General features: G+C 42.4%; 1 protein-coding gene and 1 long non-coding RNA gene across 5 annotated transcripts; one reads left to right on the forward strand and one right to left on the reverse strand.

The window, feature by feature from the left end:
- The first annotated feature begins 4569 nt into the window (after window positions 1-4569).
- CHST11 (carbohydrate sulfotransferase 11) lies at window positions 4570-239857 on the forward strand. 4 transcript variants are annotated; one of them, XM_084621288.1, is made up of 3 exons: window positions 4570-4898; window positions 117588-117673; window positions 234793-239857. In XM_084621288.1, the coding sequence occupies exons 1-3, from the start codon at window positions 4781-4783 to the stop codon at window positions 235645-235647; spliced, it is 1059 nt and encodes a 352-aa protein (XP_084477414.1). In that variant the 5' UTR covers window positions 4570-4780; the 3' UTR covers window positions 235648-239857. The 4 variants fall into 4 exon arrangements, with proteins under 4 accessions (XP_084477414.1, XP_084477415.1, XP_084477416.1 ...); XM_084621289.1 differs by having other exon boundaries at window positions 4570-4883; XM_084621290.1 differs by lacking the exons at window positions 4570-4898; window positions 117588-117673 and adding an exon at window positions 122997-123237.
- LOC311516911 lies at window positions 212636-225198 on the reverse strand. The gene is made up of 3 exons (XR_014710528.1): window positions 225161-225198; window positions 223898-223996; window positions 212636-212864 (listed from the first exon to the last, which is right to left on the reverse strand). It is a non-coding gene; the product is annotated as an uncharacterized lncRNA (long non-coding RNA).
- Window positions 239858-264392: the final 24535 nt, after the last annotated feature.

The following is a 264392-nucleotide window of genomic DNA, read 5'->3' on the forward strand; positions in this document are numbered from 1 at the left end:
ATCTCCAGATGTGCTTAATGTTGTTGGCGTAGTGGATTTCATACAGATGGATTGTTATTGGGGAATTCAATTAAAAGATATAGGGGGCCCCCTCCAACTACTACTGAAGTCAATGGGAAAACTCTAGCTGACATCTGTGGAAATGGGATCAGGTCCAGTAAAGAGGTGTTTTTCTCACATATACAGAGTAGGGCTGATGATTGGCTTGTCATGGATTCCAGGGTGCAATCTGCATCTGCTGCACTGAGTGAGAAATGTGGGGCAGGTGTCGTGGGTAGGGGACAGAACAGGAATCTGAGAGGGAAGCAGAGGACTGGGAAGGTGATGAGCTGGGTATGTATAATGGGGCAATACAATGGAGTCATGATTACTAATTTTGGAATGAGGGGCATCTCTGGGGTAGGCAGGAGACTGGTGGGGTGTGGATGGAGGATTAAGGGAGTGCAGGGAACTGGGTGGCATAAAGAAAGGGCATGGAAAGGGATCGAGGGCCTGGGAGGGGGTATGGAAGGTTTCTCTGGAAAGTACATTACCCATTGAAGTGCACAGAGGTGTATTTTCATTTTCATCTTACACTGTGTTCATTATTGCTCTGATAGGGCATTTGGGGGTGGGGAGGATCAGAGACTGGCTTGGGTTAAACACTGATTTACTTCTGTCAGTGGAAAAAATGAGACGTGGCTTCACTAATGTATGATTGCTGAGGCAGCAGAAGGATGTCTGTTCTGATTTACAGGGGAGTATTGCTGGAGGAAGTTCACCCTTTCTGCCCCCCAAAATAAAACAACAATTTTTAGCACAGAATGACCTTCCAATCCATTGACCTAAATAGCTGCCATGAAAGGTAGGCGAGATTGACAAATACTAAGCCAAGTAACTTAATTTATAACTAAAGAATTCTAATCTATTGTTAATCAAACATTTGTATGGTGTTAATAACCCTTCCTTGCTTTTGTTGAATATGCCTCTATTAGCTGCTTTGCTGTTGCCTGTGGTAGACTATTCTGTGAGTTTACTTCCATCTGTGTGGAGTTTTGTCTCTCGGTTTTCACCTGTGGTTTTATTTTTAGGCCTTTTCCCTGAATCTTGGTTTTTATTGTAGTTCAAAGAGGTGATTGTTATGGAATCCCACTGATTTCAGTAGGCTTTGAATCATGTCTTGGGTTACTATCTTCTTGAGCATCTTAAAGCCATTAGTCTAATTTTTCAAAGGTATTCAGCACTTCTAGCGCCTGTACTTTTCTGTGTGAATGGTGGGTGTTCAGCATCCACAGTGCAGCCCAAGCTCTTCTAGCTGTTCTGCATTTGTTAACCTTCCTAATGATATGGTAAATTTCCAAAAAGATGGGCATAATGCAACTCAGGCACAACAGGTAACTGAATCCAACTGGAAGTGCAGTTTCATTTGCATACTCGGGACCATGGGCTCCCCCTCCCCTTCCATATGCTTTTCTGTAAGAGCGCCAGCACAAATAGATCCTTGGCATCAAAAGCCAGAGACTACGCTGCCTTGTTGCACTATAATTGTACATCCGGCTTCTTGCCAGAAGGGATCATGGACAAGGCTTGAAATTTACACATAGGTAAAGGCATTTGAAATCTTGTGGTGACAGTCCTAGCATGAGTGAGTCTCCTTTGCCTGTGCACTGTCCTTCCCCCCCTTCGCCCCCCAGCACTGGCAGCATAGCTTGTCATGCTGCCTGCCAACAGATGCATGTGTTGGACCCTACCCGCTGAATGGGGGTTTTAAAGACCCATAAAGCAATTTATCATTGCCTCTAGCCGCATTAATTTTCTCTCTTTCCATATGGTTTGCTTTCAATTTTGGGAGAAAGCATAGAGTGTGTCTCTGTTGGGCTACCTCCTCCCACCACGTTCCTGGCCACAGTCCAATTCTCCCACTGTGAATGTACTGTACTTGATATCATAATGCAGCTCATGTACTGATAGGTGCATATTTTAAAGCCACACTGGCTATTTGCTGTGGCCATTTGTAATATCTTAATATGAATTTCTTCCTTCTGTTCTGAGGGCATGGCTCTGGCATGTTTTCAAGAAGTAGCCCTATGCAATCTACAATGTGTATGAACAAACACACAAAAATAATCTGTGGGTGGGCCCTGGAGCGTGGCTATCTAGTGTGCAAATGCATGTTCAACATAACCACATCAGCCAAGCAACTAAGCATAGGCAATGGATCTTCACATTTAGGTAACTGGAAAGCATGCTGGGCCGAATTCTCTCACATGAATCTGTGTTAACCTCCGATTACTTCAATAGAGCTGCACTGGTATAACTGAGAATTTAGCCATCTGTTTCTAATGCTTTGATCTCTATTTCCTACAGATCTAATTTCAGGGAGGTGATGGTGCTGGGAAATGTTGTCATAGAGCATGTTAATAGCACTTAAACTTGGAGAACTTTGGCCCTGATTCAGCAAGGTACTTCAGTACCTGCTTAACTTTTTAGCACCATAGTGGCCCCCCATTGGAGTCAATGGAGTTAAGCAGCTGCTTAGTCGGGACCCTGAAAGCTTTGGTTTAATTTTTGCTAGCTGACTTCATGTTTTGTAATTTTGATCTATTGCAGATTAGGATGTACTTTGTTTTTGTAGGATATTTTGATTACATTTTATCTTGGATCTAAAAGCTTGGAAAAAGGGGGGGGGGAAATCTGTGTCACAAAATAGAAAAAGCTAGTGCCCCCCGCCCCACACATGCACAAAAAGCCCTCAATCATTGGTGATTAAAATACTTTATTTTCATTTGTGTAACTGAACACTTAATAAAGAAATAATAAACAATATAAATCATTGGGAGAAAATGGACTTCTAATAGGAGTACCTCAACCATATCTGATCTACCAACACAAATATTCAGATAAATTATTTTCTATCTTTTTGGTGAGAGAGCCCCAAAAGTGAGTGAGTGATTTGTGTTCGTGGGCATCCCGTTTGAAACATAATCTGACATTCTACCCCAGCTGGCTGCACTTCCATAGAAGAGGTTATAAATTTTGCTCTGTTGCACTTCTTCACTCCTACTGATTTCAGTGGGCCACTGTATAACAGAGGGCAGGATTTGTGCCTTCCTCTTCAAATGCCAATGAGTGTGCATGTATGTAACAGAGGTGAGGCCCTTCATTTTCAGTTTACTGACTTTTAGTGAAAAATGTTCAGGCTTTACCAAAAAAAAAAAAAAAGCTACAATTTGGTTTTTACTGATTTTTTTTCACACCTAAATTTCAGACCACTCATGTACATGAAAATATCACTTACCTTAAGAAATCAGATCCATTACATTAAGTAGATGTGTTATGTTAATAAGTTAGTCTGTGTAAATAGGTTTAAAAAGTAGGGCAATGTAGGGGAAGACACACACATGTGTATGTCCTGACTGTTAATGTACAGTTCATGAAATAAACCACAGCATTAAACTGCTTTACTTTCAGTACTCTTACTTTTTTCTACATGTTTTTTCTGTCCTCCTGTCTGCTACTATTAATCCTAAAAAGAAAAGGAGTACTTGTGGCACCTTAGAGACTAACCAATTTATTTAAATAAATAAATTTTTATTTAAATAAATTGGTTAGTCTCTAAGGTGCCACAAGTACTCCTTTTCTTTTTGCGAATACAGACTAACACGGCTGTTACTCTGAAACCTGTCACTATTAATCCTGGTATTTACCAAGAAAACTGTAGTTATTTTTTGCACTTTTTTGCTTTTTAAAATTTTTGTAATAATCTGATACATTTCCAGGAAATTTTAATCAAAATAAAGACTGTAAAGGAAGTGCCTGGAACAAACGGTAATGCTTAGTCCTACCTCCCTTAGTGCCCTTGAAGTCTTTAGGGGCTGCACTGCTGAAAGTCCAGGGAAGAGATGGCAAGGCCTCTTTCAGGGAGGGGTAGTGAATTTGGAACGCTCTCCCCCTCTCAGTATGGTGCCCATCATCATCGTATCTGGATTCCACACCCTGGAATTTTATTTCCACTTTAGCTTGTCTGTCGCGGTGGGAATTTATTTGCAGGTGTATCCAAGTGCACTATCAGCTGTCAAGGCAAATAGCTCCTAAGCAGGAATCTTCCCATTACCTCCCGCTCCACCAAGAGCAGCGGGTCTCTGGGCAGGGAACCACTTCCTTTCCGTATGTGGGGGTCTCCTCTTTCCACTCTAGGGTGATAATGGACTCCCCATAGCGAATCGTCCTTTTCTCCCCCTCCTCTCCAAATTCCCTCTCGCTGGAGATCCTTTAATCTCTCCCTAGAAGCTGCCAAGTGTTTGTCAAGCTGATTTGCCCCGCCCTCAGGGTAAAAAAGCCCCTCTTTAAAGGTAGGGGGACGGGCTCCTGTTTAACTTGTCCTAGAACCTGACCTGAACCCTATGGAGCAGGCGCAGATAGGAGTGGCTTTAGGACCGCGAGGGAGCCCGCAGTCTTGCCAAGGAGCAGCTGGAAGCGACCATGTTCTTAGCAGGGTAGTACGCTCCGGCTCTCTCCTTCCCTCTGCGCAGACAACTCCTCCGCCCTCCCCGGCCCTGGAGCGGAGAGTGGTAAAGCCCAGCCTAGGACTATCACCCAGCCCCATGAAGTAGCCCTTGTGCGCTGCTACCCAGGCATCACCCAGAGCAGCCGCGGGAGGAGGCGCCAAGCAGGCAGCCGGCCGGCCGGCTTCCAGGCATCTCCGTGCGCTCCGAGCTCCTTCCACACCCCCAGCTCCGAGCAGAGCGCGAACCGGCTCCCCATCCCCTGTGCTCCTGCCCCGCAGCCCCGGGACCAAGCCATGAAGCAGGCTCTGATGGAAGTCATGAGGATGAACAGGATTTGCAGGATGGTCCTGGTCACTTGCTTCGGATCCTTTATCCTGGTCATCTTCTATTTCCAAAGTATGTTGCATCCAGGTAGGGCACCGTCACTTGCTCTCCTGATCCGCCGGCTGTGCCAGGCGGGGGGACTCGGGCTGGCGGACGGTGCGCTCCCCGCCGCGGGATTCAGGCTGCAATATTGACTCTCTTTCCTGCAGCCCGGATGGGCGATAGTTTTTATTCTTTTTGTGTCTGAGAGGGAAGGGGGGGGGGGAGAAGAGTGGTGCTGCTGGGGGGGGGGGTGAGATGTGGGGAGGGAATTGGTAGCGGATTAGAGAAAAGAGGTGTTTGAAATATTGAGGAGAGACGATTGGGGATTAGGATATTGGGGGAGAGGTGGGGACGGGGGATTAGTAGGAGATTGGGATTTTGGGGGGTCTGGGGGATTAGCAGGGGATTGGGATATTGCGGGGAGAGGTGGGGACGGGGGATTAGTAGGGGATTGGGATATGGGGGGGAGAGGTGGGGATTAGTAGGGGATTACAAAAGGGGCGATATTAGGGGATTGAGATATTGGGGGATTATTAGGGAATTAGAGGAGGGACATTATTGAGGATTGAGCTATTGGGTGGACGCTGGTTGTGATGGTGGAGAGATTATTTGGGATTGGAGAGAGAGTGACAGAGGCCTGGGGGGGGGGGGGGCTGGTCGGTCTGTCTGTGGGATCAACTCGGGTTGTGTACAGCGCCGGGCGCCGATGCCGTGAAATCCGGGTCCAGCGCTGCCTCTCAGCCCGGGAAGGTGAGCTGCAGGCCCGCGGGCTCTCGAATCGCTCTCCCCGCTTCCGATCCATCCTTGCCATGTGGATACAGGGACTTAAGCAGCTCCGGGTTGCGCTGCCGCAGAAGGGCCGGGATCGCGGTCCCTGCTCCCGCCTTGCCTCGGGGGCTGAGGTGCTACCGGGACTGTTGTTTGGGGGGCCGGGCGCCCCGCTCCTCCTCAGCCCACGAGGATTGGGGCGGCGGGGACGGGGACGAGGTTTTGCTGCTCCCGAGTGTGCTCTGAGGCTGCTAGCCCCGGTCCTGGCTTCTGCTTCCCTGGGGCGAGCCTACGCTGGGGCTCGGGGCGCTCCGGGATGGGCGCGCCGCCGGCTCTTGCCGCTGGGGCCGGCGCTGGCAGCGCGCCGCTCGCGGGTGGGCCGCGTGCCTGGGGCGCAGCAATTGCTGCCGCTCCTCGCCCCTCGCTTTCTATCCCCAGGGTGCGGCAGCCGCAGCGCTGGGGCGGGGGCGGGGGCTGGGGAAGAAGAGGGGCGGGTGGGAGCGATGCTGCCCCGCTCTGTGGAGCGGCTGGCGGTGACCCCAGGGCAGGGCGTGTAGTCAAGCGTACAGGGGTTGGGTCGCGGGGGCACCCGCGGGCTGCGGCGCCCCCGCGCTGAACTTCCAGCCGCTGCCCTCCGAGCGAGCCGGGGATTTCCTCTCCAGAGCCTTTCGCTGCGGCATCAACCCCCCTCAAGATGTCCTGCTAGCGCTGAAGCCAGCATGTCCGTGTCTCCCTCCACTCGGAGCTCCGGAAAGGCTCCCCCAGCCTGCCTAGATCCCCCGTCCCCCCCAGCGACGGGGGCCACGCATCAGAACTGGGGGAGCCTGAGAAATAATCGCTACCCTCGGCCTGCCACCTCCCGTTCCCCCTCCCCGGGTTTTAGGTAAACAGTTTAGTGCTACACTGGTGAAGTAAAACAGGCTTCCCTGTTTAATCCTCGCTCTCCTGTCTACAGAGGAGCGAACAGATGGGAAGATCCTACAGTGGATTACAAAAGTTATAGCATAATGTGCATATGAAAAGCCGTTGAGTGTCCCGTGCTGTCAACCGGCCCGATCCTGCTGCTGAAGTCAACTGGAAGTGTTACTAATGCAGCTCGGTGAGCGCAGGATCGGGCTCAGTATTTTATTCATCGACGCTTTACCGGTTGTTTTGAGTGGAGTCCTTTTCATCTGCCAGGTTTCAGAGTGGCAGCCGTGTTAGTCTGTATCCGCAAAAAGAAAAGGAGGACTTGTGGCACCTTAGAGACTAACCAATTTATCTGAGCATAAGCTTGCATGAGCTACACTTGATCGGATGCATTCAGTGGAAAATACAGTGGGGAGATTTATATACACAGAGAACATGAAACAGTGGGTGTTACCATACACACTGTAACCAGAGTGATCAGGTAAGGTGAGCTATTACCAGCAGGAGAGCAAGAAAGTCTGAGGAACAGGGGATAAACATGGGGAAATAGTTATACTTTGTGTAATGACCCATCCACTCCCGGTCTTTATTCAAGCCTAAGTTAATTGTATCCAGTTTGCACATTAATTCCAATTCAGCAGTCTCTGGTTAGAGTCTGTTTCTGAAGTTTTTTTGTTGAAGAATTGCCACTTTTAGGTCTGTAATCGAGTGACCAGAGAGATTGAAGTGTTCTCGGACTGGTTTTTGAATGTTATAATTCTTGACGTCTGATTTGTGTCCATTTATTCTTTTGCGTAGCGACTGTCCAGTTTGGCCAATGTACATGGCAGAGGGGCATTGCTGGCACATGATGGCATATATTACATTGGTAGATGTGCAGGTGAACGAGCCTCTGATAGTGTGGCTGATGTGATTAGGCCCTATGATGGTGTCCCCTGAATTGCACCAGCCACCACACAACAGAACCACTAACCCAGGAACCTATCCTTGCAACAAAGCCCGTTGCCAACTGTGTCCACATATCTATTCATTATAACATTCAAAAACCAGTCGGAGAACACTTCAATCTCTCTGGTCACTCGATTACAGACCTAAAAGTGGCAATTCTTCAAAAACAGACTCCAACGAGAGACTGCTGAATTGGAATTAATTTGCAAACTGGATACAATTAACTTAGGCTTGAATAAAGACTGGGAGTGGATGGGTCATTACACAAAGTAAAACTATTTCTCCAGGTTTATCGACCCCCCACCCACCCCCCGTTACTCAGAGGTTCTTTTCAACTGCTGGAAATGGCCCATCTTGATTATCACTACGAAAGGTTTCCCCCTCCCCTCTTGCTGGTAATAGCTCACCTTACCTGATCACTGTGGTTACAGTGTGTATGGTAACACCCATTGTTTCATGTTCTCTGTGTATATAAATCTCCCCACTGTATTTTCCACTGAATGCATCTGATGAAGTGAGCTGTAGCTCAGGAAAGAGTATGCTCAAATAAATTTGTTAGTCTCTAAGGTGCCACAAGTCCTTCTTTTCTTTCATCTGCCAGTTTCTTTTCTCGATGCAGGGTTTACTGGGGCGACATACATAATCTCTGGCCTATACATCAGTAGATCCATTGGTTTTCCCTCAGCAAGGACTGCAGAATCTGGTCAATAGCTGCAGAAAAAATTTATGATCCAATTCCATTAAAATGTAGGCAGGTGTTTAATTCTAAACACGCATATTGTCCCACTGAAATCAATGGAATTAAGCAGTATTTGAGGTTACGTACCTGCCTAAATCTCTGAAGGATGGGGGGGGCTTAATATGGGGGGATCCTTCAAGGAAATAAATTAAAGTTCGTTGAACAAATGTATTTTCAAGGAATTGAAAGACGTGGTGCTTGAATTTTGGACTGACAGTGAAAGTTCCACTGTTTAGAACATGAAGAGAAATGATTCCCTCTTTCGACTATAGATTGTGTCCTCCTGAACCCTTTATGTGTAACGTGTTGGTGTTTCTGCGACCATTATGTAGCCAAACCAATGCTATTGAATGCAAAGAGAGCTGGCAAGATAGCCTTATAAATGGGGTTTGTACTCCTGTGATTAGAATAGCGGAGTGAAAGTGTTTGCCTTGACATTCTAAAGACTTAAAATTAACTTCAGGTCGTGCTCCAGTACAGAAAAAAAGTATTTGAGATTGACTCCAAATTACTCTTCTCACTCCGCAGTGAGAAGAGTATTTTGGAGATTACAGGCTGGAGGAGTGAAATGCTCTGTACGTGGGGCTGGATCCAAAGTCAATGACAGTCGGCGGAAAGGTTTCCAGCGATTTCAGTGGGCTGAGGTTTGGGTCAGGACCTGAAAGAGAAAGTCATCAGTGCTCTGGATGAGGCTGGAATGTTTGCACGACAATGGCTTGACTTTATTTAATTTGGTGATAGGGTCCTTGAAACTAATACACGTCCAAAGTGTTGCAGCTCTGTGTAGTTAAGCGTCTGGTGGAAACCCTCAGTAAAAATGCACCCTTCAGTGAAGTGTAGGAATGTGATGTATGTTGAGGGGCGAGGGGGCTGATCCTGCTCCCGCTGAAGTCGATTGGGAGCTTTGCCACCGATTTCAGTGGAAGCAGGATCGAGCCCTTGGACATTAGTACGGAGTGTGGCTCTGCAGCTGCTCCAGGAACAGACATTTCATTGGCTCCAGTGACCGTCCTACGTGCAGAGTGACTGGGGCGGGCAGAAGAACATCACTTGCACACACTGTGCTCTGATTTCCCCCCCCCCCCCCAGCATGAGAAACGATGGGGAAGCTGACATTAAAATACTTAGAAGAATCACTGAATGATAGTTCAATGAAAACACATGCGTTCAGCGTCCCGTCCCCCCCCCACCTTTGACATTACCACTAAACTGAGGTTGGTCAAAATGACCTTCATTAAGGCTCTTGGGGTCACTAAGCATTTTACATTATGAACTGATAAGTATTTTATGATGCAGTTGATCTCGGCTTTTGTGGTGATACCTGGTTCTCCTGAATACCTCCCTACCTCCAAACTCAACTGCTGGCTTCACAAAACTTGATATTTGCCTGTTGAATGTATTCCATTTCTTCGCCCATCTGGGTTCATACCCGCCAATCTCCCTTAACTAATACAAATTTATTGTATCATATTTTTTTCCTATCCGCCCAGTGCTCTCCACTCCCACTGACTTCACAGGGAGTGCTCAGCACATAGCAGAATTGGGGCCCCAACTGCCAATCATGTATTGGAAGGCTTCAGAACACACTGTAGCCTGTCATTCACAACAAATGTAATTTTTGCAGTGGTTATATCCAGTGGGCAGTATATTTAGTAGGTTTATTCAAAGGTAATTGGTCACAGATTTATTTTTCCGAGCTTCAAATAAAATATAATATCAAAACCCGGAATCTGAACTCTATAGGCCAGAGATGAAAATGCTTTCTGGAATGCATTTTTTGAATACCTCCAAAAAGTACTAAATGCATTTTGTAGGGACAGTTGTTGAGGATTACTGTTTATAGTCTAACTTCTTTTAAAACTACATTTAAGTTGAGATTTCAAAGCAGTACAAAGGATTTAATTTAGAGACTTAATAGAAGAAAGTCATATTGTAGAATCACTGTTGTTTGGATAATGTGAACCTGATTGCTGTTTCTTACAGGTTTAGACTGCTGTAACTGAATTAATATCAGTGGAGTTTCACTGATTTACACGAGCAGAAGTGCAATTGGAATTTAACCTTCTGTCTCCGAGGCAGTGGTTTTCAACCTTTTTTTCATTTGTGGACCCCTAAAAATTTTCAAATAGAGGTGCAGACCCCTTTGGAAATCTTCAGCATAGTCTGTGGATTCCCAGGGGTCCGCAGACCGCAGGTTGAAAGCCACTGCTCTAAAGTACCTTTATGAGTGCAACTGGTTCTACTTTGTGTGGTATATTTCTGTGATGTAAACTACTCTAGAACTTTCATAGACTTTAAACTAGGACCATATATACTAGGTTCCAAGCCAGGTGTAGAGAAATGAAAGTGTAATGTGCAAAAATCTATTGTTCCAAGAGTTACCATCTATTTGTTACCTTACCTTACCATAACATAACCAGATGTTTATCTTGTGATACATGTGCATACTAGCCTAGAGTTCTTATATAAACTTGTGATAAGAGTTTTTCAACTCCAGCGAGTTTGGTTTGTTAAGCAAAAGGGCATTGGGTAATTACACAAATATCATATTCTAGAGATATGGATATGAGGCGAGTTTCAGTGGAGTTGCACTAGGGATGAATTTTGGCTCAAAAAGTCCTCAAAGAGCATGGCTCTGGAGAGTATGTGTGGGGAGTTGGGACTGAAGGTATTAGGAGCTTTCAAAGGCTTGGCATTTTCTCTGTTTCAAGGTTTTTCTTTTTATGCGAAAGTCCGTCTGCCTGAGTTCATGCAACGAGAAGCCAATAGTAAAGTGACATGTCTCTTTGCACCATGGTTCATCTCTCATGTCACTTATTTATTTATTTTATTATTACAGCAGTTGGTATGTTAGGGACCTCACAATTAGGGCTGGTCAAAAATTTTCCACCGAAACATTTTTTTAATGGAAAATTGGGTTCTCAGCTAACTACCATTTTTTCACAAAAAATGTCTTTCCATGGAAATGGTTAGTTTTCATCAAAATCTTCCCAATATCAAAATTTTCTGGGGGTGGGAGAGAAGGAACCCATTATCCCACAAACTCATAATACATATTAAGACACATTCCTTATCCTAAGAGGCTTTCAAGGTAATGCTAGATGTGATACAAAAGAGGGAGAAGAGGCTGGGGAAGCATAGGGGTGACAGCAATAATAGTCTCCAATTACTCAGCAAAGGCTAGCATATATCATTTTTCTTTTTTGAGTTTAAATAGAGTTCAAATTTCAGGTCTCAAATACCTCTATTTTCTGGAACCACAAGCCCAAACCCCAGCAGGAAAAATCAGCCCTTAAGCTGTCAAGATAGATACATTGAATTCCGTGATGTTTAGTTGTGGAGTTTTTGAATGAGACATTTAAAAATCAAGGTCATGAGACAGATCATTTGCCTAGGATGAGTATGTGAAAGCTACCACAGTAACAAGAGCTTTAAAACAACAACAAAGAAGCCCTAGGTAAGTAGGTTGGTCTCTTTTGTCCATGGAAGAATGCAGTTCATGTCCCCATGTGCATGGGGAACTGGGTGCATTGTACTCATCACTCTCTGCTCTATACGTCTCTCCTCCCTTGGAAGTCAATAGTAAACTGCTCCAAGTTAATACATGGTGACTCAAGGTTTTATTAACTTCGGCACAAAATCCCTCCTTGCTGTGGAACGTGCCCTTTAATGAAGCTTCCCAGGGCAGCTGCTGGCCAGGGAAGCTGAGCAGTACTGATGGCTGGGGAATAGCTGCAGGGGATTGTAGGGCATTGTGGAGGCAAAAATGCAGATGGCCCTGGTTTCTGGAGGATTCCTGACATGTGTGGTTTCTAGGGAGGTTGAACCCACTACCTGTTCCTCTGGGAGGAAACTACAGTCCCTGATGGAATGATCTGATGGAAACTGAGGGGAAATCTGGGAAATTTCCCACTGCCTACATGGATTTTTCTATGTAGCAGAGCCGTCTGCTCTCCTGACTGTTCTGTGTGGATATTGAAGATCACAGGGTACTTTTGTAACTGTTTAGGGTTTATTTGAGTATCCTTCTTCTTAAAAATGTCTCCTTTCTCTATTGTTGTTAAATGAACTATACGCCGGTTGACTTTTGCTCTCTAACCATGAGGTTGCTGCATTTCATTGCAGCTCTGTCTGTGTATTATCTTTTGATCTTAGGGTTTTCTACTGCTGCCCATCACCATAGTATCTGAACCACCAATTGCCCAGTTATTAATGTCACACTTTACTGTTGGTACTGGTCTCTTGCTTGAACAAATGCTCGGTCTTTCCTTCTTTAAATGTCAAAATCTGGCCCACCCTGTACCACTGATTGACTTAAGAGCTTTTTTAAAAAAAATCCCAAACTCACCACTGGTTTCAGTGGTGGGTTCTGAGCAGTTGTGCAATAGTCCCTCTTTCTTTTCTCCCCTGCTTTTGAAGTGGAATGAGGTCCATGATGGTCTCTAGCAGTGGAAGGGATGGGAATGTGCCACTCTGCAGAGAGACTCAGATTTTGTTCTACTTGGGCTATTTTGTAGTCAGAACAACTGGGGGAGCATGTTTATCTGGCATATATTAATTAAGAGTCAGATTCTAGTGCAATCACATGGAGTGAAATCCTGTCCCCATTGGAGTCAGTGACAAAACTTCCATTGACTGACTGCAGTGGGGCCAGGATTTCAGACACTGAGTAGCTCCCTGCTCCTTCAGCCATTCCATTGACTTCAGTGAGACAACTTGAAGAATTTAGTACTACTCAATGCGAGTAAGCTTGTCAGGCTGACCCTGTGTGTCAAGAACACCTGTAGTCTGGGAATGCACTGACTTGGGCACCTAATTGTCCTTTGTGCCTTTTGAGAATCTCCCTCTTTAATATTAGCCCTCACTTTTTAGAGGGTAACTTTTTCATATGTGTGGCTATGAATATGGCTTTTTGGAAAAAACACTTCCTATTTAACCTCCCAAAAAAAAAATTGTCTGTTATTTCTGGAAATGTTGAAACCAAACTTACAGGGTACCACCCATGGCTACTTTCCATTAAATGGTCAGAACATCTATTACTCCATAATAACTATTTCCAAAAGGTAGATGGTATAAGTTTTAAAAAATTTTAATGGTCTAAAAATGTTAGCTCTCATTAGTACAGACATTTGCAAAACACCTTATAAATATTGTGGAAGTTTGCGCTGACTTTCATAGTATTAATGCTCTGCACTACAGACTTAAACCTGTCAACATTTGGCTCAAACCTCATTTTTTCCAAGACACAAAAAAATTCCATTCACATTAAACTTTTATTTTTTCTGTAAGAAATAGACATATAAATAGATGTCTAAAACAGAAACGCACAGTGCAGTGTATAAAAACATTTATAGGCTTGGTTAAGTGTAACCAGTGTGTCAACAACTTCATGTCTGTGCTGGGTGGGCATATTTTCTGAATGCTTAAATTGTTTCCATTACTTTTTCGCAGTGACAGAGTGGCTTATCTTGTATGAGACATGTAACTTTAAAAGCAGTTCAGAGAAGTGGAAGAAGCTGGATCCCTGTTGGCTTTCCCAAAGCCTGCACTTCAGTACAGTATTTAATTTGATTTTTATATGTAGCCTGAGATACTGTATCAGATCCCTGTGTATGAGGACGCTTCATTCGTCCTTGTGTGAATGTCATTATAATAGTATCACGATTGCCTTTCTCTGAAGTCTTTTGAGCTAAAACATATGTATTACGTATCAACTCGAAGGTAATCCCGAGACATTTAAATAGAAAGATGGGGTTGGGGATGGAGACACAGCATCTTAAATTTGATACAGTTTTATTTGTAGATAGTTTACATGGCTTAAGGCAGTTGTTTGGGTTCTTATTTGATTAGCTTAAGCATGAATATTTTTTATGTGTACAGCATAATAGTGTGTATGCAATTTAAGAGCCTTGTCCAGAGCCCATATAGGTATATAGTCTTTTTATTGACTTCACTGGGTGCTGAATCTGACTCTAAAAAAATATTTTTTTTAATTAGAATAAAGGTTTGTGGAAATCATCATCCCAGGGTTCAAGGCCAACAGACATTTCTAGGGTGTTAGATTTGATACTTCATTGATTTATAAGGATAAAGTCCATTAGAAAACACATTCCCTGGGGTTTTAGCCCACAAAAGCTTATGCCCAAATACATTTGTTAGTCTCTAAGGTGCCACAAGTACTCGTTTTTTTTTTCCTGTTCCTTTTGTAGCTCAACTGTCCCGTCTCTTTGTGGGTGGAGTGGATTTCATCCTTTATGGTGGCTATTCAGATTACAGCGGTTTGGCTGATTCCCCTTTTCTTCTTATTTGTATTTAGTCAAAGATCATGGCCTCATTTTCTAGGCACTGTACACACATTGAGTGAAAAAATGCCACAAAGAGCTCACAGTATACGTTGTAGATGATAAAACAGACAGATGGAAGGCTTCAGACCCCAGTTACTTCTGCACCATTCCTCCACTCCTACCCCTGAAGAGAGCAAGTGTTCTGGGTTCTCTGTTCCCTTTTTTGTGGATATAACCATGGGGGGATATGCTCTGACCCTTTTTATTGTTAGTTGTTTACTTTGGCATCTGAAAGCCAAGACTTAATGAATACATCAGAACTCCACTGTAGAGTCATTAACATGAGTATTCAGTATGACTTGCTGTACGAACAACTTCAATTCTCTCTCCTCTCCTTCCTCCCCGCTCCCCATTTCCACTGAAGCTAAATCTAAGCTTTCTAGATCAGGGTTCTGTTTTGTAAACTTGTTACAGGATTTAACTTAATGAAAATGGTTATAGTGACTCTATGGCTAATAAACTGCCCTGATTCTACTGATTTATAAATATAACTCACTCTCCACATGCAGTTCCCCTACAGCTGCTGTGCTGCCTTGGGGTACTGTCACCACATCAGTTGCAGTGGGTTTTGGGCCATTGGATCTATGTAAATGTTCATCCCCTGTCCTCCCCCTCTGTTGGTCTTCTTTGTGGTATTCTGCCCACTCAGTGAAGGCCTGGTATACAGCCCCTTTCTGGGGATATAGGGGTTACACAGGCAGACAGGATGGCTCCAGCTCATTTTCTCTGCACATCCCCTACACTGGTCTTAAATGGGGTACTAATCCCACACTGCCCAAAGGCAGAGCTTGAGTTGGCTGGAAGGCTTTTAGAATGGCCTCCTTACTTTCTGATATACAAATGAACTGCTTGTCTGTGTGAATCAGAGCCGTTCTACTGCGTTAAATAAACAAATGTCCTTACTTTAGATTAACATGCAAAGAATTTTTAATACCTCACTTACTTTTACCCTTTAGCTCTTTTTGCTTGCTGTTTGCACTGCACTCATCTTAGACAATAAAAACAGACTATCAGTTCACTTTCATCTTTTATTAGTTACTTTTGTAGGCTGGTTCTTATGTCCCAAACGTGAGGCTGTAATGTTTAGCTTGTAGGCACCAGAAAGGAATATTCATGAATGACTGTATACATTGTTTCCATTGAACATTTTACAATAGTTTCCTGATGATATTTCTGCTGAGATTAGAACTGGCTGACAAAATGGTTTGGAGGTTTTTGGTTTTTTGCGAGGAAAAAAATAGTTGAAAACGTTGACCTTTTTTCACTGAAATTTGAAATTTTGATGACAAAACCTTACCAGAATTGTTAAAAACATCCAGAAATTGTCAATTCTAGTTAATCTTTTGTAAAAGGTTGGGTTTGTTCGTTCGTTTTTTCCATACAAAATTTATAATTTGGGCCGACGCAGCCCAATCTGCCAACCTTCAAGGTGCACGCTTTTTCAGGAGGGCTCCCGACGAAGCAAATATTGTTCAGGCATGAGGTGTTCAGGGAAAATGGAGTTTATTTTATGCTGGTTTGTTCTTTGGTAAGATCATGTTGTTTTTGGTTGTATTGTATTTTAAAAATATTTGTCACATCTGACTAGACTTGCCATTTTACTAACTGAAAGAAATTTATTCAGCAATGTTCCTTTTAAGCTAAATTTCAACTAGTCCATCTCAACATATGTAGATATTTGAAGATGAGCTGCTCAGAAAAATTAAAGGTGTTATAAATTCTTCCAAGGCAAGAAATGAGAGTGCAGTTTTGTAAATGACATTAGCTTAAGCAAGAAGAGATGGTGTCTTTCAGGGTAGTATGAATGTTGTTTGTGCCACATTATAGACAGTGAAGGATGAATTCGCATCCTTCTGCCATCAATCAGTGGAGCTGTGTTTTCACACTTGTGTGAAGGAACTGAGCAGCACATAATGGGAGAAATGGAAAGTGCAAACAATATATTTGAGCAGAATTTCTCACTGCTTTGTGAATCCACTGGTATATTTTGTGAGACAGTATCTGTGTCCAAAGTGTAGCGTAAAGGGGACTGGACTGTGGCCATGGAAGAATAGACGTGTCCTGATTCTGCTGATGCTTAGGTCTGTTCTTAATTTTCCTCCGATGAGTAGTCCCATTGATTTCAATGGGATATTCATGTGGCTGAAGTTAAGTGTGCTTGTGTTTGCAGCACCTTGGCTGGTTCCTCCAGGATGTGAGAAAGGGGCTCAGTCTTTCTCAGCCATGCTGGTTCTGCAGACGAACCACTTCTCCTTTGAACCCTGTGCACAGGCTGGCAATCATTGTCTCGGGCTGAAAGATGCTGTTCTTCGTAATCTTCATATCAAAAGATTGTGCCTTTTTATGTTACTTAGCTGGGCTGTGGGAGACTATCGTTTTAATTGTAGAGTTCATACAAGGAATAAAAGGCTCTGTTGTGGTTTTAATCCATTTCTCAAACACATTGTGTTCAATACAAAGCAGAGAACTATGTTCTTTTACTTTTTTTTTTAAAAAAAACTAGCATTTGCCATTCATTTATAAAAGGTCCTATTACTGGTGCTTAAAGTATATCTATTCTAAACAATGAAAATTGGAATTTTTTTAGAAAAGGGTTACTTTTTTTTTTTTTAAGGGTTTTAATTCCCTTAACAGATGGTATTCTTTTGTAGCTGGTAATTCACATACTTCATCTTTGCCAACAAATCTGGATTCTGTAAGGTGGGCAGAAAGCATTTAGTGCTTTTAAAATGACTAACTTGTAGGGATTTGGGGATTATGGAAAGATAGTGGTATAATTAATAAGGTATTTATAATAGGATCCCTCAGATAATATCTACTATAATGCCTTATCTTAAAACAAAGAGCTCTAGGTATTTAAAATCCTTTAAATGCTGTTTGCACTATTGTACTCCAATTTTTATTGGTATGCAACTGGGCCAATTTTGTGTCTGTAAACCTAAACGGAATTGCATGTTGTGCACACATACTGTAGTACTAGGAAGCGATTATACACCGTTCTGATAATCCATCCTAAAACAACCCTTGCTGGATGTGGGAGAGGAGAATTTTGTATGAGCTAAGGGTGTGTGTGTGTGGGTGTGTGTGTGTGAAATGTTTCAAATATTAAGTATGATCATTAATAATAACTTACATGCTTTGGGGTTGTAGGCATGAAAGGGTAAAGCTGGGCCATTTTTAATAGTGCAATCAGTATTGGTTATGCATGGTTAGCTTTGAAAAATGAATTAGATTTGTATGTTTCTAGATGAGGATCAAACTATATTTAAGTTAGGAGCTAAAGTCTGAACAATGGGTTTTTTGGGTAGGGGAGATAGGGCAGGGGGAGGGAAAAGTGGAAAAATATCTCTCAAATGCGTGCACAGATGTGTTAGTGTTAATATTCACATATGATCTGGTTCTAAGCATTGCCATGTATCACTCCCTTTGATAGATAATTCCTGCAGGGGAGAGAAATAATATTCCAGGGTATGAACAAAATCTCCATTGCCTGATCAGGGGTAATCATGCAGAACATGCCTGCTGATCTTTATCCTACATGTCCCCTCCGCATCCTTCCAGTCTCTGTTGTGGAGGTACTACAAAGTGGCCCCCCTGAGTTTGGAAGACAGAAATAGATTGGACACATTCTGTCCAGCAGTTTGCAGCTATATGGTTTTGATTTATTTTTTTGTCACTCCTATGCACAGTTTCACCCAAAAGGGGCCTAAGATTTTAGGGCTGTCATGAAAGGGGTATATTGATGGGAGGGTTGAGTTTGCTAGAGTGGTGACTATTGCCTAGTGAAGTCCAATTGAAAGACACCCATTGAGTTTTGTGGGCATGGGGTCAAGCCTTTGGGAATGGAATAAATGTTTCCTAAATTATGTATAGGGCACATATCTACTGTAATGGGTAAATTGCAAGACTGGGACAAATTCTGTTCTGTTTCACTGGTGTAAATATGGCAAAATTCCAGTGACTTCAGTATATTGATTCTGGACTAACACCACTATAACTGAGAGCAGAATTTGTCCCTTTGTGTTCTTGCTTCTTCTTCTCTAGTGACTTGTTTAATTTGCTTTCAGCAACATACTTTTTATTAGACCCCTTCTACATTAAAGTGAACCGTGGCTTTTTCCATAGAGGTATGTGTTTTAAAGTACTGAAAGTTGCACTGTCCTCTATTCATTTTGGTGGAGATAACACTGATAGATTAAGAATACGTATAAAGTCTGCACACAGGCCATCCATATTATCACAGTCCACTGGTCCTGCCATAAAATTGCACACTCCAGCAGAAAAAGCTATTAATATTTCTGGTATGACAGCAAAAGTTTAATTGCCTTTTAGCAAAAATTACAAAAAAATCTTCCTAGGCTACGATTTCAAAATATTAAATAGACTGAAATGGTGAATGGTAAGACAGATGTGACTTAATTAAAACAAGGTTTCTGATTTGTCAGTCTGGATCCTGTTTTGGTTTTCAGAATGCATCAGATTTTCTGGTGAGTCTTTCAATACTTATTTCATGCTTTCTAAACATTTTCCGAAAACATTCCAGAGTGGAGAAGGAAGAATTTTGCAGATGATGCCAAACATTAGCAACAGCACTTTTAACAAAACAAAAATATACACAAGGCCATTGTGTCTAAACAAGTTAGTAATACCCAAAGTGTATGCACTACAGGAGGCTGAAAGTCACTTAGAATGAACTATCTAAAGAATGCCATATAGCCAATGTGGTAGCACATTACTGTGAGAATTCTTTGTACAGCGAAAAATGTGCCCTAGTCCCCTTTTCTGTCTGGCACCTATGGGAACAGGCAATAATTCTTGCTTGTCCACACTAGCCTGGGTCATTACCAATCACCAGTCTCTGCACTGAGTTTTCTTCTTTCTTTTCTCTGTCCCTTTCAGACCCTTTGCATGCCTCCACGTTCACTGGGGCATGGTGTGAAAACAATCTGAAGGTGTCTTGTTAAACCCCCCCTTTCCAGCTACAGAATCTCTTTTAATTAAGATTATTATTTCAACCAATTTTGCTGTTACAAAATGATTTCTCCCCAGTGTATTTCTATGAGGCTGGGAAACATTGCTACATGTAATACAATGCGTGTATTTATTAGTGACTATTCCAATTCATTCCCTTCTCGTAGCCACTTGTTGCATGGCATTGGTCCTAAAACATGCCCATTTAAGAAGGACGCAACCATTTTAGAAATCCTCACTGATAGTTTTGCTTGAGTCTGAACAACAATCTGGCTCTTTAATAATAATTAATAATTAGACTTTTCATCCATGGATCTCAAACCACTATATAAAGCAGACAAGTACCATCACTCCCTTCTACAGATGGAGAAACTGTGGCACAGAAAGGAAAAAAATGACTTGTCCAAGGTCACCCAGTAGGCTAGTGGCAGAACTGGGAATAGAACCTGGGGTGAGATTCTGTGCTATGTCTCTATGGGTGGAGTAGGGAGTTCTGGAGTCAAAACTTTCTGTGGGCCAGTGCTGTCTGGAGTCTCTGCAGTGCTGAATGCTGTGCCTCCTCTGGGACACTGCTTCTGCTAGGGCCTTATGAGGGGGGTCTTTGGAGGGCAGCCTGGTGGCTGTCTTCTGCAGTGTTTGTGCCAGGAGAATCTTCCCCTGGCTGGCTTTTAGGACCCTGTTACACTGCTCTGACACAAAGGAGCTGGAGAAGGGATGAGGATCTTGTCTGAGTCTCAATCCAGTGCCCCTTCTACTGGGACAAACTGCTTAAACATGTCGTAGAGAAGGGAAACAAACCAACCATTCTAGTTCATAATTTTTCATTGTTGATATTTACATTTGGGTTTTTGAAAGTCAAATCCACTGTGATCTGTTTTGTATGCATGCTGGCTAATATTAAATATGTTTATTTGGATCAGAAGTAAGCATTACCCTTGAAAAATCAAGACTTTTAGCTCTCTAAATAGTTGGAAGCAGTAGATTTTTAGGTAACAACTTCATGCAGAACAGGAAAAAAAAAAGTGAGTCTTCTAGAAGTCAAGTTCCATGAAAGAAGCTTAGAATTAAGCATCAAAATATCAATCTTTTCAAGGGGGGTACAAATAATACATCTCACTTATGATGGTGCCTTTAATCTCAGGATTTCAAAAGGCTTAAAAAGTTACATGTGCATTATTACTGGAGCTGCAGCATGATCTAGTGAATCTGACATGGGCCTGGGAATTAGGAAACCTGGTCTGTAGTCCCAGCTCTGCCAGTGATCGGCTGTGTGACCCAGACCAAATCATTTCACTTCTGTGTTCTGCTGTTTCCTCTCCATCCTTTATCTGGCTTGTCTATTTAGATTGTAAACTCTTCAGTGTCTTTTGCTATGTGCAGGGCTTGATGGGGAAATGGAAGTGTATTGAGATTAGGGCCTTGTCTATGCTTAAAAGCTCAGCTGGTATAGCTAGACCGGCAAAACCCTCCTAGTGTAAACAGTTATGCCAGTAAAAAGTACTTTTGCCACTCTATCTTATACTGATTTGGCAAGTAGAAGAAACTATGCTGGCAAAAACACTCTTTGTGTGGCATGACTGCATCTGCACTAGGGCTTTGGCATCAAAGCTATTTCATTTAAAAAAAAAAATTGGTACCCCTAGACAGTGAAACCATTAAGTGTAGGCTTGACCTGAGGAAATTGATCTCCTAGTACCACTTTGCTACTGATTCTGTAATACTATGTGTATTACCATGCCAATGCATAATAGATAACTTAACCATAAATTAAAACATTCCTGATACGGGAAGACAGGTTGCTGTAAAATCCCTGCAGTTTTGCTAGTTCAGCTTTTCTGCAAGTTAAGAGCAAAAGTCTCCTGTCTAGGTTGCACTTGCTGATGTCAGACAGGTAATATAAATTAAGGATGTTATGAGTGAAAGACTTGACTGATGCTTTTACAGATTCTTCCATTCTCCCAGCTGTGCCCACCAGATCTGCCTCTCTGTCTTGTTTTAGATGTTGGCGCTTTCTAAGCGGATGCGCTAAGACAAATTCTTAACATACCTTGTTGCTTGGCATTTTTTTACCAGCTGAAAACAACACAAATTAAATCGGGTATTGTGGAAAAATCTTTCAGTTTACTGGCCTTCAGCAGAAACATAATTATACTTCAGGTAATGCCATTCCAAGATGTGAAATTGATCATTATAATTACAACTAATGAGACAAATGGAGAACATTTTGGCCTCATTCCTGAAAAGGCAGCTGAAAAACTCTCTGCATGTGTGCCAGCAGAAGGTGCAAGAAACCCTGAAGCTGGGAAGTGGGCAGCTGTGGAAGAACTTGTTAGAAAAGAAGCTTTTTCCTAGCCACACTCCTCCCCTATCAGTTAGCAGTTGGCTTCTTCCCAGAAGCGTGAAGAACTTTGCTCTGAGTGTCTTGAGATGTTGCTGATACTGGATTGCCGGTATATTGTAGTTGCATTTTATTGCATGATCTATTGATTCAATATTGATTAAATGTTCCCAATTAACACTCTGAAATGTGGTAGGTTCTTGTCCCAAGATCAGGCCCAGTATTCTCAGAATTACTGCTTTGGGAGCTCTGTAGGGCACAGCAATGACAACACTCACACTCCAGAAAGACCTTTTGTAACTGTAAAGTTTTTATTACTACAGTGATTAGTCCAATAAGTAAAACGAGTCAAGTGAGATAATGCCGCTTTCTGAGAGCGACCAGCACCATTACGCTCTACTCGCTCTATCCTTGGGGAGAGCTCTAAGGGTCGAGACGGAGCCCAGTTTGACTCTGGCATGCTGACGAAGAACTCCAGTGACTGTACCTGAGACCAGATGTTGTTGATTAGGCCTTGGTGTCCCTCATGCACATACATGCATAGCTCTTTCCTCCTTTACCATATCTTAACTTCCTCACCCTCATAATGTCAGGGCACCTTTATCCTATAGGTTAGTACGTTAATTACGTTATATGCATCAAGTGAATTAACATGGTTACCTGCAGTTAGGCATCTGCTGATGTTCCCCTCCACAAATATTGTAAATTGGTACAGATTGTGGTCACCTGTCAGCAGTTTTTAACACCTGTGATTATTACAAAATAATAAACAAAGCCTTGTGCCATCTTGTGACTTAAGGTCACTGTTAGTTTACTTATTTATGCTAGCTTTATTCAGCAACTGCTCCTGCTCAAGCTATAAGGTAACTGCTTAAGCTATTCTTATAGGTCTAGGCCTATAGATCTCTTGCATTTCTGCTATCAGTTCCTTGCTCTTTCATCCTTTAATTCCAACTAGGATTATTCCATGGCTACAATTTGAATGGTCAAGATGGACCACTTCATATGTTCAATTATTGCCTAAAAATACATGGAGATTTTTTTAAACTTCCTTGCTGAAAATAGCAGGGTTGTGTCGTGTTTGTCTTCTCTTGTAGCTGCAGGCATTTGTAAATGCTATATAGTTACATAGCAAACTTGAAAAATGTAGATCTGCCATTCTAAAGTGATGGCATATAAAAACTGTCCTACAGCCACATCAAACACCGTGTATGTGGAAATTAGAGGAGTTGCTTTTGAGCAGATAAATGATGTTTACCCCTCTAGCTTAAGTAGTAGCCTTTTTCATTCCCTTCTTTTTCTTGTGCCCCAGGGCAAGTGGGTTTACCATTTTTAGCAACAAACCTTCCCCCCTCCAAAACAAAGGCAACCCCCCCAAAAAAAACACATTTTTAAATGCAGAGAGTCAGAGGTGGATTCTCCCTTGTTGTCCTCTTTGGGAGGCTCAATAAGCAAGGAGGAGTTTAGTGGAGAAGAGCCTTGCTCAAGGAAGGCAGAAAGTTTTCATCAGCTGTCTTCCTGGTCTACATTTATTTATTTATTTTATTTTTCTGTTTGGAATTCTGTCCCTTCCTCCCTCTCCTATGTTAAACAGTTATCAGCCTGATCCCTCCTTGTAGCTTCTGTAGTTTGTGTCCAAGCGATGCAAGAATTCACAGACGCTGAAGAGTTATTCACATCATATGGCATGGGGTCACATTCTGCAAGCACATTATTCTGTATTCTTTTTATGCCTCCATGGCTAAACTGTGGCTTTAACCACCACCCTCGGGAGGGGCAGGTGTGGAGGTGCACTTTTCACTGCTGCTCCCTGGGGTATTGGATCTGTCTGTTAAACCAGGGCAGCTGTTACACCCACTGCAGGGTGGAATACAAGCTCTGGCCCAAATGGGACCAGCTCTGTCAACTGAGTGGGGAGGAGAACAGTGCTACAGCCGTATCATCATCTCTGCTCCTGGCAGGGGGCCTTGGAACACCACAACACTTCCCTCTGTGGCCAATTTAAATTAAGCTGGAGCAAAGTGGCCAAAATGTAGGGGTGGATTTCCCTCCTGAGCAACTTGCCCAAGGCCTGACAGGAAGCCTGTGACAGAGGTGGGAAATGAACCCACTTCGCCAGTATGGCAGTATCCCCAATCCTGTGCTTGAAGCACAAAACCATCCTTCCTCCTGTAGTTAGCACCCCCTGACTGCTGATGTTGCCTGAAAGCTACTCTATTTGACTGAAACACTCCAGGCTTGATAGGTTGAACAAACCTTGTTGTGAATCTGAAGCAGATTAGTATTGAGACCAACCTGTACTCTAGTTTGTGATTACGTTGGAGCAATAAATCATTAACATGGTAGCTGGGTTTTTCTCGCTTTCGCTCATGTTTGGGCCAAAAGAGTTTTCACTTCCTGGCCAGAATTTCACGGTGGTTGATGTGTTCCTTACAAGTTCATGATATAAGTTAGTTTGGGCTTGGTTTCCATTTATTTTTTATATTAGGGGAACTTATGTTTGTAACTCCATATATCTTACTTGTATAGCAGTGATTCATCAGCTTTTGAAAAAAGGGAAACTTTTTTTTGAAGGGCGCCGTACATCTCTTTGTGCTTATAAAAGAATCTAAAGGTGATGAACATTGGACAACAGGAAGGAATGTGCTGTGTAAATGATCTTTTCTAGAAACATGTCATCAACTGCACAGCTTCAGGTTTTCTCTGAGAATAAGGTATTTTCATTAATCTGCTGTGTTTTTAGAATCTCTCATTTTTGGCAGCTAAATGTTAAGATGTTTGAGAGGCACACATGGGTGACCTTGTCCTGAAACACCGGAGTACATTTCCAGCTGTTAAAGCTGGTGGTAAACACTGTATGTGGAATGGTTGCTTCTGCAGAGCTGAGGAAGCAAAGTTGGTTGGCATAATCCAATGAATTGCACGATGCTGTCATTGTCATGGAAGTGGGTAAAACCCTGATTTATGTGAGGGAATTAGGAAAGAGATGACAGTAAGGAGGTGTGTTAACTCCCCCCACCCCCACTCCCTTTAAGGAAGAGTGAGAACACATTCCTTGGTAGAAGCTAAATGGTAATAGTCTCCTTAGAATAAATGCACTACAGTTGCGACTGCTGTCCTCTAGATGAAGACTTATATCCCTGGAACATACAGTGAAGTAAATTCTGCCCTAATGTGCAGACACGTGGTTCCCATTGAAGTTACTTGGTGAGGTATGTGTTCATCTTTTTGCAAAATGCAATGTAATATAAATGCTTTCATTAAATAAATGTACGTGGGTTTACACTAAAAATCTTGAGGGTGGGTACAGTGAGGGCTTTGGATAACGGTGCAAAACACAAGGTTAAAAGCATGAGAATCGTATTTGTCTAAGCTGGGAAATAGGGAAGAATATTAATCAGCCCCACATTTTCTATTTTGATTTTATTTGTATGTCAGGGTGACCCCCTGACCTATCAAATTCACCACCAACAGAATCCATTGGGTGTATTAGGGTACTCGACAGAGAAGTTGTGAAATCTTCAATAATTTGTGTTTTATGTCCTTTTACTTAACTTAGTAACTAATTAGGATGCACAGTAATCCCATACCCTCTGCTTGGAGTGTTGGCGGTCTACCAGATTTTTCTCTCTTTCAGTCCCAATCTTAATGTTGGATTATCAGTGTTAACAAATGCTTCAAATAAAATTTGGAGGCAATAGTACAAAGAGAGATTAAATACATTGATTTCCAGTGGTAAGAAAAAGTTCCACGTTGCTCACCATAAATCACATCATAAAGGAAATAATTAACCTCCATATTATGCACAGTTAAGTATACCTGACCAGTCACCACTGTTAGATATTTCATTTCACAATATCTTACTACTTATTGTTTGTATGTTACCGTTTACTTTCCACTTCTCTCTGAATCTGCAAGTTTTGGATGAAATGCTGGCTAAACTCTATTGTGCTGGCACCTGACCTCTTTCTTTTCTTTCTCTTTTTTTCTTTCTTTAAAAGACTATATTTACAATGGCAGTTACCTGTGTTCTAGGGATAACATTCACCCCGTGCAGAGAGCCAGAAAATGCCTTGTTAACCACTAACATCCCCTGTTACTGTGGCCTTAAGTGGGACGTAAGTGCTTTCCAGAGCTTGTATTGGCCCACAGAACAGAGATGAATTTCACTTTGTGGAAATTGTAATCTGATTTCCCTCCCCCCCCCCCCCCCCACACACATTTTAAACCCTGATTTTGATCATTAAATTAAGTCAGTCTTACTCTTTCAAGAGGAAGTTTTAGTTGTTTTAAATTGCTTTAAACATACGAATGGTTATGTGTCTAATAAAATTCTAGTTGTTTTGATCTTTAAAATTGTCTGATCTCGATAGATAAGTGGGTTGCAGTGAACTTCATAGAATTAATTGTATTTTGGGATTTTGGTTACAATTTGTACCAGTCGGAGCTTTCTGTTCTCAGCAGTTGTGGTGCTTCCAAGAACCACTATGGCCTTGTTTGTCAGGATAGGCAAAGAAGATTGGATAAAAATCAGAACTAACACAAGTCTTGGAGTTTAATTTTTTTTTTTGGATATCTCTTCCCCTACCCCCATTTCATGTTATAGCCTTGGTATTTCTCGTTTGAGGAGAGAAACGGAAGAACCAACATACTGGAATATGGGCAGCTCTCAAGCTATTTTCAGTTTATCCAAAAGCAGGGAGCACCAAAAATTTGCAGGAGAGTCTGTTTGACTGAGATTCTTACCTAGTGGGACTGGTCCAAAAAAGGGATGTGTGTTGGTGGTGGTTGTTTTTTTTTTTTTTTTTTTTTGCAAAAATTGTTGCAAAAAGATGTCTCCTACTTTGTCTACACCACTGCTATTTTATATGATATGCCATCATCTGCCCTGGCGATGAGAAGTACTTGCCTAGGAGGCAACTGCAATCTGCTGAAGATACGAGCTCTGTCATGTCAAAGGGAGGTGAGCAGCAAAAGTAGGTATCTGTTACTAGGGCCGGCTCCTGGCACCAGCTTTCCAAGCAGGTGCTTGGGGCGGCATTCAGAATGGGGCAGCGGTCTGTGTCCCGCGGTGGCAATTCGGCGGCAGCTCCGCCGCTCTTCCCGCCGCGTTGTCACGGAGTGTGGGGGAGTCCAAGCCCTGCACCCCTCTTCCTGGGATTCACCGTGACTCTCAGCCAGCCAGTAAAACAGAAGGGTTATTGGACAATAGGAACACAGTCTAAAACAGAGCTTGTGGGTACAACCAGGACCCCTCAGTCAAATCCTTCTGGGGGGCAGGGAGCTTAGACCCCAGCCTTGGGGTTCCCTGCGTTCCACCACCCAGCACAAAACTGAAACCTAAATCCCCCTAGCCAGCGTTCTCCTGCAGCCTTTGTCCAGTTTCCTAGGCAGAGGTGTTACCTCCCCCCACCCCCTCCTGGCTCAGGTTCACTGGGGATGGGATACCTGAGAACCTGTAAACTCCACTGCCACATTCCCAGGTCAACACTCCCCCGTCCCTACTGTGTCACATCTCTCCCCACTTCGAGACTGAACTAAGCGGGGTCACTCTGACCATTGACCTGGGAAGTTCAGGGCCTTCTCTCCAGGACAAGGCATCTGCTATCAGGTTGGCACTTCCCTTCACATGGACCTCGTCCATGTCATAATCCTGCAGGGGCGCGGCGGCAATTCGGCGACAGCTCTGCCGGTGTTGTGGCGGTGGCAATTCGGCGGTGACTGCTGGGGGCAGCAAAATTGGTAGAGCTGCCCCTTTCTGTTACCCATGTAAAGAAGAGACTGCTTGTTGTTCATCGTCCTGTAGCATAAAAAAAGATTCCACCCAAGGTTCCTGGAGGGCCTGCCTCGGGATAGTTATCCCTGCAAACTAGAAATGGGCAGAGATTATGGGGTTCAGAAGTTTAGGTTGGAATTTGGGGTTCTGGCTGAAGGCCAAATCAGGGCTAGGGTGAACACTGAAATCTTGCAGGGTGATTGGGACACAGAATGCTAGAAATTAGGAACACGCATGTGGCTTTGCAAGATTTATGGCCTCTTTTAGAGTGGGAACTGCTGGAGATGGTTTTTTGGCCATCTTGGGTCACATCTGAAATAGATCCAGAAAATAGGTTTCAGTTGTTTCGGACCTAACCCCAAAACAGACCTGTACATTTGGATCTGGGGATTCAAATCTGAATCCCACTTCTCTAGACATTTTGGGAGTCAGATTTGAGATTCTAGCTAAAGCAGATATCTACACAAATGGTCATTTCCAGTGCATTGTTTTAAAACCCCCACCATGTGTCTTAGGTGTAAAAAGACTGCCAGAGAAGATAAAAGGGGATGTATATCCATAAGCATTATAACAAGGGACCTTCATGGGAATAGGAAGTGAGTAAAGTTCCACAGAGAATTCTTGCAACAGTGAAAGATTGGCAGGGGAGCTGGGTGCGTGGGTCAGAAGAGAACAGCTTGAAGAAGAGGGATATTTAATTAGAAGTGGTAGTAGTTATAGGTAAGGCTAGCCTGCATAGTCTCAATACGTAAGAAGGGTGTTATGATAGAATTAGTTGGCCCTTGTGAGGAGACAGCAGATGCGAATTTAAGAGAAGAACAGGAGAAGTAAAAAGGGGAGTATTTTGGCAGAAACTGAAGGATATGGTACCTTGTTGCCAGAACTGGGTAACAGCTAAGAAATTTAGCTAGTAAATGCTCAAGGAGCATCCAATACAGAACCTCTTAAATGTTGTTATTTAGAAACAAATCTGTTTGTAAACTCTGGGTAAAACTATAAAAGTTTTAAGCGCCTAAGTCACTCAGGAGCTTTTGGAAATGTTTACCCTAGGTCATTTTTTCTATACTTCTCTTGCTCTTTATTATTAATATCTTGTGATATTTATGTCTACAGCACCATGTACAGTGTGTGTGCATAGAGTTTGCTGTACAGGCACATAAGACAGGTCCCTGCCCTGGGGAGTTCCGTGTTAGGCGCTGATCCTGTGAGATGCTTGCCTTTATTTTCAATGGTTTCAGAGTAGCCGCCGTGTTAGTCTGTATTCGCAAAAAGAAAAGGAGCATTGGTGGCACCTTAGAGACTAACCAATTTACTTGAGCATAAGCTTTCGTGAGCTACCGCTCACTTCATCGGATGCATCATGAAAGCTTATGCTCAAATAAATTGGTTAGTCTCTAAGGTGCCACCAATACTCCTTTTCATTTTCAATGAAGTCCATTGACCGCAGTGGAAGTTGAGCGTGTCCGGTATCTCTCAGAATGGGGTTCTTACTTATTCTGACAGTTATTGTCTCCTTTGAAGCTTTACGCTGACTGTAAACTAGAGGAGTACAACAAAGCATGTTGCATATTGGTTAATTAGAAAGTAAGGATTGTTTATAAATTTCAGGGTAAGGAACAGCTGTGGGTGAAAGATTGATTTTTTTTTTCCCTTATGTATTCTTGGCAGGCTCAAATTGCCCAGGAAACATGATGAGTGACCCAAATTATACCAGCACTTCCACAATTTATGAGAACTGTGTGTTCTTGCAAGGGCGGGAGGGAGAAGAGAGAGGTATCTCAGAAGTGGCCCGAGTAAATTGAGGAGAGTCCTGGAATTCTGTAGGTTATGCAAAGATATTGGCCGTGAGCTCAGTGCAGCTGAAATGGGGAAACAAGGGTCACCTGTACATCTCCCCCGATTCTGGTGGAGGTTGGGGGTAGGAAGTTGGAGGCCAAACCCACTCCTGGCTCAAGTTGGAGCAGCTACAGAGCTCTTTTGCTTGCATCAACTAGAACAACCTCCTAGGGAATGTTCTGCAATCCAGAGATCGTTGGAGTGCACTCCACATTTCTTAGGCTCCATCTTATGCTCTCCATGCATTACTTGCAACACATCCCATGTGTTGATAGTAGGGAATTTTCATTATCCCCTGCAGGTCAGACTTAAGGTCCCTTTGCATTTCTCCAGCAGTACAAAGGGACATTAGTACAATGGGCAGCTTTGTATGTTGTATTGTTTAATAGCTATAATATTTGAGTGTTTTGTTGTAACATGACATCAAAAGCTTTTATTAGTTAATAAAGCAAGTCTCCCTTGTGCTTGTTCTTCCCTCCTCTCCTCTGCCTTTATTCCACTTTTATTCCTTTATGACATATATCTTGCTGCATCTTTTCCTCTGCCTTTTTCTGTGTCTTTTCCTGCATAGTACTTTTTCTTCAATATTTATTATTCTTCCCTTTCTCTACCCTCCTTCCCCCACTCTGTTCTGTATTCACCTCACTCCTCCTTGCCTGTTCTTGTTCGCAATGTTGTAGCCGTGTCAATCTGAGGATATTAGAGACACAAAGCGGGTGAGGTAATAGCTTTTATTGGACCAACTTCTTGACCTTTTCTTAGGCTGAAGAAACTGACCATTGCTCAGCCACGTGGCCCTGGGGCTGCTGTGACAGAAGTATTAGGCCAATCCAGCAGCCTGTGGAAGTCACCAACCTGCCATGGGAAAATGCCTAGTTGGCTGGCATCTGGTCACTTCTGATTTTTCTCTTTCTCTACACAATGGGCCAAATCATGGGTGCTCTCTTGTTGACGTCAATGGGGTCAGAAGGACATAACTTTGATAGAATATGGCCTGTTGCTTGAGTATTTGGAGAAATTTGAGAACTTCATACTTCCCCCCCCCCCATACTTGTGATGGACAAGTGTGTTAGGCTCCGGGATGACCATTGGTTTCCCTGTGCCATTCCTTTCTACTATCTAGCTACATGAATTTTAAAGAAAATTTTAAACAAATACATTGAACTGTCAGGACAAATGGTGAACATTTTTAAAACCATTTGTTTACTGGCCTCCTTTGCTGGATGTGTGTTGTGTTGCTAGGCACAGCAGAAGTTAAACTAGGAGTGGACTAGTGAAATTCACATTGTGACACAATGTAATCTATGCTGAACCCATTCTCTGAAGAAACATATGAACTTGCATTCAGGACTCCTCTTTATGTTGAATACTTAATTGCCAAAGTGCCAGAAGCCTGTTTACATGTTTATCACAAACGGAATGGATCAAAGTAATTAATTAAATGAAGTAATTTAAATTAGCATTGGGTTAGATATCTAATGGTGCTGATGAGGTCCAGACAGTAAGTCCTAGGTGGTGTAAAATTAGTGAGTACCTATAGGTATTCAGAGTGCTTAGGAATTACTAGATTAGGGCCTGATGCGAGAAATGCTTACACATGTGTGTAAATTTACTCTTGTGTGTAATATCTTCCATTTTGTTTTAAATCTCTAGTATGTAATATCTTAGTATAAGTAAAGTAAATTACATTGAATGAGGTTGTGATGAAGAACTAAAATATGATGCAAGTTAATTTTGTTGTTGGGTCTTACAAATAATTCCCATATCTGATACAGCACAGAACTAAGTAAAATAGTTCATTATTTTTTACTTAATCCTTTATATAGGATCAACAGGATGCTGGACATCTATACTGCTCAGTGGCAGTGATTCTCAAACTTTGGACCACATCAGATTAAGTTCTCCATGTGGACCCCCCTGCTTGTTTCCAAATTTCATGCCTGCCTCATAGTATCTATAGTGTGTAGGACAAAGTTCAGGAAAGAAGATAAAAATAAACTCTTCAGTGTGATGGCTGTGTGTGCTTGGTTAAGAACATTCCTGTTTGTATTTGAACTGATCATTTCCTCTCCATGGGTTTAAGATTTTACATATGAGTACTAAATCTGCCCTTGTTTCCTGCCATTCTCATTGCTGTGATCACTCTGAGTCACTTTGCAGTTTGGTTCTTGTGTGTATTTGCTGCTGTATCCATTTTGGTGTCATTTGCAAGTTTGATTGTAGTTGAGCCTCCGCTTAAAACAAAAAGAAGTACTTGAAAAAGAAAGGTGTTAGGCAGCCACATGGTATGTGGAGCTGTGCATGGTATAGTTGGGTTTTGTTAGACAATCCTCCACAAACCCTTGAAGCCCTAAAAGAGTCCTGGGTGGTGCAGTCACAGCCTGGCCTGGTCCTGCTTTCTGGATGAACAACAATTTGTAGTGAGTGGACCTAACCCATGTTTCTTTTGGATCCCATATGCTTCTATGCCCCCTGATCCTGGATAGTGACTGTCAGGATACTCCCAGGTGCACACCTATGTCTGACACCCATCTGGGGCAGTGGACCCCACAGTTCAGCCACCTCACACCCCAGAACCGGTGCCACAGCCCTCCTGAGTCCCCAGTTGCCTGGATATGTTTCCCCCACGGTCCCACCTTGAGAGACAACATGGCAGAAAAGCAAGGAACTCCAGGCTTAGCAAAATAATTTCTTGTCTACAAACATGTTAGTCAGAGCAGAGTTTCAGATCTGTGGCAAATCCAATCCACTGGTCTGATCTCACTCCGGAAATTCTTGGGTGTGGCCTGAGTTTTTTAGGAGCTCTAGCTCTTCCTGCCTGCTTGGCCCGGTCTCCTTCCTTCCGATGTTTGTGTCAGCATCTTTTGTTTAGAGAAGCACCACTTTTAAAACATATTCTGTCCCTTGCTTTCCAAGTGCTGCAAGCTAGGTGGAGGTCTAGGCTTCCACCTTTCCCTGCTATCTGTTGGCTTCTCAGAGTCAGTGGCCCTGCTGGTGGAAAACCCATTGTTCCAGTAGAGGAGAGTCATTCACTGTTGATGACCTTTGATGGCTCTGCCACAGCTTCTCAGACATAGTCCACTAGGTGTCAAACCCTGCTACAAAATGAATACTCTAATCCGCAGTAGAGATTGTGGATCACAAATGGCATTCACCAAACAAAATGGCTTTCATAATTTGACACAGGCAGCTCTCCAAACTGTCACAGGTGCTACAACTAAGGATATGTCTGTACTTTGAGTTGGGGGTGTGATCCCCAGCTCAAGGAGACTTATTCACCCTCGTTCTGATCAAACAAGCATGCTAAAAGCAAAGGGTAGCTGGGGAGGTGTAAGTGCCAGGTGTGGCTAGCTGTCCTGAGTAGGCACCCATCTGAGACACTGGGTAAGTACTCCAGTTTGCCAACTTTGTAATTTAAAAACTGGACACTCCAGGAGGAGTGCCAGAAATTTTTCTGCCCCGCCTCTTCCTCCCAACTCTCCACCTCCATTTGCTCCTCTTCCTCCCCCCTCCTATAGGTGCTCTCTGCTTTCCCCTCTTCCTGCTCCCTCCCCTTTGCCTGGGTCAGGATAATCTTGCTGGTAGAGCTCGGGCTGGGAGCTGCATCCACCCAGGGCAGGTGGGAGGCGGCCCTGACTGATTAGGGGCTGGCATGAGTGATGACCTCACGCCTCCCGGACTCACTTGGCTGCAGTAACCAGACTTCGGGTGTCTGGTCAGCAGATCTGACCTACTCTGTCAGGTCCCCTTTTCGACCAGACTTTCCAGTTGAAAACTGGACCCCTGGCACCCTAATTCAAGTACTCAGGGTAGCTGGCCTCTCTCACCAATCGTGCCACTGTGGCTACATTCTATCTTGAGCATGCTCGCTGGGTGAATGTGAGTATATGTCCTTGAGCTGGGAATCGCTCCCCCAGCATGAGGTGTAGACATACGTCTTATTGGGGTATCACTGCTAAAAGACTGATAGATGCTTCCTCATAGTTAAGGAAGCTGCTCCATAGGTCACTTAGAATTGCACTGGGGAGCGCAGTCTTACCACAGCTCTGTGGCAAAGTCCTGTCCTATGATAGATTGAAGGCAAGGGAGTGTGTCCTTATGCCCATGGTGTTGTGTGCTATATCTCTATAAACTCTCGGAAATGGTGCATTGTCTTAATTAAAAAAAAACAACCCACAACCTCATCTCCTAAATGATTTCTGAGAATAGCCTGTGGAATAAATGCTGTCTAGTTTCTGCTTTACTTCTTGATAAGCAGTGCTAAGGCTATTTCTTCAGGATGCTGCCCTCCCAGTCTATTGATTGCAGATTCCGTTGGAGGATCCTTCATCCTTATGATGAATGCTTATAATAGTTGTTGGAGTCCGATCCTTCCCGGGATGGATGGTTAGTAGTAGGGAGGCACACTATGTACTGCTGAATCAAAAGTATAAACAGTGTATGTTTATGTATTTTAGGGAAGGTGTTTATTTTATTTAAAAAACAAACACACACTCTGCAAATGGATCCAGCTGGGCAGGCGACCCCTCTGGCATTTCTGTTCTTTGGAGACTAGTTACTTGCTTACCATACAAATAAAACTTCCATCAAAGCCAATGAGAGCTTTTCTTGAACAAGAATGGCAGGATTAGGCCCAAAACGTACAGGCAAAGAAACAGAATGCAACACAAAGGGTCTTTCCTTAGCATGCCCTGTTAGAACTATTTCAGAACTCTCAAAACAGCAGGTGACTAATTTTTCAGCCTTTATTTAATGGTTGTATCAAAAAATGAGGGGAAAATACCTCCCTTTATATAAGTGGTGTGTGTGCGTACATATGTGTGTTGATTAAATAATATAAAAAAGCAAAACTAAATAACCCCTAGCCTAACCATCCGATAGCATATTGGGCCTACAGCGCCTTTACATGCTCTCCTATCAATAAGAAAAGGAGTACTTGTGGCACCTTAGAGACTAACCAATTTGTTTGAGCATAAGCTTTCGTGAGCTACAGCTCTGAAACCTGTCTCCTATCAATGTAACTTCTACAAAACTGCACAGTTCTGGGAGCTTTCTGTACATGTCATATAGGGGAGAGGTATACTGGAGCCAGTAGCTTTGTGTGATTATACCAAAGGGCCCATCACAGTGATGGTCCCACTGTACCAATTAATTTTGGAGCCTAAGCAGAGTGGGGAAGGTATACATTGAGAAACAAGCATAGTACAGAGTCAATATGTTTGAGGATTGATCCAAATCCCATTGAAGTCAATGGAAACCTTTCTACTAAATTCACTGGGGTTTGGATTAGGCCCTTAATTGCTGGGGAGCAAACATTCTGATTCACATTTTAACAGCATATTATCACAATAGTATTTTCATTTATGGGCCCACTTCCATTCCGCATGGAAAGACAGGTACCTTTTAACTGTAAAGGTCTCCCCAGCCCTATTCCTTCGTATCCTACACCCTCAGGTGACATCCTTTCATGAGAGTAACTGCTGTTAAGGAGTCTTACTTTGTCACTTTTATATTTGGCTCTTCTTGTGGTCTTGCAGGTGTTACTGGAGACTCGTGTCATTGATCAGCCACCACCATTAATAACCACAACCACAGTGTTTACATCTTGAGCCAACGAACTATTGTTATGTTATAGGCGAGAGCTCATTATAAAAGAGAGCAACCTAATAGCAAAGGGAGTGGAATGTATTTTGCTATTACTGCTTTATGAGGCCATTCCATTGAAACGTTGGGTCATTTGGATCTCCCACAATGTCAGCAGAACTCTTAAAGGCTCCCGTTGAAATAAAAATACCAAAGTGCAGATCATTTTTCTTTTTCCCGATTTAATAAATGAAAAAGATTTGGATTGGCTTGAAGGTAATAATAAGAGTTATGTGAACGGAGGATCTGTGCACTATATGTCATCCCCATGTAGTTTGAGAACCAACTAATTTAAAGGTGAAACTAATACGTGGGGAGAGATGGGATGAGCAATAGGAAACAGTAACTTTTTCTCACAGATGAGAGCACACTTTTTTGATATCAGTCTTGCTACTCTGTCTAAACTTAGGGATGTGTTCCAGGCATATGGGAATTCTCAGGTGCAGGAACAGAGAGAGCTTGCTATTTGATCCAAGGAATATTATATTGACTTCCAGAGAGGCTGCATGGGAGAGGATAGAACACTGGACTGACAGTCAGGAGACCTTGGTTCTAATCCCTGCGTTGCTACTAACCTGCTGCTGTGTGACCTTGGACAAGCCATGTCACCTTCAATCTCTGTTTCCATGCCCATTCTGTCTTGCCTATTTAGATTAAATTCTTTGGGGCTGGGACAGTCTTTTACTATTTCTATGTGCAGAGCCTAGTTTCATGGGACCTGGATCTCTGTTGTCTTTGTGTCTTGCTCATTTGGAATGCAATAGAACTCTCTGTTTACCAAAAACTGGGGGAACAAAATGGTTGCTGAACCAAAGCTTAGCATACGTGGAGGTCTTGACTTTTCACTGCACCTTGTTCACCCAAACCTGGAGCATATTATTGCTTAATATTTGTATTGAGATTGTGCTAGGAGGCCCCAATCAGATTGGCGTCCCATTGTGCTAGACACCATACATGCATAAGGAAAAGATGGCCCTTGCCCCAAGTATTTACAATCTGAGTGTTGCCATGTTATCCCTGCTCATATTGAAGGCATATGCTGGCTGGCTTTCCCAAGGCTGACAGTGAAGGCGGAGCTGACTGGCTCTTCCAAGGGCAGCCAGCTGGAACTACGGGAGGAAGCCTCTGCTCTACATTTCCCAAGCCAAAAGCACCATGAAGAGCTGTGGATTTTCAAAAAGAATTCAGTGAAAAGAATGACAGCCTCCTTTGCGTACCAGGTTGCTTCAAAAGAATTGAACTACTTGATGTAAGTCAACCAGGCCTCTTTCTCAGTGTTGGCTTTAAGTAAGATGGCCCACGTCCTTTTGTGGCTGGCCTTTGGTCAACTGGCTAGCAATTCTTTGCTCTGCACCAGTGTGCAGCAAATAGAGAATTTTAACTAATTCAGACCCTTCTATGCTGCTAGTCTGCAAAACTGGCTGGCATACTTGGTGTAGTATCAACCCCAAGTGTTCAAAAATCATTAGTTAAGCTCCAAAAATCATGGTCGGCTTAACAATCATGAGATTTAAAAAAAATTGGTAAAGTTCTGTTCTGTATATTTGCTTTCTGGTGTCTAGCTTATACTAATGTCAAGTTTTCAACCTTTTCTCTGCAACCATGAGGGCTAGAAATGTACTTTTTAGAGTACACACAGATTTTCACATAATTACTTAACTGAAGGAGCTGAACCCTCTCCCCCCACACCCAAATATTGAGATTCACAATAAAATCATGAGTTGGCAACCTTAATTTGTAGTCTAAATTCGAGCAGCAGGGATTGCATCATTTTGTGTGCATGTACCTGAAATGAAAATGCAGTCTGCATGCCAGTATTTCAGCCTTGGCATTCTGTCAATCTATGCCACATCACTGCTAGCTTGTGGTGTGCCACATCCCAAAAGCAGATGTGTTCCATGCCTATAACATGCATGCCACAAAATACTCACTCTGGATAAGCAATCTGTTCTTTTTTGGTCTTACACGCATGATGTTTAAATTTTTTTAGGAAAACGTTACCCATTGTGCTCATCCTAAAAATCTGATCTTTTACAAGAAGCTGGCACGAGTCCATGGTCGTTGCAGAAAGGGGCCTTCTTTGGCCAAACCAGAGCTCCTTTCTGGGTTCTGCCATCTGAGGATATGTCTACACTGCAAAACAAAAAATAAAAACAAAAAACAAACACCCCCGTGGACGAAGTCTTAGAGCCTGGGTCAACTAAGATGCCCAGGGTTCATGTTACAGGACTAAAAATAGCAGTGTAGAAGTTTCTGATCAGGCTGGAGTCCAGGCTCTGAGACCTGGCAAGAGGGGAGAGTCTCAAAGCCTGGGCTCCAGCCTGAGTGGAGTCATTTGCACGTTGCTATTTTTAGACCTGTAGCGCAAGCCCTATGTCAGTTGAGTCAGTTGACATGGACTTCGAGACTTGCTGCTGTAGGTTTTGTGTTTTTGTTTGTTTGTTTGTTTGCAGTGTAGCTATACCCTGAGATGCAGAACATGAGTATAGACTTAAGCACATTTTGGAGTATACCAGAATCTCAAAGCTCTTTTCAGAGGTCTGGTTGTAACAGTAGGTTTCACCAGGGCTTAAATTCAGCTGGAGCTGTCCAGAGTGGAGCTCCGGTAAATATTTTCAACCCCCCCACCTCCCCCCCGAGTTTTTATAGCATGTTGCTGGGGGGCTCCAGGAAATACTCTATGAGAGTTTAAGCCCTGGGTTCCAAATGGCTATTAGGGAAACAACAATGATTCTTTGCTACTACAAAGATAGCTAAATAAATACTTACTAAGAAATAAATATAATACTATCTCTGATAGTTCAAAAAAGGATTTATTAGTTGTTTGTATTCAGTGTTCTCTGTCTGTCTCATGGCCTCGATCCCTTTCTAATTGGTCAGTCAAAAGGCTCCCATTGACTAGGGGTCTGGTCGAGTCCTCAATGGGCAGTTGTTTTAATAACAGAGCATTGTCCTTCTCAGTAGAAGTAGGACTGCGAGAATTTAAATTCCACTTGAAAGCATTTTAGGTTTAAAACTGGTTAATTTCACAGTTGGTTTCAACATTGTTCAGTTGAACTGATTTTCTTCTCAACTATAAAACTTGGTTTTAACATTGTTAAAATGACCTAATTTTTAAAAAGCTGCTTTTGAAAGTCTCTGCTTTGCAGTGAGTTCTCAATTCTGATCCTTGGCATGTAAGCTCTTTGGGGCAGGGTCTGTCTCTTTGTTCTGGGTTTTGTACAGCACCTAGCCCTGTGTGGCTCTGGTGCGGGTCTGATTGGGGTGCTTAGGTGCTACCACAATACAAATAATAATGATGGACTTTACCTTAATCGTGGACTTCCGGAGTCAGCCTTTTTGGTGGGATGAATCTTTATTCTTTAAATTTAATTATAGTTACTCTGTTTTCTTGGACCATAATAGCTGCTTATACATGACCATCTTATGTTACTGTCAACTTGTCTGTGACTGGCCATTTCAACATGATAGAGCTTAAGAAGTTGAGTCTTGTGAGACTGCAGCATAGTAGAGTAGTTTTTTAAATTGCTGTTCATCTTTCTTTCCCTTTCCATATGGCAACACAGCTAGTATGTAATTCATACTACAACAGGATATTTTAAGTCTTGTACTTCAGTTTATTAGTCCTTGAATTACAGTTACAGCCTTCTTGCCTATTTATGGTCACCGGTTCTGTGTATCTTTGAAACATTTCAATAAAGTGAAATTCATTTAAAAAAAATGTAGTCACAGAATTACATATCATAAAATAGGGATGTAAAGAGCCAACAATGAATTTTTTTTCCAGATTGCTCTACATCAGATTTTGTTATAGACAATATATTTCATTGCCCCCCTTCTTGTAAAAACTAAGTAAGCATCTTTTCATAACCCCACTTCCTCTGCTTGGGTCCTTTCCATTCGAATTTGGAGTTTTTCCAGTGAGATTAGGAGATTTCAGACATGCCCTGTCACTTTAAATGGAATGTAATTTGATCTGTGTATAATTTCATCATGGTGACTGTGGGTTCAGTCCTACTAGGTTCTGAGTCAATTCCTAGAGGTTCTGGGATCCTCTCTGAACTCTTAGGCTTCACTGGGAGCTGAGTGGACTAAGAGTTGCTTAGCACCTTGCAGGATCTCGCCTTGTATACTGGAGGCTACATGCCTAGGCTGAGGAGACTCCAGAGTTCAGATTGCAGAGAGGTTTGTCATTTGTCATCAAAACACTAGAGCAGCGGAGACACTGACTCATCTACCTCCTAATGACTCACAATATACCCCACTTTTACTTATATTACTGAGAAAAAGAAAACCAGCATTACTTTTTTCACCTAACAAATAGCACAGAGAGCTGGTTTATGCCTTGCAATATTTGTTGTGTGTAGCCTTGCAACACGCTTGTGAGCTAGGGGAGTGGTGTTCTCACGATGGGAAAGATGGGGAACAGAGGCACAGAGAGACACTATGAGCGTGTCTGTACTAGGAGCTGGGGGTGTAATTCCCAGCCTGAGGAGACGTACTTGCACTAGTTCGGATTGAGCTAACGTGCTAAAAATAGAAGTGTAACCACAGAGACAGGAAGGGGTAGCCACCCTGAGTCTTTACCTGGTGGCTGGGATGGGAACATGTTCCGGGTGGCTGGCCCCTCCCACGGCTCGCATTGTCACAGCAACACTCTGTTGTTTGCGCTCTAGCTTGATCAGAACTAGCAGGGGTATATCTTCTCAAGCTGGAAATTACATTGGGGTCACACAAGAAGTCTGTGGTAGAGCAGGGACTCGAACCTGGATCTCAGTCTAACCACTGAACTATCCTTCCCCTTTATGCATATGACTGTTTATTTTATATACACCAACATAAACCAGATGGGTGGAATCAATCTAGTCGTCTTCAGTTTGTCACATTTCATGGACCTGCTGTTATTGGCAAGCTATAAAAAAAAATAGGTGAATCTAGGGAGAAAAATGGAATCTCAGACCCAGTTGCTGAGCTGTGGTTAAGGGGCCCAGAGTGCTGCTCAGCATGGGGTGTGCACAAAGGTGGCTTTAAGACCCTTTTGGGTGCCCTGTGTTCTGGGTGGGTGCCCCAACATGAATTAGAGCCATTCGAGGAAACCTGGAATACTGTGTGCAGTTCTGGTCTCCCATGTTTAAGAAGGATGAATTCAAACTTGAATAGGTACAGAGAAGGGCTACTAGGATGATCCGAGGAATGGAAAACCTCTCTTATGAAAGGAGACTCAAGGAGCTTGGCTTGTTTAGCCTAACCAAAAGAAGGTTATGGGGAGATATGATTGCTCTCTATAAAATACTGGAGAGGGAGAGGAATTATTTAAGCTCAGTACCAAAGTGGACACAAGAACAAATGATATAAACTGGCCATCGGGAAGTTTAGACTTGAAATTAGACGAAGGTTTCTAACCGTCAGGGGAGTGAAGTTCTGGAATAGCCTTCCAAGGGAAGCAGTGGGGGCAAAAGACCTATCTGGCTTCAAGATTAAACTCGATAAATTTATGGAGGAGATGGTATGATGAGATAACAACATGATTTTGGCAATTAATTGATCTTTAAATATTCATGGTAAATAGGCCCAATGGCCTGTGATGGGATGTTAGATGGGGTGGGATCTGAGTTACTACAGAGAATTCTTTCCTGGGTATCTGGCTGGTGAATCTTGCCCACATGCTCAGGGTTCAGCTGATTGCCATATTTGGGGTCGGAAGGAATTTTCCTCTAGGGCAGATTGGAAGAGGCCCTGGAGATTTTTCACCTTCCTCTGCAGCATGGGGCACGGATCACTTCTGGAGGATTCTCTGCACCTTGAAGTCTTTAAACCATGATTTGAGGACTTCAATAGCTCAGACATAGGTGAGAGGTTTATTGCAGGAGTGGGTGGGTGAGATTCTGTGGCCTGTATTGTGCAGGAGGTCAGATTAGATGATCATAATGGTCCCTTCTGACCTTAATATCTATGAGTCTATGAGGGCTTGTTTTGGCTGCCATTAACCTCTTGGGGTCGAAATTAGGGCTAGTCAAGAAACTGATTTCCTGTCCTGTAAGAATTTTCATGCATTTGACTAATTTTCCTGTCCCAAATCAGGATTAAAAAAATTCAAAATCTCAAAAAGATTCATGGACTGACAAACTGAAAAAAAAAATCTTGGTTTGGGTGGATCAAAACATTTTGTTTTGCTTTAGACTGTTTTTCTTCCCCTCTTTTAACCTTTTTGAGTCTAAAATCACTAACATTTTGAAACAGTCATTTTGACTAGAAAGACCTAAACTTGTATTGAAAATGTCTTGAATTGGGAGATTTGGTGAGGTCAGCCCTGTTTTGCTAACAGTTTTGGCCTCAACAAAACAGGATTTTTTGGACAAAAAATCCCACCCCGTTTAGTCAAAAATTCCTGACCATGCATCAAAGTACTCTGGGGCACAGGGAAGACTGGCTATGTCCTTTGTCCCATGGCTTTGCCTGCCAAGGCTGGCAGCTGGTAGGAGGGTTGATGATGGCCTGTTTGTTGTGCTCTGCTGCTGGAGGACCATCCTGTGCTGGTTTGTTTCTCCCATAGCTGGCCAATAAGTCTTTAGGACTGTTTTGCACCAGCATCATGGCACAAAGCAACTGCAATGCAGGGGACAATCTACCCCACGCCTTTTAGCTCCATTGAAATACACTGGCCTAGACAGAGGAAGCTTTGAGAAGGCTAGAGTGGAAAATGGTGAATACTTTGCTAAAGAATAGGAACTGTCCTTTTTAAACAGGAATGGGGAGCATGGATGCTGGTCCTGTACCTTCTAACGAATCAGGATTTCTAACTGGAACAACTTTTCCACTTGATCAGAACAGACTGCAAGGTAAAATAGCATAGGCTGATTTCATTCAGGGTGTGAAGGCTGATGCGCTGCTTCTGATTAGGTGCTGAAGTGGAACAGTCTATGAACTGTGACTGCTTGTTGACACAGTGAAGATGACTCTCTTGGCTTTGAAACCTCTTTCCCTTCCTACTCCATAGGGCTCTGATTCTCAGACTGGAGTGCCTTAACCTATTTTCTAGATCGTTAACTTTCTTTCATTATATGAATAGGGTATTTTCCCACCTTACAAAACAAAGTGTTTGTGCAGTAAAGATAGATGATCCTTACTTGCAGTAATTTTCTTGTCCACTTCATCCAGACAGAATTTTGTTTTCAAATCAATAGCTGATTTATTTAAGGTTTGTAATGTGGTATTGACTTTTTAGTACTTTTATAACTCCATGGTTATTACATGTCAGATTAGTTCTCACAAAGTTAAATGTTTTTCAATTTGAGTTTTCGTACATAAACCTTGCATCATTTCACTAATCCTGATCTTTTTTCTTAAGGGCTTTTGTTCGTTTATTTAGAAATGAACCGCTCCCACCCACAAAACTCACCTAGGAGTTAGTTTTCTTTTGAGTCTCTCTCTGTTTAATTAAACACATATCGGTGTAAGATCTTCTTTGTTTTAGGTGCAGCTTTTATCCATTTTAATTTATAATTGCCATTGAAAAACTTAACCCTCCTTTTTTTCTTAATCTCCAGAGAAAAGTACATCCAAAATAATAGTTGTTGGAAATACGATAATACATAATACATGTGGGGCCAAATTTTTCAAATGCACTCTAAGCCAGATTTTGACATGTTCAGCACCAAGAACTGGAGTCATATTTTTCCAAATGCTCAGCTCCTGTTTAGGTCTCTCCCTCTCTCAAAAGGATCAGATTCTCCAAAGAGTGCAACTCCTAGCATGATGAGTTATTTTTACAATCTGATCACTTATTGTGATGCCTAAATAGGAGCTGATCTCTCTTGAAAATCTGGCCTAGATTGGGTGTGTTGAGCACTTTTGAAAATTGTAGCCTTAGAGTCTCTTCCATCTGAGGAATTCAAAGCACTTTTCACAATAACCCTGTGAAATGAGGAAGTAGTTCGGGCTCCATTTTACAGATGGATAAACAGAGGCACAAAGTAACTGGCTCATCTTTAGATAGTAACCGGGACAGAGAGCTGAGAAGAGGACCCAGGCTTCTGTTCTAACCAATAGGAACCCCAACATGTAGTGAAATGTCTGTCTGTCTGTCTGTCTCTGTCTGTCTTTAACTTTATTTTATTTTATTTATTTTTTAATTGCACCAGTCCCCCAGATTCTCAGTGTGACAAACTGTATGTCATCTTTCTGACAGCCTCTCCACTAGGCTCTGCTCTACGCTCAGCCTGACCAAAGGGGGTGCGTGGGAAAGAGAGCTCCGTTTCTCCTCGTCGTTATTTTTGAGCCATGTTCAAGAAATAACGCTGAGGCTGAAATCCTCCGGAGCCGTAAATCTACAAGTTTGCACATTATCCATTTTAAATCGCTTCTTTACATAGCGGGAGGCTGAAGTGAGTGGCTGTCATGTAGTGTCATTGCTCGCAGTGCTGGAGGCAGAAAAGTCCCTTTGTAATGGGAGACGGGAAGGAGACGTGAAATCCTCATAGCGTCACTTTCAGTTGACAGAGTCTACTCTGGGGCATCAAGGAGAAGTTAAAAATGACATTGCATTACACCATGGTCTGTGCTAGACTCATAGACTTTAAGGCCAGAAGGGACCAGCATGATCATCTGGTCTGACCTCCTGCACATCACAAGCCACAGAACCTCATCCACCCACTCCTATAATAGACCCCGAACCTCTGGCTAAGTTACTGGAGTCCTCAAATCATGATTTCAAGACTTCCAGTTACAGAGAATCCATCATTTACTCTAGTTCAAACTAGCAAATGACCTGTGCTGCATACAGCAGAGGAAGGTGAAAACCCCCAAGATCTCTGCCAATCTGAAAGGAGGAAAATTCCTTCCTGACCCTAAATGTGGCAATAAGTTGGACTCTGAGCATGTGGGCAAGACCCACCAGCCAGACAGGATTTTTTTTCCTCATTATTTCCTTCTCCTTTATCTGTGGTTCTTACCTCCTCCCCAGCCCTGAAAAAAACCCAAACCTCCAAATCCTCAGGCTGGGGCTGGCACTACAGACTAGCAACTCCCCATGCTAGAGATCATGTCCTACGCTCTTCAGTCTCTCTTGCTTGTGAGTGCCTGGCCAGCTTGCGTGTGTCCCAGCACTGTATTTGCTCTTGAGGGCATGGATGCACTGTGGGCTGGTTTGTGGAGGGTGGGGGGTTCTGGCTTCAGCTGGCAGTGTTGTAACCAGGCAAGTTCTCAAGCATCTCAAACAGGTTATTAAGAGAGCAGAAATCCTACAAGGAATGGAAGACGGGAGGGATCAGTAAGGAAAGTTACCTCTTGGAGGTCAGAAAGTGTAGGGAAAAAGTGAGAACTCCAAAAGCCAGGCAGAGTTGGACCTTGCAAGGGGAATTAAAACCAATAGTAAAAGGTTCTTGACCCATATGAATAAGAAGAAAACAGTGAGAGGGGAACAAAGATCTGCAGATGGCTTTTTAGGAGGGGGAACTCATTTGCATGATTTTCCTATCCACCCTTAGTTAAAAGGCATTGCACCCCAGTTCCATCCTTGACCTGTTTAAAACTGGTGGTTGTCCCAGGACCTAGCCAGTTTATGTGGTACTATGTAGACTCGCTGCTCTTTACTACTGTGGAGCTAGTGATTGGGACTTATAATACAGAAATTGGGGTCTCATTGTGCTAGCATTGTACCAAATGCATTGTCAGAGACAGTCCTTGACCCAAAGAGCTTACAGTCTAAGTAGTCAAGACAGAAGAGGCTGCGATAGGAAACAAGCACAGAGAGAGAAAGTGACCTGCCCAAGGGGATGCAGTAGATCAGTGCCAATTGGGAATAGAACTCAGGTTTCCTGAGTCTGTCTAGTGCTCTGTGCACTAGACCACACTGCTTCTTTAACTGTCTCTTAAGAGCTCGGCTCCCTAAGAACTAACTTCTATTTTAAATTCTACATAGAGCTTGATATTTTATTATTTTACACATTATAGACTTTTTAAGAAGTTATGGGAAGCTGCATCGCAACTTGCTCATGAGTTTAATGCACTGCAATTTTAATTTTAGTGTCTGTTAAAGGAAACACCTTTCTGGAACATTAACCTTATTTTACTTCCTTTGAAAAGCAAAATAAAAAACATATGTTGTTAGAGCTGTCATTTGCCTGCATATTATTACAGTGAAATAAAAATCATGCTGGATTTTTGTCCTAAACTTACAAAGAAAATTGTGAGGGAAATGTGTGTTTAAAAATAGAAAAGTGAGGAGTATTCCAAATCTAATATGTGATTGACATAGATTTTAAGGCAGATTTAGCTGTTTCCTTGATTCAACAGTCTGGCATTCATTCTAGCCTCAGCTGTGCTACAGCTTATTGTGCCTAAGTGGCCGTGAGTCATATAGGGTCAGAGTGAGAGCCTTACTTACAATAGGTGGTACCTTCCTCCATGGATAGTCAGTTTTCATGCTGAAACAGATTTCTGTCTGGCCCATAGTTAGCAACAACAGTCCAGGGTTCAGAATAATCATTTCTTTTCTGCATTTACAGTATAAGTGCTTCAGACATAGCAATATTGGACATGCCTATTTGTTCTTTAATCTCCTATTAAGACTTTGTATCCCTTGTATTAGCAGTGAGTGTCAGATTTTCTCACAGTAAGCCACATTACCAGCAGATCTGCATGTCACGTGTGTTTACTTAGATGTCCGTGAATATAAATTACAAGCTACCCAAAACTCCCCACTGTAAGTCTCATTCTTAATAGACAATCATTTGTCATATTTCTGATTTCATCCTGCTCTCATGCAGTGCTGGCCCATAGTGCTTGGTTCAAATAGATACACCTTCATTCATCAAGATCTGCAGTGCTGCATGTAAATGCAATTGGGAAGCAATAAACTGAACTTAGAAAATTGTAGTGATCAGTGAGGGCATTCTCCCCTTTGAAGAGATCACTGCTAGCAACAGTGGCAGGTTTTATGGCAGGACATTTGTTATCTGAACAGACCTGCAGGCACTGGACAGTTGGTCTACTGCTCTTTGGCAGGCTTCCATAGTCACCAAGATATAGAAATAACATGTGTGATGCTCTCTGCTATACAGCATTTGATGTGGGGTTTGTGCAAGCAAGTGCCTGTCTCAATCTCCTCCTAAAAGAAAGTCCACACACTATAGAGAGTTTAAAACTCGCCCCATTCCTGGTGTTTGACTTTATTAACACAGGAAGTAAATCTCCTTTTTCCCAGGTGTGGTGGCAGCTGCTGCTGTTACACCTCTTACCTCATGACTACTCAGTCCACACCCCGCCTAGATCCTCTCTCCTCTAGAGAACCACTCCCACATTCATTATACCCAAGTAGGGTAAAAAGCCACCAGCAACCGTGATTAGCAGATTAATTCTTTTCCCAGTGGGCTGAACATTGTCTCACAGGATAGGAAACACTGCCAGCCTGTCACAGTACAAAAAATATCAGACTGCACTTAAGGGCCAAGCGTGTCATGTTGGCCCAAATATAATTTGTGTGCTCTGCAGCGTTTCTAACTCTAAATATTGCGGTCGCTGTACCAATGTGAACAGTCTATAGCCAAGTTTGACTACACCAGGAAGGCATATATCTCTTTGCAATTTAAAGAAAATAGACCAAGTTGTTTACTCTGATGCCAACATAAATTCAGTGTCTCCACTGTTGCTGTTAGATTTACACCACTTTTGCATCAGTGCAACTGAGATAAAATCTGACCAAGTAACTGTGTGAGAGGAGCCTCATTTACCTGTATGAATGAGGCCTAACATATACAAAGGGCCATGGTCATCACTGGTTAGTTGAAATATCTGATTGACAGTCAGATATTTACAGTGCTCCGTTCTGCTATGGTAACCTCTGGGTTCTAGGAAGAACAGAACAAGATTCTGATAACACAAAGAACAAGCCAGAAATCTTTTCAGCCTCCACTTGTGACCACTGTCTGCCCGGTCACTCTGGTTTATGATGCTAGTGGCTTTTTGTGTGTGTGTGTTCAATTTCTGACTCTGACATCTAGTGTCAGTAATTCAGGGAAACAAACACACTGATTATTACTCCTGAGGGCATTCTGCACCAAAAATTAGAAATTCTGCGCACAATATTTTAAAATTCTGCAAGTTTTATTTGTCGTCAAATGCAGAAGCTCCAGCATGGCAGTGGGGAGCACAGGCCACTGGCTGCACAAAGGTGGGAGATCACCCTGCAGCCCACCCAGGACACTGACTCAGCGGTGAGCCTGCATCTGACCCTGACACAGTACAAGGCCTGGGCCTTCCCCAGAAACACCCTGGGGCCCTGCCCCTCTGCACCAGGTGCTCCAGGTGTGGGGCAGGCAGGCTCAACCAGGCAGGATTCAATTGTGGAGGGGATCCAGGTGTGGGGTGAGAGGATTCTGTGTGGGACAATCTGGGTGCAGGCAGCTCAGTAGGTGGTCTAGGTGTGGGAGGATCTGGATGCAAAGAGGCTCATTGGGGGGGTTCCAGGTGCAGGGGCAAGGGGTCTCTGCAGAGGCTTCCAGGTGAAGGTGGTTGGGGCTCAGCAGTGTGGGTGTGGTGGGTCTTAGCAGCGGGGCCTGGCTGCTGAGGGAATGGGGCTTGGTGGGGTAGGGGTCTTGGTGCAGGTAGTTGGGGGGTCAGTGGCATGGGGGTATGGATTTGGGGGCTCAGGGTAGTGCAGGGGGGTGGGGCTCATTAGGATGGGGTTTGAGTGCAGGGAGGTCAGTGAGAGGGTGGTCTGGGGTGCAGGGGTGGAGGTCTAGAAGAAGGGAGTCTGGGTGCAGGGGGATCTAGATGCAGGGATTGAGGTTCAGTGGGGTGGGGTTTGGGTATGGAGGGCTGGCGGGCTTCTGGATGTACCTGGTGAGGCTTGGCAGGAGTGTCTGGGTATGGGAGGTTTAGATGCACTGGGTTTGGGCAGATGGGGGAGCAGTTCCCGTATGGTGTCCCCTCCCCACACAGCTGAGGAGCGATGGGGGCATGAAGCAAGGGAGGATGCTGAGCTTCCTGCAGCTGGGGGAGGTTTGTGGAGTGGGTCTGACACAGCCCCAGCCACTCCCTGCAAGGGAAGAGGAAGTCCTGTCCCCTTCTGCCTCCAGCCTAGTTGGGACTAGCAGCTGATCCCGGCTCAGGGTAGGAGCCACTAGCTGGGGTGCCCCAGCCCTGCAGTGATTTACCTCTCCACCGGCTGCTCCTGGTGCCTGAAACGATGTACCTGCACTGCTAGGGAGTGGTGCATGACTGCTCTTGCAGCTTCCCTCTCAGAAGCAAAGAAATATGGAATTTTTGTTCCATAGGAAATCCTGAAATTTTGAGGGGAAACCATCGTTATGAAGTAGAAAGAAAAGTCAAAATTTCAAATCTTCCCACAAAGTGAAATTTCTGAAAAAACTTCATTTTGGGTCAATCCAAACACTTCATTTAGATTGTTTGTTTGTTTGTTTTTTATATTTTTAAAATTAGGTTTAGTCTGTGTTTAAATTATAATATAAAAATAAACATTTTTTTGAAACAAAAGATGAAAAACCGGAAACATTCCATTCTGATAAGGTTAAAACATTATTGAAATGCTATGTTTTTTTTATTTTTTTTTCCAAAATGAAATTTCATTGAAATAATGTGTGTTCCCATGGTACATTTCAATGAAATTTGACAAATTGGCATTTTCTGACAGAAAAAATGTCGGTTGGAAAATTTTCAAGCAGCTCCACCTGTCAGTGGGTCCATGTCTGGAAAATGACAAAGAATATTTTCCTCCTGTAGTGTGCATGGGCATTTTGCCAAAACACTTTTCTCAAGCTCTTCTTGTAGTAAGTCTCCTTACTTAACCACCAAGGAAAATGGGCGTTCTTAGTAGTGGGGTTCATAATTTATTCCAAATATTTCTCTGTGTTAAAATGCTGCAGAGTTTTAAGAATTCTGCTCAAGAAACTTACAGCAAACAAATTTGGAGTTGTCAGATATTTGTTGTAGGAATCAGTATTTTACCCTTGGGAACTGTTTTTAGACTGACTCTTTTGTTTGCTTTCTTACCTCTTGTTAAAATCTTCCTGTCTTTTATTTTCTATTCATCCTTAAATCCTCTAACCTTTCCCTGTCACCTGCTCTTTGCTTGGAGTCACTGCCTGTGTGTGTGTGTGTGTGTGTGTGTGTAAATTAAAGAGGCTGTTTTTTCCACATTTTGAGATGATTGATTGCAATTAGGATGACCAGATAGCAAGTGTGAAAAATCAGGATGGGGCTAAAGGGGGTGGGGGGTAATGAGCGTATACATAAGACACAGCCCCGAATATCAGGACTGTCCCTATAAAATCAGGACATCTGGTCACTCCAGTTGTAATCAACAATCAGTGTCTGATCCTGTACTAGCAAGGGATCAGTTTGTCAAGATCATGTGAGCACTTTGCTAACAATGTACAACACTTGCTTAACTTTCTTTACACTATTGGCCTTTGTAGTGATGTTTATCCTTTCCTGACTCCAACTTCTCTCCTACTCTGACTGTGCTATGTCTATAATGGCGAGTTGGTATTTATTTATTTATTATGGTGAACATGATATTCTTTATACTGCAAATCTCTTTTTTCTTAATGAGTTGTTATGATTATATGTATTTAAATGTCATAGACTTATTCCTGTCTATATTCATGCAGTGAAGAACCAGCTCGTTACACACATTGGACCTTAACCTGTAGTCTTGTCTTTCTCAAAACTCCTGTTAGCTGCAACTGGTGGTTTTTGTCCTTGTCACAACTGTAGGATTGGGCCCCAGTTGTCTTGAGCCCTGATCCTATGAAGATCTAAGTACATGCTTAACTTTACACACCAAGAATAGTCCCATGAATGTCAGGGAGACTACTCACAGGGTATAATGTTAAGCATGTGCATAAGACTTTGCTGGATTGCGGTCCTAAATTCCTATCCTCCCTGAGCTCTATTATTGAGTTTCTGAAAGTAATAGACTTTGAGCCTTATCTTGGTTTCCTCTCCCCTGGTGTATCTCCACTGATTTCATTGCCTTACTCCCAATTTATGCTGGGGTATGTGAGGTCTGAATCAGGTACATTCAGTCTAGTTTGTGTGGTTTAGGGGAAAAGAAAGTTTGTAACCAATTTTAAAATCAATCTTTTCTTCCCCCCAGTCACAGCAGCAGTTCTTGTTACTGATTTTTCATTTAGCTGAATCTTATGAGGATAAAACTGCTTGTTAACAGAAAAGGGCTAAAGGACAATAGAGACATTGTCTAGCAGCCTGCTCCCGAAGCCGACTGACTTTAGTGGGCTTTGGATCAGGCTCTAGCAGTGCAGTTTCCCCCTGCAAACTCCAGTATGTTCTTGTTTAGGGGGAAAAGCTAATAAATAGGTGGCCAGATTCTCACATAGGTGTAACTTCTGAGGATCTGTCCCTCAGTGGTATGTGCTGATGTAGGAGAACAGGCACAAGGTAATAAAGGCTAAGGGAAATAACAAATTGACTAAACTGAAGTTAACACTTGTAAACACACAAGTAATTTCTTGTACTCCCAATTCAGTGGAAAGCTATTCTGTTTAGGACTGTAGTTGCTCTGAGGTGCATTTTCTCAGCTGAATGGAATATTTTACAACTCAGAGCTGGTCTAGACAGTTTAGCCACAACATTTTAACATTCTTTTGAGATTATTAAAATTTGCTAGTCACGTTTGAACAAATGGTCTTTCACCAAGCCCCCTCCCTAGCCTCAGAGATTTCTAGGAATATAACTAAATGGATTTGGGTTTTGCTTTTTTTTTCTTGTGGGATAGGTGGCAGTGTACTGGGGGATTATCTTGCTTGACGCCTGCTTATTTATTAATGATCAGACCAGCTACAGCTCAGGGCAGCCTTGAGCAAATTGCCCAGACTGTGAAGGCAGTTAATGTGGTAAATCTGGATAACTCCATTGATGGTGATGATGATCCTGGGTGATGGAAATGGCATGCCTAGTGAGAAGTGGCTGATCCAGAGCAGGCAGCATATACATTGTGTCTGCCCTGGCTTTCAGTCCTCTGCCTAAATTTCAGAGTAAAAAAGAACTCGGCAGAAGGCTAGGACCCAATCCTGCAGATCCTCCCATGCATGCTTCCCATTCCTCTCAGTGGGATAATTCGCATGCTTGATAAGTGCATGTTTAAGCATTTGCAGGTTTGGGGCCTAGAAGAGGGCCACAACCCGCAGAGAATAGCAATGTCAAGTTAGGAGGGCCTACCCTCATTCAGATGACACCAACCTGTTTGGCTCCATTCATAGAAGAATAGTTTCAGTTCTGAAGTTAGCAACCATGACAGTTTTGGCAGACAATTTTTGAATACTTTTTTATGGGGGGGCTGAAAATCTCCCCCCATGAAAATTTAATGAACAAATATTTTTTTTCCTGTTTTTTAACAAAAACAGCAAAAAGCTTTGATTTGTTCTCTCCATTCCACACCCCCCGCCCATATCCATGACAAAATAGAAAAAAGGGGCCTGGCTGGGCCGGGGGTGGGGGGTGAAGGGGAAAAACAAAATATAAAAAAAAATTGTGATTTTCTAGAATTGTTTTTATCAGCTGATTTTTCCCCAGAACTTTAACATGAAGAAACATGTCTTTTGTTTTGGTGTGAATTTTCTCCCCCATGCTCTCCAAGCAACATTATACCAAGTGATCATGTTCAAGGTCGGTAGAAAGTAGTTTTTTTTCAGACAAAGCCTGGGGCTCCTAAGCAATCACCAAGACTAACCCTGTGTGTGAGAGGGGGTATTATAGCCTTTTTTTTAATAGATGGGTAAACTGAGGCACAGGGAGAGCATTAGATGTTTTGCCCAAGACCACACAAGCAGTATGTGACTGAGCTGGGAATTGAACCCAGATCTGCTGAGTCTCAGTCAAGTGCTTTACCCACTAGACCCTTATTCCTAATTCTTGCAAGGTGTCCTTACTCACATGGGTAGTCCCACTGAAGTCAATGTGACTAGAGTATTTGAATGAGTAAAGATTTCAGATTTGGGCCCCTTGTTTAGATCTAGTGTATTTGAACATTGTTTGAACAAATCTAACAAAACTTAGATGCCTTTTTTTCCCCCCAGAGAAAAATATAGCAGCCTCTGGTCTGAAATACTTAGAATGCTAGGTTCCAAAGATAGCTTTAAGATGAAGGGTTAGCATATATAGTTTTATTTTCTATTTTCATATGCATTCCCTTTCCAGGAACATTCTGAAGACCGTTTGGTGAAATAACACATTTTTTATTTTTTCTGGGCTATGTCCAAAAAGCTGTGGCCAAAATTTTCAAGTACGGGTGTGTAAAGCGAGGCACCTGCTGGTAAACCAGTGGTCTGATTTTTTTGAAGGTCATGAGGACTTATTGTTGCCATTGAGTTCAGTGGGTGCTCAGCATCTCTGCCCTGGTCTACACTAGGACTTTAGGTCGAATTTAGCAGCGTTAAATCGATGTAAACCTGCACCCGTCCACACAATGAAGCCCTTTATTTTGACTTAAAGGGCTCTTAAAATCGATTTCCTTACTCCACCCCTGACAAGTGGATTAGCGCTTAAATCGACGTTGCCGGCTCGAATTTGGGGTACTGTGGACACAATTCGATGGTATTGGCCTCCGGGAGCTATCCCAGAGTGCTCCATTATGACCGCTCTGGACAGCACTCTCAACTCAGATGCACTGGCCAGGTAGACAGGAAAAGAACCGCGAACTTTTGAATCTCATTTCCTGTTTGGCCAGCGTGGCAAGCTGCAGGTGACCATGCAGAGCTCATTAGCACAGGTGACCATGATGGAGTCCCAGAATCGCAAAAGAGCTCCAGCATGGACCGAACGGGAGGTACGGGATCTGATCGCTGTTTGGGGAGAGGAATCCGTGCTATCAGAACTCCGTTCCAGTTTTCGAAATGCCAAAACCTTTGTGAAAATCTCCCAGGGCATGAAGGACAGAGGCCATAACAGGGACCCGAAGCAGTGCCGCGTGAAACTGAAGGAGCTGAGGCAAGCCTACCAGAAAACCAGAGAGGCGAACAGCCGCTCTGGGTCAGAGCCCCAAACTTGCCGCTTCTATGATGAGCTGCATGCCATTTTAGGGGGTTCAGCCACCACTACCCCAGCCGTGTTGTTTGACTCCTTCAATGGAGATGGAGGCAATACGGAAGCAGGTTTTGGGGACGAAGAAGATGATGATGAGGAGGAGGTTGTAGATAGCTCACAGCAAGCAAGCGGAGAAACCGGTTTTCCCGACAGCCAGGAACTGTTTCTCACCCTAGACCTGGAGCCAGTACCCCCCGAACCCACCCAAGGCTGCCTCCTGGATCCAGCAGGCAGAGAAGGGACCTCTGGTGAGTGTACCTTTTAAAATACTATACATGGTTTAAAAGCAAGCATGTGAAAGGATTACTTTGCCCTGGCATTTGCGGTTCTCCTAGATGTAGTCCTAAAGCCTTTGCAAAAGGTTTCTGGGGAGGGCAGCCTTATTGAGTCCTTCATGGTAGGACACTTTACCACTCCAGGCCAGTAACACGTACTCGGGAATCATTGTAGAACAAAGCATTGCAGTGTATGTTTGCTGGCATTCAAACAACATCCGTTCTTTATCTCTCTGTGTTATCCTCAGGAGAGTGAGATATAATTCATGGTCACCTGGTTGAAATAGAGTGCTTTTCTTCAGGGGACACTCAGATGAGCCCATTCCTGCTGGGCTGTTTGCCTGTGGCTAAACAGAAATGTTCCCCGCTGTTAGCCACAGGGAGGGGGGAAGGTTGAGGGGGTAGTCACGCGGTGGGAGGAGGCAAAATGCGACCTTGTAACGAAAGCACATGTGCTATGTATGTAACGTTAACAGCAAGGTTTACCCTGAAAGAGTGTAGCCACTGTTTTATAAAATGTGTCTTTTTAAATACCGCTGTCCCTTTTTTTTTCTCCACCAGCTGCATGTGTTTCATTGATCACAGGATCTTCTCCTTCCCAGAGGCTAGTGAAGCTTAGAAAGCTAAAAAAACGCACTCGCGATGAAATGTTCTCTGAGCTCATGCTGTCCTCCCACACTGACAGAGCACAGACGAATGCGTGGAGGCAAATAATGTCAGAGTGCAGGAAAGCACAAAATGACCGGGAGGAGAGGTGGCGGGCTGAAGAGAGTAAGTGGCGGGCTGAAGACAGGGCTGAAGCTCAAATGTGGCGGCAGCGTGATGAGAGGAGGCAGGATTCAATGCTGAGGCTGCTGGAGGACCAAACCAGTATGCTCCAGTGTATGGTTGAGCTGCAAGAAAGGCAGCTGGAGCACAGACTGCCACTGCAGCCCCTCTGTAACCAACCGCCCTCCTCCCCAAGTTCCATAGCCTCCACACCCAGACGCCCAAGAACGCGGTGGGGGGGCCTCCGGCAAACCAGCTACTCCACCACAGAGGATTGCCCAAAAAAAAGAAGGCTGTCATTCAGTAAATTTTAAAGTTGTAAACTTTTAAAGTGCTGTGCTTAAAGTGTTGTGTGGCATTTTCCTTCCCTCCTCCACCACCCCTCCTGGGCTACCTTGGTAGTCATCCCCCTATTTGTGTGATGAATGAATAAAGAATGCATGAATGTGAAGCAACAATGACTTTATTGCCTCTGCAAGCGGTGATTGAAGGGAGGAGGGGCGGGTGGTTAGCTTACAGGGAAGTAGAGTGAACCAAGGGGCGGGGGGTTTCATCAAGGAGAAACAAACAGAACTTTCACACCGTAGCCTGGCCAGTCATGAAACTGGTTTTCAAAGCTTCTCTGATGCGTACCGCGCCCTCCTGTGCTCTTCTAACCGCCCTGGTGTCTGGCTGCACGTAACCAGCAGCCAGGCGATTTGCCTCAACCTCCCACCCCACCAAAAACATCTCCCCCTTACTCTCACAGATATTGTGGAGCACACAGCAAGCAGTAATAACAGTGGGAATATTGGTTTCGCTGAGGTCTAAGCGAGTCAGTAAACTGCGCCAGCGCGCCTTTAAACGTTCAAATGCACATTCTACCACCATTCTGCACTTGCTCAGCCTGTAGTTGAACAGCTCCTGACTACTGTTCAGGCTGCCTGTGTACGGCTTCATGAGCCATGGCATTAAGGGGTAGGCTGGGTCCCCAAGGATACATATAGGCATTCCAACATCCCCAACAGTTATTTTCTGGTCTGGGAATAAAGTCCCTTCCTGCAGCTTTTGAAACAGACCAGAGTTCCTGAAGATGCGAGCGTCATGCACCTTTCCCAGCCATCCCATGTTGGTGAAACGTCCCTTGTGATCCACCAGAGCTTGAAGCACTATCGAAAAGTACCCCTTGCGGTTTATGTACTTGGCGGCTTGGTGCTCCGGTGCCAAGATAGGGATATGGGTTCTGTCTATAGCCCCACCACAGTTAGGGAATCCCATTGCAGCAAAGCCATCCACTCTGACCTGCACATTTCCCAGGGTCACTACCCTTGATATCAGCAGATCTTTGATTGCGTGGGCTACTTGCATCACAGCAGCCCCCACAGTAGATTTGCCCACTCCAAATTGATTCCCAACTGACCGGTAGCTGTCTGGCGTTGCAAGCTTCCACAGGGCTATCGCCACTCGCTTCTCAACTGTGAGGGCTGCTCTCATCTTGGTATTCATGCGCCTCAGGGCAGGGGAAAGCAAGTCACAAAGTTCCATGAAAATGCCCTTATGCATGCGAAAGTTTCGCAGCCACTGGGAATTGTCCCAGACCTGCAACACTATGCGGTCCCACCAGTCTGTGCTTGTTTCCCGAGCCCAGAATCAGCGTTCCACAGCATGAACCTGCCCCATTAGCACCATGATGCATGCATTGGCAGGGCCCATGCTTTCAGAGAAATCTGTGTCCATGTCCTGATCACTCACGTGACCGCGCTGACGTCGCCTCCTCGCCCGGTATCACTTTGCCAGGTTCCGGTGCTGCATATACTGCTGGATAATGCGTGTGGTGTTTAATGTGCTCCTAATTGCCAAAGTGAGCTGAGCGGCCTCCATGCTTGCCTCGGTATGGCGTCCGCACAGAAAAAAGGCGCGGAACGATTGTCTGCCGTTGCTCTGATGGAGGGAGGGGCGACTGACGACACGGCTTACAGGGTTGGCTTCAGGGAGCTAAAATCAACAAAGGGGGTGGCTGTACATCAAGGAGTATTTCAGGCAGGACTTCACGGAGGGTTCCAATAAGAAATGGTGCACCTAAGTTATCGTTCTTATTGGAACAAGGAGGTTAGCCTGGCCTCTGATTGATACATGGCTAGATTTACCTCGCTGCACCTTCTCTGTGAGTGACTGCAGTGTGACCTAGAGGAATGAGTCCCCTAGACAGGGGAGGAGGCAAATGAGTACAAAACAAATCTGGTCTATTTCTTGTTTTGACCCACTCCATCTATCTTTTACATCTTTGGCTGGCAGCAGACGGTGCAGAAGGACTGCATGCCATCCACATCTCATGGCTGCTCGGCAGAAGATGGTACAGTACAACTGCTAGCCATCCTCATCTCTTGCCTGCCTGGCAGAAGATGGTACAGTATGACTGCTAGCAGTCCGTATCGCCTGCCCGCTCACCATAAGACGGTTCAATAGGACTGACTGCAGGACTAAAGAGAGTGACCTGGTCAAGTCACTCCAAATTTAGTCCCTGCGCCCATGTCTGCCCAGGCGCTCCCAGCCGACGTGGCCAGGAGCACCTCGGACACGACGAGGACGACTACCAATCGTATTGCACCGTCTGCTGCCAGAAGGCAATGGGTTGCTGCTACTGTGCAGCAAAGCCGTACCGCGTCTGCCAGCACCCAGGAGACATAGGGTGATGGTTACCTGAGCGGGCTCCATGCTTGCCGTGGTATGGCGTCTGCACAGGTAACTCAGGAAAAAAGGCGCGAAATGATTGTCTGCCCTTGCTTTCACGGAGGGAGGGAGGGAACGGGGGCCTGACGATATGTACCCAGAACCACCCGCGACAATGTTTTAGCCCCATCAGGCATTGGGATCTCAACCCAGAATTCCAATGGGCAGCGGAGACTGCGGGAACTGTGGGATAGCTACCCACAGTGCAACGCTCCAGAAGTCGACTCTAGCCTCGGTACTGTGGAAGCGCTCCGCCGAGTTAATGCACTTAATGCACTTAGAGCATTTTCTGTGGGGACACACACACTCGAATATATAAAACCGATTTCTAAAAAACCGACTTCTATAAATTCAACCTTATTCCGTAGTGTAGACATACCCTCTGATAATCAGGCTGCTTTCATTTAGTAGATAAACATGGATATGCAAAAATGTGTGTTTAGTCATGGAGTGTACAGTGAGTGTTTGCATGTATTGTTACTGAACTAATCAGTTGTATTGATTTGACAGGCTTTTTAAATACTTAAAGATACCTTGTTTATCAATCAAGAAGAAAAGCAGGGCTACAGAAGCCTAACTATTTTCTACAGTGACTTTTCTGACTCCTGAGGAATCAGTGCCTCTCTCTCTCTCTGATAGAGTTGAATGTAACTTAGGCTGAAACACTTGTAAAGTATAACACACACAGAGAGTGGAGTTACTGCAACAGAACTGCTATTTTCTCTTTGAAGTATAAGAGCCCAGTGGTGCAGGTCTTGAACTCTGTTGGAGTTCTGGATGCATCAAGACTGATGAATTAAACTGTAATGTTTTAGGAAGGCAAAGTCATCAGTGAACATTCAGCACCAGTTCGGTAATAGTGATCTTTTTCTTATCTTTATTTAAAAAACAAAAAACCTACAGACCTGGCAATGCAGCCCCTAGAATCTCAAAGGATGCTACTATCTTCAAGTGTTATTACAAAAGGTTAAAATTTAAAAACCAACGAAACCCCAAGTCTATATTTCGGTAACTAAGTGGCCTGATTTTCAGAAAAGTTTGAACATCTGTAGTTCTCAGTGAAGTCAATGCAAACTGTTGTGTACTCAGAACTTTTGAAAGCCAGGTGACGTTCCTTCTTTCAGATGCCTAAATATGGACTTGGAGTTCTAAATGTGGACATCCATTTTTGAAAATTGTAGTCTTAATTTTTATTTTTGTTTTCACCAAACAATCTTTACTATTAATTTTTTTTCTCAAAAGCCAGGAAATGGCTTTCATTTTACACATTATAACTGCTGCATATGTTTACACTGATGTAGAAATGATTATCCTTGATGAAGGAGAATATTATGTCAGTATTTAATACCTGTGATACAGCATGGCCAGAGGGCAGCAGGAGAGTGTTAGAAGGGAGCCTTATTCCCTGTAGAGGAAAGAAAGTTTGCTATAGATTAATTAAAGCACCAGAAGCCAATTAGAGCATCTGAAGCCAGTCACATGATAAACCCCCCCTGTTTCAATGAGACAAGGGAAGGAGCTGAAGCAGAGTGGACTGGTGTTGGAGCAGAGAGCAGTTTGGAGGGAAGCAGAGGAGAGTTTGGAGAAGTGCTGCGGTGGGCTAAGAAGACCAAGACCCTAGGTAAAGGGACACCTGGTTTGTGTAGAGGGAGGGTAGGAAGCCCCACAAGCTGAAGGGCAGGAGAGGGAAGTAGCCCAGGGCAAGGAACTGCTAGTTCAAGCAGTTTACCGCTATCCCTAGGGCGCCTGGGCTGGGACCCGGAGTAGAGGGCGGGCCCGGGGCCCTCCCTCTCCACTCCCCTCCTCTAGGACGCTAGTGGGGCAGTTAATACCCCAGTTCAGGGGGTGAGAAACGGTGCCCTGAACACTCCCCAAGCAGAGAGAGTGCGAGACCCATCAAAGTAGTGCTGGCAATTTGCCACATACCTTACAACCAGAACAGAAAGCAGACTAGCTGGTCCCTGATCCACAGAGAGTTTCTGTAATAATCTAAAAATTGCTGTGAAAGAGTCTCTCTTGTTCAGACACATCCAACAGCCTAGAACACAGAAGGAGAAAATTCTTAAAACACTGATACAGACCCTTAATAATCAAGCTTCTGACAATCTTTGCTACATGTAGCTGAATCTTGGGCTTGATCCTGTTGCTGCTTCAGGCTTAATTTCTACTGAAATCAGTTATGTGCCTCATGTGGGGCTGCAGGATTGGATCTTTTGTTCGTATAACAGTGTAGTTTTTACTGACTTTTGTATATGCTATACACACACAAATATATATAGTACAAACTGAGAGAAACTTGGCCAAATGTAACCCTCAGTTACACCCATGCAAACCCCACTAAAGCCAGTGAGATTTATACTGGAACAGGCTCCACAGCAGTTCTACAGGAACAGCTGCTATAAGATTGGGAACTACATCTGGGCACTGAGGCATACAATACTGCATATGTCAATGCAGAATAGAGAGGCTAGTGGTTAAGGCACTGGTCTTGGATTTAGGAGATATGGGTTGAATTGTTGACTTTTCCACAAACTTTGACACTTTGGTCAAGATAATCTCTCTGCCTCAGTTTCCTGTCCGAGAAATGTGGATAACAATACTTCCTTGGTCTGTCTTGTCTATGTAGAGTGTAAGCTCGTTGGGACAGGGACTGTGCCTTATGATTTTCTTTATACGGCACCCAATACAATAAGGTCACAATCTCTGTGGGGTCTTTGGGCACTAGCACAATACAGATAATATGTGAACGTTAAACGTTATAAACATCGGAGGTTATTTTACCATAAATACATTGAGGATTAGGGTTCAGAAGTCTGACACAATACACACACTGGATCACATTCTGTCCTCATTGATACCTGTACAAATTTCACTGACCCTAGTGGAATTTGCATGGGTGTAACTGAGGGTTACAGTTTTGGCCAAGTATTTCTCTTGGTGTACACTGAGGCCAGAAGGGCTGTAACTCCATTGTCCCCAACATAGTTGCACCAGTTTACATAAGCTCTGAATTTATCCCTGAACTAGATTCATCAGAGGTTCGAGTCTTTTCTATCATGAACTCTGTGTGCTAATTTAGGAGGTCCTACTTTTAGCTGCAGAAGTCCCCAGTTCAGTCACTAGCCATGGCAGTCATCACAAAACGCGGGGGCCTCTCCCACACTTGAACTGTTGTGGGTATTAGGCACTGGGGATGAGCTACCTCTGTCCAGGTGAAGAATGTAATCCTTTGTACAATGTGTGGTACATGTCTCCATCTGTGCCCAAACCACAGAGGAGATGCATCTGTTAAAGCCCAGAGCTTAAGTTAATATATCCCCACCTAACTTCCACGATTTTTGGAGTTAGAGGATGATTCCCAATGCTTGCCTGGGTTGTTGCTCCTGTTGTGTCTATATGTAGAAGTCTGGTTTGTTTGTTTTGTTGGTGGTTATGTCAAATTACTCATTTGCAGTAATAATGGATTTTGTAGCAGACCCAGAATCTGTGGAAAGGAAGAATTAGTGATGGGGGCTTATATGCATGTGATATGCAGTTTCTTAATACTTCTTTATTAAATACTTTTTCCCCCATGCCATTTTTTGTTTTTGTTTCTTGCTTTTCTCAGAACCATGACAGGCATAAACAATAGTTCAGCCAAGTGCCCAGCCTGGAAAACACATCAGAGCCACAGGTCAGACAGTAAACACAGGCACATCAAACGCCAGCTGCTGGAGGAAACCAAACACTTGAATATGAAGTAAAAGGAGTATGTGTGCATAATGAGAAAGCAGAGAAATAAAAACAAATACACACTACAACACCACCCGGAAGGGTTGTCTGTCTCTGGGATGTGCGGAGCAGTTCACGTTATCCTCTGGAATTACACATAAAGACGAAAGGAAATGTGGACTTTCCCTTAAAAACCAACCAAACAGAAGAACCCCTTAAGGAAAAAAAATCTTAACTACTGGATCAGCTTACTAAGGGATGTGGTAAATTCTGTCACTTGGCTTTAAATCAAGATTGGATCCCTTTTTTAAGATACACCACAGTTCTGTGTCAGGTTATTGGATTTGATGTGGGAATGACATTCTGTGGCCTGTGTTATGGAGGAGGCCAGACTAGGTGATCATCCTGGTAATTTCTGGCCTTAAAATCTCTGTATTCCAAAATCTAGAAAATGCATATGCGCTCCTCTCTGATTCCATCCTCTCTAGCTAGTCATTATTTCTGCTTCTCACTGGCTTTGTGAAGACAGGCTGTACATACATTTATACAGTGCTTTACATCTTCAAAGTACTTTCTCACTACATTGTTGTGAGGTAGGTAAGCAAATATTTCCATTTTACAGCGAATCACGCACCTTTAACAGAGTACCAAAACAAGCAGGCTAGTGCAGAGGTTGTCAATTTTTTTCTTTCTGAGGCTACCGCAACATGTTTAAAAAAAAAAAAAAAAAAAAAATTCCACGGCCCACCTATGCCACAGCAACTGGTTTTCTGCATCTATCCAGGAGCCTGCATTAGGGGGCACCAAGCATGGCAATTGCCTGGGCCCCATGCTACAGGGGGCCCTGTGAAGCTACGTTGCTTGGGCTTCGGCTTCAGCCCCAGGCAGGTGGGTTTGGGCTTTCTGCCCTGGGCCCAAGCCCTGCTCTTTGGTTTATTTTGGCAGATTCCTTGAAACCTGCTGGTGGCCCCCAAGGGGGGCCAGGGCCCCTATTGAGAACCGTTGGGCTAGTTCATGGTTGCCCACAGTTGAGGGTGCATATAACACTTTTTTTTTTCTTGCCTGGGTGCACAGAAAAAAGTGTTAAACTTGTGTTGATTAATGGTCTTGTAGGCCAGGCTAGGGTTTTATAGTTGAGGCCGAGCTTGCTTGCCCGCCCAAGGTCTCATCTCAAGTCATTGTTAGATGCTGAAGGTGTTTTAGGCTAGTTGAAACAGCTTGGTCTTCACCGTACTCTGTAGAATAGTTGATTTGAACATTGACAATTTTACCATATGCCTGCATGCATAGTGCCTTTTGCTGTAATCATGTCAGGTCTCCCAAGTTAAGCAAGGTTCTCTTGAGTCCTATTCTGAGAGGAGACCCTTCCAAGAAGCACCTAGATGCTGAAGTAACAGGTGTCCAAGGGGTAAAAATTCTTTTTATTCCCCTTTGTCTTTACTGAGTCCTTGTCAGATCTCATAGTAGCTTTTGTAAGAGAATGAGTATCCCTGCCATGCTCCAGATTACGTTTGGTTTACCTAAATTCTCCCTGCAGCTTCCATTGGTAAAGGTTTTATTTACTTTCTGTGCTAACCTGTTGTGTCCTCTGTGAAACTCTGCCTAAATACAGGGACAGAGATGTCACATGCTAGTATTTCCCCCCTATATTTTCCTAATTATGAAGAACATAAGGCCAAATTGCAAGCTTCTGCCCAACAATCCTCTAGCACCTTTACAATGCAGCTAGAGAAGACAATGAAGTGCCTAGAGCCAACACCCACAGCAAGAGGTGACGTGTCTGATAGGTTCATTGTGGAAGTAGTGAGTCTGGAGTTTAATGATCTAGAGAGAAAACTCTTGTATGGTGCTGTTATCTCACAAAAAATTAAAATGGATTGGGACTCATTCATTAAAATGGCAATTCCTCAGGGCAGGAACTGTCTTTTCTCTGTAAATAATTCCATGCACACCTGTTGCTTTATACAAATATTAAATAATAATTAACTAGTGAAGAAGGGATTATGTGACTGTCACTTTCATTGTCCTAAAACCATATGCAACCAATTTACTGTTTTATTTTTAATTAACCCACATCACTTTCATCATCGAGCTTTTTTCCTCTCTTGTCTCAAATAAATGTCTCAGAGCAAGCTACTAATATTGATGCCCTCCTCTGGGTGGAGTGAACAACTTATATAAAATACAATAGTATTCTGACCATATCATTTACCTTCCTTCACACGTCAAGGCAATTCCTCTTAAAAGAGGGAAAGAGAATAATTAACAAAGCCAGGAGTGAAAGTAAAATGGTACTGTTACCTGTATGGAGCCAGCTCCATGCCCCCCCCAAGGGGCGGGGTCTTGGGCAGAAGGGGTGGGGCTGGGGGGTCAGTGTCCCCCAGCCAGCCCTTCCTCACTGCCTGTGGCTCCAGCAGCAATTTAAAGGGCCTGGGGCTCCTGGCCCTTTTAAATCGCCAGCCGCGGGGCGGCTGCTTCTTTTGCACACATATCCCCTGGCCGCCGACGTGGGGGTGTGTGTGCAAAAGGGGCAATAACATTAAAGCGCTGCCATGGCAGTGCTTTAAAGTCAGCTGTATGGGCCGGTAGCACTGGCCACTTTTTTTGCCGGTTCTCCGTACCGGCCTGTACCGCCCACCCCTGAACAAAGCATAAAACATATTAGAAAACACATTATTTAATTCGGAGCCAAATTCTGATGTCACTTACAGCAGTGTAAATCTGGAATAACTGTTGAATTCAGGAAAACGCACCTTATAATGAAAGATTGAGCTCCTTTAGTTTATCCAGTTTATTAAAGAGAAGGTTTAAGAAGATACTTGAGCATGGTTTATAATTATCTACACAAGGAGAACATATCTGACAGTAAAAGGATCTTTGCACTAGCCGGCAATAGTTGGAAGTTAATGTCAGCAAAATTCAAACGTGAAAAAAGGATGTAAATTTAAACAGGGGGCAATTAGCCAGTGGAACAGATTACCAAGAGAGGTGGTAAATTCTCAGTCACTTGGAGACTTTATTCAACACTGAATGTCATTCTAAAAGGCATGCTTACATTAACCTTGAGCTTAAAGCAAAAATCACTGAGTGAGAACTATGTCTTGTTTTATGCAGAAGGTCAATGATGATCATAGACCCTGCTGGCCTTAAATTCATAGATTGCGGGTTGATTTTATGTAGTCACTGGAGGGTTTTTTTCTTTAATTTAAATGTATGCAGATGAGATCAGAATCTGGCTTTTGGTCTTCGATTCATAAATGGTAGTCGGAGGGAAGGAAAGTAAACAAAATAGCATTCATTGTAGGAAAGTCTGCTGGTTCGATGCTTGGTCTGTCTTTTAAAATCCTTTGTCTCATAAAATCTTAACTGCCCAAATCTCTGGGCCCAATCCTGCAGTCCATATCCATTGCTCTGTTAAAATTCCCATGGACTGTGAGAGGTATGTGTGATATGGTTCTATTCTTGGTCTGAAAGTGCTCAACTAAATGTGGTTCCAGAGCTTTGAGAAGTTTGCAGCTCCTTGGCTATTTTTAGATGGATCTGACACTAAAGGAAAATAAAATTCATTTCTCCATTTGAAATAAATATTAAATTGTGAGAGACAAAGTTAATTATTCCTCTTGATCTGAAAGGGCTAAAAATGAGTGAACACTGTACAATTATCATGCAACACGGGCCAATGACTGAAGTTGCACTCATTCTACCCTCCTTCACAATTATAGTATTTTTCAGATGATTGTGGTGGTGTCTTGTATTAGTTGGTTAACTAGTGGATGGCTCCTGTAAAATGCTGAGCACCTTCTTCGACCAGTTTCAAGTCCCTGGGCATGAGCACCTTTCAAGAGAGGCCCAGTAGTTATGGCCCTAACCAGGCAATTGGGTTCAATTACCCACTCTGCGAGATACTCCGTGTGTGACTTTAGGCAAGTCACTAATGTCTTTGCCTCAGTTTCCCCCTCTATAAAATGGAGATAAGGGGACTCCCTGTGAGGCAGGGAGGATAAATGCATTAAAGATTGAGAGGTGCCCAGATACAGTAATGTGGACCATGCAAGTATCTCCGATAGATACAGAGAAGCATTTAGCATCTCTCAAGATCTGCCCCTAAAAGAGACGCATTTGCTTTTTCTAGATGAACTGTTATGTCGTCCTTGTCATGAAAACAAGGACCTTTTGTAAACTCTGGGAGAGAAAAATATAGCGTCTTTTACTCCTGCTCAGATGATTAGCAATATTTCTTCTGTGGAACTGCACTAATTTGTTCCATAAACCATGGAAGGTAATTGTCATGGAAATTTTAGGGGTAAAGCAAATCGCTCAATGAAAATGAAATGATTCCCCGTGGCAGATTAAGTAGCTTAGTATGGAACATTAATTAATATTTATGGAGATTGGTCGTGATAGAATAGGTTGTGAGAGCTAGTCTGTGTAACTTTATATCCGTTACAGATATAATTTGTTAGCTGTGTAAATATACAATAGCAGTGCATACAGGACATGTTAACACAGTTCAAGAGATAAAAATACCAGGCAGTTTTTATGCTTGTACAGTTTATTCAATCAACAATTACATCTTATTTTGGTAGTGCAGTGAAATAAGCAAAATGGGACCTATCCTATTCCTGTGGAAGTCAGTAGCAAAATTCCTATTGTCCTTAATGAGAGCAAGATCTGGCCCATTACCTACATTGTCAAATAATGACAGGTTTCAGAGTAACAGCCATGTTAGTCTGTATTCGCAAAAAGAAAAGGAGTACTTGTGGAACCTTAGAGACTAACCAATTTATTTGAGCATAAGCTTTTTGAGCTACAGCTCACTTCATCGGATGCATACTGTGGAAAGCGTAGAAGATCTTTTTACACACACAAAGCATGAAAGCTAAGCTATTACCAGCAGGAGAGTGGGGTGGGGGAGGTATTTTTTCATGCTTTGTGTGTATAAAAAGATCTTCCACACTTTCCACAGTATGCATCCGATGAAGTGAGCTGTAGCTCACGAAAGCTTATGCTCAAATAAATTGGTTAGTCTCTAAGGTGCCACAAGTACTCCTTTTCTTATTGTCAAATAACCTTTTTTCCAGGTACCAATATAGTAAGGTTTATAATTTTTCTATTTTAATGCTCGGTTGAATTTCTATTATGATCACAAAAATACAGTTTTTAACAATTCTAGGTACATTCCATCATAATAAAGATGACACTTCAGTAATGGTTAAGTGGATTCAGCTTTGGATAGCAGCAAAAACTAAAACCAAAACGCCCGCCTGCCCCCCGCCCCCCCATAAAGGGACATTTAGATTACAATCCCTTTTATTGGATTTATTTAATTTCTATTTTGATCTGCAAAATCTACAGGAACTGAATGACATAACTCAGGCTATGTTTTGATTCTGAATATTTTTGTTAATTTAATTGTATTTTGGTCTATCTTGATTCCCCCCCGCCTGCCCCCGCTCCAATGTGTTCTTGCTTTAGCTCTTAATTATTCTTAGCCCAGGCAACTAGTTTCTGGTTAGTCTTGCTTCCAGTTTATCATTATCTACTCCTAAATATGTAGGCCAAGATTTTCAAAAATAGGTGCCTAAATTTGGCTTCCAAATCCACATGTATATTTAGGAATCTAACTTTAGGCACAGGGGACTGGACTTGATGACTGACTTCTGGAGGTCTCTTCCAGCCCTACATTTCTATGATTCAGACACCTACCTGAAAGCTGCTTGATTTTTCAAAAGTGCTGATCCCTTAGGAGCAGCCATGGAAGCCATGGCAGTGACTTGTACTTAGACTTAAAGTAGGTGGGAACTGCTGGGTTGCCCAGCACTCTTGAAAATCAGGCCACTTTTATTTAGATGTCTAAATATATATTTAGGAGCCTAACTCTAGGTACATCTTTTTGAAAACCTTAGCCACAGATTGTACCTTATCAAGGGTTGGATGTTCAGAAACATCTTAGTGACTTAGGAGCACAAGTCCCATTGAGCGACAAGTGGAGTTGTATGCCTAAGTCAGTTAGGCATTTTTGAATATCTCAGCCCAAATAGTTAACTATAGAAAATATGAGCGAGGTGCATTAGAGTGGCTCCTCTGGACACTGTAGGTGTGCTTTATAGGAGAATGCCTTGCCCAGGGCCTGAAGCATACTAACCCTGGTGTACTGGCCAAAGTCTAATGAGGGTGATTTAAATTAAATTCAGCCTAAAAACATTTTCTCTGCAGTTTCAGTTGAAAAAAATATTCCTGTCCTAAATGATTGTGCAGATGGCTACCTGATTTCATTCCCGAAATATACAAACAATAGGTTGGATTTATAGGTGACATTGCTGGGTCATTGAAGTCCCAAAATATGTGGACCATGTTTCCAGGCCCTTACATCCAACCCTGCAGTGCCCCCTCCTGTTGTGGATGGCTTGTAGGTTGGGTTTTTAAGGCAGCAAGGATGGGGGTGGAACGCTTCCTCCATTGGTTCCTTGCTAGATGCTAATTGTCGGGTTGCAAGGCATACAGAATTTGGCTTGCAGGGCTCAGATAAACCAGCTGTTGCAGGGTACAACAGTAGAACAAGTCAGAATCCTTGGCGGTGACTGAGTTTTTCCTCTTGCACATCACGTATTAAAGTAAATACTGTTCAGTGGCCAGAAGCCTTGTGGGACACATTAGTCCAGATGAAAACTGAATTATCGTTACAAGTGTGAACTTTTTGGCTCTCAGCATGGTCTTTATGTATTGCTTTACAAAATGGTGTGTATATGTTTGTGTGTGGCTTGTTAAAAGCTAGGTAATAAGGTACACAGAGGAAGCCATTGGCAGCATACAATACTTTTTATTGGGTCTACCATAACAGGAACTATGCTATGTGTTCTTGAGTGCCATCTACTGGCACTTTGTAAATCTGTAAATAGTTGTTCGAGAGTTCTCTTGTAACATGGACTGGAAACTAGAAGTAGTTCTTTTCCCATCCCTTATATCCATCTATAGCTCTCAACCTGCAAAGGCCTAAATGTGGGACACAATGTGTGACAGAGAATCTGGATCAGATCCACTATTAGCTTAATGGGGTGTGAGAGACAACAACGATGACACACACAGAAAACAAAACTCATTCCTGAAGTGTAAATAATTCTATTACATCAGTTTCGTGATTCTTTATTTCTGACATAAATAATTTTCAACCTTCAACAAGGAGGGATGCGGGTACCAAATTTCTGTGGATTTAACATAGCACTAACATCCCATTCAAATTACAAATGACTCTAAAGGACTATTTAGATGATGGTTCTTAATACATGACAGCAAGGACCTTTCTCTAAGATTTCATTAATTTTACATGTACAAAACCTAAGTTTTCACAATGCTTTCCCCTTAACATACTAATAGATGCAAATGCATCTTATCAGTGCATTTAGTTGCTTAGCACTGAAGTCTGCATTTTCTCTTCCTCTGAAAATTGTTGTTTGAAACTATTTTGTAAGGAAGCATTTAGGTAGCTTTAACTGACTGTTGAAGTGTTGCACAAATTGTTCCTGTTTTTAAAGGCTTATGGAGAACCACAATCTCCAACAGCTATTTACGAGCCTAACTCAATGTACAGTATTTGATTCTTTGTATAGGAGAGCAACTGGGAGAATAATAAGAGAAAATGAATCTGGGGACTAGAAGGACAGAAAGATAGGTACAGTGTCTCCTATTGCCTTCAGCAAGCAGGCATCTGTAATAGCTCATCATTACAGTTGTTCTCACACAGATCCTCTGATAAGGTATTGAAAGATGGGGAGAAGCCATTTATAGGGCGAAGAGAGTGGAATCTAAGGAAGCAGATGCGAAGAAATTAAAAATAATGAAAGGGCGGAAAACCCTTTGTAAAGATCTTATTCTGTGTCATGCACAGTTGCTAAGAGTGTGGGAGATGCCAATCTAGGGCTGGTGGAACAAAGGATCCCACCTCCAGGAATTCCCACCATAAGTTCTGCCTGCATTCAGAATGGAAACAGCAGTTCAGTGCCCTCCTGCTTTCACTTATTCAGTTCATTTTTTGCTTTGAGACAGCAGTGAGTTTTTTAAAAAAAAAATGTTTAAAAAAAGTGGTTTTAATTTGGTTTAGCTTCCTCTCCCCCACTATAGTGTCTTCCAGATTCCTTGAAACTGTCAATTTCCTATCAGCATACCTTGGAGTGCTTTTTCCCAATCTATCCCTTTAGCCTGGTTCATGAGATCTAGAAATAACACAGTGCTTGGAGCACAGTTCTTCATCTCTGGATAGAAGATGTTAAACATTTATTCTGTGCTAAGAATGATTCTAATGTTTATGTTTAGCGTGGAGTATTCAAACAAGCACAGGTTAAAGCTGGATGTAACCCAAGTAGATCAAAAATGTAGGGCCCCAAAGCCACGCTCCGGAAAGGGTAGTGAGAGAGGCAGGGCTAGAAAAACCTCAAGTTGCGTAGGTGGGACTAGGGAAAAAAATACATTCCCTGCTCCTTGGGAGCATCGGCAACCCATTTCACCATGTATTCGGTGGGAGATGGATTTCTGAATTGGAGGGTGGCCAGCATGGAGCATGTAGGTTTTCCTTTCTTGCTGGTGAATCTTGACAAACAAACAACTTCAAGGTCCTGGTTCAGCAAAGGACTTAAGTATGTAGCTAATTTTAAGCACATGAATAATCAGGATGAATTGTATGCTTAAATGCTTAATTGCGTTGAGTGAAGTCCTCATTAAGGAAACTGAAGAGACCATTCATCTCCATAGAAAAGAGCCACACATTTCAGAAGAACTAGTGAGTATATGTTCCAAGTACTTCTGCCTATGTTACCGGAGAACTTCATGTTAACAGGCCTAGGTCTACATCTGCATTCATGATAAGTAGCACTTACTCATACAAGTAGTCCCCCTGAAGTCAGTGGAACTACTTGTATGAGAAAGTGTAACTCAGCATTAGGAAGGGGTGTGGAATCAGGCTAAAAGATTTTAAGTTGTTCAGGGCAGGGATATTGTCTGTTTTATGCAGTACCATGTATATTTATGGTGCTGTATAAATAATGATTAACAGTTCCCTGCTGAAGTAATGAGCTGGGCACTTTGAACTATGGAAAAAGAGAAATCTTTCATTTTCCTTTCAGAATAATACTCCCTAAAATCTCTGAAATCAAAATTAATTATCCCTGACTGATTAAGTACAGATCCTGTACACTACATATTTGCCTCAATCTTCCCAAGCCGCTTCCTTATACAGGAGCATTTGTAGCTCTGTTCAAGACCTGTGAGAGTTCTGCTGATAAAGAGAATATTTAGGAAATGCAAGAAAAAGAAAAGTAACTAGAAGGTTGTGGCTCTTCGCTTCAGAATCACCATGTTTCTACACAGGGAAAAGAACCTGAGCATTCTGAAAAACTAGTCCACAGAGCAAGGAAAGACTTGTTCCAGTGGAAATACATGAGACCATGATTAAAGCTTTTGGTTTTCAGTCAGATGGGGAGGAGGAAAAGGAAAGAAATCAAGTTTTCATTTTAAAAATAAAAACCCAGTATGTTGCAGTGGGTTCCATTGCATTCCTCTGTATCGTTAATGCCAAGTGAGAACCACCAGATACGGGTTTATATCTGAACAGGTAACGTGCAGTTTTAAAAATAAAAAGGGACAAGTCAGACTGATGTCATCTAGTTCAGTGGTTCTCAAAGCCGGTCCGCCGCTTGTTCAGGGAAAGGCCCTGGTGGGCCAGACCGGGCTGGTTTATTTACCTGCCGCGTCCACAGGTTCGGGTGATCGCGGCTCCCACTGGCCGCAGTTCACCGCTCTAGGCCAATGGGGGCTGCGGGAAGGGCGGCCAGCACGTCCCTTGGCCCGTGCTGCTTCCCGCAGCCCCCATTGGCCTAGAGCGGCGAACCGCAGCCAGTGGGAGCCGCATTCAGCTGAACCTGAGGACGTGGCAGGTAAACAAACCGGCCTGGCCCGCCAGGGGCTTTCCCTGAACAAGCAGCGGACTGGCTTTGAGAACCACTGATCTAGTTCATTATAATTAATATAATAAATTGGCCTATTCCTCTTAGCAGTGGTGTTCTTCTAATGTCTGTAAGTACAGTATCAGAATTGGGAGGCATGATGGAATAAAGACAATTTCACATATTTCTCCAGGATAAAGTCTTCAGAACTTCACTGCACAAGATTTCCAAGATCAACTCTGTTTTACAGATCCCATAACGATTTATCTTGACTGCTTTTTTTTTTTTTTTTTGCCCTCACCCAAAAAAGTAAAAAGGCAAAATGTGGTATTTGGTTAAATGATGAGGATTCATTTACACCGTGCTAAATATTGTAGACATCTCAATTTCCTTTCACCCTAAATGTAAGGGTTATAAAGCTGAGAGAGCTGCTTGAGCCAGATGGCTAGAGTTGAATTATAGAAGCATGCGCAAAGCTGTGAGGAAAGTCTCCTTGAGAAATTAAATCCCATTACACTAGTTCTTCCTCTTCCTGAGCAGAAAGAACATGTGTGTCAGTTTGGCTCACTGTGCATATTTTCCCTGAACACAATGGGATAAATTGTGGATTTATCACTAGCTCTGAGTAAGGGACCGTGTGTATTTGTGCTATCCACTGAGCAGACCTGGACCAAATTGTAACTCAGTTGAAATTTGGTCCCTGACTCCTCTCTTACTCCAGGGGCAAATTATCAGTGCCTTCCCTTTTCATGGTGTAGATTACTGTAGTAGAGAGAGCCTGGAGCACTGGGCCTGGTGCAAGATCTGAGGCCTGAACCAGAGGCTGTGAACCAAAGTCAGGCCATGTATTCAAGTAGTTGTTTACAAGTTCACTGTCCAGTACATGAACTCGGCAAAGTTGTTGCTAGTGTACTAGGCACTCGATATTTACGTAAAAATATTACAGCTAGTACAGATACATCCCAATCTAGTACAAGATAAAATGGTTTGACAACACAATGAATAAGGATGTTTTGTCCAAGATATCAGGAACAAGGGGAAGTAACAAACAGATGTCATGATATACATAAGGTGGTATGTAATTTGTTTGTTTTAGTCTATAAATGTAGGGGTCCTTTGCCTTTATTCTTTGCCTGGCCTGGGGACGGCAGAAACTCCCGCTGCTGACTGAGCCGTTCCATGCTACTAGGAGCTCATGCGTCATTGTACTTGTAACCACAGAGCCAGGGCACTAATACTGTGGTTAGGGGGCAATTAACCTGGCTGAGTGCCTTTGTCACTGAACCGTGCCTGTGGTCTTGTGTTATGAGTAAGATTGAAGTCTGCTGAATGAGCAAGCTGCATTGTTTGCTACTAATAACATTGAAACTCAAAGGATAGAAGCACTGAGCAACCTAGACAGCGCCACCAAGCCAAGGATGTTCCAGCTGAACCAGCTCTCTGTGCAGAGCTGGGGACAGCACCCGGAAAGAAAACACCCCATTCAAGCCAACTGACAACATTTACTTCCCCTACATGTTTGCTCATCTGTACAGATTAGCACATTTGGGGGTTGTCAAGGCTCCACCCACCTGTTTGTCTCCTAGGCCACTCCTCCCCTGCCCCTAGCTGCACAGAAGGGAGTGGTAGCCCAAAGGGCTGCTCTCCTGTCACTATGATGTTCTGTCTTGTTTGGACAGATAGATCACATGATATGTTTGTGTCCAGACCTAATTAATAGAATCAGGTGCAAATACTTGTGATTATGAATTCAGATTGTGCATTTCTGCAGCATTCTCCTCAAAATGTGCTGTTATCTCCTTCAGGAGAACATTTGTGAAAAATGAATGCAGACGAAGCATGTTTGTCATGGATTATTTTTTTTCAGCGTTCACCCAGCTTTATTAACGAGGTCCTATCTTTTCATACACTGCATACTACCATTTTATGTACTACAATCTCATAGCAGAGGTGGTTTTTGATACCTGGTGTCAGTCAGATAGATCTCCGCTTAAAAGAAAAATTTGGAGTGTATGAACGTGTGTATATAATAGATATTATCTCTTTGTCCCTCATGACTACTTAGATTAGATGCTTCGTTGCATAGATTGTCTACTACTCTGTTTGAACAGTGCCTACTGCAATGGGGTTTCTCCTTTGGTTGGCCATTAGTCACTCACTGCCATAATAAAATATTATATGTATATTTAGGTATATGCTTCTATAACACACACACACACACACACATTCTGTATATAGTATAATGCAACCAAATGGCCAATATTTTGGTAATATGTATGCTTCATACAACACTTTGCATTACCAAAGTATAGATTCTTGCCAGGTAGTCAGCAGAGAACATAAGAAAGGCCATACTGGGTCAGACCAAACGTGCATCTAGCCCAGTATCCTGTCTGCCGACAGTGGCCAATGCCAGGTGCCCCAGAGGGAATGAACAGAACAGGCAATCAATCAAGTGACCCATCCCCTGTCACCCAGTCCCAGCTTCTGGCAAACAGAGCATAACACTTTTTGTATTGGGGCTGAGGTACTCGTTTGGTATCCGATAGAATGAGTCCGGCATTCGTTTTTCTGGTTAGTTATCAGTCTGCTACAAACATTTGAGATGAAGACGGAAAATTTGCAACCATTGATTAACTCTGAGAGTTCTAATCCTCCTCAGTACATATGAGTGGAAGGAAAAAAAAATCACTCTTTGCTTTCTTTTAATGAACAAACTTGGGGCCCTTCTGAAAATGGGGGTTTCTGCCAGAGGGCATGTACAATAGGCTGCTTCCTTTCTTTGTGGTCCAATGTCTGCTAATGATTGATGGGTTCTCCAAATGGCTTTATCCACCGAACTCCTAATGGTGGTATTTATTAGTACAAGCAAAACAAAGAGAATGTATCTTGATAACCTTTAATTTAGGTCCATTAATAAACCTCACCCAATCATCAGCGCCTTTAATTCTGTCAGACGTGCGTGATCACCCTGGCTGTACCTTGTTTATATCTCTTCATTCCTTATTCATTTTATCCTTTCACACTGTAAATGGGAAGGCCAATCATCTGTTCAGAACTCCAAAACTAGACCTACAAATTGCCTAGACACCGCAGATGCACTGTCCCAGCATGGGAAGGGTTTGCTTCGTGGTCTCAGGACTATTTATTTTGTGCAATAGGAATACACCTCCTAAAAATAGTGAGCAGTGGAGCTATGTTGACCTATATGATCTGAGGATTTAGCCCATTTATTTAATCTGAAAGTCACTTTTGTCCATGAATGGAGAGCAGCCAAACAAGAGGGGAGAAGAGAGGGAAAAGAGATTAAAACGAAGGAGCTGAGGAATCAGAGGAGAGGAAAAAAGACAGAAGGAGCAGAAATAGAGTAATGATTGTGTCGGTTCTGTAGAGACAGAGACTGAGTGTTTGAAAACTGAAGGGGAAACAACAGGGATATTTCTTTACCAGAAAAACCATCAGAAGGAGAGGCTGACAATGTGTTTTTGTTTTAGAGAGACTATGCTGGAGAAGGGCTTGACATGCTTTGTCTGTCTATGGCTGGAGGGCCTTTAGGGTTAACAAAGTGGATGTGTAAACACTGCTAGTTTTTTTTATAAGAGAAAGGAAAACAAAATATTCACTCTAGCCTGGCAAAGTTGGGAGTGAAAGCCCCACGGAGATATGCTGCAAGTGGAAAGTTGATTCTTCAAACCAGTTTCTATCTTCAGGAATTGAATGTATTTTTTCCATCAGTAAAACATTGTAATATGATTTAAAATGAGTGTTTATTTGTATGTGTTCCCCACAGCTAAGTAGGAGTGCAGGCTTGGGATGCACTCAGAAGCCTGAGAGAAGTGTACAGTCTTGCTCAGTCTGAAAGCTTCTGAAAGCCCTTCGCAGACCCGGAAGATTAATTTGAAAAAGTTAATAAAATTGACCCAGTAGCCATAATTTACTTGGATATTCAAAAAGCTTTATATAAGCAAAGCTCCCTGAGCAGAGGCTATTACAGAAAATAAATAATCACAGGTAAAGAGGCAAAGACTTGTCATAGATTAGGAATTGCTTAAGTGATAAGGGGATTAAAGTCATAATGAGCAAACAAACTAGGGATGTTAATGGTTGGTTACCATAGGGGTCCATATCGGGCCAGTGCTCATTAAAGGTCTGATCCAGCTTCCTTTGGAGTCAATGGGAATATTTCCATTTATTCTCATGGAAACTGGGTCATGCCCTGATACAGTAAAGATTTGAAATAGGAAGCAGACAGCAAGATGGCCAGGTTTGCTTATGGCAAAAAGTTGGATTGGCTAGTCAATACTTTGGAGGATTGTGAGAAATTTTGAAATGGTATAAATGCTTCCCAAAGGATGGTATCTATCATGATGGTGTATTAAATTGAACAGGGAAAAAGTAATGATTACAGGCAACAAATAATTTAAATTTCTCATGGATACAATTAGGCTCTGAACTTGCAGCAATATCTGGGGGGAAGTGAAAGATTTGGAAATCGTGAGTAGCTCACTAAAGATGTCTGGCTAATGTGAAGCAGCAGTTAACAAAGCAAGATGCTTGGGTGTCCCCTCCGCCCCTTTTTTTTTTTTTTTTTTTTAAAGAGGGCAGAATTTAATACAGAAAATATTGTGACATTATATCAAGCACTGTGTGTCCACTTGTCACTGAATTGTAAGAAACTTCAGCAGAAACAGAAATGATCCAGAGACAGAGGAAGAGAGAGTCAGCAAAGAGGTTTAAAGGTATGACAGGACATACAAATGAAAGAGAGAGCATGGGCAATTTTAAAAAAAAATCCTGGGAATAGAAAGAACTTGATTAAAGATCATGAATGTGACCTGTCACATTGAAGGCTGGTCACTTTTCTCCTGTCAAAGAGAAATCTTATGTGAAGTATTTCTAAAGGGTAATCTCTAGCATTCACTGTCCCGGGAGGTTGTGTAGTCAAATACTTTTGCGAGATTTTTAAAAGGGTTGTTATGATCACTAGAAACAACTGTAGCTGTGCAAGCTGAGATGATAAGGTCAGTCAGTTCTTGTGCTTTGAAAGACTGTGGTGGGAGCTAGAGAAGCATTAGAAATGTGCAGCATTGCCCATTTGGCAAGGTGCATAATTGGATATCTTTACCTTCTTCAGAAGCATCGGATGCTGGCCACAGATATCCAATTGGGCGGACTAATAATGTGCTTTTCTATGGCAAATTCTATATCCATAGCCACAATTTTGCGGGTCGTTTGTATGTTTGTGTAGCTCTCCTGTCCCTGTTATGGGTTGCCATAATTATGAGTGATTGAGATTACATTCTCAATCTGAACCTTAGTGAGTGTCCTTTTCTTCTTCAAAAACCTTCTTTTGAAGTTTCAAAGGCCTTTTGGATCATAGAAGTCTTCCTCTTTATCTCTGCTTTACAGCCTCTGTCCTGATGTACAGTATCAGGCTCCCCAGACCCCTTTGCCTTTGTACTATTGTACTGTAGCTGTGTGTGTGTCTATTGCCTGTCTCCTTTTCATCTGTGCATTCAAACTCTGCTTCCTCTGGTGTGATGTCTCAACATGTCATTTCATTCCATAATAATGACAGAGGGCTTTTTTCCATGGTTCTTTTTTCCTCTGTTTCTGTTCAAAGGTTGTGATTCAGAGACACTGAACGTACTTTTCCTTTCTTTGATCTCTGTATGTTCACTGAATTTGTCCTTGCCTACCTTTTTTTTTTTTTTACATACACCTCAGTGGACATCTCTTCTCTTTGCTACTGTAAGCTTTGTTCACCAATTTGAAGACATACTTGCTCACATTTACAGTCCAGTCCATTCCTTGTATGCTAGCTAACTCCATCTTATTCTCCTTGACTGTTGTCTTCTCTTTTTCTGTGCCTTCATTCTTTTGCTTCATCTTTCTCACAGGCTTTCTTGTGACTTTAAAATAGCTAGCGGAAGAGAGAAAGAGATGCCTCTTGTCATTTCTTCTTCCTGGACTCTCTTCATAAACTCTTTCACAGTAGTTGCAGTTAAGCCAAAATGGGTAACAATGGTATCTCTCATGCTATGGAGTAGTACATTTCTGGTAAAAGCTGACTTTTTAATAGAGACCACTAAAGAGCTTGACTCATTAGTTAGTTAATGCTACAGATCCTTCATGGTCTAGTTCCTTGAATGACTCGTGTGTCTAGTCAGACAATTTCTGTGGAAAAGCTTAATCCAATTCCAATCATGTACATGCTGAAGGCAAAATCCTACATATTTCTATTTCCCAACCCGTATGAACATGATGGCAGATTTTGACAAGGGAAATTAAATTTAAAAATCATGTATTTTAATACACTAGTTTTCCTACCTAGATTACTAGTAACATCTCAGATTATTAAAAGTGTAAGAAATTTAAAAATCTTATTTTTTGCTGCTTATGCTGTGGTTTACTCTTTACATTTCTCTCAGTTTGTGCTATGGAAGTCAACAAAGTCAGTTTCTTTCTGTTCAGGCCCTGACTGAAAAGAGTAGACGACATTTAAGCACACGCTTATCTTGAAGCACACATTTCAGTGCTGTACTGAATGAAGGCCTTAGTCATTTTCCTTTTCAAATTGGTAGTGCTTCCATGTTTGGCTTGCAGGCTAAAGGAGAATGTGTTTGTCTTGGAACAAAGTGGATCGTTTTTGTTGATCCTGGGTTTTATAGAAGCTTGTTTACAGAGAATCTAAATTTTGGACCAAATCTGAGTTAAGTGTCCCATTAGCCTATCCAGCTACATTATTGATATATATCCTGCCTCCAGCACCTCGGCTGATTTACTAAGCTGGGTTCTGGCAATATCTGTGAGATCTGTCCAACACACACGGAATGGGTCCCATTGACTTCAGTGAGCATTGGATCAAGACTCCCTCCGTGGGGAAAAAATCCTGACCCCAAGTCTTTTGGATGGAAGTAGAACCACTCCGTAGCTGTACCTCTAGCCTGATGGCTCTGTGATCTTGGAACCCCATCTGAGGGGAAGGGGAGGTACAGAGGATCCCTGCTGCAACCTACCCTCCTTCCCTATCCCCAAAGAACTATTGTGTATGGCAGTGCCAGGATCCTCCAGGAGCTGGGCTTCACACCATGCAGGTGATGTTCACCCCATGAGAGGTCTCCTAACATCCTATACCTCTCTGCTCAGCAGAACCCCGGCAGCTCCACTGTGCTATGAGCTCTCTGTGAGGAGTGGGCAGAATTTTATTCCAACGTAAATAAGTTTTTGAAGGACCGTTCTACCCTCCATTGTACATGTGTGTTTTCATTGATTAGATTTCAACTGTTACGCTGTATCCTGATAAAAGCATGATTTACATAACCTGTGTGATGCTGTAATACCTAGGAAAGCTGGCATTAAGAACAAGTTTATAATTGTAACTTTTGCCTTTGTCACTTTCTTACAACCTTAGTGTTATTTTGGAGGCATTTTTTTTTGTGGTGTTTAATTCACCGTGGGTATCCTATTTATGGAAATTAATTGGAAATTTCAAAGTGGGTGAGAATATCTTTTGTTGAACCAAGTTCTGTTGGTGAGAGAGACAAGCTTGTCTTTCACAATAGATGTTGGTCCAATAAAAGATATTACCTCACTCACCTTATCTCTCTAATATCCTGGGACCAACATGACTACAACTTACACTGCATACTGGAAGCTTTAGTAATCAGTGGGACTTCCAAGAGAAGCTGTGCAACCCTCGCCTTATCATGTGTGTTCTGTCATCGTGGTTTCTGCAGCCTTCCAAATTAAAAAAAAAAACCAAATCCTGATGTATGTTATATTTTCTAAAGACAATTGTCATGTATTCTACCTATCGCCCGTTTGTCTCATAATGATGGCATCAGTGTGCTTGTTTTTCATGTTAGCATAACAGTCAGGTTGTTTAGAGTGTGTGAAACGAATGGATTATTTAAGTAAAGATGTTATAAGCTAGATGGGTGGGCTTGGTAATGGGGCAGAAAGGCCAAGGTTTTCAAAATTTGGCTGCCTAAGATTGGGCTCTAAGGTCCTGGTTTTCAAAAGTGTTCAGAAGCCCCAAGAGGACCAGACTTTTCCAAGAGAGCTCAGCTCCCTCTTAGGCACCTAGGTGAAGTAGCTAGGTTTTCAGAAGTGCTAACACCCAGCAACTCCTGCTGAGAATAAAAGGAGCTGGTGGATGCTGAGCACTTTGCAAGTCTGACCCATTCATTTAGGAACCCAGCTACAGGCACTGGGTTTTGAAAATCTTTGCCAGTCTCTTAATGCTAGGATACCAGTTTAAACTCCATGTAGTAGCTGAAAATCATTTCCATTTTACTGCTTTTAGGCAGTCCCAAGGAACAGGTTGGTGGCCTCAGTCTAATTCCTGTTTGACAGCTATCCTTCTCACCACACCAGTTGCCACAATTGACAACTTGAACAGAGGGTCCAAGGTTGAAATGGGCATAGAGACTGAACTACCTCCTCTCTACATTGGCCTCTTAATGATAGGGCTGAAATGTTTTTTCACAAGGCGGTAGGTAGAAAGCTTATGCTTCTGTTGGCCATGCTATTCCTTTGTTGGATGGATGAGTTTGATCCTGATAGGTGCTTGATTACACAGCCATCAGGAACACCAAAATCACTAAAAACTAATGTTAATTGGCTTGTGTGCATATGTAACTTCTCTCTCATTTTATGTTTTAGAATTTTCCAAGGAAACGTAGGCACAAGATAAGATACACAAACTATATGTTGTCAGTATTGAAAGGGATTAGTAATAAATATTTTGTCTGCTTATGCCATATCACACATGGATGTACGTGTTGGAGTAGGGGGAGGGATACTTTTGATCACACTCGGGTAAGAATAAAGGAAAGTTAGTCTGGACAGTATTTTCATGGAGCAGTACTGGCTGATTTTGAAATGGGATGTAAAAATTACAATGTTAATTTTTAATTGTTAAAATTTAGGGGGTAGATCCTCGGTGTAAATCCATATAGCTGTGTTGAAGTCAGTGGGATTTACACGAAGTGAGGATGTTTTTAGATGTTCTTTGTTTTTAGATAGTCCTGGAAAGGAATATTTAAAAATAAAAATCCTTTTTTTCCTACACAAATACAAGCACTTGCTCACTTTTTAATTAAAAGGAAACCATTCCTTGCAGTTAGAATCATAGACTTTAAGGTCAGACGGGACCATTACGATCGTCTAATCTGACCTCCTGCACAATGCAGGCCACAGAATCTCACCCACCCTCTCCTGTAACAAACCCCTAACCTATGTCTGAGCTACTGAAGTCCTCAAATCGTGGTTTAAAGATTTTGAGGTGCAGAGAATCCTCCAGCAAGTGACCCGTGCCCTACGCTGCAGAGGAAGGCGAAAAACCCTCAGGGCCTCTGCCAATCTGCCCTGGAGGAAAATTCCTTCCTGACCCCAAATATGGCGATCAGCTAAACCCTGAGCATGTGGGCAAGACTCACCAGCCAGAAACCCAGTTGACCCATGGTGCCCAAAGTGACCAAAAATACAGAAAGCTCAAACAGTTCTTTGCTCCCTGCAGTGATGATCAGAATTACCCTGCCAGTGGAGTTACTCTGCTGCTCCATTAAACAAGTGTCATGGCAGAGCTCTTGGCAAATGGCTCTTCCTGAAGCTGCCAGTAAGGCTGTTGATGCAGCATAGGTCACTCAGCAAAGGTTGCTCCAGTGAGAGGTTAACAAACACCACCTGAGCAGCGTTATCAGATCACTGCTCCCAACACTATCTCCTAGCCCTTACACAATGTGTGTTAATGAAATGCACATTGCTTTGGTGGTGTATTGCTAAAGAAATTTCAACAAGATGGGTATGGGGGAAGGGAAATCTGCCATGATTTACTATTTATGTTATGCTGTTGACTTCAGTGGAGTTGATCAGGGTATAAACCAAAGCAGATTTATAGTATGTTTTTTTGCTGGAAGGCTAGTGCACTAAGCAAATTTAGCCGACACCAATATTGCAAGGGAGAAATTGTTTTTCCTAGATCAGCCAAGCTTACATAGGTTTGGTATATGTTGCTCTGAAACAATCTGTAAGTAACATACACCTATATCAGCATGAGACTATATACCTATTGTATATGATTTTACAAAGGGTGTAAAGATACAAGGATGTAGTGAACTTTTAGCCATTGATTTAGAACACTTGAAAATACTACAGTTTTGCCAACTCAGGCCTCTCGGAATGTAACTGTTATGGTGAAAGGGGCTAATGGTTGCAATCAGGTGAGTCTTTGATCCACAGATTTAGGGCTTGTCTACACTGGAAATTCACTGGCATAGCTACTGCAAAATAATTATTCTGCAATAGCTCTTCCAGAATAACTCCTCATGCTGAGTCACTGTTCCAAAATATGACTTTATTCCAGAATAGTATCTATCAGGGGAGTTATTCTGGAATAGCTATGCTGATGAATTTCCCAGTGTAGTGGTGCAAGACAAATGGGAGCTCAGAGATAAGCTGTGTGAGCTGAGAGGTTTCTCTGATTGCTGAGACAGGGGCTAGGATATTGGTTTTGCTGCTTATGTGTGTTAGAGGCAGAAAACCTGGACAAGCAATTATGAGCATGATGTTGACAAAAGGGAGTGGGACAGAGCTGCTTGGGAATAGAGCTCACCGGAGAGGCATATTTGGGAATTTCTGAGCAGCAAACTGCTTGCTGTTTGATTCTGCTGTGTTCAGGGAAAGAGGACTTTGTGTACATTCTTTGTAAATAATTAAGATTACATCAACAGTACACCTGGCTTGTCATAGAATCATGGAACTGGAAGGGACCTCGAGAGGTCATCTAGTCCAGTCCCTGCACTCATGACAGGACTAATTATCTAGACCATTCCTGATAGGTGTCTGTCTAATCTGCTCTTAAAAATCTCCAATGATGGAGATTCCACCACCTCCCTAGGCAATTTATGCCAGTGCTTAACCGCCCTGACAATTAGGAAGTTTTTCCTAATGTCCAACCTAAACCTCCCTTGCTGCAATTTAAGCCCATTGCATCTTGTCCTATCCTCAGAGGTTAAGATAAACAATTTTTCTTCCTCCTCCTTGTAACAACATTTTACATACTTGAAAACTGTTATCATCTCCCCTCTCAGTCTTCTCTTCTCCAGACTAAACAAACCCAATTTTTTCAACCTTCCCTCAGGTCATGTTTTCTAGACCTTTAATCCTCCATATCTCTTCTTATAGAAACAGCTTTGCAAGATCTCAAATACTGGCTAACCTCTTGGGCCAAAGGGTCAACCTAATGCAGGCCCCTATTTGTACTCAATCAAGATCTTTTCCCTACAACTCCACCTACCTACCTCCTCATTTATTACTAATGAAACAGACATACCTATGAGACATACGTAATTGTAGTGGGTGGTTTCCATCCTTTACAAGTAGGTACTAAGAAGTGATTATTGTCATCCTTTCACTGTACTTTGCAGCTGGTCTCTCTTGCATATGGGTAGTCCACTGACCCTTATGTTAGTTGTGTAGGTATTGCTGGCAATAATTTATACTGTCGTGCACATAGAAGGGAATGCATCATTAGAAATGTGGACTGTTTGTATCTTTGGGAAGTGTCTGTTTGATAGAAATACTGAAGGTTGGCATCCTTCTAAGAGACCAGTGATTGCTTAATGGTGAATAATGGCTGCAGATAGACACATATATTGGTAAAAGAAAATCCTTAAAATACAAAAGTGGTACTAATGTGATGTAATTCATAACTGGTTGCTGTTATCAAGAGTCCCTTTAAGGCATCTGACTATCTTCTTTTACCCCCACTGCAAGTGATTTTACTTCGATGGGTAATGTACCAAAGGTCCCTGATAGGAGTCAGGTGGTTTGTCTTACGTTGGCTGGTCTGCATCAATTCTCTCATGCCTTCACCTGGGAGAGCAAAATAAGGCTGACTGGGCTAAATGCATTGTACAAATGCTTTTGTCAGGGTACAGAAGTTCAGATATTAAAAATTTATTTCCGTGGAGGATGAAATAGCATTTTAAAAATGTAAATGGGTCATTAATGTAAAGGGAATGCTGATTGCTTCATAACATGATCATTTCTCACAATTTGGGCTTAACATTTTCATATCCAATTTATCTAAAGCGTCTATTCCCTGATTATCCCTGTTCTCTCACTTTAACTCTCTGCATTAAAATATTTTCTCTCCTGTAAGCTCACTGGTTTGTATACTAAACTAATTACAGTTGTCCATCATATCTGATTACTTGTTCCTATAGTCAGTGCTTTTGAATGATATGGAGGGCAGAGGCTAGGAATTGTAATATGAGCTTTTGGCCAACAATGTAACAAACAATGACAGCACTAAAACAAATTATAAACCTTACCAGATGATTCAGAGCATAGGTGCTGGAAGTAAATGGTTGTGGGGGTGCCACCACACCCCCTGGCTTGAAGTAGTTTCCATCATATACATGGTTTACAGTTTGGTTCAATGGCTCTCATCACCCCACTATAAAAATTGTTCCAGCACCCCTGATTCAGAGACCTGGCTGCTTGCAGATTAATAACTTTGTGTATTAGCTCAAGTGAGTATTGTCTAGTGGTTAATAATCGAGACTTGGAATCAGGAGATCTGTGTTCTGGTTCCAGTTTTCTCCCTGATTTGCTGGGTGACCCAGAATAACTCACTTAGATCTTGATTCAGCAAGATACTTGTATTTAACTTCATTAAGGGCAACTCATATTCTTAAATTAACACATGCTTAAGTACTTTGCTGAACTGGGAAATTTGTGGCAGAACCCACAACAGTCCTCAGCTCTCCTGTGTCTCAGTCTAGTACCTTAATCATGAGATCGCCTTTTCTTCTTGTGTAGAAATTTTGCCTTGAACATCAGGCCCATTAACTCTTGGAGAAATGTGTACAGATTAAAATCACTATACGTTATTCTCTGGATTCATTTTTATCTTTTATAAAACGTTTAACTCTAATTCAGCCAAACATACAAGTTGGGTTTTTTTTCTCCCCCTTTTCTTCCATCATTAAATCTTGCCTTACGTATAGGGATTTTTTTCTGTAGGAATAAAGAACAGACAAATGATGGGGGGAATTTATTAAAATTGTTTTAAAAAATAGAACACCTGGAAAGTGCTTTAAAGTGAGTTGCTGCTGTTGAAGCTGCTCGTGAACACTCCAATTTAAACAGAGTTAAAACAAACCATATTCTTTTATATTTTTAAATGCCGGAATCTCTCTTCATAGATACTTTTCAATAGAGTAACTTACTGCAAAATTCTACTGACACAAAATAAAATGTGTTAATTTCACTTGACTAAGAAAAAAGTGAAGCGATGATCGTTTCGCTGGGGTAATCTAAATATGTGTGAAAGTAAAATAACAATAGTGCTGCTGTTATTTGATACTTCTTCAGTTCCTTCCATCTGAGGATCCCAAAGAACTCTGCAAACATTAGTGAATTGGGCATCTCAGCCCCCTTGTGATGTAGTTAGGTTTTCCCATGAGGCACAGAAAGGTTGTGATCCTCCCCCACAAAAAATCAGAGGGACAGCCAGAAATGCCTAGTGGTGTGTTTCTGTTCTGTGCTTTTGCCTATGCTACTAGAAGTAACCCCCCATGCTAATTTTGTAAGGTATCTTGATTTTTGGATTAATCTTATTGCAACAAGTAACTTTAAGGAATGTAATTATTTCAAATTGACAGGTAATTTTACGCTCACCCAATTAATCTTCATTTTCACTTATCAATGTGCTGACTAAGTTTGATCATGACTTTCACCAAAGTAAATTGCTCCTGCATTCTGTACAAATGTCGTCCCTCACCAAAAGTGATGGTTTTTTTTTAATGCCATCTCAGGTCTTTGCAATGATTTCTTTGGCCCTGAGTCAGATTCTAGACATAATTTGTGCATTCAACCAGTTTCTTTGGAACAAGGCTAAGAACATTTGCAGACACTAAGGAATTTGGCTGTGCCCTCAGTAGCTGCCTTGGCACGTACAGTCCCAATTGCTGCAGTGTCATGCGCTCATTGTTTTTCCCCAGTGAGACTGCGTGTCCCTGTGAGACTCTGCTTCATTGGGCCCACTTGGTTATCTGAGTGGTCCTATTCTGTATGAAGCCGACTGACTCAAGCATGTCATAGCTTCAGGGAAAGTTGTGATAATCTTTGTGTGCAGCAGTGATCTTTTGGTACTTACTTATCCCTGTGCTGTGTTTAAGGATTCTGGAAAAGGGAGTAGTCTCTGGGAACAGACAAAGATAGAAGCCAGCTTGTTTTCTTTTGTTCTCTGCTACTGTCTCTAGTAAATGCCTTCACTTTAAAGACTGTGGCTCTGTATATTATATGACAGAAGACCCTGCATGCTGCTGCTGCTTGCTATGTAATTGAATTTTAGAGCAACAGAATTACTTCTTCAATTCAGTTGGATGCCACTTGTCAACATAGCCAAGTGGAACTTTGACAGCATCTTGTATCAAAGTAGGTTGAGTATTGTAAAGGAAAATGCATTTCATTTTTGTCCAAAGCACCTAAGGTATTGGACTGGCACTTTTTTATTTGTAGTGTAACTCAAAACGAAGAAAGACTAGAGATAAAATCTTCTCTGGACTCAAAATCTGCGTTGAGTATGTATGTACTCCCAGTACCTCTTTGTCACTCTTGTTGTTGAAGCTGCTATATGGATTGACATCCTCATTTTTGCAGATGACATGCATTTGGCTCCTAACTGAGGAGGGCTCTTTCATTCGGTGACAAGTTGGATAACTAAGGTAACCTCCTTTGTACGACTGCAGATAAACTCAATGACTTTGCATAATGTCAGTCCAATGACTTCCGTGACTTACAAAGCTAAGTGACAAAGAATATCCTGGAGAGTGGGTGATTCTTTAGTACAGTAGTTGCCTTAAAGAGTAAAAAGTTGGTTGAAATTTGGGGGGGGAGGTGTACAACTTTTTTTTTTTAAAGTTTTCATTTCATTCAAAATTTGGTGCTACTTTTTGTTTATATTTTGGCAAAAAAATCAGAAGGAATGGAAATTTTTGAAATGGCATAGAAGTCTTCACTTAGAATAGTAGTATTTACATTTTTGTCTTGTTTTTCCTCTCTCTCTTGCTTTTGTACTCCCCCTCCCTTTTTTCCCCAGTGTGGGAAAAGAGGAAGAAAAACTAGTTTAAAACAAAAGTGAGAAGAAAAACAATGGGATCAATGGAGTATAAGTGGATACAATGTTTTTGTCCTCACTTTTTTTTTTTAAACTGGTTTTCTTCCTCTTTTCCCCCATTGGGGGGAAAAAACGTGGGGGAGTCAATGAATATCCTAAGAAGCGCATGGTTACTTTGGTATGCATTTTGATAGGCACTAAGGGCAACTGTGGTGGGTCTTATTTTTATCATCAGTCCTGCCTTGTATGTTGAACTTGATGTGGCCAGTACAAACCATTTTGTGCTTCAAACAGTTTTTCCCGTTATTTCCTGCACAACCTGTCTTTAGGATGGAAATCGTGCTATTTTGGAAGTGTATGGTAGAACAAAGGGGCTGTTTCTGTGGAGTGAGATTCCCTGGCTTGGATAATTGGTGCTCAGCTATTTCCATGTTATGACCATGGGTGGTGTGTGACTCCTCCACTGGGGAGGCTGGGCATGCTCAGACCATTCTCCCGTCACGAGCACCCCCTTCCTCTCCCCCCAGCCTCTCATGCCCCTTTTCCCGAGGGTCCCACTTGGCCGCTGCTTGCACCTCTTTGCTCCCTCCCCTGAGGCTCCCCGTGGGCAAAGTGGAGACGGGAAGCGCAGCGCGAGGGTGGGCCTCGGGAGGAAGAGGATGAGAGGGAATGGTGCCTTGGGGTGGAGTGTGGGCGAGGCCATGGACCCGGTGCCCTTTCAGCACACTCCAAAGGCGGCGGGCTTGCTGTTTGGGGAGGCTTAAGCCTTCCCTGGCCTCTTATCCCTGCCGCCCATGGTAATAACTATTCACTTTCACAGTTGGTTGGAAAAATACTGTTTGGGTTTGGTATCATCACTTTGGTAATATTAAATCTGTCTGAATATTTTATCCTCTTGTTTAAAGGAGGGAAGGAGAAGTTTGTTATGCTTTTGTCTGTGTTGAGCAAACAGACATTACTTGAAACAGTAACTATTCCTTATTTACTGTCTCCCATAATCTTTTGAAAGTCATGTGGCTTTCTTCCAGCGCTGTCATTGCTATACAAAACCATTATGTAACCAGTTGGTTGGTGATTGGTTTTTTGAGAAGGGAAATTATTTGGCAAAACCCTTCTCCTGCAAACACTAACTCATGTGTATAACTTTACTTTTATGTCTTGGGTGTAAGAATGGCTCCAGGATGAAGGAGAGAGCTCCTTACACTTGGTTAGTTTTTATTATTTTTTGTTTTGTTTCCTTCTCCCCCATCAGCAAAGTGTTTTGGTAGGGTTGACTTGGTGATGGGAGTTGGGCATGTCACTCCTTTCACTCTCCTGGATGATCTCAGACCAAGTGAGCTGTGCATTGCAATCTGGGAGATATAAAGTCAATGCCGTGGCTTGGGACTAAGCTGTTTATCAGGAAACGTCTGCATAACAAAGCAGAAGAGTTTAACTAAAGACACGGTTAGTTCAAAATATATTTGACTAGGGATTTCCTCATTTGGGCCAGCTCTTTTCTTTCATATTTTTCTCTTAAAGCTCACTTTGCTGAGGTGCTGCACATCTTCAGAAAGGCTCCGGAAAGCCTTGATGCTCATAATGGCATATAGAGGCCTGGAGGCCTCTCTGCACCTGTCAGGGTTGGGCTGCACGGGTATGCAGCTCTTGCAGAACGGAGAGACTTTTCAAAGGCAAAAGCAGGTTCTGCGAAAAAGACTGCTGACTTTGCACAATCCAGCTAGACAGATGCTTAGCAACAATGGTTTTGTTGTTGAAATTCTATGAAAATGGGAAATGCACATGCCATGCATACACAATAGAACCTGAGTAGTGCAAGACAATCCAATGATATTTATTTCCAAAATTAGAAGAAAACAGCAAGTGAAAACATTCAGATAAACTGACACCAAATACGTAACTGTTTGTTAATTCCAGGGGCTTGAACTATGTTTAAGGTGAGATAGTTTATTTGAATACCAGTGCTACGCATATAGTATGGTGATGGCCATAGTAAGAGTGCTACACGTATGGTAAGATGATGGCAGTAAGGCAATGTAAAGACTGGTAGGTGTGGAGAGCAGAAACTTTAAAACAGTGGCTCTCAAGCTTTCCAGACTACTGTACCCCTTTCAGGAGTCTGATCTGTCTTGCATATCTCCAAGTTTCACCTCACTTAAAAACTACTTGCTTACAAAATGAAACATAAAAGTACAAAAGTGTCACAGCCACTATTACTGACAAATGGCTTTCTTTCTCATTTTTACCATATAATTATAAAATAAATCAATTGGAATATATATATTCTACTTCCAATTCAGTGTATAGTACACAGAGCAGTATAAATAAGTCACTGTCTGGATGAAATTTTAGCTTCTGTGGACTTCCCTGGGGCTTTTTATGTAACCTATTGTAAAACTAGGCAAATATCTAGATGAGTTGATGTACCCCTGGAAGACCTCTGCCTACTCCTAGGAGTACCGTACCCCTGGTTGAGAACCACTGCTTTAAAATAACCTCTTTCTCCACTTGAAACAGGGGGGAAGCATTTCTTAAAGGAACATTCCTCAGCCAGACAAAAGTTAAATGAAGCCTCTGAAGTACTTGTGTTCGCAGTACAGCTCTCCGAATGCTAACTCATCAAAGCTGTTCTACTGTGTTTTAGAATGAAGTAGCTGAGGTCAGACAGAAACAGTTAAACTGTCTTGACATATTGAGCAGAGTACATAGCAAGCCATCCTACACATTAATTTCCCCATAGTATAAGTAGAATACAAAATGAACATCTGTGGAGCATGGAAATAATTCAGTTCATGTAGGAGCATCTAAATACAATCACTGGTTACCGTCTCTGTTCTCGTATTACAATTAACTTGCTATGCTTGAAGACACAGATTTTTCAGATTCTGTTTTATCCTCACCTATGTATTCTCTATTATTTTTGGAACAATTTTTTTAAAAGTGGGGTTGACTAATCTCTCTGGCAGTAAAATTATGCCCTGTCAGTGCTCTCCTTTCATTAATTTGCTAAGTATCTGAATATTTGACAGTTACAGAAAAGTTGTGACAAATACTTTTTAAAGAAATAAAAAGAACCTTGCTGATGAGACCTCATTACATGTGTTCGCCTTTCTCTGGATTTGAAAGACTGGGGAATCACTCAGCAAATTAAAGTAGTCTGGTGAGGGTGCCTCTGTTCCATAAAGACATTTAAGTTACACAAACAGATACGATCCCAAGAGAAGAATGAGTCTGCAACAGGTGATGCACAGAACACTGGGTATTGTGCTATCAAGGCTGGTAGGTCCATTATTTCAGCAGGCAAAGAATTTGTTTGAGAAGGTTATGAACAATTGAAAAAGGGGCTTAGAATGGAAAATGCATACCTATTTCTTCTAGCAGTTGTGTGCATTACTAGCAACTGCTGTGATTCAATGGAGATTACTGCTGGTCATCACAATTTTTGCCCCTTCCATAGGCATCTGCCCTGTCAAGGCACTGCTGATTACAAAGTCATAATCCTGTAAATCTCAGATCTGTGTTGGAATGGTTCCTGTTAGGTATGATGATCAATTTAGGCTGAGTCACTTATCAGCTTATGAGAATCTTTTTATACCTCAGGAATGAAATGAAGATTTGATTTCAGATTTGCTTTACTGTGGTCAAATTGTAGTGGAAATACTGATTACAATCTCCTAAACTGTACTATACTCCAGGCATAGGTATTAATATGGCCCATATCTGAATCAGTTTGTATGAACTATTTGAAGGCAGATAAATTGAAAGTGTATTTTATACATGCCAGACATACAGTCCCTGGTTTGTTGTACACATGTCTGTAATATAAATGAGTAAAATTGTAATAACCTGCCTCAAGGGGTGTGTGGGTGGTGGTTTTCCTAATTAATGTTGGTAAAATACTTTGAGATTCCTGGAGGAAAGGCATTACAGAAGTATAAAGAGTGTTTGCTGCTGTTTTAAACCCACTGCTGTTTTGTTAGTGGTATGGTATTTCATGTAAAGAGTGGATGAGATTTGGCTGTTCTGCATATTGATTTGTTGCAAAGGAAGCCCCCCCCCCCAAGTATATGTTTTCTAAAAATAGAGACAATCTAGCCAATGAAACTGTTGCCATGATTTTGGGGCCAAAGCCGGGTTCTTGGCCACAGCTCTTGCAAATGGGCCGTAACCAAGGAAGGTCCAGGAAGAGGAGGAAAGGATCTTCTCCCCTACGCCTCAGAGTAGCAGCAGAGCTGTTACCAAACTCCATTCTGAAGAAAGGATCTGTGGCTGCTGCACTAGCCCCTGCTTTCATCAGTGGGGATCTGCTGAGTGGCATGTTTATCAGCCTTGCCCTCCTCTCCCCTGCCCCTGAATCCCTTCTCGGTGCTACAGCATATGAAGCCTCTGCAGAGTCCTCCTGCAGAGGAGCTTCATATCCTGCCACCTCACTCCAATTACAGCAAGACTAAATTTTTAGTCACTGGTGTTGGAAGGAGACTCAGGGCCAGTGAGGGACCCTTCTCCTGCCTTCGAAGTAGCCCAGGGAGCTTCTGCTGTGGAATGTTACTTTCTAGTAGAGAAACTTCCTCGGTCTCTCTTGCCACCTGCTGAGCTCAGCACAGCCCTGTCAAGGCGTTGCCTTCTGATACTCGAGTGCAGTCCATGAGAAGAGTCAGAAGCAAGTGCAGTAGGTTCTTGATTCTGTTTCTGGCTAGCATTGCAAATTAATATTCTCCCTGGTTCACGGCCAACACGACCTACAAGGAAGGTATTTTTGAAACTCTGGTCCCTTTCCTACCTCATTTTGTCTCAAAGCAATGAAGTAGAGGATGCTTCTCACTTCTTTGCTGTGGGCGCCACGTTAGTTTTCTGAAAGCTGCCCAGTGAGTTTATGCTGAAAAAATTCTGTAATAGGAGGGCTGCTCAAATGTTCACACATAAGAGCCAACTCCCTTCAAACTGGCTAAAGAAACTCCAGCTCAGTCAGCAGCAGCTTAGCTAGCTTCATCCAGAAAAGTCACTTCTTCAGGCATCTGCCTGCTTGTTTTAGGATTAGTTTACCCCACCTGTGCCCCTAGTTCTTCACACTTCACTTTCCTCCCCTTCTGTGTCCGTGGAGACACTCACACCACACAACTGGTGTTTCAAAACTAGAATCACCTCAGGTATATTAATAAATGCCACAGTCTGCTCAACCCTTCACCCTCTGCTCATGACTCCCCCATCTCCCCTGTATCAGGGCCACGGCTAATCTGTTTTCCTGGGCTCATGTCTAGCTCCCTTTCAGTGGGGAACCCTGCCATTGCAGGCAGTGATCCTTTTGCATGGTGCTGTGGAGAAGCCCACAGCAGACTTCCCCAGTCCCCCACTTTCCCTTGATAAAGCAACAGGGTCTGCTTTTTATTTCCTACCTTGTATGTACGACCAGTCACATGTTCCACATGAGTGTCTGGGTGCAGAGTGCAGGTACCTGTGGCTCTTTCTGGACAGAATAATAATAATAATAATTTCCCTGTCAATCCAGGGATGGGATCTGGCACCCTATCACAGTATACGCTTGTAATAGCACTTCAGGGCTAAATCAAGCCCAGGTTCGTTAGCATCCCGCTCACTAGTGATGCAGGACAACCCTGATTTAAATCGAGAATAATGCAGTATTGATCCTGAATTGGTCTATTTGTAATGGAGGGGGATTGTTTTTATATTTATGAGAATGTCTGCAATGTGTTAAGATATTTAGATAGTTGTATTATACACTGCCTACCGCTGACTTCAAGATTATCACAGTAGTCGAGATCAATGTAAGTTTTTAATGAATATTTAGATTCACGTTTGTGGTTAACACACTCAGCAAAGGCTACAGAAGCTGTACAGTTATATAGCAAATGATCTTCCAAATGTAATTTCTCCCCTTAGTTTTTATATAGCTTCTTGAGAAATAAAACAAATGGCCCCACTTTATTGCCATATCACATTGTCTCTATTCTATTCGTACCTCTTTGTGATTGTGATGCTCATCAAAATTTTCCATCACTGACCTCCAACCCTGTCCTCTTTCCCAAGTCCTTGTTAATTAAAATAAAAACAAAGCAGCAACTAAACACTAACAAGATACCTAACGATAGGCATGTCCCATGGTGTCTGTACTGTATCTTGTCCTCCCCGGCTGCCTCTCACCCTTTTGTTCTTCGTCCTTTTTTCCATCTGTTCTATCTCATTTTGGGTTTAAGCATGGATGAGGTTGTTGGGAGGGGAGGAAGGTGGTTCACTGAGTAGCAGTGCCTGAGAGAGGCATTTTTCCTCTGGATGCTTGCATGGAAGAGCACCACTTGTTGCCTCTGTTGAACAGCTGAAGCCAGCATTTCCTTTAGCATGGCCATCCTTGCATGGGCCCCTGGACCATTGTGCTGCTCTCTACTTCTCTAGCACTGAGTACACTGCTGGCAATGCTAGCTAACTAGTCTCACCCAACCCTTGTTCTCCAAACTCTTGAGAGCTAGGTGGAGGGGGGATTTGATGGGGATGGTGATCAGGAAAGTAGATGAAGGGAACAGAAGTACAACAAGGTGCAAGGGAACATGAGGTAGCAGCAGAGAACCGAGGAAAGATAGAGGTGTGTATGTGTGTGTAAGGGTAGGACCAGAGGATTAAGGGGAATAATTCAGGAACTGGGGGATGGGGAAGAAAAAAATAGGAGAAAAATTTAGAGATGGGAGGGGAGAGAAATGGTGACAATTTTATTAAATTGAAGAGGGAGGAAGAATTGGAAAAGAAATGGGTTCTGAAATGAAAGAGTATCTGAAAAAAGAAAGGTGTTAGAGGAAAAATTAACATGACCTTTTTAGAGTACTAACAGTTAGAGGTGAAAGAGCCTGGGAAAAGCTGCAATAAAATACACTGAAAGAAGTGTGTGGGGGGGAGAGAACAAACAAAGGAGACCATTAAAATGTATATTTCAAAATGATGCAAAAATAGAATGATAAAATACAATTGTTTGATTTCAGATATATAGACAAGACAAAATATGTTATGGTATATACGGATGCCACTCAAAAGGAAATCTCTCACTAAAGTGTCACTTTAAGTTGTAGTATTTACCAGCTGTCAGATAGAAATATTATGGTGAAATAGATATTAACTCAATCAGATTTATATTCTGGACAAAACTTTCAGAAGTAACTAGTGATTTTGGGCACTCATCTTTAGATATTTTTTAAGGGGCCTGAGCTTTTTAAGCTGAGCATCTGCCCCCTAAAAATCCCCCTTTAAGGTGCTTCAGAAATTGAGGCATCCAAAATCACTAATCAGTTTTTAAAATTTTGGCCTCTGGTAATAAACAAATATGGTACTATGTTAAGTTAATGTCAATATAATATCAACATTCCCTTCAGAATTTCCACTGTGTAACAACACATCAGCATGTGCGCTATCGTTCCCAATGTGAATGTTAGTCATGCTGCTGCTGAGGACTTATGTGGGAAATCTCAACAGATCCCTCCTTTGACAAATTGAGAATCTGGCCTGGATTGTCTTTGTTTAACCAACAGAGATCCATTTACTTCAGTGGAGCTATACTGATTTACATGAGCTGGGGATCTGGTCCATAATTTATAATGTGAAGTCAAATACATTTTTTTCATTTGAGAAATAACACCTAACACAGCCTTTCATATGTGTCTCCCTGACAACCACTGATAAATATTTAATCAAGACAAATGGAATTTTCAGCATAAAATGTAAAGATTGCCCAGAAGTGATAGACTTATGAGACGGCTATTCAAAGGTCATTTATACCTGCCATTCCTGTCAATGGCTGACATAAAGCACTAATTAAAGAGTGATTTTTATTATGTTTTATGTATTTGAGATAAAACTGTACACTTCTTTTAAATTAAATGTAGTTTTCTTATTTCAACTCATAAGGACTATGGACAAAATCAGCCCCAGTGTAGAGCACTGCAAGGTTTTCTTATGCCACATAAGATTTTAGGAGAAAATCCTGCCCACGCATAAGTAGACTTGGAAATTTAGAGACAGGTAAATAGTGCAAAACATTTTTTTCCACCCAATATTCACTCACATTTTAAAATGAATTCCCCTTTCCCTTGTTTGTATCCCGCTTTGTGTTAATGTTTCTGGAATAGTTGAATGGCTGAGTGTTAATGTAAATGGTTGTGGAAGGTAAATTTCAATGTCTGCAAGTATTTTAAGAAACCAAAAGTGAAGCTGGCAAATGCATGTACTTAAACACTTAGCAACAGGGCTTTGCAACTGCTAAGGGCTTTGCAGTGATTGGGCTGACAGAGAGATCTTCTTTGTGGACTCCTTGTCACTGATCCGACTGTTCTACCGCTGGCATTTGACATGTCACATCTCCTTTAGGCTCTTCTGAACAGGTTCCAAACTGGCCAACACTAAGTGCAGCCAACTCTGCACCTGGGGTCCGCTCGAAGATCCACTTTGTCAATGAGGCCTCCTTTAGTCAATGGGGCACGTTGTCAATGGGTGTCACCTAGCCAGACTTCATGGTGGCTTTAGGGCCCTTCATTCTGCTGATGAAGCTGCTGTCAGGTGGCTCGGCAAGCACTGAAAACGCAAGAAGAAGCGTGAGGAGGAGCAGGATACAACTGTTTAGCCACTAAAGTGAGGATAGAGGTGAGGTTGAAAGAAATAAGGCAGGCAGATGTGTACAGGTGCTCATGGTGGATGGATACAGTCCAAATCACTGTTGCTCTGCTACCCCTTCTGATTTGGTGTAGTTTTACAGGCATGTTGCACAGGTTACATGACTACACAAGGTGAATGGCATTGCTGAACTGAGCCCACAATCCTAAGCTGACTTAAATGATCCCAAGTAATAGGAAAATTATACTTGGGGAACTTGTACGCTGCAGCTAGGAGGTATGATTTCCAGCTTTGGTAGAAAGATTTGCACTAGCTCAGCTCAAGCTAATGAGCTAAAAATAGCGAGTATGGATGTGGTGGCACGGGTGGCAGCTTGGACTAGCCATCCAAGTCCAAGCCTGCCCGACCCACTGGGTCCAACCTCAGGTGGTTAGCCCAAGCCACTGCGGGTGCTGCAACATCCACACTAGTATTTTTTAGCGTGGTAGCTTGAGCTAAGCCAGCACGAGTCTGTTTGTCCATTCTGGGAATCCCACCTCCCAGCTGCAATGTAGACATACCTCTATGGAACCTGTTCTCTCCTTTCTCTTCTGCAGTGGCTCAACACATATGGACCTGGACTTGCATGCATTCTAGACTATCTTGTAGTGGTCTTCATGTCTGTGTTAACTTAATTTGGGACAGATGAACCAGCTGAGATGGAAAAAAAACCCAAGGTGAACCTTCCTGAGGGTTGAAAGTATTGAGTTTCCTTTCCTTTCCTCTCCCTGTTTTTCATTCACTGTGCACTTCCTGCATATTGTCAGGATGTAAAAAATGCAAGAAGGTCACAAGAGAGACTAGTCTCATAGTACATCTGGCTTGACTGGGATCAAGGAGTCCTTTCTGATAATCTTATACAGGGGAGGAGGAGAGAGAATGCACGCCTGTTCCCATGGGATTTATTTGTTAAAGTTTATACAACACTTTTATATAGCAATTTATATTTTAAGTGCTATGTCTTACTGTTAGTTTTGCAAAATTCTGCTTGCCTGGGGTGGGTAATCCTTTTGGATGAGTGAGGAATATATAATGAACCAAATCATTCCTTTGCTTGTGAAAACCCACAGGAAGGGCCTTTTTGGAAGGAAATCTCCCCAAGGGTCTCCTTGCAGAGATCCCCTCCGCCCATCCACCCTCCCCTCCCCTCCCCTCCCCGCAGCATTTTCACACTAAATAGGTAGAGTTTGCCCCCCATGGGAAAAGCCTGAGGGCCTGGCCCAAACCTGAAGGATCCTGGCTAGGCTTGGATCATCTGCCCAGAGACTGTTTGCCAAAGCAGCAGCTTTACTCAATCCCCTGGTGGCGTGGCTCCATTGGAGTCAAATTGCCAGGGACTCACCTGGCAGTTTAATGCTTCAGGATTCACTATGGGGAAACAGAAACTCCATGGAAAGGTTAATGAGGGGCAGAGCTGTGCTATTTTTTCCAAAAACTTTTTTTTTAATGGGGGTGGATGGAGGTCAATGCGAGTCTGTCCCAGATCCACTCATTCCTCCCACTGCCAATACATGGATCCTAGATGCCCGGAGAGGCATCTTGAAGGGTCCAGGCATGTGGGTGGAGAGGCGATGTTGCAGAAGAGGCTGAGCCTTCTTTCAGTGCCAAAGGGGGAGAGCCACACATCTGAAGGCCTCTTCCACATATGGATCAGAGAAAGGTGATCTTGCCTAGTTAGATTTTGAGGTCAGAAGGGACCATTATGATCATCGAGTCTGACCTCCTCCATAAAACAGACCATAGAACCTCCTCTAGTAATTCCTGGATCTAGCAAAGTCATCCATCACCCCACCATCATAGCAAAGAGGTGTTTCACAAGTTGGAGGCACTTAATGATTTTTTGTGTGTGTTAACATGACAAAAGTATACTAATAATGAGATGTGAGTAATTCAAATGAGGTTTGGGTTGGTTGGTACCCATACTTTCTAGTGATTAGCAAACTGAGCCTCCAAAACCCAGAGAGGTTCCTCTGTTGCTATTTAATGCACAGGAAGCCACTGTATTTAAGCAACTCCCTTGCCTAAATTACCATGGGGAACTTTGATACATAGCATGTATCTGAGGTGCAGAATAGAGCCCTCCGTCAGTGTCAAATTCAGAATCTATCCAGCACCCAACTGGGGTTGATAGCAGAAAATGGGCCTTTCGTGATGGCCGCTTTTGTGAATGGTCACGTTGAAAGGAAAATAGCTGGAAATGCTTTCAGATCTCATTCATTTATTTATTTAATCTCAGTGGTGCCTTCAGGACACAGAATGATGTATTTAGCCCATCCATTTATGTGCCTGTAAGATATATGATAGTGTGGCATCTGTGTCCAGAAGGAAACACATCACAAGATTTTAATTGAACTCATTGAAATGAAGGGGGCAGGGGAGGTAGATAACGAAGGGAAATAGAATTGCTGAAAGATAAGCAGGCACTGAAAGCTAATGCAGTCTGGGAAGGTGTAGCTCTGAATGGTTTTTCTGTGTTTTTTGCAGGGTTCCCTCCCCCCCAGAAAAACAGATCTTAAGTGCTAACTCCATCATCCAAGTACAGCAATAAGGCTGTGTCCCATAATGGAAATACAAATTATGCTCAGTGAGATGAAATTTTATAGTGCTAATGTCTATTTTAGTCTTTTATGCACTGAAGTGCACTGTGAATCTAGGGAAGTTGACAATGTGCTATTCATATGTAGAATCTGTGGTTTGGAATATTTCAAAGCTGCTGCATGAGGGGGAATCCATGATCTTACATATGAAAACAATATCATTCTGTATATGGCTGGACGTTAAAGCAGACAGGGGAGAGTGCGAAAACATCTTCCTCATCTCAAATTCTGAATTTTCAGGATCTACTGGAATAAACTAAGGGAATTAAAGAGCTTCTGGTGTATTGTAAGGGGGAAAAGAAAAGCATATTAAGTCAAATCCCTCAGCTGGAGTAAATAGATGTAACACCATTTTTGAGTCCATGGAAGTATGCAGATCTACACCAACTGAGATTCTGCCTCATTGTATAGAAAAAAAGTTCAGTCTTCACTTCATATAGGGTTTGATCCTGCAAGGAGCCGAGTGTCTCTCACTGTCTATTGACTCCTTGGTGATAATGGAAGTTGATTGTGCTCAGCACCTCTTAAGTGTTCAGCTATCCCATGGGGCTGAACATGGTTTAAACTCCTAGATGGAAGGTGCTGAATCTCACAGGATCAGGATCTTAATTTCTGCGGCCCTCTTCTAATTCTTTGATATCTACATTCGGTTCTAACATTAGCGAGGAAAATAGGATCCTTGTTTCTTAAGAGTTCATCTGCTCCTGCTGCTTATTCTCTAAGCTGCAGCCATAATCGTCTTTGACATAATGAATGATTGCTCTGGAAATGATTACTATAGGATTTAATATTTTATCTTTCTGCCTCATGAAATGTTTCATTGTTTTAAAAGAAAATTATTATTATTATTATTATTATTATTATTTTATTACAGTAAAACATGGAAAGGTGTGAGTGCACTAAAATACCAGAGATACAACATTATGTTTGCTATGCCTTTATATATCTGAATACATTGTGGGTGTGCCATTATTATTGAAGATACCTCTAGTGCCCCCATTTCTCGTTTTGCTTTACAATAACGTCCGATGAGCAGTATGTGCACTTTGGTTAGAGATCCTGTCTCCCTGGACCTCCTACCAAAACCAAAAGTTTGAGGACCTGGCTCTGGCTTAAAATTGCCAGTGCAGCTTTATTCCCTTTTCTCTTTGACTCAGGAGAAGCCCTGCTGGGCCTTTTAGTATCACCGTGTCAAATATGATGATTCCCGGTTTCATCTTGGATTCACATCTGTTAAGAGAGAGCACAATGTAGTAACTCAAATAGGATGCAGCTGGAGCAGCCATCTTTCTCATTTTGACCACATTTCAGGATGAATGCTTTTAAAATTATACTTCACCAAAGAAACCCTCTTCCTTTAAAGTTTCCCTCCCCTCTTCTTAAGTGAGCCCCACTCATTATATTTTATAGCCAGTCTGGTAGTTCATGGTGATTAATGATTGCTGGGGAAGGGGGAAATGAAACATGCAAAACACTATCTCTCTCTCTTTCTCTCTGTGTTTTCAAAGACCCGGGGCCAAATGTAGCTGTTGTAAAAGTGAGTGCAACAACGCTACCGATTTCAGATGAATTCTGTCCTACACCAGCATAGAAGTTGGCTCACAATGTTTATTGGAATTGATGTTGCCAAGATGCTGTATAATGTTTCTTTATGGAGTTGAAAACTCTTGCTGGATATCACTGATAAGAACAAAACAAAATATTCAGCACTTTGTTGTAAAAAGATTCTGCAGGCACCTTTGTCTGCATTTGCTAGTAAAAAGTACCTGGGAAATTTAGAAAGAAATGTGTAGAAATCTATATGTCTCCAATAGAAATTTTCATACCTGTCTGTATTGTTGGACCTCTGTGCAGAAAAACAAAACAAAAAATTGGCTTGTGCTAGCTTGCACTGAGCAAGTGGAGACAAACTATAAGGAACAGAAAGGGAATTTTAGTTTATACTTCTGATATACCAGCAGTACTCTGACTGCAAATTTGTATAATTTTGTGTCTGTCTGTATAATATATAGATGAGAGCTAGCTGGAAAATAGTTTTTCCCTGCCATGAAAAATATAGAATCTTTGAAAAAACTTATCCTGAACAGGGACGAAAGGTCAAAAAGTTGACTTGTTTTGGGAAAACAGAGAAATTTTCAGTCTGCTTCCGCGCTGCCTTATGCCCCAAGGATGCAGCTTCCACAGAAGTTGGGGATGTTAGTGGTTGAGTGGACAGAAAAGCAGGCCGTTTTCTGTTTCTGAAAGTTTAAATGAAGTCGACATGTTCCCACAGAACCTGTTGATTTAAATGAATTGGTGTTTACAAGGGAAAACTTGTGACTTGCTCTAATATAGGTTACATCCAAAAAACTACATTAGAAGAACATTGTAGCCAAGTCAAGCACTCAGTAGTTAGTAAATGTCCAAATTAAGGTAGGATGTGTCTGCTCTGTGGTATAGACCCTTCTGTTCCTATGCCCTAGTCCAGGAGTTCTCACACTTTATTCCACCATGACCCCCTTCTGACAAAAAAAATTGCTACATGACCCCAGGAGTGGGGGGCCCAAAGCCAAAGCCCAAGGTCTTCAGCCCCAGGCGGAGGGCCTGTATCCTGAGCCCGGCAACCCAGGGCTGAAGCTCAAGGGCTTGGGCTTCAGCTTTGAGTGATGGGGCTCATGCTCAGGCTTCAGCCCTGGGTGGTGGAGCTTGGGGGGCTTCAGCCCTGGACCCCAGCAAGTCTAACACCAGCCTTGGCAACCCCTTTAAAAAGGGGTTTTGTGTCCCGACCCACAGTTTGAGAGCCACTACCCTAGTCTGTGTCTGTCCCATTCTGCTCCCTACCCATGTCCTCTAATTCTATCCACCTCCTACTCCTTCCTCTGCTCCTTCCATTCCTCCACTTCAGCTCCTACCTCCTTCCCATTCTGCTTGTATCCATCCCTCTCCCTCCAACCTGGTGCACTCCCCTTCCACTTCTATCCACCACCTATCACTTGGCTCCAGGCGTCCTCTCTACCTGTTTTCCCACTCCTACCCCCATTGCTGACCCCTTAGCATTTAAGTGAGGCTATTTCCTCCTTCCCCTTCCACACGGCCGGGGTGCCAGCAGGGAGAGCTCTGACACTCTCTCTGTTCGTAGTTCTCTGGTGGCCAGGAGGAGCAATTACAGGGAAAGAACTGCTCTGCCCTTCAAGTCTTGGGCTGGAGCATGCTTGTTTGCTCTATGGCGATGCTGCATGTGCAGTCCAGGTGGCTCATAGGAGCAGTGAGGATATGGAGCATGCTCAGTGCAGACAGAATCTCTGGAGAATTTAGCTGCCAAACTTTCAAACAAGTCTCTACTAATTGTGTGCAAACTGAGACCTTTTGAGGCCTGTAACTTGTCCAAATTTGGCCGTTTCTTTATGATGACAGCAAAAGACACATTTTTGACACCAGAGCACTCCCCCTGCAGAGTTTCAAATCCCTGCTCCACAGAATGGGGACGTTAGGGCTTCTGAACAATACAGTTGAATTTTTTTTTGTTTTTTTTAATATGGGCAAAACATTTTTTCCCCTAAGCTCATTCTTGAAAATGGCTAAACCATTTTAGCTCAAACTTCCCCCCTACAAATAAATAAATAAATTAAATTAAATCAGCATAAGGCAGACACATGGCATGGAAAATCTTCAGCCTGAACAATTTAAGTTTGGCAAAATAAAAAGCAACTGCAAACAGGTCTTACAACAGGATGTGTTAGACAACCTTAATAGTGTTACCATCCCTGCCTATAATATATATATAGCTTCCCAACAGAGGGCTTTATAGGATGATATTATGCTTATGTACAGGGTAACCATTAGGAACTCAGAGAACTCTACTTTCAGGACTGACTAATAAGAGAGGACTGTATGTGTGGAGGCAGGAATAAAGCCTGAATGTTGCACTGTTTTAGGTCCCTCTCTTCTTCTATCTGAACATTGTGTGTGTGTGTGTGTGTGTGTGTGTGTGTGTGTGTGTGTGTGTGTGTGTGTGTGTGTGTGTGTGGTCAAAAATTACTGGAAAACTTACTCAGGAGTCATTGTTCATTTAGCCACAAATGCTGTGTTAATTTATACCACATGCAAAGCTGCATAATTTGACCCATAGAAATGAACTTTCCCACTGTGCCTAAATAAATCTACCCCCATGCAAATCTTAGAACAACACAGGATAAAATGCAAATTAATTTCTGGAAAAGCGGCGAGGGTGAAAAGCAATTAAACAATGCTTTGTTCTTTGGCAAGTGGTCAGAACTGGCACTCAAGGCTAATAGGGTATATAGGGCTCAGATCCTCAAAGGTATTTAGGCAGCTAATTCCTATTGATTTCCATGGCAGCTAGGTACTTAAATACCTTTGAGAATCAGGGCCTACTTGACTTACTTGCTGAATGACCTTAGGCAAGTCTCTTAACCTCTTTCCCATAGTTCCCAGTCTATAAATTGGAGTTAATAAATGCCCCTCTCATATACAGGTTGCAAACCAAACTTAATGACCCTGCTACTTATATCAAATATAACTATTTCACTAGTACCTTGTACTCCCATTTCTTCCTTCATTTTTGTTGTCTTTTGTCATACACTAAGATTGTAGACTCTTGAGATTGTCTCTTTTGTTAAATGGACATACAGTGTCTAGCACAAGGGGGGTTGGTCCCTAATTGGGGCCTCTAGGCACTGTTGCAATACATATAATAATAAATAATGTTGGCAGTACTTTGATATATTTTTGCCCCCCATTCTTACAGTGAGTAGTACCTTACTCCTTGGGTGGTAAATCACTGTTCATTGTGAGTAAGGATGGCAGAATCTGTCTCTATATAAATGCAGATTAAAAGTATAAACTCACTGTGATGGGTTGGATCACAGAAACCCCCTTGGGAGCTGCCACCTGATGTGCCAAGACTACTTCTGCTCCTACTTTCCTACTTTGTCTGCTTAGGACTTCAGTGCCCTGCCTGGTTTGAGCCACACCCGCTAGCCTGCTGCAAACCCAGACCTAGGTCTGAACCACGTCCCCTAACAGCTGTAGGCTTAACTGAGAGCAGCTTACAGAAGTGTGCCTGTCTTTAATACTCAGATGCCCAACTCCCAATGGGGTTCAAACCCTAAATAAATCCATTTTATCCTGTATAAAGCTTATACATGGTAAACTCATAAGTTGTTCACCCTCTATAACACAGATAGAGAGATATGCACAGCTGTTTGCCCCCCGCTCCACGTATTAATACATACTCTGGGTTAATTAATAAGTAAAAAGTGATTTATTAAATACAGAAAATAACATTTAAGTGTTTCCAAGTAGTAAAAGACAGAACAAAGTGAATTACCAAGAAAAATAAAATAAAACCTGCAAGTCTATGTTTAATAAAACTGAATACAGACAAAACCTCACCAGTTCCAAAAAGAAAAGGAGTACTTGTGGCATCTTAGAGACTAACCAATTTATTTGAGCATAAGCTTTCATGAGCTACAGCTCACTTCATCAGTAAGCTTCCTTTTACAGACTAATGTCCTTCTAGTCTGGGTCCAGCAATCACTCACCCCCCCTGTAGTTATTGTCTTTTGTTCCAGTGTCTTTCAGGTATCCTTGGGGGTGGAGAGGTTATCTCCTTAGCCAGCTGAAGACAAAATGGGGGGTCTCCCACAGGCTTAAATAGACTTTCTCTTGTGGGTGGAGACCCCCTCTTCTCTCCTATGCAAAGTCCAGCTCCAAGATGGAGTTCTGGAGTCACCTGGGCAAATCACATGCCCATGCATGACTCACAGTTTTTACAGGCAGAAGCCATTGCCCACATAGTATCTTGAATGTCTCCAGAAAGACTTCTTATGTGGATTGGAGCATTTCAAGATGCATTGTTCCTTAACTAATGACAGGTTTCAGAGTAGCAGCCATGTTAGTCTGTATTCGCAAAAAGAAAAGGAGTACTTGTGGCACCTTAGAGACTAACCAATTTATTTGAGCATAAGCTTTCGTGAGCTACAGCTCACTTCATTGGATGCATGGCATATGTAGCATAGAATATATTCCAGTTATGTCATATATATTCATAAGCATGTTTCCATAAAACCTTATCGGGGCACCGTCACACTCACTGTATGCCTATAACACTTTTGTATGCAATGCATACAATAAAAAATGCTTTGCTCTGCAAATACGTCTCTCAAGTCCCAAGAAGCAACTATAGTACTGCCTTAAAAAAAAACTGGCTAGACAGGCATTTAATCATAAATACTAGCAGCTATAGTTTCCAGACCAAGGACCAATAGTTTTGACTAAAATCGGCAATTAAATGTAACAAATCACAAAGACCCAAGATTTTATCGTTAATAAATCTTAGCAAACCGCTGCTGAATTATGAAGTGCTCAAATTCATTGTGGGGGAAAAACAATACAAAGCTATGTTACCTTAAGCATTAAATGTATGTGCAGTAGCAATACTTAATGCATTCGGTCACAATGCTTGAGATTCCTGTTACAAAATAAACACTTTAAAAATGTTCAATCCTTAACATCATGTGTTTGTAAGTGGGCCCTCGGAAAGTAACAAAGCTTGAAATGAAGGTGGTCTTTGTATTGGTTAGCTCCTGACTTCCTTACTGGTAAGTTTCAGAAAATTCTTTATAGTTGGCTACCAACCAACTAGACTGAAATCTTACAGAACAGTTTGACATGTTTAGTGAATTATTAGGGAACACTTGTGTTTTGCTGCAGCAGAGAGCCAGCTACTAATGGCACGTTTGTTCAGCACAATTTTAATTTGAGAGACAGAAGATATCTACAGAACTGTCTAAAATGCAGTATATTCAGCCCTTGAGGCTCTAACAAACTTTCTGGGAAAATTTCAGTTCCTGTGAGACTTCTTTTCAAACATTTTGAGTTTCAGCTGTGCAGTTTCAAATGTCATGGGTCTTATGCATGCAGAGTTCTGCAGGATTGAGCCCCATCGATAGGGTTGCCAACTTTCTAACTGCACAAAACCAAACACTCCCGCCCCGCCCCTTCTGAGGCCCTGCCCCCCCCACACACACTCCAGCCCCTCTCACTCCATCACTTGCTTTCCCCCACCCTCACTCACTTTCACTGGACTGGGGAGGGGGCTGGGATGCAGGAGTGGGTGAGGGCTCCAGCTGGGGGTGCGGGCTTGGCATTAGGGTGCAGGCTGGGGTTCTGACCTGGGGCAGGGGTTTGGGATGCAGGCTCCGGCTGGGTGGTGCTTACCTCAGGCAGCTCTTGGTTGGCAGTGCAACGGGGCTAAGGCAAGCTCCCTGCCTGCCCCGGCTCCATGCTGCTCCCGGAAGCAGCTGCTATGTCTGGCCCCTAGGTGGAGGCATGGCCAGGTGGCTCTGAACGCAGGTGCCACCCCCGCAGCTCCCGTTGGCTGCGGTTCCCGGCCAATGGAAGCTGAGGAGGTGGCGCTTGGGGTGGGGGCAGCACGTGGAGCTTCCCTGATCGCGCCTAGGGGCCACAGGGACATGTCAGTCACTTCCGTGAGCTGCGCAGAGCCAGGGCAGGCAGGCAGCCTGCCTTAGCCCTGCTGCGCCACTCACTGGACTTTTAATGGCCTGGCCGGCTGTGTTGACTGCAGCCACCAGTGTCCCTTTTCAACCGGGCATTCCAGTCAAAAACCGGCGCCTGGCAACCCTACTCATCACTTTGTGCACACTGTGAAGCTAAATGGATGGCCCTTGAATCTGTATTGAAAACAGTTAATGTAAACCCAACAGCAGAGTTGTCAATACCATTTCCAAGAGAGAGACTGAGACTTGTGGAAGTTGTGGGTGGTCAGCATCTAAGAATCTGTCTACTTATTAGTATTAATTATTATTAATATTACAATAGCGCCTGGGAGCCCTAATCATGGACCAGGACCTCATTGTGCAAGGCACTATACAGTAGGTGAATGTGGATTTCAGTACCTTGCTTTAGCCATCCAAGTTTGAAAACCTTGCCTTGGCTTGTTCAAGGTCACAGTGGAAGTCCTGTGGCAGAACTTGGAATAGAAACCAGCTCCATGCCTTAACCACAAGAGCATCCTTCCTCCCTGACCCATCAGTGCTGGTGTAATTTGGGTGTTGTTTTTTTTTAATGTTTAACCTGGTAGTAATTGATGAATAAATGTAGATTGTGCCGCTGAAAACTTCAGTTACTTTCTTGATTCCTATAAACATTTTAATGCCCCTGGTTAGTGAAGCCCAAATTAGGAACAACAAGTTGAACCCCTGGACTGGTAGAAATCCAGTAATCCAGATAGTTGATCTCCAGGGCTAAAACACTAACCTACCTTCTCTTCAGCAGCTGTCAATGACTGTTCCACAGAATGACATTAACGCTGACCATGAAGAAAAGGGACTAAGGCAGTAATGATAGCTGGGAAGAGAACCTCCTTGCTACTAAATAAAAAGTGCTGCTAACTTTCAGTATTTGTAGAGTGTTCAATGCAGTAAAGAAATCCTTCAAATTGGCCTACCTTGATTATTTCCCTATAAAACTGACAGTAGGACCTGATCCAAAGCCTCTTCAGATCCACTGAAAGACTTCCATTGTCTGCAATGGGCTTTGGATCAGACTGAATCATCACTTATTTGCTGTTCATTCAAACTTGTGTTGAGGATGCATTTTCCCCTTGTAGATAATCACACTAGATTTAATAATTTTCCTTCACTAGATGAAGTAACTTGTATTCAATACAGATTTAATAAGTGAATGAATTATGCATATCAGTTTTAACCAATGCTGTCTTAAGATATTTTGACATTGTACTTTGAACCAATTTAATGAAAATTTAAATATTAATATTTTGTTGAACTGTTTTCAAATGTTTGTAATATGAGATTCACTTAATTTAAGAAACCTCAAATAGTGATAGCTTCCTCACATTTGTTTTGCTTTACGTTGCAAACAAATTACTCAGACATTACTCAGTAGAAAAAAGTCACTAGATAGTAGTGTGAGAATTGGTACTCCACAGAAGTCTTGAGAATGCCAACATTTGACATTTACAGCACTATATAATGGGGGCAACATAAGTGGCTTCTGAATGCAGGAGCACACTATTTGAAATGTCAGTTGCTCATTTCTATAACTGCAATGGTAGAAACAGTAATGATCTTTTTCAGTTGTTTTGCGATGGTATCCTTCTATCACCTGATCTGCAAAAGGCTTTTGACAAATACACATCATTATTTTCACCCATCTTTCTGACATTTCACAAGGAGGTGGACTTTTAATTTTATTTTTAAGATGCTTGTTATTCCGTTTCCTTTTATCATTTTTCTTTTCATCTCTAGATTTTCTTTCTCTCTCGTTTTGTTTCATTCCAATTACTGGCATAGGTAGGATTAGAACTCAGGAGTTCTGGGCTTCCATCCTATAGGCCATGTAGTCTTTCTGGAAAGGCACCACCTACCATTTCTGATTCTGCTAGCTTTTCAAAAATGCATAAGCGTGAAATTTGGAGTTGACATGGCTTTTTGTTTTATTTCCACATCATTTGTATTGTGGAAAGTGCTGGGGGCGGGGGGGGGGGGTCCCATGAAGTGCTTACACTCTAAGTAGTTTCATATACTTCAATATGAATAATTTTCAGTTTTCCAAAATGTCTGAAGATTGCACGAAGCAAAGAAAAGTATTACTTCACCCAAGTATCTGCCAATTTTCTCCCTATGTTCATCTAACCATTCTTAAGTTCAGCTGTTTCAGAGCTAATTGAACATTGGACACATCTTGGAGGCGACACAGTTAGGTTCCCACCGAAGGTACTACCTGGAGCACTTTTAGCACCCTCTGCTGAGAGCTGATCATGTGGCCTAGTAATTTGGAAGCAAAGTAAATTGCCACCCTTCCAACTTGAGGGGGAGACTGGCTGGTAAAAGCATTAATTATAGGATTATAGGAGCAAGTCCAAGGACCACAGCTGGCTTGGCATGTGAACCATGGTATATCAAAGCTTTGAATCTTCTCCCTAAGTCGGTCTTCCAAAGTGTGTTTTTATTTGAGGGATGTAAATTTTAATTCCCAGTCATTCTGGCAGAACCTTGCTACATTAAATATCTGCATGCTTTCTGCATAGATACTAGAGCATGCTGGTACGTTGAGGAGTACTATCTATCTATATATGCTCAGTGAGAGATATCTGAGATCAAATCGCTGCTTTTAACACCAACATGTCTGGATATATTTTCCTAGAAACTATCAATGAATTCTCCTAGTCTGCAATAATGTAAGGAGACATTATTTTTGGGTCATTATTGTACTGGTGCTCTTTCAACTCAGAGATAAGGTTTGTTTATGAGAAGATAAGAATTGCCACAGTGGTCAGAGCAATGGTCTATCTAGCCCAGTGTCCTGTCTCTGACCGTCAAAGGTTTAGAGTTGCCCCAAACAGGTGGCGTCCCTGCCCATCTTGGCTAATAACCATTGATGGATCTGTCCTCCATTAACTTATTTAGGTCTGTTTTGAACCCAGTTATACTTTTGGCCATCACAACACCCCATGGCAACAAGTTTCACAGGTTAATTGTGCATTGTGTGTGGAAAAAGTACTTCTACTTGTTTGGGTTAAACCTGCTGCCTGTTAATTTCATTGGGTGATCTCTGGTTTTAGTATTCTGGGAAAGGGTAAATAATACTTCTCTATTCACTTTTTCCACGCCAGTCATGTTTTTGTGGGCCTCTGTCATATCCCCCCTTACTCATCTCTCTTCTAAGATGACCAGTCCCAGTCTTTTTAATCTTGCCTCGTGTAGAAGCCATTCCAGATCCTTGATCAATCTTTGTTGCCTTTCTCTGAACCTTTTCCAGTTCCACAGTATCCTTTTTGGATGGGACAACCAGAACTGGGCACAGTATTTAAGGTGTGGGCACACCATGGATTTGTATAGTGGCATTATGATATTTTCTGTCTTATTGTCTATCCCTTTCCTAATGGTTCCTGACATTCTGTTTGCTTTTTTTTGGCTGATGCTGCACAATGAGCTGAAGTTTTCAGAGAAGTATCCATGATGATTCCAAGATCTCTTTCTTGAGTGGTTACAGCTAATTTAGAAGTTGTCATTATATATGTGATGCTAGAATTATTTTTTCCAATGTTCATTACTTTGCACTTACCCATGCTGAATTTCATTAGTCCTGTTGTTCAACCAGCTTTGTGAAATCTCTTTGCAACTCTTTAGAGTCCGCTTTGGACTTAACTATCTTGAGAATGTTGTATCCTCAGTGACCTTTGCCACCTCCGGATCATTAGAGACTATGTTGAATAGCACTGTCCCAGTACAGATCATTGGGGGACCCTGCTATTTATCTTTTTCCATTGCAAAAACTGACCACTTATTCCTACCCTTTGTTTGCTATCTTTTAACCAGTTACTCATCCATGAGAGGACCTTCCCTCTTGTCTCATGACTGCTTACTTTGCTTAAGAGCCTTTGGTGTGGGACTTTGTCAAATGCTTTCTGAATGACCAAGTATGCATTCTCATCTGGATCACCCTTGGCCAGATGCTTGTTGATACCCTCAATCACTTCTAATAGATTGGTGAGGCGTGATTTCCCTTTACAAAAGCCATGTTGTCTCCTCCCCAACAAATCGTGTTCATCTAGGTGACTGATGATTCTGTTTTTTACTATAGTTTCAACCAATTTGCCTGGAATTGAATGGTGTGGAGCTAGTGAATAGGGAAGCGTTATTTACCGCGTCACATAACACAAGAACCAAGAGTTATCCAATGGAATTAATAGGCAGCATGTTTAAAACAAACATAAGGAAATACTTCTTCACACAATGCATAGTCAACCTGTGGAACTCATTGCCAGTGGATGTTGTGAAGTCCAAAAGTAAAACTGGGTTCAAAAAAGAATTAGATAAGTTCATGAAGGATTTGTCCATCAATGGCCATTAGACAAGATGGTCATGGATGTAATCCCATGCTCTGGTGTCCCTAAATCTCAGACTGCCAGAAGCTGGGACTGAATGACAAGGGGATGGATCACTTGATAATAGCCATGTTCTGTTCAGGGCTCTAAGGCAGGGGTCTCCAAACTATGGCCCACGGGCTGGATCTGGCCCAGGACTTCCATTTGTCCGGCCCTCCAACCAACAGGGGAGAAGCGAACAGCTGAGTAGGTATGCCAAGCAGGCAGGGGGAGGGGCCGCTTGCAGCAGCTCACACAGGGCGACAGCACAGCTGAGCTGTGCAGAAGGGTGAGTGCCTCTGGGAGCCAGTGTCCCACCCAAAAGGGGAGCCAACTTAGGGGAGAGTTGCTGCTGCAGCCGAGCAGGCACGGACCCCTGCCTTAGAGTGAAAAAACAAGCCAGATGCTTAATTACATCTCCAATAAATGGAATAAAGAAGATGGAAATTAACAATTTCATAATGGTTAAATTTTAACTACAGCACTAATAGAACCAAGCAGTCCCAACCAACAATGGGAACCTGGAGCTTCTCTTACCAAAGTGCAGCCAAACTTTCAATCCTTGCATCCAATGAAGTGAGCTGTAGCTCACGAAAGCTTATGCTCAAATAAATTTGTTAGTCTCTAAGGTGCCACAAGTCCTCCTTTTCTTTTTTTCAATCCTTTGTCATTTTCTTCAGCAGAACAGGCACGCCTAGCAGGCACAGGGAGAAGAGCAGACCCAAAAAGGGGAGCCTGATTTAGAATTTAATGGAATACTGACACAGTAGAGTAGTATTTTTTTTAATGATTTTGCATATATTTACATATATTTAATTTCTTTCACAGTCGCTTCAGCCCACGAAGCCCCTTCAAAAATCTAATATGGCCCTCATCTCATAAAGTTTGGAGACCTTTGCTGTAAAGCATCTGGCACCAGCCACTGTCAGAAGACAGGATACTGGGCTAGATAGACCATTGATCTGACCCAATGTGGTCATTCTTCAGTTCTTGTTCTTGTGAACCAGCTTATAAAATGTGTATGAAGAGTTGAATTTCCACAAAGCTTTGGTTCTGAGGTTTAGTTGGGAACCATCTGTAATTAGAGGCCCCTAAACAGCAAAGCACATGCTTAAGTCTCATTAAGTTCAGTGAGATTTCAGCATGTGCATAAGGGCTTTGCTGAATAGAGATGGATTTAAATATATGCTTAAAATTAGCACATGCTTTGCAGATTTGGGGTTATACTGATAAAATTATAACCTTATGAACAAATGCATTAGCTTGCCTGGTGCTTGATATTCAACAGTGCTTTCTTTAATGTAATATGCTGGACAAAGTAATGCTGCTTTTTGTGTAGAAGGGGCAAGTGGAAATTTGTTTTGAGGATTTATTGTTAAATTATCTTGTGGCTCATTAATAGGAGGATGAAAGGGAGGACAATGTTAGTGCAATAGACCATTGGGATAAAAATCATGAGTAAGCCATGTGCTACGTACTCTACAGTGTAAAATGTTTGTCTTTGGTTAGTATTTTTTATGGCAGTTGGCAAGTTTTTTTGTCTTCATCTGGTGTTTTATTAGAGCACTGTGAGATATCAGTTTCTACTGAATCGGCTTTTGCTTGTTAATCCGAGCTTCCAGCTGTAACTAGTGCAGTTTATAGAAAGATATCTAGTAAATCAACAAAACACCTGATAAAGATTAAGGGCCTTATTTTCATTTACACGAAGGCCTCTTTATACTATTGCGACTGTAAAGGGTGTAACAGAAATTTAAACCCAATTTAAGTCCCCTTTGCACTTCCAGAGCTGTGTAAAGAGGCCACAGTGTCAATGAGAATAGGTCTGAAGAGATTGACACACATCATAAGAAATGTTGCATCAAGGAAATTATAATGTTATACACAGTAGTAGATATGTGTATTTGATCATGTTGTGCCAACTACAGCAGGGATGGACTTGTCCTTTAATAGATGGGGTGATTGCTTTGGGAGATAATAGCTAAACTTGGGGTAAACCATGTTTATATTTCCAATTTCTTGTTGTGCTTTTGGTACAAATACACCTCTTGTGAAAAAGAAACATTTTAAATATATTTGTAGCTATAAGAGCAACTCCCATTTTGCCACTGTCCAAATGTGGGACAAAGACCTAAACTGAGGGGATACTGTCACACTTCAGGGGTGCAATCCCAATCAAAGCCATTGGACTTTCAGATATAATTAGACAGACATACATTTTGGTATCCATCACTAGACAGACGCAAGGAACCAAAGCTCCTGCAAGCTCAGAAAGATGGGTCCTTCAACCAAGGCGGGGTGGAGGGGGGTGGGCTCTGATGTCTCTAGGAACTGCATATAGGTGAGGAGCTGCTTAGGCAAAGATCTTTCATCTGGGTCAGCACCTTGTACTCCAGTGGAAGGTCCGGACTATGGGAAAGTCAGACGTGATTGGGAAGAAGAATGATTGGTGAGAGAAACCATCTAAAAAGTCTAAAACTTAATCTAGCAAGGTACAGGCCTTGTTTCAAGAGGCCGGAAGACCTCCTGCTGTCCTGTGGTCTTCCCACCCTCTTGCTGATTTCAATGTAAATAGGGCTTCTATTGTTTTTGGTCATACCTTGCTTAATTTCACTGGAGGCAGACAGATAGCTGCTTTCTCTCCTGTGTGGGAGAGACCTGTTTTTCCCTTTCTTTGGAGACAAGACTGTAAAGCATAATATTAATGAGTATCCATGTAACAGGGTTCAACTCATCACCCAGCGCCTCCCTCTGGCTGTCCTGGGAATTAGCTCTCGGCCATTCCAGTGCACCTTCAGCTAGTGGTGTCATGCCTGCCCTCACTGCTGTCTACACTCTTTGGACCTGCATCACTTCCCAGACTGCAGTGTCCTCTTCTGGGCACAGTCCTCTGGCTGTGCCTCCACGCCGGTATCTCCCCGCTTCCAGGGGACCAGCAGTCCTTAGTCCCGCCACTTGCCTCAGCAGCCAGCTGCAGTCCAAGGTCCAGCCCCTCACCTCAGGGGCAAACTGCAGTCTGGATACTGGCCACTCTCTTCATTGGCAAGTGGGGTGCAAGGGGAGGGGGGACCCAGGCCCGCCCATTACTCTGGGTCCCGACCCAGGGACCCTATAGCTGGCAGCCACCTACTGCCCTCCTCCAACCTGCTGCCTATTTTCTCTGGGCCACTTCCTCCATAGCCCTAGCACCTCTCAGCCCTTTATATATGGCCCTCGCTGGCCCTGATTGGTTGCTCCAGAAAACCTTCCTTCTATTGGTGGGCTCAGTAAGCCCTTTCCTGATTCATGGGTTCTGCGCAGCCTCCCTGGTGCTGCTTTTAACCCCTTCTTCTCCCTGTGTGGTGAAGCTGCCCCCACCACAATCCATTCAAGTGAGCTGTAGCTCACGAAAGCTTATGCTCAGATAAATTTGTTAGTCTCTAAGGTGCCACAAGTGCTCCTTTTCTTTTTGCGGATACAGACTAACACGGCTGCTACTCTGAAACCTGTCCTTATGCAGTGTTAATACATACAGTTCACAATGATACAAAATATCACATTCGTTATACTTTTATAACACAGGAATATTGTATACAATCATTTGATTCAGTTGCTCATCACTTGAAGTTCAGATCCCCTGTCTTTATAGCTTAGATAAAGTTTCTCTTCCCTGCTGCAGTGTAGACACCAAACTGTCTCTTCCCATGCTTGTTAGCTTGATAGCTTTGTTGACCTGATATGTAAATAGACCTTTCTTTGTCTCTGCCTGAGTCAGAGAAGCAAAACACATTCCTTTATCTAGGGCAGACCTGATTGCCAACTCCCCCTGACATGCCTGGTTTAAATACACTTTAGTCATAATTACAGCATATATCCAGAACTCGTAATGAACACCCCATACACACATCACACAATGATGTTAATAATCAGTGAGTTATTAGTTTTCCAATTATATATTAGATACAGATGTTAACATCAATGAATTGGGGTATATTGAACTGGTCAGGCCAGAGGAAAACCGAGAAGTCTGCTGCTTGCCAGGAGCTAAGATTCGCGATGTGATGGAGAGACTGCCGAGACTCATCAAGCCCTGGGATCGCTACCCCTTCCTGCTTCTCCACGTGGGCACCAATGATACTGCCAAGAATTACCTTGAGCGGATCACTGCAGACTACATGGCTCCGGGAAGAAGGATAAAGGAGCTTGAGGCGCAAGTGGTGTTCTCGTCCATCCTCCCCATGGAAGGAAAAGGCCTGGATAGAGACCGTCGAATCGTGGAAGTCAATGAATGGCTACGCAGGTGGTGTCGGAGAAAAGGCTTTGGATTCTTTGACCATGGGATGGTGCTCCAAGAAGGAGGAGTACTAGGTAGAGACGGGCTCCACCTAACGAAGAGAGGGAAGAGCATCTTCGCAAGCAGGCTGGCTAACCTAGTGAGGAGGGCTTTAAACTAGGTTCACTGGGGGAAGGAGACCAAAGCCCTGAGGTAAGTGGGATACCGGGAGGAAGCACGAGCAGGAGTGTGTGAGAGAGGAGGGCTCCTGCCTCATACTGAGAAAGAGGGGCGATCAGCGGGTTATCTCAAGTGCCTATACACAAATGCACGAAGCCTGGGAAACAAGCAGGGAGAACTGGAAGTCCTGGCAAAGTCAAGGAATTATGATGTGATTGGAATAACAGAGACTTGGTGGGGTAACTCACATGACTGGAGTACTGTCATGGATGGATATAAGCTGTTCAGGCAGGGCAGAAAAGGTGGGGGAGTTGCACTGTATGTAAGAGAGCAGTATGACTGCTCAGAGCTCAAGTATGAAACTGCAGAAAAACCTGAGAGTCTCTGGATTAAGTTTAGAAGTGTGAGCAACAAGGGTGATGTCATGGTGGAAGTCTACTATAGACCACCGGACCAGATGGATGAGGTGGACTAGGCTTTCTTCCAGCAACTCGCAGAAGTTACTAGATCGCACGCCCTGGTTCTCATGGGAGACTTCAATCACCCTGATATCTGCTGGGAGAGCAATACAGCAGTGCACAGACAATCCAGGAAGTTTTTGGAAAATGTAGGGGACAATTTCCTGGTGCAAGTGCTGGAGGAACCAACTAGGGGCAGAGCTTTTCTTGACCTGCTGCTCACAAACCGGGAAGAATTAGTAGGGGAAGCAAAAGTAGATGGGAACCTGGGAGGCAGTGACCATGAGATGGTCAAGTTCAGGATCCTGACACAAGGAAGAAAGGAAAGCAGCAGAATACGTACCCTGGACTTCAGAAAAGCAGACTTTGACTCCCTCAGGGAACTGATGGGCAAGATCCCCTGGGAGAATAACATGAGGGGGAAAGGAGTCCAGGAGAGTTGGCTGTATTTTAAAGAATCCTTATTGAGGTTACAGGGACAAACGATCCCGATATGTAGAAAGAATAGTAAATATGGCAGGCGACCAGCTTGGCTTAACAGTGAAATGCTTGCTGATCTTAAACACAAAAAAGAAGCTTACAAGAAGTGGAAGATTGGACAAATGACCAGGGATGAGTATAAAAATATTGCTCAGGCATGTAGGAGTGAAATCAGGAAGGTCAAATCACACCTGGAGTTGCAGCTAGCAAGAGATGTTAAGAGTAACAAGAAGGGTTTCTTCAGGTATGTTAGCAACAAGAAGAAAGTCAAGGAAAGTGTGGGCCCCTTACTGAATGAGGGAGGCAACCTAGTGACAGAGGATGTGGAAAAAGCTAATGTATTCAATGCTTTTTTTGCCTCTGTCTTCACGAACAAGGTCAGCTCCCAGACTGCTGCACTGGGCAGCACAGCACAGCATGGGGAGGAGGTGACCAGCCCTCTGTGGAGAAAGAAGTGGTTCGGGACTATTTAGAAAAGCTGGATGTGCACAAGTCCATGGGGCTGGATGCGTTGCATCTGAGAGTGCTAAAGGAGTTGGCGGATGTGATTGCAGAGCCATTGGCCATTATCTTTGAAAACTCATGGCGATCGGGGGAAGTCCCGGACGACTGGAAAAAGGCTAATGTAGTGCCCATCTTTTAAAAAAGGGAAGGAGGAGGATCCTGGGAACTACAGGCCAGTCAGCCTCACCTCAGTCCCTGGAAAAATCATGGAGCAGGTCCTCAAGGAATCAATTCTGAAGCACTTAGAGGAGAGGAAAGTGATCAGGAACAGTCAGCATGGATTCACCAAGGGCAAGTCATGCTTGACTAATCTAATTTCCTTCTATGACGAGATAACTGGCTCTGTGGATGAAGGGAAAGCAGTGGACATGTTGTTCTTTGACTTTAGCAAAGCTTTTGACACGGTCTCCCACAGTATTCTTGCCAGCAAGTTAAAGAAGCATGGGCTGGATGAATGGACTATAAGGTGGATAGAAAGCTGGCTAGATTGTTGGGCTCAACGGGTAGTGATCAATGGTCCATGTCTAGTTGGCAGCCAGTATCAAGTGGAGTGCCCCAAGGGTCGGTCCTGCGGCCGGTTTTGTTCAATATCTTCATAAATGATCTGGAGGATGGTGTGGATTGCACCCTCAGCAAATTTGCAGATGACACGAAACTGGGAGGAGAGGTAGATACGCTGGAGGGTAGGGATAAGATACAGAGGGACCTAGACAAATTGGAGGATTGGGCCAAAAGAAATCTGATGCGGTTCAACAAGAACAAGCGCAGAGTCCTGCACTTAGGACGGAAGAATCCCATGCACTGCTACAGACTAGGGACCAAATGGCTCGGCAGCAGTTCTGCAGAAAAGGACCTAGGGGTGACAGTGGGCGAGAAGCTGGATATGAATCAACAGTGTGCCCTTGTTGCCAAGAAGGCCAATGGCATTTTGGGATGTATAAGTAGGGGCATTGCCAGCAGATCGAAGGACATGATCGTTCCCCTCTATTCGACACTGGTGAGGCCTCATCTGGAGTACTGTGTCCAGTTTTGGGCCCCACACTACAAGAAAGATGTGGAAAAATTGGAAAGAGTCCAGCAGAGGGGAACAAAAATGATTAGGGGACTGGAACACATGAGTTATGAGGAGAGGCTGAGGGAACTGGGGATGTTTAGTCTGCAGAAGAGAAGAATGAGGGGGGTTTGATAGCTGCTTTCAACTACCTGAAAGGGGGTTCCAAAGAGGATGGCTCTAGACTGTTCTCAGTGGTAGCAGATGACAGAACAAGGAGTAATGGTCTCAAGTTGCAATGGGGGAGATTTAGGTTGGATATTAGGAAAAACTTTTTCACTCGGAGGGTGGTGAAACACTGGAATGCATTACCTAGGGAGGTGGTGGAATCTCCTTCCTTAGAAGTTTTTAAGGTCAGGCTTGACAAAGCCCTGGCTGGGATGATTTAATTGGGGATCGGTCCTGCTTTGAGGAGGGGGTTGGACTAGATGACCTCCTGAGGTCCCTTCCAACCCTGATATTCTATGAAACTCATTACATGATACCAGTGAGCCTCTGGCATTAGGAGGCTTATATGGTCACAGGGACACACAAAATTAAAATTTAAAATCCAGTGGGGATTTCTTCTTCTAGTGCCAAGGACTCTTTCTATAAGCTCAGTTTTGTCATTCTTTATTTCTGATGTTAATATTTTTCAACAATAAAATTGAAAGGGACACCAAATTGGAGGCACATTGCTTATTTTAGTCCCATAGTAGCCTACCAAAGTTGGGAGGGACATGTCTACAAAAAGTGTGTGTTCTGTTTTTGGTAAAGGAAATATTTTACGAAGCGAATTGTTGATTCAGATGTGAAAGACCAATCCCAAACAGGTATGTCCAAGGTGCGCATAAACAGGTGTGTATATAATCCCACTCAGCATGAGCATGTCCTGTTACTGAAACTGACAAACAGGGAGTTAAGCCCTGTGTTTAAGATGCCACGTTGCTGTGCTAATTCCTCAGCCTCGGTTTAAAGACTTTATTGGAAAAATAAATCAATTAAATAATATTGGGACTCGCAAAATAAAGATTTAATGGTTTCAGTGGCTGAAGCCCCACTGGCATTTAGCAGTTGCTTGGGAGCAAAGTTTTTTGTGGTTGTTTGTATGCATCTGGGAATCAAATCTTGTATGATGTGTGAATAATTTTTGTAAGCTTTATGACTGTTGCTGCTTCCTATAAGGCGTTGCTGTGTTAAGATCCGCCTGTTAAGTGAACCAGGCAGGGCGACTTGTATGTGTTTTACTGTTAACCATAATTAATGGAAATGAAAAATGAAGTAATAAATTAAAGAACAGCACACTGCACTTTTTTTCTGTCCAGTGCGAATGAAGGTTTTGGAACAAAGAATCTGTGTCTCAAACGCTGGTTAATCAAAGTCTGATCACTTGGATACATTGAAACATTCTCTTCCCCTCTGCTCCTGTATTATAAATATAAATGAAAGTAGAATAGTGAAGGCATACACTATTTCTTCTATTTGACTAATAGTTTAGGGGCCTAAATATGGGTTTAAGAACCTAACTTTAGGCACCCAGAGAAATGTTGGCAGACGCTTTTATTTGATGGGGAGGGAAAGGGATGAACCCCGTTTTCGTGGATCCAAGCCCAGAATATTCCAGCTGCACTCTGCTCTTAGATCTTTGCTAGGGCAGGTGAAATGGATGTTTTAAGAAACACAGAATCATTTCTGGAATTCCCTGGTATTTCTGGAAATCCCTCTCCTCCATATATGTATTCTGTTTTCTTGTCTGTTTGTTTTAATTCAGCCTTTGCTAACCTGTATTAATTTCCATTTTACCTTGTAGTAATACGTAGGAATCCATTTGGAATGGACATCTGTTGTCGGAAGGGGTCAAGAAGCCCGCTCCAGGAACTGTACAGTCCCATCCAGGTGAGTGTATCCACTTCGCAGCCCATCCAACAAACACAGCCTGTATTTACTTGCAGAGTTTTGGGTTTTTCTTCCCCACAGCATAATCGTGTTCATCTTGCAGGGAGGGGAAGGGGTGGACCCTGGGACCTGCACAGCTTGAGCTAAAGGACTATGTCTCCTAGCTGGAAGCTATAACAGGGTTTTGTCCTCTGTAGATCAGGTGACAGTGGGTTACAATGGCACTGCTGTAAGACACTTTTGTTTTAGAGTTCTAATGTGGATGGACTTCCAGCTAGCCCAGATGGCTTTTCAGTCACAGCTGGTTGCAGGTATGCAGTCCAAACAAGCTGAATATTTTACAGAGCAGCAGATCATGATATCTTTACACTGAATGCTACGTCATGCCATGATTAGTCCCACTGAAATCATTGAGTCTACTTGTGAGGGAAGGGACTACTCAGTGTGAGTAAGGATATCCGGAGTTCTTCTCACTGTGACACCCAGAGCGAAAAAGCATCTCAATTTCAGGTCTCCAATTTCTGCTGCTCTCACTTAGTCCCCATGTGCGTGCTGAATTGGCTTATTCAAGCACAGCACTTCCTGTTGGCAACTGAGAGGAAGTGCAGCCACTGCGAGAAAATGGCAGCTGACTTTTAAGCATACAGTATTTATTAAGGTTTAATAGCTGCCTATTTTATATTTATACCCCAGTTAATACATTTTGTAAAAGAGAGCTAGCTATTAAGGAAAGTGAGGTTAACTCATTAGATTTAACAAGGCAGTAAATGTTTCAAATACTTGTTGATTACGAAAAGAATCGGTATACAGTACACGAAATAAGTGCCAAGTGATTTTAACACATTTATAAAGTATTCTCAACAATCTAAAGATACAATATCTATTATGCAAAGGAGTAAAGTGCAGGCATCCAATAATCTTGTATTTATTAGCGTACATTAGTTTCCTAATTAAATCTCAATTCTACATGTGGCGGAGAACACGAATTTACCAACTTTTGTAATAATGCTTGATACAAGTGATGTACAATCAATGTTGCTAAATGGAAGGTGCATGCTCCATAAGAACAAAGATGCTGCAAAGGAAAAATAATAAACTCTTGAAAAGCTTTTACAAAAGGGCCAGTGGGGAGAAGAAAGTTTTGTCTATTGTGTCTGGGGTCTGCTGTGCAGCAATTGAAATCTTCTTGCCATTTAATGGTCCCATTGCCAGAGGTCATCCTGTAAGAAAAGAACAGAGGAATACCTCATAGCGTGTTAATCTGATGCCTTGCAAATTTGGTGAACTACAGGTTTTCTAACCTTTTGCAAGCAGTGAACCCAGCTGGCAGCTCCCCCTCTTCCTTTCTACGTCTTGATCAAGAATTCTGTCAAGCATTAGAATTCCTTCCCAATCTCTCTTGTGGAGGGAGCCCGAAAAGTGAACGTTTGAATGAGTTCAGCATTTCTTGCAGCCAGTGTTGAACTAAGCCGATGACGTTTTTCACAGGCAAAAAATTTCCATCAGTACTTTGGCCTCTTCTGTTCTTAGCATGTAAAAAAGGCAGAATATTCCACTGCTTTTTGGACTGGATTTTATGTGCGGCACGTGGTTCAAGAGTATTCCAGTAGACACTTTACTGTTAGCATGCAGATGTATATATTTCAGGGAAATGATAACAGCAAGAGACAGTGGGTGAAGGGGGAGATATTAACAACAAGCTGATTTGGGGGTCTCCACTGAAATATTTTATTTTATTTCTTTGACACACGCACCCCTCTCTCCCCCCCTCCCCTTAAGTCACAGTTACATTCGTATCCATAAGAAGGAAAAACATACTCTCTACTGCCTAGAAGGTAGCAGGATAGGAAGGCAGATCATGGTTTGGAGCAGCGGTTCTCAAGCTGTGGGTCAGAATCCCCCAGGAGGTCCCCCAACCGTTGTCAGGGGAGTATGAGCGTACTCTTATCCTTTCTCTCCAGTCCTCTGCTGATCAGTGACTCACAAGTGGGTATTCACCCACAAAAGCTTATGCTCCAATACTTCTGTTCGTCTATAAGGTGCCACAGGACCCTTTGCCACTTTTACAGCTACCCCTCTGATACTTGACATACAACTCAGAAGTCATGATAACTGGGGGAATAGAAAGTTTTGGCCAAGGACAGCAGAACAAACCTTGTTCTCTTATGAAAAATACCATTGGATGTTTACTACTGTCCAGGTATATCATAAAGGATTGCAGGTGTTAAGGGCTCAGCCAGAAAATGACACACACGTGCACACAAAACCACAGTAATCTGTTTGGTATTCAGTTTAGCTACCTTTGTAAGATGAAGGGCTATAGGTTCTTGTAGCTCCAGGGAATCTACTCAATTCGAACACCAGACTAAACCACTGAAAGAGCCCCTGCAGCAGTCTGGCTTTGGCTAGATACGGTTGTAATTCTTTCAGTGTATACAACTTTAAATATTTAGTTTGTCCAACTAATGTTTTTATTACAACTGCATGTTCTAATAATCAGAGAAACCCACTGGCTAGTTTGCTGCCTTCACCTACAGAATGCTAAAGTGCAGCTTTCAGAATTTTCCAGCCTCTGTTAGCTAATATTGTACCTGGTACTGCTCTCAGAGTTGGTGTGAATGCTGTCGCCAATGGAAACAGAAGCAAGCAGGATTGAGCCCTCTGGTAATAAGAGCGATAACTTTACTATTGGGTTTAGATAGCATCATAATCCATGAGAGTGATATTCCCGTAGCTAATACAATCATGCCATTCTCAAGAAAGTTTTCTTGTTATATGTTTGGCACAGAGGTTGTATTTAAAAAGCCCGATGGAGATGCATTGATTTACACCAGGTGAGGGTCTGGCCTGTAGTATCTGCTATTCAAACATATACCAGTGTATTTGGTCTGCTCTTTTCTTCTTTTATGGAGTTGCTAGCAGATGCTGTGTTTTCTGTTGAATCTTTCAGTTCAATAAATGATTGTAAAAATAGTTTATCTTGCTGGTTCAACTCCAGAGGGGACCAAACTTTGTTGTTGTCTAATGGATGTCCAGTGGCCTACGCAAACTGAGTTTAGAGGTTTCAGTCCAGTGCTCAGTGGATAGGTGCCCTCATCACAAAAGATCGCCACTGTAGTGGGCTGTAATTGACATCCTTTGTTAATAGCTTCATAAGAGAAGTAAAAGATTGAATGGATATAGATAGAATGAAATTCACCGCTCAGTAGAGGGGCCAGCTCAAAGTCCTTGCCTTACTTAAGTGGGTGCACAGCCTTGTACTGGTCCCACTGCGCAATCCCACAGATAGGAACAGGCTTCTTGCCCCGACACATGGTCCCTCGGTGTCAGGTTTGAAGTGTAATAGGAGGGCTATATGTGGGAAGTTTGCCCTCCCTGTGCTGTACGTATTCTGTGGACAGAGGACTTCATTTTTGGGGGGCTTTCAGTGAAGGACTTTCACATTCACGAGTACCACATTAAGGCAGTATAGTCAAACTTTTGATGAATTGACAAAACAGAAAAGACTCATTCTGTCACATGGCTCCAAAGGGAAGAGGGAAAGGGTCCAGCGTCAGATGACTAGTGATATTGCATACTCCTGGGGGAATTCTGCACCACTGCGCAATGCCGAATTTGTGCAGAAATTATTGTTCTGCGCAGAATTTCCTCTCCCCCCCCCGCCCCCAAAATGGGCTGCTGTGCTGCTGGTCACCACTAGAGGCTGCTGGACCCAGCAGAGCGCAGCTCATAAATAGAAGACATTGTTCGGGGGGAGGGAAATGGAGCTGGAGGATCCGGGTAGCTGCAGTTCCTGGCACGTCCTGAAGGAAGGAGGTGGTGTGCAAGAAACTCCACACAAGCCTGGAACCCAGCATGAGGCTATTTCTCCCTCAGGATCCCTGGGCTCTGGGTGATAAGGGGATGCAAGTATCTGGGCTGCGGGGCTCACAGTAGGGCTCTGGGAGGTAGTGAGTGCAAGTGTCTGTCTGTGGGGCCCCATGGCTGGGCTCTGAGATGTAGGGTGTGTGTGTCTGGCCCACCAGCTGGGCTCTGGTGGTGAGGGGCAAAAGGGCAGAGAAACAGGAACTGAGTTGTCATAGGAGTTTAACTCTCTACTCCTGGGGGAATTTTTTGTGTGTGTCTGTATTACAGATATAGTTGCTAACTGGTATTTTGAAACAAATTACCAAAATAATTGCAACTGGCATGATTAGGTGTTACTTTGACAAATAAAATATGCAGGATTTTAAAATATTGTGTGCAGAATTTAATTTTTTGGTGCAGAATACCCCCAGGAGTAAGTTGCTGCACTATGAGTGTGTCTGGGTGGGGGTGGAAACATAGGCGTAACTGAACAAGGACTAAGAGCCTTGCATGAATGTGGCATAAACTCACTTTGTAGCTTGTTCTTTGTATTTCAAACCCCAGGACTTTTAAAAACATGGGTAAACAAATATTTGCAAAGCATATTCTTAGAAAAATGCTACATGCCACAGTGTCTTGTAATTACATGACTTTGTCCAGCCCCAGTGCTCTAAAAATAACAGTTAATTGCGGATCAGCCCATTGAGCTCAAGTCACTGAAAGTTCAAAATGAGCCAACAACATATTTGGGCTTGAGCACATCAGTGGGTGACACTGATCTGTTCAGCCCAGTTGAAAAACAGTACCAAATTGTGAGCAATTAATAGCTAAAATGGACAAAGTGTTAATTGAGGGGAAAATGCAAGATAGGGCCTATGATCTTGCACTTTTGTGTAGGCAAAAATTCATACTGAATTCTAAGGGAGTTTGGCCTGCATATAATCTCCTCCCGCTATCGGCATTTATTCTTTACTCCTCACCTACAGAGAAAAGCACTGGTCTACGTAGAGGCTGCAGGATCAGGTCCTGGACATTTCTATGCTTCAATTTCTAACCTTAAATCTCCCAACTTTCATTTGAGAATCATGTGTCTAGTTAACCATGGGTCAAACCTTCAGTGATTTTTGTTGTTTTCAAAAGATGAGTCCATCCATTAAAGAGCTGGACTGCTAGGAGGTTATGTTTTGGTGAGGCCTGAGCTGAGTGCCCAACCATAGCTTCATCCCCAAAGCTGATGAAGCTATGCAGCGGTCCCAACGTGGACCCCACACTGCTTTGTGTCCTGACATTTTGTTGGACTACTGTTAGAGATGAGCAATTTCTTTTCTTTTTTGTTGTTCTTTTTATCACATCCTGCTCAATGGCCCAAAGAAAGCAAGCTGATGCCTTTGAGACCATACCGTGATTATGCAGCCTCGCTTACCTCAGACCTCAAGTGTTCCCTTTCTACAGGTGCTACATCATCACCCCTGGATCTGGCTCTCTGCATAGGATCAGTGTATGTCAACCCAGACCAGCCATAGTCACTTCCATCTGAGTTGATAATTTTCTGTTCTTCTCTGGCCCACCCACCATAAGGTGACTCCATGGGCACTCATACCTGTTGCTGGATGGATGATAGCTTAGTGATCGAAGCTTCATTTCTAGTAATACCGAGTTGCCGTGGAACTACGGGTTCAAATCCCAGCGATGTCAACTCAGCTCATCATACTTCTGAGGTAGATGCATTGGTTACCCTATGTAGTTTACTGTGTGTGATGAGTTTGGGATCTTAAAAAGCAGGGTTTGGAATCTGAAACCCCCCGCCCCACAAAGTGCTTGTGATATTTGAAAGATCTCTTGGTACTTTTGGTGAGAGGATGGAGTTGTGTCCATGCCCTCAGCCAAAATTTTTCCTCTCCTCACTTGGCTATGGCGTGCTGTGCACATGCTGGCTGCCATATTCCACCCCATGGGTAACTGTGTGTCAAATCTTATTATAAAAGCCCAGAGATGGGTACTGTGCAATGCAGAAGATTACAGAAGTTCCTCTGTGTGCTAAAAACCAAGAAATTAGGTGCTGCGCATCAATAGGTTCAAAGACAAATTGTTGTAAATGTGCACATGAATTTGTTGTGTGTAAGCTTTTATATGCCCTGCTTTTTACCAACAGTGCTAGTAAGTAGAATCACAACGTGTGCCCATAAGACACAGGACAACCTCTTACTCCTGTTTTTACATGCAGATGTGCTCTTGCAAATAACAGTAACTTGGTGAAAGCAGCTCATAATAGCTATTGTTGATAGAGAACATATAAAAATTCAACAAGGGGCAAGAATGGGGAGCTCATAAAAACAGACAGCATACTATGCCAAACGCTGGTCGCTTAATCCTATCGCTACAGACCATCAGGTAAATGATAGCAGTACATCTAATTATCCTATGCTGATGTAGCAGATGTCCACCAATGAAGGAATAATTAATTGATTTACTCCAAGGATGACTCCTTATGCAAATATATTACTTACTGTCATGCTTGCAAGTAGTAGAATACAGCTGGCTGGCAATGAAATACTATGTTAACCTTAGCATAAGCATAACATTCGTGAAAGTACTTTATTATTAATTACAGATTACAAATAAGAGCTCATTTTAGAAGTTAGGGAAATCACTGGGGGGGGGTGTGTGTAATGGCACACACCTCTTGCACACACCTCTTGCACACACCTCCCCTTGGCAGAGCACATGTGCCAGTGCTTTCTCTCTGCCTAGCAGTGAGTCTTCAGCGACTCAGCCCTCCGGCTGAGTCTCACATAGTCCGTATATTGAAATAAAAAGCAAACTCCTTCCAGTGCTACAAGTCCAACAGGCATCTCTTTCAGTGCCCTCTGTAACATCTCTTTATCTGCAGCCCGATCTCTGGGCTTTCTCCTCTATCAGTCCAATCACAACTATACATAGAAAATGATAGGGTCTAAATTAGCTGTTACCAATCAAGAAAGAGATCTTGGAGTCATTGTGGATAATTCTCTGAAAACATCTGCTCAATGCACAGTGGCTGTCAAAAAGGCTAACAATGTTAGGAACCCTTAGGAAAGCGATAGATAATAAGACTGTAAATATCATAATGCCACTATATAAGTCCATGGTATGCCCACACCTTGAATATTGCGTGTAGTTCTGGTTGTCCCTTCTCAAAACAGATATATTAGAATTGGAAAAGATACAGAGAAGGGCAACAAAAATGATTATGGGTGTGGAATAGTTTCCATGTGAGGAGGGATTAAAAAGGCTGGAACTGTTCATCTTGGGAAAGAGACGACTAAGAGAGGATCTGATACAGGTCTATAAAACCATGAATGATGTGGAGAAAGTGAATAAGGAAGTGTTATTTACCCTTCACATAACACAAGAACCAGGAATCACCCAATGAAATTAATAGGCAGCAGGCTTAAAACAAACAAAAGGAAGTACTTCACACAATTCACAGTCAGCCTGTGGAACTCCTTGCCAGAGGATGTTGTGAAGGCCAAGACATTAACAGAGTTAAAAAAAAACCTAGATAAGTTCATGGATGATAGGTCCATCAATGGCTATTAGCCAAGATAGTCAGCAACGCAACCCTGTGCTCTAGGTGTCCCTAAACCTCTGACTGCCAGATGCTGGTACTGGATGATAGGGGATGGATCACTTGATAATTGCCCTGTTCTGTTCATTCCCTCTAAAGCAACTGGCATTGGCCACTGTCGGAAGACAGGCTACTGGGCTAGATGGACCATTGGTCTGACTCAGTATGGCCGTTCTTGGGTTGATTTACCTTTGGGACTATTGCAAATGTCCTAAACACAAAAGCTGCCAATTGCTGACATGAAGACAGGTGTTTGTCACATCCTCCTCTCTGCTCTGTAATAAGTGCTCCAGTACCGCCAGCCAAATGGTTGCATCCCAAGCCCATCTCCCAGCTCAGATCTCTTAACTGTTCATACTATAACCTCTCCTGGTTTGTTTCTGGCAATGTTCTCCATGGTATCCGGGAAATGAATTGCATTTGTCAATACATCTTCAATCTTCTGTAGTTTTGCTAGACAGATGCTTTAACTCTATGCTGCCAATTCATAAGTCTCATGCAACAAGGAAAAACAATCCTCTCTAGCTCCAGAGAGTCTAGCTACAAACTACCTATCCCTAATGGTCTGTAATGTGTCCTAATAGGCCCTATTAAGAAAACAAGGGAAGAAAGACATTCAAAAACTATCTACTGAGACTTGCAATTTGCAGTTATCTAACTGAATTTTGGTATTAAAGATTAAAAACATTAAAGGTTAAAATTGCAGTTTTGTCCACAATGTCTGATTCCCCAATTCCCTTTTTTTTTCCACAGATGTGTCACAACTAATGTGCAACCCCAGGGGCTGAGAGCTGACCTTTCAGATTAATTGATAGACTTCTTAGCTCTTTCAAACATCAGTTGTCTCAGTAATATAGCCAGCTGTGTCTGACTCAATATCTCTACAGTAAACGTGAAGCGCTAAATATATGACCACTCCTTTGTAAACACTGCGGACACAATCAAGCTAAAATGTTGTTGTCAGTGACCCCACAAACTACATGGCTGCAGAAGCTGCTGTGTATTTGGCAGTACTGTCATATGGAAATAGGTGGTATCAGTCTGGGGTGGACTGCATCCAGAAGGATGTCTGTTTTCATTGATTTCATTTTAAAACTGCTGAATCATTTTCTTTGAGGAATACACAACAATTACCTTGTTTTCCATATTTATCCATCCCCATCTTTCCAGCAGCCTGTTCTACCGAAGAGGTGGGAAGTAACCAGAGTGGGGTGCCAGAAGCTGTTACTCCATGTTACTTAACTGACAGTCATTTTAAATGCTGTTCCCACTGAAACAGGTTCTACCAAGGTTTCCAGGGTCAACGTGGACCATGTTAGAACCATTTTTCTTTGTGAGTTTCAGATCTAGATTCCTAGTGAACTAGAAAAGTGAGATGAAAAATCTGTTTCAACCTAGTTTTAGCCCATCCCTACTATGTGTGAACCCGATTTAGCAAGATTTTCAAACATGGTTCCTCTGCAAATGCTGACTGAAATGAAAGGTTCATCTATACTACAATAGCAACCAGGAGGGCACCTGGTTAGAGTACTGTTGTCCCCAACATGCTTAAAACACAGTTCTGTCCCATACTGGGATGGGATCTAATCATGTTTTATCTGTGTCACCAAATTATGGTACAGTGTTGGACAGAATAGGGTAGTAGTGGAGTTTAGTGGCATTGTTAAAACAAGATAGTCTCATGTATACTCCAAGGAAGGACCATGTTTTAATTGGGGGACTGTCAAGTTGCAACCTTAATTTCCCAACTTGTCTATTCAGATCATAGTGAGAGGGAGACAGGAATGGAGGGTGAAATCCTCACCCACTTGAATCAGTGGCAAAACTTCAATGGGGCCAGCCTTTCACCCAGAGAATCTAATCAGGATCTCCCATCTGACACATGACAACGCTAAAGACTAATGGGTGTTCATTACAGCAGTTACTTTGCCTTTCTTTTTCACAGTTCATGACATACTGTTGCACTAGAAAATGTTGCAAAGTTTAATTCTGATGCTGAAAAGGCTCCCAGACCCCCTCTCCATAGTCAGATTATTATAGCCAAACCAAAGAGTTGGCAATTTACAATGCTCTGACGCTCATGGGTTTTTCCAGGCACTAGAAATACACATAGAGGGGTGTTACTTTCCTTCAAATTTTAAATCACCTCTGAGCAGCATTCAGACTGGAAAGTACTAAAGTCCATCACAGCAAATCAAAACATTATGTTCAAGTTTTGGGATGCATTTAAAGAAATACAGTATTACTGCAGCCAAAATTACATTAAGGGAATGCACAGTCACACAGCAGATTGGCAAGGACTCTGAAGTTAACTAGCAAATTGATACCCTATTGTAGATATATCTCCTCCTTCTTGTAAATGCGGAATGCCACCTTTAGATCATTTTGGACAAGCATCTGGGGATAAGTAAAAGGAAATGGGTGTTAATTCAATTAGATGATAAAAGACAAATACACAGGCTGCCATGGGGAATTGACATCAGTTGCTGAAACAAGAATTGAGTTCTATATCTGGGAGAAGACTTTTTCATCTATTCAAGTCATGCTTGGCTTTTGCCATGCATATATTTTACTTGTGAAACATCAGTTGGCTATTTACATAGCAATATGGTTAAATGTCATATTTTGGGACTGAAGCCTTGATGTCAGTAGATGGATGGAATGCTAGAGAACAGATGCACAGTGTTAGCTTTCAGCTCATTTTGATACATTAAATATTCATAATCAGCACCGGTGAGGGAGAAAAGAAATGTTTCATTCGACTGGTACATTGAAAGATAAAGCCGTGGAACATTTCCAAAGTATAACATCTTACTTTATGTAAATTGAATGAAGGTCCCTGCGGTGAAGGTGAGACGCAATATTAGTTCGTTCTACAATTGCTGCTTTGCTGTCTTTGATGGATTGCGTTGCCAGTGACATCACTCTATAAAATCATAACTAAGAATTTACTGTTCTGAGTCACTTATATAAGCAGAGCATAATTTTATTTTCATCGCTTTGGACCTAAAAAAGGCACCCCATGCACACTTTCATACACTCTAACAGACACTTTTAAACATTCTCTGCAGTGCACATATTTATAGCCAAGGAACAAAAAACCCTTCCCCATCCCATGTTTCAAACGTGGGCACCCTAATAAGATCGTTTTATTCCATATTTTTGGATGCTCGCATCAGACCTTTCCCATGTATATTTCCATTTTACAAATGGCTTGCTACCTATGTGAGAACCCAAATGCAGGATGGAGAGGCCTTATCAAGCACCTGCCTTTGACACGTGTCACCACACTGTGTGTAAAAGATAAATGGTTTGTACATATAGATGTGTGTCTGTGCGTTAATGCATATGAGTATTACAGGTGGCATTCTCAAGGGTAAATAACATCCTAATAAACCACAACAGGGTTTGCACTAATAGGCTATTGGTGTATTATGAGGAGCAAGGCCAAGTTACATCAGACACACACAAATACCCTGCTAGTGCCCAACAAAGAACTTAAGCAAATGCTTAACTCTAAGCATGGGAGTAGTCCCACTGATTTCAATGGAGCTATACTGACCTACACAGCTGAGGGCTAGGCTGTAGTGATTGCAGTAGATGGTGCGTTAAAAGAGGCAAGAAGGCCACAGACTGTTGTTGAATAGGCAGCTTTGTGGCAGGGGACAGGTTAAAAAGGTCACTTTTTCCTTCTGGCCCCTGCCTCTCTTTTCCTCAACTTTGAACACTGCCTCTGTTATCGTCCCCAGCCCCTAACTTTTTTCTCTCCAACCATTTAGCTGACTAGGAGTAGATTTTTTTTTGTATTTATTTTTTGGCGCTAATGAGGTGCCAGCTGTGCATAAGGGTGGAACATCATCAAAATACTCAAGCAGCCAATGAGGGAGTGACTTTTGACAATGTCAAATCAAGTAGGGGAAGGAGGGGATTGTCCTTCTCTAATGTGATGGTCTTGGGTTTTTAAAATCCACCAGTGCAAGAACAAACCAGACACACAGTTTTTATTGTATCTGCTGCGTAAATAGAGCTGTGCACCATACTTTCTTTCTGCCCCACCCTCTGTCCCCTGTTCCTTTCCTGTGGCTTGTGGAAAATGATGTAGGTTTTACTGGGAATCTAGCAAAAATTATGCCAAGAATCTAACTATAGTTTGACTCTCTGTGACATACCAGGATTATAATTCAGACTAGTGAAGGGCCGTGTCACCCCTGCCCTGCAACCTTGTGGTGCTTTACAATGCCTTGCTGTAGCAGTTCCCAGCTGGGCTGCTCACAAACAGCCTTCCAGCAGGCGAGCTACACCCAGAGTATCTGTGTGTAACTGCAGCCTGACAGCTACACACTGGCTCTCACCAGTCTTGGCTATGCTGCAGGGTAACCCCCAACACACCCCCAGTTGTGGATCCTTCCTAAAAATGTATATCCTGTACTGCCCAGCCCTCTCTTGTACTGTACAAATATATTAAGTCTATTATTTCTTTAAGGGAATAATATGCCATTTTATTATCTTAATTAGTTACTTGGACGCTTCAATTTAAACACACTGGATTAGATAAAACAGTAAAGCAAGTTTATTAATTACAAAGAGATTACTTTATACTCACTTAAAAGCTATGAAGCATAAAAGTTAGAAATGGTTACAAGAAAAATAAAAATGAAAACATTTACTAGGATCTGTTTAAGAAACTATCTTAGTTACAAAGCAAACATTCTCACCCCATGCTCCAGCATTTCACTGACCAAACTCTCAGGTCAGGATCCCTCCCACGAGAGTCAAATGGTTGTTTCCTTTTGTCTTCCCGGGTGCGGAGAATGAGGTGGGCAGAGAGAGAGTGAGAGGGGAGCCTTGAGGTGTTTGTCCCTCTTTTATATAGTTTTGTCCTCCTCTTGAAAAACATTTCCAGCTGAGAACCAGGAGACAAAGAATCAGTGTAGAGGGACATTCCCTGCTGGTTTTTTTTCACCTGTTTGAACTTCCTTTGTTTTCCCTCCCTGCTTGATGACTCTGTTTACTGCTTAAATGCAAATTAAGGCAAACACACATTTTTTTCCTTTGTTTAGGATAATCCTGACTTCTGCCTGGGCAGGGCTGTTGGGTTTGGAACATGTGTTAATAACATCATACAAGGGAATCTTATAACTTCACATACAATATTGCCACACATATTTTATCGGGACAATATTGACTAGCAAATTATGAGTTTATTGTACAAACGTTATTACTACAGTGTGCAGGGTGTGAATACAGGAGTATATTCCATCATACCTGCCTTTCCGTAAATGTAGTGGAATTTGAAAAATGACCTGCATACAATTTGTGACTTTGCTCCACATTTTGGAGGTGGCTGTTGAACACTCAGTTTTGAGAGCGGAAATGTAGGCACATTAGAGAGCACAACACAACACATGTTCTGTATGCAGCCCTCTTATGGCCACACGACCCCACGTTTGCAAACATGCACACAAGTTTGTACATAGAACTTGGTATTTATGGGCCTGATCCAAAACGCACTGAAGTTAATGGGACTCCAATGGGCTTTGGATCAGACCCTTATGTGTAAATACCAGAAAAGGGAAAATGACTGCAATTACTGCATGGGCAAATGCAAGTTTTTTCCTGTATTACTGAAGCTACGTTGAGCTTGTGTAGTGCGTTCTATTTAAGGAAATCAAATGGGATTAGACATGTTAATGAATTGAGAATCAGACCACCACTGTGTGGTAGATCATTATTATCGTCCTCATTTTGCGGATGAGGTTAATGAGGCAAAGCGGCCCCTGCACAAGGTCCTTCACACTGCCTTACCCTTCTGAATCAGCCTTAATAAGCCAGCTTGGAGGGGGACATTGGGTAGATTTATGGATGGGCTTTTGGCTCTGTGCTTGTGTGAATCCAGTAGCTCAAACTCATATGTTTATGTGGGAGAGTGGCTTCAGGCTACAGAACTGTTCTCTGTCACATGAGTTCAGGGGGTGAATTCTACCCTGAACTTGGCTTAGTCACTTAGGCAAAGTTCAACTACACTGTCTTTTTCTTAGGATGGGTGAATTTCACAAGGAGAGAGTCTTAACCGAAGTCAAACAGGGGAAGCTTGTGGCAGAATTGTGAATAAACTCCAAGACGCCTGACTCTCAGTCCTCTTCTTTCTCCACAAACCCATCTTTCTTCTTTTTATATTTGCTGGGTACACTCACAATTTTGCAGGCACTCTGATTGTGCCCTGTTTTGACAATCATAGTGTCCAGGACTGGCAGTGCCACTTTAATTTGGGCTATTTGTGTCAGTAAGGACAAAAAATATTGATGTTAAAGAAAATAATTACCTTCTTACTGAAGCATAAATGATCTTGAAACAAAATACGCAGGCTAAAAAGACCTGAATCCTTAGTCAGGTTTAATTAATTATTAATTCCTACTCCTTCTGACATTATCAATGTAATTAAATTTGTGGCTGAAGAAGTGATAAGATACTCTCTATCTTCTGTTAAGATACTGAATCTCTCTAAACAGCCAGTGGCAAAATACTGCCATTTGTTATTAGGAACTAGCCTACTGATGTGCAACTTCAAATTCTATCTTTTGTTAACAAGCTGATGCGACACAAAAAATAGGGCAATAAAAATCCATATATGCATCCAGCTATTTGAATGCAAAAATGCAGATCTTAACGAAATCCAAAAGAAACTCACTAAGGTCTTGGGTAGTTGGCTGTTCAGGAGCTATGTATTACAATTGTGTTGAATAATAGCTCTAGACTATGAGTTTGTACAGTCAGGTCCTTCAGGACACAACGTATAGCTCCATATTTATGTGACTAATCAAGCAAAAATGATTATTGTGCAAGGTATTTGCAAGAGATTGATGACTGGTTCAGAGGACTAGACAGCTTGAGTTGCTACTGAGGGTCATTAAGCTCAGTCAGTCACTCCTCCCCAGAAAGTGCCCTGTACGTCAGTCAGTCATTGCTATTTTAAAAGCATGTTTAAAATTACCTTCTGTTAGCATAATGGAAATTAAAGAAAAACAAGCGAAAACTTGTGGATATAGCATGCTTGTGACATCAGATTCTAAGACCTAAAGAGGCCTCAACTGCTTGGGATTTGAAGAGGATGGTGAGAGTACTTTCCATTCCATGATACTGATAGTGTATAGGAATACTGTATTATCCCTTTAAATAGTTTGTGAGCACTGCTGTGATGCTCACTGTGTTCTCTGTTGTATAAATCACCAGAAATGTATGCAGCAGCAGTATGTATGGAGCTAGGCCTGGCATGTTTGTGTATCTTTAGAAACCATAGTTATTGGGACCCAACTGTGCCTGCATGGTTTCTTGCTATTATTTTTGTTGTGTAAAGAGGCCAAAAAACCTCTGAGTTTTGCCAATGAGGATGGGATCCTAAATCAGGAATGCAGTGGAATAGAGAGTGACTGGAGAGGCCAAGTGAAACTAAAAGGAATCTGCTGCCACTGGGACTGTCAGTAAACTGCTCATTTAGGAACAAATTATAAATGTATTACTATCAGTACCACCAGCACTAAATGTGCAGCATGTTACAAATTACATCTGAGAGCTGATTAATGACTTTCCTTTGGATAATGTCTCAGAGGCATCACAAAAATATCTGTAATGGTCTATACATCCTGGCAGCTTCAACAGCATAGAACAGTGAGTGTCATCGGATGGCTCACAAACTATTTAAAGGGATAGTACCCTGTTCCTCATACACTACACTACTAGAAGGTTTTCACTGTGAGGCACGAAGGCTAAATTATATTCTGGCAAAGGTATAGGTCATTGGGTCTGATCCAAAGTCCTATGAAAGTCAGTAGGGTCTTTCCTCTGAGTTTAGTGGATGCTGGTCAGGCCCTTCATGCCTTGTGCAACAGGAGCTTGATGCAAAGGCCATTGAAGTCCTTGGAAAGATTCCAATTGATTCAAATGGGTTTTGCGCCCAAAATGATCACAGCTGAGGAAGTTTTCCATTTGTGTAGTTTGTATTTATAATGTAATAATGGCTGCTGCATTGATCCTTAAGAACTAATGGGCGTTCACTCAGGTTTAGTCATATGTAATGTAATCTAAATCCTTTAGTATTGAAATGTTAATGATTTAATTGACTCTCAACTATGGTAATAATAATAAAAGCATTTTTAGCAGAGTACAGTGCGGTTATGCATCTTATTATTAATTATGGCTGTCATCAGTTATTGATATTACCAAAAATGTTACTGTGAATAAGTAAGTGTAAACCTCGTCTTAGGGCTTAATAGAGAAAATTAATTGAATAAACTCACAAATGACACAATGAGGTGAACAAAGAAAACAATTTGTCCTTAATTGTGTCAGGAGGTTTTAAAAATATTACTGCATGGGATTGGGTTCCACAAATGGCAATTTAGATGATCTGAATGAGATTCTAATGCTGGCTTTGCCTCTGAGTCATTCTGTGGTCTTTATCAAGTCACTTCACCTGTGTCTGTTTCCCCGTATGTAAAATGAGGATAATACTATTTACTCACCTGCCTCCCATGGGAGCAGTGAAGATTTAATTAGTTAATGTCTGTACGGTGCTTTGAACTTAGAAAGCACTATTAAAATGCATGTCTAATTATGGTTCTGGGTATAAAGTGCATATGTACCAAAACTTAACAGTTGACTGCCCTCTGGGTGTGTCTCTAAGTACCTTATTTGCCTGAATGAAGGCCAAACATGTGGGACTTGGCATCATGAATAGATGTCAAGTGGTGCCTTCTTCTATATTAGGACACATATCAACGTCATAGCACCAACCAATCAGTCTCTGAAGAGGCTGAGATAAATGTTATTCTAAGTAACATTCTGAGGCGGGCAAAATTAATCTTGTGATTATTAAAGACTTGGACAAGCACTACAGAGTTGGATATATAAGGGAATACACTCAATCTACCTACAGGTTTTGCACCATTTGTGTCCAGACTGGAAAATATCAACAAGTTGGACATTCTTGAATGAAACCTGGCAGCCTCTACTCAGCTTGTGCTAACATAGGTTGATGTAAAGCGATATGAAGTTCCTAAAATAAATAGGTTTTTGAGTGTATTCATCTACCTTTGATTTTTGTCATCTCCTTTAGTTAAAATGTCTAGTTCTAATGTCAAAAACAATGCTCTAATATATACCCAAAAATGTGTGTTAAATGGAGCCTGACATTGTTTAACAACAGAACACGTATCACCTGGCTGGGTATACAGGCTGGCTTTGTTCTTGTAGTGCTCCAGCAATCCAGCTTTGAGCTGGAGAAATACTTCTGAAAAGAGAGAAGAATTGTCTCAATTTTAAAATTAAGTGGCTAATCGATATTCATTCATTTGGTATGAAGTGCAATAATGTTAATCACCATAAATGAATTGTTCATTAATGTGAATGTAATACGTGCTCTATTAAAACTTGCTAATTAATGTATGTAGTGTTATTTGTGAGGTTAAGAGACTGCTGTTCAACCCTGGGATACTGTTCAGCAAAATGTGGAAATGTCTGGTGCTGTGAGATTATAGATTAGAGTACTAATGGCTAAGGCCCTGAGTCAGGAAAACAGCCTTTAACTTTAAATGCGTAAGTGCTCTCCTGAATTGGGGCCCAAGAGACTGCCCTGTTCATGTTTATCTTGCATGGAGGCTTGTGATTTCGGTGGCCACAGAGGATAATCTTGGTGGAGGAAAAGTAGTTTGCCTCATGAAGACAGACTTTTAGGCTCTGATTTTTCAGAGGGATGTCTGATGGTTCTAAATCAGGTTGTAGAATCAAAAGTTGGGCACCTAAACATTGATACACCCCCAAATTAGAGGTCACTTTTGAAAAATGGGCTCAAATGTCTGTTTCAGAAACTTGTTACAGAAGATCACTTAGTTGCTTTCTTCTACATTGCAGCTGTTACTGAATCAGTTTGATTTGTAAAATGAGAAACATGCCTTGAAAGCAGTAGCCTTAGGCATCTTGGGGGATTAACCCCGGTGTATTATATCTTTGGTTTCATTAATCTTTATCAAAACACCTGGGGCCAAATCCTATGTGCCACAGAGATCTCTTACTCTCAAGGAGGGGAACATCAGACTGTCCTAATCTAAGTACACTCTGGCTACTCTGTGGTTGGGACTCTTAGATGCTCAGAAGGAGGTGAAATTGGAAATGGTTTGGAAATGTTAGCCAGTTCTGACGCTGTGTGGGGAGGGGAGAGTTACCCCTGTGCACCTCATAATTCACCTGGAACCCAACTGCCATATAACAGCTGATGGTAGAATCATAGACTATCTGTGGTCAGTGTGGCTATGCTCTGTGCCTACAGAGAGAGGGAGGATCAGCAGACAGCTTGTGCAATATATAATGGTGTTACCTAAGAAATATTTTCCCCCCTTATTCATGCAAAGCTTTCATTGACATCAATGGAAATTTTTCCAGAGTAAATAGAGCAGGATTGGACCCCTTTCATTCTCTCTCCTTCTAAAAATAATTTTTAAACATTTTTATTTATTTGCCAAATTCTAACAATTGAGTCCTTCAAAATTTGCAGATTTGTGTTTGGGGGGGACCCTACAGAACAGTTAAATCGATTTAACAGCATGAATGAATTGCATTGATTTGCTGTTCATGAGCATTCTGGTGGATTAGATTTTGGTCACATGAAGTTTGGGGGAATCTTGCATATGTGCAACTATGGATCTTCACATGAGAACATATTTATGTGCTGGAAACATGGGACCTCAACTTCATACTTCGATATCTTAAAAGGCCTCCCTTTGAACTTTTGGCCACCTGTTCCCTTCTACACCTGTCTTTGAAAACTACATTTCTAGAAGCCATTACTTCTTCTCAAAGAGTGGGTGAGATAAGGGCTTTGATGGCACACCTCCCCTTTGCAGTCTTCTTTAAGAATAAGGTCACGCTGCAATTGCATCCCCAGTTCCTTCCAAATGTGTCTCCCACTTGCACATAAATCAACCTATCGACCTTCCAGTTTTCGTCCCTAAGCCACACCAGATAAAGGAGGTGTGACATTACATACACTCAATGTCAGGAGGGCATTAGTCTTTTACTTAGACAGGAATGAGCCCATTAGGAAATCTCCCAGATTATTTCTCTCCATTGCGGACAGAACTTAGGGATCTCCAATTTCCAAGCAAAGACTCTCTAGATGGATATCTGGCTGCATTATCTACTGCTATCAGTCTCATGATCTTCAGCCTCCCCAGAGTATTAACTTACTCCATGAGATCCCTCTCTGCTTCAACAGCTTTTCTTAAGAACATTCCCATCGCGGAAATATGTAGAATTGTGACTTGGATGTCCATTCATACATTTGCTGAACACTATGCAGTCACTCGTGCCTTAGCTTCTGATGCCATATTTGGCTCTCCTAATCAATCTTCAATCTTAGCCTTGACTCCAAAGCCCCAACCCTCCATAGAGAGTACTGCTAGATAGTCACCTAGAGTGGAACACCCATAGGGACACTACTCAAAGAAGAGAAGGTTACTCACCCTATGCAGTTCTTCCAGATGAGTGTCCTATGGGTGCTGTGCTACCCGGCCTCCTCCCCTCTGCCTTGAAGTTCTTCACAATGGGCTCCACATTAGAGAAGAACTGAGGCTGGTTCGCCCACACAGCTCTATATAGCTGCAGTGCAGGGCACAAGGCTGCAGGTGGTGCCAAATGGATACTGCTACCTAAAATCACCGATCTGAAGCACATGGGGTGCAAGTGCACCTGGAGTGGAGCACCTGTAGGGAGAGAGATCTCGAAGAACCACAATTACTACACTATAAAGGGTGAGTAACCTTCTCTTATAACAACTGCACTATAAACACTAACTAATTATTATATTTACAATTGAAACTTGTATCAAATTTAAGGTTAAATATGACTTCGTATCATTCTCCATGTCGCTGGGTGAGCTCTGAGTTGATAAATAATACCATCTAGTATGTTTTTTATCTTTTTTGCATTGAAGGTACATATTTCCTTTCCTCTCGTTCTGTGTATTCTTGCTCCTGACAATACTACTCCAAAACATTTTCTTTGCAGGCTGTTGTAAATTACTGAAAATATGGGTGACATAACACAAATGTTTTTAGTAATTATTATTTGTTATTCTTTAACAGTAATAATTGTGACATATTGCCACCTCATGCAGCATCTTTGGAACCATATTGTATGAAGAGTATGAATAGTTTGTGTGTCACTCTGGGTCAGGGATTGTACTCAACTGCAGGGGTAGAGTTGCCCTCGCTGTACCAGCAACTAACAGTGGGGGAGGGGAGGGTGTAACAAAGGTGAATTATTCAGATTGTAAACACCTCTCAGGAGGTAGGACTCCCAGAGGAGGCTTGCATAGACGGGTTCAAACTGGGTTTTCCAGAGACCAACAGATAAAGAAAGGGCTTTTAAACTGGCCTTCTTAATCCAGCAAAGGTCAGGACTTTTTTTTGGCCAGTGGGGCCCTAACCCTTCCACTGAATCTTGCTTATACTGGAAAACTTCTGACAATAATATTACAATCTTCCTGCGTTTTCAAACCAAATGCACAAAGTTCCCCAGACTCTTTTGACAGGTCTCTGAAATAGAATATACATCATCTTAATTTGCTTTGAAGAGAGATATTCTCTGTGTCATCCTTTGTTTAGTATCTCTGGGTGCAAATATACCCTGTTCATATATCAGTCTCCAGTGTTTCCTTGAACACCCTGCTTTCCACCTTTCTTGACCTTGTAAAACGTCCCTCAAATGATTACCAGTCAAAAAGCTTTATATGTATTCTTTCAGTTCATTTCCCCAAATTGCAGTCAAACAACATCTGTGTAATAAAAATGGGAAGAAATGACTAGCTGGAATATCATTCTTTTATTTTTATTGTTGAAAAATATATTAATATTTCATTAACAAATATTTCCATTCACCGAATTATTCCTTTTTCCCAAAAATATTTTCAAAAAAGGGGATACCCTAAATATGGTTGGCAATCTAGAACCATTATTTAATGATCATAAAGGAAAAAAGTGCTTGATTTATTTTTTTGTGGTAAAACTGGATATGAAACATAAAAATCTGTTATGATTGGCTTATTTGTGCTTGCCTTAATTTCATTTAAGCAGAGATAAAAGATTACATACGCTTTAAGGTATTACAGCATATGAGCTGGATTACCATTTACATTAAGGCAATATAAAGGGGTCTTACTATAAATATGAATAAGGACGTGGGTAAAATTTTCAAAAGAGTTTAAATGACTGAGGGGCCTATGTTCCATTTTCAACAGTAATGTAAGCAATTAGGAGTGAAAGTGATTTTCAGTAAGACTTGGACTTAAAAGTCACTTTTGAAAATGGACTTTGGCTACTAAGTCCTTTAAACGCTTTTGAAAATGTTTCCCCCTCTATCTGCATCCATGTCAAAGGAAACTGAGGGCTCAATCACATCTAATACTGTTGAGCTGCTCAAACACTAGGACCCAATCTCCATTGTTCTAGGTCTTGTTGTAGTCATTTAAACCTGTGGAAAAGGGTGTAAAATGCGACCAAATCCGAATGGTGGTATTTTGAATCCACTTTGCACTCACTTTACACTGGTGTGTAAAGGACTTCTACCATGGTCCAGGCCAATGGAGAATCAGGCTGTCACAGTCTTGGCTGAGTTCCACCTTGTAAATGCTCACCAGGCAGCAGCTGGATCCATGTACTTCTGAGTTCCCCTCCATCAGGTGGCACCAGCCACGATCTCTTGCTCTGGCCTCTCAGGCCCATTTTCCTGGCACTGACTGCCTAGTGCCACTTCAAGGGAATGGGACCATGCATTCTGGCTGCCCTGGATAGAGCTGGGTGAAACTTTTCAGTTGAATAGTTTATTTGATGAAAAATGCATTTTGTCATCTTGAAACTGTGAATTTTGACACAAATAATTTCAATCATTTACAAAATGGCCAGAAGAAGTGGTGGTGCTGCCCTTCCCCATCCCACTGTCACAACCCCAGGGGTTGCCCTGGGGAAGGCAGATCAGCATTGTATGTGACTAACACTATTGCAAGCATCGCAAAGCATTTCGGGGACGGTCAAAGGTGTGTGAGTGGAGAGTGGAAGTTTCCTTTGCAGAATACGAGAGGCCAGGGGGGAGAGAAAGAAGAAGAGCAGAGAACGGGTTAACTCAACACTTCAGCTAGCTCCATTTGAAGATAAGACACTGGCCCCGGCCCAAGGTCATGGGCTCGACAAGAAAGCAACAGCTGCCCAGCCGTGAGAAGAGAAGAACTAAGCTGAGCAGAGCTGCAGAGATAGCAGCAAAACCACTGAGAGCAAATAAGACAGCGACAGCAAAAGCCAGTAGAAGGAAAAACAAAGTCTCCAGAGCCGGGATGTTTTGGGAAACAGAGGAGGTTACAGCAAGCTGGTTTGGACTGGCACAAAAAGCACCAGAAGCAGAGGTCCCTGAGTGGAATACTCCCACCCCACCCCCCAAGGAGCCCAGGACTTAAAACCCTCCTGTGAGCTGATGCAATTTGGAGTTCAACAGCGGATCCTTGGACGACCTGGGCCCAGGACAGCACTCCCGTCCACCTTCTCCCCCATTCTTCTTCCGACGTTACACCCAGACATGTCCAGTCTGGGTCATGCGTGCGTGAGTATGAAAGTGGGTTAGAGCTTGGGGCATTAACGCTTTCTTTCTTCCCCTGAGTGATGTGGGAGCATTCCCAGCACTCTCTGCTGTTATTTTATTATTATATTAATAAAGCTTTAAAATTTAGACACTTAGTATGCCTCGTCATCTCCTCCCCAAAAAAGATCCTGTGGCCCCAGCCTGATCAACTGTGGCCCCAGGCAGATTGGTAACAAAAATCTGTCACACCACACACACCCCATAACCGTTAGCCTAGTGGTTAGTGTGCTCACCTGGGGTGCAGGAGACCCAGGTACTGCCCACCTGGAGTCCAAGCTGGAAAAACTGGTTTCTTGCAGCTCTGAGCACACTCTTTAGCATACACGTTGTATTGCCAGATTAGAGTCATTCAAAGATAATGACCCTTCATTGTATGCGCTGTGTCAACATCCCTTGGAATTTTAGTCCAAGATGGAGGTAAAAAGACAATAGGAAAGGTGCGATCCAGTCTTAGAATCAAAATGGTCCTCAGAAAATAAAGTGGAGTTTGTAGTTTGCTGCAGACACATGGTAACATAGTAAATCATCACACGAGCACTAAACTTTGAGCAGCCCAATAGTAATATTTTAATCCTGGATTTGCAATGCCTCACTGTCAGGAAGAAGTATTAAGAATTTTGATTATAGGTGGCTTAACTATTAAAATGATGTAAGTAATTTACCCATAATTCTAAAAAATTTTGAATTTTTTAATAAAGAGTTTGGAAAAGGTACAGAAATGGAAAGTGATACATTCATTCTTAGAATGTTGGACCTAACTGTAAGGTAATCCTGATTCAGCGTCAGAGTTGATAGGTTATCCGTAGGAGTTCATAGGTGTAAAACAGTGGGAGAGCCAAAGACATTGGGTCAGATCCTTAAACTGGTGTTAAATGTGGTAGTGAGGTCAGTGGAGTTATGCTGATTACACTAACTGAGGATCAGGTCCATGTCTTCAGAGTTTGAAGTGTTTGAATCTGGGGTTTTGCTTTTGACCCACCACTACATGCTGTAGCCCTTAGGTATTCAGGGTGGTTGTAGCTGTGTTGGTCCCAGGAGATTAGAGAGACAAAGTGGGTGAGGTAATAGCTTTTTATTGAGAAGATGATCCAATAAAAGATATTACCTCACACACCTTACAGCTCTTAGGTGACATTTATATACAGTATCAATTTGAAGCTGAATGGAGTAGAACAGAATAGGGAATCTCCATTTATAATAGTTGAATATGATAAAATGGCTATATGTGATGTCTGTGGCTCATCTGCCTGGTCTGGGGGAAAAAATTAAATCTTTTTTGGGTTTAAGAACTTTAACTAGAGGAAGTGCATAATTTTTTCAAAAGCACCCAAGACCTGTTGACTTTCAGTGATTCTGGGGCTCCTAAGTTAACTAAGTTATAAGAACAGGAGTACTTGCAGCACCTTAGAGACTAACAAATTAAGTACTCCTATTCTTTTTGCGGATACAGACTAACAGGGCTGCTACTCTGAAACCTGTAACTAAGTTATGTAAATGGGACTTAGGATTCTGAGTCATTTAAGTGCTTTTGAAAATTTTACTCAGTGGATCTGAGTGGCGGAGTTCGTTAATGCATTAGCCTCAGCATAGTCCCTGATGATGCCCAACAACAACATACAACCAGCACTATAATTTTGCACAGTTAGCAGCAGTCTACTTAGATGAGACCCATAACTAGCAGGGATGTTGCAGGATAAGATTCAGATATTTGCCAGATCTGTATGGGGGTAGAGTATATAGGACATGTCCGTACTATAGGACGTGTACTGTCATTGATCCACAGCAGTGGGAAACCTACCTGCGTATTGAGGGCAGTATTTGGCCAGATACGGCACATGGTTCTAGTTAGTACCAACATTTAGATGCTTTTATGAGCACCAAAACTTTGAAGAGAACAAAAGGCCCTTTAAGATTTACTTTTCTGTATCCAAATAACCAGAAGCATAAGAAGATACAAGAGTATCTGTAATAACTGAGATTTCAAGACTGTTTCATTATCTGAACTATCACACATGCTTTATTTTAATATGCCCCTGCAGGTACATGAAAAAATTCACACACAAAGACAACAGTTTTGGGTGAATACACTATGAGAATGTTAAAATACGCTTGGACTGTTAGCTACTGATAAAATTAAAAATCTGTGGTATTCAGTAGCTAAAGAAAATACAGGCACGACAGTAAAAATCCTGCTAAAGCACCCTTTTAGAACAGAGCTAACATCAATAATTCTTGCTTTGCCCATTAAGTTTTAATGTGTTGACAGACTCTCTGTGCATAGCAGAGGGTCTCTGGAATCATCAGTGAAAGCTAATAAATGCCTGCCATATGAAGAATACATTAGCTATAGAGAGTGAACTAAGTGAATCATTTAGTTCTCCTATAACCATTAGCTATTTTCATTAATATTTTTATCTATGATATTAGCCACCTAATATCAAAATGATGTGCAACATGTGTTATAATTTGTACATAAAGATTTCTTCCAAAATCCATGGTGGATGCAGGGATTTGATCTTATTCAATGGTCTGTGCTTCAGTTGTGATCTCTTCAGTGTGTCTCTTACAAGATGGTACAAATCCAGATGGTAAGAGAAATAAGTTCATTACATGGCTTAGGAATTAGCCAGAGAACTGTCATTTTATGTTAACAGGAACTGAGTAGTAGTAATCATGCTGAAAGTGAGTACCAAAATAGCATTTTTAGAAAGGGATTTCTTCCAAATTTTCAAATGTAACTTGCAAAAAGGGTTAGTCCTCTGAAGACATTAGTTCCTGTTGTTGCCTGTTTCAGCCAAATCCTCTTGAGCTGTTGACCTTGAAAGCTCCCACATACTACGTAGAATTGGAAAAGGTGAGTACCTAAATGGAAGAACTCCAAGGACAACCTGCACCAAATAGTGTTGATTACATTCTTCACTCTGAGTCACTACTCGGCAAATGTCTACATTGTGGTGTAGGGCTGTCTCTCTGGATGCGATGTGAAGCTGAGCTATTGACTATCTGTGGTTATTTTAAGAGCCTGTGGTACTTTTGTCAAGAATATGGGTATTTAGCCCCATATGTCCTGGCTAAATTTCAGTCTGGATTACTACCCCGGCCTACTTAAATTCCTTCTTCCATTTCAATTTATTATTCTTCCTCACTTGCCGTTCTAAACTCTTACGTTTTGCAACATGCTGTTTAACTGGTTGCTGTGTTCACCTACCGTTGAAGTTTAACCATATCTGTGGTAGATGCAATCCCTGTGCATAGACAAGAATCTGTAAAGCATTTGGGGGTCATTACACTTTCAAGTTTAGTTTATTAACATAGTGTCTCAGCCATAGGTCATTTTGCATAGATAATTAGGATAAAAGGTGCTACATGTAAAATGTTATAGTTCTAAACAATAGGATATTAAAATGTTTTGGCGTAAATAGACCCAAACAAGAAAGTAGTTTAATCTCTTAGTAACAAACTATATAAATATTTATAATGGAAGTCCTGGGAAATAAAGGTATGATTAATTGTATTTTGCTGTATGTATTCAATAGTATTAATCTTTAGTTTGAACACGTGCATTTATGAAAGTGAGGGAAAAGGTAAACTGTGTATTCCAAAATAAAGCCATGTATAGACATGTATTTTTAATGTACCATTCTTGGGATGGTATTGGAGAAGAGGAAGTGTTGGACTTGTACTGCTCCACCTATTTAAATGGTATAAAGATTTGTCAGCATGAGTTGGGATTGCCACTTTGCTCACAACTGAAGTCAATAATGTTTCACCTGTAGAGCCTTGGAGGGGTGGAGAGAAAAATTATAACTAATAAAATTGTGAGAAACAACTACAAATCACCTAAAATAGTTTGTCCATAAATGGCAAATTTGGGAATTTGATGTCCAATATTGCAGCAACAGCCAGAGCTAGAAATAAGTGCTGTGGTTCTCATTTGAAAGCTGAGAAATCTCCCCTTTCAGTCATTTAAAGTGCCAATTCCTAGTCCTGATGAAGTATCAGATCTTAAACCCGTCATTTGTTCAAGACTAAAGTTTGCCTGTACTCCATCTCAGATCAGAGTAATTTTGGGGGTGGGACTGTGAAGAAATCCACATTGGGGGGGAAGAATGAAACACGAATGAGCAAACTGTCCGCACTGATATTTTTGTGTGTGAATTTATTTTATCACCTAAATTCCAAAGATTATTTTGTCCGTTAGCAAATTTTATGTTAAAGGTGCTGATTCGACAGCACTGGAAACTGAAGCCCTGGATTTATCCTCAAAACGGATAGTGTCAGTTCAAATTTCCCCCTACATGTTCCTGTGCTATGGGGATCCCCGCCAGGGGAAAGAAACCCATTCACTCATCATCCTCTTTCAAAATTAGGTTTCTTTTCTGGGAATGTTTTAAAGGGTGCCAGTTAGTGCTCTGTTTCTGTGATAGGGACACATGTCCATTGGGAGCTGGATTGCAACTGCCCAATTTATTTTACACAGGCCACTGCGTGGCTTTCAAAAGATAACTGTTGATGTGGACTGGAACTGATGGCCTAAAGATGTAATGAGGTGCAAGGCCTTTCTACTCCTCTGAGCCATGTAGGCCTCTTGGTTTTGCTGTCAAGAATTCTAGATCCTTTTTTATATTTTAACCATTGACAGCTGCATCAGAATGAACCCACTTGAGTGCTGACAGCTCCCAAGAACGCTGAAGTAACATTTTAAGGATAATAAAGATATCTTCAAATCTGGAAAGTCTTGGATGACTTACAGCGGGAGAAAAACCTCAGGAAGAAAGTGGCATCTCTCTGGCATCTCTCTCTCTCTCTCTAGTTAAGTGTTGTGTTCAAATTGTGAGGGATTTTATGCAACTGTTGCTTTAGCACAATGTGTTTGTGTAAAACCGCCTTTACGTGTTGTATAATGAGCTCTGAACAGGTGGACTACAGAGGCCTATTGAAGCCAATGGTCCTTCATGTGGACACAGTACAGTTATTGTGCAGAGCAATTTGTAGAATAGGTGCATAAATCTTTGAAGGGGTAGGTTAAGGAGGGCAGGTTATGGAATTGTACAAAACTGTAGTCCATCTATAAATAAGACAAAACTTAAGAGAAATGAATGGGGCACATAAATATTCCTCCTTTTCTTGTTGTATCTGAATATTGACTATCCAGCACCAACATCTTTATTTTTAATGAGGAGAAATATTTCACAATTCCACAATCTCCAGGGTTTAATTTTTATAAGTGAACTGTTGATGGTGATTCATAAGTCTGCCCTGCAAAATAACAAAATAATAATAAAATAATTATTGAATGGCAATAATTCAGGGCTCAGAACATGTGTCTTAACTATCTGCTATTTAGCAAGTAAAAAATTATACTGAGCTGTGCATCAGTCGAACAGCAATTCATAATTTTTTCTAATTATGTTTTGGAAGCTAATATCAATTTTTTTAAACTCTCTGATTTCGAATTTGAGAGTTTTCGGTGGCAGGTTGTTTGTGACGCATCTATAATTACTGTCCACATGTTTTTATGATTTTTTTCATGGCAGCATTTTCTCTCAACCTCTGCAGCTTCTGGAGGGTCAGGCCTGGTCATCATGAGTTTATTGCTGCTGATTTCATGAATTGTGTGGCTACATCAAATGTGTTTATTTTTTGTTTGTAAAGTCTAACATCTTTTCCCCCCCTTCCCTTCTATCCCCTCCCTCATTTGCACACAAAAGAAGGCAGGTGGTAACAGTGATTTATGCATTAGGTAAGTATTGCTGTTCCAAAGCACATTGTAATTGCCATTATCTGGGTCTCCCTAGACTTTAAAAAGTTCTAAGCTGCAGGGATTTGCACCAGCCAGCGAAATGTAGTCTATGGTGCTAAGGCTTGCAAGGAGGGTCTGCGTTTTGTCAGCAATGACAGTTTTAGCACCACTCGGCTTAATTTTTTTAAATCCAGCAAATTACTCTGTCCGGCCCGAGTGTCTATAGCATTAATGGCTGCACCCTTATTCTTTGGGCAATGATCTTTTTCCTTTTATAATCTAAAAAGGGCATGAGCTAATCTGTGTTTGGATGGGAAACCTCCAAGGAAAAAAGATGTCCGGTGGTGGTGTTGATTCAGCAGGTGGCATTGTTCTTTGTACATTCCAGTCAATATTGAACCAATGTCCCAGCACTGGATTGGAGAACACTGAGATGCTTCAAGTGCTGTGTTTCAGGTGAGAAAGCCAAGGTCCTGACCACTTTTTCCAGCTATGTTTTTATGATTACTCAAACAATACTCCAACCGAAAGACTGGAATGTGTAATATGAAAGTGTGGCTCTACTCTGAAAAAGAGACTCGGTAAAAATGCATTGTGGGGTTCCATTGCATTGAGTTCAGTTGACAAAGAAAAATATGTCATCCTTGAAACTCAGCCTGAGCTCTGACAATCAAGCTGGTCTCTTTACTTCTTTTTCCTCCTCCTCCTCGACATAATCAGAAATCAACATTCCAGCAGGGCAAAACTAGTTCCTCAGTGACACCTCTACAACCCGCTTGTCTTCAAATCATGCCTTTAGCTTCACTCATGAGATAGTATTCTCTTCAGATTATGACCTCGGGGACACTTATGCACTTACTGCCTTCAGCGTGTTTGCACAAGTACAACTGTTCAACCCTGAAATTCCATGAACAGTTCAGCTGATAATGGGAAAAAAAAAAGACTAGAATCCAGCTTGTTTCTTTCTATCTGTGCTGGATGCGCAGGGATAACAGGAGTAAAAAGCAGCAAAAGCATTTTCTTGTCACTAATGCCAGCAAATCTTGACTACATGCAATGAGCAGATCTGTTTTATAATAATGTGCCATATTTACATAGTCACTTTGCATAGAAGCAGCACATTTTAAAGAAGGGAACACCTTACCCTAGGAATTGGTTGCTTTTATTTTTTGTAAATGCATCAAGATATTGCCATGATTGGGGTGATATACAGTGATCACAATTAAAGAGCCTTACATTTACCAACTGTTACTTCACAGTGATATCAAACACTGCAGTGTTGTCTTGCAGAACATGAAATAATTGTGGCACCTCAAATACTGTTGTCTGGTATCTGGTGATGTTTGTAGGTTATTAAATACATGTATCTGGCAATGTGTGATTTATCTAGAGTTCTCTATTATGACAATTTTGATGAAAATCCTTGTAAAAACATTGGCTGGATACCATTTTGCATGTCATTGGCTGTGTTGTTTTTCACCCCCCAAGGACTGCAGACATCCTGGCAAAAATAAAATCGAACTCCTAAAAATTGTATTATGCTGTCAGCCACCATGTCACAGGAGTACAATAGCTTTCTTTTATCATTGGCAGCTGCTACTGTAAGTAATGACTACCAAGCTAACCCCCTAAATTTAAGCAGTTTGCAATAAATTGTTCATCCTAAATCACTTTTAAATGAAACCAGCAGTGCTGAGATCCTCGCACATTAAAAGTGAGACTAGAAAGGGATTAATAAAACCTAAAAAAAGAATCCATTGTGGCAGCTGTAGTCATAAACAAGCTTTATAGTTATGTCTCTCCACCAAATGTCAAGAAAGCTCTGAACGTGCAGTGTGGTAATTTTCTGTCTTGTTTTTTCACATTATAGAAATGGGATTCGATTTGCCAGGTGTTGTTTCTGCTGTCTGCTTCCTGAAGTCTCTTTTTTGACCCCTTTTTTGATGAGATGATTGCTTGTAAGACAACTGGCAATTACTGTTCTTTCAAGAGCCTGGGTGCATATTAACAGATTAGAAGTTTTGGAGATGTGCCACTAGGTGATTAGCTATGTGCACTACAGAGCTATTGTGATCTATATTAATGTGTAAGTGTCATGGGGCATGGCTCCTCTCTTGCCTTCTTGCTGCAAAAACTGCACAGACTCCCATGGTTGTGCCTTTACCATGTCCTTTTATTATGTATTCCCTCCACCACTTTCACAACAGTCCCTGTGCAGCATTCTGTTTACAATGTTAACCTACTTTTTGGCCCTTTCATCAGGGCCTTAGGGGAACAGAGATCTCCCTGCTCTGAGCCTCTGTGTGGCGTGGCTGGGCTGGACTGGGATAGCCCTGTTCCTCTCTTTCTCTCTGCCCTTTGCATTGCCTTCCTGTGCCTCTTCTTATCTACCTGGGCTGATAGGGTAATTGACTCAGCCGGCCATCCTGATCGACTAATTACCTCCGTCAGCATTCTTCAGGAGAACTAATTAATATTAGAGTGATCAGAGTGCAGGTTCCCCTGTTTGCACCCTGCACTCTGTCACAGTCAATAATAAAAAAAGGTGTCAGTCTATAAAAAAAGAGCACCGCATTTTAATGTTGTCCTATGAAGTGTAAAAGGGATAGATTTGTGGCTAATGTGCTGTACCTGTGTTAAACACATGATGCTGTATTAAGCTGAAACCAGTAGCAAGGAAATTGAGTCAGTCCATTTTAAACATTTAGCTGAATTCAGAGGGCACTGGTGCTTATAAATTAACCTCCCTCAAATATTTTGATTTGTACCTAATGTAGTACAGTACAATGGGACCTTGATTCAGCTAAGTACTTAAGCAAATGCTTAAAGTTAGGCACATGCTTAACTTCCTTGCTGAGTCTGGGCCTGGAAGGGGAGTGCTATACCTCTGAGGTTCCATCTGTTACATAAAATGTTAGAGGTCCTGTCTGCCAGTCTCTGGCTGTATGGGTGAATGCTGAAGATGCAATGGTTAGAGTGACTGAACTATCAAGTATTTCATCCTTAACTTGCTGAGTTTCAATATTCATTGAAGCTGTTGTTTTAGTCATTTTAATAATTATTTACATTTCTCTACAATCTTATATCAGAGGATCTCTAAGTGCTCTCTGAATATTAATGAATTAACATCCCTATACCTAATTCTGGGCTGATATACTCTTGGTGCAGTGTCTGACGACAGTGGGATTGCACAGGGTATGGCAGTTGTGGGTTGGCCCCTTTAGGCTGAAATCCATTTAGTAAGTGCATCTAAAGGAGTTTCAGGTGGCGTACCTTATATCCTCTTCTAGGACTTAAGTTACACTAACATAAACCACTCCACTTTAAACTCAAATCCCACTTACCAGTGTGTAATTTACACGCTTGCCACATCACTTCTGAAACTGGTCCACTGTCCCTAACCAAGTCCAATGGGATCTAAATGGGCGTAATTTATAAACCAGAGGTTAGAGGAGAAGGGTGTAGGAGGAAATGCAGTTAACTGAGGAGCTTCAAAGTAGCTTCAAGACCAAAAAGAAAGATTTCTAAGTTTAAAGTCTTACACTTGCACCTTCCTGTTAGTTGTTTTTCCTCCTACACCCCTCTCTTCTAGCCTGTCAGTGTGTAAATTACACCATCTTAAATTCCCTTAGGCTCAGTTAGGCCCAGTGGACCAATTTCAGAGGTTATGTATAAGGGGGTTTATGTTACACACTTGTAAGTGAGATTTGAATCTAAGAGAATCCAGTTAGTGTAATTTACATGTTGAGAGGGCCGGAAGAAGGTGTAAATTACACCAGCTGAGACTCCACAAGGTTCACTTAGACCTACCTCATGACTTTGCTCATAGTCTCCTCATTTAATCACCATACCTGCTGTCATTCTAATAAATTCATTTCTCATCTAATAAACCCAGAAAGCTGGATCCAACTTCTATATTTTGAGATGAGATCCACAGGTGAGAAAGCAGCCCAGCAAATTCTAACCATTAAAAATCCCTGCAATTTAGATCAGTTTTATATACGGCACAGTGCTGAACTGCAGCTGATAGGATGTGACTATAGCTGAGATATTAAACCCTGAAAACTGGAGTTTGTATTGGAGGAGTTAATCCAGGTTTTTCTTATAGAAGAACTACTCATTCCATTGTAATGGATGTGGCTGTTGTGTGGATTTAATTTCTGGTGTGCCACAGGAGGGGCATAATCCAGTAGCAGAGAATAGGTCTGGAAACCAGAAGTCCCTGAGTTCTAATCCTGGCTCTGTCACTGCCTCTCTTCTCTTTATTGCATTGGGCAAGTCATAACCTCTTTGCCTGACTATTTGTATTTACATCCCTCCCTGTGAATGATTTGTGGATTAATTGGTTAAAGTTTGTAAAAAGCGTTGAATATTAAATATCTGATTATTACCTAATGTGGGAATATAGGATCTGTTCCAGTAGCTACAGAAGTCAATGGGAAATGTTCTAATGACTTCAGAGGCCTTTGGATAAGGGCCATATAGCCTAATGATAGGTTTGGATTATAATCTCATACTTCAGTGAGAAACTATATATGGACTGTCTGAGTTCAGTTCAATAGAGTTTTGGTCATTCACCCCAGCATAGAATTTGGCCTGCTATATCGAATCCAGGTTTACACTAGTTTAATTCCAGTGACATCAGGAGAGTGTACCCTGGATTTACAGAAGTCTTAATTGAGAGCAGAGTTTGGTGAATAATCTGTCTGCCTCTCCACCTGACATTTTACTTCCGTTCTATGGTGACCCTTGCTGTTTTTCCTTCTAGAGGCACATGTTGTACAAATGAATGTGCCATCTTGTTATTTCCCTTCCTGCCTCACCTTTTTCTGCAGCAACCTTTGCTCAGTGCCCTGTTGCATGACAGTTTAAATGCTACTCTCATACAAATCTTTGAGTTGCCTTAATCAAATAAGATACTTCCTGATGTCACATTGATTGAGATATATCCCCATCTTCTTGGTGTTGACCACAGTCAGTTTGCAAGGGGATGCATATAGTGATTCATTAAATGCCTGATGCTCACTAGCCCTTTCTGAGATTGATGAAATAGGTATGGTGAAAATGTCAGTAATCTTCACTGTAAATGTCAGTCACTTTCCTATCAGAAGGGTGCTGCATTCAGCTATTGTATGTGTCTCTTCACTTCCCCGCACGCTGCTTTCATAACCTAGGAAAGTTCAAGTACTTCCTGTAGTTTTTGTTTGCCATTTTCACACGGGAGCTATCACTACTTCATAGTTTTCTGAAGAGGTTGTGGCTAACAGCCTGATCCTGCTGTTACTCGTTGGGTTAATTCTGCAACTCTTCATTCATTCCTATTGAAGTCAAGGGGACTGCAGGATTGGGCTCCAAGGGCCAAATCCTTCCCTTGAAATGTGCCTGCTGTAGCCATAAACGTGCAGTGGTGACCCCCTAGTGGCTCCACTAGCCCTCTTTAGCTTGAGTATAGAGACAATTCTGTCCCCTCCAATCCCAGTGAAACTTCCTGGTTCAGCCACCCCCTGCCGCCCATTCACAGGTGCTGCCTGCAAGGACCAGGATTTTGCTCACCAGGAATTATGGATGTGGGTTCTATCACATCCTATTGGTATTCATGTCTAGGGTGGCCAGATGTCCCGATTTTATAGGGATAGTTCCGATATTCGGAGCTTTGTCTTCTCTAGGCGCCTATTATCGCCAATCCAATTTTTCACACTTGCTGTCTGCTCACCCTGTTCATGTCCCAGTGCTGAGTTTGGGGTTGTGTGGTGTTGTTTTTTTTAACCTCCTACAATATTAAATGAAGACATCACAAACTGGTCCATCACAGCAGATTTGTATAGTATAGAAGCAGAAGCTGAATGCAATGACTGCCTTCCTCCAGTGCTGGAAGTCTTGTGCATGAAAGGAAAATGTGATTGTAAATAAAATAGTTGAAATGAAATGTGTTCGTCAGCTGTCTTGAGTTCTGAAAGAAACCCAGCAAACACTTTGTAAGTGGCAAACCTTAATGTAAAAGGTACAAGTCACTGTAGTTCTATTTTTGTCATCAGTTTTGCATAAATCTGCTACTCACCAAAACAGATACAAGTAAAATAAAATTACCATTAATAAAAACTCCTTATTGTGGAGGTTTCACAGCAAAACCAAACAGTGCCTGGAGGGGTTATCATTTTTGCTTTCACACGTATGCATGACTCTTGCTTTAACACTGGGTTTTGTAATCTCCTGGAAACTGTGGGCCAAATTCTGCCTTTTGGATGCATTTGTATGAGTCCTCCTGATGTCAATGGAAACACACGTGCATGTGAGGACAGAATTGCCTCCCCTCATCCTCCCATAGTTGTATTGCGTTACTGCAGTAGCTAAACTAATATACATTAGTGAGGAGTAAATATTAAAGGGTCTGTCTCAGCAATTTTCAAGAGGTCTCTCAAACGTTTTTTTTCATGGACCTCTTGAAAATTGCTGAGGGTCTCAGCAGACCACTTAATGATCTTTCCAAACGTTGTTTGTACCGTTAGCTAACTATTGTAAAGCGCTTTGGATAAAAGCGCAATATTCAAAAAAAACTTAATAAACATTTTTTGTTCTACAAATAAAAGCACACAACTCATATTTTAATATCAGTAGTTTTACCTTTCTAATGTGTGGATGTGCCCTCTCTCCCCTGCTGCGGCAGCCCCCGAGCTGGGCTGGGAAGGAGGGGGGGTCTCTCCCCTGCCGCTGCAGCCCCCGAGCTGGGCTGGGAAGGAGGGGGGGGTCTCTCCCACTGCAGCAGCCCCCGAGCTCGGGCTGGGAAGGAGCGGGGGGTCTCTCCCACTGCAGCCACAGCTCTGGAGCTGGGGAAAGTCACCTCTTTCTCTGGCTGCCACAGCCCTGCATGTCCCAAATTTCCCACACCTTCTCTTCTCACCCCACTGCCCCCTCCCACCTACCCTCTATTCTCACCAAGGCCACCACCTCACCTTACATGTGCATCTCCTCCAGGGTCCAGGCACCTAATTAGTGGAGCCGCGCCTGCACGGCTCCACTAATTAGGTGGATTGCCCTTCATTCTCTCGTGTGTGGCTGCCTTAGAGGGAATTATCCGCAGACCACAGTTTGAAAACCTCTGGTCTATACCATTACTTGTTCTGTAGCCAAGACTCCTGTCAGGGGAGAGAGCTTTGTCTGTAGAACAAGTACAGGATATGTGCTGAAGTCATAATATATGTTGGTAACATATGCTAATTTTGGGGGCATACCACCTATCCAATATATAGATCGCAGCAGCTTAAGGAGGAGGAAAGCATAGACCAGTGGTTCTGAATTTATTACACAGTTTGGGCCACATTTGCGGCCCATAATATGTTACCTGGGCCCTGGGGGCCAGGTGGCAGGGCATCGGCAGCCCGGAGCGTGATCCCTGCCACACAGCTGCCCCAGACCCTGGAGCTTGCGGGGCCAGCTGTCTGTCCTGGAGCTCATGGGGTGGGCCAGGAGCCCTAACCCCAGACTCACACCACATGGGGCAGGCTGGCAGCCCTGCCCCCACCGCACTGGCCAGCGTGGCAGCCCAGACCCCTCTGCGCCAGGCAGCCGAGAACCTGGTGGGACCCTGGGCTGCCTGTTAGCACACAGCTGAGCTGGGCTGCAGCTGTGTGCTAATTTGGGCCGCTGGTTGAGAACCGCTGGCTTAGACCCTGAAGTAAAATTCACACTGCTGCCATGTTATTTCATCCCAACCAATGGAAAACAGCCAGACATGCATCAGACATGCTCTACATTGGGCAGAGGGAAAGGCAGGCAGGCTGTTTTGGTTAGAATAAGCATGGCCACTGGGGTGTGCTGTTCTTCAGTCATGTTGTTGGATGCCCATCTCAGAATTCTGGTTTTCCTAATGCATTGGAAGAAAATAAAGGCAAGAGATGTCAGCTAGGAACCAGTCCAGACACTTGCTTAACTAGGGGTTAATCATAGAATCATAGAATATCAGGGTTGGAAGGGACCCCAGAAGGTCATCTAGTCCAACCCCCTGCTCAAAGCAGGACCAATTCCCAGTTAAATCATCCCAGCCAGGGCTTTGTCAAGCCTGACCTTAAAAACCTCTAAGGAAGGAGATTCTACCACCTCCCTAGGTAACGCATTCCAGTGTTTCACCACCCTCTTAGTGAAAAAGTTTTTCCTAATATCCAATCTAAACCCCCCCCACTGCAACTTGATTCTTCGAGGTTCTTCTTGGTTCTTCGAGGCTGTTGCTTAATAGTAGGTAGATTGTTTTATATCATGTGAGATTTTATTTTCTTCTGATTTTAAACATGAAGGAAAAAGGGGCAGCTTCAGGAAACTCATCCTGTTAGGTCACATGGAATGTAATGGCTCACTACTGTGGAACACTGCAGCTGCTACAGACATAGTAGCAAGGGTTCTTGCAGTTTCTCTTAGCATAAGAATTAAGAATGCCTCTCCTAGGCTTCCAAACAGGGCGGCCCCTCGTTTGCTCTGGAAAATGCAGTGAGTAGCAAATGAGGTGCCCACCCGTTTCCAAATGTGTATTGTTTCAACCCCTGATTGGCCTATTGCTATCCATAGCATATGCTACTTTGTTACTTTGTAGGGATTGGTTCTAAGAAGGCAGGGTATCAGTGCATTGTTGGGAGCAGGTGCTTTTCCCCAGTCAGTTCTAAAACAAATTCCACACCCTGTGTAGAATCAAAAACTCGCCCACTTCCTGAGGTTTGACTTAATTTCTCTCTTGATAAACATTAACGTAATATAAAAACTCAGCTCAAGCCTTTGCCCTACTCCAGCTGTCTAAAGACAGCAGCTCCTATTGCCTTTATATCAAAGTGGGGTAATGAGACCCCCTAGGAGTTCCTCTTAACTCCTTCCCAGCACAATCAACACCTGCTATGAGGGTCGTGTGTGTCCGGCAACCACCACCAACCTATTCCAGTGGAATTACAGAAGAGTCAAGAATAAAGAACCACATGCTCAGCTGGCATAGATCAGTGTAGCTCCATTGTAGTCAAAGTGTAGCTGAATGCAGAATTTGACTTCTGATTTTATGTTAAATTTCCCCCAGACCGTGTTCTACTCTCCTCTATCCCTGAACTTGGAGCATTTAACATGAGCTGTCTGCCTGTCTTCTTTATTGATTTATTATTAAGGTATAGTTACATTATAATAGTTTAGTGCTTAAAATGTTCAGATGGAAATCAGGTAGAAACATGCTCAAATCATGGAAAATGTTGCATTACACACGTGAATCAGAGTTTAGGCAAGAGCAAATTCCACATGTGATGTGGCAGGCAAAATTTTAGAGGATTCTTTGAAATTTGGGCTTTAACTATTTTGCTGAACTTAAATTTGCATAAAACATTTAGTCCAAGCATGTGCTTGTTGGTTTATCTGGCAGCTGTTTCATTTTAATATGCGCCTTTATAGACACTGGTAAAACTGCAGGAGTTAACACAAAGCACTTTTAAAGTCTCCTCTCTCATTTTCGTCCAGATCTGCTGTTGAGGGTGACCATTTACTGCCTTTCAGAGCAACCATATAAGAAAACCATAGGATAAAAACCTCAAAGGGAGCACATAGAAAAAGTCTGATTTTGGCTAAAACGTGCCTCTGAAGAAAAGGTTGGCTTTAGGTCTCCACTCATGCATTTAAACACTTGTTTAGGAGACACTAGAGCAGGAATCTGCCATGCTTTTCCTGGCTGAGAGTTGTATTATTGATTGCTCATATATTCTTGATCAGAAGAGCCACATAAATCTGAAACCTGCCTTCACTGAAGTCAGTAGGAGTTTTGCTGTTGACTTCAGTGGGAGCAAAATGGGTCCATGGTTTTTAGATGTCCTGAGGCTATGGCATTCAAAAGGAGAAGTTCCTATAAGTCTTCCTGAAAGCTAGTAGAGGCTGAAATGCAGCAGGTGGAATGGACAATGATAAAAAAAAATTACAGGCACCTGTCCTAGATCCAACCACTTTCCCCCACCTAACCTAGGAAAGATTAAAAACCATAAATAAAAATGATAATTAGTCTCCCAAAATAATAAGAAAAAATAATCAGATTTGGTAAGCATGGTTACCTCTTCCCTGATCAATAATAAAACAAAATTAAAAGTGAAAAATAACCCAAACAGTCCCTTTTGAAAATAAGGGGGAGAAATGGAAATTAACTCCATCATTACCCCCCCCCCCAAAATTATAGGGGAAAATCAGAACCTCCCCTCCAGGAAACAGACAAAAATGGCAATTAAACCAGATGATCATTACAAAGTGGTAGGCTGAGTGAGGAATAGAGTGGAAGAAGCAGGCAGATGGTGAGCGCCAAGGTGGTCAGGGATGATAATGGAAGGATATAGAGGATGTGAAGGTCACGTTTTGGTCTAAACTAAGTTACTGAGCTATGAAGATGTCTTTGAAGAGACCTACATGGATCCTATGCTGTGGGCTTGCTCATCTGTGTGTTGTTCTTTATATTAGAACAGCAGCCAAGCATCAACTGAGATCAGGGCCTTGTTGTGCTAAGAGCTCAACACACCTTACTAAGGCCTGGTCTACACTCAGGGGGAGGGTTGATCTAAGTTATGCAACTTCGGCTACATGAATAATGTAGCTGAAGTCTATGTACTTAGATCTATTTACTGCGGTGTCTTCACTGCGGTAGGTTGACTGCTGATGCTCCCTCATCAACTCCGCTTACGCTTCTCGCTCTGGTGGAGTACCAGAGTCGACGGGAGAGTGCTTGGCAGTCAATTTATCGCATCTTCACTAGACACGATAAATCAACCCCTGCTGAATCGATTGCTCCAGAGGTAAGTGTAGACACGCCCTAAGAGTATACAGCAGCTGGGAGCGCGTTTCCCATTGCGGGTGGACAGACGCACTCTAGCTCTGCTCATGCTAGTGCTCCAAACAAATCAATGTGGTTGCTGCAGCAGCCCCTGCCAGTTGGTTAGCCGCCAGAGTGCAGTCCCAGCTCACACCCTGTGTATGTACTCAGGCAGCTTGCCCGAGCTCTACACCCACGCCACTCCTGCCACCGTCCTAGTTTGAGAGCTCTAGCTCAGGCAGAGCTAGTGTGTGTCTGTCTACTCATGCTGGGTAGCATGCTTGCAGCTGCCTTGTCAAGGTACCCTAAGAGACATTCCCTGCCCTGAGGATCTTACCTTCTGAGTAGACGAGATAAAGGAAATGAGGCACAGAGAGACTATGCGACTTGCCCAAGCTCACACAGGAAGTCAGTGGCAAGCTAGGGACTGAACCAAGGTTGCCTGAGTTTCAGCCCAGAGCTTTAACCACAAGTCTGTCCCTCATCTCTAATTAGGCATCAGAAAAAAGTGGTGGCATCCTAAATGATGTATCAGTACGAAAGCATTCCCAAGCCCTCCTCTTTGGAGGGATGTCCAGAAGAGAAAACAGAACCATGAGATGTTTAAAGACACAATAAATGGAAATTATTTTAAGGAGCTTAGTAAATAGTTGAGGGAGAAGAATTATATTCAATGTAGTGGGAAAATGCGGAAGTTATCACCTTATTCAATTATAGCATGAATGTTACTACTAATTTATTAACCATGCTTCAGTGGCTTTCTGTATCTGAACACAAAACTAATTGTGTTGGCAACAAATGTTACATCTAGCAACGGAAGAGAATGGAATGTTTCTGTTGTTCTGACTGAGAATAAATGAAGGTCATTTCCCTATGGCTTTGTGGGTGGATGATGAGAGCATGTACAAGTGCAGTCTACAGCAGCTCTTCCCTGGCTATGCACCCTCTTCCCTCTCCCTCCCCCCTTCCCCCGACAAAAAAAGGGCAAGAAGCCCTGACCAAACAGTGAGGCTAGTGGGTACTGTGGGGATGATGCCACTTAAGGTATGTCAGCACTGGAATCTGAGGGGTGATTGCAGCTCAGGTAGGCATACCTATTGCTAGCTTTACCTACCCTAGCACAGCTGCAAATAGCAATGTAGAGACGTGGGGGACACAGCTGTCAGTGTGGGATACCCAGAGTTCCCTGGACAGCCAGTGCTGGAGCCTGTGCCACCATAATCATGCTGCTGTTTTTAGCCGAGCTGGTATGTCTGCCCACGCTGCAGCCATACCTTAGACTGCAGTGTAGACATACCCTGAGGCTCAACACCACCCTTCTGGTCACTTGAGAGGGTTTTCAACTTCTTTCAAGCCCTCCGGGGCTAGACTCGGATTGTCTGATTCTCGATCTGTGTGAACTGGCACCATTGTTTGGCATTTAGCATTTCATAAAGATGATACTATGGGAGTGGGTGAAGAGAGGAACTGGCTGCTGGATTTTAAGTGTGTTTTTGTGACACATGTTAATAGGCTACTTGGTCTATTTTATTGTCCTGTCTTTTAAATATTACTGTAGGCACCAGCAGGATTGGCTGATATTCACGCCAGAAGGCAAATAAAAAAGGCAATTAATGTCAGTATAATAAAATGTAATCATTTATAATATATGATGCTAATAAAAAAATGTACTACAGCTCATGTCAGTTGAAGATTGATTGATTCTAGAAGACCATTTCATTGTTATGCTTGCAGAGGTTTGTACTGCAAAGCGGTATCTCTAGTCCGGCACTGAAGAAGGAATGAATTTAGGAGGATTATGCACCAATAAAACTGCAGTCTTCTAACTTCTCAGCTGATGAGAATGTAGGATGGCCTTGTGGTAAAGCTGGGCTGGGAGAGAGGAGTTGAGCTGAGTTCTTGGCCTTGCTACAGATTCTTGCATGTCTGTACCTCAGTTCCCACCTGTAAACTGTTGATGATTAAGACTTCTGTTGTCAGTCCCTGCCCCCAAAATTTTACAAGACAAATCTTTTACTGTACAGTGCCTAGCACAACAGGACCCAGCTCTCACTTTGGCCTCTAGGCACTACTATAATATAAATAATAACTTCATATTGACTTGTTAGGTGCAAAGAGCCGAGACTTTTCAATCAATACCCACTGGGCCATCTCTTCAAACTCAACTTTTCCACTGTGTGTCATTTCCATGCATGACCGGCAGTCTTGTCCAAAGAGAGATTCAGGACTGAAGAAACAGGAAGGCTGAATCATCTGTTGCCTGTATGAAGAGTAATCCTTACAGCTGGGGCTTCATTAGGCACTACTTAGTCATTGATTTCAGAGGGAGATAGCCTGTGTTAGGGCTATGGGATAGGTCCCCTTGTGTGTCTCTGGCTTTTTCTTAGCATATAAGAACAGGGGAGGCTGATAAGTAGGATGCTACCAAATTCATGGTCCATTTTGGTAAATTTCATGGTCATAGCATTTTAAAAATCTTGACTTTCATGGTTTCAATTTAAATCTTAAATCAGACATGCAGTATGTTCTTAATGAATTTGTATTGGTTTTTCAAACACATACACTTCTTGTATGACTAGGTCAGTGAAGAGTAATGGGGTCAAGGCTGATTCCCCACTCTGGCACTTTGAGTGCAGAAGATGGGGGCCCACAAGGATTTTAAAAATTAATACTGTCCAGTCCAGGCTGGTATTAAACTCCCAAGATTACAGCTTTTCTCTGACCTTGGATTGGTAGATGCTGCCACCACCCAAGTGCAGAACCCCTTTGAGAGCCTAGGAAGGTGCACTTGGGAATTCCTTCCTGTGGGGTACCCCCAAGCCCTTTCACCCCCCTTCCAAGGGAGAGCTGAGGGGAAAAAAACAAAACCAAAGGAAATCAGCTATTGCCACCAGCTAAATTAAACAATGTGCACAAACCTCTTAGGACACAAAAACCCATTCCTGTTCTTAAAAAAGGTAAATTTTATTAAAACCAAAAAGAAAGAAAATACATCTGGAATGTAGGCTTTTGCCAGATTTAAAAAAAAACCCTTACAAAATTTAAACATCAAGAATAACCTTCCTGAGGTCCAGCTTAAAGGTTACAAGCAAAACAAAAAGCATTTGGGGTTAGCACAGAGGAGTCCACAAGCCTTACAGAAAATAAAAGAAATAAACCTAATTGCGTCTTTCTACACATTTCCTGATCTACTTACATTTTTGGGTAGCTCTGGGTATAATCTGATGATTTCCATACCTGGCAAAAAGCTTTTTACAGCATAGTCATAGCCCTGACTTTGTTCTGTTCTCTCTCTCCAGAGAACAACCACAGAACACAAAGGGAAAGACTTTTTTTCCCAATTTTAAAAAAGTTCTAGCCCTCTCATTGGCTCTTTTGGTCAGATGCCGACTCCTTTCCTTTTACCTGTGGGCTTCTTAATCCTTTACAGGTAAAGCAAGTAGAGAACCACCACCAAGAGGGATTCTATAGCCAACTGGCTGGCAGGGTGTCCACAAAAGGGAGCTGTCCCCCCTCTCATTTATCACAAATGGTAATATACAAAAATAAGCAGGACAGAAAAGGAAACTAGAGGCAAATCCTGAGAGGGCCTCAGCAACTTTAACTCCTAGTTTGGGCTTTGGGACAGTGCTAGCTGTAGCACCCTAGTCATTTAGGTAATTGCATAACAGATAAAATCATGGCTTTAAGTGGAATCAGTTAACCTGTAATGGTGGGCATTGCTGACACTTGGAGGGTAATGATTGAGCTAATGAGATAATTAGCTCAGTTGGGGAAGATATATAATTGGCAGGAATAGGAAGGAAAGGGGGAGTTCAGGGAGTGAGCTGGGTGTGGTAGAGAGAGCTGGCTAGAAGGTTCATCCCAACATATATGCCTGTATTATGTTCTGCGGTGCTTGGAATCTAAAGCACATGGGGAAAAGAACAGACTGTGTGTATGTTGTGAATAGGAGGCCACCCAAATAGGTCAGGAAGCATGGTACACCAGGTTGCTCAGGGAGACCCCAGTGATAAGGATTTTCTTAGCTTCTCAGGAGGTCAGCTTGGCATTTTGCAAGATCAGGCCCTAAAAGCACAAATGAGAATAACCCAGAGCTGCAGGGTTTTTAACCTGGTGACAAAAAATAAAGGCTTGATGTAAATCCGGTTGAAGTCTATAGACAGTCTCCTACTGACTTCAGTGGGCTTTGGATCAGGCCCTTGATGTGTTACTGAGGAATTTAGGAAACCAGATTCACAGTCTTAATAGTCGCGATAGCTGCTTCTGATAGCAAACATGCCAGGAAGTCAGTGGTACCACATTGTGGGATTTCTCAGTTGTCCAGATACAGTAGGTGGTTGATGTAAACTAGAGGGCTGAAGGCACAATGCACTTTGCTAATATCTCTTGAAATATTCAAAACTATGTCTCTGCAGTTTGTATCTTCTGTTTTTCTCAGAAGACAACACCCCAAGAGATTTTTTTGGGGTGTGACTGTTTTTATTTTTTCTTGGTATGTCATGGGATGCTGTGGTTTTTTGTTTTTGTATCCATGTGATTTTCTTTCCCGACACTGATTTTGTAAGCAAGTAGTTTTTAAGTGAGGTGAAATTTGGAGCTACGCAAAACCAATCAGATTCCTGAAGGGGCACAGTAGTCTGGAAAGGTTGAGAGCCGCTGTTTTAGTGCAATAGGAACAGGAATGCCTTTTGAGTCAAATCTCCATGGGGTGGGGGGAGGAATCACAAATTTGGGGGTTAAAAACATCCTGTTTGTTCAGATTTCTCCATTAAAATAATTTTAAAAAACCATACATCATGTGTGATAATGGAAGTCTAAAATGCCCAAATACTTTGGTATTTTTCTAGCTCAGGAATACTTTCCACATGAGTGAACAAAAATGAATGCTAAAATTAATCAATTTAAACTACTGCAGTTTGGGTTAATTTTTGTCTTTTCTTGCCTGTTAGCTCCAGTTGCCTTGAAACCAGGCCCTGTGTATGAATAGTTCTAACGATTTCTTCCACTGTATGTTATCGTACGTTAATAAACTTTGAAGTTCATCTACCATCGAGCTGCCCATTCACCTGGCTTAGTTAGTGTGGAAAGTTGTAATTATTTGCGAGGTGGTGACCACAACAGATTCTATTTTCTGTGGAAAGCTGTGGTGCCAGAGTCTGAACCCGATTCTAACCTCAGATATACAGTTCCCATTGGGCTTGGATATTCTGGGAGGATTTGGACAGTTCACATTGAAATGAATGGAAGTTGTGCATCTAATTTCCCATGGTAGCTTTAAAAACTTTTCAGGCTGTGTGTATCTAAGGGCAAAAATTGGCCCATACGGTGCACTGGATTTTCAGAGAAATTACTAGCAAAATTGGGTATAACTGCAGGGCCAACACCAATCTGCCCAAACAGTTGGAAAGTTCAGATTTCCATCCTGAATCTTCAGTTAGAATAAAACAGGTCACTCACCTTCTGTGTGAATGGACCTAAGCAGAGTCTCCAAAGCCAAAATGGAGATCTTTTTCACTCACTGCAAGGCCACCCAGTACCATGAACAGCAGCTAAATGACTAGCTGTTTGTTCATCCTCCTGGCTGGGGAAGTGAGATGAGGGTAGGAAGACAGAAAGGGATGAAAAAACTCATGGATGCAGCTGTAACTCTCTTTCCACCCTAGACTGACCAACGTGGGCAAGACAGTTTTACTTTGTACAGCACCTCTGGCATATTCTGACTCTAAAATGGCCTTACCCAGCCAATGTGGAATCACCCTAATTAAATGCTGATCATGCAGTGCTGCAGAGCTGACATTGGCACTTGGAACTGGTTTGGGGGGTGGGTGGGGGGAGATTCCAAACTTTTTTCTGATTTAAAAATGGGTTTTGGACTAAATGGAAATCTTCAGGAAAAATTTTCAGGCTTTTGTCAAAAGCTGAACCATCTCCCCCGTCTCTACCCCACCCCCAAAGTTTTGTAAAAAAAAGCCAAAACATTTCTGGAAAAAAACTGGACGAAAACAAAAAGGCTAACTTAAAAAAAAATCACAGAAAATAAAATGTCTTCTCACCAGCTCAACTTGTGCAACTCCCTGCTGCCTGCATAGCAGGGAAACGAGAGAGTTGCTACAGAAGAGTGGACACAATCAGGACTCATCAAAGCCACAATCCTGGCTGCTAAAAGTTGGTGTGAATTAGAACAGCCCTTCGGATGCTCTAATCTATCAGAGAAGGGATGGGCATGCGAAGAGCAATCCCATGATTGGGTCGATACAAAGAGATTTACACCACCGTTGTGTACTGCTGCCTGACTTGAGATCTGTGGACCCAATCGCAACAAAGCATGTAAGTAGGTGCTTGAGTCCATTCATATTCAGGAAAGAACTTAAACACATGCTTAACTTCAGACACATACTTAAATTCCATTGGCTTACATGGGACTTAAGCATGGTGCTTCTCTTGAAGCCTATGCTTCAGTGCTTTTCTGAATTGGGGCCTATCAGCGCAACTATAGAATGATGCATCTGGGGAAGGGAAGGTTATATACTGATGTGTTAATTTTCAAAGCAATATGTGGGGCAAGTCTAACTGATTTAAATGGGTGTTGAATGACCAAATTGCCCATGCAGTGCCTTGAAAGTTAGTTCCTGATGTCCTAGAAAGAATCCCCACAGGGAAAAGGAGTGGACTATAATAAATGTATTCTTTTTAAAAACAAGTGAATGCTATGGAAAATAGAGTTCCTATGCCCAAAAACTGCAGAAAGATGTTCAAATGAGTATCCTCGGTTATGTCATGCCTGTCAGTTTCCAGTGATCCATAGCCACCCAGTACAAATGCACTGCCAGAGAAAGTAGAGCATAATCTCAGTCATTGTGTTTGCATTATGAATTCAGCAACAAGCTATAGAAATGACACAGGACTAAGTCAGCAGAATGTAGGGGTTTGCTAGTCATGTGTCTTTTGGGACTCCTCCCCTTTGTGGAGGGGACATGCCTTCTGATTTTCTTGTATCAATGCAGCAGGTATTTGAGTATTGCCATACAAATATGTTTAAAACAAGTACCCAAGATGTCATTGTAGTAATGTTTTTGTACAGCTCTTAGCCCAATGAGATCCCATCCAGATTGTGGGTCTTTTCGCACTACTGTAATGTAAATTTAAGTAATTCCAGCTACCTTAATTGAACAGCTTGCTAGGGAATCATGAAAATGCTACACAGTGGCTTCACTGCACCACTCCTGGCCAAGAGTCAGCTGTAGGGTCATTGGGAGAGTCTGCTGGCCAGATCCTCATCTGATATAAATTAGCGTAGCTCCAATGAAGTCAGTGGAGTTATACTGATTTTCACTAGCTGAGGATCTGCCCCTGGAAGTTTTCACCTTCTGTCTGAGACCTGACGTAGTACTGTTCAATGTCTGATCCATCCTCTGTGTATGGAACTACGCAATGCACTTGCGTGGAGTTCATTACCCTGTTGTAATAGTTCTTCTCCAGCTCTAACAACTATGAATTGTTGTTAAAATAGAGAAGGTGGGCCTCATCCACCATTCTAGTGGTAGATCTGGCACCTGGGCTCACAGTGTGTATGTTCCAGGCTCTCTGAGACTGGCAGCACAACACAACTGATGCATATCCAGGGGATAAAGTGCCTCCTTATGCTCTGTAGTGACTTACTGATGGAATGATGTTGGAAGGAGCTGCCTGCAGCCCTCTTCTGCTGGAGGGTACATTTCCATAATCCAGGGCCTTTGAGGAAAGAGAAAAATACGAACATTCTGGAGGGTTGACAACCCCAAAGGAGGGTAGAACCTGGGCAGCATCTACTTCCTGAATTGGTATTGTTTAAGTTCTGAAAACCCTGTACCAGTTGCTAGCCTGATTCAGTCTTTTAAACGTTGATTCTCACTTATTTAAAAAGAAGAGAGACAATAGTTTTGGCAGATTACACTGATTACACGGGCATGATTTTTTTTTATAGGTGATTTGGGTTCTTCGTTAAATATAAAAGCTGCTTGTTAGCTATCTTTTTTTAAAAGTCTTACACTTTCCTTACCCTTCTATACTGTTGTCACTGTTCGTGTTTAAGCACTCAGTCTCAAAAGGAAACATGAAAAGGCATTGCAAATTACCGGTGTGTACAAAATCTCAATGATATTTTGGGAAACTAGTAAATGTTTCAGATTAGTTGACACAAAGATCCTTAACTGATTCTCCTTCAAGTCAGTTCTTGTACTGGATGAAAGAACTTGCTTTATTGTAAGCAACTTTCTGACTGCTATACTCAAATTCCTTTTTTAAATACATAGCCCCTCACTGATTCTTTATACTGTCTTCCACCTCATAAAACATCTTTTAATTCTTTCCTGTCTTCTGCTGTCACATATTCTTGAACATTTGTTGTGTACCTTAGATTTTTTTTTCCTTGACTCTGAATGAATTCCCGTCTCATTCTCAGACATATTTATCTGGAAAACAGCCAGCCATTTTCTCTGAAACAGACAGGCTTTGATTTTCAAGGGTATACAGAGAGCAGTGTGAGGTACAAAGGAGTGGGGTCACATAGCTTTTACTTCTGATTCACCTTTCTCTGATTGTACCTGCCCTGTGTCAGACATTTTTCAGTCACAAGCAATGACATATTTTTATATTTTACAGACCATGGGACCAATTTTCAAATATAATTGCTGTAATAGAACAGAAATTCTGCAACTGGATGCTCACTTTGGCAAATGAAATGTATATTTTACAAGTCTAAGTGCTGAGCTGAGATTCTGCTAGTTGCATTTGAATGACCTGTTATGGGGCCCACATTTGTAAATGGAGGCTCTGAATAGGTTTTGCTGGAAGGCCAGAAGAATTATGCACTCACGATTTAAAATAGTGCTGAGCAGATAGTGCCTGATACAAAGCCTACTGAAGTTGATGAGAATCTTTCCATATACCTTAATGGGCTTTGGATCAAGTGCCTGTTCTTAAGATCATTTAAATACATAGTTAGGGTCAGATTTTTTAAATGGTGCTCATGTTTTTTTGCTCCTGTATTTTGTGGGCACCAGTAATTGCAGGTGGAATTCAGGTCCTGTAGGTGTCTCCAAATCAAGTACTTAGACATCTAACTAACCTAAATTGTGCCACGTTAGTTTACATCCATTAAAAATGGAAGTCCAGTTCTGACCAAGCTAGAAATCAGGTGCAAACTCATCAGTAGAACACAACTTCTTTTAAAATGAGTTTACTATTATTTTATAGAAAACAACCTAGCAAGAGAAGAATAGGCCCTGTATGGTATTGGGAACAATACACTCAACAAACATAAATATAGGACTTAGTTTATTTTGTATTGTGTTTCAACACAGTGTGTGGGTAGATGTGAAATAATGCTTAGGCTGCTTTTATTCTCCTGTCTGCTAAAATGCTAGAGAGACTGCCTCCCCTGGAGTGCTACAGATGCTGTAGCTTTACTAGCCGGATCCCCATAAAACATGCCAATAAGTTTCTCTGGGGTCAAAGAAAATCACCAAATGCATCACCAATCTGCATCACAATGTTGTAGATCTTTCTGATGCAAATGGGTTTATTACTTTGCCCACACAATAAATTTACTGGAAAAACAACTCCTCACATTTCTTGTGCTTTTAACCTCACCCCTTACTGCAGAAAATGTTCTTTATTTAATGCTTCAGCTTTCCTGGAACTTGCTTCTCAGCAAGGTTATGAATCCGCACAGTCAGGAGGCACTTGAGTACATGATTGTGCTACATTTAGGGTCAAATTTTCAGTGGCCATAAAGATTTGTGTGCGTGCAGGCACAAATCAGGTAGCTAGACAATGGAACTGTCAAGATTTATACCTGAGATTCCAAAAAAGGCAGGTGTATTTTTCTTTCCCTGCAAGCACAAACTGCAGGCAACATCTCAGCCACCCAATTTGTTGATCTTGACTTGGATATTCTCTCTGCCCACATGTGTGTGGAACTCTTTTTAATAGCGATGGTTTTTAATATGCAGAAGAAACAGAGTACCACAGATGGGATCTGGAATGTGGATGGCAGAGCAGAATTTTGTCTGTTGCCTTCATATCTCTCAGCTGTGGTTATGGTCAAAAAGAGGGAAAATACACTTAATGTCATTGACACTCTTGTGGGGGTGCGGGGAGAGAGGTCAAAATTCAAGAAAAAAAATTCAATAACTTTTCTTAGGTGTGACTTTTACAAGTGAGGTTAGTTGTTTTAAGTCCAAATTTATCTCCTTCCCATGCATACTTGATGTGTCTCTTTTAATCTTTACAGCCTTTGTATTGGAAATGTTAAATAGTAAATAAAACGAATGTTATATAATAAAACTGAGATATGAGGCAATACTTATGTTAACAAAGGCTACATCATTTAAAGTTTCCTGCATCACTGTTTATCTTGGGTCTCTCCTTTTCATCTTTGTTTGGGCTGTGGCAAGCTTAGTGCTAGGAAATGTTGTGAAGGTGAAAATAAGTTTACATTTTTCTTTCTCTCTCTGAATTTTCATGAGGAGGGTGTAATCTAATGGTTAGATCAGAAAATGGAGTCTAAGTTCCTTTCTCAGTTCTGCCACAATGTGATGTTAGACAAATCAGTGAGCCCCCAATCCCTAACGACCTGATTTTTAAATATATTTAGGTACCCACCATGTTTTTTTCCTTTTCTTTTACTTCTTTTAAAGGTGGGTTTTATCTTTAGCTTGTGACCATCAGCGTAGCTTATTAAAAAGCTTAATTTATATAGTGGATTTCAGTTTGCCGGGGTATTCTGCATCCCACACAAGAGTGAGGATGTGTATGGAGAGCTAACAATAGCAACTACTGTGAGAAACTAGACACAACGCTTCACATACATCCTTGGAATCTGGGGGTGAGATTCTGTTCTGTGGTCTGAGAGGTAGGTGCTGCACAGAACTCCCAATGCAGGAGAAGTGGGAAGTAAGGTCCTTTCACCCACCAGATACTGGGTTGCTCAGTCTTTCAGGGCTGTCAAATTACACTGTTCCAGCCCTCCTAGGACTCCTTGTGGGCACCAGTACTACTCATAATTTCTGCAGACTTTTTTTCCCCTGTACCTTTTCCTCCACTTTCTTTCCCTTTTTCTCCCCCACCCCCCAGTCTTTGTTACTGGTAACGCTTTCGCCCAGCTCTCATTCTTATTCAAACTAGAAGCCCCACTGATGCCCTTGGGACTCTCCATGTGACTAGTCTATTTGTATAAGGCTTACACAATGAAGCCTCTGCTACTGGCAGAGCATGTCTCAACCTTCCAAGGCCTGAATGTTGGAAGTAACGAGGAGTGACGACCCCAAATTAGGGAAATGACGACAATTCTACATACAGGAAATTTAAAATGCTGTGGGATTCATTCCCTCGTTGTCAGTAACTTTTTGAAGCTGTAAATAAATTGCTTTTTTTCTTCTTTGATTCTGGTGTAAATAATTTCAACAGTAAAGTAAGAAGACACCCAATTTGCATGGAACATGGGTAATTTTGGGACTCAAATGAGAAACTTGCTTATAACTGAGGGACATTTGATAGGCATGGAGCAGAGCCTTAGATAACTTAGCGTTCTTGGGATAGTCTTTCATCCCTCCTCTCTTCTCTCCCCCTGAGAGAGAACCTGTCCACTCTGCAGCTCCCACAAAAGCTTCTTTGCTTTGGATTTATTTTTAATTATTTATTTACATAAATCATCTTAAAAAAAAACAGGATGTGCTGTGATCAAACCTATGTATTTTTAAAGAGTTTTAGCTAATTTTCCTGTGTGAATGATGAGATTGATTAGAGGAGGAAAGAGCTGTTAAAGGAGAGAAGTATTCATTAACACACATTCCCCATAGTGCTCAGTTTCCAGTGATAAAGAATAAATGAGATACCGAGCTGTTGTAGCTGGAGACACAATCCTCACTTTTATGCTGGTGTGGACAGTAACCTGTGTAATTTAACAGGAGCCCCAAACACCTACTAGTATTTTACAGGTTCTTCTTTGACGGGTGATACTGTTAGAGATACATGAGATACAACTGACATAAACAACTGGCTCCATACTGTTCAGTTTTATGTTAGGAAAGAACAAAGTAAAGTTTCAAATGCACTGTATTAATTAGTGCACCACGTAACTGAGGAAGATTTAGCCATCCATTATGTTTCAACAGCTATTTGGGATTTTTAGATATTTATTCATGGTTAAGGGTCTGGAGGGTTCCACTGTAACCTGTAGGAAACGTGTGGGAACCTTGCTCAATAAGCAATCTGTGACTGCTTTGGCTTAAGGTAACATTTAGTATCCAAGTGAGGCTGTAGCAAAATAAAGACATTCTTTCTTTCGTCCTCAGTTTGGAGAGTCTGATTTGGAAGGTAATGGTGGAACAAAGTTAACAGTGTTCTTTGACACCAGACTACCTCCCCATTGGTAGTTTTCCACCCAGGCAGAATTGGCTGAGCAATCTGCAGAGGAGATGTAAGCTTTTTAAAAAAATCAAGTATCTAAAGAAAATAAGGCTAGGGAGTGGCTACCAGGCTTGTCTCCATGCTATGCCATACATTGAGTCCCCTGGTCAGCGATGTGTAAAGGACACAATTTGTCAGACTCAAGCATTGTATTTGCTTTACCTTAGTACAAATGATCTGTATGTAACCTTAAGGGGCCCGATCCTCCTTTCCTTGTCCAGGCATCTTTATATGTCAGTGGGGAGTTTGGATGCATATGTGATGTAATTTCAGTTTCTGGGCCAGATCTTCAGCTTGTGTAAATGGGTGTCACTCCACTGAAGTCCATGGAGAATCTGATCGTCTCTCTTAGGTAGCAGTTGTCATCAATTACAATTAATTCGTCAAATTACTTAAAGCACTCGTTTTAATTTTGCAGATCTCAGGCATTTGGTGCTAAGTCTGCTCTTCTTCCTCACATGGATTGGCAGCTTCTCTGGGCTCTGCAAGATAGCTCACTACCCACTGCTGTACATCTTTGTGTATGAAAGGAGGTGCCTGAACTTTGAGTGCTTCCTCGGAGCACAGATGGGGTGCACAGTGTGCTTGGATTTATTGGCCCCGTTTTCTTGGTGATGTTGGCAGTACCTGTGTTTGGCACAGGTGAGCACTTTGCTGAATGGATGGTCTTGATGCCTCTGCTGCAGCCTCAGACAGCGGAGCTTGCTGTTTAGCGGGAGGAAAACACACTGTGGTAGTTTCTTCTATTTTCGGTGCGTCATTGGGGCCAGCTCAACACAGATATAATAAAAGAACACTTTATAGTGGAGAGGAAACGACTGAAAGAGAATACTGTTGCAAAAAGAGCATGAAGGAAATTTCCACTCGTTCCATGAGCCCATCTAGGTATCAGCCTTTAAGCATGTTGTTCTGCACTGTAATTTTTTAAAAAATGGTCAATATTTATGTGGTTTCTTCTTTAAAATCAGGAGGCTGTGGGGGTTGTTGATAAATACAAGAAACCAGGAGTATAGTTTTCTCTTGGGATAAGCGACACAAAATAGGAGCTTTTTAGCGTTCGACCCAGTACATTTACCTGCCCAGGGTCCTGTCCTGCCCACCTGCGGCGTGCATGGAGTGGAGCAAAAGAGCCGAAACGCCAAAGGGAAGAAAGGCTAAAATGACACAAAGTAGAGAGTGTCCAGCATGAAATGGGGCTCCACTGGTTTGGCATGTGTAGTTCTCTTTACGCGATGAGCACAGGGCCAAGGGTGTCATGCTCCCCAGGGAACTGGCAGATTTCTCTGCAGGCATCTACCTGGAAGCTGTTGCTGACCAGCACAGCATTTGCGGCTGCTCCTTGGCTGAGGTGCAAGAAACACAGCAGCAGAAGACCCTGTGGTACTTTGGCCGCTGAGCCCCTGGGGTCAAGCTCAGAATAGTGCAAAGAAGGCAGCCATTCTGCATGGGTGAACCAATATCTGCAGAACTGAGCCCAGGAGCCTCTGTGACTCATCAGGCTCCACACAGACAATGCCTGTGATTGAAAACCCTTTGGTGTTTTGTAGATTGTATCAGAGTTGTTCTCTGCTCCCAGGAGCTGCTATTGATGGGATGAAGACTACCAATCCTAGGGAGAAGAGCATTGAGGGTACGGAGAATATTAGGTAGCAAAGCTCTGTTGTTTGTTTCTATCCTTCATTCTCTTTGATTTGGGAACAACAGCTGGCGATGGCTGAAAAATCACTGTAAAGCTTGTTCATTTCCAGACCAGATGGAGATGCTGGGATTTGAGGCAGTGTTTAGTAGACAACATGTCTATAAAGGCTCCTCCTAGTAGTAGGTATGGACCTGAGCGAATGAGCTGACCCTTCCCAAGGTGTTCTGAGATAGTGTTAACTATGGCATCTGCAGTCCAGCTTAGCCAACAGTTCAAAGTAACTGCCTGGGTTACAATGGGATTCTGAGATGTTTCACAGAAACCATCCCCTGCAAGGTATAGTCCCTGGACAAAACCACAGAACTTTAAAGATGGGTAAGATCTAGACCCTGATTCTCCACTGTACGCCAGAGTAGCTCCATTGGCTTCTAAAGAGCTATATTACTGGGGTTACACTATTCCATTAAAGTGGCCTCTGGCCTTTCCCTACTAATGCAAGATTGTTCCCTGCACTACAACTTCTAGTACATCCTTCACTCTAAATATAAATGTCCCTATTCATGGGATTCCAAGCAGTTCTTTCGAAAAATTATTCCACCATTAACAAAACAGAGGACATGCCAGATGTTAAACTCATCTTACATTTAGGTAACCTGCCGTTTTGCTGCTCTTGAAGCATGGCATTACCACTAGATCAGACAGAATTTGGCATTAACCTGCTGAATAGTTTGAGAACCCTTTTTGTTTGGAGTCGTGGGGGTGATCTTTCAATCTGCTGGAAGAAAAAGTTTTTTAAATTCACATTTCCCCCCAACTCTTCCCCCTCCCACCCCACATTCTTCTTCTTTTACTCTAGTCTATACGATCAGTTAAAAATAACCCTGAATCTCCCCCGCACTGGCTAAACCAGTAGCTATTCTAAACTAGAAGAAAAAGCTCCTTTCAAATTGTTGATATGCAATGTTTGTTCAATTTCAGTAAGGCTTTCTAAAGGTGTAATGCCAGTAGAGTTTATTACTACTTGAGTCTTTAATTGCTACACTAATATTTTTTACAGCTCCTGTTTAAGGGTCCCCAGACACTGTGATTTATTGGCATTGGTGAATGACTGATAAACGATTTAGGTTAAACAGAAAAACTGGAGGCATTGTATAAAGCATCAGTGGTGCCAGAATGACCATGCAGGAACCACTAATATATTTAATGTGATGCATACTACACTGCTGATGCTAACCACAGCCAAAGCAACTACAAAAATAGACTGTTCCCGGGGGGGGGGGGGGGGGAGTAATGACAATAAAGAGGTGTTTCTGCTGATCAGGATAAATTGAGTTTGTTTCACTAAAGTTGAGCTTTTCATTTTAATATCTGATGACGTTATCAAATATCATGATGAAATAAAGATTAAGGTTGGGATTTTTAAAGGTGCAGAAGGAAATTAGGCACCTTATTCCTATTGAATTTCCATTGGAGTTGGGTGCCTCTCTCTCTGACTCCTTTGAAAATCCTTCTGTAAGGACCCAGTTTTGCATTTCTTGTGCATGCACAACTCCTATTGACGTTAGTGGGAATTTTGCTTGTTTGGTGACTTTGGGATCAGGAGCTTAATGCATGAAAAAATAAAGTTTCTAACACCTGAACAGTTTTAACTGAGCAATGAAGCAAAACAACCGTGTCATAATGGATAAACGTTGAAGGAACTCATTGAGATGAACACTTCTACTGATAGCACTTTAAGGATGTAATGCAGCATATGTGCTTCACCCACTTCAGGTCATTAGTGTCTCCTGATATCTTATAAAACTCTGAAAAGTGCTTGCTTCTGGAGGGGAAAACACGCATACACACACACACAGAACACCTCTATACAAGTGTGAGCTCTCAGATATACTGGGAAAGTCGAACTGTGAGCTCTCGCTGTGTGGTTTTGAAATGTCCACAGCTTTGGTAATTTCCAACCAGCTTTTTTTAAAGACAGAAACGTTCTCACATCGCACATCACGTTCAGCAGTTTGAGTTATCCACATGAAAAAATTTGGAATTTTTTTCATAGCAAGGGAAAAACGTATGCAGTCATAGTACGCAACTAAGTGAATGCTTTATTAGTCAAGCTTGAAAAACCACCACTGTTTTCAGGGAACAAACCTGGTATGTTTCACCCTCAAAAGATAATTTTCCAAAAGTTATGAGTGAGAGTAAATAGGGGGTTAGAATGAATTTTTTTTCTGAAACAAGCCAAATGCTACAAAAGAAAAAAAAAAAAAAGAAAGTGTGTGAGTACTCTTATTCTTTTTACTTTCTGTGCAGATCAGACTGGAAAGGACACAGCACCAGATCCTCAAAAGAAATAAATTATCATAGTTCAGCTAACTTCATTGGCATTATGCCAATTTATATCAGCTGAGGATATGGCTACCTGACATGTCTAAAGTAAAAATACACAGCTACAAGTTGATGGACCCAATGCAGGAAACACTTGGTGAAATTCTGTGCCCGCTGCTTTGCAGGAGGTCAACTAAGTGATCACAATGATCTTTACTGACCTTTAAATTAGGGTGACCATATTTCCCAAAGTAAAAACAGGATACTGCGCAGGGCCGGTCTGAGCCACCCGGTGTCACTGCTCACCTGAGCCCCCCCAGCATCGCCTGAGCACCGCGCTGCCTGGGGCTGGGGCTGACTGCTCAAGCTCTGCCATCCGGTGCCTCGCGTCACCACTCTTCCCCCCCCCCCGAATGTTCCTCTGTGCCTGCCAGGGGGCACACCCCACTTTTTTAACAAAACTGGGTATTTGTTCCATTTCCTCTTGCCAACTCGTGATCCTCACTATGAAACAGGACAAATGCCCATTTTTGCCAAAAAAAAAATCATTATGTCTGGGACAGGGCTTAAAAGGGCAACTCTCCCGGACAAAACGGGATGTCTGGTCACCCTACTTGAAGTCTCTGACTCTTCGGAACCTGGAAGACTAGCTGTTACTTTGGGTGGATGCTCAGTTACCTAATCTTTAGGGGATGCTTTATCTTCTAGCAGTCTTGTCACAGTTGTGTTCCAGAATTGCTTTATTCAGAATATCATCTTTATCTTTTTAGAAAGCAGTTTTATAGCACTCAGAATAAAGAATGGTTAACTTTGTTTCTGTATTAATAACAAGGGCCAGATCCACTTGCTTATACAGGCGCAGGGCTCCCATGATTTCAGCTGGCCAATTTGTATGTGGTTAAGATAATCATGCCTTGAGGAGCGTTTAGTTCACCTAAGGCAATTTCTTCTGAGCAGGGCTTGGCTGCTTAATGATTATCCCCTTTCCAGCAATTTACGCAGAGCAACTGGTTTCTCATATTCCTATGGTAGGGCTAGATTCTGCCCTTGGATGTGCAAATTGGGCTCCCATTGATTTAAGAGTGGGAAGGAACAGACTTAAGGCGTATATACTTCTGTGAGCTTCATAAGTGAGTGACAAAACATGTAGCAATTTGCTACAGATTCAGCCTCAAACGTGTGAGCACCGGCTCAAACCTCCTGCTTCCTCCAATACTTGTAACTGACAGATGATTGGTAAACAGCACAAAGTGGGAGTATGGCCTATGGGAACATGGGATGAGCCAAATCAGAGCCAGGTTACTATATACAAAGTAACTCATTACAGAAAGGGCAACAAGTTAGAGGCAGCAGTAATTTGCTATTGGTAACCACACTGACCCCTTGGTGGTACATTATTGAAATGTCTTGCTGGCTGCTTTGAATGCAGATGCCACTGGAAAACACTGTGATTTTCATCCTAGATTTCAAGGAACTTGAAATTCCCCACCACATATTTCTGCGCATCCTAGCCCTCTGTTACAGTTGCAAGGCCCCTCTGGACACTTCTATGGGTTTAAGCTGTCTCTAATAACTTTTCATGGGCACGTCGTTTTCTTCGTCATGGCTCTCAAATGACACAGAGAACACATACTGCATAACGGTTCTGCAGAATATTTTTGTGCCATTAGGTATCTGCTGGCCCTCTTTCCTAGGAAGCAGGTAGCTCACAGCTGGGATAGAGGAGAAAAGAACAGGCTGACAGTGAACGGGAGGGCGAGAGGGTTGAAAGAGGAGCCCAGTTTATGCATCCAAGTGACAAATTTGACCCTGGAACAACAATGTAAGAAACCAAACTGTTAGAAACTTTTCTGCAGCATGAGAAGCTTTGGATAAGTGGAAATTGTTAAGCTGCTGAGCACTACTCAGAGTCAAGCCTTAGATAAATTAGCCACTCTTGAAGGCACAATTTTGTTAATGGCATACAATTACATACTTTGTTTTTACATTAGGCCAGCTGTGCTGAATGTTCCTATGCTGCTGGCGCATTTTACGTTTTTTAATGGGCTGGTACTAAACCCCCACAATCAGGAGCTTGTTTTTAAGTCAGAAAAAGTTCAGTGTGTGATCTTTAAAATTAACTTGGTAATTTTAGATATTCAGCATTATTTGCAGGTTTTCTTGGTTTTTTTAGTTTCTTTTTCTTCCTTTTGGTTTTTCAAGTAACATTTGGGGGGTGGGGGTAGAGGAAGGGGTTAGGTTATTTTTATACAGCAAATGGTTGCTTAATCTAGGGTTGCCAGGCATCCAGTTTTTTGACTGAAATGCCTAGTCAAAAAGGGACCTTGGCGGTTCTGGTCAGCACCGCTGACCAGGCTGTTCAAAGTCCGGTTGGCCGCCTGCAGCGGGGCAGGCAGGGTGCCTTCCCAGCTACGCACAGCTACTGGGAAGCCACCAGCATCTCCCTCTGGCTCCTAGGCATAGGGGTAGCCACAGGGGCTCTGCGCGCTGCCCTCACCCCGAACGCCAGCACCACAGTTCCCATTGGCAGGGCCAGCGCCCAGAACCGCGTGGCCGTACCTCCGCCTGGGAGCCAGAGCGAGATGCCAGCAGCTTCCCAAGAGCCGCCTGAGGTAAGCACCCCCTGGAGCCTGCACCCCGAGCCCTCTCCCATGCTCCAACCTTCTGCCCCAGCCCGAGTGCCCTCCCGCACCCAAGCTCCCTCACACACCCCAACTGCCTGCCCCAGCCCAGATCCCACTCCCACACTCCAAACCCCTCAGTCCCAGCATGAGCCCTAGAGCCTGCACCCCCAGCCAGAGCCCTCACCACCTCCCACGCCCCAAACCCCTGCCCCAGTCTGGTGAAAGTCAGCGAGGGTGAGGGACAGTGAGGATGGAGTGAGTTGGGGCGAGCCTCAGAGAAGGGGCGGGGCAGGGGCAGGGCAAGAGTGTTCAGTTTTCTGCAAATAGAAAGTTGGCAACCCTAGCTTAATCCAAGGAAAAGATGCTTCTTGTTTGGATTAGTCAAGATCTGTAAAATTTACTTGTATAAATTTGGAATATTAAATAGCTTGATGGGGTGTCAAAATAGGCCTCCTTTGCTGATCAGGTATATACAGTGTAAACTAACTTCTTCCTTCATTTACACTGCTGCAGTCACTGCAACCTCTACAGTGCATGAAGTTACCTACCTTGGGTAAGCAAAAGCAGGAATTTGCCTGCACACCCATTGTTACCATCGCTAGGGTTGACAATTTTGGTTGGATGTATTCCTGGAGGTTTCATCACACGACATAATCTTTAATTAAAGATTATATCTTCAATTCCTGGAGACTCCAGGAGAATCCTGAAGGGTTTGCACCCCTAACCATCGCTGAGAATGTGGATCTCAAAATCCAGGAGTTGTGAATATATGCAGTACGAAAGTTGCTTTCCTTCACAATAAGGGACAGTGGCTTAAAAGGGAGGAGTTAAACCACATAAGCAGAATGTGACAGACTGACAATATCCAGCCATATCCTGCACAAACCTTATGGAGTTAAGATAAACTTTACTGAATTCAGTTAAGCCTTACAGAATTAGCTTAACGCCTTTGGGGACCATTGTATTAAAAATGCAATTGTGTATCTGTTACTGTGGAATTATATGTAAGTCCTCTAGGAGGAGAGAGGGAGATGCTAATATAATTCCTCCATTACCTAGAGTGACCAGACGTCCCGATAAAATCAGGACTGTCCTGATTTTTAGGTCTTTGTCCTGCGTCCTGACCGGGCCATTTGTCCCGATATTGCGGCTTTGGCCAACAGACAAAGAAAGGATTTTTGGATAAATAGCCAAACAGGCTCAGGGCCTTCTTCCTGAACCAGCAAACAGTTGCTATTGGAGTATGTTAAAAGTAATGCCTGTATGCAATAAATATCATTTTACCTCTAGGGCTGGTAGATTCAGTCTGTCATTTGTATCTCCTGGTGGTCAAGCCCCCGCTTCTCCCACAATCTGCACCTCTGGGTGCAAAAGTGGCAATGGAATTTTCATCACTGCTTTATGCAAACACAGTTGTGACTAACTGAGGACAGCTGTGGACTATGAATTAAGATTCAAAGATACGTTTGGTCATACTGCCCTCGTGTCAGGAGCATGACGCCAAGAAAAGGTGCAGGTCACCTCTGATTTTTAGTTTGCGAGACGCTCACAAATAAAATAGTTAGCTATGCAAGCACTGTCATTGAGCAGATAAAGCTGTATTGTATACAGTACTAAAATTTGGGAGTTGGAAAGTACCGTGGTGTAAAGCCCTTTGCCTCAGGAAAACCAAGTTTAAATCCAGATTTGGCTCACAAGGAAAATGAGCTTGGGATTTACAACTTAGTCACCATTCGTGCACGAACCAAAGCTACTACAGAATTTGGCATGACTGGCAGCTTTGTGGTCTAGAGAGGTTTAGAACTGAAGTTTTGATCTCAATGTGTGTAACTAAAACACCCATTGTGACCTTTTTTTATTGTTAATCACAGAGAGGCCAAGGACTGAATAGGTATGGAAACTTAATTACCCACTTATTTCTAGAATTAATGCCTCCAGGTGATGGTAGAAAAACAGTGGCTTGGTAGTGCAGGGAAGTCTGCATTGCTCTTGGGCCTCTACTGTAGGAAATTGGAGGGTTTCGGTCTCCAGGACTAGCCAGCCCTGCACCACTCACAAGAACTAAGTCCATTCAAGAAACGTATATGAAACTGATAATCCGTTTAACGTCTGGGTGCTTGTCCATACTGGAAAGTTGGAGCTTCACTCCTCATCAGAATGACTTTCATGACTTTATGCTTCATTTAAACCTTTTGGTTTAACATCAGACAGGAGCTGGTGCTTTTTACTTCTCTATATTGCATTTGTTGCCTTTCTGACACCCTCCATAAATTGAAGCACACTACGGGCCTAATCCAAAGATCATTAAAATCCATTGAAAAAAATTGCATGGACTTCAGTGTGCTTTGGATCAGATCCTGTAACTTACAGTATGTTACAGTCAGAAAACACTGCTTTACTACTGTTGGAAACCGCTTTGCACTTGTATTGTTTTTAAAGTTGCCCTCATAAAATGCTCTACCATGTCACAGGAAAATGGAGAAATCATCTCATTGAGTAAGAGATCTCATTTGATGTATAGCCATGGGAGGACATGTGCACATCTAAGCTGACAAAAGCAACCACTGTGTGAATAATATCTGGCACTCATTTATAATGTATAATAGAGCACAAACACTGGAAAAGCAGTACCAGTTAAAGGGAGCTGATAGATGAATCATTGTCTACTAGAGCATGTAAACCTCAACCCTGGAAACCTTTTAAAATGTTTATACATGAGGAAATTTTCCTTCCACTCCTGTTCTGTAGTGATCAGTCTGTTTATCTATTGATCTGCTTGGGGTAAGGCACGTCACTAGAACAGAATTGAAGGGACAGCTTCCTTTTTCAGATTTAAAAAAGGTGTAAAAATGTATTCTCTCTTTTTTTCTGTAACCATAATGTGCAGCATCTGGAAATGCTCACCTGAGATCAGAGCACGTTCTGATGAAAGGTTCACACAGGACTTTTTGCATCCCATATTCTGTTCTCCTAACATGTACAGGACTGTCAGTCCTCAGTTCTACAACACGGACTCAATCATGAAGTGAGCTCTGTGCTGGTCTCTGTGTCTGCAGGGAGCCCTGTTTAAGTCAATGGGGCTCTCCATGGCACAGAAGTTGCACAAGCTCATTGCATGATTGGTGCCATGGAGAAAGCAAAATATTGGAGTGGAGATCCACTGCGTGATCCAAGAACTAAGTTTTTTTTTCTTAGGGAGTCACATACTGATCTCAACTTTACCAGTATAAATCTGGAGTAACCCTGTTGATTTCAGTGGAAAAATCAATCTGGCCGTAAACATTTGAGAATAATAAAATCCTGTTCTGTTCACTGGAGCCAGTCTTCCCTTTCTATGGCTTCCACACTGCAGCCGATATTTAACTGTTTGTTGGACAAACTCTAGTGACCTTGTCTCAACAAACCTTTTGCCCACCACTTGCCCCCTCCACCATTCACCTCAGAAAGCTAATCTTTAAAGATTGAGTTTCTTTGAAATGCAAAAGTGTTTCCATGTATGTGTGAGAGGGAATTGAATCCTCTTTCTTTTAATTTCCTTTTGTGGCAGATGGCCTATCATCAATTCTCTGGTAAAGGCACTAAATGATGTTAATATTGCTATCTGAAATCTTGTTTACTGTGCCATCAGTTAAATCACCACTTTCATGTAGTCTCTTTTTTCACTGAGTAAATAGATATGTAAAACTCTATGCGTAGCTCTTTTCTCTGTATTTGGAATTTGATTTTGAGAATATTCCATAATTAAACTTATTTCATGCATAAGTTCTGTGTGGTTTTCAAGTACTGTACTTCTGTTTCTATGAAATTTTATTGGTTTTGCATCAGCTCTCTGATCTAGCCAGAATACACTAATACTTTTGAATATTCTTCTGTTTATTACTTTTGTAACATTATATGTTCTTTATAGGTCTGATCCAAAGCCCACTGAAGTCAATGGGAGTTTTTTTACTGTGGGCCTTGGATCAGGTATGTTTGATATGTTTGATACCTATATGTTTGGTACGGAAGCATGGCCTAGTGGTCTGAATACATTACTAGATGCCAGAAACTCTTGGGTCCTAGTCCTGAATTTAACACTGATTTTAGGCCTGATCCAAAGTCTCTTGATGTTAATGGGAGTCTTGTTTTCCCCCATTGATTTCAGTGGGTTTTGGATCAGGAGCTTTTTGTGCAGCCTTGGGCAGTCTGGAGCAACTTAGGAGCTCCATAGTTGCGTGCACCATGGAGACCTCCGTCCCACTTCTGCGACACTCCCTGCCCACCTGTGGTGGCCAGTATAGAGTTACCCACAACAGCTCTATGCTGTGTCTGTGCCAAGGGGATACTGCTCCAGCCCCTGTATGTCACCGGAGTGGTGAGTGGGAGAGAGTGTCTTCTCACCACAACTCTGAAATCCCACAACCTCTTTCATGAGTGGGAATTCTGCACCTAGCACAATGGAGCTCTGATGATGGTTCGGTTCCTCTTGGGGCTACTGTTATGTGAATAACCATCACTGGCATCAGGTTTCAGAGTCTTTCACATTTGAAATCATGTAGCTTAACATACAGATCTACCACAAGCTAAAAGGGCTTGGGAATTATTTTGCTGCTTGTATCCCTGGTTGTTCTCAGACTATATAATTTAGTCTTTATATTACATATCCCGTCATGTACCAGAATCTCCTTGTGTTCGGCACTGTGCAAGCACAGAACAAAGGTCAGCCAAAGAATTTGCAAACTACCTATGTGCTATTTGGTTTTTCCACCATTTCAGTTTGTCCTTTCTAAAAGTCACATTGCTTTTAATTAGTAATGGTTTAGTTTTGGAAGTACCTTCTCCCACTCTGTTAATACCATATTTTACCTCCTCTTCAGCCTGTGCACCATCCTGTTTGCTTTCCCATAGAAACTGTTGAACTGAGAAGTCATTGCCTCTCATTTGTAGTCTGGAAATGTCACTGAAGCCTGCCAGGCATCAGATTTTGCAGGGATTTGTTCAAACATTTATCTCACTGACCCGCTGCTCTGGGGGCAATCAGAGTTTAGCTACTGTTGGCAAAAATGGCACTGGCAGGCTGCCCAAGTCTACTGAAAGCTGCAGTCTGGAAACGTCCTTTGCTGTCTTCATTTGTGGACTTCAGCATCCCTCCAGTTTACCAGATCTATCCCTGACTAATAAATATTAGAAATTCTCTGGGATTTGTGTCCGCTCTTTCTGTTTCGATAGAGTTGTTTAAGCCACGTTAGAAAAAGTCCTCAGAAGCAGTCCTGAAGCATGGTCTCCCCTGTTGGAAACTAGCCCCTGCCCCCCCGCCTCCCCGGGCGGGACTGTACTTTTGCCTGAGATCTGGTTCAATGTCAGTGTAATATCCGACAGTTCCTCGGCAGGGGAGTAACAGGTCTCTTCCCATGGGAGGCATTGCTGTTTAGTGATCTGTGCCAATTCTGATCTCTAACCATAGCTCCAGCAGTAACTTTAGTGTGTGTGGCCTTGGGCAGCAATCTCTGTGCCTCAGTTTCTTTATCTGTAAAATGTGGATAAGAATATCTAACTTAACGGAAGTGTTGTGAGAATAAATTAATGTTTGTGAAGTTCTCTGAAATTGAAAGATGCTATCTAGGTATTACTCCTCTGAGCTTTAACTATGTTATGATTCTGTGTATGTGCTAGGTATTATTTTATTATGAAAGTCTTAAATTGACTTTCCCAATACATTATCAAGCAAATTGTATGAAGTTTTATGGTTTGGGTTTTTTTTTCAGATTTCGAAAGTAACATTGTTTCTCATCACTGGTGAGAATCAGGAAGGTCTGTAGGTTGAGACTGGCAAAACACCTAGTGGATTCTTAATCAGACAGTAGGATGTTATAGTAATAATGCTATATATCGTTTATATAGCACCATAATGAGAGGAGTTGAAAGAGTTGTACCCATATTGATGAATGATGAAGCGGTAGGCAAAGGTTATGATTCTATAGCTATGGAAATGGAAGCACAGAGGTTGTGACTAGCCCAAATCCCACTGAAAATTCTGGTTGACCCAAGAATTAGAACCCAAAGCTTCTGGCTCCCGGTCCTTTCCTTTAACCACAAGAGTATATATAGTGAACAGCCTCTGCCCCAAAATGCTTACAGATAAATGTATCAGTTCCCGAACTTTTCTCTCTGGTTAACATGTTGCCATGTACAAAACTAGCTCTGGGCAAAGGCCACTTTAAACCGCTCCTTGGAGAAGTGCAGCAATCCGGTTGTTCTGATTTGTGTATATTGGCATGGTAACAATGGTCATTTCTCCTTTTACTGGTTTCAGAGTAGCAGCCGTGTTAGTCTGTATTCGCAAAAAGAAAAGGAGTACTAGTGGCACCTTAGAGACTAACAAATTTATTTAAGCATAAGCTTTCGTGAGCTACAGCTCATGCTCAAATACATTTGTTAGTCTCTAAGGTGCCACTAGTCCTCCTCTCCTTTTACTGCTTCTCTTCCCCCCACACACACCTTAACTTTGTGCCGGTAATAAAACGTGGATTGAGCCAGGCTGTCACAGCTCTGGCATTAGGAGATGTGGTAGCAGATGTACAATAGGTGCTGTAAGCATCTCCTAGGGTACCCATCTCAGGAGCTCTCCAGAGGTGAAACCAATAGAAGATTTATCTCACTCCAGTGTTCACTTGCTTTCTGGGGAAATGAGCCGTGCGGCAGCATTCTTGAATCACTCCCTACTGCCTCCTTCTCTGTTTGTACGTGAATTCAGTGCTGTTGGGAGTTATGCTTTAATAGCTGGCTTGAGTCAAGTGTAGTGTGAGCAAGCACTTTGTCTCCTGTCTGGCACACAAATTAGCCTCATGCTGTCTTAATACTATACAGTCAGTCCTCATCTAGCCAAAAGCCAGAATTCCTATTGTATAGGACAGTCATTTCCCCAATGTAGCTGCAGAAACTGCCCTAATTTATGGTAGTTTTCGGCCTCTTCCTCCCACGCACCCCCCCCCCCCCAGCTCCTCTGGGCTGCTTTGCAGACAGCCACAACAGAGAATCCATGCAGCTGGGTATGCTGTAGGGACATTCCTCTTTCATCCTATACCAGATCTTACTGGGGGCAAAGGGGTATGGGTTGGGCAAGGCAGCCTACAGCTGTCCCAGGCATTGCCTGGGCTGGGGAAATTCTCCACCAGCAAGCTGAAGAGGTTTTACCATAAAGAAGGCTGTTGTGGGAAGGAGAATCCCTCATGAGTTCCCTTTCTAACTCTCCTTGCCCGCTGAATTCTTCTTTGGGTCAGGTAACCTCAGGCCCAGATCTTCAAAGATATTTAGGCACCTCACTCTCACTGATTTCAATGAGAGTAAGGTGCCTAAATATACTTTGAGGCTCTGTTGGCTCTGAAAAAACAAGAAGCTGTGGTACAAGTTGGTTAGGGGCAGACTGTAGAGTCACATATTGCATCTGTTGCATAAAATATTCTGTAATTGGTATGAGGAGACTTGCCTCTTCCAGGGTTCTCTATTGATCTTCCAACAGCCCTTCCAGCAGTCTCTTCCAAGATAGCCTCTTACTCCAGCTTCCCATTCCACGTTCCTAGCTTTGTTAGACCCAAGTGTTCAAAAATCATGATTGATTTAAAAATCATTAGATTTTTTTTTAAATAAATGTTGTGTTCTTTGTCTTTGCCTTCTAGTTTCTAAGCATTTAGGGTGCTCTTTCTTCACACTTTCAAACTTTTCACTCCAACCACGAAGGCTAAATTTTTTTTTTTTTAATGAAAGCTGAAGTACTCAAGTCATCACTTAACTCAGCCACTGGGGCTATAAGGAAAATGTGGTATATTGCAAGACTCGCCAATAAATCGCAAGATTTGGCAATGCTGTGTTCCCTGTGTGAACCTGACCATCACTTAGGGATTCAGAGTGAGACTTGCATTTTGCATGCTTAATTCAAACCCAACTTCCTCAGACTTCAGGAGCACGTATGAACTGGTTCCGGGAGAGAAATAGTCTGTCTGTTGTGGCTGGAACTTAGAGGGAATCCCACAGCTCTAGGTGCTAAATTACGACAGCTTATTCTTCTGAACCTATCCACACAGCGAGCTTCAGCAACAGTATTGAGTTCAGGAGGGTTACATTTGGTTTTATTTTTTGGTCTGGACAGGCTATGTGAAAGAATGACCCAGTTTGAAATGGGTGGATCTTTAATTCCCCAAACACAAAAACACGTTCTGTATGCAACCCTAGACAAGGTCAAGGAAACAGAGAACCAGAGCTCCATCTTGCACCCACTGAAGTCAGTGGGAGGTTTAATACGGATTTAGAGGCTGTTCATGCAATTACACCTCTGCAAGAGGATTGCTGTGTCTGCACAGAGCTCAGCTGAAGCCAGTGGAGCTCAGTGCAGGCTCAGGGGTCTGCCTGCATGGATATCATTGCAGGATCAGGCTCTCATGGGGCTGCAGACACTACAGAGTGATGCATCAGAACATGAATGTACTGCAGAGTATTAGGTGCTGATGGAGTGGCATTTGCTGATCTTTTGGATTCAAACAAGTGACCCATTGAAATCCTCTGAGAAGAAAGATTTCAGACAGTCTTGCTTCTATTTATTTATCTTTTTTTTAAAAGGGATGTATTTTAGTGCTCACGAAAGCGGGCATCTAGTAGCACTGAGTACAGCCAGGCACAGTGCTGGCAAGCGCTGTGCAGATTTCCTCACGCAGCTCAGCCAAAGCACCTCAGGCTTTGCCTACAACATCCCTACTATTCCCCTCTTATGCCTCTCCTGAGCAAGACCTGTGAATTGCAGTCTGCCTTTCTAATATATAGCATGTACACCTCAGAGTCTCTCTTAGCCAAAAAATAGTAATGAAACAACAAAGAATGAAGGTTTTGTTTTAGGGAGTGTTGTGTTAAACAAATGACCGAGTCTTCAGCGGGAGGAGTAAATAGTGGTTACAGAAAGCAAGCCAGAAAATGTACAGAATTGCTTTAGAAAAATGGAGACGGGGGAAACAAAGAGTTATTCAGCTGACCAGGTGATAGGTGCAAACACAGGGGGCACTGGGTGGAAACCATGTCAAACAGTATTTCATTTTAAACACCCTGGATTAAACCTGTTTATTGGAAGGGAGTTTATATTAAAAAAGGCAGGATATATTACTGTACCTATCAACAGTGACAGGGCATAAAGAGCAAGACTGTTTGATCAGGCTTTCCGAGGTAATGTAATGTTTCCACTAGGAATTAGACATACATTTTTTGTTTTATAATGCGGGGGGCAGAAGGGGGGGAATCTATAACAAAGAATTCCCTCATGGTTGTTCAAAACTGAAAGCTGCCTACTGAATATAGATATCTGCAGGTCCAGGTCCTCAGTCAGTGTAAAGTAACATAGCTGCATTAATGACAGGGGATGGATCACTAGATGATTACCTGTTCTGTTCATTCCCTCTGGAACTTCTGGCATTGGCCGCTGTCGGAAGACTGGACTAGATGGACCTTTGGTATGGCCATTTGTACATTCTTATGGATGCAATGTGCCAATTTATAACAGTTGAGGATTGGCCCCACATTGTGTCCAGATAGTCTGGGTTTTTTTTATACTTCTATTTGCCTTTGAAGCTTTTTGAATAGTCTAACTGTATTGTTAGTATTAATAATGCCTAGCTTTTATACAGCACTTTTTTCATCTGTAGATCGCAAGCACTTCACAAAGGAAGTCAGCACCATTATTCCCATTTTACAGATGGGGAAACTGAGGCACAGAGGCCACGTGCCCAAAGTCACCCAGCAGGCCAGTGGCAGAGCTGGGACTAGAACTCATCTCCTGAGTCCCAATCCAGTGTTCTATTTTCTACTAGACCACACTGCCCTCCTTTGTAAAATAAAGACTTTTTAAAAAAAATTCTCACATGAGTGATTTGAGAATAAATCATTGCTTGCTAAAGGGATTTGAGATGCTTGGTCAGAGGCTGTGACAGGAATGTAAAGCATTAATATTGTAAGTAAAACATTGTTTGCTTTCGCTGATGATTGATGCAGGTTTTAGAATAACTTACTTGTTTAATTAACAACAAGGAATAGCAAAGTAAACAGATTGCTGTAACGATTGAACTAGGGTGACCATATTTCCCAAAGAGAAAACGGGACACCCCCAGCTGCTTGCCCGAGGCCCCTCCCACCTCAGGAGGCTGTTGCCCGTGGCTGGAATCCTGTGGGAACCCCCGACCCCCTGCATTCTGTAACGCTGCCTCCCTCCCCCAGTTTTGCCCCCCCCCACAGGAGGCTGGCATTTCCGCTCACCCTGTCTGCACTGCACCCCACTTTTTTTTTGCCAAAAGTGGGCATTTGCCCCGTATTACTCTTGCCAACTGATCAAGGACAAATGTCTCCTTTTTGGGAGGGGCGGGGGGTGTCAGGACAGCTGAGACAGGGCTTTAAAAAGGGACTGTCCCAGCCAAAATGGGACGTATGGTCACCCTAAGCCTGGCTGTACTCTGTCTTCTGTTCCCTGTCTGGGTGTGTGGGAGAGCCCCAGGACAGAGTGTTCCGCTTTGCATGGCAACTTCAAACTTCCTGCTGAAGCTTAACCCTTTAAAGCTCACAGCCCTGCGTTGTCTCTGCAGAACTTTGCAGATCTTTTCTCCACTCAGCTGACCTAGCACCTACCCTGCTGGGTAAATGAGTGACCTCTATACTGTGGTCAGTGTTGCTGGAGCATGGGGTCTGCTTATGGGGGAAAGGTAGCTTAAATCAAAGGGTCTGACTTTCCCCATGTCAAGACTTCGTTCTCTAGGACTAACGGTGACTTCAGTTGTCACCAGCACAGTGCACGCTGGGGCAATGGAGCAAAGTGAGATCTCTGACTGCAGGTGGAGTAGGGGGGGCTGCACTTTGCAGAGCTGGGAAACAAAAAAGCAAATGAAAGTTACTTTTGGGCTGACCGACCCATATTAATCTTTGTTCCAGTAACACTGGGTAGTTCTTAAAAACATTCTGGTTGGCTTTTAGCTCAGGATTTCTTTTCCAGTTGAGGTTACTTGACTAGAGGGAAGCATGGCCTAGTGGTCTAAGCCCAACATTTGGAGGGAGGAAACCCTAGGTTCTAACCCTGGTTCTGACATAGACTCCCTCTGTGACTGCAGGTAAAGCAATTACCTGAAGGTGAGCCTGAATCACTTCTGAATGCCTCTTTGGATTCAATAGAAATCCACATCTAAATATCATGTCTCCGGCCTTTCTCAGGTCCTCAGTTACCGTGGAGATGAGCTTGTGTGTGGGGTTTTTGGAGGGGGGTGAGGGAGTGAGAGAACCTGGATTGTGCTGGAAATGACCCACCTTGATTATCATACACATTGGAAGAGAGTGGTCACTTTGGATGGGCTATTACCAGCAGGAGAGTGAGTTTGTGGGGGGGGGGGAGGGTGAGAAAACCTGGATTTGTGCTGGAAATGGCCCAACTTGATGATCACTTTAGATAAGCTATTACCAGCAGGACAGTGGAGTGGGAGGGGGTATTGTTTCATGGTCTCTGTGTGTATATAATGTCTACTGCAGTTTCCACGGTATGCATCCGATGAAGTGAGCTGTAGCTCACGAAAGCTCATGCTCAAATAAATTGGTTAGTCTCTAAGGTGCCACAAGTACTCCTTTTCTTTTTGCAAAGACAGACTAACACGGCTGTTACTCTGAAATCATGCCTACATAGATAACCTTTCTAATACAGGCCAAATCTGACTATCCTCAAATGTTGGAGAGCTTGGATCAGCATGTGGATCGAAACTATGTAGCCCATACCCGCGTCTGCATTTACCCTCTCTCTGCTTCAGTTTCCTCAGCTGTAAATTGGGATGATAACATAGCTACAGTACTCCAGGGAAAAGGTTGGGAAGCTCAAGTAGCTGCCGATAGAATGTAAGTAGTTTGGTATGTTATTAATGGGCATTTCTACGTTGGTGTTAGGGCACCATCTGGGTTGCCAAACCTCTCTTTTGACACTTGCTTATTAGCTAAGATTTTTAAGTTTAAGGCCAGAGTCTTTGACCAGGCATTTGAATTCCGTGGAAGTGTTTTGCAAGGAATTCTTAGCTAATCAAAGTCACTTACCTACAAGTGGAAAAAAGCAAAAATGAAGAAGTTCTGGAAGGAGGTAACTGGCCACAAGTTAGGAAAGAAAACCAAACGCAAAAAGCTCTAGTACCTCAGTCCAGGAAATCAGCAAGACACTTAACCATGGACTTCACTGGGACGAGTCTCGTGCGTAAAGTTAAGGATCTGCTTAACTGATTTGCTGGGCTGGAGCCAGAAGAAAAAGACCTGGAAGGGGAGGGTAGCTGTTGATGGGGGGAAATTTAAAACTCTTTTGCCTCAAATGGAGTCATAGCTGTTTATATGCACACACACAAATGTAAGAGGAAAGTCCTGCTGAACAGGAAACAATAAGCAAAGCCCTAAGAATTACCACACACACCAACTGTGTTTATTTAGAAGAGCCTTTCCACACATCCCTGTCTCCTAAAATCCACTCATCACTTTTCCATTCTGCCCTTGTTTAAAAAAAAAAAAAAGTCCAGTAGAGTTAAAACGTATGTCCTTAGAGTTAAAAGGTATGTCCCTGCTTTGCTCTCCAAAGAGTTATATTTTTAGTTTACAAAATATTGGCAGGTGTGAAAGATGTAGACTGCATTACAAAAACCAGCATGTTGTCATCAGCCAGCGACTGCTCAGAAACCTTAAATTAGAAATGTTACTCACTTGTGACTGCCGAAGATTAGGTCTGGAGCAGCTCGTACTAGGAATTCTCAAGCCATTTCTGTTTCCCTGGAAAATATAATGCGTTCAGTGTCCAGTCCAGGCTGTTCTCTTTAATGAGAGGATACAGATGGATTTGAACCATTTCCTTTATATCATCTGTGGATTTAAAACAATGAACAGCCAATATGTGCAACCCAGATTCCCACTGAAGTCAGTGGCTCTCTCTATTAGCTGAGAGGTCCACCTGCACAGCTCCAGCTACAGGATCAGGCCTTAGTGTTGATTAAATAATCCTAGCGCTGTAAGAGTTTCCAAAGCGTGTCTGGGGAGGCACTGCATCATTTTTAAGACCTGATTTATTTAGATTAGAAACTTAAATATTTTCCCTTTTAAAAAAAAACAAAAATGCCACCTGCTTGCTAAAAAGAATAAAACATTGATATTCCAATACCCCTGGTTCATCTGTGTTTTAGTGAGTGACTGTCCTCTTGTGGAGTGTACAAAAGAAAAGGTATATAGTACATGCAGAGAGACGCTCAGAGCTCTCATGAAAGATATTTTGTGTAAATGCTGATGCATGAAAATCAGCAAGCTTTGAAGTGGAGTGGAGGGCAATAAATTGAATTTAATATGAAAATAAAAAGCAACAAGGGATACTATATAAATTGTAGTGGACTGATGCAAGGGAGAGTGGTGGGTGATGTACCACATAATTCTGGGCTTCTTGCTTCATAATTTAGATGGGGAGCTGGTTTAAAAAAAATTGAAATTCAAAATTTCACCCAAAAATTCAGGCATGTAATTTCTGTGAATATTGTATCTTGTCTTTTTTCTCCAACCAGCTCAATTTAAGTCTATTGTATGGCATAGGACATGGGGCCTTGCTTATTTCATTTTATTTCCATTGATAAAAACTAACCATTTTAGAAGGACAGTTCTAACATTGTAGGCTAAGCATTGAAAAAAGAAATGATTTATAATTCTCAAGATGACAAAATTGTCTATTCCATAACTTCTGACACTTTTGCCCCCACTATAAGTGAAAGTTTTCCATTAGATTTATTAAGTGTACTTATTTCAGAAAATCCAGCATTGTACCATTTCATGTAAAGATTGCACCAGAATGAGTGGAAAATTAACTAGTGGTTTAAAGTTCAGAGTTAAACCCAGTATTGCCAACCCCAGACACACACAAATCATGAGTCAAGCCCCTGAAATCTTGAGATTGACTGACTTAAAAACCATGAAATTTAAAATAATAAATGTGGAGTTGTTTTTCTTTGCCTTACACTTTTTGAGCTTTTAGGGTGCACACTGGTCTCCCTTTCAGGCCTTTCTCTCTAACCAAGAGGGCTAGAAACTTTTTTTTTCCCCCTGAAAGCTGACATTCTCATATAATCACTTGCCTCCTGGAGCTGAGGCTTTAAGTAAAATATCAAATATCACGATACTTGTGAAAAATTTGTAAGAGTTCACAATGCTGTAAAACACTCAAAACGACTGCTCCTTTGCAGGGTGAGAAGTTCTGGATTGCTACCAAATCTTGGGCAGGGGAGAAGGGGGTAAAGGAACGCTGCTCTGATGACCAGCAGTGCACATTATAACTGTTATTCTGCCAAGGGTTTAAACTTTAAGCCCTATTTAGTGAGGGGGAGGGGAGGAGAAAGCAAACCATGAGACTTGGGACATGTTTTCAGGCCCCAAAACAGACTATCACCTTGGACAAGAGTATGATTCAGCAATATGAATAGGAGATTGTTCCTGCGTTTATACAGATCAGTGCCCCTAGTCCACTTCTTACAGCATGGCAGAATAAATGATGCTTGGTCAGGTACTTATGTTTAACCTTTTCCCTGCACTGTTAATATTTCACAGCAACCCCCTGTGCTGCAGAAATGTTATGATTTGAGGGCTGAAATATGTCAGAATGTTAACAGCTCTGTGGTCACCTTGGAATAATTCAAGCAAACTGTATATGGATTAACAGAGCATGTGCCTTGTCGTCTTTTAGGTTTTATATAGCGCCAAGCACACCATGTGGGCTTGACAGATAATAATTCTACCACTTTTCCCAGCATGCCTGGCAATTTAATTTGGTGCCTATGTTGTGTGAATATCGTACTATTCTATTTATTTGTATTGTGGTAGCACCTACGGGCCACAAACACGGACTATGACCCCATTGTACTAGTTGCTGTGCAAACACAGAACAAAGAAACAGTCCCTGCACCCAAAGAGATGAAACACTTAGGTCTGGTCTAGTTACTGGTTTTTGTACCAGTAATAACAATTTCAGTTAGGAGGTGTGTTGGTTTTGTTTTGTTTTATCAGACTATTCTACTAGTGCAACCCCTAGTATGCAGAGCGTCCCTTGGGTATGGCGAATCGGGGCTACCGCTACAGGCCCTGCACTTTGGGGGGCCCCCATGCATGTGTCGTCTGGGGGTGCTATACAGGCCCAGGAGAGGTTGGGGTTAAGGATTCAAGGGGCAGGCTGGCCCGGGCAGTTAGCAGGGGGCCTGGTGCTGGCAGAAGGGGTTGCGGAAGCGTGCATTGTATTTCTTTTTCTTGCTTGGCATCGTGGGGCTCAGGCTCAGTCTCCGGCAGCGGCAGCAGCAACCCCGGCCTGCCCCACCCCGCCAGCTCCCGGTGTCGCCTGCCACCACACAGGCTGCCAGCATCCTAGCGCCACCGGAACACGCCAGCGCCAGGCTGACTCCATCCATTTCCCTTCCACCCTGGACCCCTCCCTTTTCCAGGACCCGCCAGCAGAAGGGGCTCCCTAGCTCAGATGCCACCCTGTGACTCTCCATCTTCCCTCACCCCCCAGCACTCGTGTCCCCTTCCCACACCAGATTTCGTCTGTATAAAAATGTTAAGGGGGGCCCATACAGGCTGATTTGTCCCGGGCTCCGCACCCCCCTAGGGATGGCCCTGCTAGTATGGATGCAGTTATACCAATATAAAGGGGCCTTACTGGTATTGTTTGTTCCCCTTCCTGTATGGGGATAGCTTTAGGAGTTTAAAGTGCCTTTATACCAAGACAAATATAATTAAAGTGGTACCACTTTTATGTATAAATCAGGCATTCGCCTAGCCCCTCAACCAGTTTTCAGTCTTATCAGAGAAACACAAAATTCCACCCAAACCGTTAACAAGTTTCAATATGTCTAGCTCAGTGAGCAGTAGATATGGGAAATATCCTATTTTAATGTTGTTGCTGCACATTAAAACCTGGACATTTCTAGACCTTAATTCTAAGCCTTTCTCAAAGATCCCCAGAAAAATATAATAAAAGTGTATTTGCTTAAATCACATTAAGGACTTTTAGGTCATTCAGTTTAAGCCCATCAAAGGGCTCAGTAGGTAAAGTTTCCATTTAAAAAAAAAATCCAAACTATGACATTCAGTGTGCAACCCCAGAAGGTATTGAAGGTATTAAAAATCTGTTGAGCATACATGTGTACAAAACCAAGGGTACTGCTTCATCCTTCAAAAACCAAAAATTGGAAAGCAATGACTCACAACATGCTGATGTTTTGGGTGAAAAAACATTAAAATCATTGATACTGAGAGAATTTTACAAGCAGAAAGGGAGCCTGGGATTCATCATTGATTGGTTTTACTGATGTAGAGATTCCAGGTTTATTAGTGATGGGCAACAAGTGTAATTTTTAAAAATACAAATATATATATGTGAACTAAATCTACATTTTGTCCAACAATGACATTAAGGATAGAGTCTGATCCTGCACCATTGAAGTCCATGGGAGGGTTGTCATTGACTTCAGTAGACACAAGATCACAGCTTTATAACAGTGAAGTGAGGGCTTATTTGTAATCTCAAATAGGTCTATGTGCAGTTTGCCATATCCTGTATACCATTTGCACTATCACTATGGACTGCATGTGCTTTTTCCTACCCCCCCCCCCCCGATGTTCTGGTTTAACTTGGATTTAAACTTGGAGAGTGGTCAGTTTGGATGAGGTATTACCAGCAGGAGAGTGAGTATGTGTGTGTATGGGGGTGGGGGGGATGTGAGAAAACCTGGATTTGTGCTGGAAATGGCCCACCTTAATTATGCACATTGTAGGGAGAATGGTCACTTTGGATGAGCTATTACCAGCAGGATACTGAGTTTGTGTGTGTGGTTTTTGGGAGGGGGGTGAGGGGGTGAGAGAACCTGGATTTGTGCAGGAAATGGCCCAACTTTATTATCATGCACATTGTGTAAAGAGTTGTCACTTTGGATGGGCTATCACCAGCAGGAGAGTGAATTTGTGTGGGGGGGTGGAGGGTGAGAAAACCTGGATTTGTGCTGGAAATGGCCCACCTGATGATCACTTTAGATAAGCTATTACCAGCTGGACAATGGGCTGGGAGGAGGTATTTTTTCATATTCTCTGTGTATATATAAAGTCTGCTGCAGTTTCCACGGCATACATCTGATGACGTGAGCTGTAGCTCACGAAAGCTCATGCTCAAATAAATTGGTTAGTCTCTAAGGTGCCACAAGTCCTCCTTTTCTTTTTGCATGTGCTTAGTGTCTGAGAATACGAGTATAGCATAAGTTCTGTGCTCTTACTATGTGTTACAAGCCTGGGGCATGTATGTGGCACTCTTAGTCTGCACTTGTTTGCTGGATAAATAAAATTCACTTTTTAAAAACTTCCTAAATGTTGAATTCTACATCTCCCACCTACGTGCCTGGAACAGAAAGGCCAAGATTTGGAAAAGCAATGAGTGACTTTGGGTAGCTCAATTCTTGGCCACTCAACCAGAGATGTCCTAAAGAGGATGGATTTTCAGACAGTATGAAAATCAGACTCGTTTCAGGTGTCTCAAGTTTGACACCCCAAAAAAATGAGGTATGTAAAAATCATTGAGTCACTTTTGTAACTCTTGGCCATGTAGCCCTAGACATGTGTCTACCCAGTTAGCCACAACAATTCACCATATCAATATTTTTCTTTACAGCGTGCCTATATATACAGTCACATGCTATGCCATAAAAGAACCATTTCAGTCTGTCTTATCAGATCTCAAACCAGTGCCATTGCTAGGAGTGTAAATTTGGGTGAGCCTCAACTTATGGTGGGCAGGCAGTGACAGGCTCGCGCTAGCATAAAAATAGCAGCGTGGACATTGCAGCACAGGCTAGCCATTCGAGTCCAAGACCGCCTGGTTCTGAGGTAGAGAACAAGCAGGGTAAACTGAACTGGCTGACTGAAGTGTCTCCTTCCCCCGCACCCCCCTGCCCCCGGTATGCATAGCTATGGCCTTTGGGAGAGAAATGCAGGGTGCAAGATGCAGCTTGGGCCCCTTGAGGCTGAAAACGGAGCTGGCCTGACTCCTGCATGGGGCAGAGCAGAGGGAAGATTAATGGCATAGGGCAAAAGAGGTGGAGCTAATAGTAATAAGCACTGGACACAGGCATGCTATTCCAGGCCTATTTCCACGCTTCACCTCCTAACTCTGGGCTCAAGGAACTTCCTCCCCAACCCTAGGCTACCACAGACACTCCAACCAACAACCCTCTTCCTCCACCCCAAGTCTTCCACTAGTTAAAAATGTCTTTATTTTCCAGTTTTCTGGTGGTTGATTGTTGTTTTTTTTTTTTACATACTTCCAGAAGCTAATTTTTCATTCCTCATTGAGACATGCCAGGGCTGAACTATTAAAATTAGGATATTTTGAGTTAACAGAGTGCAAAAATGTCTGGGGGAAAAATGTAGGGTGTGTGTGGTGTGACACTAAAATTCACCCTTGGGCTGAGAAACAATTGCAGCCCAAAGAGTAATTCTTGTAGAAAGTTAAAAGCCTCTGAAAATAGCACCATAGTATGAAAGTGCTTCATTGAGAATAACTACAGAGTTGCTACAGTGATGCAGTAAAAAGATGATAATTGATACTTAGCCCACCATAAAGCTGTTCATTTTTTCCATGGAGATGTATCAAGTGTTAGCATTAAAATTAGATCCAATTTTTGCATTATATTTCATTTATCCTCTTTTCTGAATGCTTTTCCATTCTGTTCTAAAGTGATGTGACACACAGACAAATGAAACCCCAGCAGAGAAGGCACTGAAACAAAGTAAATTGATCAGCTATCTGATCTCTCTTAAATCTTCTGTGAGCTGCAGTTTGATGCCATGTTCTTACTTCCAAGTAGCTCCCACTGACAGCAGCAAGCCTTGGGTGGAATAAGGCTGAAAGATAAGAGCAATGGCTCTGTAAACTGTTTACAGCATTGTGCAGCTTGCAGCAGACATATAGCTGAGAAGAAATCAGAGCTGTGAAATTCCACACCTTTCATTTCAACAGGGTCGAATTGAGCTTCTATCCTCTTTTGTAATCCCTGCAAAACTGTATTTTGTGAGACACTTCACTACCTGTTTTTTAAAAAGCGTAGGTAGGGCAGTAAATATTCCATTCTCTTCAGCACATTTTTGTATCTCTAAAAAAAAAAGTTAACTTTACTTAGTGCTTCATTTTTTATTTTATTTTTGCTCCCTCAGCATCACTTCAGGTCCAAGTCCTGGGCTTTGGAATGCAGCACGTCACTTCCTAGACTCTTGTGATTCTATAGACTATACTTTCAGGCCAGTATAGCTTCTCAGTCATCTGTGCTGCAACTAAAACCTACTTAGCTGTCTGCCCCAGGTATAATTAGTAAACGGCTCTGGTTTTGTACCAGCTGCATCTCAAGTATAATTCTTGCTCTTGGCTACGGCCCAGTTGCATTGTGGATTATTCTAATTTCTCTATCAAATAGCGTGTGTAGTTTTGTGGTGCTTTCCTTAGACAAGTGAAATGATATTAAACACAGACAAGTACTGTATAATATAATTTGCTTTTTGCAAAGAGCCTGGACTATGCACATCACAGTATAGACAATTTTGTATAAACCCGAAAGAAAAATATATCCTTGTCTCCTTAAAATTAAGGTCAATCTGAAACTGGATATAGAGTCCTTGTCTTTGACTCTCTCCATGTTGACTTTGGGTTAGAGCCATTAAAGTGCAACAGATATGCCTCTATATGTAGAGGGGATGCCTCTATCCCCATCTAAGAAGATTCTGTGTCTAAGCAAGTCATCTGGATCACATGCTTCAAGAAATGATATAATTTAATTTTCAGCCATTTCAAGCCAGGAGCTAATTTTATGGAGGGTAATTTAAGAAGCAGCTGCCTGATGCCATGAGCACATGAAATGCTAGGAGGCAAATGAGCATTGCTTTACAGCTTTGAATGACTTTTTACAGCTTTGCTTCAGAACAATTATTGGGCCAAATTCTTTGCTGTGGTAATGTCACAGGTGGGTTTACGGCAGGAGAGAATTGGGCCTATTATATTCTTTTTAAGATAGAAAGAAACTTAGCGCTGGTTGGGAATATTTGTTATTTCCTTCATAATACTCTAGTAATAAGGAGAAATCAGAAAGTAAAGAAAAGTAAGATTTTTCATCTTCTAAGTCAGGGGTTGGCAAACTTTTTGGCCCAAGGGCCACATCACGGTTGCGAAAGGATAGGGAAGGCTGTGCTAACCCGTGTCCCCTCCCACTTCCCGCCCCCTGACTGCCCCCCTTAGAATTCCCAACCCATCCAACCCCCCCGCTCCTTGTCCCCTGACCGCCCCCTTCCGGGACCCCCCCATGCCCTGACAGGCCCCCCGGGACTCCCACGCCTATCCAACCCCTCTCGCTCCTGGTCCCCTGACTGCCCTGACCCCTATCCACACCCCTGCCCCTAACTGCTCCCTGGGACCCCACCCCCATCCAACCCACTCCGCGCTCCCTGTCCCCTGACTGCCCCGACCCCATCCACACCCCACCCCTGACAGGCCCCCCGGGATTCCCACACCTTTCCAACCCCCCCTGTTCCCCATCCCCTGACTGCCCTCCACCCCCTGCTCCCTATCCCCTGACGCCCCCCCCCCCCCGGAACCCCTGCCCCTTATGCAACCTGCTCCCCACTCCCTCACCATGCCGCTCAGAGCGGCAGGAGCTCGCTGCCCGGCAGGAGTGGCGGGCCAAAGTGCTGGTGTCGTGGTGAGGCTGTGGGGGAGTGAGGACAGCAGGGGAGGGGCCAGGGGTTAGCATTCCCGGCCGAGAGCTCAGGGGCCGGGCAGCACGGTCCCATGGCTGTAGTTTGCCCACCTCTGTTCTAAGTGGTAAGATAATGATGGCTTCTTACTATTGATGAGCCACTGAGTGAAGGATTCAAAGCACAAGAGCATTACATGAGGCTTTTAAGGGTTTTTTATGCTTTCCTCCACAAATTTGCATATAGCGTATTGCTCAAAGTATGAAAAGCTATGTTAAAAATGTATTATGATTCAGACTTAAGCCAATGAAGGGCCATATCCAAGTCCTTGATGCTAATGGAAAGACTCCCATTGACTTCAGTGGGCTTGGGATCAGGCTCACAAAGCAGAAAATGCAGATATAGGTCTTCCTTAACATATCCCATTCTTCTTGTTACAGACTGGCATCTCGAGGGGGTATAAATCAGAGCAGCATTCAGCCCTCTGAATGGAAACTGATGCAGCTTTTTTTTCTTGTCTGCTGATACTCAGACAGAAACAATATCCCACATTCATCTGTGCTGCAATTCCATTGACTTTGGTGGACTTATAGTTCTTAGAGAGAATTTGGCAAATATCTCTGAAAACTGTGAACTGCCTCTACTTATTTGAATAGAGTTGTTGATTCTGAAACATAATGATGGCAGATTAATAGGAATAGTAATTGTCACTGCTAATAATTTAAGCAGAAACATCAAGTTATCCTAATATTGCAGGCTAAGTACCTTCACACACACACACCCACCCACCACCACCACCACTGCATCTGAACTTTCTGGGAGTTACAATACAGATTGGTAGCAATGGATGCAACTACAGACTATGCCCAGTCATATGGGTTAATAGCTTTATTTGTTTCTTAAACGAAAACTTAGTCCTACAGAAACAGATGTGGCCACCTGAGAAGATACTAATAAGAGGTAACATCAAGTATCATCTCAGGACTGGCCTACACTAGAAAATTAGATCAACCCAGCTACATTGCTCAGGGGTGTGAAAAATTCACACCTCTAAGCAATGCGGTCATGCTGACCTAAGTCCCCATGTAAGCAGTGCTAGGTCAACAGAACAATTCTTCCATTAACCTGGCTACCACGTCTTCGGAGGGAGAACTCCTCCCATCAGCATAGGTAGTGTCTACACTGAAGTGCTACAGCGACATAGCTGCAGCTGTACCGCTGTAGCATTTCAAGTGTAGACAAGCCCTCAGTCTGACTCCTGAAGCCAGGCAGAATCAATAGATACAATTCTTCTTTGCCTGTCACTTCGTGTGCTATGGCCTTTCCATGTACATATAACTAAAATTATCGTTTTATGAAGAAATCATAGTTACAGTCTGCTCGGAGCATTGTCTTGCTGTGATACAATCAAATTATTCATTTAATTTTATGTGTATGTGAGAGAGAGAGAGACAGACCGTTGGCGTTGGCGGGGGAGACACTCTATAAATGAATGATCCATCCCTCTCATTCTGGAGAAAGCAAACACTTGAGGAAGAGAAATCATCTGAAACCTATTTGTTTTGCCTCTGCCTGATAAGTCCTTCTGAATAGGCACAATGTAATGTTAGATTCCTTGAGAATCCCTTGGAAGTATGTTAAATAGCCATCTGCATTTTCCTGTTTCTTCCCCAAATGCCCCACTGAGTTGCACTGGTAGTGTGTAGCGTTCCTCTCTGCTTTGCCTTGATGAAAGTGAGTTTGCTTTGCAAATGACCACCCTGCAGCGTGGCCTCTCTGCTCTCCTTTCTAGGCTTTAAAATAAAATCATACCTCAACATTTATAATGAATGCTATCGGTCGCTTTTGAAGTTTGAAAAGTTCATCCTTGTTAAATGTGTCTGAAGCTGAGGGAGCTGAACTGTTGCCTTGCTAGGGGATTATATCTCTGGGTGAGGCTGCAGAAGCCCTCTGTGAATCAGCAGCTGAGGAGTTAATTCCCAGCCCTGATACCGCAGAGGAATAATTAATTAAGCTGGTATGGGGACTGAAGACCAATCAGGTATTCAAAGGAAAGCCAGGAAACTCAGTGCAGGAAATCCCCCCTTGTGCAGGTAATGCCTACGCCCATTTAAGACCCACAGAAGCCCTATGTTGTGTGACTTAAATAGTGCATGTGTCATGTGCTGATCTCTTGCGCATCTGAAAATGTCGCTGCATAAAGGAATTTCCCAGAGGGGACAAGAGCTTTTAAGGAGGCAGAGCCCCCAAATCCTCATGTTTGAAGACCAAGATGTAGCATGGGCTGGGAGTCTTCTGTTTGCTTCTCTGGTTTCATAGATGCTTCTGCCCCCTTTCTGTGTGTCAAAGAGCTCAAAAATAAAGCTTGGGAGGGTGGAGGGAATTCACTTGGTAAAAAATTTTGCTGTTGGATCACATGGCCCAACCCACCAGCTCACAATCTCCTTCACTAGAACTCCCCATCTTACTGAGCTGTTTTCTTTTTCACCACTTGATCTGAAAATGGGAGGTGGGGAGTAACTTCAACCCCTTTCTGTCCATGAGAAATGCCAGGAGTGGGGCTGTAATGTATTGGGAAGGGAGACTGTCCATGGCCAATGTCTACCTCTACCATACTCCTGTATGTCCCATTTTTAATTTTATTAACAGGCTTCCTTTTGCAGCAATTCTTTCCTTTCTTTCTTTCTTAAAAACAAACAACCAAATGACGCCAGGCTCCCTGCAATTGGCAGCATCAATAGACACTCCCTGCACTCAGAAAGGGCTTCCTCAGGCTCTGCTTAGGAAACATAGCCTGACCCCATCCACCATAAAGTGGTGCACAAGCTCCATCAGTCAGCTCGGGATCTGGCAATTGAACAAGAGAAGAGACGCCAGAGTCGAGCACCTATCAAGGAGAATGACCCATCTCAGTCCCAGCAGCAAGCCTGACTTGGTTCAAACTGGTTCTGAGTTTTTCTACTCCTGATTCTTCTCTCTTTGCCACCATTTCTTGCTAAGGGGTGGATTCTGCCACCTTATGTGTACTGAGTAGTACCTTACTCTAGGAGTAGGCTGATTGAAAATAGTATGATTAGTAGAGCAGAATCCTACGAGTCTGAGGGCATGTCTACACTGTCCCACAGTTCCGCCTACAGGGGCGTGAAGAGCAGTGCACACCAAAAGGCTATGCTGTAACTCCCCCAGGTGGATGCTGTGGGTGCAAAGTAAAAGGTTCCTACTTCATATGTACGTAATCCTGTTTGAAGAGGTTTCCATGAATGTGAACTAGGAACCTATTTGTTCACGCCCACAGTGATCACACGGGGGAGTTACATTGCAGCACTCTCATGCACACTACTCACACCCCCATAATCCAAGTTGCCGGGGAGCATAGACAAGCCCAGAAAGAACTTTAAATAAAGCACTTGAAGAAATTACACAGACACACACTTGAAATAAAGCACAGGCACAACTAGATAACTAGATTGAAGCCAGTACTGTTGCACTAGGCATTAATTTGGTCTGTTCTCTCTAAGGACCAGCTCCTGCCCTGTGCTATGTGTGTGTGTGTTAGTCATGGGAACAAAGCACAGAGACAGAGACCCTCGTACCCACCCACTGTCCCATGCAAAAGGCAGGCAGGATTGCTATAATTCTTGAGAGCTCAGTTGCAAAGTGTACCAGCTACCTAGCCAGTGCCCCCCAGCCCAAAAAGGAGCGTTCCAGATGGGGAGTATAGTTAGGCCCCCATCAGGCTAGTGTGAATACTGCCCCGGGGTGTGGGTGTAGCATGTGCTAGTCTTAAGGGGATGATGCTCCTTTCTGGAGCCACAATAGGACATTTCAGTACCATTTTTGGCCATCCCACACTGTACTGGCGTTTGATTCTAGTCCCACATCAGGTGTCTCTGCTTGCTGTGGGATGAGAGCAGAACAGGGGCTGATCTAACTTGAGCCAGCTAGCATATGGTTTAGGGAGCTAAACAGAACATGATGTGCTCCCGCTATTCTACCTCCCGGCCTCCAACATGCCCCCTTGCGCTGGGAGCTGTGGGACCTGGCCCTGCCAGCTGTACGCCTCGTGGGCATTTCTCCACGTCTGGGCTCTCCCCTGCAGGGGAGTTATGGGAGGTGTCTGCTCCCTTTGTGAGTCCTGAGAATCTGCCCCCATTGTACTTGAATGTATTGAGAAGATGCCAAACAGCGAGGGTAGAAAACAGCATCCAGCATTATCCCTTTCTCCTTCTCCAGATAAACAACAAGGCCTATTTTTATAATGTGTAAAGCATGAAGCAAGTTTAGTGTTTAGGGAGAACCTTAGGACAAGGGTAACCCATTAATAACTGAGAATTTTACCCCATCTCATCCATATCCAGTATCTTTCGGAGCCCACAAGCATGAATCTAAGATTAACTATAAATTAGAGAAACTGGTGAGCTATAAACGCATCTGAAATATGTATCTGTTTGAAACTGACAACATTGCTTGTGCTTCCTTCCCTCTGAGGAAGCTAACTCTTGATCTACATATGGAAATTAATTCTCGTGTTAAACTTGGAATTTTTTTTCTATGTAGAATTCAATTGTGTGGGCAGGGGGACAGCCACAGCTCCTCTCTCAGCTGTTAACAAAGCAGCTTTGTCTAGTGCAGTGGCTCCCTATCTGTGGTCCACAGAGCACCACTGATCTGTGGAACACTTGCTAATAGCCATGGAGAGCTCGCTGGTCACGTGGTGCAGGCTTTGCCCTTGTTTCTGGCTGTTAAAGGGGCATTAAAAAGAAACTAAAGCTTCATGAAATACTGTCCTAACTTTACTTTCCCAATATATTATTTGCTCAATATATTATGTGTAGATATAGCAGATGTTTCAAAAGCAAAAAGCCTCATTTCTGCAAAGTACTTAAGCATGGATTTAACATTAACTATGTGGTTAAGTGCTTTGCTGAATAAAGCTAGTCGGTTGAATTGGGGCCTGAATGCATTATATAAAATAGGTGTATATGAGAAACTCTTTTAATATGTGATCTGTTCAAACCATACCTCAAATCAATTGAACATCTAGCATTGGAGGCATGTTCTGAAACAGACTTCACCCTGTAAAATCCATCCATACAAACAACTCTCTTCTCTTTCCTGAATGAATGGAGACGTCTCTTTCAGTTTATGGGGTGATGCCAATTGGAGCAATGGACATCTAAGCTGGAGCTGTGTGACTGACTGCGCCTCTGATTTGGTTCTAAATCAGTAGTTACTGAAACAATTTACCTTTCAGATAAAGACTCTAAATGAAAATCTATAATTGCTCTTTGTAAGTAAGACTGAAACAGAAGCATAAGCAGTAAAGGATTGAATCTTGGAGTGACGGCTGCTTTCCCTGTGAGAGCTTGGATGGAATTTGTACTGATTGGTCTACAATTTGCAGAGATTTCCTGGGAACAGAAAAAACACAAACAGCTTGTAAAGTGATTAGTCTGTAAGGTTGATATAGTATGCTAAATGTTACAGTGATTAGGGCAATTTAAAAAGAAAAAATTCAATTTTTTAAATTTTGTTGACAAAAATCCAGTTTGAACGGGAGCATTTCATATGTTATTTTGCCAGACAAGGCACATAATGGTAGACTGTATATTTTTTCCAAGCTGTACCCAGTAGGTTGTTCTAAACTTCTTGTTACATTCTTTTCACTTCAGTTATCTCAGAGCAGCAGGGGTGCTTCAGTACAGAAGTGGGACGAGTACTACTCCCCATTCTATAGGTAAGGAGGGCCTTGTTGCAGAAGAACAGACACTGTTGCACATGAGGGTAAGATCTAGGAGCCATGCAAAAGGTTCCTCTCCGTATGTGAGGCAGTGCTCAGTACTAGGGGGCTCCCTGCATGTTGCTTGTACAGTAGGTTTAGAGGCGAGGTGTGAAGAATATGCCACTATTTCATCCTTCAGCCTTCTCTCACCTTTGTGGATGGGAGGTGCCCTTGGGCTACTCTGGTCTAATGGCTGTGACCATGTCCTCTGCTACTGCATGACAGAGGATTCCTCCCTTTCCCCTTCTGATCTCTCCATTAGCCATCCAGGGCTCTCACACTGGCCAATATATTTTAATATTTCTTTTTGTGGACAAGAACCCATTTTGATCAGGAGCATTTCACATGCATTATTTTGCCAGACAAGGCACATAGTAGTGGGCTGTGGATACTGCTTCATGCTCCATGACTTGGGGTGGAGGATTCTGTCCCTTCCCTATTTCTGCAGAGAATCCCTGGGCAAAGCCACTTAACTCTGGCTTTTCACCAGGTTCAGGGTCTGGGCTACTGTCAGTTCTGTGATACTCCGCAGGAGGAATATGAATGATCAGACATCACAGTGGGGTGACAAACCAGGAGCAGTGAATGAGCTGTGTCATAAATATAAAGGGAAGGGTAAACACCTTTAAAATCCCTCCTGGCCAGAGGAAAAACCCTTTCACCTGTAAAGGGTTAAGAAGCTAGGATAACCTCGCTGTCACCTGACCACAATGACCAATGAGGAGACAAGATACTTTCAAAGCTGGAGGGGGGGAGAAACAAAGGGTTTGGGTCTGTCTGTGTGATGCTTTTGCAGGGGACAGAACAGGAATGGAGTCTTAGAACTTAGTAAGTAATCTAGCTAGATATGCGTTAGATTCTGTTTGTGTAAATGGCTGAGAAAATAAGCCATGCTGAATGGAATGGATATTCCTGTTTTTGTGTCTTTTTGTAACTTAAGGTTTTGCCTAGAGGGATTCTCTATGTTTTGAATCTGATTACCATGTAAGGTATCTACCATCCTGATTTTACAGAAGTGATTCTTTTTTACTTCTATTAAAATTCTTCTTTTAAGAAACTGAATGCTTTTTTCATTGTTCTTAAGATCCAAGGGTTTGGTTCTGTGTTCACCTATGCAAATTGGTGAGGATTTTTATCAAGCCTTTCCCAGAAGAAAGGGGGTAAGATTTGGGAGGATTTTGGGGGGAAAGACGTTTCCAAACGAACTCTTTCCTAATAATAATAAATACCAGTTAGACGTTTGGTAGTGGCAGCAAAAGTCCAAGGGCAAAAAGTAAAATAGTTTGTACCTTGGGGAAGTTTTAACCTAAGCTGGTAAAAGTAAGCTTAGGAGGTTTTCATGCAGGTCCCTACATCTGTACCCTAGAGTTCAGAGTGGGGAAGGAACCTTGACAAGCTGGCACAATGAAACTCAGGAAAGCAGCAAAAACCAGGCCTTTTGTTCTGCTTAGTTTAAAAATAAACACTCATGGTGGAAAGCTACAATTCAGCAGTTGTGGATCAGTCCTCGTTGGTATTCACTGGCATGAGTAAGCCTTGGATACAGTAAATTGCAGCTTCTCGATTGCAGTACGTCAGTGGTTAGCTTTTCCACCTGCCTACAGAAGGAAGCGGTAATGCTGAGGCATTTTTTAATGATGAAACAGAGCTCGGAAGAGCACTCAGAAAGGAGAGTGCTCTGTCAGCAAGTGTTATGTAACTGTCATGGATTGATACAGATGGTCATGACAGTTTTTAAAATAAACCGGGACTAGAGAGCAACATGAGCCGATCTGGATCATTATATCATGTAGCGCCTTAGGCGGTGCAGTGAGATGTCCCAACACTTTTTTCCCAAGGGCAGCTTGTCCAAGTCAGTAACAAGGTCACTGCAGTCAAAGTCACATCTGTGTGAGAGATCTAATGCAAGTAGCATGGGAAGTCTCTGACTTGACTAAGTGGGCTGAGACATTCTACTACATATTAACACACTGTGCAAGAGACTGTTGACTGCCTACTACATGGGATTCTTTTTAACATCCCAGGCCTCAGTCCTGCAACTGCATCTGTGCAAGTGGACATCTGATGGAGTCAACGGAGCTTTGCAGAGGCTCGGGGCCCTACCTGCATGGAACCAGTTGCAGGATCAGAACCTTACTATTTAATCTGGCATTGAAACAGGATTAACAATTTTGTGTGGCCCACAGAAAAAGCAACTGAGAACTATTTGTAATAGTAATTATAGAGCGTGTTTTTCATTTTCAAAGAGCTGGACAAACATTGATTAATTCCTGTGTTGAATAAGTAGGAATCATTAACTATATTTTATACATAAAAAAAAACTGTGACCAAAGGTTAAATAACTTGCCTGAAGCTACACAGGGAGTCAATCAGAGTAGGATTCAGAGCTCATGAATAATCCTGACTACCAGTTCTGTGCTCCAACCGCTAGACCAGGCCTAACAAATTCAAATGGAGGGCTTCCCAAGTTTTTAACCACATATAGTTAGAGTCCCAAATACATTTTGTTGAAGTTAAATACCATGTTGCTTGTACCTGGCCTGTTCATTAAAAGTTCCCAATGTGTGTTGTAATTTTGGTCACGTTTTTTGATGTGTGTCCAATTAAAAAACTGATTGTTGATTTGCAGGACAAATCAAGGCAATCCCAAAATGGACACCTAATGAAATACTGGAATTATTGCATTCATGCCATTACATTATACACTCTCAAAATGAATGGGCTTTCCTATCTGAGAAGTGAAACTGGAGCCACTCACGGTGAGCCAGCCTCATCACGCGGCAGCGTTATGAAGAGTGCAGCGAAATCCTCTCCATGCTGTATGTGTCAGAGGTCTTTGTCAAGGCGATCAAGTGTAATATTTAGAAAAGAATGCCTTGTTTCACAGTATCAGTGATATCTCAGTTGATATGGCTCCATCAGAACTGAGCTGCATTTATGGCTACACTGGAATATCTCTGCATTTATTTCAGAGTTCAGCACAGTGCATGTCATTTTCAAGTTGTTTCTAATTTCAAATAACAGTGTTGTGACACCACGGTTACCGGTGTTTAGTGACCCCTCTGAAGTTAGCTAAATGGACACAAGGTACCAATTTTCCACATTGGTGTGGAAAGATTTTTATTACAACTCTGTTTCTAAAGAAATGCTGTCTGAGTTAGCTAATGCCAGCTTCCCCAAGCATGTCCAAACAGCATTTTTGATTTTGCCTTTTGAGGTTGTGATTTAAAAAGGACTCTGGGCACCTCATTTATTTAAGAATTCTCAAAAGCTGAGACTTGATAAATTGACTTTGGATAATAAGTCATTGGGGTTTGTACTCCAGTGCGATATGCTGGGGTTAACTAGCTGGAACCAGGGAAGTATTCCACGTAATGCTTCAGTAACTCCCTTGACATCATTCCCAGCAGTGTGACCGGCAGTGATTTACAGCCATGACTTATTCACAATGCTCCATAAATCATGCCATTCCAGTCCTATGTCCTCAAAGGCCTTCCAATAATACTTCACTTACTCCCTGCCACCCATTTCCTTAACACCTGACATTTGCAGGCAGGCAGAAAAGTTAAAAACTTCTCTTGCATTCCTGCAGCTGACATGTCTCCCAGCAGGATTCATGTGGAAACCTGCTGGATTCTGAGGTAATCAGAGCCTAAAGCCTGCAGTAAACTCTAGTTATTTTGTAACCAAATTAATTACTTTTTAAAAATTCAAGAACAGTCTAGTCAGCTTAACCCAGTAATCGAGTTGCTTTTTGCAGATTCCGCATACTTTACCCATGCATGGAATAATTTGATTACAACTCCCAATGAGCTTGAATCCAAGATCATTTTTATATGTTATACTTCGACACAAAGCAAGCTGAGCAGATTTGGATATTTATTTACAAACTTTTAAAATGGTTCTGGTGCACTTAGTGCTTAATAAGGCAAGGGCTACCCCACTCACTGCAGTGGGAGGCACTACATAGGTTCTCTTGCACACCTTGGTCAAAGTCCCGCAAGCCTGATCTACAGTGTGCCTGCTGTTACAGTCCTGGGCCTTTTGTGAACAAAGATTGCCAGTCCTGCCACATAGAATGGTCACTTTGGCATGTGGATAAGTATCCAGAGGGAACGGAGACCACCCAAATTGTGACTCAGTCAGGATTTGAACCAATGGTCCACAACTGAAAGATTAATACATTAATCTACTGAATTACACAGCTCCACCAAACTTTTACCATATTTAAAACAGTAATGCTTTTAGCATACCTGTGGTGTGGCCATGCATTATATGGCATTTTGGTCAGGAAGTACCTTTCCAACCATTTTTTTTTCTTTCCTTTTCATGGGAAGAGAAAAATGGTATGTAACTCTCCATTTATCTCAATTTTGTTTATATTACTGCATCATTTTAATATAAGGAAATATCACAGGCATGTAGTGTGTGCATTCTACCCACCTATTTATACTAAAAACATACACGTAACCGGTTACAAACAGCGTTCAATATTGTTCTCAAGCAGCTGAAATTCACGATGAATACAAGTGGTCTTGAATCAAAAGTTGAAAGAAAAGTTCAGTTTTTGATCAGGCACTCAGTTCCTATAGTGATGGGCAGCAGTATAAACCCGTATGACAGATAGATTTATTTTGTTATATTGGTGAGAAGACTCTGATAAAGACAGCTAGCAAAGCTAAGTCTGGGGAGACTTAGGGCACAGCAACCTAAGCCAGAAGGAGACAAAAATAAATGAACACAAACATTGCAATATGGCCATCACATCTCATTGATGTTTCAATAATTTCTTGTGGTCCACTGAATGTTGACCTATTTGGCCCTAAAGAAAAAGGGATTTAAGGGAGTCCATTTCCACTTTTTTTGCCTGTTTCTCATCTTTTGTTTTTTCTCATTCTTCCCTTTGCAAATTAATGGAGTTTCCTACCAAAACCAACTTCACTTAAATGTCTGTTTGCCTACCTGTTTTGGCAAGTAATGTTTTAGGCAGCTGAGCAAAATATAATTAGTGTTTCCTTTCATTGTCCTCATGTCAACGGTGGGTGAATAGATTTTGCATCTGTGTTGGTTGCACCAGGGTTGGAGCAGTTTCACGAGATTTTTGCAAACACAGTTCCTATTAACGTTTGCAGGAGTTGCATACGTGCTCTCAGGAGTATGGTTTGGTGTCTATTCCAACATGTTTTTGCTTAAAATAATCAAAATTGTGTCTGCTATATGTCTAGATAACTGAAATGACTGCACATTTATATTTAGCTTTCGCCATTTGAACCCGACAACTTCTGCTGGATTCATATTTTTACTAGATGTTGAGTCCCCCAGGAGATGAGACTGACTGTTAAATGTTGCTTGGGTTTTAGATGGACTAGAGAGATTTTAATCTTGGACACATTGACCTAACTTTTTAAAAGTGACGAGTGATGCCTCAATTTTAGGTATCGAACTTGGGACAACCTTAACGGGCCTGATTTTCAGACAGTGGGTGCTTTTTGAAACTCAAGTCCCTTTAATATAACTCAAGTTAGACACACACAATCATTAGTCACTCTTGAAAATGTAGGTCATTATCCCTTGCAGGGTAAGCATTGTGGAAAATGTCACATTTAATATAAAACTGTGACCTGCCTTCTCAGTCTTTTATTAGGAGTTTCACGATTCCTAATATTTTATTCAAGATATTTGTTTGTTGATTATTCATTCAGGATATTTATTCAGTGAATGCCAAGATAGTCTGACAAAGTCAAAGACTAAATGCTCTGTGCCTCAAGTGCAAATAAAAAAAAAATAGATGGAAACACACTTTGTACGCCAAGCGCTAAGTGCATTATTGGAAGGTAATAAGTGCTGATGCTTGAGGGCGGTAGCCATTGTGTGCAGTGGAGTGAAGACCCACGTTGTAATGAATCTGTGTGTGATTTTAACTGTTATAACAAAAATAAAAATCAACAAATAGGCTACATATCTGCCAAGGACTTGTTTACAGACCCCATTCAAATGAGTGGAAGTGGAATAAGCGGTCAGTCCTATCAGATGAATCATGCCACTAGCTCAATGAGCTATTGCATTAAAAGTCCAGCATTTATTAGTTGCTTCAGCTGTCCTTTCAAACAGCTTTTTCTGTCTGCGTGACCTTCCCATCAGAGGGAACGCTGCCTGGACTTGCTTTATTATCGCTGAAGATCAACATATGTGGTTTCCTCAATTGAAACGGTAATGGAGCAAACCTATGAAAAGGGAGAGAGTAGGATTTTCATAAGGGCTAGGCACTGCATTAATTCTGCGTCCACTGAAGTGAATGGTAAGTATCCCATTGACTTCAGTGGGAGCAGAGTTTAGGCCAATGCTGAGCACTTTTGAAAATCTTGCCTACAGAGATGGCATATTCTAAAGACTACATAAATCAGCCGGTAAATCCTGTTGCTAAGTAATATGAGCAAGATAGGAATTGCTAATAACAGGTCATTGAAGTCACTGGTGATTTTTCCGCTCAATAGATTTTTGGTCATATTAACGGCAGTAATATTAACTTATTCTCTCTCCTCTTAACATTGCAGTTGGGTGTTAATATAAATAATACATAGGTGAGGTCTACATACTTCCTATTAATACGTTAGCTGCTATGATGCAAACTACTCGGGTAATCTGGCAATAGGGATCTTATGTACTTAATAGAGATATACAAGCAGTGGTGAGCTGGAGCCGGTTCGAGCGAACCAGTTGTTAAATTTTAAAGCCGGTTTAGAACCGGTTGTTAAAGGGGTGAGCAAACTCCGGCCCAAGGGCCACATTCGGCCCACGGGACGGTCCTGTCCAGCCCGCCTGAGCTGTCAGCTGGGGAGGCTCCCCTGAGAATCTGTTTTTAATTTTTACTCACCCGGTGGCGCTCCGGGTCTTCGGCGGCATTTCGGCGGTGGGCCCCTCATTCGCTCTGGGTCTTCCACGGCATTTCAGAGGCAGGTCCTTCAGTGCCGCCAAAGACCCGGAGCAAGTGAAGGACCTGCCGCCAAAGACCTGGAGCGACTGAAGGAACCGGTTCTTCAGCTTTTGGCAGCTCATCACTGTATACAAGTATACAGGTTGGGCCTGAGTTTTCATTGCTTTGCACCTTGTATAGTAGTTTCTGTCTTTGCAAAGTGGGTATATAAAACGCTGTCATTCTGATCTGGTAGCACTTGACACAGATCTAACCACTGAAATCAGGCCCCACGACTATGAAATATTCAGCAAAGAGACTGATGATGGCATCAACCAATCATTTTCATCAAGTTCTTTTCAAACGTCAGGGCAAAATTCTATTCTCCGATCTGCACTGCAAAGGAAAGTGCAAGTCTCTCATCCTTATTCTGTATTCACTCCCCAGGTGGTATTCCTGTTGATACTCACTGATATTCTGTATGTTATGGATCTAAATGCAGAAATTAGTTGTTGCTTCAGCTGTCCTTTCAAACAGCTTTTTCTGTCTGAATGGCCTTCCCATCAGAGGGAACGCTGCCTGGACTGTAATTGCTGCCTCAAATTCTAAGGCTATATGTAGCTATGAAAATATGATAGTATAACACGACTTTATAAAAACCCATGTTAAAATCAATAGCCTTTTGATTCTGGTTCCCCATTGATCAGCCATCCAGTGGATGTGATGTGGTCATCAAAAACCAGACTGATTTGTACATTCTTCGATGAGATGCCCAGGGCAATAATCCGTAGAACAAGAAATTATGTGTAATAAGATGGACATTTCCAGCCATGCAGCTTTTTCCTTGTGTGTTGTGGATGTTGAAGAGTCTGCTTTTTTAAAAAAATGTGTAAGTGCTCTGTCTCATCTGAATCTAAATATACAGGCCAAGCAACTTACATTATTTTCTCCAAAGTCCAAATTAAAATGTTCCAGAGAATTGCTTTTTAATTTAAAAAAATTGCATACTTTCGAATGGTATTTTACAAGGTGCTGCAGTATATCAATTACGTTGAAGTATATGAAGTGCAGCGACACAAATAGCAATCGACTACATTACCAGATGTCCACCTTATAACAGTAAGTTAAAAACACATGTCAATCTGCTAAAGGGGGGCGGGGCATAAATGATTTAAAACGAAAACATATTGGGTTGTTGGCTTCCTTGCCCTGTAATTAGAGGTCTGCGTGGCCATATGAGGGACGCAAGATTGAGTACTTAGTCCCTTTGAAGTAAATGGAAGGAGACTCACTGAGGATATCCTCAGATATGGTAGCACCCTGATCAATTTTATCCTTCTCCCCCGGCCTTTTATGTCAGTTGTATTTTTAGACTAAACTCTTTGGGGGCAGGAAACGTATCGTCTTATGTTTGTACAGCACCTGTTACGATGGCACTCCAGTCCTGGGTCTAATACAAAATAATCAGCTACAGCAGTTCTGGAGACAGCACGCTGCTTCTGATGGGGGGGTGTAGAGAAAGGAAGGTGCCGCTTCTTGCTTTATAGTAAGTCTTCTGGCTACCCTTGGAGCAGTGCTGAAGAGCTCCAAAGGGAGTCCCATCCATCCCTGGTCAAAGAAAAGTCTGTGGCAACTAGGAGAATTAGGAGAGTGGGGTATAAATTGGGGCGAGGGAGGATCCCCTCATACCGCCCAAAATGAAAGCCCCATACAGACTCGCTCCAGATAGCTGGGTAAAGAAATGGGGTTGTTGACACAGGTACAAAAATGTTGTGCTGACCCCAGATGTCCCCTTTGTTCTCATGCAGACAGAAAAAATGACACGTGAGGATGGAAAAATATATTCTATTCAGAAATGTGCCAGACCATCAAAATCTGTGCGTGTGTATGCATGTTGCCTGCATGCACTCAGATCTTCCAAGAAAAAAAAAAAACTAAAAGAAATTGCAGCTGAGCTAGATGCATTCAGGGATCAGTGTCAGTCTGTTGAACAAATTATCACTTTTTTAAAAACAACCCTGCAGTCTTCACTCAGGCAAAACACCATTTGAATTCACATGAGTTTTGTCTGAATAAGAATTCCAGCACTAGGCCCACTTTTAGAAAGCAGAATCCTTTCCCCAGACATTTAAATCCTTCTGAACAGCACGAAAACTGCCCAATAAATCAAGAAAAAAATACCTCTGACCTTACATTCTCCATTCAGGTTAGGAGATCATCTGTTTGACCTTGCACTACAGAGTATGGTGCAAAAAGACAGTTTCCAATTCCAGATCCTAGTGGAACATTTTAATCAGATGTACAGAACAATCATATGAGCAACGATGATAAAATGAAGCAATTATGCCAAAGCACATGGTCTTGGAGGATCTGTAGATAAAATAGAGCACCCTTTGTATTTCAGCACTACAAAAGTTATGGCTGTTCTCACAAACTACTGCTGATGCACAAGCTGAAGCCTTTTAGAAATGAATTTTCATCCTGTAGCAAGTCTTAAAAGGGAAACATTTCCACAAAAAGAAATGCACATTGCCAGTATTTGTCTATCTTGTTCATTTTCTTTGTTGTTTAATTGGGGTCTACACAACCAAGCTTCTCCTTTACTTATTATTTGTATTGCAGTTGCATCTAGGAGCACCAGTCAGGGATTAGCACCCTATTGCGTACACACGCACACACACACACAGACAGCAAAATCCTGACCTCATAGAAGTCAATAGGAGCTTTGTCATTGACTTGAATGGGGCAAGGATCTCACCCATCATCTTCTTGATCCAGTGGTGAAATTACATCCTGTGAGCAAACCCTTCAGTCTTTACTCACACAAAACTCCTAATGAGGCCACTGGGAGTTTTGTCTCAGTAAAAATGCCAGGTGTGGCCCCTTTTGATAATGAAAGCATCATCTGTTGTCACCACCTTTTCCATGATTTCATATATTTAGCATTATGATTTAATGGCAGGATGAAATAGGAGAAGATGAGCTGTGAGGGAAGAAGTGCTTGTTTACCACACAAAGGGCCAAAGTCTACTTCTGGATGTGTAAACATCCCTCTGTATTGAATTCAATGGGAATTAAGTGCACATGTGAGGGAAGGAGGTGGATCAAAGAGTAGAACTGTTCAGAAAATGGGCTTTTCTTCCCCAGAATATTTGACACTTTGGCTGAAAACTCAAATATTCTGGTTCGGAAATGCTCTGGTTCGGAAAATCATGACGCCTCATGGAAGTTTTAGTTCAGGCACTTCATGCTCCCATTGTTCTCAGTAGGGCAGACTCTTTGCCTAGACAACATCTCCCATGATGCATCACAGTCTGTCCTCTTGGGGAGTTATGAGCTGCCTCATGGGGCATAAACATTTCTGTTTTCTGGTGTTCGGTGAGGTTTTTGACCAAGTTAACGTTCTGAAGTTAGGGGACACTTTTCATGCAAAATTTCATTTGGTGAAAAATCCAATTTTTCTGTCAAAAATAATTTTGACATAAGATTTTTGACCAGCCCTACCAAAGAGTTACGCTAAATGGTAAGCTAGATAAGAAAACCGAAGAGTATGGCCTGCGGTGAAATCACAGGATGGGGAGGTAGGACCTCGTAGGTCTGATTCTCATGTCACTTTATGCCAGTGTAGCTTTTTTGACTGCAGTAAAGTTACTCTTGATTTAAACTGCTAGAAGTGAGAAAACAATGGAACCAGCCCCTGGCTCTGCCACTAATTTACCATGGGAGCTTGGCCAAGTCAATTTCACTTTGGATTAGTTTTCCAATTTGTAAAATGGGGATAGTATTTACCTACTCCACGGGGACACTGAGATACCATAGTGGTGAGGACCATATACGTTGCTTGATAGAATGTCTGTTGCTTTGAGATATTTGAGTGGAAAGCATGATATAAAGACACGAGCAAACTGGATTATGTGGAAGTCGGCTGTATTCTTATTGGTACACTCCTTTCTGAAACGTCCACTTCCATGCTGAGTGCTACTCCTTAACTAGAAGGATGTCTTTTCCAGAATCTGAAATTATAAAAATAAATACATTGATGTGTTAGGGTAAGTGAGTGTTGTGTGGAGTGGCATTGTGTTATTAAGGATCCATGCTGGGAACAGTCTGTGGTTTGTCTAGTTTGTTGAGCCTCAGAGGAAGAGAATTTGCATCATGTGTGGTGACCACAGCTATAACCGGTTGAGTGGTTTCTCTTATATAATTAGAGATTGCTTTTAGTTTTAATCAGTTGCTATTTAAAGGTCCATGCAGTAACTGATTTACAAGACGTTTGAGAACGTTGCATCCAGCTTCAGTAGAGCCACAAATAAACAGCAAACAGGGACCATATGAAAAGTCAAATGAACTTATCAGAAAGTTTTTAAAGTCAATTCATGCAGACTCTCACCCAAAATAACATCCCGTTCTTCGTAGCACCCAGAATAATTAAGTCACTTGTTGAATGACTCCAGTGTCCTCCTCTCCATGTGCTAACTTTTCCTTAACATCCAAAACTTTGCTTCATTGACTATTGCAGACAAGTAGCTTGTTATAGTGCTTGTAGAGTGTGTTAGTCCTGAACTTATTTAAACTTTACATTCTATGGTGCTGAGTTTTAAAAACCTTATAAAACTCAAATAAACATTATCTATCCATCTGCAGTCACACAGATTTACACACCCATACATTTGTTTATTTTTTTTAGTAATTGGTTTAATATGGAGACTTCAGACCCAGAAGCAAAATAGTCAGATTGACAGGAGCTGAAGAAGCCAGATGGTAGAACTGAGCAAGAGAGAGTGAGTCAATTTCTGCCCTGATTTTCTCCATGAACACTATTGGGGTTGCACAGCATTTAGTCCTTCCTATTTAGCTGAAGAGAAGGGATCAGTTGTTACACCCCATTCCGCCAATCCTGTGGCTAGCTCGAGGCCAGTTCAGCCTCTGGCTCAAGTTAGAGCAGCCTCAGGATTGTTCTAACTTGTATTGACTGAGAGTGGCCCTAAAGGGGCCGTGACACCAGCCAGGGATCGCCAGCATGCAGCAGCATCTGGTCATACTCTCTCCTGAGCCACATGCTATATGTGAAAGTAGGAGGGGTGGAATTAACTCAGGGCCATCAGGGATTGCCACACTATGGGAATTCTCAGCTGGCTGGGCAGCCAAAGTGGCACAAAGGAGCTGTGGTGGGAGCTGGCCAATTGTGACCAAACAGGAATAACTGAGAACTTTCTCCTTCTTTGCTAGACCAGATGGATAGGCCTGTGAGCTGAAACAAAACCTGCCTTAAGCGTTCATTTCGGTGTCCACCTATCAGTGTGCAGAGGTGTAAAGCATTCATTACCCAACTCCAAAAAACAAACAAAAAACACTTCGGTGAGGAGTTGAGTACAGTTTGTGGATTTTCTATAAAAACTAATTATAGACTTTATTACTAAGGGCCACATACATTTCCCCCTCTTCTGGGAGTCATTCAATAAACTTTATGTTCTGAGGTTGAGCAGAATGGCTGCAGCTTAATGCTGTGTTTTATTCACGTTCCCTGGTACTCCAACGCCTGGTTATTGCTAGTGTCCCTGTGTGGATTTTTTTTTCCTTCTGAATTTATATTAAAAAGCCTGAGATGCTGCGTGAGGGGGTCTTTCTTCTTAGAGAAGAAGCATATTTTTTTCAAAGCAGGTTTATAACTGTATCATGTTATAACTGGATTGGTTCAATTTGGGGATGGGTGCAGTGCAGACTCAGTCCCCAGACTAAGGGCTCATTCTGAATTGCAATAAAGATTGATCATTTCCAGGCAAACCAGCTGGTCAGCCAGTAAACGTAACTAGCATTGCAATCACCTACGCCACTAGAGAATAGGCTGAAATCTGGGCAATAGCTGATAGGAAAACAAAGACAAGGATGCCATTGTTCCTTAGATAGTTTTGAACTGGATTCTGCAACCCTTGCTCACGAGACTAGTCCAAGTGAAGTCACTGGGACAGCTTGTGAGAGTAGGGACTACTCACATGAGGAAGGGTTACAGAGAAGAAACTATTTCAACCTGTCTGCAGCAGCTGCCAGTGTGTGTGCTGACAGGATCCTTTGGCTGAAACACATTCTTCCCTTTGAAGATCAAACACTCTTCTAAATCTATGCTCTGGTGCAGAGAACACAGTGATTTACATTGTTCCTTGAGCCATGGGTCTGGAGAACCTATTTTCTACGACATTATCAAGAAGCTTTTCTCAGTGAGGTTCTGTGAGGGAGGAAATGTAATCCATCAGCTGAAGTTTTGAGATCCTCAGCATCCATATATACAGCTCTCTCATAGTAGCCTTATGATTATGCTGCTGCAATTCAGCAGGGTCAAAACAAGAGGAAACCATGTCTAGAAACAAAACATAACCCTGCCTCAAACTAAAGTCACATCCAAGAAATGCACCCACAAGGAAACAAATTCAGAACTGAGGCTCTCACAGTGGTTTTGATTTAGCCCTTTTTTATCTGAGCCATTCCAGCATGTAAGAACTTCTATCCACAGAGCTCGCTCTTTAATGGAAATAAATTAGGAAAGAGCCCATTTAGGATGAATATTGGGGAAAAAAATCTCTTGGCAGTGAGATGTATTAGGCTGTAAAATGAGCTCCCAAGAAAAGTAGTGGGACTTTTAAAAACAAGACTAATCAGCATGCTAGAGATTGTACAGTAGTGCAGGGAGCAGTGCGGTATGGCAGGGAGTTGGACTGGGTGACCAAACAGGGCTTTTTCCGTCTCTTATGGGGGAGATTTTCAAAGGCATAAAGGGCAATTAGGCACCTAACTCCCATGGAAAGTTGAGTGCCTTTGAAAAAATCCCCCAGTGATTCTATTAGCACTTCTAAAGCATCCATTCTCACACTATCAAGGGTCCCCCACCACCCATCAGGATTCCATTCTGTTGAGACAAGTACCTGTTTCACTACTTTCAGAGTAACAGCCCTGTTAGTCTGTATTCGCAAAAAGAAAAGGAGGACTTGTGGCACCTTAGAGACTAACACATTTATTTGAGCATAAGCTTTTGTGAGCTACAGCTCACTACTGTCAGCTGAATCTGTGGAGTTATGGAAAGGTATTGTGCATCCAGGCTGTGGACAATCTGTCTGTTTGAGGGCATGGCGGAGAGTGCTAGCCCCCAAATCCTATTAGAAGCTGAAATTCATATAGGGTTGGAGCTAAAGCCCTCTGAAGTCAATGGGAATCTTTCTGTTGACTTTGGATCAGGCCTATAATATATATTTTTTTCTTCTTCGTTTGACATTGCTTGGTGCAGAGACCTCAGAGAGGGGAATCACTTTCTTGACAGAATAGACAGACTGCAGGTTTTACATCTGCCTTCACTCAAATCATCCTCCTTTCATAAGTTTGTGTCAGCATTTATTTTACCATAGTCTTTTACATTTCATAAATATTAATTCCCCAAATATTCCCTGTTATTTAATAGTTCACATCTATCACAGGCATTTCTGCTTTCTTGTCACACACAGATGTCATTCTCTGCCATCAAAAGCATGAGCATTTTCAAAAGAAGCTGTTCAGCCCAGAGATAAAAGAGCAATATTTTACTGCACATGTTATTTATTGTGGTTCTTTATGGTTCTTTCCCTTCATTTTCTAATGCATCCATCCATCTGCCCTCTGAGGCTCTTGTTCACCTGCTTCCTTGGAGGGGACTGCTATGCTTTTTTAATCAGTTAACCAAATCCTGTCTAGTAGGCCAGCATTTCAGAATATTTCACGGTATGTGCCAGCATCAAAGTGACATAAAGGACATTTTTGGCTAGTTGCCATTTAAAGCCAGATAGTTACAGGCTGCCTGGGAGCAATTGGATCACTATAACTTTCTCACCTTCTCACCTACAATGCATACCGTGCCTTAAACCCATTTAGAGATGTTGGTGTCTGGATTAGTAAAAACCTGCATGTTAATTTGGACTGTTGGTAGTATTTTATTTTGGCCTCACCCACCGACATGCTTTGTTTCTCATAATTAATACTGGTTCTCTAAGCTGGCCGCATTTGGCACAATGTTTCTCCCTACTATTCCACAGAAACTGTATCCCTCTTGTGTGTCTCTGCTTCTTACGAAACATGTAGTACTTTTCCAGGAAAACAACACCACCTTTTACGTTTAGCCTGGTAAGTACACATGCATGAGCCAGTTATTTTCCCTGTAACGTACTGGTTGATTTCCAGTGAGGCGCTAAATCTTCATTTAAATTCTTACATTTAAACAAACAAACATGAAGCTGCTCTTTGTTCGTGCGTACAAGGTTCCATGATTTTCTTCCATTGCAAAACATCTGGGCACTGACGACTTTCACTGAACTAAAGGGTTTGCTCAGATCTCAGTGATTCAGAAAGTTTATGATCTATCAAACCAGCTATATGTACTGCTAGAATAGGCGCTGTACATTTTAACAGACAGATAATGCCAATTGCCGACCTGTTAAGTTCTTCAGTGTCACTGATTTAGCTTGGCAATTAAACCCAGAGGTGAGTTCTCAAGAGCTGTGGTGAGAAATGAACAAGTGACAATGAAGGTAGGATGTGCATCCAAGCAATAACTTTTGGCCCCTTGTCTACGACCACTGAAACCCTGCTCACATCTATCATAGGCCCAATGTAACTAGCATCATTTCAACCACAGATTCTGATTCATTAAAGCAGCTCTACTCGGGAAAGCATTTCAGCATGTGCTTAAAACCCACTTATTTCAACAGCACTCTAAGCATGTGCTTTAAGTGCTGTCCTGAATTGGGGCCATACTGTGGAAGCAGCCTTGGCAATGTTTTAAGGCAAATCCTGCCAGGGTCTCACTCCCCAGTCTCTGCTGCTGTGGAGGGCCTGACAAGCCCCACCGGTAGAACAGTTTCTCTGTGCAGAGTGTGTCGCAGCATGCGAGGAGCCCCTGCGGGTGGTTAGCCAGTCCTGCCAATCCCAAGAGTTCAATAATCAGGAGTTAGGACCCAGTCTCTGGGGTGTATCAAGCAGGAGAGCTAGAAACTCACCCAAAAAAAAGGCTGAAATTCTCACACAAAACACATGGTTTTTGTCTTACAGTCCCAGCTCCCAGAGTGAAGACAGATAACCAAGTTGGGAGAGCGGCCACACTGGGTTAGCATGCCTTGCCCAAGGCAGACCTGTGCTCTGTAGGGGCTTCTTCCGTGCTGCTGGGCATGTGTGGAGAGAGAGGCTAGGGGCAGGGCTTGACTGGGTGGCACTATGACAGTGTGGCTCTGCTGGCAGAGGAGGGGGAGTGCAGCAGTGTGAGAGCACCTCTCTGTGGCTCAAAAACAACGAGGAGTCCTTGTGGCACCTTAGAGACTAACACATTTGTTTGGGCATAAGCTTTCGTGGGCTAAAGCCCACTTCATCAGATGTATGGAGCAGGTATAAATACATGAAAAGATGTGAGTTGCCTTACCAAGTGTGAGGTCAGTCTAACGAGACAATTCAATTAACAGCAGGATACCAAGGGAGGAAAAATAACTTTTGAAGTGGTAATCAGAGTGGCCCATTTCAGACAGTTGACAAGAACTGTGGCTTAGTTCTGTGGCTCAGTTTCCACATCTGGAAGCAGGGGAAGTGTCAAGGACTTTGATGTCTCCAGATGAAAAGTACCATATGAAAGCTAAGTGTTATTTTTATCCCAGCCCTCAGTCTGCAAGAGTGGCTGCAGATGCAGCTTCAGGAGGAGGAATCCATCCTGTCACCACCTGTTGTGCTTCCTGCCAGAGGTCTATTTACTGGAATTTAAAACTGCAACTAGGATTTATTCCTATTGTGTGTGTATATATCTGCTACCTCAGACCCTTATATTGCAGTTCACACCTACTATCTGCCCAGATTTTAACATTCTTGGGCCTGATCCAAGGTGCACTGTATTCATGGAGAGACTCCCATTGACTTCAGTGGGCTTTAGGTCAGGCCCATATTTGGGTTCTTAAGCATTATTGGTACAATCGACTCTCGCATAGAAAAATCAATGAGGGGTGGCGGGGGAGGTAATAATTCCATCTAAAGTGTTTGTGTGGAGTGAAGAGGAAACTAATTTAGGTCCATAGGCTGCAGGGGTCAAAAGAAAATTCAGCAAGAGCCATCTCTGAGCTGCAAAAAAGGGCATCCCTTTTCTCCATGTGTGGGCTTTAAGTCTCCTGGCTGGCTGTTTAGTGGCTCATCTCGGCTCAGCTAAGCATGGCAAGGATTCTCTCTTCCTCGCAATGGGATAAACTAACCTGCTGTTTAGCTCCACTCAAGTGTTTCTTTTCTCATTGTAGATGCAGGCAAGAGACTGTGAATCATTAAAAGCTAAACAGGAGCAGATGTTCTGTATCAGGTTTAAAGTAGCAGTGTGTGGTAGTTGCTTTATCTTAATCTTCTAAATAGTATGTATGTTTTGGAGCAGCCTCTTATCCATTCTGTTTAATATTTGTGCCTTCCTTAGAAAGCGTTTGCGTCTTTTTTTCTTCTTGAACTGTGGGATTGAAAGTTCAACTGGACTGTGAACCCAGGACTGGTAGAGTTCTGCACAGGAGAAGTTTTAAAAAAGAGCAGCAGAGGCCAGAGTGAGAACAGCTAGTGAGACACTACAGTGAAAAAAGTCAGAGCAGACAATAGGAAGAATGAAAAATAAATGCAAACCTTAAACTATCAAAATCCTATAGAATTCCAATGATCTCCGGGCACGCCTCCAACCTCTGCCGACAGAAGTGCTGGGGCTCTTCCAGTGCAGCCAAAACACGGTGGGATTGCTAATGTGAGAGGAAGTGCTTTGGACCAACACAGTGTTTTGGTGAAAAGAAAAGAGTGAGAGGGAAAAGAGAAAAATGAATAAGAACCAGAGTCCATATACTGTGAAGCTCCCACACTTGTATCATTGTAGCTCTGGAATGCGGGCAGGCTCTTCTATTCCGAACATGCGGCACACATTTCACGTTAGCTAGGAAAACAAGGGGTTTGGGGATGGTTGTTTTTGTCTTTAAATGAACAAATCATTGGGGGTGCTGAGAGGAGGTGGATCTGGCCTGCACAACCCTTCTTGCTGGTGAGAATGCATGAAATGGAAAAACTAACAAGCTGTGACTTTTAGAGCTCCAGCTGGAGTTTGCAGGGCTGGAAGTCAGGGGTAGGGGTTAACTAAGGTGCCACAAGTCCTCCTTTTCTTTTTGCGAATACAGACTAACACGGCTGTTACTCTGAAATATTTCTACTTGTCACCTGAGAATATTTGCTCTTGAAATCATTGAGACATGACAATGGGTGAAACCTTCCAATGCCATCATCTTGGTCTCTCTTGAATGTGGAGCCATATTTTAAGGGCTCAAAGGGAACTGGGGGTAGAGAGTCACACCTCCCTAGCTAGAACTCCTGGAAGCTTGTGCCGCCCTGCGGTAGAATGTCTCCAGGGGCAGACAAGGCAGCCTCTCTGGAAAGCCATGTTTCTGGGTTTGCTAGTTCCTGCAGCAACAGTGGTGCATAGAAGCCCTGGCATGCTGGAGAGCTGTTGTGCCTGGTTCTTGTCTGGTTGCATGAAGAGAAGTCTCCTGGTGCCCTCCCCACCTTTTGTGTGGGGAGTAAGCAGTCTCATCTCGCCCTAAGTCAAAAACGGAAAGTGAGCAAACACAGAATCCAAAGTGTCTCCAGACCAACAGCGTGAGATGTCCGACTGACAGAGAGCTCAACTGGACTCAACCCCCATTTGTGAAATGCTCGCAAAGGGAAGGATTGATGCCTTGCCCTGCTGCTGTCTTTAAAACAGTCTGTGTCATCACAGGTTTAGAATTCACTAACTGTACAATAGCCCCTTGGTCTGGAACTGCTGCATCTCCGATACAAGCATGCATTCGGCTTCTTTTTCTAGCAATGAAAGATATTGTAACTCCTGGTCTAAGCTCATGCATTTATTTTAATGTAATAGGGTCACCCAGTCTAAACCACTATCAATAATTTAAACAAGAAAGGATAAACATCCTGCCAGTAAATCTGTTTGCATTTTAAATTAAACATGAAAGGTATCTTGAGGCATTTTATGCCCCTGTTATTTTATATTGCTAGGTCAGCCACCTTACAGTAGATGTATTAGCATCAGTGTTCAAAGGGCAAATCCGCCGCCTAGAAATTCACTGTGCTTTGTGCCATAGCAACTCTGTGGGACCCTTGCAGAGGTTTCATTGGGCCTCTGCACCTCCTTGTGTACTGGGCAGGAGGGATCCCACACTCAGCAGCACAGAGAGGGACAGTGCAAGTGAGCCAGAAGAAATTGCCACTGGCTCCTTACTTATGTGAATCCAGCAGTTGGAAATCCTACATGGAGGGTACAGAGGCACACGTCCTCCAGCTGCAGCCAGTAATTTAAAGTGTGGCCTTTGCTAGCAGATGGACCACGTCTTCACGGTTTGCCCTTTTTATCTTGTAAAGTAGTGTGTGAATTTAGTGCTGGGTTAAAGTATCATACTGCTAGCCCTAGCTAAGGACATTTTCTATTCACTCACCTTACCGGTGCAGCCTCCACCCTGCCCTACCAAAGTGTTTCAGTCCTGCCCTGGAAGGACCATCTCCAGGCATGAGAAGGCAGATCAGCCTCCCTGCCCTCTCAGTCCTTAGGCATGATCTGAAATATGGTCTTCTGCTCTTTCAAAGCCCATCCATTGCGTATGAATTTCATTCTTTTCCATGTTACTAGCATTCCTTGTTAAACCAAGAGAAAAAGAGCCATTTCCCTTGAAAAACAATGACAGGCAAGTAAAAAGAAACCCCATTCCGTACGCATAGAATTATAGTCACGTTGAAGGATCTCTTAACCTAGTCCCTTTCCAAGGCTATAATGTAGGGGGAAAGTGCAGCGGGTTTAAACCACATGATACTAATCTCACCTGCGTTGAAGGAGAAGCTCCAGATGGTACCACTTTACGGCAACAGGCACCACCCTCCCATTAGAGAACCACGCAGAGGATGAAGGGAAGGGTGCTGGCTGTTCATCTGGGATGGAAGCCATTATGCCTGGGCTGGGCAGGCTGGCTCAAGGTGGGCAGCTTCGAGGCTATGCCAGGCATACCTTGCTGCACCATTATAAAGAAGGCAAGTGCACCTCCATCGAGTGCATGCTGTTGACCCCAGTCATACACACAGCTGAGTGTCTAGACTTGCCCCTGGCTACAGACTGTGCCTCTCTTGGGCCATTGTATTGTAGCTAGCCCCTTCTCCTACCACTTTTTGGGTCCTGCCCTGCTGTTTTCATGGGAATAGGAAGGACCTAGCTGTTTAAGGGTTTACATCCTGACAGCTACAGCCTGGCACTTATTTGAAAAACTTATTGCTGGAGCTCTGTTGCCTCCCATTCCTGATGGAGTCTTCAGGCAGCCGGCGGAGCAGGACAAGGCTGCGAAAGCAGCAAAAGGGGAGTCAGCGTTTTAACCAGATCAGTGGAGGGGAAACAATAGAACCTGGCAAGTGTTCAGAATCCATGAAAGGAGCATAATGCAAGGCAAGCAGCCATAGGCTGCAGCCTGACAATTCAGGAGCAAACAGAACGCAAACCGTAAGAGTGGCTTCCCACCCCGTAAGCTTTTCCCAAGGAAATGAGCTAAGAGTGAGAACTTTGAAAAAATAGAAAGGAGCGAGTAGGTTTTTAAAAAAAAAAAAAAAACACCCTAAACTAGTTTAAAAGGAAAAATCTGTTGATTTTACTGTAAATTAAAATTTTGCACCCTGCCCTAAAAATAGATGAACTATTATATCAGTTATCAGGTGAGACAAAACTCAGACAGACAGGAAGGTAACAAGATGTTATACAGTTCATATGAATTATTTTTAAAATTTCCCATCGATTTTAACGTCAGAAGGCTTTATGTGGCAATTTAAGGGGCTTAAAAATGTAACAAGGAACTCGCTGAATTAGTTCTCACGTGGTTATTTGGGAATTTGTGTGACAATTGTTTTCCTGTTGTGCTTAGACCCAGGGAGATGCGGCCTTTTCAGAAAGTGCCTGGTGGTCAAATTTGCAGAGCATTAAAATGGTGCCTTGTGTATTTTTGGCATTGTTGCTGGCTCATGCTGGCATTAATGGGAAGGGGCACTGAAGGAAAGCAGTTGCAACAGCATTGTGCCAATCAGAGCTGCTACTTAAGAAAGCTTGCGGTGGAGTTGTTTGCTGCTTACTACTGCCAGTGGGTTTCTCTTTGTGCACAGGAACTGAGATGGCTTGGAGGGAAATTTTCATTTCATTTACAACCCCTCTTCATTGCATATTGTCATTATCCGGTCTTGCTCTCTCTTTGGGGCTCATCCTAAGAGGTGTGAGAAACCCCAACTCTGCTTTGGGTCGGAACCTCTGATATTTGTCTTTAATCAGAAGAAAACAAAAAGTTAGAAAGAGGTAGAGGAAGCCCACTTTTCTCTCTAACCTAGTAAATGATATTGCTGTGCAAGTAGATTCTACTGCAGAAATATTTGCTGGAAAGTCCTATTGTCTTTAAGTTTATAAATGGCTGATAGCATTTTAATAGGAGATATTTTTAAACGTGTGGAGTCACACTGTTCTTTTGCTACCTAAGTAGGAAGGTGAAAAAGCAGGATTTTGGGCTTTTGGTGTTGCTATATATGAAATGCCCACCCACACCCACTTTCCCTCGCCCCCTCCCTGTCCTCATTCAAGACTCTCAAGACGCTTTTCTTTCAGAAAGGCTACAGTAGGGAGCTAACAACATAGAACAAAACTTCAGGTTACTCCCTCTGCTTGGTGTCCTAGCACATCCTTTCTTCTCTGTAGTTATCTTAAAACATGTCAGCCCAAGCCCAAAGAACTTATCAGTGCTTTGTACATTAATTTATAATAACTCATAGTTATTTAAGAGATAAGTGGGAGGGCTGCAAGGCAAATTAAGTCAGCTGCTCAAAAGCTTGTGGCTTTTGTAGATCAGTGTCTAATGACTCAAGGCCCAATTCTGCAAGCCCTCCACCTGTCAAATTACCATAGACCTTAGTGAGAGTTCTGCACACAGGGGGTTTACAAGATCAAACTGAAAGGTCTGTTTTAACTCACCCATTAGGTCCTGGATTTGACTCCTGTATCAGGATGCTCATACTCCTCATATTGCAGTGTACCATAGACATGAACTGGTGATAGCTGTCCACAGCATGTCTGAAACAATGTGGCAGTCATACCATCAGGGGGGCAATATACAGTGGCTACTGGGGATATTCCCCAAAGTGAAATGATGGGAACTCTCAAGCCCCTGCTGCGAACAGCTTTGGATGAATCTAGGCAGATTGCAACGTAACTGCATTCCCCTTGATTCTTTCCAGTTACTGCGTTGGGAACCTCTTCCTTTTTATGGAAATCAGCAATGTGTTAGCAGTGTCATAACAGATACTGAAAGTGTATGGTGACCTCAAGCAATGCAGGGGAGAGCGCAGGAAGGTTTTTCATTTTAAATTAAATTCGTAAATGGTAGGAACTTTTAGTTTTTAATATGAACAGTGATTTATGATGGTATGAGCCAAAAGTGGACAAATTCATCAAACATACTGTCTTTTTTTTGTCATAGAAGGACCAGATCAAAGTCACATGATTGTTAGACTTTTGGAGCCAGATCTCCAGTTGGTATAAATGCGTGTAGCTCCACTGCCTACAACAGAGCGACACCAGTTTACACTAAGGGTTTAGCCTTTGGTTGCCTTGGTTTCACTACTGTTTTATGAGACAATGAATTGGAAATCTGCCAAATTAAATTCTTTTCCTTTCTACCAGCCACTTTATAACACTGAAAATATTATACAACATGCTTTTAGTACATGCAACCTGAGACCCCAAGTTTCCCTTCTGTATGTTAGGTCCCAAGAAATGCTGCAGCACTAATATTCCTCTTCAAATTATCCTGGGTTCATGATCTTTGTCCTTCCTGAGGCTCCCGTCTGTCCTCCAAAAATACTGTATTTAAATTGATTATTTTAACCGCACCTTTGTCGCCATTGTTCTCTGTTGTTGCCAGTCTAGGATACTGCCAGAATGCTTATTTCCAAGTTGTATTTAAAGCAGGGGTGGGCAAACTTTTTGGCCCAAGGGCCACATCTGGGTATGGAAATTGTATAGCAGGTCATGAATGGTCACAAAATTAGGGGTTGGGGTGCGGAAGAGGGTGAGGACTCTGGCTGGGGGGCACGGCCAGAAATGAGGAGTTCAGGTTATGGGAGGGTGCTCCAGGCTGGGACCGAGGGGTTCAGAGGGTGGGAAGGAAATCAGGGCTAGGGCAGGGGGTTGGGGCACAGGAGAGAGTCAGGGGGGTAGGCTCCGGGTAGCGCTTACCTCAAGCAGCTCCCAGAAGCTGCAGCATGTTCCCTCTCCAGCTCCTATGCGGAGGCGCAGCCAGGCAGCTCTGCGCACTGCCCTGTCCGCAGGTACCGCCCCTGAAGCTCCCATTGGCCACAGTTCCTGGCCAATGGGAGCTGCGGGGGAAGCACTTGGGGTGGGGCAGGGTGCAGAGCCCCCTGGCTGCCCCTACATGTAGGTGCTGGAGGGGGGGACATGCCGCTGCTTCTGGGAGCTGCACGGAGTTGGGCAAGCCACTGACCCCAGCGGAAACTCGAGGGCCAGATTAAAACGTCTGGAGGGCCGGGTGTAGCCCCCAGGTCATAGTTTGCCCACCCCTGTTGTAGAGACTCAGGCTGCAGCCAAATTCAACCTTGACTTTAGTAGAGCTAAACTTTAGTAGTCTAGCTACAAAAGATGGATTTTAAGTGTCTAATATTTACAGATTTGTCATGGGACTAAATAAAGCAGAGTTCTGACAATATCTCCAAATCTATTGGGTTACCTTTAAAATCAAACCCCCAGCTAAATTTATTTCAAGGCACAGTTCTAAATTATTGACCTACAGTACACATTTCTGGTCCAAAATAACGTAAAGTCTTCACTACAACAGATATTCTTTTGTGAAGGGCAAATTGGGAGGTTAACCAATGCTGAGGTATTTGAGGAAAATCTTTTTTTTAGTGACATACGGGTATTTCCTCACTCCCCCATTAGGGAAATGCCTTAAGTGCAGATATCTAATGAACTGGAACAAGCCAAATACCCATAAAGCCTGAAGTATAACACACTACTTAAGGAAATGTTTTCAATTAGCAGGTCAGATTCTGAAGATGCTGCTTGACCACGAAGCCAGGAAAGGCCCTCAAGGATTAGCTCACCCTGCTGTGCTTATGTACCCAGAAGAAAATACCTCCCAGCTCATTACTGTAATTTATCCTCTAGCAATAAATCTGTAGTTCTCTGTGTTGAAGGTTGATGGCTGTCAATTTGTCAGCAAATGCAGGTCCCAGTAGCATATGCCCCTGCAGAGAAACAGCACAAAACCATGACACATGCCTAGCTCTGGGCATGATCCAGCAAAGAGCTGAGTGTCCTGAAGAAAAATAATGGATGATGATCAGCAACTCGCAAGAGAAGCTCAGCCCCTCCCTGGATCAGGCCCTGACATTGCAAGGCACGGGATGAGCTTAGCAATAACACACAGTTTCTCTTTTCTTTGAATTTAGCCATGCTTTAGGTATTCCATCTAATGTCACTTAAAGATAACTAAAACTAATATTCAGCACACGTACCCTACCTGACAGTTTCTACAGAAGTCAAGAGCATGGAAAGCAGCTGATTTGTTAACCCTCAAAACATTAAAGGATCCATCTATGTTACACACACACACACATCCCCAGGTGAGCAGAACCCTTAAAAAAACAAACAGGTCTCTTTTCCTTTGTATTTCATCTGAGGTCTAAATGAGGCCAGCACCTCTATTAGTAGCTATTTCTGGTATCAGACTGTTGGCTAATTGTTTGTTGCTGCTGGACCTGAGATTGAGAGCTGAAGAAACTATTTGTGGTGTGTTGTCCTGCTTCACCCTGATGCCACATCAGGAGAGTGAGAAACTTTTCCGTTTTTATATGGTCTTTTATCTGTCTCAAAGGTTACCATGCCAACAGGAAAGAAACCGTGACTGAGGGTCAGTCTCATTAGGGTAAAACAAATGCATTTTAGCATGTCTTCAAAAACTGTAAGCACTTTCCTGAATCAAGGCCTAACTTAGTGAATAAACTAAAACATGTGTTGATCTTCCTCTCCTGCTGCCCCCACCCCATCCCCACTCTTGACTTCAGTGGGACTTAAACACATGCTTAAAGTGCTATCCTAACCAAGGATGGATTTAAGTGTTGCTTAAGTACTTTCCTCAATCAAGGCTGCAATTAATTAACTCTAGCAGTGAATTTATCCAAACCTAAGAACAGGGTCCACATTATCCTTTCAGTTACATTTCCATAACTGCTACTGAAGCCCAGCATATAATGACTTCAGTGGGAAGTATGAGCACGTACTAGCTGTTTGATTTGCCTCTCACCCAATCCATGAGTGAGATCCAATTCCACTTGTTATTTCAGCACCCAGAGTAAATTGTTCAAATAACCTCTGGGTATATTTTCCTTTGCTTTGCACTGACATAGCTAAACTTAGAATCACAGGCATGTCTTTAAAGGAGACTAACTGTGCAGCTTTAGAAAAAACAAACCTGCAAGATCAAATTCATCCCTAGGTTAAGAAGATGCAGTTTCAGAATCAGCAGCAGATTTGCGTCTCTTTTCCACGTTGAGCCAATGAAGTCAATAAGTGACTTTGTCCCTGCACAGAATATAGAATGAAATGCTGGTTCTGGGCCACAGCACAAGAAACTTCAGAGTTAATATTTTAATATACTTATTTTAAAATAAGAGTCAGGGCACACTTAGGATAATATACATGCAATTTTAATAAGTCCTGGGGTAGACAGTACATGGAATATAGGTCAATTTGGCAGGAGACTGCTTGGTATCACCCTATGAATTCAGTCAGTGGCTGCGTTACCTTAACTGACCTCTGGGCTGCACCGTGAGAGTCCTTTGATGTCTCCCTCCACTTCAGTTTGAGACCCATAATCACCTCTTATCACTAGGTGAATACCAGCAGTGTGCTCTTCCTGTGGATAGAGAAGACGACAGCTGCTTCCTAAGATTCATTTGATATGTGGGTCAGCCATCGAAGAGCATTTGCTTTACTAGTGGGGAGCGAACCTGCCTATAAATGCCAAGAACAATGCACCTGCTTCACTTTGCCTCAGTCTTTAATAAGGCTAATGAGGATCTTAGGGGATAATGGTTGCATGACAAACGGGAATGAGGATATGGAGGTAGATATTACCATATCTGAGGTAGAAGTGAAACTCAAACAGCTTAATGGGACTAAATCGGGGGGCCCAAGAATATTAAATAGTCATCCAAGAATATTAAAGGAATTGGCACATGAAATTGCAAGCCCATTAGCAAGAATTTTTAATAAATCTGTAAACTCAGGGGTTGTACAGTACGATTGGAGAATTGCTAACATAGTTCCTATTTTTAAGAAAGGGAAAAAAAGTAATCCGGGTAACTACAGGCCTGTTAGTTTGATATCTGTAGTATGCAAGGTCTTGGAAAAAATTTTGAAGGAGAAAGTAGTTAAGGATATTGAGGTCAATGGTAAATGGGTCAAAATACAACATGGTTTTACAAAAGGTAGATTGTGCCAAACCAACCAAAAGTAACAGAGTTTTTAGACAAAGGAAACGCAGTGGATCTAATTTACCTAGATTTCAGTAAGGCATTTGATACCGTGCCACAGGGGGAATTATTAGTTAAATTGGAAAAGATGGAGATCAATATGAATATTGAAAGATGGATAAGGAATTGGTTAACAGGGAGACTACAGCAGGTCATACTGAAAGGTGAACTGTCAGGCTGGAGGGAGATTACCTCAGGGAGTTCCTCAGGGATCAATTTTGGGACCAATCTTATTTAATCTTTTTATTACTGACCTTGGCACAAAAAATGGGAGTGTGCTAATAAAGTTTGCGGATGATACTAAGCTGGGAGGTATTGCCAATTTAGAGAGACCGGGGTATCATACAGGAAGATCTGGATGACCTTGTAAACTGGAGTAATAGTAATAAGATGAAATTTAATAGTGAGAAGTGTAAGGTCATGCATTTAGGGATTAATAACAAGAATTTTAGTTAGAAGCTGGGGACGCATCAATTAGAAGTAACGGAGGAGGAGAAGGACCTTGGAGTATTGGTTGATCACAGAATGACTATGACCTGCCAATGTGATATGGCCATGAAAAAAGCTAATGTGGTCTTGGGATGCATCAAGTGAGGTATTTCCATTAGAGATAAGGAGGTTTTAGTACCGTTATACAAGGCACTGGTGAGACCTCATCTGGAATAATGTGTGCAGTTTTGGTCTCCCATGTTTAAGAAGGATGTATTCAAACTGGAACAGGTACAGAGAAGGGCTACTAAGATGATCCGAGGAATGGAAAACCTGTCTTATGAAAGGAGACTCAAGGAGCTTGGCTTGTTTAGCCTAACCAAAAGAAGGTTGAGGGGAGATATGATTGCTCTCTATAAATAAATCAGAGGGATAAATACCGGAGAGGGAGAGGAATTATTTAAGCTCAGTACCAATGTGGACACAAGAACAAATGGATATAAACTGGCCATAGGGAAATTTAGACTTGAAATTAGATGAATGTTTCTAACCATCAGAGGACTGAAGTTCTGGAATAGCCTTCCAAGGGAAGCAGTGCGGCAAAAGACCTATCTGGCTTCAAGATTAAACTCGATAGGTTTATGGAGATGGTATGATGGGATAACATGATTTTGGCAATTAATTGATCTTTAAACATTCATGGTAAATAGGCCCAATGGCCTGTGATGGGATGTTAGATGGGGTGGGATCTGAGTTACTACAGAGAATTCTTTCTTGGGTATCTGGCTGGTGAATCTTGCCCATATGCTCAGGGTTCAGTTGATCGCCATATTTGGGGTTGGGAAGGAATTTTCCTCCAGGGCAGATTGGAAGAGGCCCTGGAGGTTTTTCGCCTTCCTCTGTAGCATGGGGCACGGGTCACTTGCTGGGGGATTCTCTGCTCCTTGAAGTCTTTAAACCATGGTTTGAGGACTTCAATAGCTCAGACATAGGTGAGAGGTTTATCGCAGGAGTGGGTGGGTGAGATTCTGTGGCCTGCGTTGTGCAGGAGGTCAGACTAGATGATCATAATGGTCCCTTCTGACCTTAATATCTATGAAAGGTAGCACAACTATTGATTTCACCGCAGTTACACCACCTTGCAACAGCAGTGAAGCTAGTGCGCTCTTCAAGAAATCTGACCCAATAGGCAAAAGTCTAGAGTGAAGCTCCCAGTCGCAGGTCTCCTGCTTGGTGTTGATTGTCTTCCATGCTCTGGGGATGGCTGAATAGTTCAAGTGCTGTAGAGTGTATATTAAATAGAGTGGTTTCAGAGTAGCAGCCGTGTTAGTCTCTGAGGTGCCACAAGTCGTCCTGTTCTTTTTGCAAATACAGACTAACCAATTTATTTGAGCCTAAGCTTTCGTGAGCTACAGCTCACTTCATCATTTTCCACTGAATGCATCCGATGAAGTGAGCTGTAGCTCACAAAAGCTTAGGCTCAAATAAATTGGTTAGTCTCTAAGATGCCACAAGTCCTCCTGTTCTTTTTCTTAAATAGAGTGGGTTTTTAAATAGTTAGTGAGCCCTCTAGTGGTGCTCATTGTATTCTGTGGTTTAGAAGCCGCCAGACCCAGAGCAGTGGTATATAAGTAGCTAGGCCTGACATATTTGTGTCTTTTTAGTCTATGTGGTAATTGGGACCTAACTGTGCCCGAGTAGTTTCTTCATATTGAAAGAGCAAAAGGCACAATAAGCACCAATTTGGAATGTGCCCTTTAAAGAGTGAATTCAATGGTGGGCAACCCAGTTTAGTTGCAAACCAAAATGGGACATTATTCTCTTTTGCCTGGATATATGAAATTCCCATTAATGGTAATGTGCATATGCCCCGAGAGGAGAAACTCTAGGACTAATTATATGGAAGGGGAAGTAAAAAGTATAGCACTGCAAAGATTCATTCATAAATTTTAAGGCCAGAAGAGACCATTACATCATCTTCACTGATTTCCTATATAACACAGGCCATGGAACATCTCCCAGTAATTCCTCTATATAGTCCAAAAACAGAGCCACAAGAAAACACACACATTAGAATATTGCAAACTTTAGAAGTTGTTCTGAATCTGGAAGTAAAATAAGGTACTGGGCCCTATCCTGCTCCTACTGCTGTCAACGGAAGTCAATTTTGCCATTAACTAAATCAGGGGTGTTTCTACCCATATGAAGAGCAGTGTTTTGTTCAGTACCATGGGCAAAATTAATCTCTTGTGTAACTCCAGTTAATTTAATGGATAATGTTGCTCCTGTAGGTTTGTGAAGAGAATACCAATTTCAGCTGTTGAATTTCTTATTTCTTTCCCCCCTATCCTCAGAAAAGACATTTTCTTTAAACAGCAGTGTGATCCTGGACAACAGCATTTAGACATCCTACGTACAAATTCCCTGCTAGTCGACTTCCATAGGACATGGGAAGCCAACTGTAGATTGTTCTTCCCATCTCCAGGACTGTAACATCAAACTGCCCTTTAAATGCACCTGGCCAACATTCAGAGGAATGCCACACACAGGAGATGATCCAGATTGTCTACACTGCTTGTGTTAGGCCATTGTGTATGGATTAAAACTCTGGGAAAGAGGCAAAGAAGGTAGAATGGCTGGTTTTCATTTTATTTGTATTACAGTAATACCTGGTGACCCCAATGAATATCAGAGACCCATTGTGCTCGGCACTGTCCAGACACACAGGGCAGGGGCCAGGAACAGTCTCTGGCTGACATCTGAAAATCTGAACAGATAATACAAAGGGTAGGAGAAGAAACAGGTGCAGAGAAGTGAAGTGAAGTGACTTGCCCAAGTCACACAGTGGATTAGGAGGGCTAGGATTAGAACAACAGTCTCCTACCTAGTTCTGTAATTTTTTGCAAAGCCGGGATTTTTTCCTGTAATAAAACAATTGAAATATTTAAATAGTTGTTTGCTTGATCATTAATATTTTAAATGAATCACAAAACCAGCTTGTCTCCTCTCCGTAGACACTAAAGATTCCATAGTACTCTGTAAACGGGTCACCAACTGCACTTAAATGTTCAAACATTGACATATTAATCAGGGCCAAGCCTTGCAGAAGTAGGAGGTTAGGCTCCTAAATCCCAATTTAGTCAACTAAATGAGCGGTCCGCTTTTCAAAAGCGGCAAGAACCCAGCAGGTCCCACTAATCTCAGTGGCTCAGCACTTGGGGGGAAAACAGGCCACTTAAGGTGCCCAAATAGGGATTTAGAAGCCCATCCATACCTCCTATTTTTGAAACACGTGGGTCGCCTGAGGAGGTTGCCCCTCCTTTCCCCATTGTTGTGGAGCATGCCGTATGCCTGTTGTTGCCACCACCCATGTTGCAAAGGTGACAGCATTTCAGTGGTGCTTGGGGATCCTTCAGGGTGAAATTCACTGTGTAAATGTAATAATGTCCTAGCAACTAAAATTGCAGTGTAGGGTCACCCGAATGACATGATCAACTCTGAGAAAGTTACCTTGTCCTGCAGTAGCTAGGATGGTCTTTCTAGCAAAAAGCAGTAATTTTCTCTCTCCTTATGTATTTACATTTGCAGAGGCTAAATATACTTGTGCCAAAGTTAGGCCCTGATGCTTAAATCCATTCCTGTTCAGCAAAGCCCTTAAGCACATGCTTAACCAGGGACATTGAGCCAGACCTTCTCACATTAACAGTGTGGGTCAAGTTTTTCAGAAACAGGAGGTTTAGTTGGACTTTTAAATAGTTCTTCTATTTAGGAGTCTGTCTAGCTTAAATGGGACTTAAGCAAATATGTGAATGCTTTGCTCAACTGGGCCTTAAATGCAAAAAATTTGGGACGTACCAAATCGGAGCTCCAGTCCCGATTGTGGCAGTTTCCTCTCCAACCTGCAGCAATTGAGAGGGAGGGAAATTCTCCCCTATGCAGAGAGCTAGCATAAGGCCCATTCACCACTTAGCTTATGCACCACTGAAGCCTAACTGTGTCCTTTGTGCTGGCCTTCTGCACAGGGGAGAGTTTCACCAGCTAGGCCTTGTATACAACAGTATCACCACCCCCAAATATTCAATGTTAAAAATATTCTCATGATTCAGCCAAAAGTCAAGTTATTGGCCTTCTGATTATTTTTTTTTTTAACCTTTAGGTTGCATTTGGGTCACATTTTCAACCTTTTCTCCCCAACCATGAAGGCTAGATATGTTTTTAATGAAAGCTGAGAATCTCACGCATAACGCCAGGTACCGGGGTGTCAATATAAGTACCAAAGTTTGTAAAACTTGTAGTAAAGTCGCAAGAATTGATAACACTGCTGTACTATGCAGAGCAGCACCCGTTTAAATGAAAGGTGTGATTTTTAACCTGTAAGGGTGATCAGATAAAGCAAGCCTAGTTCAACCTATAATAAAATTGCCTAGGAACTAAACTGCAAAAAAAAAAAAAAAAGCCCCCACTCCTAAACCAACCTAAAGGGAATTGCACCAGCTACATCAATTTAGTTAAACTGACATAGATCCAAACTAGCACTGGTTTAGTTGAACTAAGAGTATGTCTACACTGCAATCGGGAGCTGTGATTCCAGCATGCATAGACATGCACAGACAGTGGCCACTCAAGCCTGTGCCCTGTGTTGTGGGCAGGTGGGCTAGCCTGTGCAGCCACTTGTTCTGCCATGGCTTTACTACCTCTATTATTCAAGTTAGCTTGGGTATGTCAATGCCTGCTGCAGTTACACCTCCTGACTGCCACGTAGACATACCCTAAAGCATTAATGTCACTGAGCGGGATTTTCTAAAGCACCTACGGGAATTAGGTGCCGACTGTCAATGGAGTTAGGCACCTGTGAGCTGGGTGAGATTTCAGTGCTTAACCCAAGTGTCTCGTATTTCTCCCATCTGTAAAATAGAAATATTAATACTTAACTACAGTACAGCGCAGGGAGGGGAGGGCATTGGGAGGCTCAGTTAATTAGGATTTGTAAAGCTCTATGAAATCTTCAGATGGATATTCCTTCTAAATATGCCAGAAAGGCACCTAATAGCATTCTATGTGTATGATATAAGTTAATTGACAATAGCAGCTAGCCCCATCAACAACCCACAACAAAACTCTGCCCACAACAATTAAAAAATTAAGAAACTTAACAAAATAATAAAGGGTAACGTGTTCGCAGTACTAGTGTGTTAAAAGGCTGCATACTCTTCACCACTCTCTACTAAACACAAATCAATAGGTGGGAAGTTATAGTTAGAATTCTCTTCCTGCTCCTCGAGATACCACTTCAGTGACTACTCTCCTTGGAAAAGCAGAAATCTCCCTGGGTTTTATTTCACATGACAAGGTTATAACCAAGAAATGAGCTGAGATTATTAATTCTGTAGTGTGAAAGACATCTGCAACAAGATCACATGCTGTTTTTGTTTTGGCAAACTGTCTGACAATGGTGTTCTCCAGCCATGTCTCAGCAGTAAAGGTCAGGCTGGGTTCTGTACTTCTATAGAAATGAGTCTGACTGCAGTGGTCAGAAGAGATTCTTTTTCTATATCTAAGAAAAAAACGATATTTCAGGAAAATTGCATGGCAAATAAATGTGCTGCCAAGAAACATAGGATTGCACAGTCCCTTGCTGAAGGGGAAAGCAGTAAAATATTAATGACCACATTGGTACCAGCTCAAATCAAGAAATTTGGAGGTAAAAGGTTATCCTGCAACTTTGGAATTACTGCATTCAGCCAAAGAATTAAGTCTTTCAAATATGGTGCTTGCAATGGTCTGTTTTTCTACAAATGGAGCAGTGGGGATTAACCTAGTAAGTAAAAAAAACAACAAGAATTTCCCATGTGTACTGAATTATTTGTATCTATGTTTTCTTTCCAGTTGGAGTTGTCTAATACAGCAATCCTTCATCAGGTTAGGAGAGACCAAGTCACAGATACATGTCGAGCCAACAGCATGTCTAGCAGGAAACGCCGTGTGCTGACACCCAACGATCTCAAACATTTGGTGGTGGATGAAGATCATGAAATGATCTATTGTTATGTGCCCAAAGTGGCCTGTACAAACTGGAAGAGAATCATGATGGTCTTGACAGGAAGGGGCAAATACAGTGACCCCATGGAAATACCAGCCAATGAAGCCCATATATCCTCAAACCTGAAGACCCTCAACCAGTACAGCATTCCAGAGATCAACCACCGTTTAAAAAGCTACATGAAGTTCCTGTTTGTCCGCGAGCCTTTTGAGAGACTGGTGTCAGCCTACAGGAACAAGTTCACCCAGAAGTACAACACCTCCTTTCACAAGAGATACGGTACCAAAATCGTGAGGCGCCAAAGGAAAAATGCCACCCAGGAGGCTCTGCGTAAAGGTGACGACGTGAAATTCGAGGAGTTTGTGGCATATCTCATTGACCCACATACCCAAAGAGAAGAACCTTTCAATGAGCACTGGCAAACTGTCTACTCCCTCTGTCACCCCTGCCATATCCATTATGACCTCATAGGAAAGTATGAGACACTTGAAGATGATTCCAATTACATCCTTCAACTTGCAGGAGTAGGCAGTTACCTGAAGTTCCCCACCTATGCAAAGTCTACGAGAACTACTGATGAAATGACCACAGAGTTCTTCCAGAACATCAGCTTGGAACACCAAACACAACTGTACGAAGTCTACAAACTTGATTTTTTAATGTTCAATTACTCAGTGCCAAGCTACCTGAAACCGGAATGAGAGGGAGAAGGAGGAAAGAAAGCCTGTTTTATTTAAGATTTTTATTTGTCATAATAAATATGGAGAATTGTTATTTTGTAAATTAATATTTTCTTTTTGAATGATGCTGCGAGCAGCACAGTCGAAATTATTTAAATCATCTGTAAGAAAGGACAGTTCTCTTTGCGGGGTAACAGGATGGTGACGATCTCGCTTTAGAAATGAATATTACTGCTACACTGTTTATAAACGTTAATTGTGTTCTGGTGAATTTCATTTATCTTTGCATTCAACAAATTCTAATTAATGTTATTTATACTTATTTAAAACATGGTCTCTTGGTAGGTTTCACTTTAGCAGCAGAAATACGACAATATTTGGACAAAGGGAATCTGGTTTATGCTTTCCTCAGCTGAATTTATTAGTTTATTGTTACTAGCCAGATGTTTTGGAAACCCTAGTAGAAATAATTTCTTCCAAGGTGATTCTGCACTTAAAGCAAAATTAGAAAGTTATCTTCCCATACCTGAAAGAAAAACATGAAACACGTTTTGTTACACACAATAGTTAAAATCCAGGACTAAAAGAAATTGGATGTATCCCTTGAAGAAAGCAAGCATACATTTTTCTTATCTGGACATGGTAATATCACCAATATTGTTTGTGTCCCAGTGCCTGGCATTTCCAAGCCTGTCAGCCCAATGAATGCTGACAGGGATTTGTCCATATTACATACCAACAAAATATGGGCCAAGAGTTTCAAAACTAACGAGATTTTGAATGCCCAACCTGAGCCACCTTAATGGAGGCCTGATTTCAGCGAGTGGGTGCTTAACACTTCCTAAAAAGTCAGGCCCTTTTAAACGATCTCACTTTGGGCACCCAAACTCACTAGGCACTTCAGAGAATCTTGGCAATAATAAGTTTGTATATATTATATAGGCATCCAAAAAGATCACCTTCGTATTGATCTGAGCATACGGGGCAATAAAAGAACTCCTGTTTCCTAAATACATGTTGGTTTCATGGCCTCTCGCCTCCAGGGGTAGCATTGTTTTCCATTTATTAGTCAATATTAAACACCATTGGTGAGCGTGTTTCTAATTTCCAGCAATTTAATATTGCACCTGAGCTAAGTCTAGTATGAGAACATGACCCTTTGATGTAAGGTGAATGTTTCAGTAGCAGTTGCTCCGTATATAATGTTTGTTGAAATGGCATATTGTGCTAGGAGGAGGAGATTATTTCGTTATCTGGAGAATGTTTTGAACAAACAAAGTATGGATAATTTAGTCACTATAAATAAGAAAAAATGGTATTCTAATCTAGTCCTATCAGCAAACTCAGTGAGAAGAATACAGACTTCTCCAACTGCAAAATTTGTTTAATTTTATCTGCGTTGGATGTAAATGGGATCTACAACTAAGATGGCAGTGGGCATGCTGTTTATGAAATATTATGTACTCACTACCGAGCTGTCTTGACCTGGAGAGGCAGCAGAGTGAACTAATTCAATACATTGCTTTACCACTTTCTTCTGGCTTATTTTCCTGTAGCTGAAAATGGAACAGAGGAATTTGTCAGAATCAGGTGTTGATAAAGTACATTTTACTTGTCAAAGTGGCAGCCTAGATTCTATAGCCTTTATGGTAATATTTTACAAAATCAAAGATTGCTATTGATTTTTGCAAACATTCATTGGGCTGGCATTTTGTTTTGCAAAAAAACAAAGTGATGGGTAAAAAACTTTCAGAGGTGCCTATGTGATTTAGGAGCCTACATGTGATGCTTTTTTACTTCGAGTTGTCCATATCCATCTCTCACTATAATCAAATTCCCAACGTTCAAACAGTTGTGAGGAGGGTTAGATAAAACAGCGCTGCTCTTGATCCAATTTATCAGTCTCTGGGTTAGACCCTGGAATTACACAGATTTACAATTGTCAGGCACCAGGACCCACACAGACATTGTTGACTTTTAAAGGTGACTAGGCCTTCGAGGAAATAGGACTTGGTCTTATTTTGCAAAGCTATTGCTGGACAAAAATCTCAGATGAAGACAAAGGACAAAGTAACACAGCTAACAAGAAGCAACTACCATACTTTCACAGCTGAAATTTGGCCTTTAAAAAACCCAGCCCCCCTCGTCAATTCTAAAATGGACATTCTATATATAAAATCCAGATATTATTTGGGAGAGAGGATAGCAGCAGGGCTAGATAGTATGCAATTGGCTGTTTGAATTTATGAATTCCTAAGTGGCTTCTGACTGCCTACTCATTTTTTACTTGAAAGCAGTTTTGTCTTGGACAGCATGCGTGAGGATCTGGTGCAAGTGCCTATCACAGTGTGTGCCCTGTCTTTCTTTTATTATGTAGTTCAATGGTTATATATTTGCTTTTTTAAAACCCCATCTACACTTATGGTGGATTTTTTCTACAAGTTATTTATCGGTTGTATCTGCTTGCTCAGAGTTGTGCCTGGCAGGATTAGTATTTTGGTCCAATTTTCTCTATCATTCATTGGGTATTTTTCCCCCCCTCTACGGGACGTTATTTTAAAATTGTCATGGAAGAGAAAATGCTGGTCAGTACATTTTTAAAAACTAAGGAATGATGCACTTTCCCCCTGTCTTTTTGTTTTTACTCATCCCTTGTCATCACCACAATTTCATCTGTTCTTATATATTCTCATTCATTTGACTGTTTTGTGGACACGTTTTATGTCATGGTTTTTGGTAAAAAGCACTTGGTGAAGGAGTCTGGAAAATGAGGAAATTGCATCCTATTTAAAGAACCAAGATTTTCAACTGCAGCTGGGAATTCAGATGCCTAAATTGAGGCACTTTAAGAAAGCCTGATCTCAGAAGGCAGATGCTCAGCACTTCTGAAAATCCTCATAAAAGGTGTCTCGCATGGGGCACCAGAATTGCTTTTTGTTCTTGAAAGTCTTGGGCCTAGATTATCACAGGGTGTTGATTTAAATAAGGTAAAACAAGTTTTTAAAAAAACAATTGACAAATAGACTATGGTAACATCCTGCTTCCTAATTGGGACTAAACAAGAGGATCTACTTAAAACTACGGGCTGAATTGATTTGACTGAGCCAAATTTGCTTTTGCCTGAACCCATAGAGATACGGCTCTGAGGATCTTCCTATATAGTCAAAAAGGCACCATCCTTTCACAGTGAAAAGACTGCCAGAAAACAAGATTTCTCTTTTTCTCCCACAATTTCCCAAACCCAAGGTTAAAGATTTAGTCCAGCAGTGGAATTCAGAGCATCCATATGACAGAGCTAGGACTAGGACTAGGCCCCTAGCCCTTGCCTCACAACCATTTATCTTGTCTCAAGAAGCCTTTTAGAGTAATGCTATTAGTTCCTCCATAAGGTACCAGTGAAAGTAGAGTTGTCAACTGTTCTGATCCTTAATTCCACTACCACACCACTCTCAACTAATATTTGTTAAGACCAATGCAAACTTCACAGAACAGAGGTTCCATAAGTGTAGTTTGACTTAAATATTTTGGTGGAGGGGAAGCAGTTTCAGTCAGGCCAACAGGGCCATTGGCAGGGGCGAGAAAATCCATGCCTGCCCAAGGCTTGCACTTTCGGAGGGAGCAGGGCAAAGTGGCCAAAGCTGAAAAATGAGAGTATAAAACTAAGTACACAATGTTGATCCCAAACAGTACATACAAATCCTGAGTCCATGTCTTCATGCTCTAGTAGTTATCAGTGTTGATAGATACAGTGGATCCAAACCTGTAAGCTTGTGGACTCCAAACTATACTTAGTCCACATCATGAAATGTCATCTAGTTAGAGTTCTCAGAAATCTGACTTCTTCCATGCTTCAGGCTCCTAAGAAACTTTTTGAGAGACCTTTTCCGAGACTGTCTAACCAAGTCTTATACACTGCAACAGCAAAGTGCTTTTAGAAGTAAATTGACCCCTGCTGTTTTACTGTAGTCTGCTGCACTTTTCAGGTACAAAAAGGGACTGTCCTTACTATTACTCTTGTTACAGAGAGTGTTATTTTCTTACATGCATGCACAATACATGTATATATAATTTAACATCGATGTGCAGTTTGATTTTTTTTTACCTATTTGTATGCAGTAGAAGGCTTGTTGTAGAAAAGTATCTCCTCATATCTGAATATACTATTAATAAAACAAAAAAAAAAAGCTAACTTATACATTGCCAACAAAAGTGTGAACTGCTCATGAATCTTTCCCTGAAGAGAAAAAAAGCTATTCAAGCCTGATTATTTTTCTAAGTAACTTCAATTAAATTGAAGAAAGAGTTTCTCTGTGTGTTTTATTTCTGTCTTGCATTCTAATATACAGATTAGGGTGGGGTTTTTAAAGCAAAAAAAACCAAAAAACAAAAACCCACCCACACACTTTGAGGTAAGCAACAAATTGTATCAGATAGTAATGCCAGACAGGACCATGATGCTCATCTAGTCAGTCAGATCTCTTGCATAACGGACCATAGAATCACACACTAATTCCTGCACCAACCCCATAACTTGTGTTTGGGCTACAGCCAATCTCTTAGAAAGATCTGCAGTCTGGCCTTCAAGATTGCAAGTAGACTTTTGGTCTCCAGCATGGAAAATAGGGCTGCTGTTGGCAAAGGCCTAAAATTAGTTTTCACCCCTAAATTAGGGGTAGGAGTAATGTGAAGGTAATTCCCCCAGGGAGGAGAGCCGGACTGCAATGTTTTTGACACTGACAGGTTCTGAAACCAGGGATTGCATTACAAAGGATCCACGCTCGTGGCCCAGTTCTCATTTTCACTAAGGCCCTTTGCGCCATTCTGGCAGTGTAAAGAAAATCAGTAGGAGTTAGATTGGTACCTGAATCCTACCCTAGGAGTGCTTTACCAGGAAAGTGTACTTTGCCAGTAGCATAGTGAACGAAGCTTTTACCAGCTCTCCCAAGAAAAACAAGTTATACTGCTAAATGCATAGTTTGGCCGATATAACTGCATCTGTACTAGGCTCTTTGGCTGGCACAGCTGGGTTGGTCACAGATCACACCCTAACCGACACAGCTATGCCAGCAAAAGTTTATATTGTTAGACATTAGACATGGCCTTAGTCTAAATCAGAAGAAGGCCCTAGGGATGTAAAGCAGTGGGAAGGGGATAAAAGTCCTGACATTTCAACCAACACACAGGGCTTCTAGCTGAAAGGAAAGGCACACAACAAACAAAACCTACAAAAGGAAAAATTAAACAACAGAAACCCTGAAGACTAATATTTCAGATAACAGTTAGCCAATGCTTTGTTCTTAGGCCCACTTTTGGTCTATATCATCTGTTGCTGAGGGGAGAGATGGTATGCTAAAGACCCTGTGCCAGCAGCCCAAATGTAAAGCCTCCTAAAACTATTCTATTTGAGAGACTGTGCAATGGCATACAATGAAACTACTCATTAGGCATGTCTACACTGCAATTAAAAACCTGGCTCAGGCTCAGGCTCCGGGGCTGTTTCATTGCAGTGTAGACTTCTGGGCTTGGCTTGAGCCTGGGTTCTAGGACCTGGCCAGTAGCATGGGAGGGTCCCAGAGCTTGGGCTACCTCCAGAAACTGCCCTGCAGCCTGAGCCCCGCAAGCCTGAGTTAGCTGGCATAGGCCAGCTCCGGGCATCTAATTGTGGTGTAGACCAGTGGTTCTCAAAGCTGGTCCGCCACTTATTCAGGGAAAGCCCCTGGCAGGCCGGACTGGTTTGTTTACCTGCTGCGTCCACAGGTTCGGCCGATCGCAGCTCCCACTGACCGCAGTTCGCTGCTCCAGGCCAATGGGGGCTGCAGGAGGGGCGGCCAGCATGTCCCTCGGCCCGTGACGCTTCCTGCAGCTCCCATTGGCCTGGAACGGCAAACCGCTGCCAGTGGGAGCCGCGATCAGCTGAACCTGTGGACGCGGCAAGTAAACAAACCGGCCAGGCCTGCCAGGGGCTTTCGCGGAACAAGTGGCGGACCAGCTTTGAGAACCACTGGAGTACATATACCCAGACACAAAACACTAATGGGGATTAAGCAAGTGCATTTCTTAACCACAGGAAACGTATCAGCAATGTGAACATTTCAGAACACTCTACAAGCTACACTATACACAGAGGGCCACACTGCCTTAAATTCACTTCTGCGGTGAAAAGCAGTAGCTATCCAACAGCACACACAAGAACTGCGTAATGTACTTTCAACTAATGTTAATAAATTCCACACATCCTCTTCATGACAACATTCCCTGGAGGGGAGCCATTTCAGTGTTAAAAGATAATGGAGTCAACCTCAGGTATGGCAAGTTTTCATCAGAAATCCAACTAAGCCTCCTGATAATGTATGGATGGACCCATCTCCTCAGCCCTCAAGGGCTTTTAGCTGCAGGAATGTGCTAGCATTCACACCAGTAGTTATTTAAAGTTAACTGACTCTCCCAAATTTATTCTTCAAGTTCCTTCTCTAATTCAAAGGGTCTGGCCACTGAATGGAAGCCAGCAACATCACCTCAAGGACAGATTATACTGACAGTACATGCAGCAAATGTCTGGGCTCAGTGCCAGGCTCCATCCCCACAACATGCAATGTGGACAGGATTGGCGGGCCCGGATCAGGAATAGAAAATGCACGCAAACACATCCCTGCTTTACATCACCCCACTTAAAGCAGTGCTAGGTTTCTTTAATATGATAATTATAACACCGCCTGCAATTTAACATTTCTAGCCCTAATGAACTAGTAGTAAATGTTTTAATTACAAGTTACTGCCGAGAATAAATAAATGCAACATATGATAATCAATACAAATAGCCCGACACACATGGGGCTGGGCTAAAATGAGGACTGGTAAAGTCTATTGAAGGCAGGTATCGACTGAGCTCCATAGCTCAGTCACCTCTGCTACAGTCTACTTCCTCCTCTGTTTCCAGGACTGGTTTAGTTTCTCGAAGTACCACTGGGGGGGTCTGAAATGTTTTAACATTCTACAGTGATAGACCATGCTTCATCCTGAAGACTCTCAAAGTATGTTTACTTCTGAGCCCATTGGCAAAACTCTCCTGCTTCACTGGGAGCAGGCCCAGGCCCTATATTTACAGAAGAATTGCTAACTCCACTACTGAAACAAAACTACTTCCAGGATGAAACACAGCAGCTGTTTAAGAGCATACGGCAACACAACACCTACCTTTAGAGCAAAACACTGAAGAACAGTCCAACTGAAAGTTCTTGGTGAGTTTATAGACTCATAGATATTAAGGTCAGAAGGGACCATTATGATCATCTAGTCCGACCTCCTGCACAACGCAGGCCACAGAATCTCACCCACCCACTCCTGCGATAAACCTCTCACCTATGTCTGAGCTATTGAAGTCTTCAAATCATGGTTTAAAGACTTCAAGGAGCAGAGAATCCTCCAGCAAGTGACCCGTGCCCCATGCTACAGAGGAAGGCGAAAAACCCCCAGGGCCTCTTCCAATCTGCCCTGGAGGAAAATTCCTTCCCGACCCCCAAATACAGCGATCAGCTAAACCCTGAGCATGTGGGCAAGATTCACCAGCCAGATACCCAGGAAAGAATTCTCTGTAGTAACTCAGATCCCACCGCATCTAACATCCCATCACAGGCCATTTGGCCTATTTACCATGAATGAAAGAGTTCAGGTGAGCAGAAAAGAAAAACAGTTACTAACCTTGCATAACGGTTGTTCTGTCAGATGTGTTGCACAGGTCCATTCCGCTCTTGGTGGTGCCAGAAATGTTTTTCCCCCTCAGTGTCACCTGTCAGAGGGGCTCAAGTGCCATCTGCTGCCATTAGAGTTGGTCTAAAGGGCCCAGCCGACCCAGAGTCCCCTCAGTGCCTTCTTTCCAGAAATTCCGCTGCGGAGGGGTAAGACAGCAGGTCCTGGAATGAACATGTGCAACACACCTCAAAGACCAACTGTTACAAACGGTTAGTAACTAGTTGTTTTCTTCTTCAAGCGATTGCACATGCACTCTTGGTGACTCCCAAGCAGTTAAATAGGTAGAGCAACTGGAGTTCCTGGACACAGATTGGGGTACAGCTCAGGCAAATTTGCCATCCTCTCTTGAATACAAAGTGGTGGAGTAATGGGAGAGAAAGTGTGCGCCAGCTACCAGGCTGCTGCTTTGTAACTGTCCAGAATAGGGATCTGCTCTAGGAATACCTTTGAGGATACTTGGGAACTTGCAGAGTGGGCAGGCAGCTTGTCTGAAGGAGACATGTCTGCCAGATCATAATGTGTGGGTACAAGAAGTTATCCAAGGTGAAGTTCTCTGTGTGTAGATTGGAAGATCTTTCATTTTGCCTGCAACGGCCATGAACAATTGGGTGGATCACTGAAATGGTTTGGTCCTGTCTATGTAGGACACCAGTGCTTGTCTAATGTCCAGTGTGTGGAGCCATTGCTCATCCCTATGTGTGTGTGGTTTGGAGTAAAATACAGGCAAGTAAATTGATTAATATGAAAATCTGAAACTACCTTAGAGAGAAACCTCAGAGGAGGCCATAAGTCCACCTTATTTTTAAAGACGATTGTGTATGGTGATTCAGATGTGAGGGTGTGCAGTTCAGAGACTGGTCTGGCAGAAGAAGTGACAGCACTTAGGAAAGCCACCTTCCAGGAAAGATGCAAAAGCTTATATGGTGGTCTCATAAGTTTAGGCAAAACTAAGTTCAAGTCCCAAGGGGAAACGGGTTCCTGTAGTTGAGGGTACAATCTTTCCAGGCTCTAAGGAAAGTAATTATCATGTCATTAGGAAACTGTTGGGGACACTGGGGCATGGCCACTAGGTAACTCGAGGGGATGGAAGACGATGAGTGTCGATGAAGCCTCCTCGCACTAGGCCCAGGTGTCCTTGGCACCCCCCCGCCTGGAAGCACTCGCAGCAGCTCTGCGTACTAGGCCCAAGTGTCCTTGGCCGCCCCGCCTAGAGGCACAGACAGCAGTTATGCTGAGAATCTGCAACACTATGTTGCAGAGTCAGACTGCCTGAAACTAAGCAAGGCCACACAGGGGAGATATGGAAGAACAATGCTGAATAAAGCAGCTTTATGTATAGTTTAACAAATGATACAGAGAACCAGGGAACTAGCTGGGAACTGGATTGGCTGGCTATATGGATACTTAGGGCAGCTTGCTATTGGATAAGTATGCTGGGAAAAAGGATGTATAAAAGTCTTATAACTTCCTGCTCTGTGTACAGGATTTGAGATTCAAATCTCCCTGTACCTTTTTGCAGCTGCAAATAAACTTTTCTGCTTCTCCACTCCATTGTGATTATTGGGTGTAGCACACCGGGTAATGAACCAACTCAAGCTGTTGTTCAGCCTCTCGGCACTGGGTGCCGGCAACAAAACAAAAACAAAAACAATTATCCATCCATATGAGGGTGGAAATCTGATACTGCTGCAGGTGGAGCTTGATAGAGGAAATCGAAACAGCAAGGTGTAGCTGATGCAGCAGATCTTCCAGCAAATACTTGACTGACAAATGCATCGGTGAGACTCCAGTTTGACAAGCCCAGTTAGGGAACCACTTCCATTTTAACAGGTAGGTGGCCCTCATGTATGGCTTTCTTCTAGCTAGAAAAACCTGGTGAACTTGCTCTGAGCAAGCCTGTTCCTTGGGATTTAACCACGGAGTTTCCAGGCTGTTAAATGAAGGGATTGCAGGTTTGGGTGGAGCACCTGACTACAGTCCTAGGAGATCAAATATGGGTGTAATGGGAGTGAGATTGGAGTCACCACTGAGTGATCCAGAAGAGTGGAGAACCAGTGTTGGTGGGGCCATGCCCCCCCTTAATATGTGTAGCAATGGGATTAGGGAAAAAGCATAACATAGTTTTCTCATTCAGGGCAGCAGGAAGGCATCTGTGATGGAACCCTGACTGTGGCCTTGCAGGCAGCAGAATTGGTGACATTTTCTGTTGTACTTGTTTGCAAACAGGTCTATTTTGGGAGTCCCCTACTACTGGAAAATGCATCTGGCTATATCTGGGCAAAGAGACCACTCATGGTGACTAGAAAAAGATCTCTCAGGTGATCTGCTACCTTGTTCTGAATCCTTAGAAGGTAAGAGGCCTCAAGGTTGATTGAATGGGCTATGCAAAATTCCCATAGGTGAATTGCTTCCTGACACAGGAGGGATGATCAAGCTCGTCCCTGCATGATGAGGTAAAACTTCACTGTGATATTATCCATAATTGCAAACCGGTTTCTCCTCCTGCTATGAGGTAGAAAAGCCTGACAGGCAAGACGAATCGCCCCGAGCTCTCTGATGCTGATATGAAGAACAAATGCTGTTGAGGACCAAAGACCCTGAGTTTAGAGGGCTGCAGGTGAGCTCCTCCCCCTAGAGCTGATGAATCTGAGACCAGAGTCATGGATGGTTGAGGGCAGAAGAAGGGAACGTCTATGCAAACGTTGAGAGGATTCAACCACCAATTCAGTGAAATTAGAAGCTGCGAAGGTATCAAGAGCACAGCATCCAGATGCAGATAGCTTGGGGAGTACACTGAGGCCAGCCATGTCTGAAGGGGTCTAAGGTGCAGCCTTGTGTGAAGCCATGTGCCCTAGGAGCCTCATACAGTTTCAGGTTTTTGTGTTCAGATGAATCTTGAGGTCTGTCACATGAGATTGAATAGATTTGGAATCTCAACTCTGTGAGGAATGCTCTGGCCTGGGTAGAGTCCAACACAGCCTTTATGAACTCTATCCTCTGTACTGGGCAAAGGACAGACTTGTCTGCATTGATCAGTAGTCCTAAGGCCTTGAAAGCTGAAGAAGCTGAACACTGGTTATAACCTGAGCTTTGGACTGGCCCTTGATTAGCCAGTCATGCAGATAAGGGTATAGCTGCACTCCTCGTCTCTTGAGGAACACTGCTACCATGGCCATATATTTTGTGAACACCAGAGGAGCTGCAGGTAGCCCAAATGGAAGCAATGTGAATTGGTAATGTGAGCTCTTTCCTACAAATCAGAGGAACTTTGTGTCCTTGGTATACTGATACATGAAAATAGGCATCTTTTAAAACAAGGGCAACATATCAGTCTCCAGGATCCAGAAAGGGAATAATGGATGCTGGGGTGACCATGTGAAACTTTATATTTTGGAGATAGCTGTTGAGCTAATGCAGGTCTAAAATAAGCCTGAGATCTCTGTTGGATTAGGAAATAATGGGAGTAGAAACCCTTCCCTCTTAAGTTCTGCAGAACTTCCTCTACGGCTCCCATCTAAAGGGGAAATTGAACCTTGTGGACCAGAAGTTCTTCATGAGAAGGTCCCTGAGGAGAAATTGGAGGGTGTATTCCACTTCTACAATGCTGAACAGCCAATGGTGCATGGTGATACAGGACCAAGCACTGAGGAAATTGGAAAAGCAGTTTGCAAACAAAGGAAAAACAGGGTTAGGCATCTTAGGACTTGATACATCCTGAGCATCCTATCAAAATGCCTGCTTAGAATGCCCAGGATGTGTAAGTGGGGCAGGCATTGAAGCTGAGATAGAAGGAGGAGATGGTCTATGCCTATAACCTCCCCCCAGGCACAACAGCAGTCCAAAACAAACAAAATAATCTTGCAGCCCCCCCCAAGCAAGGGCACGCTTTTCAAAAGGCAAAAAGTTCCTGTGAAGGGGGCTTGGTTCCTAACCCCTTGAGTGTTTGGGGGCCCAGACTGGGTACCCAGTGAGATGCAAGGCAAATATGGTGTCCCTCTACCCTCTCCAGAGGGCCAAAGCAGAAGAGACTCTTAAGCAGCTATCTGTGTAAGTAGCCCCTGCTCTGTGGGGGCAGGGAGCTCTAGCTCTGCTTCCCTCGGAGTACCACCCCATTCTGGGCTTGGATCCTTCCTTTTAAGGAGCCACCCCTCTCCAGGTGCAACAGGCCTCACAGATGCATCAGGTTGGGGCTGATTTTGCCCAAAGGAGCTCTATAACCTCTGCCTGACCACCACACTCTCCTCCCCCCCCTCCCCACCTTGTGGTACGAGGGCTTTAAAGAGCTCAACCAACACAAAGAGTTTATTGAAGGTATTTATAGCAACCATCACTGCAGGCACCACCAGATTTAAGTGTGTGTGTGTGTGTTGGGTATATCAGTCACCAGGATGGTACTATTACAATCACCTCAACCACTAGAAAGCACTTTCTGGTTTTTAGCACTTCAAAGGACACAGCTCAAGAAGCCTAAAAAGTGCCTTTGCTTAGCTAAGAAAAAAATATCCAGAAGTTTCCAGATGTATCTGTTTCTTTTTAAAAAGCAACCTGGCTATCCTTTAACTGGCTGATAAAGAGCAATAAATGCCATGTAAAAATCTTCTCTATGCCACGCAGCTGAACTCTGAGTGCAGATCTTTATTGTGTGTGCTCTACAGTCACTCTGCATATGGGACTCCCATTGGCATCAACAGTAATTTTGTACCAGAGTAAGGATGGTCTTGTGGTTAAAGGCACTGAACTCAGGAGATCTGGATTCAATTTCCGCCTCCATTACAAACTTCCTGTGGAACGTTGGGCAAGTCTCTTACTCCAGCTCCTCATCTGTGTGTTGAGGATAATAGTACTTCCTTTCCCCTCATGCTTTGCCTGTCTTGTCATTTACATTGTCTGTGCCTGGGGCAAGGACTGCCTCTTAATAGATGTATGTATAATGCCAAACACAAAGATTAGAGCATTTTGGCAATACTATAATAAAAATAGTAATGTACGTGGAAAGACTGTAGAGCCTGCAGTAGGGATCTGTGCTCCACATCGGAGAAAGGCCATGTGGATGACAGACATTGTTGCGGGCATTTGTTGCTCTTGGTCATGAACCAGTGAAAGGAGTGAAAGACTGTTTCCTATTATGCATCACTGAATGTTCCTCTTTTACTAAGGAAAGAGGCAACCTAACGCTTATGGTGTTGTTAAAAGGAGCAAGATCTGATTGGCTGTATTATGAACTGTTCAGAGGTGGGGGCCAAAGCATGCCCATGACTGATACATTCAAAGAAAAACACAATAAATAGATGCAATATCCTAGGGTGATGCACTCAGAGATAACTTTAGCAAACCTGAAAGTGCCAAATGGGTTTTATACAATTTTTAAAGGCAACTTCAAAACTAATTTCCATGCTGAATGCCACCCCACATAGCCTGGTTAGTGGGACCTATAACAATTTTCATTTTAGTTTTCTAGTGCACCTTTTAAAGTTGCATTAACAGCAGAAGTATGGCAATATAATTCTCCAGCTGTAGCACTAAAAAATTTTAATACTGAACTTGCAAAATACCACGATTCTATTTCGCTGCAGCCTCTGTGAGGAAGAGAAATAATTAAGGTGATCTAGTTGATCTGTGCAAAATGTAACAATAAACTATACCTAAGCTCTAGCTGCTATACCAAGTACTTTGCCCAATCTCTCTTGGCAGTTAAGAATGGCATGGATTACATTACAAAACAAATCATCTGTGTGTCCTGTCAGTATAAAGGTCAAAGAAACCACCAATCAGCTCTGTAAGTGTCTATCACTTTCAACATCTGCAGTCAAAGATAAATTGCAGTATTACACAGAGCTAGAGGTAGGAAAATATTTGCACTGTATCAAGCTCAGATGAGACAATACGTACACAGAAAATAAACAGGCGCAGTTCAGTTGCATGTTACTAATAATGTAGAGGGTGATCTGTGTCTGACTGCTAGATCACCTGTCGAGTCTTCATTTAACTTTAATGTCAGTCTGGTACATTGGTTTAAGGACATAATTTGCTTTATGTCCCCTACATAGTGAGGATTTGGGTAGCAATTCGGAAAACAATCATCTGTAGAAGACATAACTTGATAGGGCAGTCTAGGATATAATGCTGAATTAATAACACGTGCCATCAATTTGAAACCCTTCTTCTCCATGCAGGGGTGTGCACAGGAATAAAAATTTGGCCGCTTTTGGAAGGGCACTTTCTGTGCCCCCCTCAGCCAGAGGAGCTTGCTCTCCCCCTCCCTGCTAGAGAAGAGCTAGGCGCTGGCCTACACTTCCTCCTCCCCAGGGCCAGAAGACCTTTCATCTCCTGCCTCAGCCAGGGGCTGAGGAACTCACTCTCCCTGCCCTAGCCCTGGAAGAGTTCTGTACCCCTACTGATTGTGGGGGGTGCCCCCGCTTCCCCACACATGCCCCTGGCTCCATGGCTATGTGGATCCCTGATCAAAACTCCCCATATAACGTGAATAGCCTCTCTTATAACCCATGGGCTAGAACGTGGACTGTCTTGCTCCCATGCAGTGAATAGGAAAAGCAGATTCTGCTCCCTGGACTTCCATGAAGATATTGCAGGACAAAGTAAACCAGGCTTTTCTGAAGCAGGGATGAGCATTTGTCCCTTTGTCTCTCCGTTTTTGTTTCATTAGAGGAAAACTCTGTAAAACCCCTCATGGCTAAACACGTTTACTGTCATATAGCATGCAATTCACCCCTGTGCCGAGGGCCAGCAGTAGGTCAATGCACTACTTAACCTCCACTCAGCATACCCTCGGGCAGTCAGTACTCCAGCATATCAGCTGCTGCCCCAGGTGGGGAGTGTTTTGATTAGTGGCTCTACTTAGTCATCAGTCCACTGGCCAGAGCCTTCCTCTGATCTTCCCATCTCCATAGCCTTTCTTCTGCACTGCCATGAGGCAGGGATGTGGGGCACTGCACAGGAAGTGTGAAAACTATAGTAGTTTTGCTCCATTCCAAGGCTGCTACACCCACTGATAAGTACCAGGATCTGAAGTTATTTAAACAACATATAAATACTGCAAAGTTCAAACAAAGCACGTTCCCTTCTTCATATGAAGATGTGTATGCTCACTGGAGCTAGTCAAAAGCCCCTCTCCTTCCCAACAAAAATTTGACTAAAAAAAAAAAATTTCATTTCAAGTTGGTTTTCAAAACCTCAAGATGTAGAAAAAAGGGAAGGTGAAACTAACTTTGCAATTTTACAATAATTTCTCAACTTTTGAAAAAAATTACCAAATGGCAAAGTTTAGTAATAATACTGGAATACTCTTAATAATACCCTTATATAGTGCTGGTCATCAGCAGGTCTCACAGCACTTTATAAAGGAAGGCTGCCTCAGTTCACCTGTTTGTAAATGGTCCTCAGAGAAGTGACATGACTTGCTCCCAACAAGCCAGCTCTCCTGCGTGCCAGTCCAGTGCTCTGTTCATTAGGCACACTGCCTATAACCTAGAAGAGTGTGTGTGTAATTCCCGTTTTCCCAAAAGGTAGAGAAATTATGAAAAGTGAGAGCAGAGAATTGTAAAATGAAAAGAATTACTTTGTAATTATGGATATTTATAATACATAGAAGTGTCAATTTATTAGGTAAATGTTAATAAGGATAAACATCTGTGTTAGGAGTTCTTATTGTCTCAGTTCATGTGCAGTAACTTACAAAAGTAAAAAGTTCTAAAAAGAAAATGTGAAAATAGACAGTTTATTAAATTCATTGGCAAAAAAGAAAAAATGGTTTCAAAGGTAAACACTAAATTTCAGAAAGTTTCAGGATTTCAGCCTTTGAGAATCAAAACAAGATTTTTTAAATGGGAAGAAAATAAAAAACAAAACAAAAAAACCCGCCAACAATGATAGCCTCCCCTTTTTTTAGTGGAAATATTTTGTGTTGCTCTATTGCTCTCAATTTCTAGAAAGCTAGACTTGACTTTTTGACAATTTGTTTGGTTTTGCTAATTGTGGAATGTTTTTAGATATGGGTGGAAAAATATAATGATCCACTTGAGGAGAATAAATAATATGGAAATGTATTTACTCAACAAGAGGTGTCAAAATATTTTCACTTATGACATTTCAATAAATTTTTTGAAAATAAATTTGGAAAAGGTCAGGAAAAGTGTTAATGAATTGTTCCTTCTGCCTCATTTTTTTTGGCCAAATAGAGCTCTGGGATAAAATTTTCAAAGACATCTTACTGACAATGCAATGCAGGATCCTAAATACCTATATCACTACTGAAAATGGGATAAACACTTCTGAAATTTTTACCCTGATGAAATTAGAGTTAAAAAAAAATCACAACAAACAGAAAATAATTTCAGGAAACATTTGTGAACAAAGCTGAGTGAATAACTGACTTTTACGTTTAGCCCCTGAACTGAAAGATTCCCTTTCCCCCGCCACAAGTCAGCTGCACCCAAAATAAATGTTTTTGTTTTTCACGTGTGGTCATTTTAGAATGTTTTAAACACAAATACACACACACACCCCTTTAAATTTAGCTGATTTTTTTTTTAAATAAAGAAAAGGCCAAAATGTTTTGTTATGGCCAAAACATTACTTTTTTGAAATCTCACCCACCTTTTTAAACCAGCCAGAACTAGTCACTGAATTCACAAATAGTTTTGGTGCCCCACAAAGTGCATTTTGGGGCAAATTTACTATTCACTAAAAATATTCACCCAGCTTTATTCATGGATGCCTTGCCCCCCTCCTCCAGCTCAAATTAATTGGGGATTGGTCCTGCTTCAAGCAGGGGGTTGGACTAGATGACCTCCTGAGGTCCCTTCCAACCCTAACCTTCTATGAATCTATGAAATAAAACCATCTACATTACTTGGATTTGAGCTATCCATTAGACTATACCAAACACCGCTATATTTGGTGTTTACAAAATAACATTGTACTGTGGGGTGTTTAACTAGAAAGAGGGGTCCCATGTTGCTATTAGATAATTATATTAGTGTAGCACCCAGAATCCCAAATCCACAAAATGCCCTCTTGTGCTACATCCTGTAAAAACATAAATGAAGGAGAGTGCTGGCCCTTTACATCAGGAAGAATTTCACCCACACATTACCCAAACACACTGTAGCTTAGTGGATCGAGTGAATAGTCCTTTGTAGTTCAAGGCTTAAACTTGTATGTTTCTTATTTTCTATTTACTTTGTTCCATCAATGCAGTCAGTTTAATTTTTGCTATTTTTCTAAATTAAAAAAAAAAAAAGCAGACATGCAGGAAAAAAAGTCAAGTCAGAAAGCATAGTGCAGCCACATAGCGATGAGCTCTGTCTACAAATAGGATTTTTTTGGTGCTCTCTCATGTAGCCATGCATGATTAAGATGTTTGCCTTTAGTCAGATGGAAGGATATAACAGCTCAGCCATCATGCATTAAATAAAGGATGTACATTAATACATGACTATAAATGTGTTATTACAATATATGCAGTAAGATTTTATATGCAAATTGTATCACTTCCATAGCAGATGCTTCTAACTCCCCATTGTAATTTTATTTTTCTTAATGAAAAGTCCCCAATTATTTTTTTAAATTGAAGTTCGCAGCCTATGGGTTAGAAACAGGAGCAAGAGTGTGAAATTCAACCAAGTAAAATTAACTAGAATAATAAGGGGGAGGTGGGAGAACCTTCAAGCTCTGAGAAATATTAGGCTGTGAAAGTCTCCCATCAGAAGTGTTGGAAGCTTCATTACTGGATGGTTTAAAATAAGACTAGAGAAAACATTTCAGGACACAGTGAAGTGAATAATCATGCATTGACCTTTAGAACATGTCGTAGGTCACCCGAGGAGTCTTTTTCCGGCCATATTGGAAATTTATAAGCGCTATTAATTGGAATACAAGCATTTTGAGACTGAAGAGTAGGCAGAGTGTTGAGGGGCGAGTGCAGGGGCCTAGGAGTCACGACATCAGGGTTCTGTCCCATACTTCTTCAGTCGGTGCATTTGGAAAGCTAGACAGTTTGTGCAAGTGGTGCAATATCTTGATTTGTATATTAAATATGCATTACTTTGTTTACATAAATCCCTATGAAATCCTTTAATTCCCTTTCTCCTCCCTGTCAAAACCTGTTATTGCCCGCTAGAGAGAGAGTTTCCTCTTCGTTCCCCCACCCCATCCCCATATTCCCCCCCCCCCTTTCAAATTTCTCCCCCTCCTGATCTTTGGCTCCCCTTACTTGGATTTCCCCCAGCCCTGAGTCTGGTGCTCCCCTACATTACCCACTGTCCATCTCCACATTTCTGGTCCATGTAAGCCTCTCCCTGTCTCCAGCTTCTTCACCTAGGGGGTGTTCCCCAATGTGGCCTCATCCACAGGGATGGAACACCCTGCACTACTCTGCTCAGCACCAGTCTAGCTGTATCTCTATACCTGTGGCAGGTAGAGAGCTATGCTCTATTATAAGAGTCTTCCAGCTCAGGGGGGTTGCAATAGTTACCGTCACTCTAGCTAAAGAAGACTGTCTAGAGTGCCTCTTTCTTAGGTTTGCAGCTGCTCAGTAGCCGAGTAGGCTATGTCTTCAATTAACAGACATCTGTTCTAGATATCTGTTCTACAGATTCACTGTATGGCCTTGGGCAAGTCACTTGGGCCAATGTTTTAAATACATTCACTAATTTTGGGTGCCCAACTTAAGACACCTTAGCCCAGATTCTCAAAATGCACTTAGGCACGTATCTCCCATGGGAATGATTAAATGACTTGGAGGATGCGGGCTCCTGGGCCTGATTTTTCACAGTTGTCAAGGGACCAAGTGAAGTCAATAGGAGCTGTGGGTCATCTGCATCTCTAGAGAAAAATAAATAAATAAATAAATTAAAAAAAACCCCACACCAATAGCCAGACCCTTGTGTACTAACCAAAGGCACCAACTAGGTATTATTGGCATTTCTCCCTCACCACAATTCTGAAGTGCTCTTACTCTCCTCTCGGGTTCGTGGTGATTTCCAGTCAGTGGGGGAAGGATAACTTGCCTTCCAGCAGAACATTCCACTAGAACAGTTCAACCACGCGTGTACTCACGCTTTAAAATAAAATAAAAAAAAAATTAGATAACCACAAATAAGTGATGATAATGCAGGAAGATTTAAAAAAAAAAAACACAACAAAAAACCAACAAAACCCCAAACAACTGAAGATACCAATTGAAAAGAACGCAGTTACAACGAATAGCCTCATGCCACATCTGAAAAAGAAAGCCTACTCACATGGTTTGTATACTAGTGACAGTGTAGTAACATGTTATGAAGCATATTCTTGCCAGCAAGTTAAAGAAGTATGGGCTGGATGAATGGACTATAAGGTGGATAGAAAGCTGGCTAGATTGTCGTGCTCAACGGGTAGTGATCAATGGCTCCACGTCTAGTAACAAGGCCTTATCAAGTGGAGTGCCCCAAGGGTCGGTCCTGGGTCCAGTTTTGTTCAATATCTTCATAAATGATCTGGAGGATGGTGTGGATTGCACCCTCAGCAAGTTTGCAGATGACACGAAACTGGGAGGAGTGGTAGATACGCTGGAGGGTAGGGATAGGATACAGAGGGACCTAGACAAATGAAGGATTGGGCCAAAAGAAATCTGATGAGGTTCAACAAGGACAAGTGCAGAGACCTGCACTTAGGACGGAAGAATTCAATGCACTGCTACAGACTAGGGACCAAATGGCTCGGCAGCAGTTCTGCAGAAAAGGACCTAGGGGTTACAGTGGATGAGAAGTTGGATATGAGTCAACAATGTGCCCTTGTTGCCAAGAAGGCCAATGGCATTTTGGGCTGTATAAGTAGGGGCATTGCCAGCAGATCAAGGGACGTGATCATTCCCCTCTATTCGACATTGGTGAGGCCTCATCTGGAGTACTGTGTCCAGTTTTGGGCCCCACACTACAAGAAGGATGTGGAAAAATTGGAAAGAGTCCAGCGGAGGGGAACAAAAATGATTAGGGGACTGGAACACATGACTTATGAGGAGAGGCTGAGGGAACTGGGGATGTTTAGTCTGCGGAAGAGAAGAATGAGGGGGGATTTGATAGCTGCTTTCAACTACCTGAAAGGGGGTTCCAAAGAGGATGGCTCTAGACTGTTCTCAGTGGTAGCAGATGACAGAACAAGGAGTAATGGTCTCAAGTTGCAGTGGGGGAGATTTAGGTTGGCTATTAGGAAAAACTCTCTCACTATGAAGGTGGTGAAACACTGGAATGCGTTACCTAGGGAGGTGGTGGAATCTCCTTCCCTAGAAGTTTTTAAGGTCAGGCTTGACAAAGCCCTGGCTGGGATGATTTATTTGGGGATCGGTCCTGCTTTGAGAAGGGGTTGGACTAGATGACCTCCTGAGGTCCCTTCCAACCTGATATTCTATGATTCTATGTTCCATATTTTCAAGAGCTGCTTCACATATGGGAATCATTTTAAAAGCAGGTGAGAGTTCTGTAACTACTTCATATTACCAAATGACTGTTACAGGTGTAGCAGAGCAAGAGTGGCTCACTGTTGTATTAGCAGCCCCAAACCCACAGTCCTTATACTCAGACAAACTACTGAATTCAGAGCAATTTTGATGAAGGAGTCAAGGCCACACGTTTCTCATCTTTTCCATGAAAGGAATCAAAATGTGGTCAAGCTGGTATGGAGAAGACTGGCCCTGTGGCATGCTCTCTCTTCTCCACACCAAATGCATGGGGACTGGACTAGAGGACTGGAAGGGACATTGAGAGGTCATATGATTCTATGGAAGCCCCTCTCCAGGTATCTAGATCTGCAGGTGAGGAAGGCATGGGGAGCTTATAACTCTGCTACACTCTTCCTCCCCAAAATCCACTGGGTAAACTGGGCCATATACTGAGACTAGAGTTTGAAGTATGCCCCCTCCCACCCACATTACCATAGATCTCCTCCAGCTTCTGGGGAATAGAGTGAGAGAAGGGTAGAAAGGATCCAAGCTGTCCAGGGACAGCAGAAAGCACTGTGGAGAGACAGAGACAGTGGACCTTTCTGGATTTAGAGGCAAGATCCCTAGCCCCATCCACACGGCTGCAAGCCCTGCCTTCCCAATAGAAGAATTTAAGGGAAATTTGAGGGAGTTTCTTCTCCCTCATGTTGAGTGTCACTGCATAGACAAGAATGGGCCCTGAGTAAGGACTACAGGATTTGGTCCATACTGAAGAGCTTCATTTTGACTGTCTGAGACCATATTTGAGTGCCTCAGATGGTCATATCCTAGTTTTCACAGGTGCCCTACACCTCTGAAAGTCATGTAATCAGAGACTAGCTTAATAACTACAGTTCATCCGATGAAGTGAGCTGTAGCTCACGAAAGCTTATGCTCAAATAAATTTGTTAGTCTCTAAGGTGCCACAAGTTCTGCAGTACTGCATGTAAGATGGGTTTAGACTGGCTGAATTATTGTTAGCACTGATCTCAATTAATAACGGCCAACCAGCCATCTGATTAGCTGAATTATCACTTAGTTTAATTTGTACAAAATAAATACATGCTGCTGGGCTTATGGGTGCCAGAAATGCTCAGAGCTGCTTCATTACTGTTCAGAAGATGACGCATTATCCCAAAAGGTATAGTAATGGATATGAGCACTCTGAGTGTAGATCCCATAGCTGTTAAACATGTAATGTAATGGTCTCCTAGTTGAAAAGGTTTTTAAATATTTACACATCTTAATAAATATTTTAAATACAGTTTTAATACCAAAACTGCAAGCATACATTTAAACACCTTTCACTACATCCAATAAGACGCTGCACTTGAGGATATGGAGAGCCCTGAAAGCAGTGGGATCAGTGTCCCTCCCTCACATGAGGAGGGAGACAGTATAGGAAAGCCCAAGCAGTGGTAGAGCACAACTCCACAGGAACTCTCCGTCCATAGCTATGCCTGGAGACAAGAGGTCCCTGGAGTCAGGAACAGACTCCAGTGACCCCATACCAGAAACATAATAGGTATAAATGCCCCTGCCTTGATTCTATAGCAGTAGCTGGTCAGTTGCCTAAGGTGGAGAATTCCATTTCTCCTCCTTAGTGCCAAGCCTGTTTATTCCAAGCTTTGTGCAAGGCCCAGGATTTAGTCTATACTAGCGGTAGGACATAGTAATAGCTCTGTTTAATCCTTTCATCACCACCCTTGCTCTATACCTTCAGGCACAAGCAGACATGATATTGTAAGTGGGCAGAGTTTAATGCTACATGGCGTGTTATGCTTGTAATGCCTTTTAAGAAGACTTTGTAAAAGAGACAAGTGAATCAGCATTCTAGAGCAGCACTCAAAGGCCATTTGGCAACGAAACCTAAAAGGGAAGACCTCCATTATCTTGATTGCTGTAGAAGTGTTTCCAGATTCTTTACACTGCCTCGCTTCAGTTCCATAAGAGGGATGTAGATTGCATGTGCCTGGTATTATTTGTACTGCAGTAGCACCCAGAGGCCACAATGAGCTGTGAAGCTACAACCTAAGTGAAAATCCCAGCCTAGAGAGTTTACAATTTAAACTGACAAACCAGAGAGTGAAAGGGGAAAGAAAGGCACAGAGAAGTGAAGTAGCTTGCTTATGGTCACACAGCAGGTCAGTGCAAGGCTGGCAATAGATAAGAGGTATCGTGTTTTCCAATCCAGTGTCCTACCCACTATACCACCTTGCCTAATGATTGGTGTAAATAAGGAACCAAATTCTACCCTCAGATCATCCAGAGTAACTCCATTGACTTAAGTGGAGATAAAGCAGCACATGTAAAAGGTTGATTCCTCTTTTAAAGACATTCCAGGTTTCAGAGTTATTCCCTGTATGTAACAGGAGTAGTATCAGTAGCATCTTTAGAATGGAATTAATTTTGCGTGTGTGTTCACTGTACTCCAGATTTACACAATTGAGTGGAAATTGATTCAGTCTTTGTACAATTGCTATGTAATGTCTTCTTCTACTGTGATAACTTGGATCCTATAAAAGAAAGCTGGTTGCCTCAACAAAAAGGAGAAACTGAACATGTGTTTTGGATGTTTCAAGGTGAAACTTCTAAACAAAAAAAATGGAATACTGTAGTAAACGAGATAGCAGCTTAACTATACAGCAGAGTTAGTCTCTAAGGTGCCACAAGTACTCCTTTTCTTTTTGCGTATACAGCAGAGGTAAAAATTCAGGGTGCAACTTGGTCATAAAATGTACATAGTAGATAATATTTTACAAGAAAATTACACCACACAAATGCATTATAAAGCTCAGAAAAGGATTTTTTTTTTTTTTAGAGTTGTAAATTACAACTTGGAAATAAATTACAACTTAAAACTCTAACCATTAAAGTTAAGACCACAGGATGGCAAGCATACAGCTGGATTCTGAGAAAATGGTGAACTATGGTCAAGAGCTATTGCATGTACTTCTAAGATTTATCAAGCATGGAATATGCATAGGGGCCATCATTCCCATGCTCCCCCCCACAAAAAAAAGGTGTTATCCAGAATTCATTAGTGCATCTTCATACAGTATAGCCTCAGAATTATGAATTGACCAGTCAACCACAGTATTTTCTTAGCTGGAACTGGAAATACGCAATCAGGCAGCAGCAGAGACAAAAAAAAGCAAATACCGTATAGTACTGTGTGTTAAACATAAATTACTAAAAAATAAAGGGAAAATTAAAAAAAAATGTGACAAGGTAAGAAAGCTGTTTCTGTGCTTGTTTCATTTAAATTAAAATGGTTAAAAGCAGCATTTTTCTTCTGCATAGTAAAGTTTCAAAGCTATATTAAGTCAATGTTCAGTTGTTCTTTCAAAAGTTTACCATAACGTTTTTTTCAGAATTACGAATAACCTCCATTCCTGAAGTGTTCGTAATTCAGAGGTTCTACTGTATTTCTCAGTTCTCAGAGGTAAACTGCAATACTTAAGATTTTGCTATTGCTTTTTTTTTTTTAAATCAACTCATCAAAAAAAATATAATCAAAGCACTCATAATCAGTAATGATCACTCTATTTTATGATTGAAGCCAATAGATATGCTCCTTCCCACTTCACTTATTAACCAGCTAGATTTCCTTTAGCTGTTTTATATGCAGTTGAGGTTTTCAACAATAATTTGCATAAAACAGTCCTAGCGGCATTCATAATATTTTCCTTCCATATGCAACCTAATATTATTTATTCAAAAAGGACAGTAAAGGCCAAGACCAAAGGGACAGTTATTTTTAGTAGCCTTGTCAAATAGTAAATAAAACAATCCTCAGGCTCTATTCAGGGCTTTTTCTTGCCTGGCATTTCTTAAAAAGGTATGCAATTTGAACAGAGTGGTTCTTGATAGCTATAGTTCAAATCACAGAAAATATTTCATACCCTTACAATTTGCAAATTTCCTAGGGATGTGTATTTCCTAACTTTAGTGTGCGGAGCAGATGTGCTTCTTTGGGATAAAAATATTGGAACATCATAATTCCAGGACATACTTAAAGACCACACACTTAGTTAATAACTATTAATCAGCACTGCTAATAGTATACCTATCCATTACAAAAAGAAAAGGAGTACAAGTACTCCTTTTCTTTTTGCGAATACAGACTATCACGGCTGCTACTCTGAAACCTATCCATGACAAGTAACAGGACATTTCACATTTATCTTAATGGTGTATTTTGTACTTGTATCTTACAGTAGAACATCAGTTCAGAACAGTACTGGACTGATCCAACACCCATTAAATCAATGAAAAGATCTCCATGAGTATTAGATAAGAGCTCTTCATGCTGAAATGCACCAATTCTGATTCAAATCTTGTACCCACCACTTATAAATACAGAAGAGTGATTTGTAGCTTTCTGAACATGTGTGGGTAACTGCTAATCAAAAGGACACTTGGAGAGCAAACACTAGTTTTGATTCGAACTTAAAGAACTCAATCTCATTTATTAAAAAACCACATACAAAAATCATCAGTTACATAACACCAGCAAAAAGAAGCACAGTCATTTCACAACAGAGTTTGCATTACTAACAAATATATAGCACTTGCTGTTTTCTAAAACCACTGCTGTAGCTTTTGAACCATATAGTCATTCAATAATTAAGGTATTATATCAATTTTTCCTACCTCCAGTGACATGCTCTCTCTTCTTTGTAAGAGCAATTTTTCTTTATAACAAGGTTTTTTTAAATACTCCATTTCAGAGTTCTCACATATATGCATCCAGATGCTGTATTTTAAAATGTTAAGTATAGGGAACCAGTTACTATCTGTTGTGATACATATTTACTCTAATTGTGAGCTCAGCTGTACAAAGTATGTTAAAGTCCATAAAGCATCACAATATCCTACAAATTTTGATGTGAAAAGGAGACAGAAAAACTAAATTAGTCTAAGCAAAAATGGCCTACTGATATGGTTCAAGGACTATATGGAAATCATGGTTGATAAAAACAGAAGATGTGCGACTGGAAATAAATGAACCAAAATTGGTGTGTCAAATATTAAGCATAATTGGACGACAAAATAATGAGGGAATGGGCTATTCCATCCATCACTCCCTTTTTGGGTTTTTAAAGAAAGATACTTTGGGGAGAAAGAAGGGAAGAACTGACGAAGGCTACTGGAGCGAGCTTCGCCACCATTGCTGCCACTCCCACTGTTTCCTGAGACCCTGTGCCTCTGTCATCCTGATCCTGAGAGATGTCCTGACCAGGCCAGGCCAGAGGGATCCAGATAAAATTACCACCCCTACTAGCTGAATACAAACACCAGGATGAAGATGAAGCAGAATCAGACCTTAACAGCTACAACAACAGCCCCAGATCACATCAACTAACTTACTGTCTTTTACCCGAAAGGACAGTCACTACTATCTTTGATTCCATATAAGGGACTGTCAAACAAGAGAGTTTTTTCCTTCTAAAAAGGGAAAGGAAACAAAGGATGTTAAAATAAAAGCCTTACTTAATGCTTTACATTTCAAACGCTTTAACTGTTTTTCCTTCTTTTGTATCTTTAATAAAAGGTTAAAAGGATTTTTGATTGTGTGCTTGCCATAGCATTAAGCGCAAATCCCTGGACCTTTAGCATGGTTGAATTTTGGACTGTGACAGTGGACAGGACTACATTAACACTTTTAGCCCATTTATTTCATTTAAGTTAATACAAGTATCTTCAGAATTTAGATTAAACAACACATACACTTAAATTGAGAAACTGGCTACCATTTTGGGCCCCAAGCCTACAAACCTCCACTATGGTGGCAGTTTTAATCCTTGTAATACAGATTCAGCTTGTTCTAGGTAGTGAAATGACATGAAAGCAAGAAAATCACTCTTTTCATACTTTTAAATACTCTAACCTCAAAAGATGGGACTTTATTATCAATTTGGAAGAGAAAACAAGGGGAATATAATAAAACAAAACATCATGAAGTAAAAACAAAGCCCATACCTAGGACGGCAAAAGGAGATGGCTGTTCCAACTAAGTCAAAACATAAAATCTGTCTCAGTGTAGCACAATACATGGAACTGATCTTACTAGATGATTACAAAGTTAACATTATTACCATAAAATAAACAATAGCAAGTCAATTCCTGAAAAGTATTTAGGGATAAGCTTTAAAGAAGTAAACCCTCATAGTAGAAAATTAAAATCAAAAGTTGGTTATGTGAAACTATAGCTAATACATTTAAAAACAAAATATTTTACCTTTACTTACCAAGATCATCAGAGTTCAAGATTCTGTTATATGACAGCAGAGTTTAGCCCTTTCAAAGCTCCAAGCGATACTCACATCAGTTGAGCACCCATCCACCTATTTTTTAAACTAAGAATAACTTAGATCTACAGAAAAGGTGCAGGCAACTGGGAGTGGTTAAGGAAATACAGCTGTGTTCCTTCTGTCCCAGGTTTATTAGGCTGAGAGTGGGTAGCTGTGCTTCTAACCCTGTCAGCAGAAACAAATAGGTCCTGATAACATGATCAGTGGATATGGAAGACTGGAAATGAAAGTTTATTGGAATAAAAAAAATAGCTGGCCCCGGAGGATACTGACACAAAATTTCATCTCATTTGGTTTATTGATTTAGCTGTTTGAGTAAAATGAATGGCTGACTGATACTGCATTTTAGCTGAGTCAGTAAAAATACAGACACCTGGAAGGGGAATCATATTGCCTTATGAAAAAGAAAACCAGGTGGGACTCACTTATTTGACTGAGGCTTACTACACAACTGATAACACAACTTCAACCTGCTAGGACAGCATTCTCTGCAGTTTCAAATAGCTGTGACTTCAAGTAGTGCATGGGGAATTACAGAAACCAACAGGAAAGTAACTTGAAGGGGCAATATCCCACTTTTTAATTTTTGCTTTTGCAAAATAAACTAAAATTAGAAAATAAAAGATCTGTATTCCTTTACTTAACAGAAACAACAAGGAGTCCTTGTGGCACCTTAGAGACTAACAAATTTATTTGGGCATAAGCTTTTGTGGGCTAGAACCCACTTCATCAGATGCATGGAGTGGAAGATACAGTATCAGGTATAAATACACAGCACATGGAAAGATAGCAGTTGCCCTACCAAGTGGGAGGTCAGTCTACTGAGACAACTCAATCAACAGTATGATACCAAGGGAGGAAAAATCACTTTTGTAGTGGTAATGAGAGTGGCCTATTTCAAACAATTGACAAGAACGTGTGAGTAACAGTAGGGGGAAATTAGTATGGGGAAAATTAGGTTTTGTAATGACCCAACCACTCCCATTCTTTATTCAGGCCTAATTTGATGGTGTCCAGTTTGCAAATTAATTCCAGTTGTGCAGTTTCACATTGGAGTCTGTTTTTGAAGTTTTTTTGTTGAAGAATTGCCACTTTTAGGTCTGTTATTGAGTGACCAGGGAGATTGAAGTTTTCTCCTACTGGTTTTTGAATGTTATAATTCCTGATGTCAGATTTGTGTCCATTTATTCTTTTGCATAGAGACTGTCCAGTTTGGCCAATGTACATGGCAGAGGGGCATTGCTGGCACATGATGGCATATATCACATTGGTACATGTGCAGGTGAACGAGCCCCTGATGGTACAAAAGAATAAATGGAAACAATCTGACATCAGGAATTATAACATTCAAAAACCAGTAGGAGAACACTTCAGCCTCCCTGGTCAGTCAATAAGAGACCTAAAAGTGGCAACAAAAAAACTTCAAAAACAGACTCCAGCGTGACCCAACTGTTTGAAATGGGCCACTCACATTACCACTACAAAAGTGATTTTTCCTCCCTTGGTATCCTACTGATAATTGAATTGTCTCATTAGGCTGACCTCCCACTTGGTAAGGCAACTCCCATCTTTTCATGTGCTGTGTATTTATCCTGCTACTGTATTTTCCACTCCATGCATCTAATGAAGTGGGTTCTAGCCCATAAAAGCTTATGCCCAAATAAATTTGTTAATCTCTAAGGTGCCATAAGGACTCCTCATTGTTTTTGCTGATACAGATTACCACGACTACCACTCTGAAACCTGTTACTTAACAGAGTACATGTGTAGCCATAAAGTATACAGGGCTCTCCACAATTCTCTGGGCATTCATGAAATGCTCAATCCTCTACCAAACTAGAGTGACCTGCAGCATCTACCAAGAGCAAAGCAGTGCTATGCTATGTAAGAGGCCAGAAGAATGAAAGAGGAAAAAGGACAGGCAAATGGAGCTACAGCAAAGTATTTTCTGTAGGCCAGATGAGAGAAAGAGGTGAGGTAGGAGAACTGGCTGGCAGGCAAGTAGTTGTGGAAAACAGACCCATATTAAATTATATAAAAAACAAGATGACTGTAGCAGCAAAAAATCATACTTTTAAAAAAATTATTTGACTATTATTGGGCTGTGGTTAAACAAAAAGTTTGGTTGTGTGATGATTTAGGGAACTTGTCTGTTCAATTTATGAATTGTGTGAGATTATGAACTCTCTGAATGTATCTTTACCAAGTTACAAGTTGAATGCGTA

Source organism: Lepidochelys olivacea (assembly GCF_965140295.1).
Source record: "Lepidochelys olivacea isolate rLepOli2 genome assembly, chromosome: 1".
NCBI classification, from domain to species: domain Eukaryota; kingdom Metazoa; phylum Chordata; order Testudines; family Cheloniidae; genus Lepidochelys; species Lepidochelys olivacea.

Coding starts and splice junctions, on each gene's coding strand:
- CHST11 (XM_084621288.1), top strand. CDS start 4,781: ATGAAGCAGGCTCTGATGGAAGTCATGAGGATGAACAGGATTTGCAGG. Junction 4,899..117,587: donor CCAAAGTATGTTGCATCCAG/GTAGGGCACCGT, acceptor TTTACCTTGTAG/TAATACGTAGGAATCCATTT. Junction 117,674..234,792: donor AACTGTACAGTCCCATCCAG/GTGAGTGTATCC, acceptor TTTTCTTTCCAG/TTGGAGTTGTCTAATACAGC.